Genomic DNA, 283,193 nt, shown 5'->3' with positions numbered 1-283,193 from the left:
GTCCCGAGCATCGAAATCCATTAGACTAATGAAATTGCATTCGCGAGATCGGGCGCCAGGTACTTCCAGGCCGATGAGAAAATCCCGCTCGTACTTTCGAAATCGACACGGCGAAAGCACACCGGCCCGTTGCCGAGCGGTTTTTAATGCCCGGCGATAGTAATAATAAAGCCAATTAATGTGCACCGGCAAACCTCACCCGGCTATAAACCCAATCGGGAAATTATTCGTCATAAATAACTCACGCGAGCTAGTGGCGTTTTACGGCAATGACGAAAATCATGGTACGAGCGTTGTTATTTCATTGTGTTTACGCATAATACCGAGTAAACATACGTGCACCCATTACGTTTAATATATTATATACGCCACAGATATTTGGGCGCACTGTAATTAGCATTGGCCGTCAATGGTTACATACAGCGCGTAATCGCTTTTGAATTTTGCGCGGAATAAAAAATCTGACGGGAAGCGAAAAGTTCGCGAGAAATGGAAAGTAACATACATTGCGGCGCGTTGGTGGCCTGATGGCCGGGAAATACGTTTATGCACCGAGATTTTAGAGATATTAATTGCAAAGTGCTGGTTACACGATTTGACAGGTGACTGCTCGTAACGCCAGTAGATCTGCGATATATTAGTTCGTGAAAAATTAAAAAGTGACATCTCACAGCGAGAGCAAATTATTTTCCTGCGTATACGTGTCGCTGATACCGCTTATCGAATATTCCGATCTCTTCATTAACGCGGGTGCTTAATACGAATTGATCGAGCCGTCCCGTCGTGACGGAGTGACCGTTACTGCTATTGCGTGATATCGAGGCAAAAATATCGATATTTCGCGCTAGAAATATATACAATACTAGTATATACATATATAAAAAGAAACGTTACCGCGCAAAGAGTGGAGGAAAAATAAAATAGAAGAAAAAAAAAGGGAACATCGCGAAAAACATGGTTCACGAAACCGACAGAGGATCGTCATTTTTCCAAACGCGAGCGTTTCCGCGATGCGGCGGGATGCTCTCGGCTGTGCTCTGCACGAGGCTGTTAATCGACGACCGGCGATCTGCACATGGCAGGTTCGCACGTGCATATAAGCGCGTCGCGCATGCATCGATGGAAACGATCGCGGGGGTAGGTAAAGGGGGGGAAAGGAGGAGGGTATCTTGACAGACCACGACGAGAGTGTACCCCGACGTGCGGCCTGACACACACGGTGAAGAGCGTGGGATATCCCGTGGCGCGGGGGAGGATCGGTACGAGGGGGCAAAATACCGGATGGAGAAGAGGCTGGCGGATGGTGAGAAAGGGTGGGTCGGCCCAGCTGATGTGGCGATCCTGCGGGAGTGCTTGAACCGTGATCACGTTGTTAACCCATCCCCATGCTTCATCCAGCTTCCTCCATCCGCCAGCCCTCCTTCATCCCCTGCGCGATCGTGTGCTCTTTCCGGGCGAGGAGTCGTGTGCACGTCCGCTCCGCCGGTCTACACGCCGCGCTTATTTACATGCCCGCCGCGTCGCCTCCTTCTTTTTAAGGCTGCGCTTTTCGCCGCGAAAAGCTCGCCCTGTCGATCGCCGTCGCGATCGCTCATGCGGATCGAGAGATCGATGAAAGAGCGCAAACGTTATACGCTAATTTACGATAATCTAGTACGTCGTCCTGCGTCGTCGATGTACCGAATGAAGCCGCCGTATCTATGTGTTATCGATGACGTATTCATATACGGCGTATGTACGAATATCTCGGGCGTGCACGCATCGCACACGGTATGGATTATCATGTAGATCTTCCGACGCGGACAACGATATTACGATTTCAGCGCGAGCTTCCTTGTCGGAGGTCGCAGGCGACTCCGTACGTTCGCGTCACCTTCCGTCTGCGGATCGCATGCGTGTCGAGAATGATACGGTTATAGTGACGTTAATTAGTTACGTTTCAACGTGGGATGACGTGCATGAACCGTTACGTAATTTTCGTCGCCGATGGCGGAGTGTCATCGACAAAATAGTCGCACGTCGGCAGGAAGCGATGCAATTAAATTCGGCGTTTTACAAACTGCCAAGTGAACACAAACCGCAGAACGTTAGTCAATCCTTATTGTTTCTATTGTAATACATTAGAAGAGAGAAAAATTATTGACGTATTTGATACAATGGTCCAAAAGCCCAGGATTTTATTTATTGAAATTTATTATGATTCGCACGGTGATTTACCGCAAATTACCTCTCGCGCAAATAAACGGCGCAACATTTTCACCAGTCTAATAATAGGCGAAAATTTTGGACGCAAATATGCTTATTTAAATTATATTGAGATAAATTCATATGTCATTAATAATACATTGTACAGCTAGATTGCGCGACGCAATTATATATTTGCGAACTCGAATACAATTTGCCTTTCCGTACCTCAACCTGGAATATGCCAAAGGGTTGTAAACGATCGCAATGCTGCTTACAACGCCGTCCACTACCATTTGCAACTGTATCGTGTTCTGATTTTACCATGTTACATACGTTCGATTGACGCACGATCAAGATAATGCCAAGTGTTAATTTCGTTCCGATATTACCAAAGAGAGTCCGATAATAAATCTTTCAAATACGAAAACTTGTCAAATTTTCCCGAATAATTTACGCAGATACGTGACGGTATAATTAAAAATATTATTCCAGCGATAATTTCGAAATGCACGGGGAGAGAAATTATTACCGTAACAAGAAACTATCGATCTCCGAGTCTTGCTTTCGTAACCTTACACCTGGCTTGAAATACTAGTCATCGGACACCATCGCGAATAAAGCTCATCGGTTCGTTAACGTAGACTCGCGATAATGCTGGCGTCGTTGACCACTTCGGCAAACGTTTACGTGCGGCGAACGTCGAAGGTGTGCTTTGGACTCGACTGTGCTCTGGTGTCTGCTTCTCTTAACGGCAGGATGCACGCTTCCCTATATTCCTGCCGTGCATATTTGCGCGCAGATATGGGGATTTCGACAAGGGAGAAGACAGAGAGGGCGTCGAGAGACGTACGGTTTGGCACCACCCTAATGCGTATTATCATGTTAACGGGGAGCCGGGCGATGATAATAGGGAGTCAATCAGTGCTATTCAAATCACCGGGCTGCGGCGCCGTTTCGTCGATCCTCTCGGAGAGAACAAGGGAGAGAGAACGCGGGGCTTCTCTCTTACGACGGTAATGGAGCGCGGCGGGGTAGCCCGTCCTAAAGCGCGATTTAATATTAATAACGAGAAGGGTGGGATATATACCCACTTCATAAAGTCGGCAGAGAATCGTGAAAGTTTTATTCGGGAAAACATTCATCCGTTATTCGGCAACAACTGACACGTAACAGAATAAACAGCGCAGAGTCAACGGTGTGCATCGAGTTCCGTTTTCCGTCACCGAGCTAAACTGTCGGATAGAATTTGCGTAGCTGCGAGAAAAATATGCAGCCGCGCACGGGGCACGTCTGTACGAACATGCGGCATCCAGGGAAGCTTTTTAGCGAAAACGCAGCGAATCGCGTGCAATTTTACGCGACGTACGTACCGTTTGCGGAACGGATGCATTAGAGCGATATTAGCAGATTGGTTTTTTTTTATCGTCCCAATTTGATCTCGATTAATTTCACATGTCTTGTTACGACGCAATCGGCGGGGAGACAAGTTATATACATTTCAACGATATTGCTTCGACGTAACGTTTAACAAAACGCGCACGTAGAGAGGCACGGGCGTTATCGGGGCCGTTCACGCAGCGCGCGCATTTTACGTTGGCGACGTCTACAATCTGCGTGTACAATTTGTAGCCGTTGGCCGTTTGCGGGGTCCCGAATCGTTTAATAATACCAACCTGACGATGCGGTCGCGCCGTCGTTGTCAGTAGTCGGCCGCAGGATGGCGAATCGACGGTGCGCGTAGCACGCAAACGCGACTGGAATGCGATTTATGCACGTCCGTAAGCAGAGGGTTTATAGATATCCCCCGATCGATCCGCACAGAATCGAACCGAGCGTGGACCACCGGCGCATTACGAGACTAGGCGCAACGTCATGTAGATAACACGCACAAAGTACCCGCGTGCTCAAAATCGACATGTGATTTCACGTTATTATTCTAGTCGGCGTCGCGCGTCATTGTCGGCCGTCGAATGACGCGGAATAATAAACGAATATGCTTGTTTAGTGCATAGTCACATTATTTGCGATACGCGCTGCACGCGCGCGAGCGACAAAATGACGAACCGAGAAAGAGGCGATAGATCGATTCGATCCAGAAATTTATTTCACTTATATTCTTCGAACAGGCTAAACTTCTTATTTCGCAGTTTCAATTCTTCCGAACCTTTGCCGGATTTTAAATTTGACTTTTTAATAATATTAATAATCGCCGTGATAATCCGACGATCGTGCGTTGTTGTGCAAGCAGTCGGGACTATATACGCTGCGTTTTGACAATAGTTTTTAACGCGTAGCGCGAATACCGGAATACATAGCGCACGTGCGCGGCAGTCATGACGCGCGGCTGCACGACCGCGGTTGCACGCGTTACGTATGAGTAAGATAAATTAAGGAAAAGTAGATTATCCGGGGCCACGCCTGAATATATGGTGCGTTCGTGCATCGTATATCTATCATTCGCAAGCGTTTCCCAACGACTCGGTGTCGTGATATTTCAGAGCTCGACGTTACGGGGGATGTATCGTACGCGGAATATCCAACTAGCCGCCGCGGTGCAGTCAGAAGGGCATTAATGGTGGGCGAGACAAGTGTGCGCTCGTCTTAATCGGATTATGGGGTTAGGCTTTGAACATTTCTATTTCAAAGAAGCAATTTACGTGGATAATTTATCGCTGAAAAGAAAGGAGAGGAAAAAAAAGAGAAAAAAAAAGGAAAAAAAAAAAGAAAGAAAGATGATCTCGCGACACGTTACCGTCTCTTGCGCGGCCAGACCATGCGCTAATAATTACTCGAGATATATCCATTCGAAAATTTAACGCTCCGCTTATTACATTTCTGCACACTGCACGATATGTAGAATCCACTGATTATATTAATCCCCAGAGAATCCGAATAACGCGCGGCTGTCATAATGTCGAGTCTATATCGCGCAATTAACGTCTATATAAAGCTGTGTCAACTCTGCCGTATAAAACGTTAAAGTCCACCAGGAGAATTAAAGTTTGCACACTGAATAAATCAGGAGGCGAGTATTTAGTGATTTATGGAACTCAATTACGAATAAAATAGGGGAAAGGGGAGGAAAGAAGGGTGGGCTGCAAAAATGTAAATGTTTATCCCCTTAATCATGGAAATTGTTCCCTCCTTTTCTCGAGGACGGTTTACGGTCGCGTTTCGCCGCGAGTCGGAATTACCGGTGCAGGCCCGTATTTAAAACCGTTAATGAAATCAGGACGCGCCCGGACGGTTCTCCTACGCGATCGTTAAAGCTGACGGCTTGTCGCCGGCAAAAACCGCGACCACCCTTTCCGTGTCGCCTTTTCCGTTGCGTTTATTTTAGCCACACAGTAATGTACAGCGCGGCGGTGTGCGCGTCGGTAGTTATATCATATCGCAGGACGTATACAGACATAAGAAATTTATCCGTTCGTTAGCACGCGCGAAGGATAGCTTTTATTCCGGCGATAACACGTTCCGTTATACGCGTCAGTAATCATTTCCCTGGCGATACGTACCGTTTGCCACATATTGCGGGATCGTATCGCGCGCTGAATATAGAAATTTATTCTCTCACGAGAAAGCGAGCTCTTCCTACGTTCAACGTAATGGTATTTATATAAAGCGACGAGAAAACGTATTTGATATTGTATCGGATAAAAGCACTGTTATGATGCCGTGCGAGCTCTCTTCTCTTTGTACGCGGCAGTTACTTGTGACCAGTAATGCATCACTGCTACATTAAAAATTTTTCAATTCTCCCCGCGAAAAATATATTGATAAATTCTCTTATAATTTGAAACAAGGCTCGTTCTTTGTGAAACCCTCCAGGCGATCAATTAAAAAGGATGCTCTCGTACCCTCTGCTTCATTTTTTCCCCTCCCCCCTTTTTTTATCTTTCATTATATCTGTAGTTTATTGCAAACGACACACAAGTTTTCTACAGGTTATTAAAGAACGTGCCATTTTCATGGTTCCTTTCTACTCGACCGATGTAATTCACCTTCTCGCGTCGACTGCGTTTCTTTTTCGTTTCAGCTGTCTCGTCTCTCCGCGATCCCGGCTTCCTCTATTAAGCCGAGAAATTAAATTACCGAAATTACACCCCAGGGGTGGCGCGGGGCCGCCAGGTGGAAAATCTCGGCGAGATGGCCGTCTACTGTCCCTGTCAAGTCTGCGAGCGGAAGAGGCCTTTCTCGCTCGTTCTTTTTATCGGTAAAGCGAGAAGCGCGGTGGGACCAACGAGATTAAGATTCCGTTACCTTGCGTTAGCCTGTGTAATTTTCTTGGTGCACGACTCTTCGCGCGCACCGGCTGCTCCCGATATCTTCTCCCGGGGCGGGATTAATACTTCTCAAGTTTCGTCCCGACGCTCGGCACGTTAAGAGCCACCCGGACGATTACGCCTTGAGTATGCCTACTTATATCGAGGAATCGATCGCTCACAATTTCTGATCTGCAGTAGCCGTCATCAGTCACCTTTCGAATTACGACTTTTTTTTTTTGCTTTCTTTTTCTTTTTTATTTTTATAACGTAAAATTGCTGCCGTTGCTAATTCCGTGCGATTAATTCACTTCTTTGAGAATTGCCGCGTGAAAGTCAACGTGTTTAATTATCAAATGTAAGTATTTTCCAATCAGATTTTTACGGAGCCGTCGTTCGTGCGCGTAATTTAAATATTTGTTGTAAAAGTATCGAGATATTTGACTAGTAAATAAATTATAAAGTTTTAAAATATATTTTTAAGTATGATAAAATATTTATATACGAACTATTAATTGAGTCAATATTTTAAATGCTTAAAAAAAAATATATATATATATACAATACTTCCTCAAACTGTTATTAAGATCGATAAAAATATAATTATTAGATAATTATTATAATTTTAATTTTATTCTAATATTTTTATTTTTAATATAGTGACAGACAGCTTTGAAGATATGTATTTTTTTTATTCCCTTGCACGCGGGATTTGCCATTTGTTTGCCATACGTGTGCATCTATTGCATTTCATTTTCATGAATGTGAAATGCAAAAATGCCAAACATTTTGTTGGCGCGCGATTGCGGGACTTTCGTTCGGGGATTCGTCGAATTGTCGAAATTCAATTAAAAATCGCCGCGAGTCAATTGCAATATAGGTCGTGGTGCTTTTCAGTGTTTTACTTAATCGAAACCACGTCGTGTTCAAGTACAAGCTAAAGAAGGGAGCAACGTATTATTCGCGGGGCGGTCTTTATCGAGGATGGGATACGTAAGCCACTTCATTTTTCAACATCGGTGCCCGGCCTTGGTTTCGTTGTAACGCGGAAGACGCTGCCAAGGCGTTATCAAAAGCCACCGGATAGAAAATCCACGTTAAACCGACAGCAGCGAGAACGTCGGCCCGGTTAGAACGGGAGAGGTTGAGAGGTTCGCCCTGCGCAGGGGATAGCAGCGAGCGAACGAGGGTGGTGGAAAAGGCAAAAGACGTTTAATGCCCGCCATCGATAATGTCGTCTGAGCCCGGGCACCAGGGAGTACGCAGTTAAGGAGCGAACGAGGTAGGAAGAGCCCGACTCGACGAACCGAGTGAGAAAAGATGGTCCGCGGAAGAAGCGACAAGTGAGTGACGAAGAGGCAACAGGGGAGGTGGGATCGAATCGACAGAGAAACAGAGAGGCCAGACAAAAGGAAGCCGGCCCCGAGAGAAGGCGGAGGTAGAATGACACGAACTAATAGCAGCCGAACGATTAAAACTAACGATCCCGTTGCGTCGACTAGTTCATCCCCGGGCTTGTCCTTCGACCAGGATTAACTGCCGGTTGACGAGCGATCCGGCCAAATGAAAATACGGCGTTTTGCCTCCCAGCTACCGCCTTCCATCTTCGTCCGCCAACCGTAATTGGCGTCTTGACCTCACTCTTTCTTTGCAAATCGATTATAGAATTGATTTACCTCCTCCGCGCGATTGACACTTATCTATTTTATTATTATTTTTTTTTTTTTTTTAGAATATTAATATAACTGATAAAGCACCGGTGCTTTCCAAGTTTTTCACGTTTCAAAAGAATCTTAATAATTAAATCTGAAAAGACATAATTAAAAAAATATAAAAAAAAAAAAACCAGATATGAATTCATTATGAGGAAATTGCTCGTAACATTTTATATCAATTAAAATTGATTTATGCCGCAGTATTTTTTATTAGAAGTCTTATATTCGAGATACTTAAAAAAAATACTAGATTTAAGAAAAAAGTTTTTAACCGACTAGAACTTGGTAAATTTTTATCCAGAAAATCGCTGAAACTCTTTCATTTTTATCGCCAGGTGATTGTAGATTCTCCAACTTTTTATGTGAACATCGCTTGCTTTTATTACTTACGACGGTCGTACACATCCTTGGTAATACTACTGCCCGGGCCGACTGACTTGAGAACGCTATTACTACTAGAATATGAAATCAAATAGTCTCAAGTGATCTCAATGTACGACAATAATAATTTTACAAAATATACTGCGTTGGAATTGTATTTACTTACTAAAATAAAAAAAGAGAGAGAGAAAGAGAGAAAAAAAAGAGAGGAATTACAGAAGTAATGGCGAACATCAATTTTTATGTTAAAAAAAATTTTTTTTTGCTCGATAAACTCGTGCAGTTGTTTTATTTTACGTATAGGATTCTTAGGTAGAAGGATCCGTCGAATCCGTCAATATAAAGATTTATGGAACGTTTGTGAGGATAGATGCTGGTAATTCAACGCGGAAGCGTATTTCGTCCGTCGGCGGCGCTATGAATGCACGTTTCCGGGACCAATTCCGTAAGGCGATAGAAGTGCGCGAAATAGGTAATCCATCAGGAAACGACGTCTCGTAAGATTCCTACCCAGTATACATGCTGTATATCGTCCGCGTTTCTTGCGCTTTTCCTTTCGTTCTATTTTCAGTGGAAGAAGGACAGAAGGAGAAAGGGAAAACAGAAAGGCGGGAAAAGGAGACGAAGAGGATGTCGGGACAATACCTCCGAGTTCCCATCGTGACCAGCATTTTCGATTCCTCGCATAATTCATTTTTTTTTTTCTTTTTTTTTTCTTTTTCTCCTTCCCGACGCCATCGTCGCCACCCCCATCGACTCTTTCGTTATCGGTACTTCGTTTTTTCCTGTCACGGCCTTCGAGGACACGCTTCCACTGGTTTTCGAAGTATTGATCGATCGTGCGTTTTGCGAACGAGACAGGGGTGCCTGATCACCCAGGCCAATAGGGGAACAGATAGTCGGTTAGCAATTTAAATTAACTAAAGAAGTCGCCCGTAAAAGACACCGCCATAAAAATTCGATGTCTCGATCGAAATTACAATACGTGCCGTCAACCATCCCTTCGGTATCGCGAAGATTTTATTAAAAAATTCTTGCGTGGAAAGTAATCGCTTCGTAAACGCAATAAATAATCACTCGACGGTAATGCAACTTATTTTTATAATAATTTAATTTTTCTCTCGTCCACTTTACCTCTAAATTTCTATCGTCCCGGTGTAGTCGCACACTTGCACGTTCTATTTTTAATTAAAGAACAATTTTAAGAGTTTAAAATGATATAAGACAGTAGCAGTTGTTCAACTAAGTGCACTATTCGCTAATTCATTACGTTGTTCGCGAAAAGCCCGCGCAGCTAATAAAATCTCTCTCGGAAATTACGGTGAGCGCCTTCCACAACGGGCATCCCCTATTACGTTCCTACTTCAAAGTTGATATCGCGACGTGTGTGAGTACGTGGCGGCGTTACGCGAGCGTGTGTACGTGTGGGCGAATTCCAGGCCTCTACCTCTGTAAAGTTGCCTAGAGAAGCACTTGAAGACGAGGAACGATCTCGACGAGACCCCTGCGCATGCCATTTGCCATCTTGCGCGTTATCCACGTAATAGAGTTCGCACATGCGATTTTGTGTCACGAGATTCCACAAAGTTCCCGAGTTATGATGAAAATTGGAGAGCCGCGCGCGTCTTATCGCGATCGTAAGATTTATCCCGTACTCGCTCTCGAGTCATCAAATCATCGCGAGCATCCATAACTCGGCATTATTCCGAGCACAATATCCCCCTTTCGAGTTATATCCAAGTATTCTTTAAAAATTGAGATCGCAAGTTACCGATGCAATTTCCATATAGATAAGTTATCACGAACTCGGAAAGATTTATAGAGGTGAAATAATCACTTTACAATTTTTATCATATCGCCGATTTAAATTGATCCTACTACTTTTCTTTTTTTTCTTTCTTTTTTTTTTCCCCCTTTTAAAGTCGCCTCTCGTACAACTTTAATTCGTCTCTCTAGCGTTGATAATAGATATTTCATAATAATACACTCCGTTAATTTCATCGAGGGTGGCTATTCTACGTAGTTATCGAATATGTCTCTATCGCGAATTACTGCGAGAAACTCGATTTGAGTTTGCCGGATAAGGGAATGATTAAATACTATGGTAGCGCAACGTTGTGGGGGCCGTTTACACGTATCTGCTCGTTTATGTAATCGTATCGTTTGCGCATACATTCGCGTATCGTGAATTACTGCGCGAAACTCGATTCGCGTTTACCGAATTAAGGGGTTATTAAATAGTATTACATCGATATATGACACACTTTGTTTATTAACAATATTGTGAAACCGCCTCTATGCAGTCCCGGCCCAAGATAATCGCGTGATACACGATTGTTACTGTTATCGTACGTTTTGGATATGCGACGGATTCCTCCCTTTGAATAATAATGGCACACGCGCTTGAACGAAATCGATTTTGATGCGCAATTTATATTCCAATAAACCATCAAATATTATCGCCGACTTCAATTGCACTCTCGGCCGTAACAATCATGGAAAAAGCGTATTCCGCTGAAGGGGTGAGGGGAAGGGAAAATTTGGAAAGTGTATTATTAAATACTTGGATTAATGAAATAAACTCCCCTTTTCAAATATATTGCCAGCGTAAAAGAGGATGTTTTTTCGAAATTTCCGCTCGGATACGGAGTTTCACGTGGAGTGGTCCTAATTATTGGCCGCAACGTTAAATCGATTTGCCAATTAACCGTACGCACAGGTCTCCCCCTCTCGTCCGAAGGTCCAGCTTCAAGCGCAGGAGTTTTCAATTAACTCTCTCTTTCGTGCTCGCAGAAATGCATTGTTCTTCGGAACTTTCTAAGGCTCATAATTTATGGCATCCAACGGAGAAGCTAAGGCGGGATCTTTAGAAAACTCGCGTATTCTATTTCTCAAGTGCCTAGAAGGGACTTGACTGTCTGTGAGGGACACCGACGGAGCGACGGCGGAGTGGCCGGGCGGGTGGAGAACGGACGATTGCGAAATGCCATTAATAATTATCGCGTTTAAACAAAAGGTCGTGAAGTGGTTCGGCCGAACGACTTGCATAAAAGACTTGACAGGATCGGTCGGCTCTCATTGCCTCATGAATAATTCCGCTCTATGATTGGCGAAGGCTGTGGGCGCGAGTAAAGCGCGAAATTATTTTCGACTAAATTGATAACGCGGTGTTAAAATTGGCGAGGTCGCGTCCCGGTGACACGATACTGCGGTGCCAATCGCGATATTCACGCTTTGCTAATAGCTAAACGAAGCTAAAAGTAGCGCGTAAAATAATTCCTAAAAATAGTGCCGACGTTAATAAAATATACCATTATCGTCATAACGTCCACGTCCCGAATACTTTATTATATTTATTTATGCTCTCTGGTGTTACCGCCGTTGCACGATAGCTCACGCACAATCTCCCCCTCCCCTCCCCCTCCCCCGCGCATGTAGGTTTGTAAATATTGGATATAAATTTCGATACGTTGTATAACAAAATTTATGCGTTGCATTATAAAACACGCATGTGCGTGCATTCAGATGTGTAAGGCATATATTTTTTTTTTTCTCTCTTTTTTCACGAATCGTCATTATTGATTTAACGTATGTTTGCACAAAATATTCGATATCCTGAACGCGTATAATATTCATCGGTATTAACGTGCTGTTAAATATTGTGGATGCACGTAGCGCTCGATACGTTACGATCTGTGGATCACGCACAATTTAATCACATCGTATTGTCTGATATAAAAAGTAAGAACGGTAAAATTACTAGTTGTTACCGAACTACGAGGAAACTCTAATGCTCGAGCATATTCGCCCGCGAGACGCGGTACTTCAATCCCGATAGCATTAACTCGATAGCGAAAGTTGGTCGATTCAACGTTGCTTTCCAGCGTCGGTTTCACGCACGTAAAAATCGCTACTTACAGTTTCGGTTTTGCCGATACGTTAAACCAGTTTCTAACTTTGTTTCTTCGAAGCGCATGGGCAAGCATAAAAATAACGCCGTAATAATTTACTTACATTTAACGTGTGCCTCGTAAGTGCAAACAATTACGGGGCGGAAAATAAAATCTCCGCTTTCATAACGTTTCTTAATAATTCTGAAAATTAATATTATACCTCGGCTCGAAGAAAAAAAAAAAAAAAATGTAATTGCGTCGGCGTGCATGGTCCACAAATATCGCGCGCTATAAGTATTAGTCCGTTTACATTTTATTTTTCACGAGTGAAAACTTTGGCGCACAGCGATATAATAATATTAAAGCATTTCCGCGTTGAATATTTCGATGAAATTTCACAGCGCCGAAGGGGTGACCGGTGGATGGATTTGCGACGGATTTTCGTATATCTACCGGTGCAGCGTTGGCCGCTGTCGCAAAAACAGCACCAGGGGGGGATCCAGCCGAGCATTCGGTCATATATCTGACCGAGGCGTGAAATTAATGCTCCTCGAAAGTTGAACGCGGCCAAGAGCCGCGCGGGTTGTGACGTGACGCGAAGTTTTATCGCGAAATACGTAACGCGTGGAAATCCCGGCGCGGTCCGACACGGCAAGCAGCGCCCGTGAATATTCTAATGTCATTAAACATTCATAAAGCTGCCGCATAATGCCGCGTCCCCTTACAAACTTTATATACCCCTTCACAAATTTCCGATCTAATTAAATATTTTCACGGCAGACGACACGGATGAGATTCGAGAGGAAAAAAAAAAAAACCGTGCGAGATATTGCGCGTGCCTCTCCCGGGTGCATTAATTCGCTTATGTAGTAAGTATCGTCGATGAAAAAATTGGAGAATTAATTTTTAATTAAACGCGCAGGCAAAGAGTTGAGCTGGGATCGCTCGCGTGCGAAAATAGAACTGCGCTGTACTCGACCGTTTCTTTTTTTTTTTTTTTGTCGTTGCCCTAGGGTTTACGAGAGATTCAACAGAATGGTACGCGTATATATATGTTTAAACTCACGTTTCCCGCATGATACGCACGGCATTTGCAGGGAATCTGCAATTTTACTGCCAATTCCGTTGATTTAGTCTTATAACGTACCTATTTTATAAAGCGTATAAATTCAAAAGGCATTTCCATTAAAATTCTCGAAATAATGCATAAACGTGCTCTTATGTCATCAATGCATAATACAATGACTCTTTTATGCCTCAACGACGTCGCGCGTTTCCACGTTTTTTTTTCTTTTTTTTTTTTTTTTGCAACGTTATACTTTGCACGATGTATGCAAATTATTTACTGCAAACGCAGCCCTCGTTATTTTCACTACTAGACGGCCGCGCTATATCTTTTAACTCGCCGACGAAGTTTGCGGGAAAAAGTCGGCGAACGAGGCGAAGCGAGGCGAAGTAGACAAGCGGTCATGCCATACGGTAGACAAGAGGATCCGCGCGTATATCAAGCGTTATATATTCACGTCTCCGTGCGATTGCATTTTATCGAAATTTTCCATTCTTTTTCATCGTAATAAAACAAAAAAAAAATCAACGATCCGGTCTACCGGCAGTCTACATTCGACGTGCAAGTGTGAAATTAACGCTCCTCAAAAGTCGATAGTTTTATAACGAAATGAGCAACAGTCGCAAGTTACCGATCCTTTCTACCTATCGCACCGTCTGAATATCCGCATTTCGTTAAACATTCATGGCCTTTTAGTGTTTTCGAGTTATTGCTGCGTCAATAATTCCCGTTCATTCCTTCTATATCCCGTTTCCGCGTATATCGTGTTATCCACTCGCGTATCCGGAAATCTAATCCAGAAACTTCCAATCCGAGTTAATGGTACTTCCAGCAGCCTAGTCTAAATCCAATCCGAAATGCGTGGATATCTTCGACCATACCACCGACTTAAATTTTCAATTAAAACCCAAGTAAAGCCCAGCTGTGCAACTAAGTTTAATATTATTCTGGCATAATTTTAATAAACGTAACATGATCAGCACGCGTAATAAACTAGTACGCGGCGAAAAATCTTTTTTTCGCGCTGAATAATGGCTATATGAATACTAAACAAATTATGATTAGTACCAAGCTAATACTAGCTAAGAAATATATCTAACCCACTAGCTATAAAATTAGAATAGCTAAATGAATTTTCACTCAAATAGTTAACGATAAAAAAAAAATAAAAAATAAATAAAAAAAAGAGAATAAAGAATAAGGTAAAAAATTAACACTGAACGCAGAAAATCGCAAACTCTGGTAGCTGGGAATTCCGTCGAAATTAACAGAAACGTTCTGTACCGTGCGTAAACGCGATCATTGCCACCAACGTATATTATGATAACGCGCACAGTCGCGTGTCGTGTATCATCGTCCTACAAATTTCATCCACGTTTCATCTCTTCCCGGGTCTCCGCTAACTCGGTCCCCGTTTCATTTCGTTTCATTTCATCTCGTTTCGTTCCTATCTCATCTCCGTCTCATCTCATTTCATTTCATTCTATATCGCGCCCTCGCGGTCGTCCGCGTTACGATGCGCGAAAACACGCGCTGTAAGCGACGTTTTCTCATTCCCGGGTATTTTTTTTTTTCCCACCCCCCTCCCCGTTGGAGCTTTTTATTCGGTGGTACGCTCGGCGGAGCGTGGAACAGCGAAGAGAAGGAGGTGAGATGTTAGGTTTTATTCCCGTCGTAAACAATATTTTTATTGCCGCCTCATCTGAGAAGCGCGGGGGTGCGAAAGTGCAATTCCGGGGGATGTTTGCCGTTCCCGTGCGGCACCGTCGACGCGGCACGATCGAGTTGCTCCGAGGCATAGCTCGTTCATCCTTGAGAGGCTGATGTTTTGAATTTCGCGAGACAAGCCCGTGATTTACATTTGCCAGCTTCAAATTTGCGCTGCAACTTTTACAAATTCCTCTTCGAATTAGGAAATTTACGACGGTAAAGTCGTAATTTAAAATACGAAATTGATGATCGGACAGGCGGCGCAAATTCGACGTCGGCCACTTACGATTCCTCGCGAGATCTCTGAGAGATCTGAAATAATGATGCGGCGCAAGGAAAAAATAGATATCATTTTTAATTGCTACGTGAGAGTGGAATGTATGTATGTACCCCCCCATATAAATTCCCAAACGCACGAAGGAGTAAAAACCGCTTACAAAGGGTAATAAAACTGAACTGGGTAATTGTGACATATTAATAAACGCGTAGCGTTACGTTAAAGCAGAAACTGGGAAATTTGGTTTAATTGCGGCGAACATACATAGAACGTATATTTGAAAAGTAACGTAAAGTCATGAAATATCCATTCGACTGTATATTGCTTTAAATCGTACGCATGATATTCCTATTATATTACTTTAATGTTGATTTTTAATCAACACGGAGGCTTTTAATTAATTTTCAACAAAGAGGCTTCTATCATTTATTACACGGCCGTATTACACCCGGTGAATTCGAATGTCGAAAACTCAAACAGGTGCGCTAAACGAATGATGTATCTATTCAGAACATGATGGGTGTTCATATAAATTTGCGAACTTTAATTCGGATTCGACTATTTCGGCGGAAATCAGTTTAATAGACATGCATGGATACGAAAGTTAACGGCAGCGACTTCACGCATCGGGTTCAAAGCGCGTCAATCTCGAGAAAGTTTCGGCTCGTTACGGTTCGAAATTTCGCTCACGTATTCGCCAACTTCGTCCAGCTATCGAGAATCGAACACAATCAAACTGCGACGCGTATAAATACACGTCCGCGCATACGTACGTTGTACGTCTGACTGGTGCACGTCCTCCTATTGCTGTACGGCGATTAGTTTGACATATTCAAATTGTCACGCAAGTTTCACCCTCCTCCCCTCGCGTTTATCTCTATGCCTCGTTCGTTTTTCCACGTTTCACCTTCCTCCTCGCCGTTCGCAATCGACATCGACACCGAGGCATTATCGCAATTGACGCGTTTCTATTTTAATCGCGCTACGTGACGTACCGCGACGGCTTTATTTCATTTCGCATTTACTCGGCAAGAGAACAAAGCTGCAGTAATCATCGAGTTTATCTACTGATAAGTAAATTACTGCAAGATGGGTTAAATATTATATATATTTTTATTCCTAATCAAAGCGGTTATATCGCAAATATTAGAGATCGCAAAGATTAGGCGTCGTACACGCTGAGCTATTTTATTTTGCCCAGCAAAATATTCTGCTATCTGTTATACATTATCAGCGCGTTGTCAGAGGATGCTCGCGCGCGATATTTTCCGTCGATCGTAATTTTCTTTTTACGCGCTCGGGTTCTGAGCGAATGCCAAGAATAATTGTAATTGCCCATTTCTGTTTGATTAAAGTGCCCCTAGCAAACTATAAGTTCCGCGCCGGTAGGCGAGTTCATTAGCATGCCACTCGACTAACGTCTACGTCGTCTACGTCGGGACTGACGGCAGGGCCGACGCCGGGATCTGACCCTGATGTTGGCTCGAGTAGAATTCCTGTCGCCCAAGTACTCGATAACGGTGCTACAGACTCTACGCAGCCATCTCTGCCACTCTTATTGTTAACTAGCAAACATTCCGTCTTTGTTACAGTCTGTAAGAGTAAACTGACTCTCCTCGGCTCTTAAAACGGGTTTTTAATTAAGATGATAGATCACTCGCACGATTCTAACGCGATTCGATAATTCTGTCGCAGCTTCTATCTAGAGAGTCCCCGGGTTCTATCTATTTCGGATTCAGCCAGAAGCTTCTGTAAGAAGGAAAAAAAAAAAGTATATATTCTTTATCTAAAATAAGCGTCGTAGCATCCCCGAGCCATGTGGCGACCATTATTTCGAAACGAGAACGGAAAAACTTGTCGACAGATTGCCTAAGTGCCTACCGTGCTGTACTCGGCAGTGATGAAAATTAGACGAGCGCGTGATAAAATTCTGGTTGAAGAACAGAGATACGTTTAATTAAAAATAATAATTTTCCGACGATCGATCGGAGATAATTCTATACAAGTTCGTATTGTTCTTTGCCCCCCGCATTTTTTTTTCCTTTTACAGCATTATGTTCGCTTCACTAGTCATTATGTCGGGTGATTCTCTATCGGGCCATGTCGATCTTTTTCACTCGCGAAATGGCGACAGGCAAATTGGATGATGCGTATCGACAAAAAGCACATAATTAGACGCCTGCGGGGAAATGAATTCTTTCCGGCGGAACAATTAATTTGACTGAGAGAAAAAAATAAAAAAAAAAGAACGAGAGAGAAAGAGAAAGAGAGAGAAGAGGGGAGATTCGCTCGTTTTCTCGTTTGCGCGAGAGAACTGTAGTTTTTCCATGCAACGTACGCGGTTCTGTAACTGCTGCTTTTTTTGCGGAGCCTCCTCCCCGCCACCGCTATTACACCGATCCGTCATATAAAACGCCAACTATTTGTATAATACTACGTGAAATATGAATGCGAGTTTGCCGTCATATCGTATGAACGTTATGTAACAAGAACGACAAGTTCTTGCCAGCGGTGCGTGGCAGTGTTCGTAAATTTAAAAATGTATATCCATCCCCGCGCGGTACATTGCCCTTCTGCGGATGTTCTTTCATTGAATTTACCACTGAAGGAATGGTTACCTCCCCGACATTTTCACCCTATATTCCTTTTCCCCGCTTTCACCGTTCTCCGATCGCACGTCTTTACATTTTACGGCGTCTCAAATCTGGGAACTGACCGTGCCCGAGCGAATCGCCGAAGTTCATCGGTCGCAGATCGAATCGACCGTATTTATTCAGTCGACCTCGTGGTTCGCGCGCACGAAGATAAGACACTTTCTCGATTCAGCGAAGATCGGCGGGCGCAATATATATCCCCGGGCTCGATCTCCTTTTGTAAAAATCTCTCTCATCGTGAAAGATAAAGGACAGAGAAAGGATTCTTGCGCACTTTGCCCGCGGCACTTTGTTTGACGCATCGCGCCGTAATAGCCGGAAGCGAGGTCGCTATCCGATAAATCATCCTTTTTAACCGTCGCCTGTTTTTGATCTCCGGCGATACATAATTTGCCTGGGACGCATTCAGTCTCGCGGTAGCAAAGATCCGATAATCTCTATCGCGATTTTTCATACGCACGCGGTATTCCTACAGACGGGCAAACGTCCGTGGAGTTGGCACGGTAATGTTAGCGGCGACGATATAACGGCGGGAAGCTCATTACCCGGGCAAATAGAGGGAGAGATAAGAGCGTGGATGGAGAAAGGAAGAACGGTCTCTCGTACGTCTCACGTACCGTATGTATCTCAATTTTGTAGGTAATCAGTCGCGGCTCACGATACACGCAAAGCGTATATTAAATAAATTCCGATGTCGCGCATTAAATACGTTGTTCTTATCTGCGATGTTTAAACGAAAATGTGATTTTATTCTTCCCTCAATGTAAACTTGATAATATTAAGATATAATAAAAAAAAAAAAAATTATTAAATAGTTAAATTAATTCAAAAATTAAAGAAATGCGCAAATATGAAACCTGAAATATACTATATATATACATATATATATATATATATATATTTTTTTTTTTTTTTACGGTGTCATGATTCGAAGCACCGCTATCGAATCAAGCGGGTGGCCGGTATTAGTTCTTCCACCTTCCCTCGCGCCTTTTCCTCCTCAGCGCAGACGAGTGCGTTGGGATCTGGTCGGTCGTAAAAATAAATCCGGGGCTCATAATCTGTTTGAGGGGATAGCCGCCTTTCTCGTACGGCAATGGGGAACTTGAGACTCGCGCCGGTGATATCGTAGGGGAAGAAGTTCGCTCTCCGTTTTCAGAAAACTTCGCCGCGCTCATTGGTCGTTACCTCTTGGACTTTTGCTCTGACAATTTTCTTTGCGAGCGCCCCCGTCTATCGATAGTGAATCCAAATTATTGTCGCGACGATGTTATAGCGGGCATAACCGCGGTGTAACTGCGCGGATGAAACGACGCATAAAACTGTGCTTACGCAAACGATATTTCACAGCAGTGCGCGTGCTAGACCATAAAACTTAATGATATTTACACCGAAATGAGACTTTACTGTACTTAAAATTATCTACTTCGTCCCACCCAAGTTTCGTATCTTCTTAATTTAAAAATTCACCCTGATACACGTGCGCGCACGCACGGAAAAGCCAACCGATGTATAAAGGCGTTACGTTTTCTTCACTCAGCGAAAAAAAAAATTTATAAAATTTTCGTTTCTCGCTGAATAAAGTGTCGTAGTAGGATTATCGTTTCTGGCGCTAGTCAATCTGTCTTTTTCTTTTTTTTTTGTAAATTACGTTTTTTATTCGCTGAGTTTAGTATTTTTATTTCTGCTACTTTTGCATCGTTCTTCGCTTGCCAAGGAAAATCGACGGTTTATTTCCCTAATACGAGTGAAAGCCGGAGCTAAACGCGGATCATCCGCGTTCGTCGATAACCGGCAGGGACAACCGAAAGCTCGTCTGTGTCGCTGATGGATGATGGAAATGTTAACGAGGTTGCCCACAATGGATGTGGAGCAGACCTAGTCGAAACAATAATGTGGTGTATGGGCTTACCAAGCAAACGGTCTAAATTTAAGGCGCGAACATAAATGCACAAAAAAATTGCATTAAAAAAAATATTAATATTAAGCTGGCAAATAAGTTCGTTCCGTTTTTTTAACGTAATAAATTAAAACGAAACAAAAACTGAACAAACTTATTTGCCAATATATATATTAAATAATTATTACGTGAAAAATAATAAAAAAATATTTCTTGCATTTATAAGTACAGGCGAACAATGCGTTTGCTTAGCGTCGCTCAACGTTTCCAAATGGTTCTTTAATAGTGGTAAAGGAATTTGAACTTTAAAACACACCATTGATAAACCGACGAGACTTGTCGAATTTCTAAAGGCTCGATGCATGGGGCGGATCACACGCATTGTCCATTCCGACCCGGGGGGGCTTTGTGGCGAAAGGGGCAATGCACCGTGCATTAGCGCCTCGTATCAATATACATAGAATTGGGCCATACACAATTTCATTAGCAATTACGAGCTAATATCACGTTTCAAGCACACGGGATTTTTGTGACAAAAGCAGGTGTTTCTGATTTGGCAACAAAACCATTCCGGCCAGTATTGTCACTTCTGGATCTGCGCCAAGTTTGCGCTATCAAGAATTGTCTTATTGCCTTGTCCGCTCATTTTCATGTACCGTGCAATTGTTTCCACGTAAGCTAATAGGATGGGATTGATGATAAATTATGACGTCATATACGGGGTGTCCGAAAATTGCCGACTGTCCCATTGTAACAACGTATCCCTTCGTAAGATTTCAATTTCCTTCTTCGAAAAATATTTTTATTTTATTTATTTCATAAAATTATTTGCAACATGACGTAAATAAAATCAAATTATCCTCAAGTGCATGTATTTAAAACCGAACGCAATGCTATTCCTGATATATTTATGACTCGGAATTTATTAATATATTGACACGATTGCAAAGACAAATAAATTCAAAATTAATTAATGAACCAGCTACTAAAAAGATTTCTGATAATTTTGAGACACTATGTAGCAAGCTAAAATAATTGAACAGTCAGTTATATTAAACGACATGCCATGATATTATTAACGAGTAATAGTATATGTGGACGGTATAAGCCCTCAATTATTTTGGCCTAGCCGTGACAACCAAAGCGTCGAACCCTTCATCCCTAAACCGATACACCAGGGACCAAGAACGCCGTTAGAGTCCGTTCGTCATTGTATCGATCATGCCGGTACATGTTTAAAAAAAAAAAAAAGAGAGAGTAAAAAAATAAAAAAAAATACGGTGTGAAAAAAGTGTAAAAAAAAAAGAACAAAAAGTTTCTTCTTAGTTTAAAAAATAGGGGACATAAAGGTGATGATTTCTTAACAATATTTTACTTTGAATCTCACCGACGTTGCATCGCGGAATCGAAGGCTTCGAATAACGATAGCAAATGGATAGCGACAGGGGGTGAAGGGGGCGGAAAAGGGGTAAATGCACTGCGATTATTTGATCTCCCATTAACATAGGAGATTCCCGCTGGTGGCGTGATTCGTACACGTGTTATGTTGCGCACGCACACGTCCGTCGCGCCGTGTAACGCGTGTATCCGCGGTCGCCGTCCTCCGCGCGTGCACGCCGTGTGCTGGGCAGATGTCCGAGAGGACAAGAGCGGGATGCTGCGTCGCTAGGCGCCCTCGGTTCTCCCACACGGTGCGGTCGCGCCGCGACGCGGTACGAACGGGCGCGGGTGGGTAGACCAGAAGAGGAGGAACGCTGCCGAGTGGAGAACGTTCAGTCGCAGCCACGAAGCGGCGCCGTGCGCGACCACGACGACGACGACGACGTCGGATAACACCCGCGCACGTAACACGCCTCTCGTCGTCGGTTAAGGTAACCGAGGTGTCCCTCCGTTCGCACGAAAAACTAGTGCCGTTCGAGATAAAATTAAATTTCCACCTGGAAAAAAAAAGTTGCCGGCTTGGACGTTTAACTTTCGCGTCGCGACGCCCGCGAGATTTTTCCCCACCGCAAACGCGAAGTGAGCTTTTAGGGTGACCGAGTCTTGATATGATAGGAGTATTTTGTCACACGAATGCCTCATTTATCGCGGCGGAGAACGAGCGTGGGTAGCGAGCCACGACAGAGTGGTCAAGTCTATAATTAACCACGAAGGAAACGTCTGGCAGTGAGACGAGACGCTATATCTTCGAGAACTAGAGCCTACAAGTGGATTTCTCTCTCTCGATAAAGAACGAACTCTCGGTAAACTAGCAGCGTGACGTTACTAAAAACAAAGGATGCAATTTATACTCCACGAGCTTTCTCCACCGAAGAGTTTTCTCCGTCTCTAATAAATGTCGCGTCTTCAGCTACTAGCCGGGAGTCAACGGTCGACGTGAAACTGTGAACTCGAGAAGCAATCTTTGTGACGCTGATCGAAAAGAAATCATCAAGAAGCGACGTTAATAAGTTATTGCGGGATAATAAACTTTTTAATTGTAAATGGCGTGAGGCGGAAGGAAGGGTGGGATCGACCGCGGAAGTTGCTAGCAGCTGGTGAACCGTGGGATCGTTTGAAAAGGACAACTTTTTTATCGCTATTCCAATGCGTAAGCGAGACATCCGCTCCTCGCTTCGTCACTCGGCCTGAATCTCGCACCGCGGAGCGTATTATAGAACGGAGATCGAAATTAACCGCGCGACTCATTTCGAAGAAGAGATATTCTGAGCGACATCTCGGTCACGTTTTACGAGCGAAGTAATTCCTCGCGGAAGCTAAATTAACGGCCTCACGTGCGGCTACCCGTAGGCGGTGGTACACGTCGGAAAAACGACGACGAAGGCCCGGTGATTAAGAGGGAATGATTAAAGCACTCGGATGCTCGAACTCGAGAGAGAGCGCGTCGCCAGGCACGTTCTGATCCGCGATTAGGTGGCCGGCCCGATCGATCTCGGAATTAACGCCCCGTGAGTGTCAAACGAGCCGCGGCAGGAACATCAATACCCTAATAAATGTCACCCGCACGATCGATCGGCGCCTTTTGCCAGTCGTGACGTAAAGAGAGGGCGATTTAACGTCGACGAGGGGGTCAACGTTGTCGAGAGGGATCGGCTGTCCGTCGTCGATCGTAGGCAGATACCGATCTGCCCGGTGCAAGTGCGTCAAAGTTCGTGATCCTGGTACCGCTTGCGGCATCGATACTCTATAGTTATGCACGGATGGAAAATGAACTACCGCGCGTGAGGGAGAGAGGCGGGGACACCTAAACCGATGAGATGACAGTGCTATGCGTGCTGTGGGCTACTCTGTCCACCGTGGCCTCGATCCTAGCCTGCTCTGGTTTTTATTTGCCTTATTGGATTCAGGTGAGCGTGCGCGTCACGCGCTTTTAATTGCATTAAGCTCTCTCACCAAGAACGTCGGGATTTATTCTTTAAAAGTTCGCCCGACTTCCTTGACGTTGTGACAATTTTTCAAGATTATAATAGCTAACTGAGAAAATCTTGAAAGTTATAAGGTAGTCGCAAACGATTAACGAAAAGTGATAATTTCTGCATCTTGCCTCTTGTTTTTTCTCGGATTCGCGCTAACCCCGAAAACTAAATATATCTCCTTTATAATTAAATCAATATCGCTTTCTCTTCCTATCGCGCGGTACATCGGCGCTCCGACGGTCGTTAACGCGCGACATTAATGAGGCGATAAAGCACCGTATCGATAAATACGAAGGCAATTCGTCTACTCGGATGCGATAAAATAGCATTATTGCTGATCAAATTAATTAATTCTATGATGATATAATAACCGATAATCTCGACCTACGTACGATTGGGGAGCGAGAGTGACAGGTAACTTTTACCTAGAATGACTGGCAATTTTTAGAATTATGTTTATCGAACGCGTTGAAGTTTGCCATAGCTGCACACCCTTCCATCGCTGTTAAACTAAATGATATCGTTTTCTTTTCACGTTTTTGCAACGTCGCCGAGGGATCATTTGGTATTTTGTACGATCACATATATACATACACACACACGCGCGCGCACGCATACATAAGTTCGCATTTTCGCTAAGACGATGATGAAGTAGAGATATGAAAGAGTCGCTTTCGTATTCTCGTTTATCGTTGGAGAACACGTATCGACAATTTTGACGACTGCGACAATTTCTCTGGCACGGATCGTAAAACGATTTAATGGGCGCCGCGATAAAACGGCGAAATTTCCGTGGTTAACCACTAAAATTCTACGTCAATAATTTTGCGAGTTTAAACGAGTGTACAGTGAATATTTCACGATTTAAATAAGACATCGAGTGTGTAATTTAATGAATGAACATTGTCTGCTCGGGTACACCGCGCCGCGTCCACGTTAAAATTATAAGCTCGCGAGAGAACAAAATTCGTATACGTTCCTCGCGACGTTTCTTACGTTATACGTGCTTTTTGCGCGGGTTCAAATGCTCGAGCGGCGCTACTCCATTAATCACTTTCGAGCGATTCATTGAGAAATCGAACGGTTAAAACACGGGCTCGAATTTCAGGTACTTGCCCGAGGTCGAGTTACGAACGGTGAGAGGATACAATGAGCTGATCTTCAACGGCGATTCCTATTAATTCTTGATTTTCGCCGCGCGGTTAAATGTAATCCGATTATACCCGTGCACCTATGTGTTTCTCAATAAATTAGCCGAGAGCCGGAAGCGCGAGTCTTTCGCCAGAATGCGGAAATAAAAGATGTTCCGTCTTAAAAAAGATATCCACCTTCGTCATCGTGAGTTCTAACGTAGCTACAAGACCGTAACGTTATTTACAAGGAGGGTGCAACGGATAACGATATTAGCTTCTCATGTTTCATTTTCGTGTTCATCTATTCATGCGCGGGATGTAAAATCGTACGAGACCGCGTCTTGCGACGGAGCTCGCGACAAAGAAGCGAGATACAGAAGCGAAGTGCAGCCAGGAAAAGAGCAACTTGGAAATAAGAAGAGCGGAGAAGGTAGATAAATAAGGGGCAAAAGAAGGGGCAAAGAAAACGTGAGAAATCGAACGAGCTTGAGTCGTTCGACAAGATAGATCGTAGAGCGGCGATAGTAATCGGATTCTTCGTTCCTAAACTACGTTCGAACTAAGGAAACTGAAACATTAGTTCCTGCGATACAAGTGTCTTAATACTTAACTATTTTTACGTATCGTAATGTAATTAGCAGCTCGGCAAAGTTAAAAAAAAGGAAAAAAAAAAAATAATGAATTGAAAATAAATTAATATTCAGATAAAAGGCACGAAAGGAGGAAAATGTCGACGCGATGTACTAATTAACATAATGAAGATTTCAAAATTATCGTCAGTCTAGACCTAGAATCGTGAAATTAAATTAGCGAAAGGAAAAGTGCTTGTTGACGATGATAATTACGCGAATGTAATAATAATTAAGATAACGTAATGGAATAGCAATTGCGCTTACGCTGTGCCGTAATTCACACAATTGAATGATTTCGCTCTAACTACAGTCCGGCATTGTCAACAAGCGTAACGAAGTTCTGGCTGTGACGCGAGGCAAAATTTCGGTCCTTGAAACTTACCGAGACGTTCGTTACGCGTACAAGATTCTTGAACGAGACAAGAACGCTCGGGCAACTTAGTAGAGAGGAGTTGATGAGGCGAATATCATCGGGGTAGGGTAACTTTGTACTTTGTGCGACTACCACTTGCCTTTACCTGGCCTGGTCGATGTCGCAAATTCAAGGTATGTAGCTTGCAAATGACGGCTCTATTCGTAGCGGGACTGCTGATATTTTACGCGACCCGCGTCGCGCGAACAACAGTATTCGACTTTTCAGTTAGCACAACCGGAAGACTGCCCGTGACCTTTTCTATCGAAAATCTATTTTGCATTTTCTCCGAACAGCTTAACTTTGTACGCGGACTTCGATAAATCCCTTTACGGCTTCAGGATTCATGGGGCAGTAGGGAGAAGTTACAGTTTGCTTCTCTGAGATCTTGTTACCGTTGATCGTGGATATTTCGTTTCTGAGAGCTCGTTTGTACTGTTTAGGATTAATGATGTATCGGTTCGCGGTAGCAAATCGCTAAAGGAATCTAGAACCATAAAGGAGTACTGTTTCAAGAGGAATTTTGTTATCCAAAGCGTTTCATCAGTTTAATTAACGTACGGGGCTTCTCTTTAAAACTAATTAGTTTTAACAAATTTTTATCTCCTTTCAGTTTTTAATGTTTTTACACGCGTAATTTTATAAGTACAGATTAAGTGCTAAAATATTTTACTACGCGCTCATTACGTTTGCAAATAAATCTACCGTTAATAATTTTAATTAATATAACATATACATTTATAAATCTCCTTAACAGAAAAAGAAATACTTTTTTATTCATCACCGATTTATATTAATACAATATATTTGTTTAAAATCGTGCAATTATGTTTTCAACCGGATTGTTACTTATCGCGCTTTAAATAGAAACAAAAGTAAAATAAATAAGGAAAAAAAATTTAAAAAAAAAAATAAAATAAAGAGAGAGATGTACTGAAAGAAAACAGCATTTGGCAAACGATAAGCGAGCTTATTACGACCACCTTCGCCAGACGGTAACGTTATATTTTTTTTCCACATTAAGAAAAGCAATCAAAAGCATTCAAACAGAGCGGTGAGACATTTTCCGTTTCTTTGACTACGTATAAAATGTCTTGAAAGGAGGCAAAAATTTCCCTCGCTGTGCCATCGCCTTCGCATATAAATGAATAGAATGTAAGTCCCCTGCTGTTGCATGTTCGCGCGATGCAGTAAGGATCTTCGCGTTACGAATCAACACCGTTCAAACGGCATCAAATTGACGTCGACGTTTCTACTTTACACTTATTCAAATATTCTTCGTCTTATTCCTGCAATTACCTTCCATTTCACAAACAAGGAAGTTACGTTAGAAGGAGGATCGAATTAAGTCTACAAATTTTTTAAATATTTATAAGGCCCTACTGTATTTTTATCGACTCTTTTTCTTTCTTTTTTTTTTCTTTTATTAAGCTGCGATCTTAAATTCACTCCCTAGATTTTATTTCCAAGTTAGCGTGCCTCGGTGTGTTTTATGTATTTTAAAAAGCTCGGTATTAAAACGCAGAAGCGTAAACTACCGCCTTGTACATTTCAGGGACGACTGATGGGAAAAGCGGACGCGTACTTTAGTTCCTTTCGGCGTTGCAACTATCCACGAATCAGGACACCTAATGCTCCACCCGAGATAGTTTACGAGTGCGCGAGGTACTCCAGGTACGTATTTCCGCAATACTACATTCCTATATCAAAGCAGAGCCCACCGAAGCTACAATTACGATACTTGCAAAAGAAAAAAATCTTTTTCCATCAAGATTAATTAAATAAAATGCAAACCATATTCTGGTAATATTAATAATAACATTATTAACAATAACATTATTAATATTATCAATATTAAAAAAAAAACAAATTGTATATCATTTATCTGCGTTGTAATAATCGTGAAAATGAGTGGTAACGATAATCGCGATAAAACGCACATGTACGGACGATTAATCAAGTTCGGTCATGTTTTCAGCGCAAAATACGAGGGGTATTTTCGTATCGTGTTTTTTCTTTATCGAATACCGAGTTATCTCATCCGCAACTGAACGATCGAATTCGTTTCGTAGAATCGGTGAAAGCATTGGAAACAAAAATTGGGATCTCTATGCCACATTCGAATTACGGTCCGTCTGTTATCGCGACTATGGAGAGGATCCACAAATATACGCAACGTTTCTGCACATGCAGTAAAAGTGACGCAGCGACCCGTGACAAATTATGAAAGTTTCGCCTATATCACAATTTTTTTTTTTTTTTTTTTGTCGTTCCGCTTACACGTTAATCGATCTAACACTCCGCATTCCACACGTCGCTGATGGACCCGCACGCGCAATTTGCAATGCGTTTCACAGATGGCCGCGGAAATAATAACAACGCTTCAAGTTTAATTTCACGTCGTCTGAATCAATGAGCTTTCGCCTATCTATACTATCTTTCACGACGAGAAATATACAAGCATACATTTTACACGAGCTGCTCCAAACAATACGATCGATTTACCTGCACGCGTGTATCGATTACGTCAGTCGCGGTATGGAATTGTATTGAAATCGTTCCGACGATTGTTCTTACGTGACGAGTGCACGGACAATGGAGAGGAAATAGAAAAAATAAAATTGACACGCGTGTATCGCTATTATGTATTTTTCAAAACGCGTAACAGGGAAGAACTTCGTTTTTTAACACGTTCCGTCCTCGTCATCAATTTTAAAGCAAGCAATATTCGACGTTAATATCGCGTTAATTAAGACAGATAATAACGTTGGCATAATGTAACTAAAATGGAATTATATCATTGCCTTAACATCTCTGAAAAGTTTTACTGAAAAAATACGAGAGTATTTCTCTCCCACCCGAGAATACCGTATGGCAAACATGAGCACTGACAATGAGTCATCTCTACAGATTTAATTCCGTTTATACTCTTTCTAGGGAGATCTCGCTACGGAAAAGGATCTAAAAATGTGTATCTCGCATGCACTTTCTGATTTAATTTCCACAAATTCATATGTAGGTCGGATGATGTCAGTACCATCCGACGAAGCCGCTCCACGCGTACGTTTCTTTTTCACGCGCAACGTATGCTCGGTCGAATAAAGTTTCACTCGCTCGTCGGTTTTCATTCGCTGTCAATTATATATAGAAAAAAAAAAATTTTATTTTATGCTATACCTTTTTTTTTTTTAAAAAAAGTTTGTTGTTAACGTTTTTAACGTTCGCAAGAAATACTTGAATTTATATGCGTCGTCAGTCATTTTTGTACATCCGCGAAATATCGCAATGTAGCATTATTCTGTCCGTATCATGGCCTGTATCTGATTTTTAAAGTGTTGGTTATACCACAAATAATTTCCCGATTAGCCAAACATCCGATAACATAATCGTGTGCGCGCGAAATGGTTCTCTCTTCTCTATCTCTTCGAAATGCAAGCAGTGCGGGAACGATAAGTGTACAGATATGTGAATACCTCTCTCAAACTCTATGAATCGGGGATAATTCACTTTTCGGAACAAAATTAATTCCGTAATTCATCAATAATTCGTTCTACGAAAAGTTTTAAGAAATAAGTTTTTATAACGAAATATTGCGAGATTTATATTATGTTGTTGAATATTCTTTTCCCGTTTTTAATTATGACGATACAATTTCAATATTTTTGGAATACGATTTGTTGAATATTAACTAATAGAGAAAAGCTATGCAAATTACCGCCTTCTAAAAATAAACGTGAAATAAATTCGGGAAATAGTTAGAAAAATATATGAGAAACAAGGGTATTTTAATTTTTCGTTAGCGTTCACCTACAATTAATAATCCATTTTTTTTTCCACGAATAAAAGAATGAACAATATACGTTATTTTACATCAGAGCACACGTGAAAAATATTGTGCATGGTGGTTAACGGATCAAAACTTCGGGAAGTTAAAAACAGATAATACGATATTTTACGCGACGATATCTCTCGCGAATAATATTTGCATAGAACGAAAAATATTCTGCATAGTTACATTCTGTTCGTTTCCATATTCCTCCCGCATCACCATTTCGGCATCGGCAGTTCCACGAGAACCGATTCTTTATTTGGAATATATTCAACGTCATATTTTTTAAATTTCTATAGAACGCAAAGTTTTGCGTTCAACGTAATTATTTTCAAAGATTATATTGCTATATTTTTCATCAATAAACTACAGAACTTTTTCCAAAGTTTAACAAACTCGCCTGTAAACTCTGACATAAAAATATTAACTAAGATATCGTGTTACAAATTACACGATGCCTCAAATTACAAATTATTAAATTTTATTTACGACATCAAAAAAAAAAAAAAAGGAAAAAAAAATTCTACAAAGTAATAACATAATTTAGTTTAATCCTATTTCATTTTATCGTAAAAATTTTAATCTCACGTAACAAATGTAATAAATAAATAATAGTACGTTTAAATTTATTCTTATAATATTATTGCATCAAGACATAATTATTTAAAAATTTATTTACTTTCTCGTTTTGCTTGATGCACTAGCTCGATAAATTCATACTAATTTTGCGAGGTGCACACAATACCATTTATAAATACAAAGATATAAGTGCATACACACATAAACTTATATATAAGTCTATATTCGTGTATGTATATTGTATACAATTGTATAATATATAAAATTTATTTCACTAAATTTGCAACGAATACGTTGTACGCTGATTGGAACAAAACTTCAACGTTACTCGAATCGTTCTATTATATTAAACAATAATGTAATATTTGAATAACTATTCAACGTAAATCCCATTTTTATAAATGCAATAAAATATGAAATAAATATATATCGAAAAACGTATAAAATATTGCAGAGGAATAAAAATCATTTGATAAATCTACATTATAAATACTCCTCTGACAAATAAAGTTATATAACATTTTTTTAATATTAAGATTTTTGACCGATATATTTAGAAAAAAAAAATTTTTTAATCATGAAGTCAATTACTACAATTTTCGTTACAGTTTTTGGGATATACCGAGTGCTTGGTGGCAGGCGAGCACAGTCACGATGGGAATTGGAGTCGCGATAGCAGTGATCGGCGCTCTGACGCTTTTAGCAGCAGCGTCGTCATTTCTCCCACATATTCTTAAAACACCAAGACACTCGAGGATTTTAGGTTCCTTACAATTGCTCGCTGGTGAGTTTATAACGACCTACCTACATTTTACGGAAGTCGTAAATAAAATTGCGTCATTAATATACCTTTGCGATCGAACGTGTCATTACATTACATTCGCGAAAAGCATAATCGAATCGTTCAACTGCGTATTATTCCTCAGCGATGTTGTCAATTCCACAATACATAGATCGGACAAATTCAATATCGGGGTTTAATTAAATTTTTTAATACAACCGGTTGAAACTCAAACGCGTGCGATTTAAAACTGATAGGTCACTTTTCATTTGCTTGTTACAGCAGCGATGATATGCGGCGGCCTAGTCATGTATCCGATTGGCTGGGATAACCGGGAGGTACGCGAGTCCTGTGGGAAAGGGGCCAACGTTTACAATCTCGGTGAGTATCTCACGTTCTCGGTACATCGTTTTCCGAGTCCCGTAGAAGCGCGGCGCGCTGCGAATTACAGACCGAGAGCGGAATGGTGCCGGGGACTTAATACCGGCGGAATGCGGCGCGCGAGCTATCGATTTAATTTGATAACTAATTAACGTGCCCGGTGGACTCGCACGCGCGCGTACGCTCACGCGGTGACGAGAGTTACCGCCGTACTCGCTCGTTTCCCAGTTTAACGACGTCTTCACTGGAAAATTACCGTCCGGATGTAACGCGACGAAATCTGCGGGCGTGTTTGTGCGCGATCGCTTTTAAAGCTAAACTACTACCACGGTAAGATCGCGACTACGAGCGACGGACCTGGAATCGGTAATGGTACCATCCTGCATTTTCGCAAGCGAGTTTACGGAGCGTTTTATCGAGTACTCGACGTCCGACAATCATTCTCGAGACTTAACGCGAACCAGCTGAGACTTATGGCTCTTGTAACTTACCGGAACGCACAAATCCACATCTCGCCGTTCCCGGATAGTTTCTGATTTTCCCCGTAATTTCCCAACGCGGCACGTAACGATGCGATTCGACATTGCCGATCCGTTGATTTGCTTTTCAATTCCCGGATGATTCGTTATTGATTCGCCGTGACTGCGGATGCATACGTTGTATCCCGCACGCGGGATCATCCTTCGATAAATCCGTATCCGGATCGGTTTAACTGCATGTGCAATCAAACCCGACTAAAATATCCTTCGTTCAACTGCTACGTCAAGTGGAAAATCACAGCGTTGCAATTATTAAAAATTTTTTTTCTACAATTTTAAAGTTTTTATTCGAGTATCTCGATATTGCTTTTTTTTTCTTTCCCCCTTTTTTTTTATTACCAAAAAGTCATTTTGCAGAGAAAATTATTGATAAAATTAAAAAAATTTCGTAGTGTTTTGTAGCGCATATTCGTTTTTCGATAGAGTTTTAGAGGGTTATTCAATATCCAACCAAAACATAATCCGTGCTATTCGGCGCACAGGTGACATGCAATCCCAGGTGAGTGCTACAGAAATAGATCGGGTTGGTGGGTCAAACCGATGTCAAAACCAACGTCATAGCGATGATGGCCGAATCGCATGTATTTCGAGAGGGTACTGTTAGTTAAATGATATCTCCTGCCGATTGAAAATCAAACTATATCTATAAATCGTGATACAAGTAGGAATACGCGTCAGAACAAAATGTGACTACGTAATTATTATTATTATTATTATTTAAAGTTACGTTTTAAACGATCGCTACATATTTCCAATCCACTGCATAATTGTAATCAACATCCTTTCAAATTTAAATTAAATTATTAACACGCTTAAATTTACGATAAAATATCAAAAAAAAAAAATAAAAAATAATATCAAACAATTTTACTATTTATTCGAAATTATCTCGCGACGTACGCGGAGGTGAAACTCGCCCGTCCCGATTAATTCCGAAGTGACTTAATTAGCGCATCGACCAATTTAGGCTCGTACATCCAACCTCGGAGTGGCGATTAGGTCGACCGAGCTATTCTCCGGGGGAATTCTCGTGGATCGAGGCCCCGGCCGGCCGTCGAGACGGAGTCAATGACAGACAGATGCCGTCTGTTTCAGGGAAGTGCTCGGTGTCCTGGTCGAGCCACTTGCTCGTCGGCTCGGTGGCGTTGCTGATGCTGTGCTTCGGCCTGAGCTTTTGCGCGGCGCGACACAAGCCCGACGCGAACACGCACACGGATCCCCTGCGCATTTGACAATCGAGGTATTCCCAGTCGATACATGCCTACGCCTCGCCGAAGACGACTACGCTCTCCATCGTCACGGTCTGTTGATCGCGCGCGCCTGTTGCGTGTACGCGGCTCGTCGTCCGGGAAGCCAGACGTATGATATGTGTCATCGCACGCACTTGTTCCGCGCGTTAAAGCATGGACGAATCCCGTTTTCGTAGCGCGCATATGTGTAGTATATATGTATTTTTCGAGCCAGATGCGAGAATAAATTTTTTTTTTTTTCTTATTTTTTTTATTTTTTTTTGCAACGTCTCGCGACGATTTAACGCGTGAAGCGCGACCTTTTGTGCGCGCAAGTAGATCGATCAGCGTTGAAGTTGACTCGCAACGTGCACTGGCGGAATATGTATTGTATAAACGAATATTGCGATCTCATGGCGTTCGACATACGAAACACGATTAATGATCGAAGCGAAATTAATGGGGATAGGTACGAGTTGACAGCTCGAAAGGATATTAATCTGCGACTCGAGCCGTGTACGATGTAAACTCGGTGGACAAGCGCGTTTCTCCAGAGATACCATCTCAAACGAGCCGATGACGTCTGCGTAGTTTAAGGTACCGAACTACTATCTATAATCTCTCTCGGTCGGTGCGGCTGATATTTTCTCTACGGGCAATCGACGAGATTTCGGGAACCACGTCCGAAAGGATCTCGGGAGATGGATTAAACTTTTCGACGGGTTAATGCGTACCTAGACCACCCTTTCTATTTCCCCGAACGCAAATTCTACCTGTCTCTGTATATAATAACGGGCTGCGAGAATATGTACGTATGTATATACACGCTAGAACGAATCCTATAGTCCTGTTTCGCGGCGGACGATTCGGGGATGCCGGGCTGGCAAGGTATTTTCAATTCCGTGTCGCAGTAAGCCTCCGGCTGAGAACGACGGGGCAATTGGCAATTCGCCTCGACGGGACTTTCAGCGCTTTCAATCCGCACGGGAAGTTCACTTGCCGGGCGAGTACACACGGGATAGGAGCCGGACGCTCCTTTTCTCGCCGCCACCGCCGTCGCGGCTGTATCGAGAGTCCGCATTCAGATGCGCCGTAACGATCACGGTTCTATCCGGACGAACGGCTGCCGCACCCGCTCCTCCCGAGGACTCGGAATCACTGTGTTTCCCACGGTCCGAAAAGCCTTTCGGATATATCGATCGCGAAGGCGCGCGGAACATTTCGACTCTCCGGAGATTCGCACGTTCCTCTTATTTATCCTCGTCTCACGGAATCTCCTCTCAAGACGCTATTTCCTTCGAGGACGTAACGCGCTGGCTGGGACCGTAAGCGTCGGTTTAGCGTTTACTTTTAAAATTTATCTCGACCCACCAGTTCAGATTTTATTACCGAAACGTTATATTCTTTTTAGATATAACTTTTTCTCTCTTTTTTTTATTTTTTTATTTTTTTTTATGACGTCTTGTCTTCTTATCGGTTAATTATCTTTTTAATAATAGAAAATAATTAGCACGCGAGAAATTTGTCGGGGCTACTTTATTAAACGATAAATTGTCCTCCGTATTGAATCGCGTTGAGAAAATTGGATTTAAGTCGGAAAAGCGAGAGCGGGGAATTTAAGCGAGTGGCGAAATCCGCGTAATTAAAAGATAAAAGGATCAGGGAGAAGGTCGGGGTTTGAGCTGCGGGTAGTAGTTTATTTGTATCAGCTCCTATCTAAACTGTCCACAAGACTTGGCTCCCTTCTCTTTCTCCAGCCGTAAAATCAAAAAGTCGGGCCACAGTTCGACAAAGGGATACATTTCCTTCTTTATCGTGCGGTTATTAATTCCCCCTACAAACTTTGAAGAGTGATCGCTTCCTCGCGACATTCACGAGGATGCACGGTAAATGGATGCGATGCGCGTAAGAAACTTTGCTTGTTTCTAGTTCCCGTCGTTTGGAAAATCAGTAGGTAAATTTATGTCTAAGTTTCGTTAGGAGAAAACGGTCTTACAACTCGGCCGCATTCGCGACGCATTATCGTGAACGTTGAGCCACTCTGCGCAAGCACTCAAATAAAAAAAGAAATAAATTAAAATAAAATAAAAATTAAACAGCCCGCGGTTCTACCTGCGTGATATAAAAAGAGGAAAGAAAAATGAACGTAATATTCGGGGCGCGTACGTAAGCAAGATGTGTATGGGCTTGGACCTGGTGAATTTCGCAATTGCGGACGCTGTTGAATTTCACGTGCTGACGGAACGGCGCGCACAAGCAATGGCCGCACGTTATTTGGTGAAGGCACCGCTATTGGCCGGATAAAAATTCCAAGCTGAACAAACACGCCGAAGCACGCTCCGCTCGCGCGGGGTTCTCCACGCACCGCTTACTTCTTGCATCGGATTAATCGGGAGCTTTTTTTTTTCAGACGGCGCGGCGCACATACGCGCGATCGTATTGTGTAACGCACGAATAAACGGGCACGCCGTGGTTCCTCCACTGTCGCACGTCTGATAAAAATCGTGTTTCATCGTGAATAAAAAAAAAAAAACAACCTGCGGTGATACGGTTACCGTTCTCTTTCTCGCTCTCTGTTTCCCTCCGCTCTTTCCCTTCCCCTCCCCTCTGTCAGTACGTTCGAAATATTCTGACCATGGAAATCATCGGGAATTCCGAAAATACCTCGGTTACCCGTTATTGACGCGAAACGAAGTCACGCCGCGCGCATCAACGTGGCTTTCCCGATCGCGCGACACTCTGGCAGAGGTGTCATGAAACTACTAAAAGCGTTTCACTTTATCTACTTGGCGTACTTCAATCTGGATTCAATATTTGTCAATATACGTGCCGACATATCGGTATAAAAATTAAAAAAAAAAAATAAAATAAAATAAAATAAAAAATATCTACAAATTTCACCGACGCTTTCTTCGCAATGGGATCATATCGCATATCAACGATGCATATCAATGATTGCAGCCCTTTCAATTAAGTATATACAATCGAGAAATGATTCAATTAACCTGCACCGATAACTTTCCTTCTAACGCTCAACAACACGCGTCGCATTCTCATTTTCCAATAAGACTTTCAGCAACTTCCGCATCTCAAACCTCTAACTCGATTCACTCGTTAACTCGTGATTCACTCACGGCGCTACTAGATCCACTACACCGTGTTCTTTCCTCGAGCTGTAACTTTAGGCTTCCACTGAGAAGTACCGTCCCTCGAGCCGGACTTAACGGTAGGACAAGGGGGGAGAGAAGAGAATGAGAAGAAAAAAAAGAAAAAGACGAAGGAAACGAGCCGACGGTTAGGTTCCGGATCTATCGATCGATGGGCTGGTTTGTTCGCCCATGGAGCGGACGTTCTGTTCGTTCCCCCGAGAAACTTTCGCGGTAAAACCTTTCCCGTTCGCGTGCGCATTCTCCAGCCGACATCCCGTCCCGTCATTCGTTCCGTTCTTTTTCCTCGGCCGTCGCGCCTCGCCACCCTCGCGCCGAGCCTTTTTCCCTCTTCCATCTTTCGCTTACGCGCTTCCACGACGCCGCTTCCCCGATTCCACTTTGCCTCTTATCGACTTCCGCCCTTCCTTCCTTCCTAAACCTAAGGACTCGGCCCCGGCCATTTCTCTCGCGACCGGCCCGACACCACCGACCGCCGTAGATGGGGAAAAGAGATAGCCCGGAAAAGCGAGTTCGTTCTCGTGACTAATTGAGCTATCGGGTTCGCAAGCGAGAGAGAGATACGGCGGGTCGTGGCGAAAAAGAACGAGGGGGGAGGGTTCGGGAACCACGGGGAATGTCCCGGCGAGCCAAGCCGTTGTTACCCGCTTCCCTTACGTGTTTTCCCTCTTTCGCTCGCTCGACTCTACGAGCACTTATCGCGCGGCCGGACGGACCCATTCCGCTGTCTCCATAAACGTACCGTTTCTGCAACCAGTTATTCGCTTGCCTAGTTGTCCTTAGGGAAGGCCATAAGGACCGCGAGCAAATTCCTGCGCCAGTTTATTTCTCTCTGCACTCTTCTGTTTAATCTTAATTTTCCCCGCGACTATTTCCAATCCCTTTACAATTCCCTCTCTTCGACGGGACACGAGAAGGAAAAACCGGCAGGCTTTATTTTACTTAAAACGTTACCAACAATTTTTACGCCTTTACGAATTGTATATTTATTCGTTTTTACGAAAGTGTGGACCATAAGACTTAAGAAAATATATACTTATATGATATATACACATATATATATCCCAATCTTTTCCTCCGTCCAATTTTAATAAGCTTTAGGTATTATATATTGACAGTGGGGTGTATAATAATAACAAATACTTTTTTTTATAAATGGTCAATCGTACGTTAAGAGATTAAATAAACACGTGGCTGGGCTCGAAAATTATTTTCTAAAAATATAATTGCTTTCAATCAATTTAGAAGTGAAATTATTTTCAACAAAATATCAAAAGCCGCGGAACGGCGGAGAGATAATAAATAGGATATACTGATGCGGCAACATAATTTTATCTGCAACTGCATGCAGCGTACGTAGGCATGATAACGAGACCGCCCTATCAATTTTCCAATAAAGTATATCTTCGCTAAAATAACATTTTAATAGAAATTTATAATCGCCCGAAGCCGGAGAGAAAACTGTTGGAAGGAATAAAGGGAGAGTTAGGACCTGATTAATGCGATTACAAATAATTCGCAATATACCGAGAAATGTCAGTTTTTGTCCCGAGAAAGAAACTTTGAACTAACTTGAACGATTTCGATGTCTCCATTGTTCCCAAAGTTTTCGTTATGAGCCCCGCGATCGCGAAACAACAGTTTAGAGCGGTTTCCCGAAGCAATCGAGACGTCTTTTATCGCGACGATTACGGGTTTCTACGATTCTTACCTCGTGCAATTGTTCGTTAGAAAAAGCCGCCTAACGTTATAAATCGAACCGAAAGGTATTAGAAGATCGTCGGGTTGTAATATATTTCAGAGAACTTTTTGGTTCAATAACGATATTAGATAAACGCGGAATCTAAAAAATATTTGCGACAATCGTGGAAAAGTTTATTTATACTATCGATATTATTTTTGTTATTTCGTGTTCCTGTTTCTATTTAATCTATTCGTGTTCTATTACAACATTTGGCAATCAACTAAAAAAATTCAGTCTATTATCTCTGTCCATTAAAAAATGAAATATACATAAAACTAGTACAACAAAATTCCATGCATATATTAAATATATGCGTAATTACATATATACAATAAAAAAAATTTCCAAATTAAAAAAAATTTATAGATATCAAAAATTGCGAACGAGTAAAATCTAACGAGAGAAAACTAACGCATTTTCCAAACAGAAAAAAAAAAATAATAATAATTACCTTAAAGTAACATTTATTAAAAAAAAATAAAAAAAGAATTTTTTTTTAAAGATTATTTAAGCCATCGATAACGTGCGATTGAGTAGTTATAAAAATGTATATGTTATTCTATTCTACAATACCACGCAGTACTTGACAATCATACGTTTCCAATACGTAGCTAATTGCTATCTGATTCCTATTCTTCAATTACGCTATCGCTGATCCGCGGAATGGTCACAGGACGAATTGTTTGGCTGCAAGATCGAAAGAGCTATGCTAATTCGTCTTCTGTGAAGAGCAACGAGCCCTTTGATTAGCTCCAGCCTGTGATCGAGCAGCGTAAAGCTTTCCCGTTAATTTGACACTTTCGATGCGCGATCCAATAATGAGGGATACTGTTTGACGGTATTTCCCGGCGCGTTAGGTGATTAGCGCGAGATTGTGATTAATCCTGTCGAACTGCCGGCGGCTCCGTAAAACGATTATCATTGTTGGCAATAAGGCGCCGATTAATTGTCCGATACTTATCCGTCCCATTCTCGATCATTTATTCACCTTCCTCGCAACGCCTAGAAAGGCAATCGTCATCCGGTGTTATATTACAACCGTAATTATTTTGACAGCTCGGTAACGTTGAAAAATGTCAGTTATTGGACGCGTCCGGGAATTATTGAACAAACGGAGAATACCCGGGAATCGACGATAAGATTTCTCAAGGGTCATTTCTCACCGCTTCTCCTCTGTCTACTTAAATATGCTCGGGTAACGATCGATATATCCGAATAATGTGTACACGGGAATCGACGGCGATGCAAATTACGGAAGTGTAATCTATCGTGCTTCCTAAAATATCGTTGCACGAAAGTTTTTCATTTCTCGACTCGTTACAGTCTCACTTCCCTACCAGAATCGCTGTACCGAATGCTAATTATATTGATGTATCGCCCATCTATAGCGACTTTGTATCATATGAACGGAAGATTACGCTAAATCCAGTCGGAGTCGGTGCGTCGTGAAAATGTGACGATGTAAATAAGGAAATTTTTTTTTTCTTTTTACTTTTTCTTTTTAAAGGGAGATTTGTCGCTCTTGTTGTAGTTTTGTAAAAACGTGGATAAATAAATATCGTAGGTATCGTTAAAATATTTTACGATATTTCCAGAGAAGTACGTTACGCAAAATAATATATATGGTATCGATATCATCGTGCACGGCCGATTAGAGTTTTTCAAACAAACGGATTAAATGTACGTGTACGCGAGTGATAGAAATTTTCCCATTTAGAATAATGAATATCATATTTACTTTAAGTTGAATGTTATTCAATAATAAAACGCGTTACGTCTGCGTACCCCGTATTTTTGCTCCAATATTACATGACACGCATCAGTGTCCTACAAGAGTCCATCGTTATTTTGTATAACGTGCCTCATATCGCGGCTCCGTATCGTCACAATCAATATGTGTTCCAGCATCATAATGGCTGAGGTAGTCGTTTCCTTAATGTGTATTAAATGCCCGTGTACTAGCTGCTGGAACGTAATAATAATACTTCGCTGATAGCAGAATGTTGGGCGGACATGTTAAAATAGGATTTTCGAGTTGACGATACCGATTTAAAGAGATGTATCTCTTGATACTATATTATTAAATACACATTAGCGTCAACCCCGTGACGTTTTTCTTTCTGCATTTTTTTTTTTATTCCTTTTTAGAATGAGAAAAATAAAATCTATTCGTTAAAGCTTTCGGAATGTATAATATTTTTACTACAGAGCAGAGAAGGTACATAAAAAAAAAAAAAAAAGTTGTAAGATTTATTGGCTCTTATTATATTCTTGATGTTACGTCAAAACTTTATAATTCTGATTTTAATAAATAAGTAAATTTTATATAAAGTTCGCCTGTAAAATTTTGACGTGACGCGTAGCACGTCGTAACATCGAACGCGTTGAAAACTACTTGTTTGAAAAAAAAAAATATATATATATATATCTATTAATTAGAATTTATTAATTGATCGCAACGAATCGATTGTACATGTATGAAATATTTCGAGATCTGCGACTTTTGTGTGTGCGTATGCATGTGTTTCGTGTGCTACGGATGTACATACGCGTGAAAACGGAGCAATGGCGCATGACGAGCGTATGTTTAATTATAACTCGATTAAAAAAAAAAAAGTATGCGCATTTACATTCAAAGTAAATAAGTGATATTTCACATACAATCCGACACACAATTCACGAGGTCGTCTAAAAAGTTTTCATTTTTATAATTAACCGCAAAAACCCGTGAATCTGCAGCGTGTAATTTACAGCATAGAATTATTATAACCGGTCCTCTCATATTGTTATCTATGACCGTTTCCTTGTGTAAACAATTGTGTACATACTATTATATGCATTCATCCGATGTAAATGTTACGTATATTAATATATTTTATAATAAAATGAAAATTATGAAAAAAAAGGAGGCCAAGCTATCGTTTATTTTCCTGCCCATTCTTTCTCCTTAAATTATAATAACTGTATTATAATTTAATAAAATTATTTTTATTACATCGTCAAATAATCAAATCTACTTTCTCATTTTTTTTTTAAGCCTAAAATAATATCCGATTTCAAAATCGTATGATGAACATTTTAAACACATTACTCTTCGTTACTCGCTTCTAGTTTTAACCACAGTATGTGCCATCGCGAACAGTCGTCCAATAATCGCATGCACGGAGACCTAATTGCGGATTTACATAGTCTTCGTTCCTCTCATGATCGTCTCTCAAGCAGGACGGATGAGATGATAGAGGATTTATGGGAAAGATCGCTTTCGAGAGCAAATGCTCTTATGTGGCATGAAGTAGTTTCCTATAAGCGGACTACTGTAACGGAGAAGAGAAGGTAGAGGAGGATAATGATGTTGAGGCAGAAAGGTTGAGAGGCGAGAGGTATGTGGTAACGCGGTGAATCAGCGACGCGATAAAAACAGATGACAAGATAAGCGATGACGGAGAGAAGAGCTGCGGCTGCGAGCCGATGAATGAATTGGATCAATAACATGGATCGTGGGGAAAGAAAAGCGCGCTTCCACCTCATTAACTCGATATAATATTTGATACAAGCGGACCCGCGAATCGGATGAGGGAGTAAATGCGTTTAGAGTGGATAACGTCGCAATGTTACAACGATAAAAAAAGGTAAATGAAACGTGCGAGGAGAAAAAAAAAAAAGTAGCGTTTCTTTATGCACTTTCTAAATGCACGCCGCTCGACTAGAACGAAGTAATCGCTTAACGAGACGTTTTACGAGGAACGTGGAACGACGATAATAAAAGTGCGGATAATGAGGAGTAATTTCCACGTCGAATGCGCTTGTAGCGAGAAGAGATATAATAAAAGCTCTCGTAACTCTCGATAGTGGGATCGAATTTAACTCAAAATTTTTCAACTTACATGAAACTAATCCGCGAGATAATAAAAGCTGAATTTTCTGTTGTTTTACACGTGCTACATATCTCTTTGTAATTAAAAAAAAAAAATGGAGAAAATTAAATCGTTACGTAATTAATGTACGTTAATATTCGACTGTGTGATTCCACGTGCAACGATCACGATGAATCATTTAAACATGACATTTAAAGGGCCTCAAAGTTTGCGCTCAAGATTGATGCATATTCCGACATAAGACATTCATGACGTCAAGCGTACATAGGATCCGATTTCTAATTCAGAAGAAAGCCGAGGCACTCACGAAAGTTGGCGCACGGTAATAAGAAGACTTCTCGTGGTTGTAAACCGGCGTTAGGAGTCGGGGGTAAGGTAAGGTAATCCGTGACTATGGCAAGATCTTGAGGGGGGTTCGTGTTCAGAACTCCTCGGCAAGAACGCTAACGCTTATTAGAGTTTGCTCGTTAGAACAATCGCGGAAAGCATACGGCAGAATTAGCCGACGTGCCATTTAGTGATAGCTGCGCGCTTCTTGAGCAAATTATAATTAACAACGGAAAACTGTCGTTCGTGTGAGAATTGCATAATTAGATCGTGATATCACGTGTCGAATTGATTTACGACTTGAACAAATAACGTTACGAGAGATACTCTTTCAATCATCCGTTTCTTTTCATTTACCTCGAGTTTTTCTTTTAGTCGAGAAAAATTAATTGATATATTTCCAACGTCGATATATTACGCCATCGTGCACGGGAAAATAAATTAATATTTGCGGTGGAAAATCGAAATGAAAGGATACTATTTACGGTTAAATGAACCAGATTACGGACATGATTGCAGTCTAAATGTCTCAGCGCGCGGTGGGTCAACCTTTTCAGCATTTCCTATTCGTCTCGAGCGCTCGATAAACTCCATTTAGAAGGCAGGCGCAAAGCGTGCCTTCGCGAAGTAATGCAAAGCATCACGACATGCCGCTTCGGGGCGCAAAGTCCTGATAATGCAAAGCGGAATAAGGCAGTCCGCCGAGTTCGCGAGCCGAGGATACCGCATTGCTAAAAGGGGATTGGAAACTGAAATCTACGTGCGAAGTAGCACTTGTCGTTGCATTCCCTCGCCCTACAATGCCGAAGATCCCACCCGCCCTCTTGGACTTTTCTCACTCTCACTTACGCCTCGCGAAATCTTCGCAACTTGCAACGGAAAACCGCGAGAAATCGCGGTGCGCGTATCGAATTACTTTAAGAAAGGTAAAACCTGAGAAACTAGATCGCTCTCAAATTTTATGGCCTCGGCTTCCGCCGTACTTAGCTTCCTTTCTCACCGTATTCTCCCACCCGCGAAAGATATTGTAATTACTTAAAGTTCTTATTTCTACGCTACGCTCATATTGCATTATAATGTTGAAAGAATTATTATGTGAATCTTTATCTTGTGCTGTATTAAAAAAAAATTCTTTTCTACGCCACTTAAATTTTACAACGTGAACAAATTAAATATGCTTTAACAAATTATTATTTTTATTATTATTTCAATTCCTCTGTATTGAGCAAACATGTTGTAAAGTAATTTATTAATTCTTGAGAAAAAAAAAAGCATGGAAAAAGCATTAAAAAGAAAAAAAAATTCCCTCTTATTGTTATTTAACTGAAATAGATTGTTACATATCCTTTGTTCTTTGCGCAATCTTCTTAGTAAATTGTATCCTATACACGTAAAGGACTGTATACATCCCAGTTATGAAGCTACCACGGTTATCTTGCCCTTGTCAACTTGCCCGAAACGGCTTAATGTAACGGCGCGGCTTCTAGTTTGTAAGTTATGAATTCCTTCAGTAATCCGATATGCAAAATACGTATGCCGTGGCTGAGTCTTCTCAAGCCGAGCGTCGCTTATTTTCTACAGTACATTTGTATCCGTAAATTTTTCTTTTTCAACGACGGAAAAGTCTTGTCGACCAAATTAAAACGCGTAAATGTACACGACTTAATTTAATTTAAGCAACTTGAAGCGCAACTTGCACGCGAAGCAAAAGTATGATATATGCAGTATATATAATAACGCGGCAACTAGTTGTTCGTAAAAAAATTTCAAGATAATTGAACGTATTCGTTGTATTTTACTGTCCGGTGAATCATGTACGTATCTCTTTAAACTTTTATACCTTCCGTAAAGTGTTACGTTTATTTCAAGATATATTTCTAGCTGGCGAAAGAGCGCTGCCAGTGCCTCCGAATTGTACTGGCGTATGCAATGTATACAATACGTAGATTCGCACGGCACGTACCTACAACGTGAAAAGTGCCCGCTTAACTCAAAGTGATTTCGAGTGGATAGAGAGGCTAGCTGGACCCGTAGTGTCTCTCGAAAAACGAAAGTCTCTACCAATTCCCTATCCTTTTCTTTCGCATCAAGTGCCTCGTGAGACCCTCGAAATCAAACAACGGACGGACAGCTTTAACCGCCGATACTGCAAGCTCCACGCTTAAACTCGCCCTACCAAGACAACATATAACGAGTTACCGTTTACTTCCAACTCCAAACGCGAGAAGATTCACAATCGTTGAAAACGAAAATTTCCAGCGGAACTTTCAGCGCGTGCGACTGTCTTTTGAATTTTTCAAACTTATGTAAAAATAATTCGAATCGATTTTCTTTCGGTAAATAAAGATCGTTTGCAAAAGAGATTAAAATTTGAGTCAATCGTCCGCGAGACCGTTCCCATTCAGCGGCTTAATATTTACTCGCGTTCATTAAGGCAGCCAGTTTTCAGGCGGTGCAATTTGCACTGGCACATTTGCCGGCGCCGTGTATTTTTCGCAATTCCTGGCTATCTCCCATCTACTCGCGTCTCTCGCAGTCGCCCCATATAAGAGCCCGCGGATTCTACGTGAACTTTTTAAGCTGTTTACGGAGTATCGTGTCTACTGCGAGCGGCTTTATCGCGGCTTATGAACTTGGTTCAAGTTCGATGATCGAGCGAGCGTTGGCAGGAGGCGGCAGAGGCAAGTTATAAATTTGTTACAACTCATATACGGGAAATATCGACGCGCCACCGAGAACGATGGCATCTCCAAAATAAACAGACCTAGGCATCTATGAGCCTTATGGTCCCTGCATCCATTACGGCGGAAGCTTTTAAAGGCAATTGTTTTTCAATGGCAAACCGCGGGGGAATGGTTTCCCCGGTAGCGATGGCTAAAACACGGACCCTCTCACCGCCCCGCGACATTTGTCCACGGATTGTTATTTTCGTCACGGTAATGGGAAACCCTCGGGGAAAGCGAATTTTTATACTCGAAAGGTATCGTCGGGGTTTGCCCCGCCCGCGGACGACCGAGAGAAGCGAAACAAAACGTTGGTCCCGGCGATTTAAATTCACCGCGCCCGCCGCCCACGACGACGTTTCCCTTTACTTCATTTGGCACGGAACTTTTGCCCGGCTAGTGAAACTTCCTCGGAATCCGACGCGAGGCTAAATGAATTAAAACGCTTCGGGGATATCGGGCGGCATTCCAGGGCGCAAGACGACGCTCGCCGCCCGTTCTTGCTCTTCTTTCCTAGCTTCGGCTTTAAATCCACCTTACCTGTCCGCCGATATTGTTTCGCCCACGCCCGGAGGAAAGTTTGTTTTTAATTACTTTACTTTCGGCATAAATTGCTAGCAACGTTTGCTACCGGTCGCCGTATGCAATAACCTTCGCTTGTACGCGCGAACGCAAATCTTCGAAAGTGCGCTCCCGCCGCGTACGACCACATCCGTGGCTTTAGTACTTGCCCGCGTGTAATAGCATTTGCGCGAAAGTCTATCGACGTACCACCGACATTATAAGCATCCTTCCCTTATCACGAGGAAAATATGTTCCCTCCTATTTTTTCCCTTCAAAGTATAAACACGATGCATAGCAGTCTTCAATTATATCGCAACTATAAGTTAAGAAAGTAGAATTTACGCGTAATTCTATCGACGTACCACGGTATTATAACCGACCTCTTCTTCTCGCAACGTAAATATATTCTTTTCTTCCTCAAAATATAGATACAAATGCATACCGATTTTAAATTTTATTGTATAATTAAAAAAAACCATGCGACTTACCAAACTGCATGAGCTTCAGCGGAGTTGTAGATTTCTGTGACTGTAACATAAAAAAAATATATATATTAATGTAAAATATAATAAACAGCAACAATTGAATCGATTTATCAGCTAATTCATGCGAAACACCGATTTTTTAAATAGGGACTACAAATAAAAAAAAATCGATAATTACGAAGTGGAAGCGTGACAAAATCGTAGTACAATCAAAGTTTCGCCAAATAATTTTCTCGCTCCGCGGCGAAATTCACCGACGATTCTATACGATACGTGAGACGCAGCCGCGACGTCTCTCGCTCGCGCGACACTTCGCTGGCAAGCGAAACGATTAATGTTTCGAGACTTGGATGAATATCCTTCGCTCGATTTCCTCCCCTTTTCCTCCCCTCGCTTTCGAAATAGGTCGCGCACGGACACTATCCGTTGTCCCTTATGGCGACTATAAATACTGCTTTGTATGCATGCCGAGGCGGACACGAGCCAGGAACGGATAATAGGGAAGGAAGGACCCGAAGAAGCTACTTTGTCCCTTCGTCCTAGCTCCGCAACGGCTCTCCCGTCCGTCTTTCCCATTGCGTCGCTCGCGCATGCATCGATAACGTCGTAACGTAATAACGCAAAGCCATCTCTCTCGCGATGACGGAAGATGACGGGGGAAGACGAGGACAACGGCAACCAGCTCGTGTCCGCCCGCAACACCTTTAATTATAATTATCAAAGGATTCACGGCGACGGCATCTCCGGCGGTCTCATACCTCACGAACATTATTTTGATCCTTGCGTTACGAAGTTCGTTAATGGAGCGATTACCCGTACATGAGCTCGTTATCCGTTACTTCACCGCTATTTTCAGCAAGTATTTCCATACTGTGGTAACTTTCACATAATATTATACCCGCGACAAAAAGAAGAATATCACGATAAAAAATGTACAACAAAGTTTCTATATAAGAGAAAATTTTGCCATTTTTCTTTATATTAGATATGTAATATTCTTTTTATGCATTCTTAAAGAGGTGCAATTATAAGAGAACCATAAAAAATTTTGCTAATTATTATTCTCTTTTTTTTCCTGCACGAGAAATAAAATCTATCTGTACTTTTCAACGTGTTATATTAACGTATGCAATAAAGGAAAAAAAAAATTTATTTCTATTATGTTCAAAAGCATCTCGAAAATTACTCTGTCAATCAAACCCTTACGAATTGATACCGTATAAAAAAGAAAAAAAAAGAAAAGGCAGAAATACAAAACGAAGGTTCGCGCGCATAAAAGCAATATATTAACGTCGGCAGCGACGCATTAACTTGTCCAAGTAACGTCAATCGCGAAACGTTCGAGTTCTTCCAACGATATCCGCTCACGTTAATTTCATTTTAAACATCGCCCGCATTAGGCGGCACGTATCACGAATCGCGCGTACGTGGCGGCGTGTGTGAAACATATATCACGAACTGCCTACGTGACTAACAAATCCCCCGTGCGAGGCACGAGCACGCCAATTTGCACGGATAGATTTCGCCGAACTACGCGACTCTATTCCAAAATTGGGCATTTCGCGCAAGATAATGACCACCGGCCGACCGCTAAAACGGAAGCGAGTCCGTTTCAAATCCGCTTCCTTTCGCCGCATCGTCGTTAGCGCGCTGAAAGTTTTATCAGGAACTACCAAGGTTCGTCGCTAATTATCGTTGCTTTTGTGCGCCACCAAGATAGATCCGCTGAGTCACATACGGAGTTCCCTTTTACTCGGCAAAGTCTTTTTTTTTCTTTTTTCTTTTTTTTCTCTTTCCTCCAGCGAAAGCCCCGATTTCGGACTACCTAATGCTCTTTTTCGGTGACGTACGCGCTACTCCAAGAACTCGCAAAGGTTGAAACCGTTTTCCACCGAAAATGCTATATCAAAATTGCCTGGCGTGTTATTTGCGACTTTGTGCAAATAGACTGTGCGTAATGAGATGGAATACTGTAAACGTGTAATATTTCCTCCCGTTATCGATACCGAGGTAGCGTGTAATGAATATCAACCATCGAAAGTGCGGATGTTAAAAAAAAAAAAAAAAAAGAATAAATAAAACAGTACGCAAAAACTTCGTATTTCATTCTGTGTCACGTCCCGTCCACACCGGGAGCCGCGTTTTAGTATAATAGAAACGTCGGCACAATGCCCGTTACTCGGCATGACGGTTTTTCTGTTTTTTTTTTTTTTTTTTCCTTTTCCCTCTCTCTCTTTTTTTTTATTCCCTCACCGACCTTTCCCGACAACCCGTCAAAGCAATCACCCATCGCTCGCGCGCACGTGTCCGGCGCGAGCAGCACGTAAATTCACCGAAAAATCCAATTAATCTTAATCAAGAACCGATTGCACAAAAGTCGCGCACGAATTCGGTACGACGCAAAGGGGAGAGAGAGGCGCTGATCCCTCGGCATCGCTGACGCTCTCTCGGTCGCTCGGAAATATTATGCGCGCGATAGAAGCAAAGCTTTCCCGGCTCGAAGATCGACGGTTAAATACTGCTATCCGAGGAAATGCTGTATATCCCGCGTGCCGCGTACATTTCACTCCGGTACCGGGGCAGTTACGCGGAGCGTAATAACAACATTATCTTTCGGACGAATAATGGTTCGGTGCATTATCGGAAAAACGGGCTGCGCTCTCACGGAGATATGGGTTCAACTGTTAAATGAACGCGCGGGTTGGATTTTTAATGAAAATCGCGCAAGAGCTCTCGAATATTTCGGGAATTGCGCCGGGCTCGGCTCGGTACAGGTGTAACGCCCCCGGCGGAAATATCGATATAGTCGCGAATATCTGTTCCTGACACGACCCAACGTCTATAACGAGAAGATAAGAGGGAGGAGAAGAAGTGAACGAGCGCGCGGACGAAAAACTCTAAGTAAAATACGGTGTAAGGGAAGCGGCGAGGACAGTGGAGATATAACGCGGAAGATATAATGCCCGGGGGCTCAGGTTGCCAGCGCAGATGGAGCGGAAGGAAACGTAATTACAAATAGTTCTACCTTTCGTCCGCAGTCCACGCCGTTTCCTGCCCACTAACTTTCGCGGACCATTCGTTCTTTCCGGACTTTCCGAGACCGGACCGAGGAGCACCGGCTGAATTTGATAAATGGCAATGCCGATCGACGGGAATTTCCGGTACAACAGGTAATTTCTGAAAACGTTCGGCTCCCGCCAACCAACCCACGTTTATTAGATCGAATTGCGTTTTCTGATAACGAAGACTGATTTGCGCTACCATTAGAAAACACATCCCCTTCCCCCGTTCTCGCGTATCCAAAGAATACTCCATTTTATTATCGCGAGCCAATTATTTTTCCAAAAATCTTGCTTGAGCTCGTGCTAAACTCGCAAGAAAACTCGCCGAAACGTATTAAATAATAAACGCGAGTATACGTCCGTATTGAGAGAGACCTGATTTGTTCGCAATTTGACGTTAAACTCTCTCAAATTTACGTGCTTACGTGTGTATGAGGTTGAGTAAGCGCGTTTTAATATAATAATGGCCCTCTATTTAATTAGTAAATAACGACTGATACAGTTCCGCTATCATAAATTAACATTGCCCATTCTAGCTATTGCGTTAATTTAATGAGCGACGAGTTTGATTATTCGGGCGGCAACGGTTTCGTTTTCAGCACGATGCGTTTTAAGCAAATTACATTTTATGGGGGAAATTCGATATGTTCCAAAAGGCACCGAATTAACGTACCCGTGTTTACAGACCGTTATTTTAAATACGGAATCGTAATAAAAAGGTAATAATAAACAGAAATATCAGAGGCAGAGCCGATGACGAAACACGATCACAGCAGATATTACTTTTACGTAAACCGATTTATCGACTATGATCACCCGTTGCATATTAAAACAACTCTCAATTAGCAGATATGCGATTATTTCTCTGTGAAATGTGACGGGATTGAAAACAATTGGATATACCCAGGTGTCTCGCAATGGAACTTTGATTAACTTTAATATTTAATTAAGAAATTAATGCGCTACACATAACATATTCGACAAATCTGAGCGACCGTTCTGCCTAGCTGCGCCGGTTATTTAATTTATTATTTTTTTTATTTAGTTATTTATTTTTTTTTTTTCAGCAGAGATTACGCTGATTAATTAATAACGCGGTTCATTTCGTAGAGTCGAATATATGCATTCTATGGACAGCGGTAACGAGAGGAAGCGCTGCGTTTTCAATTTTTACCGGCGTTTGTTTTAATTCATACTAAATGCGTGGTCGGCGGCGAAAAATTAAGTATTTAAACATAATTATTCCGCAACTGTAACATTTGTATTTACGTCCGCGCGCTTCAACTGTTGTACTTGTCCGCCCTAATTTAATTTTTATTTTTTCAAATTAGCTCACCGCTGCAGTTCGTGACATATTCAAGCAATCAGCGCGGAATCAATAGAACGGAAAGTGTTTTTCATTTAACAGTTACGGTCGTTAAATCTTCACCTGGCACGGAATCACGTAATTGTGATTTATGCCTGTTCTCGAGTACGTTTAATCCCGTGATCGAAGTCGACGTCAAATCATTCTCGGAAAATGTGATATTTTGACAAGCGCGTCGGGTGATATTTTCGACGAAAATGTCGCGGGCGATGGAAAGGCTGAAATGGTATAATAATGCGAGACTGCTACCCGGCTGTCGGGCAATAATCATAGATAGTGTGCATTCACCATTTTGGATTTAAATCATCATCAAACGGCACCGTGGCGTATGGCCGACGTCGCATTTCCGTATCACGTCTAGACAACTACGTGATGAAGCTTTAGATATATCTCAATGTCATTTACCAACTGGACATTTTGCAAGCGCAATACCGCACTTCTCTAGATATTCGTGCACTTATAACCCTGGCGTTGTAATTTTTAGTGGCCCTCGACGCTATACGCTGAAACTGTCGGCTACGTCTCGCAATTGATAATCCTACATTGATACATTGTTTGTAAAGAAGAAAAAATACGAGATGTTAGCTCGTCTCGATCGATCAATATTTCAATCTTCGTGGCGAGATTAACGTGAAATTAATTACCCGTAAAATATTGCCGGGAAGTAAAATCAATATTTGCTACCTACATTCCGCATTCTATTACATCGATATCGAAAGCCAAACACGTTTTGCCGATTCCTCGGCCGAAGATATCTTATCGTCCGCGTGGCGTTTGCGTCACGTAAAATTACGTAAACGTCGGCGAGAGTGCACTGACGCGCAAAGAGCTCTCGATCCACTCTCGTGCCGACGCAAATGAAATCTCATTAAAGAGCGCGCCACTCTCCTAAACGGCCGGTCCAAGCACGACGAGGTCGACGTCCTGCGGGATTCCTGCGCGTGCAAAGACCGGTCTCGGAAAGGCTTGACATCCAGAGGAATTCATCGCGCGCGAGGCTTGCGCCGTTGACGACGGCGCAAGTATTTGCTGATTGCGCCGAGGGTGACTTATCGAGTTAGACGCAAACCGACCTTGCAAAATCGAGGGACTATCCACACAAGATCTCACATTCCGCAACCACCGACCCGCCGCGTAGCCTCGACTCGGGGAAAAGCAAATCGGTGCCTAGAGAAGCGGACAAGCCGACCCGAGCTAGCTCCTCCTCGCTTGTTTCGTACATGCAGAATTAACGACAACGGGACAGTCCTTTCTCTAGCCGGCGGTCGAGAGAGCGCCGAGAGCTTTGTTAACTCGTGGAGATCCACTGAAAGACGTGCCGAGAGTGCAAACAGAGAGGCTCCGATCTAAAGCAGCTGGCTCTACAAGATGGGGGAGGTACCCAACGCGTCTTTACGAAACTACGATTTCTCGATCATGAGCGACACTGCAGAGACGCGAGAGCAAGATTCACAAATAGCAAAAAAAAAAAAAAAAATCTTACATCGAAGCGCGTCCCTCGTTAAAATTTAACCTACGATCAAGCCAACAACCTGAGAACATGTATTTGTAATCACAAAAAAATATAACTATCGATTTTTCACGCAATTACAATCGTCATTTGTTCCCGACGTTAATGTATTTCAAGAAGATATATTTCACGATAAATATATCTATATTAAATATTACTTTTATCGCATAATAATACCATCTCGTCTCTGCCCCGTTTATTATTCAATGATGCGAAGCGCGAGGGAAGTTAAAATAAATTGATATTATTAGCAGTATCCGCAAAATTCGCGACCAGTTAATTTCTCGATTGTTATTATCCTGCAGTATTTATGGATAAAATCAGATAGCTCGTAAGACATAAAACTTTCAAGTCAGAGAACAGCGAAACGAAACACACAAACGGAGGAAGGTAAGAGAATTGGTCGGGGTCTCAAGGGGATGAGTAACTATTACCGAGTTTGAGTACCCTCTCCGCCAAGTTGAGGAAGAAGCAAGAGGAAAGAATAAGTACTAGACAAAGACGCTCGTAGATTCCGTTAATTGCACTCGACCCCTCGATCGAATCAAGTTTATTCGTCGCTTGATTCTTCCGCGCCCGTGTAAAATAAGTGTAACTGACGAGTTAACGCGACAACTATCCCTCACCGTTAATCTGCAATTAATTACACGAAACCTTAACGTTAATCACCACCTCTAAATTTGCCCGCGCGGCGTCAAGCTAGAAAGATAAGGACTTTAAAAAAAGAAAAAGAAGAAAAAGTGCAAGACAAAAGAAATGCATGCAAACAGGTCCAAAGATCCGAATGAATATGCAAGAAACTGGAGATGTTCCACCTTTAAAATATCCGCTTAAAAATTTGCATTTCCCGCTGGCGAGCAACGCGTTATTATTTCTCGTCACCGCGTTTATTATTTCTCGTGATAACGTTCCTCGCCGACTGCACGCCCGTGGTAACCGACGCATGAAGCGCATAAAGTAGGAATTTTTTAAAGCGGAAACAAGAAATGTAAGAACGGTTAGCACGGGCGAAATACGCGGCGCATCGCGGTGTAAGAGAAGTTTCTACGGGAACCGAACGACGTGCCGCGTGATGAGAATGGCATGGCGTATGAGCTTTATGAAATTTTAACGACGCCAACGAGGAAGTGCGAGCATTCACCGCGCGCGGACTAAAAATAGTCCCGATATTATGCCCGGCGTTATTGCCCACTTGAAATATGATCTGATTGCAAAATGAGACAGTCTGACAAATGGCGACAATTTCCGAGCGGAGTAATATCAACGCGATATCCGTACGCGCGAAGGGTTACATATCGTACTGAAAATTATAATTAAAATAGACACGGCGCAAATTAAATTTAAATCGAATTAATCGGCAATGGAACTTAGATCAATGATTCGCGGGACTCGCCTCTCTTTGCGCAAAGGCATGCAAACGATAAAGAGTCGATAATTGCAATAAAAAAAAAAAAAAAAAAACGGACAGGCAACGAGAAGCACCTTTGAAAGAGACACCGTGACTCAGTCTCGTCATCTAAATACGCGTATGCCTTTACCTCGAAGGCAATTAAAGCAATGTATAATGAATATTCTGATAATATCCTTTGCCATTATTCTAGTACCTCATTTTCTTCATTGTTTACGTTCAATAGACTAATTGCTTTTTAAATAGTCTCGCAGGAAAATATCAAAAGTAAATTTTTTTTTTCTCCGTCATTGTTGTAACATTTACGGCAGATTCCTATCGTATAATGAAGATGCAAACTGATTTTACTAATTAATAAAATAGATACTGTTTCATCAAATACATTACGTCGAGAGAGAGAGAGAGAGAGAGAAAGAGAGACAGACAGAGAGAGAGAGAACTTTGCAATCTCGCAGAACTTTATCTAACTTTAAGCGACATCAGAACGAATGGCATGGTGACATTGTAAAATGCGAAAAAATACAAGAGACGAAACGCCTTTGTTCTATTCTCTAATAAGAGATAAACAAGAGCTCATCTGTGCTTCCACGTTTAATTTTCCGACTCTCGGCAATCAGGAAATTAGCGTTGTCTGAGACTTGAAAGCAACTCGTCCCGTTTCTTAATACAAGCGTAAATCGTAAATGAGAGAACGCCTCCTTGTCTCGAGAGAAAGTTCGATGTACAGACGTATACAGGTGCAATTCATACTAACAAGGTAGCTCGTTAATCCCCATCAAATGAGATCATCTGACGGTGCGCGAATGCGACTCGAGGAGACGACTCTAAATCTGCTCCGCGTGCAAAGAGGTAATTCTGATTGCAAAAAAAACTTAATCCCACCTTCAATTATATTTACCCCTCCACCCTCCCGCTAAATTTTTTATGCGCTAACAAAATCCCTCTCTTTTTCTCTTTCTGTTAATTTTATCTCACGCTCCGCTCTCCATTTAATGCTTCTTTTAGAGAGCATTTCGCTATGCAGTAAATATACGGTGCCATTTTCTGTAGTTTTATCATACAGTTAAAAAAAAAATAATAAAAAAAAATTAGTTTACTGGAAAAAGAAAAAATCCTATTTCTAATTTGTCTGATTTATATATACTAGAAGAAACCACGCGCGCACTATTTTTTAAGAGATCTCAATTACGAAAAAAAGAGATCCCAAACTATAAAAGAAAATTATGCGACTTACCAATCTGCAATCTGAACCCCAGCGGAGTTGGAAAATTCTGCCGGTGACTGTAACAAAAAAAAGAAATTATTAATATAGACATGTCGGTTAATTTACGAGATTAATAAAAAAAAAGACCTTCTTTTTTAATTTATACTTACTTAAAAGTTGCTCCGCCGATGCAGGATGCCTATCCGAGGCCTGCTCCTCCTCTCAGATGGGACGTGTCGAGTCATCCTTCCGCGCACAAGTCACTCGCGAACACCCCGACCCGTGATTTTAATACCGCGAAAATTATACGACGATCACTCGCGCGTTACATGGTTCGGTACTCACGATTAAAAGTAAGTCGCGTGTCGCAAAACTACGCCCGAATACTCAGCGGATCTCGCGGGACGACCGACGAACCGACCGCGGTTCGTATAATTATTAATTGTCGGCGGTAACGGCACTCGTTGACGACAGCGAACAGCGGACAGCAACTGCGTCGATCTGTAACATAAAGAAATATCAAGTGGTTAATCGTGGTTATCGTGCCGGAAGGGTTTTCGTTAAACGAAAGTGCGAATTACTTTTGGTACGGAGACACGTGCTTGCTCCGCAGTGTGTAATACGTGTGTGCTCGCGCGACCGCTGGAGAAGGACAAAGCGAGAGTGGGAGTAGTGGGGGAATATACCTAGCGCGAGTCACGTACGCTCGCGCTCGCTTATCACCCCCCTTCCCCCCGACTACCTATCTATTACTTTCGTTCGATTTAAATGTGATATTTAATTAGAATGTCCAGACAAAGACGGTACTTCCATCAAGTCGTCCTCGATCTCGAAAATCGCGAACTGTCTTTGTCTGAACATATTAATTAAATATTAAAATTAAATAAGCCTTAAAATCGCCGACTTGACAGCCGACTTTAACTCTCTCTCTTGGCGCGAAGCAAGCCAAGCGAGTATAGAGAGGATATATGTTTTTTTTTTTAATACGAAATTCGGATTAGAACGATTAAGAGATTATTCTGAAATCTTTTTCCTTTAGTGAAAAAGTACGTCGTACAAAATTCACGAAGAATCGTAAGTGGAAGTCTTTGCGGAAGTTGTCTCCCGAATTGTTCGGTTCCGTGAGCAAGTCGGACTTCAATCAACACGGGGCACGGTCGAGGGGGTTACCTCATCCTTCTCCATCTCTTCTCGCATTAACAATGGAACATCCGGCGTTGGTTTCGTGTAAACACTCCTGCACACCACACCTCCGCCTTTACGGCATTCAAGCACCGCCGGCTGAAAAGCTCCCGTGGAAACGACGAGGGTGCGAATGTGCCACGGTCGGTGATGGTGGCGGAAAGCCCGCTCGCGCCCGGCCCGAGCCGTCTGTTCTTTATTGCGGCAGTTAAACAAGCTCGCCTGAATATTTGATTGGCAATTCCACGGTCTCACAAAAGATCGCGTCGGGACTGACTAGTCCGGAGGGCACAGGTCCTCTAAGCGGGTATAATCAACCGCATATAATCAAACCTAACCCGCCGCCTGTGTCTCGTTCCCTTCTGCAACTCCCGCCGGAAATAAGAAAGAGAGAGAGAGAGAAAGAGAGAGAGAGAGAAAAAGAGGAAGCGTGCGAGCCAGCCGTCGTTTTCGCCGACGATATAATCTCGTCGTGCAGCGAACACGCCCGTGATCGGCGGGAAAGCTGGATTAACCTCGGTGATTCTAATGAAATTCGTCCTCGGAGGATTTTCGCGAAACGGCGGGTTGTAAAATCTTGTCGACCGCCGCTCGCGGAAAATTGTTCGGCCGAGAAAGCGCGGAATTGTCTCTTCAGGGCGTGTACCGCGCGATCGCGCCGACAGAACGATTAACTCGTACACCTGACACCGGCCGAAATTTTAATCACGCTCGTGCCGATAGTAGTCTCGTTACTTGTTACACATACTTGCGCTTTAACGTCTGACAAAATTTATTTCATCACCGATCTAAAACGGCAATTATTATATAAACTTGCACGTAATGTTATTAACAATTTAAATGCGAGACTCGTCTTGCGCTTTCCGTCGAAATTTCCGCAACAAAATTTCTATCCGATGCACATTTACGGCGACTACTTCCTCCTAGGATTCGAACAACTTTGAAAAATTAAAACTTCTCGAGGAAACAAGCGAATAAAGAAATCTTAGTCTTCGGTGGATGTCAAGTAGACATCGGTTTAACATTAAGTTAAGCAAAACTAAAAAGTCCTGTTTAACTAAAGTTAATTGAGAACCAAGTTACCGAGTTCTTTAATGCGGGGGAGTTTTGAACTTGCGAGACACAAGATGACGTCCAACCAAATTTCCGTCGCGACAAAAACTCCTCCACACCGGCTAAAGAATACGCTCGTAGCTGACGTCTTATTATGTACTCCGCTCGAGTATAATATGCATAATGTTTCTGAAATACAAAAGAATATGTCTTATTCAGCCCCGCTTTGAAAGTATAATTTATTTAGCGATAAAATAGGCAGCGAGGCCATCGTGTGAAGCGTTTGCGAGATCTCGTCTTGCAATTGAATAAATATAATGTCGCCGTCGAGTTCAAGAATGGAAGGAAAAAAAATCCCCTCTGCACAAAATATCGAATTAAAAGCGTTGCGGAAAGGAGGCGATGAGCTTTAATACGAATAAGCGAGACTGCGAGAAAAGGAATACGAAATTAAAGAGAGAGAAAAAGACGGAGAGCGCGCGAAAATCGGTAGAACGAGCCCGTCGAGATGGCTGAAAGAGAAAAACCGGGTGGGTGATCGTCGAGTTGGGAGTGAGAAACGTATACCTGGCAGGATAAACAGAGTCGTCTTATCCTGGCGACACGAAAGAGCGGCTCTTCGCTTCGCCGTAATGCCTCGGTAATATCTTCGTACCGTTCGAACTCTACGGAGGAAAACGCTAAGACGGATAAAGGCAAAGTTGGCGGAACTCGAGACACTTGTCGAGCAGCATCAATCGCCCACCAACACGCCCGAGATGACGAGCGACGATAGGGGGAAAGATAAAATCGTTTTTCTATTTCGAAAATCCTATTTTTTTTCATCAGATAAAATGCGAAACAGGATTGAACCGTTATTTCAGGGAAAACGTTTAGATTTTCCTGAATTTGGTAAATATGGAACATGTACGATACGAGAAGGAAAAGAAACTTTTTCTTTGCGCGTAGGACGTAATTAATTATAACATACGTCACCGCGGAAGTCTTAATTATTTATTCTCCGAGAACAGCACTTTTAACTTTGCTGTTTTGAAAACGCGAAACTTGCGCTGAACTTTTATAAGCGGTGTACATACGTATACATACATATATCGAGAATATGTGCAGAGACAACCGTACCATCTAAATCATGATATGCATGCTATCAAACTTTCTTCGTTTCCCTCGGAGCACGTTTGTCCATCTCTGCATGTAGAAGAGCGTTCTCCTTCGATCTCTATTCACGATACAGTATACACGCGAATACCCACATTAGCTTTAACTTAAAATCACAAGTAATTTATTTCGTCCGTATATTAAAATATAAGTAAAGTTAATATATGCGTGGATCGCGTTATTAAAACTAAAGTAAGAATATCGTCATATCGTTGAAAAGTTCATCATTTTCAGGAAAGAAGATAGAGAAATTCGGCACCGACCGAAAGCCAAAAGATCACTTTACGCGCCGGGGAACAATAACTTTGATCGTCCGTGCTAATTTACTCGCGCACCGACTCCCAACGTCGATTGCTTAATTGAATCCGAGCTCGTTTCGAAGCCGATTAGAACCTTCCGTCGCCTCCGCGAAGAACCCGCGGAGGAGGGAACGGAGCCGCATTTGCCAGCCGGTGCACCGCGGCCGTCACGGCGCGCGCTATCTATATCTTTTGAGAAAGTCGTCCGCGCGAGGAAGGAAGAGAAATATGCCATTTAAGTCTTTCAAGCTTTTCAAATGAGAAAATTAGATCTTCGCTCGACATCCTTCCGTCGCGAAATGTCTTACAATCTCCCGCCAATTACATCTAATCTCTTCCGATAAGTGAAGCGGATGTAATCGTTAGTGACGAAGTTCGTAATGAGAGCCGGGACACTTTTGCAAAAAGTAACACTTGTAAAAGTTCAAGTGTGCAGACAAGTACGCGGAATGTAAATTTTACATGTAATAATATAACGCCGCAAATTTTCTCGAGTTTATACGTGGAACTCCGGCCGTTTTGAATCATAAATGACCGATTGATACGTACACGCAGCGTGTGGAAAGTACACGATATGCGTCAAGAGAATTTTGCCTCCAGCGAGAAAACGATATTTATCGATTCTAAGTTGTCCTACTGAGCTAACGAGCAAGGCGGCACAGTACAAAAATATGGTGCAGGATAAGGGAAAACCTTTGCCGAAACTCGTGCAGCGTGTCTTTACAGCTTGACGGGCACGTGCTTAATTGTAAGAGAACTAAGGGCGATAATCTGGGCGGTTGAATGCAGTTACCGGTCTCTAAGTAACGTCAGAGATTGGATACGGCTTGATGAGGGAAAACCCGTAATCCATAGCGCTCGACGCCATATAGCCCGAGGCGAACTGCACGCCAAGCAACTTGCCGTATTATGATAGTATTAAAATTCGAAACATCGGTTCCTATGAGTTACAATGCTCGCGGTTATATCATCTGCTATCTACACACGAAAATATGACTTTTAGGGAAAGAGAGAAAGAGAGAGAAAAAAAAACGCTTTTAGTAACTACACGATGTTAAATAAAGACAAATGTTTTTACGTTTTTCCGCAGCTAAACTATTTCCGCAATAAATCAGTTGCTGATAAATACCTGCAAATTAAGGTTATTTGTAATTTATGTGCCAAAGAAAGCAATTACAGTTTCAAACGTATTACAAAAGTCGACAAAAGTGTGATTTTGAATTTTAATCTGGATGTTAATTAATTAAAAAAAAATGTGCTCTACTTGTGCTTTAATTGTAACAAAAACAAATTATTAATTTTGTCACACAGTTATTATTTTTCGATATTCCATAATTATACAATCTGTCAGAGAAATGTTTTGAAAATGACGTGCCATTTGATATTACAAGTAACTATTTGTTTGATTGAGTTTGACGCATGTAGTACGTTCGAAAATGCCCATTTTAAATGTCTGAAGTGAGTAAACACATTTGCAACAACATGTAGATATTTATTAAGTTTAAATCAACACGCGTAATTGCAAAGTTGAAATATCGGGATGTTCGGCGTATTGGAAAAGGGCACATCTCCATCGGTGTATAATTTTAGAAAAATAATCACGAATAGAGATATCGGTGTTAAAAAATTCTAAATCTGTAATGCCGCTTTAAGGTACGATGAATAAATGATAATTGCTTCGAGCTGTCCCGCTCCAAGAAGTATATATATGTGCGAGTCGGTATGAATGAACAATTTCCATCACGGGTCAATCTCGCCGTTCGCCGATGTCGTTGAATAATTAACCGAGAGCTGGATCGCGCGTCGCGCCGTCTACCACAAAGATCGCCGCTTATTCGCCGATCCGGCTAGCTAGTGACATTTTCCGCGAGAAACTGCTGCCACGCCGAGCAATTAATCGATGCCGATTATAAATCCGACCTTCTGAAATTTTAATATCCGGCAAATCCTCTCATTCCGCCGCACCGAGGGGGTGGTCCCAGATGTAACATTTAAAGTATCGATCGCGTAACGCGCGGTCCGATACCAGCGACCCGAATCGCGCCGCGAGCTCGCAGTTTTCGCTCACGGTTCCGGTAATTCCCAATTACGGGTCTATTGTTTTCGAAAAACGAATACGGTAAACGTAATCAATAATTACTACTGCGATTACGATAATGATAATACGCGCGATATGCGATAAGGGGCGAGGAGGGAGGAATTTAACAAAACGTCAGATTTGCCACGCGCGCGCGCGTTCAGGCAAATATTAAAATTTACCGTAATAACAAACGTAGGCGAGTGTTTCGGGTTGCGAAGGTACACCGCGGCGGCCTGTGCGTTTAATTGCCGTTGGAAAACCAGGTAACCGGTATACATATTTTCATAGAATGTATCCCGATCTAATTTCCAGACCTAACATTGAATGTCGGTCCGTTGCAGGGTTTGAGTAGATGGACAAACAAACGCGGAAATGTCACGTTGGCCCTAGAGTTAGTCCTCCGCAGAGCTGATTGCGATTACCCGAACGACGGGAAGGAAAATACGATCGTGCGTTTAACCGTCGATCTCTCTTTGCTTCCAAGGGGAAAGGGGAAGGGGAGGAAGAGAAACGGCTCCAATTGAATGCGCGGGTTGGCGAATGGCCGACATAGTCACGTTTCGTCAAGAGCGACTCCGCGAGCGACTCGAGTTTTACGTGACTTTAATTTTCGTCGAATTTCATCGAGGTAGAAAATTGAAACGCGAAACCTTGGCGCGACTTTGGCGACGAAGCGATTCGAGTGCTCCGGAGAGCAAGTGTCTCACTCTGATCGTTCGCTCCGACCCCTCCTCACCCTCCCCTTGCTCTTTCTCCGTTGCCACTTTGTCAATCCAAAAGTATAAATTGCGAAAGTTCCACCACAGCTACGTAGTTAGCGCAGTTCGCAATGAATAGAGAGATTGCCGATCTAACAGCCGAAGTAAGAGATTAGGAGAGACGGAGACAAAGAGCGAGAGCTGACGTGTGCCATTCAAATGCGTTTCAATTTAAATATAATCCTAATTGCCGACGTCGCGTTAATAAAAAAGTTCGGCGAATAAAGTTATAAAATTAAAGATAAATCTACCAGGCGCTTCTTCCGCTTCATCGATTCGCTCGAGCTCGCCTAAATAAAAATATTAATTCAACCGGGCGTGCCGTCCTCGACGGGGCTCCGCTATTAATATTCCATTCCGCTTTCGTTTACTTAAAAGAACCCGCCCGAGAATACCGTGCTATTTTCGTTTCGAGGGCAATGTATCGTTGTCAACGTAATTAGCCATCGAGTGCGTCGCATACGAGAATACGAGGGGAGAGGCGAACGCGACCGCGTATTTCGTGTATCGCCCAGCTTCGTTGCGATTCAATTGCCGTTCAAGCACGGGGTACGAATGGACGCGCCCGCCAGAAGAACGGGAACGAAGGAAAAGCGGCGGTTTCCTTCTCCCGGAAAGGAGAACGGCGGCGACTGTCCAAGATTTATCTCGGCGCGTCGTCGTTCTCCTCGGCGACAGTCGCGCGGCAGGGCATAGGGACGGGGATATAAAACATCCCGGAATTCCTGGTGCATATCGAGTGGAAAATTACAAATAGTTGGCGTGGGGGGCGAGACCCGGTACTCTTCCGCGAGCCACGTCCGGCGGCGGAAATGCAACGGCATGGTCGCGTAAAAGCTCCCGGAAGGAACGAAGAACACTCGTCATAAACCCCGCGTGTCGTGTCAGCGACACGGAATAGCGGATACACCGTCGATGCCGGTGCACGTCTGCGGTTTCGTTTCCCTTTTCGGCAAACATCGGTGACGCCGGATGTGTATCGTGCGACTTGCTCGATATCACGTTACTTTAATCGAAAATATTTGCAACAGCAACGCGCTTCGCGGACGATATAAAATTCAGAGGGCTGACGAAAATCCGACCGAATTCGGATGTCGCGGAGCTGAAATATATCTGGCGGATACTTTATCGATAACCGCGCAACGACTGGGGGAGAAGAACTTCCTCTTTTGTTTCCGCATGCAAACCGTGCAAATGACGCGTTTGCTTGCGAAGAAGCGGCCGCTTTGAACGAAACTTTTTCGCGAAATAATACTTGCTGTTGAACAAGGGAAAACTCGTGGCGGTAACTTCAATATATTGTACTAAACACACACCCCGCATCCTTCCCTTCGCACCCTAAGTTTCATCTTTACGGCCGCAATTTTCTGCGCGCGTCGTTGAGCGCGTTGCATAAATATATATGTATAATACGGCAATAATGCAACGTTAAGCCATAATCTTTGATCGAGCGCAGTAATATATGATCGAGACTCGGTTGCCGACAGAAACGATTATACAACAAAAAGAATAAAGGCAAACACAAATTAGTATACGCTAAATTCCTAATCAATTTAAAATATTGAAATTGTCAATGTAATTTAATTTTCACGTTAAAACTCATCTATCCCGAGTATTTTTTTTTTTACTACCACGAGCTCTGTAATCTTTCCCCAGGAAATCTCAGGAAATTCCGGATTTTTTTTCATCGACGAACTTGTAACTCTGCCCGTAAAACGAGAACGAACGCCGCGCATGTTGAGAGACGTAAGCTCGTATCGACTACGCGGAAACAAACGTGACGAGTGGCAGCCGTTCGCGGGACGAGCCGTCTCGTAATGAGTTTCGACAGGACCGGCGCGTGTTTTTGGGCTGCGTAACTCGCGCAGTATTTCAATAAACCGGTAACACGCGTGGTATAGATCGGAGGCGAAGCTGGTAGCTGCACGTTCGGGGATAGGGACCGCAGAATTCCACGAGCCGAGACGCCTTCGACGGTCGGGGGTTTCTCCGTTGCTTCCCGAGGTAGGGACGGGAAAAGTTGCGCGAGAGCGCGTGCTTTCAATAAAGTTTTACGGTTCTTCTCTCACGGCAAGCTCGCGCACGGTTCGTCGGGAATGTCTAACGGTTGCCGCGGAATCGCATGCCGGTTTACACGCTAAGCTAACTTTCCCGCCTACCGCGTTGCAATCTTTCTACTCCTTCCTCCCCCCGGCCGTCATCGCGTTGCTCTTATTTCGCTCCTTTTCCTTTCGCGAATTCTTCATCCCGTTCGTTTTCCCTCGCATCGCTCCCGCTTTCGCGGATGAAAGCGCGCTTTCTTGCCCCCGAACCCGGAGTTCGGTTGTCTGAAGATGTATAGTTACATGGTTATTGGCTTCCGCCGTGAGGCACCGCGCACCTCGCGGTTCTTTCTACGCGTGTTTCAAATAAATTTACAGAAGTATTCCCTTCCGCCATAAAAGAACACGCACGTCCCCCCTTTCTCCCCGCGTGATGTCGTACGTAATTCAGGAGATTCGTAAAATGTTTTCTGCGTTTACGGGTGATAGTAATTAATTTTATTTGCGTGCGCTTGGCATCGTGGAAAGAAATTTAAGCGGTCGTACGGGCGCGTCAGCTATGGAAAAGAAAAGATAATAAGGGAGGGAAAGGTGGAGGAAGCGTATCCTGCGGGATTAAAGCAAAGCTCCGCGAAATTGCTCGAAAGCCACGGAGTTTCAATAAACCCGGGCGCTATCGCTTAGGTTGTCCCGTGATGAATATATCGATTTTAATTTAAAACAAATCCAGTCTCTTTCGCGGGATGTTTAACGCTGGCGTCTCGAAGGTGCCGACAATCGAAATGCGAAAGCCAAAGGAACTTTATACGAGTGGTGTACTTTAAAAACAATGCAAGTGCACGAGCACTGATAAATCGCACCTGCGTGATCCAATCTTAAAAAACAAAAGAAAAAAAAAAGAAAGACGCGTTAGATTGAATTAAAATCATTGTTGCTGTTTTCTCACGAATTCCGATTGATATTATTTTATATGGTTTTATATATTAACTCTGATACCCACAGCGTCGATATAAAAATATCGAGACGATGCAGTATGTATAACGCGTGCGTAAAAAAAATTGTTTTAAGCATACGCGAACGTTTATTCGACGCCGACTCTCTTTCCGTATTCCGGCAATTTGCGCGTCGAAGCTTGCTAAAAACGGCAGGAGCTTCGCCGCATTTGCACGTTGATTGGCTTTGTGCAGCCATCAGCCAAACATAATGCAAATCCTACGGCGTACAGCCGAGCTGCAAAACCGGCTCGCAAGGGCCGGTGAAAACGATTTGAATAACGGTCCCGTATGAATAGTGAAACGAGTACGGACAAGAGGATGCCGTTAAAGATATTTCTCATAAATCCGCGAAAGTGGATACCGATTACGAACAGATTGCAGCGGGAAAAAAACACTTTCAAAAGGGTTTAATTAATATCTTACTAAATTAATCCTTCGCTTTTGAAACTTTCATCAAAAGGGATTAAGTTTTCGGGACGAGCCTACGATCCACATCCAAGACAATAAGCATCGCGTAATTAAAAATCATTCTGCGCGTCGACGAATTGTTCGCGAAATGATCATTGTCAAAAAGTTTACGAAAACGTGATATATTAATCGTCTCGCGAATAAGTTAAACAATTTAATACGATAAAGAGAAGAATCGTCAAGTCAAAATACAACGCGATGGATTGCCAGAGCGAGCGTGCTCTCGCTACTTTGAGGTCAATACCTACCCCCGCAGTTTCTGTTCTTGAACTTAGTTTTCAACATGTTCGTTGTTATAGCTACTAATTATTCTTGGAACGTCCACGCCAGAAAGCAGCAACTACAGACGGAACTAGTTCGAAACCAGTCCTGAGAAGTTACGTTAAGTCCTCTCCGTGTCTCTCCCAACACCCTCGACATAAATCCGTCGGCTATCGCTTTTAAGATACAGCTGTTTAATTGAATGTACGAAGTGAAATGTACAAAAAAAAAAAAAAAAAAGAAAGAAAAAGAAAAAAAATTAAACCAATTCGTGGTTTATCTCGAGACTATCTAGTAAAACTTTCCAGTATTGAGTCAGAAATGTAACGCTCAAATCGTCCAGATACTACGTAATTATTACTAGCGGGGCGAAAAACGCTTAGATATCTAGATTTTCTGGCTCGTTATTAGCCAGGATTAAATGTTTCGCTACATGACCCGCGATCAATAGTAACTAGACGGATATTTAAATATTAAATATTTTTTTTTTTAATTCTATACAGTAGTATGGCCAGACACTAGAATAGATAGTCACTAATTTTTTTTACAAATTATGGCTGATACCAAGTTAACCACTAGCTAAGGAATTATATCTAATTTGCGCAACCTACCCGCTATCTGAAAAATTAGAATAGCTGGATGAACTTCCACTCGGGTATATCGCGATACGTTAATTGGTATTTTCACGAAGAAGCGTACACCTCTTTAAGTTATTTACAAAAAAAAAAAAAATTTTTATGAAAGAATATATAAATTTATTGATCGCAAAATAGTTGTGCTTGTTGACGCAAAAAAGTTCCGCGTTCCAAAAGTTTTAATAAAGATCAAGATGAACCGTGGAATAATGCGCAACGCTTTATTAACTGCTACCGGTACGGCAAAAATTCGATGAACGGGAAAACATTTTGGCATATTATCAAATGATTTAAGGTATAATTCTAATTTGATTCCGCGCAATAGTTAAACTCAAACAGGAACCGGAGCAAGTTGAATTTGCGGCATAATCGAGCTACATGCGCATACGTTTCGTCCGAGCCAACGTTCGTCAACCGCACACTGCGTATAATTACTTCGATACAAACTGTCGGGGAGTTACTTTCTGAAACCGCTACGCGAAAGCTACGGGGGAAAGCTGCTTTCGAACGATCGGCTTTGTCATTACGAACGAAAACTTAGGGCGAGTTATTACTCAGAAAGTTACGTTATTGTACCGGTTGCATTCGCGAGCTTCGTATTCGGCCCGTAAATGTTGCGCACAAAGGGAGGTTTCCTCGTAATGCACCATGCAAACGATATTATGCACATTGCATCTATTATAGCCGCGAGTGTATGCAGTTCACGTTCGTGCCAAAACACATAGCTATTCAATGAACACGACTAATCACATATGTCCGCGCGGAATATTCAAAAAGTTATGGTAAGCGCAAATACAGTATTGCCCGAGAAGGATTGGCGCAACCTCCCTGTTGCAAATTTTTTTTAATATATCCAATTACGCTTGCTTTGCATATCACTTGTTACGACAACACTTGTTATATCTAATAAAACGATAAAATTATATATGCAGCGATTCAGCGAGTTTATTTGTGGAACAAAGTATCGGAGAAGAGAGAGAGAGAGAGAAAGAAAAAAGCGCAATAAAATTCCACTTGTATACCATTCGTTCTGATAATCGTAACTATCGTAACTGCACTTGTAAGCGGAAAAGTGAAATGCAATTCTACGCGATTGCAATCTACTTTCGATATTCGCGCAAGTAACAGTTGGACGATAAAAAAAAAAGGAGAAGCATAAACGTTGATCCATGCGATAAAAAGAATCTGGTATACGCAACGTCGAAGTTATATCGATCATTGGATCTTTCGGAATTTGAAATCTGAAAAAAAAATATATATACCGCGCACGTACCACAAAGCCAAAAGTAAATGAAGATTAAAGTTATAAAGATTAAGATCATGGGGATTAAAATCCTTCACGCAAATCTGTCTGTTTAATGGAATTCCATTGTGCAAACTCCTACGAAACAAAGGATGGTACGCGACTTTAAGGAAGTTTAAACCGTATTAATTCGTCACTCGGCGTAGTAAGCAAAAGAGAACTTCGAAATTGCTGCATTTAATAAGCAGCACTTGAACCCAGCTGGCGAGTTCCACGTTAATCTTTTGATCTTGACGAAGGCAGGAAAACTTCTTCTCGAGATAATTCTACGCGAAGTACCGTTGCGCAAGAGAAAGGAAATTACAATATTATGTATCGATACGCTTCCTCCGCCTCACCCTTTTTTCCAATGTCCGCTCATCGAAATCGATAATTATTAGATTTAATTAAAAATTTAATAGTAGAAAAAATTCTTCTCTTTTTTTTTTATTCGTTTTAACTGTGTAGAATTACTAAAACAATTTCATGTTACGGAACGGTTCTGTTTACAAAGGCATTCTGTTTAAAGGGCGCTTCTGAAAGATTTAATTTAATTGCATCTCGCGTTTAATGACCGTTCTAGTCTCACGTATATTTCGCGTTTACACACTACTTGTCCATTCTTCGCTAGGCGGCAGATGGCCACTTTGCGCTCGTCCTTGTCTACGAATAGATCTTGTACAGCCGTGTAACAAGCGTACAATGGCATACGCATTAGTTCGGACGTGCGCCCGGATAGGATCTCGCGGAAGATCTCGTCTGCGGCACTTAAACGGGGCAAGGATGGAGGTGGATAGGGGAGGTAAAATTTCCCCCGCGGGTGTAATCTGGCTGCGAAGTCGACGGTTGAGTCTGGGGTGGTTGGTTGGTTGGTTGGTTGGCTGGTTGGTTGGCTGGCTGGCTGGCTAGCCGGCTGGTCGGTCTCGAGGTTGGCAAAGACGGTGGATGGGGCGGGAAGGCGTCAGAAGTCAGCCGAGCGATAGTAGTGAAAAGGGGATGAGGGGGAAGAAGATGGGCCTCGTACGTGGTCGAGGAAAAGAAATAAGCGGGAGAAAGAGAGAGAGAGAAAAAGGGAGAAAGAGATCTGGGCGAACCAAAGAAAAGAAAATGCCTAAAGTAAAGGGAAGCAAGCTTTAACGAGATCGATGAAGCTACCGTTCGCCTCGCCAACCGTTGCACTGTCCTCTGGAACATCTAATCCTTCCCTTCTCCCTTTCACCCCTTCCCTCGCTCCTTCTCATTCTCTCTCTTTCTCCTGATTCTTACGATCCAACCACCCTCCCGGCCTTTTTCATATACCTCTAAAACAACTCTAAAACCACTCTATCGCCACGCGCGGTGATGCTGGCGCAGTAGAGCCATGTTAACATCAATTTAATGATAGCTCGTTAAAGCGCGCGCGAATCTTAAGCGATTAAATAAACCGACGTAACGCCCCGTCATAACCGACTGGTTTTCATGGTGAATGCGTAGGGGAATAAACGCACAAGCGAGATAAATCGTAAACTTGCAAAAAAAGTTAGCCCTCCCATTATTTTTTAGCTGAGAAATTACGAATTTATTTGTGGATGCGTTATTAATAATCGACGGACTAAACGTGCTAATTTTAATAATATTTTTCGAAATTAGAAAGTTCCTAAAATATCTATATCAAATTTTTCTTTCAGTTAAAATTAATTTTATTGAAATTTTATTTTTTATATGTTAACAGATTTTGTTTTTAATATATCAAAAAAGTTACGTATATAAAAATAGAAATCGTGTCAATATTCGTTTGTAATATTATGTTTCATAAGAGCACGTTGAGTAAGTAGTGTAATAAACTAGCTTAATGTTCACTAACAGCTTTTCTTTTTTTTTTTTTTTTTCAGGTAAGTGAACGATCCCTTTCCCTCAGCTGGGTGCTTTCCTCTAAGGAGCTATTTCAAGCTAATTTCAACGTAATGTGAGCGTAACGTGTTTGCAGACTATCGCATGTTGCTACGCTTCGTATGTCTAATTAAAAAAAAAAAAAAAAAAAAATCCACAACCATAGCATAATAACTATTTATCTGTTCTAAAAATTAAAATACAAAAAAATCAATATTTAATTAAACTTATAGCAATTGTATTTGACGCAGTATTAATTTTTGATCGATAACTGTCGTAAAATCGTCACGAAGCCTCGCGTATAGTACACCCATCGCGAATAAGGAAATTGGGTTCCTTTGTTGTATTCCCGAACTCCGGTCCGCAAGCGATTAGCAGTTACTCGAAGTTAAACACTAGGATCGGCGAAAGTTACTTTCCAACGTAAGCGAAGTAAAGTCAATACCCATGACAATGGCGAGAAGCATTTCATCGATTTCTCCCATTTGATGCAGATAATAGAGCGGAAGAGGTACACGACGCTGGCAAACGAGAAGAAGAGCGATAGAAGAACGAAATGAAGAGAGGGAGGGAATAAAAAATCCTAATAAACCTGTAGAACAACGGAGGCGACCTTCGTGAGATAAAGTTTCGCGCTACGGCCTGGCGAGCGGCTGTAAAAAAAAAAAAAAAAAAAACGTAGCGTGAATATTCAGGGACGTCGAGGAAGTTTCGACTTTACGACAGTCTATTAATCTTTCTGCGCCATTCAACGTCCACGATGACGTCCGGCCCGGTTCACCCATCCGCCGATGGCATGACGTCAATGACACGGACGATGTGCATCGCGCTAACAGGAGTCGCCACGAGGATTCGCGCGACGCGGCATCCCCGTCGCGAGGGAGGAGGGAATAGAGATCGCAACCGGGAGTGAAAAGCGGTATATTTGCCTCTGAACGAGAGGACCCCATCCTTCCGTCATCGATACTTTTTTTTTTTCGCTTGACTTTGCTCGTGCGAACCGACCCCTGTCAGTATTTTCACATACCGGACGCTGCCGTGGCCAGAATAAAAAAAAAAAAAAAAAAAAAAAAAACGGTGTCAATTTTTACGATACAAAAGCTCTTGGTTGGATTGCGCTGACGAGCGAAACTAAACGAGTTTTTTGGCTTAGTCTCAGGTTTTCTCTCTAGGCCTTTATAACATATTAGATTTACCCGCAATACGAATGGAGTGACGTGCAGTTACGTTCGCACTAATCGACGTCGCAATCGCGCTTTTACGGCCGAGGGTATAATTCAATAAACAGACCTCGGGGCGGGGCAAGTAATTGCCTATTATAAAACGTACGACAGTGATAAGCTAGTTTGATGACAATTTAATCCAGCCGGACCACGAGTTAATAGCTAGTCATCTCGAAATAGCTGAATTGTTGCAACGTCGAGCGGAAATGGAAACGGAGTGTGTCGTAACGTTTCGTGATGGTTGAAATTTTTTTTACGTTCCCTCCTATCGTAAAGTTTCGCGAACTTTGCTGCGGAAAAGGCTTTCCGTCGGACGCCGCGAAACTCCACTCCGAAGGATTTGAACGTCATCCTCGAATCTCTGGGCGAACTCTGATTGTACCTCGGTGCGAGTCTATGAGCTTTAAGTCGTTCTCGACTTTCAAAAGGATGTTTCCTCCTAGTTTAAAAATACATCTCACCGAGAAACTGCCAAGTAGGAAAGGGACGCATTGCTAGCTCTAACGTTTCTGTTAATTCACTTTATATCCCCCACCATTTTTAACTTATCGTTCTTCCTTACGCTCCACTAGTTTCTCATGTCATTTTATATTTACGACAAAACAGATAAAGCTTACGACGTGGGAGCGAAAAAATTTGTTCTACACGAAAAAAAAAAAAAAAAGAAAGTATTTTGCGTGGAAAGAGATATCTTCGATATCTCAACCCCTTGTTTTTCCGGGATAATAACGAGTTATTTATCTTTTTTCTTAAATGCGAATTTTATTCGATATTACCGTTTAGTGCTCTCAGAATTTGCACTTTGCAGGCACATTTATATAAAGCAATAATGATAAATCAAACGTTACGAGATCCGTAAAAATACCTCAGGTGCCCAAACACGTAAATAACGGTAAGACCCATGCATTATAACGCGACCGGCGGAAAGATATTCCTCTTAAAAGCGGATAATCGCGCGCCGGGCGCATACTCGGGGATGGAAAACTGCCATCGTGGAGTCTGATGGCGGCCGCGAGAGCATCCTCATGGTCCCCGGAGGGCTGAAGACAATATATCACGTCGTAATTACTCGGGATGCCGAAGATAGGTTGAAATATAACGCGAAGGTGAAGCGCAAGCGCCGTTTTCTCGCGAATATACTCGCCGGCGGAATATATAACGAGCGCCTTTATCACCGCCGATATTCCGTGCTCGCGACGATAATACGAACATATAAACGAACGAAATGCCGCAATAACGAAACACCATAATCAGCTGACGGCGTTCTGTACAGGGCACCGGGAATACATAAGTGACGCGCAGTATCGAGAGGTCTCTCCCCCCCGGTCCCCGCCGCTTGTTTAACGCCTTTCCACCGAGTGTAAAAGTGGATAGTTAAACCCCGGATTATCCGACTTTCATTTAATTGCTCTGTCGCGCCGTGGTTTAGCTTGTATCCACTCACGCCTGACTTTAATCCCCGCTCTTTTTAATTAGCTCGCGCCCCCGCGGATAAGACTGCAAAGGTTGAATCTTATTTCGAAAGTACGATCGCTATTCAGAAAAGAAAAAAAAAAAAGAGACAGCGAATTTTACCTCGAGTACCTACCCTCAGATTTTTTTTAATGTACTTAAACTTATTTCTCGAAACGTTTTTTTTATTTAATTTTTTTTCTTTTTAAACGATTGACTAAAAATTTTAGGTATTAAATAGCACCGTTGTTTAGGCTTGAATACGATTGCGCTCGTCCCAACTTTACGTGAAATCCATGCGCGTCTAGACGGAATATACGAAGAGATAAATAACGCACGCGGCGGGTCGTAGAAAGAGGAATGAACAATACGGACGGGAAAAGTTTTATTCGCTCGTTATCCACGGTTGTCCGAGATATAACCGGTAGCCCCCTTCGCACCGGCGCGGACTAAGTTCGCCGAAGAAAATGCACTGTGACGAGAAGAGAAAGGATCTTAGTTATAGGCGCGGTAAGTTTCAAAGTTCCAGGTGCTTTGCCTTACCGCGTGGCATCTCGGATCTTTCTCTTCGCTCCTGCATCCAAACAACACTCCCGTTTCTACCCTTTCGCTTCCTTTTGTCCGCGCTATCCGCCGTTGTTTCCGATCTCTCTCCACCTTCTCACTTCCATGTCGCGTGCACGGCCAACTTTTGTTTGCGGGAGCAACGGCCGAACGAACCCGGAATTAACTCGCATCCGAAACTTTCGCGTTGCACAGCGGTGCGATGTATATACGAACGGTGCTACGTCGCGATCTCATTCGTTCTCTCGGCCAGCGAATTTCAACCATCCCGAAATGAAGGCCATGCGTCAAAGTATACGCCAAAAAATTACATTAACATAGAAATATAAAATAAATAATTTTTAACATCACACCGATGTTAAAACATTGATTCATTAATTACCCCCCTTTCGAATTACAGAATTGTGTGCTATTGCTATCGAGAGACGCGCAAAAAGTTTATTCCGTCTGCACAATTTGACGGATTATTTTCCCCGATTTAATTTCCCGGACAGGCGACAATCACAGTCGAAGTAAATCGCTCGTGATTCCGCCATTGTAATACCATCGTAAATCTTATACTCGTTGCGACTCTAACGTTTATCCGAGTTTCCAAGTTTTCTAGTTGCGCGCGCGCGTTACGGGAAAGAACAAGAAAAAGGAGCCATTATTTACTGCGTCTTCTTTAAGAAGAACTTATCTGGCTGGTAGATTACATAACAGCGGGCGTTCCTCGCCAAGTTTACACCTGTTGCAAGTTCTACGGTGAAAAATGGTAGCGCCGCAGGCCGTGCGCGCGAGACCTCTGCAAAAACGAACGATGACGCCGTCGTCGTCGTCAACGTCGACGTCAACGTTATCTACGATGGCATGTAATTCCGTTGTGCATGGCACGACAGTTACCAAAGATTCGTCCCTCTTTTTGCCGATCGGTCGCAAACTGCCGAGCGCGCCGCCGTGGCCCGCCCGACGGACGAGGATCCGATTGATTTACGGTCAAAGTTCCACGATATATCCGCACGATATTACACGACGCTTCCACGAGATGAGTTTCTCGATCGAATTAAGCTCCTATCCTCGCGATATAGACATTACCAACTTCCTGCCGGTCTTTACAGCTGATTTCCGGCGAACGCCGGGAGATCGCAGACTTGTTCGGCGTAGACCGAGCGATATTCGATTTGAAAAGGGTCTGATGTACGTCGGGCGCGCAAGGGAAAAATATTTCAGTCATAAAACTTCAGCATCGATTCGGAAGTAATCGAGAAGTGGAAGCGCAAAAGAAACCAGCCCGGGGAATGTAATTAACGTATATTTGCCAAGAAGTAAGAGACTTACATTTGCAAGATTAATTAATAATTTAAGTGCAGAAGTTCCTTCTTGATTACATTCGTAACGAAGTGAAAGCACACTTCGGTGATAAAACTATCTTGACACGACGCGTAAAATAAGCTTATTAATTTCTTATCGACTCATTAATAAATGTATCGATAATAGATCTTGTACTCGCGCAAGCGTTAGAGCTTATCGATGATACTACAGAAATATTGTTTAATATACTACGATATATCTGCACGGCGGTATTCAGTACAAAAACATATAAACCTACTGTTTTCGTTATCATGCTGGACAAACAACAGTTGTATTTTTCAACGAGCTCACGAAAGTAACCTTTCAAGCTGACAAAAAATAAGATATCTCACTATACTCGTTATCGGCTGCTATCGCGACCGTCGTTAAGGGCCATTTGATATAAAATATGGCGAGATTATACATTAGGATATGAAGAATCGCTAGAGAGATTTGCACAAGATGCAGAGAGAAGTCTTTACGATCGTCTTTTTATACGCACTACTTTTATTCAATCGCGAGAACAAAAGAATTAACAAAATAAATTTATAATACTCGTGTTAAATAAAAAATAATATTACTAGAAAATATTTTTAAATAAAATAAAATATTTTTGAACATTAAAATAATTTTTATAAACGAACTTTACCATTTTTTTTTTTTTTTTTTCATAAAGATAATATTAAAAAATAAACTCCCCAAAAAAGTACAATTTATGCGCGTTACTTTATCATTTTGCTTATATTTTAACATAATATAAAAGACGATTTATAATTTACATAGCGCGATAGAATACTTTCTTTTTAAGAGGCTCTTCTCGCAGAAAAATGCATAATAACATGATAGATAAGAAATCGGAGCTTTTATGACCAAGAAAGGCGCGTTTTCGTTTGAAAAATATTTCTTTGCGGGCTACGGCACGTTATCGGAATAGCGTGCTTCTTTACCTCTCAAAAGTCGACGAGCTTTTTATGATGAATACAAACATGCATACGTACCCCCATATATGGGACAGTAAGCTCCAAGCTGATTCTTCTATTAAATCCTTTTATATTTTAAAAAGTTATATATGTATTTTCAACGACAGATTCTTTTGTATTTCGCGAAATATACTCATGAAGTGTTTAACCAAATTTATCAAATAAATAAAATAAAATTTCTGCACTATTATACATATACCACTAAAAAGAAAAATAGCAAAATCCACGGAAAAATCTGATACTATATTTTATTAGATACGTAATAATTTTCAATAACGTGTTAAATTCAACTACAAGTTTTTGCGAATTTCACGAAATATTCCATTTCATAAAATATAAAAGTTCGGCTAGCAGAATAATATTTATTAAAAGAAAAAATAAATAAATAAAATGTCTATGTGTAAAAGAGTTATACATATATAAAACTGATACGAGAAGGTTATTTTATAGACGTATAAAAATGTTTTCGCTTTTTACAATATTAAAAAAAAAAAAAAAAAAAAAAAAACTTGTTTCAAAATTAAAAAGAGAATGAAAAGATGCGGAAAACATCAATCCCTTTTCCGTCTCTATCTGCCCACTGCAATAGTAATATTACGAGACTATTATTGTAGACAGCTCGTCGCGATCGTAGCGGAATTATAGCTCGCAAAGATATGAAAAACATATTACAATCCGCCGCGCGGGGATGGAGGAGAGGTTATTCCGTACAGCCGACGTGGAGAGCACCCGACGTTCCGTTTTCGCGGAAACGAGTATTCGACGCATCGAATATGGAACCGATGGCGAACATCAAAGGCAATACGACCGCGGATATCCGCCGCTGTGGATCGAGGCCGCCTACGCGACGGAAATCGCAAAGATGACACAGCCGGATAAGGAAAAGTATTATGCAAGATAGACGGCATAACGGGATATATCCGCTCTATAGATTCCGTATGTGACAGCGGACGAAGATACGCGCTCCGGAAACACCGCCGCTTCCCGACGCGACGTCGCCACGTGAAAGGTGAAATAAATCGCGTGCCCGCAATTTTATAGAACGTACAAGAAGGATAAAATAATTTTATATTTTCGAAGAAATTGCTGGCGGGTAATTTATTATATATACGATATATAAATCAAAATTGTTTCTTTTTTCTTTTTATTTAATTTTTAATTCTTTACCACGTTCTCTCTTACAGAAAACACTTGGTTTTCTGCCATTTTTCGCGATATTGCAATACTCGCTGAATTAGATATCCTTTAGCCTGGTAAACCGTAGATAAACTGCCGTCGTCCTTTACGTAAACAATAATTTCGTCATTAGTCTAAAGTATACAGTGCATCCTCCATTCTCTTTTGAGTTTCGACGCGACCACCTACACGTGCGCGCTCGTGAAAGGCTACGTACACAACGTCTTCAGTAATCAAGTTTCTTTGGTACGAGAACCAGTAGAAATCGGACTCCGCGAACACACCGGGGACATTTCCCCGGAGGCTGGGATTCAATTTCGCCGACTGAGACGCAGAATTTTGCAATGCCGGCACTAAGCTGCCTGTAAACTAGCATACGATCGAAACTTGCGCAATAAGTCCTTTGACTATCTGCCTCGTACGTAAAGTATGGAAGAACTGAGAAGTAACGGGGGAAAAATCGAAAAGAGATTCGAAACAAGCAAACAGATAGACGGAAACAGATGTTCCTGTAACTTTTGTAACGGCAATATACATATTGCTGTATGATACGGGAAGAAAAAAATTAGGAAAAAAAGGAAAAAATAAAAACTTAGTTTGCATTACTATTTCAGAACCATGACTGCAAATATTTCAAAGTAATTTTCATATAAATGTAACGAGGATCTATTTTTGAATTTGCTTAATATTTTCTGATAATACCAGTTTAAATTTACATATATTTAGCTTCGCCTTGCACGACATAAAAGATACGACCGAAATCGAGAGTACGTTTCGCAGCAAACATTCCATGAATCTTTTACGATCTACTTATTCATAGTACGTGCGAAGAGACAAGAGAGAGGGGGAGGAGAAAAAAAAATGTCTACCATTGTTTGACGTTGTTGCAGTATCTGAGGGATGCGTCTGAAATAATACATACGTGACTTCAGCGAGATGAACAGGAACTTTATCGCCCTGCATTAAAAGTTCTTGAAATACGAAATGAGAAACAAGAGGCGCCTACAAATGAACTTTAACTCGCAAATAAAGTTGGGTTATAAAAAAAAAATGTTGTTATTATTCTCTGTTTGCGGTACTATTTGCGATGTCTATATATATACATATATATATATCTCGATCATTTTCCTTGGACCTTCTAAGAATACAGAGAGCTTCAAGAATTCTTTAGATCTAAAGTAACGGTAAGCCTCGCATTCTCGAAGATATACGGAACGCTGCGGCTGTATTTCGAATCGGATATACAGAGTGTGTGCGTGTTTTTGTGCACATATACGTGTATTCGCGTCGAATGTATGGTCGCATCGGACACATTGGACACCGCCTCTTACCGGAAATCTCTCACATCGTACACTACATTTCGTGCCACACGGAGACACCTATGGAATCGTAAAATATTAAATAGATATCGCGGGCGCAGCGAAATGCGCTTCCGTCGAGACTGTTGTAGAGAAATATATGTGGACCACTAAAAGCAAACGACTCAAAAAGAAAATGCCGTTTGTTATTCCGAATCGACATATGAAAATATTTCGCTATTCGCGGTATCGTTCCTCCACGTCGACTGTATCTCTAGCAGCATGTCGTAAAATATCGATAAACCATTGCGACCCGAAGCAAACATCCAAATTACCGGCGGCATTTTTTAACCCGAGGCTTTAATCCACTTTCGGAAAAATTTTATCTTTATTATAACGCATTAATCACAATGGTAAAATATTGAGGGAGTTAATTTATCGTGTTCGCTCGATTATATTCGTCATTTATCTCCGATAAAAAAAAGAATAAAAAAAGATTTTTTTTTCCTTTATTTACTTTTAAAATTAAATTGAGATTAACTCTTCCATAATTTAGATTTTGATAAATCAATCGGACTCGCGATCGTTTCTTCCGAATCAATTTAGTCCGCCCTGGTGTCTCCGCGAGGTAAAATAGTACGCGGATGAGAAACGTGCCAATAATTTTCAGTTCGTATCGATCGTGATGGAGTACTAGATCTTGGGTTGAGGTGAACATTACGTCGCGAATGCTCATAAAATGTCGAGCGCTTGCTTCTGTTACTGCCGCAGTAGGCAATAAAATAACCTCGTACTACGAGTCTGGGACGTTGCGCGTTATTACGACGGGCGTTTCTCTGTGTATTTATTTCAAATTCGTGGCGCCGATCTTCGTGTGCGCGGAAGTATGCAACAACCGAATCGAGAGAGAAAAATCGAATCGTAATCGCAAATATAATCCACAACAACGTTATTCTATCGAAAGTCTCACGAACCGGCGCATCTTTACATTTACATTTCTATTAAAAGAATAATAATTCACGATGCAAAAGGGGGAAGAAAATACTGTTTGAAACGTAAGAATTGTTTAGGAAAAAAAAGGTTAATTACAAAATTTTAATTCTCAAAGATATAAATGCGACGACTTTTCTTTCGCTCGGTGAAAAGTTAATAAACCAACACAGACGAAAATAAACTTGCACGGTAGCACTCGTTTAAGCCGTTTCCCGGATATTCCGAATATTTCGAACGCGGAGAGCAGAAAAAAAAAAGAAAAAAATGGAAAAAAAAAAAAGAAAAATCATCGCACGCTCACATATCTCATCTGAAATAAATAAAACACAAGCGAGGAAATATGTGCACCGACGCGATGTGACGGCTTTGTTCGTTCCGGTACGCCGTGCACGGATCTTGTTTATGTCATGTACGCTTTCGCTTCTGATATCGCCTATATTTGTCAGGAGTGCCGGCCAGAATGGAGAAGCACAGCACGTACTTACACGAGCGTGCCAAGGGCCACTTGGTGTGCCACGCCAGCCCTTCGCTTTTGCTCCGAAGATCAATCCGCTTCTTCCTCGTACATTTATGCACGAGTGGCAGCGATGCAGGGATTTAATGTAGCAATGTGCTCGAACGGATGCCCCCTCAAGATCCGCGATAAATCGACCGCGCGCCCTTATCGATGAAAATCAGGACACGCCTCTTATAACGGATGAATCTGACGATTTCACCGGAGATTGTGGAAATGCAAAATTCACATTTAAGGAAGATGAGATGGGCGATACTCGCTCAGACCTAACGAATTCTTTAAATAAAAAATGATTCGTTTTCCGTTTACGCCTGAGACTTCTTTTACATTAAATTCGTGTAAAATAATTTTCTTTTTTTTTTCTCCTCCCCTCCCCGCCAAGAAATCAAGAACAAAACGTTTATTCTATTTTTCCATGACGTCTTTTAATTTAATATCTCGTAATCTGTGTGGTACGTAATATAGCGCGACGCTTAATTTTATTTATTTTCTCAAACACGCAATTGGACAGCAAATTTATCATTTAAATCATATAATATCTGATTACCAACTTTCATATCAAATTATAGGAAGCGAAAATAATCATCACGTTCAATAACGAGAGACTACGTTGAACTGGCATTAATTAATATTTATGAAGTAACGCGATATCGTTGAATTACATCATTCGGCTGATTGATTCTACGTATACGACGTATAAAACAACATCGATTTCGCCAGAAAAATCTACTATCAAAATTTCACTCGTATTCGAAATGTTTCGCTAACACGGCACGCACGCGCGAGCCCCGTTTCGTAAACGACGTAAACTTTACTACTATATAAATTGTCAAAGTAAAATATGATTTCATATTTCAAATGAAAGAAATTTCATGCAGTGCTGAATTTAAGCGCGGTTCATATCCGACGATAATGCAAACCAATAAAAGAGAGGGGAGGTAAGGGAAGAAACGTTTGCGGTGGTTTGCCGCTGCCACCCATCGATTTCTTTATTGCCTTCTACATTTCCTTCTCGTTTCTGATCGTGGCATTGGAAATTGCAAGTTCGTCTATTGTCGCCGACGGCGCGTGTCGGGGGGAGGAAAAAAAAAAAAAGAGAAAAAAAAAAAGAAAAAAAAGAGACGAACCGAGAAAAGGATTGGAATCGCAATAAACCCGTAAGAGAGAGAGCCTCGAATAGCCGCCGTGCCACATTCTCTTTCGTGATGAAGTCGAGTGAAAAGAGTTTCTCGTTAGAGCTTTTTCTCCGGGTTTTGTTTCTTCGGCCGAAAGACAAGAAACTTTTTCCTGCCGGAGTATGGGAGGGCTGATCTTTAATGAACTAAAAGAGAATTTGCTCCGATTCCTGGTGGAAAGGCTTTCGCACGCGCGAAGCGCTTTTCGTCGAAAAAAAAAAAAGGAATAAAAAGGAAAAAATTCCATTTTACTTTAGAAATTTTCAGCGCATTGAAAACGTGGCGGCGAGATGAGATACAATCTTCAGTCGCTTTCCCGCTCTGTTCGCTATTTCGATTTGATATTTCTCGTATGCGTCATATACAGCAGCGGCAACGTTTTGCTTTGTAAAATCCTCAATGTGTACATTATTGCGCGTACAATGGAGAGAATAATTTCGAAAATATAGTCCTTCGAAACAGCTGCACAGAGAAAGATACTACACGAAGAGAGTACTGCCACGTATTGCATTTTTCTCTTTTTTTTTCTGCGAGTTTACGTCGCCCAGAACTACCCGAGGAAATAAAACCGCGTGTTCCCACCGTATCTATTCGATTAAAAATTTACTCTGCGTATCAGAATCGAAAATATTTCCCTTTCATTTTTATATATTTACCTTTTAAAGCAAACTTACGAATTCTGAGAGATTACATTCGAATGATGCGATCGATGCAACTGGTGAATAAAAATAAAACCTGCCTAAGTAACGTGTGACTAATTTTAAAATTAAATCGGAAACGAAAACCCACAACTTCCGTTGAGACCGCGGACGGTTGCGATGAAAATTGCAGCCTCTACTATTTCGGGGCGACCAAAACCTGCTTAGCTCGCACATACGTGTGTGATTTTTATTCGGTGCAACGTATATCACAGCGCTACGCCTGGCTGTTCCGGTCTCGCGAGAAAGGGCAATGTTTCGACCCAGAGGCGCGGAGGAAGGTTCGTGTTTCTACACATCCCTGGGGTGTGTTTCCGGCGTACGAGGGTGCAGATACGTTTAGACACGGACGAGAGGAAACGACGCGTTTCTCTCTATCTCTGTCTCTCTCTTTCGCGCGAAAAGCACCGGGCGCAGCATCCCGGTTGAAACTTTCTCGTATCCTCGATGCGCGTTATTGTGAAGATCCGTGCAGGTGCAACGGAGTTCCCGTTAATCATCTCTGAGCGACTTGATCCTCGCATCAGACTACCCCTTGTCATACAGTTTACTCGGCGCAAGGCAATAATAAGCGGTGCATTCATTTTATTTCGAAGGAGACTGAACCGAACGCGAATTTACGTGCGCGAGTATTCTTATTTACAACCAAACAATTGAGACTGTGACGTAAGTTATGGAGCGAGATTTCACTTTAATTCGATTTGTTAAAGACAGATGTGATATTCGACGGGATATTTTCACGGACATGTAAATATTATCCCCCGTACTTTTTATATAAAGTTAGAAAAAAAAACCATGTGCGCGTTGTTATATTAGGACATTGATTAATTATATTAATAATTGTAATTGAGTGATTTATAGCCGAGGGCGTGTTGTCGATTCACTTACATTTGTATCCTCCGGTTAGATTAGATTAAGTTATTTTTTATCCGTCTGTCTGTACGTCCGTCCTTCCTTCCTTCCTTCCTTCCATCCTTCCGTGGCAGAATTTTTGGAATTATCTCAATGCACTTTAAATCACTCGACACTATATTACCCTGCTCTGTCTTTTTTTTTTTTTATAATCACTATCATTCAAGAGACGAACGACCGAAAGAATGACAGTAGATTATCGCGGCGATTTGATTAAAATTACGAAGCGCGACAAACGATCATTAGTTGCATAAATTTGCATTCTTGATATTCCTAGCGTTATTTACTTCCGCCGGGTCCTTCACTCGAGTCGGTCTCGATCTCGACGCAAGAAACTAGCTACAATGTAACCTCGGCCGCGACGAAGAAGACGCGCGAGGTGCAGATGTCACGCTTCGATAATGGCGGTTGCCGGAATCCGCTGAACGAGATGGAAAGTGAAGCGGTCGGTAATGCCGGACGCGGCGAGCTTCATATCGGACGCTCCGTGCGCTCCTCTCGCGACATAACCTTTTCTTCGCGGCGCACTTTTTCGAAGTCCGAAACAAAGCGCAAAACGACGAGTGGAATAGCAAAGGAGGACGGATAATGATAGTTCGTTTCCGAGTCGACAACGTCGACACTTATTCGTACGCGATACTTTTCTATTCGCGGTCGTAAATGCGCGAAATTGCGGAGCGATTACCAACACGTCCGCGCGACTGAGCATCCGCAACTAGACTGAAGTGACCGTTCGAGATTTCGGCCCTTAGAGAGAAAGAGACAACCGCGTAAAAAAAGTGAGACGGCAATAGGCCCGATCGACAACTAGCCGTTGTCCTTCTCGCACGAAGTTCTCGAAGCGTCGAGCTCTCAACACCGAGTTTGTCTGCTTACGTTTTTTATGATGCATTCGACGAGCTCGAACGTCTTCCACCAAAATTAAAAGTACGAGCATGGTTTTTTTTTCGTGATTACGAGAACAACCGTGTCACTTTCGAGCTCTCAAATCGTCGTCGTTATAAAACTCTTGTTCGAGCAAGCTCCCAAAAATAAACTAATAATCCGAATTTTTTTTTTTTCTTTTCCTAAAAATTTATTTCTTATCACGCGCAGTAACATCGGCAGTTGACGTTTACTCTCGCTTGGCACGAAGCCAGCCAAATTTTCAAGCTAATATTTCGAGACAAGAGGCAACAATGAAAGCGATGCTATTCTTGCCACCTACTCTTTTTTAATATAAGAAGAAAAAAAAATAACAATTAAAATATAACGTTGTGCAACACGGAGGATTATTCAGTACTTTGTAGGCTGAATGTCAAGCAAGGTCCGCTCGAGCTACACGAAGTCTGTCATTAAGCGAGCGTAGCGGAAAAGATTAAACTTGCAAAAGCCCCTTTAATTATAACCGTTAGTTTGACGCGTTGTACAAGTGTCAGCGAGATACGCGGAAGGAAGAAACGACTCGGAAGGAACACTCGTTACCAGAAGCGAAGCTTATTTTCATACATCGTGGAGTTCAGATTCAAGTACAACCTTTCATTTCAATTTATCTTTAGACGCCAGAGATGGTAAGATCTCTCGACTAAGTGACGGAAAACGGAGAAAAAAAAAGAAAGAACAAAACGAACTCTCACGAACGAACTGGGATCTTGAGAAGCAAGGAAGGAAATGTACGTTTTATGTATATGTATTATATATATATATATATATATATATATATATATATATATTTTATATATATAAAACGTTTTATATGTGTATATACATATATAAAGAGAGAGAGAGTTGGAGCGTTCGTTCTCGATGCAGTTGAGAAAGGGCGCGAAGGGCGGTGAAGCGAATAGATAGAAGGGCGGGGAAGAAGAGAAGGAAAAGGAGGATAGCGCTCGGTCGGGCGATGCACCGAGGTTAGAGTCGGCTATTATGTAAATTTTAATGCAATACTGCCTCGGCTGCTCTGCACTCCCTGTAACTGCCTTACATCCGCCACCATTCTGCGGGTCGGTCTTCGCGAAACACTTATAAAATTATGCCAGCCGGCTTGTTTTCCCTCGACCTTTTAAGGAAATCACTCGGGGTACACGCAATTCATGGGCTTTGCGCTGCGCAAAAAGTGATGGCAGTGACACTATTAATTTCACGCAATAGCCGAAACCCAGACCAACGTATTCCCAGTTAATTATTTTTAAGTGAAGGAACGGAACTCGGATGTTACGAGTCGTGCGAAAATAGCCCTTCGTTAAACGGTGGTAACAATATAAAATTATTTTACAGTAGGCAACGAGATAATTTCTTCCGACAATGTTATATTGTGCAGGGCGGAGGTACGCTGCAGCATTGGATTAAAAGTATGGAGAAAGGCAAGGCGCCGTTCGGGAAGAAACGTTTGGCGCAATAACGTTCAGCTCTCAAAAACATCGAGTGTTCAAGAGTTTGCAAAGCATCTTGTTTCCTAACAATGTATTTAGTTTTGCACATTGTGCATACCACATCGATTTCGAGAACGGTCGTTTTCTATTCGCGGAATTACAGCCTCGCGACGTTTGAAATTTACTGAAAGCGAAGTCTTACGGTCTTTATCGTTGCGCTGACGATACGATACGCCCAGATCATTTCTTCTTACGAGCCATCGGTCGCTCTAGTTTCAAGATATCGAAATATTGGACATGGTTCGCTCGGCGATAGTGAATTATGAGGGCCGTGACGATATCACGCTCGCGCGACCACGAGCGAAACCTCAATTTAACAATCCAGCAGTCGCACGTCGGATCCCGCGATTTGTCAATCGACAATACGCAATATGTGTGACTATTGTGTAAGTGGATGTAGATAGAAATGTCGACAAACTCGTAGTCGGTTGAATAAACGTCGTTCTCTTTCAGGAAATCGCGTTTAAATATCGGGACGCCTCTCATTAAAAGTCTCTTTTCTTGCGCCTTACGAATAACGTTCAGAATTATTCATCTTCCCCCCCTTTTTCGTCCCTTTTTGCCACCTATTGCGGTCTGGTGATATAATCGCTTTCCGGGATATTAAAGGGAATCGACTTCCACTTTCCTGGAAAGTGCATCGCCGTTGGAGCGGTATAATCTTTCTCCTAACCGTAACTCATTGTTGCTGATCGATCGCCTCCGTATGAGCTTCCTTAACCTTTTATGTTAGCTGTTTTAGGTATATCGATAACTTAGTACTAAATAAAAAGAATTACACATTTAAAGCTCATTTTTTCGTTAAGATTATAAAAAAGATCGACTCAAAATTAACGTTGTCAGATAAATAGATAAATAAACTAATTTTTAATAAAAAATTACACGATTATTTATTTAGAATGTCGAATTAAAAAAATAATAAGAATAAAATTAATAACCCAAGCACAGTTAAACGGATACGACGAAGTTGACAATGATGAGGCGACCAATAACGTGACTAAACTCGCTGCAATGCTTGGTGGAAAGTACTGCAACGCGTTGCAAAATTAATTTTCATGTGAGCAAAGGGGGTTTTTAGTAATTATCATATTCTTACGAGTCCTGCATGCATCCTTTCCCAGTTTCGCGCGAGTTCCGTAATACGGGTGGAAGTCGTTATGTTAAAAACTCGTTAAGCTAGTACAGTTGTGTTAAAAACCTCGTCGCAATACTTCCGAGAAAAGTTTCAACGATAAAAAAACTTCGCCGTTACCCCTCTATCTTTCTTTCAGCTACGAAGTTACGTTCCGCTCGTGATCTCTTTTCCCGCAATTACAAGCGATGCATCGAGTCTCAGGACCTTATCTCTTTACTTTTCTGCCGACTTTAGATAAGATACCCTACGGCTTTATTATCGTTACGGACTTAGTAGATGCCTTAGGGTTTTGAGGGTGTATCACTTAGGGCCACAAATTTGCAAGAACAACAGCGTGATGCGAAAGCGTGCTTATTCATCAATAATTAAATTAAAAAAAGAGAAAAAAAAACAAAAAAGATAATTTTTGACGAAAATTAAATATATAGTAAAATGGCTAACTTAACTTTAACTCGATAGATTCGAAAAGTACTTAAAATAATATTGTTAAATAAAATAATCCTAAAAGTAGATAAAAATTCCGTAAAGGGCAATGCGCGGAGTATAAATGACGAGAAGGCATTTCCCCGCAGCCACATTTTACATAACTTTGATGTTACAATATCAAACGGAAATAGGGACCACCTGATATAATCGTGCTTTCAATACCGTGCTATACGATGCCCGAATATTGATTGATTCTTCCGCGAGAGGCAACCCGATGCACCAAATAGTTGACTCCTGATGCGAATTCCATTTGAGTGCCTTAACGTCGATTTTGTGTGCAGGTATCCATTTCCATTTTGGTACGTTTGTTCAATGGAGTATCGAGCGCAAGAATGGGAGCACGTAAAAACAAAACCGTTTTATTACTGTAGTGTTCAACGCGAATTTTAATGCAATCATATGGATCTCTTGTCATGACTCTCGTTAATTTCATTTTTTTATTAATGAATTAATTAATTTTTATTTTTTACGTTTTGAAAACGTGATAGTTCCTCTCGTATACAGTGCAGTTATTTAATTAATCTTGCTTTACTATTAAAAAAATTATATGATAAAAAGATTTAAATAAAAATATAAATTGTGCTTTCGCAGGATTTTGAGCTTAAGCTATTAAATTTTGTGGGTCCGCGATTTTTGCAGATAGCCATAATCATAAGGTAGAGCATAATGGATTACAGAATCATTATCTGGCAGCATGTTGCAACCGAGGGAAATTAAACCGATGTACGTGGCATGTCTGGTTTTGAAGATAACTATCGAGCATAGATGTTCAGTTCATGGCATAGGAAAATCGAAGGTTATCAACCCTTAAACGAGGCGTTTTAATGTGCGCATTCTTGCAATCAATTAATTGAATTAAACTCAGCGATTGTAATTAACGAAAAAATATTATTTATAAATAGACTTGTTTCTTCGTAATTTTTACGTTGCATTTAATTTATATGTTTTCTGTTTTACAAATTTCGCGTCTACGTAGTTCGCCCTGCAAAAGTATCAATCCGTAAAAGGAGACTGAAGTTGATTAAAGAACTTACTTCAGTTTCTCTCTAAAGTTTCTCCGATAAAGATTCGCGACATAACGAAATACAATAAACACTAATTGCGCGCGGTAATAATACTCTCGCGAAATGATATCGCGGACTTTGCGTGCGATAAAGCGGGCTGGGTTTTCGGCGATATCTCCATTTGCTCACTTCGGGCAGATTTAGTCACGAAGGTGCAGGCTTATTTTCTTCAGCGGAAAATATTCTCTCCGGATCTACCCGCGCACGTCGTGGCCGTACGTACGAACGCTTTTCACCGCTCGATACGGCGAGGAAGGATGACGCGGGAACGAAACTCAATTTATCAGAGATTGGTAAATAGGTTGGCCCATGTACCCGGCGACGGCCAAGGGGGTGGCCGGGGTGCGGAGGGGGGAGAGACAGAAAGAGAAAGAGAGAGGTTGCAATGGCCATCGGGGACGTGACGTTGACGACCGCAAAACGAAAATCAGAAACTCCAATTTATCGCGGGAACAGCTAATTTCCCGGACTTCACTTGCCCTCTCTCGCCTGCACGGTCGCGTCTCCCGCTGCTCTCTCGGTCGGAGCCGGCTACTACCCCTCACGTCGCCCCTTCACCCCGAGGTGGCGGCGCAAACCGCCCTGTCGTCGTCGTTGTCGGCTACACCGCACACAGACGCCGCGCGTCTCACGTTCCTTCGTCCCGAGATTCCTACGGTAATTGGCAGGCAGACCGTGCGTTTAACCGTCGCAACAGAATGGCGGAATTAAACAACGCCTTTCAACATAACGACGCGTCTTCCTTGACCGTTTTCTCTACGAGAACGCTTCTCCTCGTTTGGCTTGTGTTTCGTTCAGTCTAGGTCGCCTTCGCCAGCTGGCGAAAGTACGTAGTTTATTTAAATTAGATAGACGCTGGCGTCGACGAGCGTCTTCTCGTTCCTCCTCTTCTCAATTGACTCGGTAATCTAGACGGTATATATCGCGAGTGGTGTAATGCCGCGGCAATCGGAGAAACCAAGAGAGCGAAAAAAAAAAAAAAAAAAAAAAAAGCGGATAAATGTACGCCGTCTTCATTGCACGAATGCGATCACCATTCTCGGAACGAAAATATGTTGAGAGAACTTCGAAATACCCAAACAATGTAATTGCAAATTGAAGAAACAGCTTTGTTAAATTTTCTAAAGAGACTCTGTTAGAGCCCGTTAATTATAATTTACTCCTAATGGAAACACCACTTACAATGGTATTATCATTTCTCGTCTCATATTAGAACAGTGATAATGCTCGATAATTACGTAAATTTTAGTATCAAAGGGATCTGGTAATAATTGCACGAGACAGATTGCGATTGTTGGTGCATTAATCCGTTCGATTATCTAAGGTTTCGCGTAATTGATATCGACCACCTCCTTAATAACCGCGCATAGCATTCTTCGCTAAAACATAATCGCTCTTTAAAACGTAACAAAAGAGACGTGCTAGAACCTCATAAAATTTACATCGGCCCCTGTTCAACGATTTATCAGTAGTTACCTATGCGGTTTTTCGGTTAACAGCTTGCTACGGGGAATATGCATTCCGCGGGGCAAACTAAAACGAAGCACGGGGAAAGGAGAGTTTATCGAAAATTAGCGATAGCGATTCACAATACGGGCGTTACCTACATTTACCGGTGTGGCCGCGGGCGCGGTAATGCGACCCACTAAATTAATTAAGCGCGACAGCGTGTGTTAGCTGTGCACATCCACGCTCACACTCACGTGACACGTAGTACTCTCTCGCGTCGAACCCGCGAACGCTTTCGATCCTGCCTTTGTTTCCCTGCGTGCCGAGAAACACGGTAGTACGCTCGTTGCGAAAGCGATGGCCGCCGTTATTTACCCCCATGCTCCCCTTCGACTCGCGGATGTATATTACCTATATACGATTGCCAGCGAACATGCGCGTCTTCACTCAGGACTGTGATAGAGCATTTCATTACGCGAAAAGAAAAAAAGAACCCCCCTTCTCTCCTCCTCTCTATCCCCCCCGTGCATGTTTCCAATTTAAGAGTTTTCGATAATTAACTTGGACATTCGTATGTTCCATTTTCGTAGATCGCGTTATCCTTTTATACTTTCTAAACTTTTCGCCTGGCGACCATTAAAGTATTTTCGCGTTTTCGATTAATTTTTTTTTTTTTTTTTTTTTTTATTTTGTTTTTGCCGATGTTTTAATTATAGAAAAATCGTCAAAGTATTCGTCGTTAATCTTTTTACGCGCGCGCACGTGTGCGAGCGCAAAACGTAGCGTTCCATCTAGAAGAACCTCCCTCCCCCTGCTCGTTCGAAATTGTACTGCACATCAAAGAAACCTGCCGTTTCTCTTTTATACTCGCTCTTTCTATAAGAACGCGCATTCCGCACACGAACTACGCGTTCCTCAAAATCCAATGGTACTTTTACCGGAAATTAATTACAGCCGATAGTCTCATATATTTAACTCGCGTGAAAGGCCTCTTGAGGGATATTAAATTCGGCGCATCCGGAATCTCTCGCGCGCACGCGATTTACTTGGTACCGAAATTCAATGACCCTAAAACTCGCTATCTGATATCAAGTCGCGGCCCTAAGCTCGCATAATACGTATGTGCGCGCGTTTCGCGTAACGCTTCTCGGAGCGTCAAGGCCGACGTGCAAGCGCGAACGTCTGTTTTATGCATGATTGCGGAGTGAAATGCGGCCAGGAGCTGAGAAGACAAACCGAGGATGGTACGGGAGGAAGAGAAGAAGACGACGTCGCGCGAGTGAGAGCAGACGAGAAGGTGAGCATAACGCACGCGAAAATGGGTGGAAGCTGTTTCGGCTGGGAGTGGAAGACAGGGAAACGGCGGCAATGCATCGCGGGGTATGCTGTATATGCGGGTGACAGAACTCTCCCTAGAGCTTGCAAACAAGGACGAAAGAGCCTTTCTGTCGTCGCGCAGCGACGCCGTTCTCTCCCCGACTTTCCTTTGACCGTATCGACGCGGCGATACGGCGTTTCCCTTCGTTTCCGGCTGGCGAAGGTGACGACGAAAGCCCTACACCGAAGCTCCGTGCGCTTCAAGCCCCTCTGCTCCCTACCCGGCTCGAGCATTGATTTCGTTACGCGAAGACGGCGACACGTCTTTCTTCGCTCGCGCTCGAGCAAGAGAGCGACCTCGAACGCATCAAAGACGCTGCACTTAATGGATGGAATAATAATTTCACTTATTGAGTAGCGCGGGGCGGTTGTGTGCGCTCCCTCGTAAACCGGTACGTGTCACTTTGTGTAATGGAGAAATATGTTTGCCATACAAAGGAGGCATAATACCTAGCCTTTAACATATACAGATAATTTAATTTGCGATCGTACGTTACGCCCGCGCAGCTGCAATACGCGAGGACTCTTCGCGTTAAAGTGTGAATACACTTAGCGAACGAACGCCGAACGAGTAAGAGCGACCGCGACATTCTTCGGTGATGTGTTATTCGAGTGTTATTTTTGTAGTGATTGATTTGTTTGAAACGTTCACGTTCGCTGCTCGTTCGGTATTCGTCCGTCGAATGTATGTATAACACACACCTTTAAAGAAACCCTTTTAATCCTGAGTTTTTATATTTGCTTCAAATTCATTTTATTCAATGTAGCAAGATTTTATTTATTTTTCCTACGCTACACGCGCCCTATTTTTTAAACCCCAATTGCAAACTACGAAAAAAAAATCATGCGACTTACCAATCTGCATGATCGTCAGCGGAGTTGTTGAGTTCTGCCGGTGACTGTAACATAAAATAAAAAATATTAATGTAGACATGCCACTAATTAGTTGATAAAATTAATAAAACAAAAAGGTAAAAGTTTTTTTTACTAAAGATTTTATTTAAAAAATTTATATTTACCTAATAGTTGCTCCGCCGGTGTATGATGCCCTTCCCGAGCCTGCTCCTCCTCTCAGATGGGACGTGTCGAGTCATCCTTCCGCGCACAAGTCACTCGCGAACACTGCGTCGAACTGTAACAAAAAAAAATTTATATAATTTAATAAACGATTTAATAAACAATAGAATGGATTATCAGCTAATTTGGGCGTCACACCCATTTTTTACAGATAAAATTTAGTATATATTTTTTATTTATTATTTTTTTTTTATTCTTATGTAAAACATTCGCTAACCTTCTTCGGAAATAAATGTTCAAGGCGGTTCGTTCTAACACGAATTAATTTTACAAAATAATCTACCTAATTTTGTGCCGTATAGAATTTCCTTCGAATTTCATCTTAAATATAATATGCTTAAGCTTGAAAGCTCAAGCGCGTATTAAACGTGTTAAATGCTCTTGAGAAAGTGCAGTACAGTTTCATATCGCAGGGTGTGGCATTTGATATGCAAGAATGGACTGTATTTGTGGATCAACGAGTATGCGTTACAAGATCCATTCTAACATATTCTAGGACGTCCGTTTCACGACGAAAGTGTAAAGTAGTGGAATATGAGAGAAAGAGCGACTCGATCGATCGACACGCTTTCCGAATACATGATTTCCATCAGACTTGCCTCGCGACGCATTAAAACTAAACGTGCTAAATCGATTTTTCTTTTTAATTCTTGTACAAAATTATCGCAAGAATATTGCTTTGTTATTCGATTATTTTTAATATATTAATCCTGTTTTTGGCTGCTTTTCTTTCTCTTTCTAAATATCAAATTAGTCGATCGATATTGTATTAATCGATAAAGTATAAAATTTGTCGTGAAAAAAAAAAACTATTTACCACTGAAATATATTTTTCAAGAAAATATACAAAGATTTATAACTTTCATAATTTACGAGGGCAATATCTATCGATATAAAACTCTCCCCAATCATTGCGCGACCCGGTTGAAACTGTGAGTTTTTGTTGCTAAATTCTTTCGGCATTTCTGTAATGCCCTAGGCGTCAGGAATGCAATCGACACTGAAACGCTGAAACAACTGAAATCCGAGTGATGTACATTTCAAGTGATGACGGTTACGTATGGATGCGCATGTATGCGCAATACGTATGCACGCGTGTGCGTAAGAGTGCGGGAATGCATGCGTATGCATGCCCGAGCAGCGACATTCAGAACGTACATTTGTTACACGAGCTAGTAGCAATAACTTTGTTGAACACGCAGCGGTCCTGAACCGTTTGTCGATTCTCGGAAAAAAAGCATAGGGCACGTCACCCGTGTAGATTGTACAAGAGGATACATCTTGGCAAATGCCAAATACCAGACGCGTTAATCTCGAGGGGGAGAAAAAAAAACACGCGCATTCGACCCGTGTGCAAACGACCCACCAAATGTGTTTCGGCTGACTAACGCTTTTATCACTGATTAACTTGGTAATATGCAATTAACGCCTCTATTGGGAAACGATAGTAAATTAGTCCCCTTAAATGTAATTCTCACATTCAAATGAAGAATGTTAATTGATCTCGATTATGTAGAAACCGCGAAGAATCGCTAATCAATATGGGAATAACTCATGTTCAATTAATATTCATGTGTAAAGAGAAAATTCGAAAGTTAAATTCCGCGTAATTTGTGCGTAATTCGCTGGGAGAAAACTCAATTATATCTATTACAATCTCATTATAAAATTATATTTCGTATTTCTGACGTTTCTTTTATTTTTATTTTTTTATATTTTTTTTTATTCATAAGCTTATCGCGCGTTTCGCGATTAAATTAATTAACCCATTATAAAAGTTGGAGAATTTCTGTGATTTGTTCACCGTGACTGAATATTAGTTCACCTGAATAATAGGGTAGAATAATAAGTATGCGCGCATAAATTGTTCGTTATTTATTCAGTGGCGTATTCGATTAATGCCGAGATCCACCGCCGGGATCACGTTACAAATATTCGATCGTGATCTATTAGCGTTCGTAATATACAATAATAGCGACACGCGTATTTCGCGCGGCCATCAATATTCATGCCCGGCGCTCGGCGAAGAGATAAAGTAAAGTTTCCCCATCAATTTACTATACCCCTAACACGTAGGCACACTACGCCGCAACCAGTTCGCAGCTTAGATTAGCGTAACGGCTGTCGAGTGCGATGCCAATCGGACGATTTCGCGAGCGTGGCTCAATTAACTTTTTCATTATCCCCCCAACGTGATTAGTACCACGGCCTGGTTTCGTTCCGTTCTCGTGTTCCGCGTTCGAGCGGCATTCCGAATTAACGAGCCATACCATTCGAAATTCTCTGAACCTTCCCTGCGTTAGACGCGATCAAACGATTTAACGTGTCGAGTTGATAGCGTATCTCGTTTTCGTCGTAATAAAATAATGTGAAACACCTTTTGATAACCGCCACAGAAAGTGACCATATGCATCAACAATGCGTCAACAACGCATTCTATTTAATCAAACCTAACAGCATACTTTTTTTTTTACGAACATATAAGTAAAACAAAGTAATTTGAAATTGAAACCTGAACGCATAAAAATTGTTACAATTAAAATTTAAATATATTTTAAAAAACATACACATCTCTGATAAACGAAACAAAATTCTGAGCTAACGATATCGATAACCTTTTTTTTCTAAATTTTTACCGATAACAACTGTCGCGATTTTGCTTAGTTTGCGCTAGCGCACGAGAGAGATTTACAATAAGAAATCTACAATCTGAAAATGCAAAATTAACTCGCAGAGAGAAAAAACGAGAATTTAATAGAAGCAAAATGACAGAGTAAAACTAATGAAGAGGAAAAAAATAAATTAATAAATAAAAGGAAACGGAGGAAGTCGAGAAGCGACATGAAGACCTCAAGGAGAAAATTCAGAGAAGAGCTGAGAAAAGTTTGAGTTTATGAGAGCTTGGCGCAGGGAAGGCAAAATAAGATATCCCACTAACTATCCAACTGCCATCTCGTATCTTTTTCATTTACGCGCTGTTTACAACGAGCCAAGCATTATTTTTATCGCTTTGTAACCATTCTTTCCTCCTGAATTATTTCAACGCCATTGTTCCAAATCGGAGAATAGAGAGACTCGTACCTACATCAGCACGCGATTAATATCTTTAAGTTATTTTTCCATAAACTTCTCAGATTTACCGCTCGACACGAAAATCCATCTCTCGTTTTATTTTATCGAACGTTCATGTTTTTACGATTATAACCAGCAATAATTCACCAACGAATTTCACGATATTCCATCTTTGTTGTAAATAATATTTCATTGCACAACAGCAATATCAATGTCGAATTAATGACGAAACATTGAAAAAATATTACAGTATTTTCTAACAGATCTCGTTAAAAATTAAACAAAGTATAAAAATCCGGCAAAGTCACGTAAACACCTCACGTGTTTCCACGTATACAACTCGGAGAAAATTCTTTATGCTTGGCTTTATTTTTGTACAAAAAAGTATTCCTCTAACAAAAGAGAGAGGAAGAGAAAGAGAGAGAGAAGAGGAGAAAAACGGATAATAAAGAAGAAGAAAAGAAATCTGGAACAACCTGTATGTCGGGAGCGCATAAGCGACCGTTTCTTGCAAGCTGTTTCTCTGTAGCCGTGGAGACAGCGCGGATGTCGGCCCTTTCCCAATAACATGTTATCAGCACAATCTGTCCGGCACAAGAATACCTTCCCACGATCCAATGGTATTCCTGTGCTGGCGTTTATTGGGTCGGTCTCATTGCATCGCATCGCGTCGCATCGCGTCGCATCGCATCGCGTCGCGTCGCGCTGTGTCAATTTGCCGGAAGTTACGACAACGTCAGTTATAGGGCGATCCAGCGGTAGGGTAGCTCCGGTACCTCGCTTACCGTACCAACGTGGAGGCACGACGCTTTGCTCATAGAACCGATGGGATTCGGAGGTACTAGGAAGGACCGATACGGCGGGGGATTCCCACTGATCCTCGAAGAGACCCTAACAACGTCTCCGACAAACGACCTCGCCGTCCCGGCCGGTTGATCAATTAATCGCCCCGACATCGAGCAACGGATAAGGGATCGATTGAGGTGCTCGCCGGTCTATTCAAGCGAGTTGACGGTCGCAATTTTCGGACATGTCCGCGGAAAGGGAAGAGGACAATTATAGCTGAAACCCGAGCGAGTTGTACTTGGAGAGTGGTCGGGCGATGCAATCGAACCGATTGCTGCTCTTCGACGACGATGCGACGGCTATTACGCGTCAATGTAATTTATCTGCATGAATGAACAGCGAGATGTCTGTTACTGCACATTTGCGCAGCGAAGGAGCTTTCTGCGAGCGAGCGGCGTACCGAAATGTCATCTTTGAAACTGTCTACCGCAAGACATTTCTCCATTAGAATATTATTCGTCGTGAAAAAAATAAAATAAAATAAATCACGTAAAGATGAATTACGGTGAAATACACGCAAAGTTTAAATAGAAAGATCGTCAGCTCTGGATCGCAGTAAATTTCAAGGGAGAGAGAATTGCGAGCGAGCAGATACTTGGAATGGTAAACAGCGAGAACAGAAGTGAAGGCGAATAAAATTCCATTAGACCGTCGTCCGATTTGCTTCGCCGCTTTCATTGAGTACATCGCTTACTTTCATACATTTTCATATCCGTCAGCGGAAAAGAATACCCCTTTCGAAATTAAAAAAAAAAAAAAAAAAAAGAATTTCAAATACTTCTCTGTGTATTATTAAATATGGTTAATTTTTTATTTGAGACAAGCGTTATCAACGTCGATTAGTTTATAGTACAATTAATCGTTTCGTCCTAATTCATGCCTCTTAATGAATCTCTACTCACCGAAAAGCTTCTCTCTGCGACTAAAAATCTGAGACACGCCCGTGCAAATAAAACTGTTTAAAACATGCTTGCGGTTCGATCAAACGTTCCAACCAGAAGGCAAATTACGATGTGTATTTTTTATCAAAACAACCCATTGTTTCATACCGCGCTCACTCTTGTATTCACCGTTATATCTACCGGCCACGCTAAACGGAACCGCTCACCGTTCTATAACTGGCATTTATCGATTCTCGTGAAAAACGGGTCCGCCAAAGTAAAGAGCGGCGCTGCGAAGTGATTAACACGAAATGAAAATCGCCCCGGGCTAGGAAAACGATGTTTCGCCGATGTAAAACCTCCGACGCTCGTTTCGACTCGCTCGCGGTAATTAAATCGCGCGAATTACGCCGGCATAAACGCGCGACTAAGATAAAGCACATTTTTCGTCTCAGGGGGAAAAGAAAATTACAAATGCCGGCAAATATACACACGTGCACGCATATACGTACGCGTAGACACGGGGACTTTACTACCGGCCTGTGCTCCTGGGGGGCCCTTCACTTCCAGATACCGATTAAAATCGCAAATAGCTCTTTGTGCTTTGTCCCGGTATTAAAAGCTCGCGAGTAATCAACTCTCTATATTACTCTAGCTGCCTTGCCAGAGTCAATATCCATTAAAATTTCCTGCTTCTCTGCAAATTGGCCGTATCAAAATTCCGCAACTCTCCACGTGATAAATAAACTAATCCCGGAGGTTTTCCCGTTACAGCCCACAATATGTAGCGCGAGACTAGGCTAATATATTCCAGGAAAGTTCGTCGCCGTCGAGCCACGCAGTTCGCCGCGCCCGCACTGAGTTAAGATATCAGTTTCGCGACGATTAGAGAGAATAAACACTTACTTACCCGCCCGCGCGAATAGAATTTCGAGATGTACGTGACTAAATTTTGAACGCGATATTTGCACGTATATTCTTCGCGGTGCAATATCGCGGTGGCACGATAACGATAAATACACCCCGAATCGAATTGAATATCATTTACGGCCGACCCCGCGAGGTAAATTCGAAAGCTCTCGTCGCGGTATACATTATCCGCCAATTTGATTATAAACCGGACAAGGAGAACGGCTGAAGGGAACTTTCATAAATTCAAAGGACTTTCGCGCGAGCGAGACGCCCACGCTATTCTCGTCGATATCGCTTTTCCACGGTCGACAACGGGATGCGCGGTGGCGCGGGTTAAGAAGCTAAAGGAAGACGCAGATTTACGGTGTTTGTAGATCTTTGTAGCCGCTTCTTCGAAAAATACGAGCGGTCAGACGTCGGTAACAGATTAGGTGATTTTACGTGGCGTAGCGCTGCCAAGACTCCTCGCGCGTATTTTAGCGGCTTGTATTAATGGTACTTAATCTCTCCCACCTATCACCGAGCACAACGCTTTCATTGTGCGGCGGTGGAAAATACGGACTTCTTATCCTTATCCTCGCTTATCTTTGGCGAAACTTCCATTCGCTACTTGTATCGAAAAAGAGAAATAAATAAAGAAGAGAAAGCGCGAAAGTAACCGGCAAGATATCAAGAGTAAATTGGCGAATAATTACTAACGAACGCTCGTTTTTGTCATTACTTTTATAAATTATTAATAAATAAATAAATGAATAAAAAACAGACTAACGTTGAACGTTATTTTTCGGTTTAGAAATATATTATTCGCGTATCAAATAATTTATCGCAGGTGCTAAATTATATTTAAGTATTAGAGATGCATTTGAATAATTAATACTGTTAACTAAAAATCTTAATTGATACTAAAGCGTGTTATAAAAATAATAAATCCGTTTAACAAAAATATCTTGATCAATAGTACTATTAAATGTAATAGCACACACGAGTGCTCGTAAATTTTGCAAATGTACTCGGGCTTTTACCAAATCATGAAAGATATATATGTATATACGTTAAAAGCTCCCCCATGCGTATAACGAATTAGTTTCTATCGTGAAAAATCATGGAACACGATAATGATTCGTCTCTTAATGGTGAGTTTACATAAGCGAGTTCTCGCACCAATAATATTAACGAAAGAATAATGTAGAACTCTTCTATGAAACTACATCAAGCACTCACGTGCATTCAAATACATACGCACGAGCGAAACATTCTCGCGCACGGCTAAATATTTTTCATTTACCGTCGCGCGTTTAATATATACTACCGTCAGGTTACTCGCGCGTTTCACGAAATATTTTTCGCAATCGCGATAACGACTTTAAGCGGAGATCGATGCTCTGCGGTTTCACATCTCCCGTTCTACCCTTGGTTAAAACCAACATTTTCACCGTTATTTAACATTCTCGCGCTTATAAATCTCGCTCGTTTTCCCTTTTTCTCCGTCTCTATAATACTTGAAAATCGTATTTCAAGTACAATGTTTTAGCGAAAATGTAACTTCCCCAGCGAACGATTGAAATCACAGACTAAAACTGTGAAAACAAGTAAAAAAATGATTTTTTTTTTCTTTTTTTTTAAGTGCTACCTGCGATTTCAGCTTTCCCCAATTCACCTTTTACCAAATCTGTAACTGAAAAGGATTCCCTTGCGCATTACGCACCCGTATAATTTGGCTCTTCAGAATGGAGTCCTAAATCCTGGTGTAAGGGCTTTTACAACGGCGGAAAAGTGGATACGCGTGCCGACATCTAAGCGCCTCGTATTCGTGCCGTATAACCACGGTTGAGAGTTGAGTGATGTTTTATGGGGTAATGAAAACGTGCACAACGCAACGAACGAACGAACGAACGAACGAACGGCGGGTTTGCTTCTGCCGTTACATAGACTCATTATACGGGAGTTACACCAGTTCGTCGACACATCGCTACCAATCTACCATGTCACTCTAAACTGAATTGCGAGTGGAGTACAACGCTAGGTATCGTCGAAAATACGCGTGCAAGTAAACAACTGAGGCCATCGCCGTAAACGAATATATATATGTATATATATAAGTTAAAAATATTCCCTGTTAGATAATTGCCGGGTGTCGATAAATATTAATAGAGCATACCGACACTTGAGCGGAAATAATAATTAATCATTAAACGGTGCACAAATTGCGTGAAAATAATAATAAAGATAATTATGAAATTGTAATTTTATAATAGAGAGCTGCGGCGAACAAGGAAGGAATTTGTGCAGCCCCGTCGATGGCCGTGGTTAAATTAACGTTAATAATATGCGCCGATGCGTGAGCTGAATAATTATTTATCGCTGAGCTGCGCGTAATTCCTTCTCGTCTATATTTCATGCAATTAAGGGAGGCTACGACGCGCGGGACTGTGAAACTATAATAGAGCTACGGGGTTAATTCCATTAAGATTATACTGAAGGAACGTTTGAGCTGATTTACGCCAATGTAGTTCCTTGCGCTCAAGCGATTATATACGGCAGGATTGCGACATTTGAAATTTCGTGATGAAATAATTATAGAAATACGATAAGACAAGAACGAGAGAGGGGAGAGAAGAAAAAGAACTCGATAGATATTACAATATTAAAAACAGTCTTAATTAAAAGAAGAAAAAAACAAAAAAGAAGATTAAAATATGACGAGTGCAGCAAACTATTTCGCGAATAAATCGCGTGTGTGAGCGAATGTGACGGGCAAATGTGCGGAAATATCTTCAAATGGACGCAGCAACGGTACGCGATATTCGCTTCGCTCGACCCCACCTGTACATTGACCGGCTTGAATGCGATTGCACTTCGTAACAAATATGATTATCGGTAATAAACCACCGCGGCGACGATTCGGGTACACACAATTCAACCAAGAATTAATGTCAGTCGGGAGTACGTTGCGTCACGGCAGTTACTAGTGGTCGTGGACGCATATGGACGTATGCACGGAATACAAACACGCGAACGGGCACAGAGAGTAATCCGTGCTGTACGTAGATTTATTTTACAGCGTACGTCACGCAGCGCCCCGCGCACCCCTCGGGGCGTGCAGACCACCGGCGCGCATCCATCCATCAATTTATTTAATCCGATTATGCGTATCCTGTGCGTTCGTCATCGATCGCGCATCGCTGACGGAGATCGAGAGCCACAGTGACTCCCGGTGATGATCGGCGCCGTAAACTTTGAGGAAGGGTACACTTTGGGACCAGCCCGGATTGCAAAGCCGCGTTCGCGCCGACCTTTCGATCACTTACGTCGAAACGTACGTGACTGGAATAGTTACGCAGCGGAAATGAAATGTGTATTCTTCGAACGACGCCTTAAATGATTTTTATTTAAAGCCTTAACGAATTAATACAGCGCGACGGAATCTTTTATTCTGTCGCGATACGCGCCTATCTTTCTTTACATCGTATCGAAGACCCTGGAAACGAGAAGATAGTAAAAAGACAAGACTCGTCTGTAAAATTCGTTATCTTCACGGCGACACCCGTGACACTTGTTTCATATTTATGAGAGGAGTTTTAGCATATTCAAAACATAAATTACTTGCAGCAGGGTAAGTCAGTCAGCCAATAAAATACTGCCTGGAGTTTATCTCCCGTGCCGCAGGTTTTTTTTTTTTCAACCCGGGGAGCGGAAGGGTAGGTCGCGGAATCGGTAGCGAAAGAGAGAGTTTAGGGTAAGCGGGAGGTGGAAACCTGAATTATGCACGATTGGAAGCCCACTCTCGCAATCGTATGGGAAGTTTTCATGCAAAATCGCGCAGCCGCTTTCCTTTTACAATGCAAATTCGATGGTAAACACCCGCCGCTCGCGCTTTTCTATACCCGATATCGTTGCTGCCGCTCTCGTAATACATCGACGAAACTAAATGAGTTTCGTGCACCATATCTTGATGAATGTAAAACTGTCAAGTCTAAAACGTTTTTAGGGTAATCGTCGTAAAGCAATCGCGAAAAGAAAAAAAAAAAAAAAAAACAATACGTTAAAAGTCTCTCAAAATTTCTTTAAATTATCCACAAAAATTAAATACAAAACGTCTTATAATAGAAATGTTAAAAGCGCCTGAAGCTGATTCAATTATCTTAAAAATACATTGTTAAAAGCAAAAATCTAAGAGTGAACATTTTTTTTTTTGTCACATGTCATATCAGTGAAACACTTTGAAGTTGACGCGGCATAGTCGAGTCTAAGTAAATCATGAGAACCGTAAGGATACGTACATATAAATAAAGTTTAAATTTTAAAAGCTTTTCTGTGCATTTCGACTATATTTAGATGTTTAAATAAAATACTTCTTTCAAAATGCAAATATAAAAAAATTTTTAATATGTTTAAGACACATTTTACGTCCTGTCAATAATATTCATTTAAAGATATATCAAGTTAAATCCACCTTCTAAGTTAAATAATAAAAATGGTACATAAAAAAAAATGTGTCACTTGTCGTATCGAGTTCATTGCTCTTTGATTTCACGAAACTCGAATTAAGTTATTTCTAACTCGCGAAAAGTTACTTTTATTGGAAAAGTAAAGACGCCTGTAGCAGCCGAGTGTTTTTATTCCGTCTCGTAGATACGTTATCATCGTAATTGTATGCAGGGCGAAAAGTAAGGGTCCTACTGCGCTTTAACAAAGGGTGTACTATGCGGAGTATTACAAATTTCTTGTCTAAGAATTCTTCGGTTCCTCTATACTGTTTTCGCTTCCGTCCGCGCGACAACCGCCCTTCTCCCTCACGACAAAATGAAATATCTTCCGCCGGGCTTCGGCAAATAGCTGAAAGTACTCTGAATCATGCCAGCGAGCTTATGCTACATCGAGCGGAAAATTACAAATGGCCGTGCCGGACGCTCTGCAACTGGCAACCTCTTCTTCGAACCACCTTGTGTAACTGAACTCTGAGGAGTAAACTTCTTAAGTTCACGATGATTGCAAACTTACACATGTCTTCTACTAATTCTGCAAGACAAGTTCCTTAAGAAGTTTCAGAACAACATCCGCTCGAGGAACCGTTTTTCTCCGCGATACGCGAACGCAATCGGTCGAGAAGTTGTTGAGTGATCGATCGTATGGAACGATTTTTAAAAGAACTACGTGGTATAAAATGAACGGTGAGTCGCGCTTTAATTGTCTAAATACTAAATTAATGCATGTAAAATGTGTTAAATTGTAAAAATATATAGCTGTCTCTTTTGAAAATATGAATAAGGATGCGAAATAAAAATGATCAAAATGTCTTTAAGCTGTATGCACTTTCAGTAGTATATATGCGTCAATACAAAATGTATAAAATATATATGCAGAAGATATTACTCGCGTGTATGTCGAGACGGTTATCGTCGGCCGCATATTCACTTCTTTATATCAATATTTTACGCGAGACTTTAATATACATAAACAGTCACGCTCTACGTTAGCCGCGCATTTCTTCGGCGAATCTCGTTTCGCTCGGTAAGCCGCGAAAGATTGAGCGCCCGGCACTTACATGAGAATTCTCGCTAAAGAATTTACATAGCCGACCACGGTCCGCAAGCCACCGGGCAAACTACTTTCGTGACGCGAGTCTGGAATTAAGGTAGTTTAAGATTTAACGCGTTTCGGCTTCGAGGATCCTGTTTCGCGCCCCAATAATTCAACCCCACGCCTGACAACGACGAAGGGTGGCGTCAGAGTTTCGCGCCGAATAAACCCGTCGTGCAAAAACAACTCCCGACGTCTGTCCCGTTCCTCCACCCACCAAGTTTCCTCTCTTGGTCCTCCCCTCGCGGAACTATGCACCGGTTTGCCCCCGCGCCCACCGTCGCCCTTTCTTCGGCGACCAGTCGCGTCAAACCCTACGAGTACTTTGCATAATTTCTCACTTTTGCATAACCGAGTTGCTTCTTTTTTCACGCCCCCTCCCTCCCCTGCCTAAAGAAGAAACTAAGGTCGTCGTCCGGAAACTTAACGAATCTACCTTGTCTTTTTAGCGACGGACCCTCTATCCCGAGGAATCAATAATGCCTAACGATTTTTCTTCGATATTACTTTATACGGCAAATAACACATTTTTTCACGAAAAAAGATTGATAGATTAATTAATTGATTAATTAATTAATTAATTAACAGCAAAAGTTGAACGATAATATGTAAGATAACGTATAATTTATAATTTCTATTAAAGTTCACATGTTATAAATTCTATTTTTAATGTATGTATATATAATATGCTCGCTGATTGTACAGGTATGTACGAATATTTGTCTTATACATACCGATAAATTTAGCTCTGAGATAGTAAGTTCCGATGAACCACAGAGAATTTGCAAATTGAATTTAAAGTTTGCATCGTGTTGGCATATGATATAAATGTTAACTGAGAACTCAATCAAATTTCGCTAGTTCCAGTGTATATTCGTTAACCGAGCGTTCTGTCACGTATTATATGTATATGTTATAACTGGAATTTGTTTTTGGAAGATCCCAGATACATGAATGGTTTTTTTTTTTTTTTAGATGAAGCCAAAACTACGCACTGACGAAATAATGCTATGCATTGGCAATCGCTAGTTCGCGAAATTTATATATGGATTTACTTCATTTTGCCGAACATTTACACGCCACATTTTCTGTTTAACAATATTTTAAATTGGTATTTTTTAACAAGTTTCGAAGTTTATCACAAAATTGAATTTTGTTTCTGACTGAATTCAGTTAAATGTTTTTTTTCTTTCTTTTTTTTTCACTGTATAGAATAATGACTGCGATATTATATCACGCGATGCATCGCAATAACGTTACAATAGCATCGCGTAACATGTGGCGTATTCGATATTGAGCAAAGGATTGAACAAAAATTCATCTGTCGACAACCACGTATTTGTAACTGTATCATGCATGAGTGAAGTGACATTTATACGATACCGATAAACCATTCGATTATCAAGGTTCACGATGTATGTACAAGTTAGCTGATCCTCACGCATGAATAATATCCGTGTTGACTAACAGCTTTTGTCTATTTTAAAAACAATTTGTTTGTTACGGATTATCGTATACCTGTTTTGTTAATTAATACTGATTATCTGTATGCATCCCCAATTAACAATAAATAATTATAATTATTAACAGAATAAATCTAAAATCGTTTTGTTTGTTACGCGAATAGTTTACATTGAAACGAGCGAACGAGCAAACTAAATGCACCGATCAAAATTATATTTTATAAAACTTTCGTTAATAACAAAAAAAAAAAACACAAATTTGAAAAAAAATAAAAAAGAAAAAAAAAACATTTCTTTTTTTAATCGGATCCGAAAAAAGCATTTTCGTGTTTTACGTAGACGATCAAACAGTCCGCGCGAAACACAATAAACTTTTGTCTACGTTGGTTTATTGCCTGGCAATTTTGTTGTGCTTTCCTCGGATACGATCGATTTGCAATACCACTGACAGATGAATAACAGTTTTAGGCGATATACGATATTAATATCGTTTCGCGGACCCTGCCGGTTTCTGTCGAATTTAGCGGTCCCAGATGAGCCACTGCAATTGCGGCTGCTGGTTTACCTGCACGCACGCTCGCAGTCCAGATTAATTTACGGGGGGGGGATAAAGCGCGCGTCCGACGAAACAAAGCGCCGCGGCGCGCGCGGGAAGGAAACTTCATTTTCTTACATCCGGGGCGCAGATTAACGGCCTCGTTTATCACCGGCTGACCTTTCGACCGCGATATCTACGAGCACCCGTGTAGCGACACGGCGCAAACGATTCGTCCGGCTGTCTGCGCCAGCCTTACGCGAATTACCGGCTTTTCCTTCTCGTCCACTACCACTGTTCCCCACTACTATCGCTAGGTCGGCATGTATCACGTTGTTCTATTTCTAGACGGAAGACATTCGTATATTATACGAGACACTTCACAACTTACTAGAAAGTATCTCAACGGTATTAGATCTGAGAACGGAATGCTTCCTCGCAATTGGAAGAATTGCGCACGGGAATTTAACTCCGAATTAAAATTATATACGAACATAATTTTAATACAACATAATTTTAATTAATAAAATTATTATTATGTCCCTACATTTTAATTCGAAATTCAAATTGTGTTGAATTAAAATTATATACGTATATAATTTTAATTCACAGAATTATTATTATGTCCCTAAATTTATATTCCTACATTTTAATTCGGAATTAAAATTATATACGGGCATAATTTTAATTCAAAATTGCGAAGTGCACGAAAATATATATATATATATAATCTGCATATTAAATCAAACACATTCGAAACTGTCGTCGTAAATGAAGTGGTATAATCAAGATGAGCCTCGACAACGATGATACTTCCCTAAGTTTTCCGATCCAAAACCGAGGTTTTGAATCTTCTAGCGACAATATTACCTAAGGGGTTACTATGCGCGCCTGCACGGGAAGCACATGTCGCTCGCGAAGTAACGAGATTAAGTCCAAAGAGGTCAGGAAACGCGACAATAGTCCCGGACGATGGTCAAAAGAGAGAGAGAGAAAAAGGGAGAACAAAAAAAAAGTACACGTATTTGCTGGCGACCATTCTACCCGCGCCACTCCGCACCACGGACTTGGCACCGTCCGTTCAGCGAGCTTTTGTACCACCTTCCGGCGAAACCCCGGGCGCTCGGCGCGCCCGGCTGGAGGGTCTCTTCCCGTTGGACTAACATGGAGCTGCGGAGGAAACGGGAGAAAACCGTCGCCACAATACCCGACGCTGTGGAATCAGGATGTTCGCGCTCACGGGTGCACGGACCGCTCTTCCTTCACCCGCTACTTTCTCTATGAATGTACCCGGGGAATGTATACAGGCCACCCCTCAAGCCACCCCTCGTGTCGCCCACGGAACTTCTCGGTTAAGCTAAAGACGATTTTCCCTCCGCGAAAATCTGATCAAGCGCGAATTCCATCCCGCGTGTGTCGCAGTTCCTTAAAGTCTCGTCTCGTCATTTAAAAAAAGTTACGTTCGCGCGACGCCTCGTAAGAAATACCTTCGCGAGTATTTAATTTGTATATACGGATGTATTTGAACAAAACTTTTTCAAGCAAGCTTCCGTATTAAAATACTTCCTGTCCACTAGTTCTTTATGCACGTGCTTAAAAAGTTGGCTGGAAATTATGCATATTTTTATGTTGCTCGTTTGAAATCTCCCCTCCTCTCATTTTTTTTCCTTCTTTTTTGTCTGATATAATGATATCACGACAGAAATATGCAGCATATTATTACATTATATTTTAATTATACCGAAGCATAGTATAACGAGATTAATTTCATTCTCCCGAACGAATTAGATGGGACGTGGGGGATATTATACCTCGCGGTAAATGAATAATTTTGTAATGTAAATAAGATGACGCAAAAAAAAAAAAAATGACAGCGTAAAAACATTTGTCGTCGCGTTTTAATCCCGTCTGGAATATAAAGCGGCGTTTTATACGGTCCGCTTTGCGCCACTAAATAATCCAAAACGTCAATTTTCCGTAGCCAAGAGTACTTTTTCGCTTGGTCGCTTGGACGCTTTTGTGTCGACTTCAAGTTACTTCCGCACCACGGAAACTGAGTTTTCCTGCGGCCTGTCGGATCCATACCTACCTACCTACCTACCTACCTACCTACCTACCCAAAAGGGATAGAGAGAACAACGAAGGTAATATCGCCGCGATGAAGCCTGAATGTACATCAAGCGTGGTAAACGGTACTACGCATTGCAACACGCTTTTAGGAAAATTGTAACATAAACATTTATAAATCGTAGTTGCTGGTAGCACAGAAAAAAAAAAGAAAAAAAAAGAGACAGTATCTAGTAAGCAGACAGTGAATAGTTCCCGAAAACTGTTCCTTAATTCATGTACACGGAAGCAAAAAAAAAAAAAAAAACAACCGCAAGAATTTAATCTTTTAACAAAAACTAAACTAATTTAAAGCGCGATAAAATCGACTCTCGTCTTAACGATGCGATTTATCCAACAGTTGGTGCAATCGATCAATATCTAACTCTACTATTGAGTTTATTTTCCCTTTTCTTTTTTTTCTCGACAAACAATCGTGATTAACGGGTTTCTCTGCTTGTCTAGTAAAGAGAAGACGTATCTGCAACAGCGAGCGCCGCGTGTTTCGAATACGCGTCTTAACTATTTCGTCGGTCGCTCGCACGGCAAGTACACACGCGTATCATTCAATTTGTACACGCGCATCACGTACACGCGTTTTCACAATAGACGCTTGTTACAACGTGTTAATATCCTCGGAACGGGCGCGGGGGTGTAAGGAGGACGCGGCGCAGACGGCGTTACGAATTTACAGCGGTAGACACTGACGAGTATGGAAAGCGCGTCTTTAGAGTGCATTATGCATGCGCGACTCCCTCGCGTTTTCTGGTATAAGAGAAATATAATCTCGCTATTTGGGACGCTGCCATCATTTCTGTACATCTCCATAATGCTCCGTAGTAACGCGCTCGCATTCCGCGCAATCGCCGAAACGTTTGTTTTAAGAATGCAACCAGGAACGATATCTCGACCGACGTCGCATATTTCACGACATTCTACGAGGAAAATCTCGGTGTTATAAATCAGTCAATTCAATGTGTATACGTTTCTCTCGTACGATGTACGACTATTTGTTGCGTCTGTTTTCATCAGTTTCGTCTAAAATATATGCACATACAAGAATACGCAAGGTAAAGGAGGATTGAGTTGACTTTAAAGATTTGTCTGGCAGTCCTACAAAATTGCCCCTCTAATAAAAAAAAAAAAAAAATCGCGTTCAGAGAAAATCGATATTAATATGCTAGTCATTTTGTCTGCACATCCCGACCGTTTAAACGATTGTACAATTCACTTAACGCCCGCAATTACGCCCCGTAATACGAGAGAATTGGCATGTTTGTTTGACGGTAAAGTGGAAAAATAACGTCGTTTAAAACGCGGCAACACGAGCACATAACACGGGATCGTTTCTCTGTCTTAATTTGCATCGGTATGAATTTGCACCGGCACGAACGTGCATCGACACCGACGTCGCATTTATCATGCTGATATATTGTTTGTTTACCGTTCAGCTAGTTTGCGAGGTGGAATCCAACCGTGACACTCAAAAATTGATCGAAATCGTTCTTCTCGCAAGATAGAATGCGAATAATTTTTTTTTTTTTTTTTTTTTCCAAGCGTCTAACAGTCTTTCGTCGCAGTTGAGAACTCGCGCGATTCGCTGTTCGCGGTATTAAGGCTAAAATCCCCTTAGCTTACCCACGATAGCGTCCGAATCTTGTTTTCAATGAAATTTAGCGACGCGTTTGAACCGTCCTTTTTCTGCGCTACTTTTACATTCGTATCGCTGTTCGTTTTGGACAAGCTAACGAGCCCGAAGCTGATTCCCGACGACGGGCTTTAGTTTCTCGGTATCTCGTTTTTCCAGCTGCATTAAAATCTTGCGCGTACTATTTGTATGTACACCACCTGCATACGCACGACAATCGCGTACGACTGCTTCTCACTGTTTTTATCCCGATGAGAATTCGTTGAATCGCACGAGGCGGTAATAGTGGCGATTATCACAGTAGACTGCATTTATTGTTCAAACAGAAACGAAGTTATTGCGCGCAAAGAAGAAAAAAAAAAAGAAAAATAGAAAAATGTAATGCGAAAACGCAAGCGTAACACGCCGTATCTCCAGATTGAAATGTGACGCGAGAAGTTTTCCGCAAAGAATAGTGCGTTACGCTCGCACTCAAAGCGGATTACTACAATGTGAAAACGTACGCAATTACGGGAGACGTGGGGACGTCCAACTCGGAATGCGATGCTCAGTGTATACGCGACCGTGTTTAGTGGATAATACAAGCTCTCTTTCTCTCTCTCATCCTTTCTCCGCGTCGTTTCTACTCGAAAGAACGACCAGCGGAGTTCTTGCATTCACCAACGTAATATAATATTCGCGGTGTGCTCTCGGCGGTAACAACAGTATCGCGGATTATTCGCCTTATTTTATACGAGCGCCCCATTGTAAAATGCGACCAACAACCGCATCTTTAAACGTGAATCCCTACTGCGGCGCGGATAATGGGAAATCTCGCGGATTGTTAAACCGTCGACCCAACGGTGCCCTTTGAACGACGCCGAATTAATTAAACGGTAACTAATCGTGTCGCGCTAATTTCTGTCTGCGAAACGGTTGAAGACTGCTTCGCTCCATCGATACCTAGCAACGAAAATTCCTTTATTTATGGCTTTGACGTGCATTTATCCTGCATTCTCAAGCTGCGATCTAATATTGCGCATGGTATACGCGGAAAGTTTTCATAATCTGCAAAGCTATTACGTCCGATACATCTCTTGCGAATAATAACGCATGATTAATATGCACGCGAATGGAAAGCAGCTCTCTATTCCTCTTCTAGAAGCATCGTATTGCCTGCAACCTGTTCCTCCACCCTCCCTCCCCTCCACCCCCGCCCCGTCCTTCCCCCTCGCCCTTAAACATCATCATTCATTGTATCGTGTAACTAGCACAATTATACCCCTTCTTGAACACGCGTTGAATAGTACGCGCGGCGACCCTTTCGAGCGTAATTCCAATGGCGAGATTACGCCAATTATGTGAATGCCGCATGTTAATGCGGTTGATAAATCTCATTCTGCGAATGATATCTCTGTGCTAACGAGTCTAATGGCGCTAATGTGCGGTGCGAAATCGAGTCAATGCGTTTAAAACATATACCGGCACCAGGCCCGGCGAATAACCGGCGAATAGAGATAACCAAATAAAGGAATATTTATACATTATTTAAATCAGTTCACGTGAAAGCCGAAACGACGTTTACCGAGGCTCATTGATACCGCACAATTTTTGGTATTGATAAAACGCACGTTCCGCTTCACCGTTACTATTATATGTGTATTTACTATCCTCAATCCCGTAAAAAACTGCAGACACCATTTATTCGATTCGAGTGAAAATCTGTTGTCTACTCCACGACCACGGCGTTGTATTGGAATCGATACTTAGTACAATATACGAGCATACGCCGATCGTTTAGTATACCGGTCCTCCTTCTAAACAGCACCTTCAGAAACAGATTTCGCGCGGAGGCACTCTCGTAACCGGCGGTGAAACGCGATACGGGGGAGGTGAGGGGAAGGGCGAATCTGTTTCGTATTCAAAAGCGTTTCGCTGTCTTGTCTGTAGTCTCGCTCCTTCCGATCCCAGCGAGACACTTAAATTCGATTCAGGAGGCAGGATAAAAATTGATTTACAAGGTGCTAGGAGGCGCGCGCTAATGTATAAAATATCAGCCGGGTATGCGGCAGAGAAAGGCATGTCGTGGCAACCAAAAGGGTCGCGAGCCAACGAGAGACCACAAACACGAAGATACGAGGATTATTTTATAGATTTTCGATTAAAAATAAAAAAAGAAAAAAAAAAGAAAAAGAAAAAGCGCTCGGAAACGACTCGCAAGCGAAGACAAGGGCGAGGCGTTAAACGATCCAAGTGGAATTGGTACCCGGAAATCGATTTATTACTCGGCGATTACGGTCCACAATCGAGAACGCAAATAATAAGGAACAATGCGAGGCAAATCTATTTGCACGATCACAATGATTCACATCGCCCCTTCGATGTGTACCGATTCCCAAATACATGAGCAACCGTCGTTTATTGATCGTCCAAAGTTGGTGTATTCAAGATGAATCGATTATGCCCGGCAAGATGTTTCCTCTAATTATGCAACAATGCACCTCGAGACGCCCGGGGTTCATTTATCTACTGATTTCTTGATCAGGTTGGAGTGCCGTTTTATCAACGTGGATAAGAGACTTGCCGGTACGATTTGTTTTGTTTATCGAGAAGCTCTGCATACACGCTTGTTGCCGCGCGCGTTTCCGCGAATAATCCCTCATAAAACATCTCGGCCTCGGGCCTCCCCCGCGTTCGTTCGATCGTCCAACGGTACCGCGTAGGAATAATGCCGCTTAATCTGTTTTACGCCAACCCGACGGCATGAACATTCGGTTTTTGTTGAGCACATTAAAATGCACGTTATTTGCGCTCGCGGTATTTGCGCAACTAGCGAATAAGCGCGTATTAGCCTGGTTTACCCCGGTGATTGCAGCTACGTATAATCCAAATGCTTAATTGATCTTTCATCAGCGCAAAATGTTATCGGTGCAAAATCATTATCAAGTATTAATTAACAAAAAGAAAATATCTCACGCGATATTACATATTCGTCTTTTCCCGCAGTAGAACGTAATTTCAGAATTAAAATCGGTTTTCATTAATTAATTGGAAATTACAACACTTTTTCTCCCCCTCTCCTTTCTCTTTCGACCGTGCGATTGCACACAATAATTTCGGTGATAGCTACGATACTCCAATTATGACGCTTCCATTAAACGCAGCTGATAAAGCGTGCTGATTAGCATTACTGACGCAGCGACAATAATCCCTCTAATTGCTAATACCCTAAAGAGATAACTATCGCTCGAATAAATTGATATACCGGTATGCTAATGCGGCGTAAAACGCATTGAGTTGCAGCGCAGGCCGCGGCTTTTTCCTTGAAAATTTTCATTTTAGCGACGACATAAAACTTAATCCCGAGGATAAGCGGAGCTACAGTTGTATTCACTTACTTTCGGGATACACCGAAAATCCGATTGCACACTTTGGGGGGTCGACATTTATCGATAAACGATCTTCGTACGTTTGCACCCGCGTGCGTGGAATACGTGCTTGTCGGGGATCGCATAGGTAAAGAAGGCGAGGAAAAGAGCGAAAAGAAAATATCCTGTACGAGCCAATTCTAATCGTATTTTTATTTCCTACGCGGTCTCGTCCCATCCGCTTCTCTTCCATTAGCCGATTGTATCCCGGCGACTATACCCCCCCACGGAGTGGACGAGTCTCGTCGAAAATCCTCGATTGTATTCTAAATAAGCGCGACTACGAGACGATAATCTCGTCGTTACGAGAGCCTTAACACTCGAATGATCCCGAAACAATTCGCGAGAAACGGGTTAAGAAACTTGAAGATAAACGGCAAGGAAGCGCTTACTCCGCTGACTATAAAATTTGCATAAGACGATAATTTTCTGCACTGAAATACAATTAATTCGAGAGCGAAATCACTACGTGTCGCGAACGCAGAATTTTACATTAATAAATTGTATTTTTAACTGCCATCACTGTGCGCCTCGTTGCAATATATTTTTTAATAAAAGATTTATATTTGATTTTTTGTAAAATAAAGAGTATTAAAAAAAGAAATTTGTTTTTTTTTTCCTTTTTCTTTTTCAAAAAATTTATATTAATTAAATCATAAATCCTGTCTGGCTACTACCAGAATCGTTATTCGAATTGATACGTCTGAAAATGTAATAAATAATCCCACCCCAAGTTTTCTTGAATGTAACCCCCGGGCAGCTTCCTGCACTTCTCGTGTAATACGTTTCGAAATTGAAATCACATTCGGGAAAGAGACTGCCAGGAGCATGGGCGCGAATTCACCGTCGCTACCAACCCCAGACATAGACGAGCAACGAGCAAATAAACGGAGGTCAGCAGACGGGGATGGCTGACGCCCTTCACGGGAGAAGGATGGACGCACGAAAGTTCTATTTTGTTTAATTCCACCCGGCGTTCATCCCGCACGACATTGGCAGCCGACTGTATCGACCGACTGTCCGGCGGAGTAAAATATACCGGAGCCCATCATCCTCGAAGGAGATTAGCCGCAAGCATTGACATAATAAGCTTCTTTTATCTCGCGGTATAACACTTGGTTAATTATTACGCGCGCCAACTTTCGTAATTACTAAGTGACTAATCTACCTAAATTAGCTTGAACAAAGTTCCACTTTTTTTTCCGGAAATAAGAAATTTAAAAAAAAAAAAAAAAAAAACCCAGGATTAAGGATAAAATTAATGGATTGAACGTCACGTTTTCTAAACAAGAAAATTTTATAAACTTTTCCGAACTTTATCGTTTTCTTTTTTTTTCTTTTTTTTATTATTTTTTAATCTTTATGGCTGTGAACGTATTCCATATTTTTGTATTTTGATATATGGTATTCCGCCGATTAAAAAAAATACTTTTCACTATTACTAGTGTACAATAGAGGATGCCGTCAAAGACACCGCCAGAAAAATAATACCTGTCGATCAAATCTGCTCTTGCAGGGAAAAATTTTCTGATAAAAAAAAAAAAAAGAAAAATTTGAAAAAATGTGCAATGTCTAACTTATTGTTACTTATTAGCAAAATGCAAATTGGCGTACTGCAAAAGGACGTTTATTATAATACTTAATTGCTCACTTCGTTAATGTAAAAAGCTATTTTATTAATTAGACCAGCCAGAGCTAAGAGAAAATCCGTTAGAGGAACTGATGAAGATAGATCGTAAATGAGCGAGGAAGAGAGAAAGTGACGGTAAAGGGAAAACGGGTCAAAAGTGAGAGACGGAAGTAGATGCGTGGCGACGGATGGTAGTGACGTACGCTTCTGGTTTCAGCCAGACGCCTCGCGTCTATGCAAAGGAGAGCGAGGGTTGCGCAAGATTCCAATGCCCGATTAGGGGTTCGATTTAAAGCCGACGGATGAAAGTTCCGCGTTCGACGGCGCACGTCCGGGCGAAATGAAAGTCGGGAACATGGCGCGCAACGTCGCCGCCGTGCCACCATATTCGCAATCGCAAATCGGGATTTCTGCGATATATGTATAATAGTTGGAGCTTTCTGCGGTGGTGATTGTACACGCATACACGGGCCGGGGTTGTACGTATACACGGAAGGGATTGCGACGACGGGATGGCGAGGATTGGCATATTTAAATTGGTTCGATCCCGACGAGATCGACTCGGCGCGCTCGTGGCAGATTCGAACCACTTCTGCCGAATTGCTGGATCGCCGTATAACCCCACGACTCGCGATTCCGTTGAACGTAACAGCTAGAAATCGGATTATCGGCGTAATACGTGTTATTCGGAAGTTTTAAAAATGCCTTTCATCATGATCAGCAAAACTTCCTCGTTAAACTATTTTTCAAACGGGTCTGCCTTTCATAGAAAAATTGACTTTCTTTCAAGTTTTATCTCGCAGCCTTTTATTTTTTTTTTTTTTACCTTTAATAATATCTTTTGACTGTAGCGCCGGACGAAGATTTAGAGAACGTTTTGCAAATAGGAGTTTCAGTTTCCGTGTACCTACGTTTAACTTGTGACAACGCAATACGACGTACAAAACGTGCGATATAGCTGCTTAAATCCGCGATAGGAGTCAAAGGATACGTACGGATTGTGAAACTCGCTGCAAGCCCGCGGGATGTGGCATAGAATGGGCGGGGGATTAAATCCACAGCAGTTATAAACATCACCGACCAGCTTATGGTAATTCCGTGCCCCGTGTAATGGCATGAGCAGCGCGCCTCTCCACAAATGCGAGACCGCAAAGTCGAGAGGCATCTTACTGCGGTGCTTACGGTATGCGGTATTTTAATGCCCAGCCCAGAATCCCTCAGTTGCGAAATCTCGGTTGTCTTTCTCGCCGAATTGAACGTCAAAGCGTCGTCAGATTGCAATCTGCTCTCGACGATAAAATATATCACCTACCGACTGTTGACGTAATGAAGCGCGCAATTTATCAACGTCGTCAAATTACACTTTGTTCATACAACTTGAAATAACTTTTTAGAAAATTGCAGAATAAACAAAAAAAAAAAAAAAAAAATACGTTTGGATTTTTCTTTACTCGTAAAAATTAATAACTGAACATTGTTGGAAAATCTGTCGCTATCACGGTAATTAACGCTTGAAAATCTCTGCAATTTCTCAGAAAATTGACCCCCTTTTCGTAACGAATAAAAATAAACGTACTTCGATCGAGATATACAAGTAAGGTCAAAGGAATCCGCGTAATCCTGCAATTTCCTTCGTCAGGGCCCAACTGACGCCCTTTGCGAGATTAGGAAATGTATATCTCGTCAAGTAGAATAATTCCGTCCGCATTCCCTTTGATCGTTCTCACGATCATTTACGCGTCTCCTACTTCAAGAAACAACGACCTTATACGACATCCGTAAATAATATTATATATATCGCATTATAAGACATTGAATCGTAATAATTTAAATTGCAACGGCAAACAAATTTTCTTAAACGTTAATTATCTAGATTTTCTTTTTCTTTTTTTTTTTTTTAATTGCATATAAAATACCTCAATTTTTATTGACTCAACAAAAATCAGTTTGACATTAATGAAAATTTGTTTTATAAAAAAGATCTGTATAAATATAAATTTCTCATCTTCGAAAGCAATTTTGTAAATTAAATATTTAACCTTAGCGAGAGTAAGAAGTTTCTGTTTTAACATTTTAATTCATAGACTTTACGTTTGTAAATACTATTTGAAGCGGTTATAATAATGTGAGAAGTTACGTTAGTACGTGAGAGGATTGCTGAGCATTAATTCCATATCAACAAACATACACAAAGTAGCGGCGTTCGCTGACCTTAGTTGAATTGCGTTTGCATTACAAACTCGAGCGGAATGTCATTGCCGAGTGACTACCACGATTTACAGTTCACACATTGTCAAGCAACGGCGAATGGACCGATCCGTGGAAATCCATAGCTTCTCCCGCACGCAAAAAACGCAAAGTGATTTTGTCGTCGGAAATTTCGAAAAGAAGAGAAATCATATCTGCGCATTGAACTGAATTTAATTGTGCAGCCAAAATTATTAATTACGTCGAGCGCATCGCGAATTAACAAAAGAGGAGAAGCGCGGTGTAAAAATATATAGAAAAAAAAAAGAAAAAAAAACGTGTTTTATAATTTCGAAGCAAACCGAAAATATGAGTGGGTTGTTTTAAAAGACATTCTCTCTCGTGGATGTAAAATTCAGGATTTTTTTTAACAGTCAATCGAAACACACAATGGAAATCGGCGAGATTTGCAAGTGCCCGAAATACTCGGAGTGCACGGTCGTGTAAAATTTATAGCATTCTTCTATTTTTTCTTTTTTTTCTTTTTCTCTACGCGAGTAATACCACGACGTATAATCGCTTTATCGACCAATTGCAATACATATTTCATATACATCACTCTTGCATCGGTAGTAATGGAACAGCCCGGTGACTTCCACGTGAAATTCGCGCCGTCCGAGAAAAGCACTCGCGGGAGCCTCGTCAGAAATGAGTTATTTTATCAAAGCACACATCAATCATAAGGATATCTAGCTGCTTGACATTTCATCAACGTCGCGCGCGTAGAGAATCGCGGAAAGAGCGCAGCGGCGAGAGATAAAACAAGACGGATGGAGGCTGCGCGTACTACACTTTCGAAGACATCGAGAGAGAAAAATGTTCCTCAGCAGCTCGCGCTCACTTGTACGAGAATTTGATTATGAAGATCGAGCGAGTACGCGGGAAGCCTGGCCGATATATCGCGTCCAAACAAAACAAGATAGATCGCGCGCCGACCGGAAAAAACGCCGGCCGGTAGGCGGATTTTTCGCGAGCTGCGCTGTCCCTCATCTCCCTCGTCTTATCATTTCGCCACGACCGCCGTAGGATTTGCGGGTTTATCGGAAAGTATCGCCGCCACGGATCCATTCGTTACAAAGATTTGCCGCGATCCGCGGCGCGAATTCGCGCTGGCCGTTGCAAGAAGGCTCGGGTCGGACGTAACGAGGATTTATCGCGGCCTTGCCGGAAAGAAAATACATCACGACACGTTTGACCTCGACCAACTAGGGCAAAAACGATAGATTAACAACCGCGGTGGCAATTTGTCATCTCGCGGTGCTGCGCTGCCAACGCCACGTATCCCTAAAACGATGTTTTATGTCTTTCCTCTCTTTCTCCGTCGCTTTCCCTTCCGCTGCGGCGATCTCGCTTACGGACGTGTATTAGCGTTCAAACGCGGTTTCGCAAGTAAAATTATCAAAGCACAATACAGATGGTGGGTTAGAAAGCAGCACGGTTATTACGTCGAAATACCACCGGGCGGCGGTACAAGGCACTTGAAACCAGACACGGTAATATCGTTTCACGGAATTCGCCCTTAGCCTGCTTACCAAGAATTACTGCGCCACGTTTACGACGGATATCAGAAGATATCCGCGAGCTCCTTCGACTACCGACTGCTCTTATATCTCTCGAAAATGTACAGCGGATAGTTGTCGTAACGGGAACGTTATCGCCCCGCGTTGTGATTTATGCTCACTTTCAATGCCCATGTTATCGATCGTTTTCCCGGCGCGGAAACGCGACAAGGAAACCCCGAATAGTCGTAATAATTTAAGCTTGGGAAAACCAATCGAGCAAACACCTCGACATTAAGCTGTGATCGATGACGCTACCATAATTTTAACCGCACGCCGACTCGTTCGATACACGCCGGGGAGAGGGGAAGGGGGAAGAAAAAATAAAAATGTACGAAGGACTCGAAAGCAAAAACGAATTAGTTTCATCGCATTAAAGACATTTTCACGTCTGCCCTGCGCGCCGAATAGCGCGCTAACATTAACTATACGTTTCTTCTTCGCGTTACCAATAATTTACATGGATTATTACGCAAGAGAGACGTTACGAGCACGAGCTAAATAATTAAAATTGCCCGACCGCGGTGTAATTGTATAACTTAGATGCAAATGTGCTTTTCAAGTGCCCTGCAGCCGAGAGCGCTTCATTGTCGAGGACGCAAAATATTACGTCGGTACTGATAGGACAATCTGCGCAGTTAGCAAAATGCACGATACATGTCCCGGCGTGTTAACTTGTTGACAATTGGACCGTAATTACCGCGGACTTGGCATTACGCCGTCCGCAATTTCGCCAGCCGCACCCTGATATTGCCTGCATCCACCACAGACGATCGGTTAGTTGCACTTTAAACGCGCGTAATATGCTCGGTATCGGGTGACAAATGACATCCCAACCGGTAATGAATATGAACAAGAATTACCCGGGTGAATAAGCAATTTATCAATGTTTAAACCAACATTTTCATCGTGCACACCAATAATTATCGCAACAGTGATATAATATATCACACTATAATCATACGCTTATTTTCTACGGATAATACATTGCATTAACATTGATGCATGACGCGTTATATTAGCATTTTAGCAATTAATAATTCATCGATTCCTCAATTAAAAATGTTCATAAATTATCGGAATAATTATCGCAATAATGTAATCTTTTATATGTTACCAATTGTCGGTTGTTTGTATTATCTCGAGGCTATCGAAACTGTAAAATTACACGTAAACAGACACCGCCGCATCCAAGTACACCGTGAGAACGGCGTCGTAAATTCGATAACGCGGCAAATATTTGCGACGACTAACAAGCTCGCGCGGCGAGAACAGGTTCTTCAAAAATATGTAACTTTGACGCGGTCGAGGGGAAGCAGTTTACCTCAAGGTTGACCTATCCTTCCACGGTGCAGGGGAGGAAGGAACACGTCGGAAACGATACACCGCAAGCCCGGTACGTGCAATCCGACACGTAGTGCGCGATAGCGTGGCGGCGCACGGCGCCGAGCTTGCTGTCAAAGAATAGTTTACAGTCACGCGCCGGGAAAAGATGGGCACGGCATACGTGGTCCCGCTGCACGCTGCAACGCTCACGGGCGTTGCAGCGGTGGCTGCACCACCGAAGGCGAGCGAAAGGGGCACGAAGAATTTCTTGCACTCGGGGCATCCATGTGGAGAATTCCGAGCACGTAAATCTTGGCAAATCTTACGAACAGCCCCTCCTCTCCACCCTTTTATCTCCCCCCCCCCTCTCTCTCTATCTTCCTCTCTCTTTCTGTCGATCTCAACGTCATAGTCTTCCTTATCCCTGCGCTCCTACCCTTTCGAACCTGCTACACTCGTACACCATCGCTTTGATTCACTTCGCTGTCTTTTATTCTGTATTTTTGACAAGGTTGGTAACAGAGCGGGAGTACGAGAGTATCCAGCGCGTTTCTACGGCTATCGTGCCCGAAAAACCGGTGAGATATTTCCTTTTAACCGCATTTCAAAGTCCCTTAGGCGAAATACCCTCTGTGCACACGGACTCCCCGGCTGCATATACGCGCGGTCTGATCTCTCTTTCAATTTCAATCCTCGAGGTAAACACGGGGAAAAACCTCGTGAACTTTAATATCCCTGCCTGCTCTTCCACGTAAAATTAAATGAAATACAAATTTCTTTTTTTTTTTTTTCAGAACCACGTAGATATCGGCGGGTGGTGTAATCAGCTACGTTTTAATCGTATAATTTGATTCCGCTCGAATAAATCTTATGTATTTTGCAGAGCACACTTCAATAACTATCTCTCTACCGCAATTTCATAAGCTGCACGTTACTATAGTTATACTTATAAATTGCACAATAATCATAAACTAAGATCATAAATAAAAAAAATTTGGTAAAATTACGATAGTGCCTCAAGATCGCAAGCGTTTTAAGAATAATCTAAAACTATAACTCGGATTCGATATACCTTGCGTCGCAACTGTATTATAAATAAGAAATGTTTTACAATCAGTCGGAGCCACGGTAAACACGTGGAATAATTTTCGTGGGACGTAAAACAAATATTAAAATATCCTCTCCCGGATGATGGACTTGTTGCGAACGAGCGAGAAATCCGCCGCGTCGCTCGCCAAGATGTCGCAAAATATTAAAAGTAATATCTCTGCGGAAAGGGCGAAGGAGAGCCGCTGGGCGGGTGGGCGGAACCGCATTATGCGAATATTACGCGAATAATAACTGTGGGGGTAGCAGAAGGGCGTTATTTAGCGAGATAAAGCGCAACTAATACCAAAGTGGTGCAGGTCGACGATTTAACGGGCGCGTGCGCGCGATAGTTGGGTGCGCTCCCGTAATAGCGAACGGGCCGCGAATTTGGCGAGACATAAGCGACGAATCGCGCTGAGGTGCACCACCCGCGCGTAGATAACGTATAATAACGACGAAGACAGGCGAGTTCAGCGACGCGAGGCAAGCTGCATGGAGCGCGACTATCGATCTTTGTGCGTCTGGGCCGTAGGGATGCCGCACGTAAGGGATCCGTGACGCGCCCCGCCAGCGAGCAAGTTATTATTTGATAATGCTCGTTGCCGCTAATGAAACTGCACAGTAAGGTGAATACGTTCGCTCGGTCTCGCTCGCGTGGACGTGCCTCCGTCACTTCGGCGTACTGCGCGATACGCGGCGTAACGTTATCGTGGCGTAACGTCGACGTGGATGGGAGAGAGAGAAAGTCCTAAGGCAAGTCATAAACTCGGGTAACTTCGATGCGGTACCTTAGCTCGCAAATTGACCAAGAAGCTCCGGTTAATTTTCGTACCGATGCGACGCGACGCACGCAACGCGACCGAATTCACCTTCGTACTGGACGAACAGCCCCGCGTAATCTCGGACGAGTAAGTAAACGAATCGAGTCACCATACGCTATTAATATCCCAACGTAAACCATAGAACTAATTGCTTTTGCCAAGGCGAAATGGAATAGTGCGGCTACCGCAGTCAGCGCTCGGCTGGCCGGCAGATTGGACATTGTGCTCGGTTAAATTTAGACGCGTAGAACGTACATGCCAGGCTAATTTTAATATAATATTCTCTATAGCGGAGGATTTTAGCAGCTTCCACCCGATTGTTCAATCGCCAATGGTTAATGGAGCGTCAACGTTCACCCGGGCTTTTCCATCTACACCAGCAACTCCGTTAATAGTTGATACTGCGTAATTTATGCGCATACTGCACGGTCATAATTTATATAGCGCATCGCACACGTTTGCAAACGCCTGTTATCCGCCAATAATCACCGTATCCGCATTTTATTGCTTTATCACGATCTATGCCATCAACGTGTTATCCGTTAATTAAAACAAGAACGTACAACCTCTTTCGCATTTACCAATGCGTACGAAGTAATACGCTGACGTCGAAGAACACAATCTATAAACGCGTAATGCCAACGTAGCACGCTTTAGTCTTTTCCCATCGTCTACGAAATTCTGTTAATAACTTGGAACTTTCGCTGTTTCACGCCAGCATGATTTTCTACCTCGAGTGTCGCGATAGAAAATTCAACGCATGCCCTTGCGTGCAGTCACCCAATTTGCGTGACGCATCTTAACTGTAGATATATCTTACAGGCTTTACATTTTACAGAATTTACTTGACGGAAATTCCATTTACTTCCCATTAAAAATTGAAACAAAATTATTTCTTAATTTATTAAGAGCGATACGGTTATGGACGATTTTATCGGTATTATTACGTATCATTTGCCTGATAATTGATCCTATCTCCCGTTAGATTACCTTTCCATCAGATTAAATTTAATAAAATAGAATGCAATTTATTTGGGAAATTCTAGCGGACTATTTGCGGTTCACAGTAATTACACAGATGCATTTGTCAGACTCAGCTATGCTATACTTCTGTGGATCTAACTATTTCAACAGTTGCAACGGAGTATTCTTAGTAGATGTCAGTGACCTGGTGGAAGTAATTACAACTGCAATCTGTTAAGCCGCCATCAAGCGTTACAATCAATAGAAAAATAATTTTCAGAAATCTATTTAAATTAACCTGAATAAATTTTCGAATCTAATAAAAGGAAACTTCTTAGACCGAGGCAAATAATAACAATATTGCAGAAACGCTAGTTAAGCGTAATTTGTCCGCGTTAAAAAAAAAAAAAAAAAGGTATCCCGCGATATAAATTAACAAATGTTTACCATGAAGGCGAGTTAATGGCTTTAATACGTTTGCGAAATAAATCGCGGCGAAAAGACACACCGCCGGCAAGGTAAAAGGCTGACGAAACTAAATACTTCCATTTAGAACAGTACTCGAGAGCCGCTTGCTCTCGCGAATTACCGTAGCTAAAGAAACTCTGCGGAGAGAAAGATACAAGCATTATTCTCTCTAGAAACTGCATTTTCCGCGATTCAAGCATCATGAATGAAAAGCAGAAAGAATGGATCCGCTTCCATTCCAACGAAGGAAATGCGAGGGCGGCGGCACGTTACGGTCTTAAAGGGATGGAAGAGTAGTGAAGTAAGGGGTACGGGAGGGCGAGGAAGACGAGAGGCGAAAACGCGAGAGGCTGACGCGAAGCGTAGAGGTACAACGACGACGACGACGACGACGACGCCGCAAAAATGGGCAAAGTTCTGAAGGAAGGTCGGAAGCGAGAAAGCGGAAATGGCGACGCGACGATGCCGGTCGGCTCGTTTAGACGTTTTTTTTTTTTTTTCCACTCTTTCTTTCTTTCTACTCCTTGTTTGCTCCTTTTCTCCCGGCACTTCTTGCGCTCTCGGTGCCAACGTTCCCAACTTCACGATCGAAGATTAAAGTCTCACCGCGCGCGATTCCAAACGTAATTACTTCGCTTCTCTTTCATCTTCGCTCTATCTGCCGCGTCGAGTAAACTCACGTTAACACCTCCGCGCTGCGGTCAGCCAGTAGGTCAATCTGTTTATCAAAAGCGGCCGAAAGTGCGACGCGGTTTATTTACCGAAGTTAAGGCACGAGTCACGTGGAAGAAAGTTGTAGAAGAATGTATACCTTTCGAGGTACGATTGGTAAACCGGCGTGATCAAAATTGCGCTTCACGTGCTTATAGCTCTTTGCGTTATTTCTTATTGAAATCAAAACCTCAAATCTCTAACTCGCGTGAGTCATACGCTAATGATGCTTGGGCGTTCTCATTACGAAACTTCGCTTGTTATCTGCACATTTCAAAAGCTCTCGCGCTGTACTTCGTTATTCGCTTACGCTTACGCTTCACGTCGAATAAAACAATGGTAACGATATGGCAGAGGTCGCTCATTAATTTCTCGTCGGAATATAATGGATAGAGCCTATCGAGATAATCATAACATTGCACCACTTCCTAATATAATTATTATCAAATTTCAATACGCATACGTGTAATTTCACATATATCTGGACATCCGACTCATAATGAAAATGAAACCTCTCACGCTCAACTGACTCTAAAAATTAGCGTTCAAGTTTAATATCCCGCCAATAAAACCCCATTAAATTTCATTCCGTAAACACCTACCGGAAATCCCGTAGACGCGCATCGTTATATTTCTTCGACGGGACCGGAGTTCGAACCGCGAATAGAAGAGAGCGTTTGCGGTATATATCTACGATAGGGAAGAACGGCGAAGCGCTGAACGAATATACCCGTTTTCCCTCCACGGGCGCAGTCGTTACAGAAACGAGAGTGCCACTTAAATCGTGTCTTCCCTTTCTTGCCCGACTCCTCTCTCGATTTTTCCACCGACACGTCGGTGGTGTACGTCTGGTATCCTTTTCTTATTCCGACGTGCCACTTTTCCCATTCGACGTTCCCGCCGTTACACACACGTCGGAGCGAAATCCTGAGGAACATAGAGGCGTGCTGTGCTCTTCGGTTACCGCGGAAAATACAATGAGAAAATCCGCTTCCGATTTCGTGCGCGATATCGAGACGACGATGCAAGAGAGAAAGAGAGAGAGAGAGAGAGATCTGAGACCGGCAATTGCTCTCAACGATTCCATACGATCCCCTTTAAAGAAATGCCACCGGAATAGGTATCATGCCGATGCAGGGTGGTACGCTAACCGCGAATCGAAAGAGATTTATCAATTTCCAGGAGTTCGTTTACTATCATTGCAATCGACAGTGCAATCATGTGCACGTCCTGCGGACACGTTTATGGCGATTTCCATTAGATTGCATTCTATATGCCCGTCTCTGATGAAATTTTATCTACGCTGAGCATGGAGAGAAAAACACAGGGGGGAAACGTTTCAAGTGAAATACGGTAAAAAAGGAAAATATACCGGTATAATGAATTTTACGGCGACTGTTGTAAATCGTGAAATTGCATCGTTTACGCTCACGCCTCGGCGGAAGAGTAGCGCGCGAGTTACGCGGTTAAAATTTAATTTTTTTTTTTTTTTTGCAAATTAACCATTTAATTTTAATTGAAAGTATTGTGACACGCACGATTCTCCGATGTCGATCTAATTTGGTCGTCGATTAATTGCAGCGAGCAAATTTAATAGAAATTATTGCATCATAAGCTACGTTTTGTATCTAAATATGTTTTAAATTAAATGCATTGCATTCGATTCAATTAATAATTTTTTACGTTTGTTAAAATTTGATGTATTTCTTGTAAATAAAAAATATAAATGACGCCCATTGTCGCCGCGGGGTATAATCATTTTAATATATAATTATATTTTGCCGTAAATAAAGGCGAAAAATGTAACTTTTACGTCATATATTTTTTTTTCAACAAAAATAGTGATATTTTATTACTCGCACTTGTTTTCCGTTAGCGCGTAATATGCAAAGCGGATTTAAAATGCAACGGGCAGTCGCAAGACACAGAGACGAATTCACGCGGGAGTGCCTCGTAACTTTCGACCGTGTGTAACGGCGCTCCGGGAATGTTATATGCGAAAGATCATATCATATCGTTTCAATTAGTGTAACAACGTGGAAGCGGCCGGACTCGACGCGATACACTGTAGATTTGTACGACGGTTAGCCCTTCCCGATTAAATTCGGTATCAAACGATGTCGAGTCGACGCGGAGGCCCCATCGGCGCACGCGATACGATAAGAGAGGAACAGAGAAAAACCACAGAGGGTAATCGCGCCTCGTTGCGTCTAATGAAAACACCCTCCTCTCTTCCGCCATGCACACGAGAGATGGGAAAACGCAAATGGAGCGGGACGAAGGACACGTGTCTGGAATGTGTATGTGATACCGATATCGTTTCTCTCTCGTGTCGAGGCCGATGGGGAAAAAAAGAAGAGCGCGGGCTCCATCCATCAAACGAAACGCGACAACTTGTGCGGAATGGAGGAAAAGAAAAAAAAAAAAAAGAAAGAAAGAGCGATCTCCGTGGTGCCGTTGTCGACGTCGAGCAATCCCTTTTGCTCCAGATCTTTCGAAGAAGAGTCGGAGCAAGGGCGGTAGGGCGGTAGGACGCCACGGCGGCACGGAGAACGGAGCTTTTGAGATAGAGAAAGAGAGAGAGAGAGAGAAGGGGGGAGACGAGGAAATAGCCCAGCGTCCCGGCTTTCGATGCATCCCATTATGGAAATGTGATCTCGCGCGCGTCTCTCGAAAATTATGTTGATGTTATGCCGCATCTCTTAGCGCCGTCACCACGGTCGTCATAGCATCACCCTTATCCCTTATTTCTGTCTAACCTTCTGCCCCCTGACTCGTCGCGACGAAGGGGCGAAAGTGATCACCCAATGATTCCCCCTGTGATTATCTCGAATTCATAAAATACAATTATCTCACCCGGAGGCTGTTTCGCTCGATCGCCCCAATATCTCTGCTCACATTTTTCTTCTACTTTCCACGATTTTCGCTCAACGATTACCCTTCCCTACCAAAAATCACTCGAGGAAAAGCAAGATTCTGCTCGCGCGCTATCTAAACTAGACTGGGTAGGTCGTTTCTCTACGATCTCCGCATCGCGCCCGAATTGCTTCGCGTCGTTTCTCGAGCGTGATACCCGCGCACCTCGAAAGCGCCTCTTAAACGGAATTATAGTCAGAAGTGTTGTACCGCGACACTCGTTAGCACATATGCGAGTTTGGAGAAATGAATCACGACGGCCGTCGTAGTTGCCGCTATCGAGGAAGCTGGAGATAGGGAGGTCGAAGAGTAGGTCTTGCGCGCCTTCCATTCCACCTCGGGAATTTCCTGTCAGGGATAACTGGAAGAGGATCCACGAAGCAATGGCGACCGTGCATCATCCGTGCGAAAGGACCCGGGACGTTATTCGTCTGGCCGACATTCTCAAAGTGGTTTTGTCAAGGCACGTCGATGAGAACGAATGGCGCTTTTCGCCGGTTTCACTCAGTCTTCCGCGCGAGTGGGATTTTTCCATTTTTCAACGACTAAGAATTCTCCGTCGCTGCCAATTCCGAAATCCGAGCCGCGACAAATAGTCTTCTACTCTCAGAATTTAATATATCACGGCTTTTAACAAGTTCGAAAGAAATATCCCGTGGTTATGCCGCGGAAACAGACATTACTTTTCTATTTAATCCGCACGTCTCGACGAGGATTCGTAACGTAGATATATTAGTATTAAAAATGAAAGAACATGCTTGGTATTTCTTGAAACATCCTCGCTTTCGCTACTATTTCCTCTAAAGAATGTAATGAAATATATTATGACTTGAACGCGGCGAAAACGTACGTATCTTTTTCGAGAAAATGTACAAACTTGACAAGAGGCACGACGGTATCCGCGAAAAGAAAATATTTCACAACAGATCTCCTCGAATTTAGATTACGCGCCGGCGTATGTTTTGCGTTCGTCTTCGCGATCTGACGCGATCGATGGGATTCCGTTCGGCTATTCGGCCGCTCGACCAAGTTTGCTACTTCATTGGTAATATATTGCTCCATTTGTGAAAGAGGGTGTCTACCGCGGTTTATTAACGCTTCTTCGAGACCGTTAGCTATGTAATCGATAAGATATATTACACGGAAACACCACGCTCCGCAAATTTATCGGCATTAACGTACATGGCAAACGTTATATATTCATTTGCACGCGCGCAGATAAATAATATTTCTTTTTTGGTACGACGACAGGAGAGAAATGTAGGAGATAAATTTTCAACTTGGAAAGAATATCGACGCATTCCACAGCTGGCGGGGAAAATATACGTCCGACGAATCGTCCGATTTTTTACGTCGCATAATAGAATATGAAATTTTAATATGTAATTTCACGAAATATTAATATATTAAAGTGCTTCCGCATTATTTGCTCAATAAAACACATTTATATTCAGCGTGGAAGTACGGGTAATATTTATATCTGTGTTTTAAAGCATTTCCATTCGATAAAAGTAATAAAAAGCATTTTGTACCACTTTTGTTCGTATGACCCAATTCTACGTAGTTATTGAAACGAATAGGAATGCCGCGTTCGTGTCGGGCGCATACACGTTTATTAATTGAAAGTCATTTCTGCAGCGCCAATAAAGCGCGAATAAATAACTGTACGCTATTAAAAAAAAGAGGGGAAATGGGACGTTTCGTTGCCAATAAACGTGCGCAATTGAGCTTCAAAAGCTGTTGTGAAAGCTGGATACTCTTCGTTTCGTCTATCGAGCGCCCGGTTTTTGTTATAAACGTGACGGACCTTCCATCCGAAGCTTATTCACGCGCGACGCAACAACAGATCACGTACACCGACTGCTCCGTAATTATTGAATTATTAATCCGCGTAACGCATCGGTTACGTAATCAATACGCGCAATTAATACCGCCCCCGCTCAAAGGCAAGTGCGACAAAATGAAAGATTTACCAATCAACGATTTATATGCCGGATGAATAGCGTTATAAATACTAAAGCTTCCATCGCACGTGCGATGCGGTCCGGAAAAAGAGTTCGCGCCGCACTATATTTTAGGGAGAATTTACGCGCAGTTGCGGAATCTACTGCACGGTACAAAACTTTCATACCCCTTCGGGATGAAAATCTTAACACATTTTAACGGGGAAGATCGAGTACGTGTCTGAGAATTTATTCGGAGCTTAGATCGAGTTCTCTTTTTCTAGGCGCAGCGAATACTGTTTCACACCCGGCGGCTTTCCTAAGATTTCGCAGGGGAAGAATTTTCCCGATCGAGCGTATTTTTACGCGCTGAGCAAAAATACGTGTGCAACGTCACGAGCGCGGATAAACCTAGGTTCCTTGTAAACTGCGTGCGCTAGATACAAACGCGAGCTTTCGATCGACGGGATCTGTGATCGTAATACTCTAGTCGCGCTATGAAAATTGATAAGATTTAGAAAATTCCAATGCTACACGCGCAATATTTCGTTGAAAGAGTTACGTGCGTGATATATTTAAATGACACGTAAAAGAAGAATGCATTTTTCTGTTGCGGCACAAGACAAAGCGCGGAAATAAAGCGTATATACGGGATAAATATAAGAAATATTTATATCGTAAAGAATATTTTGCATCGAGAAAAATATACGTCTGAGGTACGACTAGAAAAGTTTGCAAAAGTTGGAACAGAGCGAACACAATTCTTTTCAGAAGTACTTAATTAAAAAAAAAAAAAAAAAGAAAAAAATCATAATAAAATTCTTTTCGACAAGTAAAATTAACAGTGTTACAAGTATAAAAATAAACGTATTAATTCCCGTTATATTTTTAAATAAATAAAGTCGTAAACAACGCCGAAAAAAAAAGCTGAGTAACCGACGCAAAGCTGGATTCTATTTTAAGTAGAAAAATTTTTATCAAGAGCCGTTCTTGCTGTTTACATGTCACAAGCGTGAGCAAATATACCACAAGGCGACAGCGTGCCATGTAGTTTTCGAGGAAGGTTTGCAACGCGAGACGTATCCCTCGCGTGAAACGAGCGAAAAGCTGCCAAGAGGCCTTGGCCGCCGGTTGCTGGGCGCGATGTAGAACCAGCACGTAGTTGTGCCCTATCCTGCTTTACCCGGTCCGACTACGGGGGCCAAGAGAAATGCGACGGGAGAGGTACATAATTTTTCCCTCGACGATGCTAAAATGAAATAGGGAAAGGGGAACGAGCGGAAAGGTGGCGGCGCGGGCACGAGCACGAACATGAGCGTGGAAGAAACGGCAAGAGAGAAAGGTATCAAGAGAAACGGGGAAAAATTTCGAAAAGAGAGAAAAACAAGAGAGAAATAGTAAAAAGGGCAAGAGGGCCACGAAAGGGAGGAAAAAAAATAGAACGATGGACACGGGAGAAGAGCGAAAGAAGAAACGCGCGGAAAAACGTCATGGATAAAATTAAACGCGGCCGGCTGCGCTCCTTTCTTTCTAGAGTCGGACGATATTCGAAATCGGCGTAAGCGTCGGTTATTAAATCCGGTGTTTTCTGCCAGGCGAGAGACGCGCGGCATGTCAAAAACTTGGAGCCAATCTATTTGCTGCAAAACAGAGGGAATTCATAGCGCGGGCGAGTCAAAAATCGTTAGATTCGCGCGCGGACAACGTATTACAATGCGGTGGAAACATTGATTGATATCGCACCGAATGCTCTGCTCATCATACAATTTGAAGTCGGAATACCGTAACAGATATAACAGACATTGCCCGGCGGCCCATAAATATTTCGATATACGTAGAATTCAACGCAATTTACAATACCAATGTATGAAGGCTGATATGGTTTCGCATGCGTAATTAACATGTAAACTATATAATCACAAAATCCTACATAATTTTATAGATATGCATATATGTATATATATAAAATAAGATTATAATATGTAATTTGATATTTTGCATAATAGCGTCGAATTTACGTTATTGTAGAGAAAATTATTTTCTCAACAGAATAATATACATAATATCAGCAAATTAGCGAAATGCAGCTCTTTATAATACGTGCTTTTATTTCTCTTCGTCTTTTTTTTAATTTTTTTTTTTTATTTCCGACGGACGTTTCAGTCTCCAAATAATGATATGGCACAACATACGGAAAATGATAAATAAAACTGTAAGCGATTTAAACGTGACGTAAACGAATTCGAGCTCGCGGCAGCTAACCACCACTAACTAACGAATGTACGGAGACGAGCTGGCTGGCGCTTGCATATAATTAAAACATGCTTAGCCGCGGTTACATCTGCATGTGCGCCAAGCGAAACGGCCCGCTCCGTCCTGACCGGACCCCGGACCGGACCGGAGAGTTTTCCTGACGCGGACACAGCCTGTGTCTCGCCTCTCCTCTGCACTTGCCACACATAAGTATGGGCGGAGTACGGTGGGTATAAAAATAGACGAGAAAATTATGCTGTGGCGCGTACCGTGCACAGTGCATAAATAATAACATTGCGGGAAGAAGAGAGAACGAAAAGGGGGTGGAATAGAGGCTGCCCGCCCTCGCCGTTACCGTCACCTTCGTCGTCGTCGATTTATCCGCGGGGTTACAAGTAAAGAAAAGAGAGAAAAACAACGAAGAAAAAAAAAAAAAGAAAAGAAACACAAAGTTACGTCGCGAGGAAGAAGGAAGGAACGCACGAGTTAGCTGGCCAGGACGTGAATCACGCGGGTAACGCTGAATAACGACTGGGTGGGCAACGTTAGGTGCATTTTTTAGCATTTGCATGCATTAAGCAGATACGAAGATTAAATGCCGACAAGGAATTCGCTTGTTTGTTTGCGGTATATGATAATGCGAATGGTCTTGTGCTTCTCGCAAAAGCGTGCAATCTGCTCTCTCTTTAATTATGAGGTATTGTTTATACGTGTGTGCATATGTGTGGCTCAGGTTTTTTATCTACTGTACTTCGTACTCTCTCCTCTCACTCTTTCTCTCTGTCTCTCTCTCTCCCTTCTCGCGGATTACGTTTTGCAAAATTAATTGCAGGGTACTCGCGGTATGAAATTAGAATTATTGGATTGTATTACTTAGTCCGTTGCTACTATAGAACGCGAGTTTGCGTATTCGTGTTTAATTACAACGTACAGTAGTTTCTCCGTGACTAAGCACTCTAGCTTCTTTCGTTATCTACGTGACCTAAACCCTTTAACGTTAATGCGCGTTTTTTTAATACAGAGGTAAATTAAAAGAAGAGAAAAAAAAACAGATCTCTTAATAGCAGAGATAACAACTACGTTTGAATACTTGCGAGCACATGATAACGTGAACAAAAAATGTAATACGTTTAGAAAAATTGTAGACACATCGGTGCACGATAGAGAGTTGCAATACGTGTAAGTTATCGTTTAAATCTTTTACTCTCTCATCCTTAAAATCCAACAAAATATTTTAATAACAAATATTATTAGATAACGGGAGGAAAAGAGCTCCTCGGATTATATAAATTGCGTTTTATAAAAATCCGCAATGTCTATTTATACAGCAGATTGCTTATACACAGACTCGGCAATTTTATCAACATACACTGCAACTATATATGCATTCACTTGCGACAGGAGAAGTGCATTTAGGATGTTTGCGAAGAGACGAACTCTGTGCCATTTGGCGCCGATAAATTCCCGGGGAATCGGAAACGAAAAGAAAGTATCGGTGTTTGAATTTGCCAAATAGAAAAAAAAAAAGAAAAATTTAATATATTCGATATTAGGGCACCGCGAGATGGAAATTACTATCAGATTTCTAATTATTTTCTCGGGCAGGTACTGCATTAATATTGGATACGCATTACCGCGTCCGCTGGCCGATCGGTCGGCTCGATACGTACGAAAAGCGTGGCAAAAGCGTACGCATATTTCGCGTAAGAACGTAGCAGAAGTGTACTTGAACGTATTCCTACGGGATGGCATTATCTTCCTCGTAAATACCGATAGCAAGTTCGCTACGAGAACACTCCAAGTCGAGACCCGGATATCCGATTACACGTGCCATTAAACAACAAGTACCGCGACTTGAGGAAGTTTAATTTTAACGACTCGGGAACGAGTTTTTCAACTAATCCGGGGGAGCCATAATTACGGTGATGCAATGACAGTACGTAGTTCTTTTCGTTCTCGGCGCTGCAACTGCTGGTAAATTCAGCAAAAAAATAAAAAAAAAAATAAAAAAGAAAAAGAAAAAGCGGGCTCTCGTCTAGCCCCGGCGGGTCGGAGCGGTATAAATCGTAATTATAAACGGATAAATTCCGGCCGCCGTGTTTGCTCACTAATTGCGGTCATGGAAGTTTAATCGTCCGATAAAATTTACATTTTTACGAGCGTCGCCGCAAAACCGGCTCCCAAATAAAACGGCGAAACCCTGACGCCGTTCAACGTGCCGCCCCACTTCCTCCTTCCCCCGTGCAGTCAGTTCGTTTACTCCACCGTCGCTTTATCAAGCAAGTAACGAGTGAACAATTACGCGCGTGCTACTCATACAACGGACGCGCGAGATAAGCGGAAACGTTATTTCCTTTCCGCTCGCGAGTAATAGTGAATGCACGATGCGGCAAACGACAAAGCAGAAAATCCTGCCCGCCGGAGCTGTGCGCTTACGATTGAAACCCGCGTTTCGGAATCACCCGAACGCCCTAACGAAGTTAAGATCTGAATGCATACTCGTCACGAAGATAAAATAGTGCGCAGTTGGCTCTAAAGCCGGTTTACCGGATCAAACTGTGTAACTGGAAACTCTCCGTGCACCCACCCGCGGTATTCATTATTTGTCCGACACACGGTACTCCATCGCATATCATCCTTCGTGAAATAATCCTCGGCACGGCAACCGATATGGAATTCGAAGGACTTACGGCGCAGCATGGTACAAATTGAATTTCACGGAAAAAGAAGAAGCGGACGGGGCGAGGTAAGCGCGTAGTCCGAGCAATCGCCGGCCGCAACGGAAACTTCGTCATATTGCCCTGTTATCCTAATCCTTGCGCTTTCTGCTTATCGTAAAATTAACGCGGCTCTCTCGCACTTAATCCGTTTACGCTGCGATTTAGTCGGTACCCTTACGTTCCCGCATACCAGTCTTACACGCGGCTGACACAGCTGCCGCGCATGCAAATTCGTGGAGCGCGAGACAAGTCCGAGATCGGTGGATCTTAAACTCGTTCCCCAGCAGGCGGGTTTTCTACACACGAGACATCCGCTTTAGGCCCCTCCCCCTCAGTAATTGGAACACCGACGGATAGTCTTAAGACAAATGCCGCCGTCTCATCAACCGCAACCGAGTGACCCACAAAAACTAATCGCACTTCCGTGACGGCAAGCCCGCCCTCGCAAGAAACTCTTACCGCGCGACAATACCGTCATCACCACCTCCGCCATCGTAAAACGCCATCGTGGCTTCGGTGTAAGCGTCTCTCGCGACATCGAGATAGATAAATAGAGAGAGCGAGAGGGAGACGGAAAGGGTTGAAGACGACGGGATAGAGAAAGAGAGAGACAGATCTACGACGATGAGAGAGACGACTGTGGTAAACGTGCTCGTAACTAAGCGCACTATTTCGAGCAATCCCGTTAGTTAGTAGGACCATCACGTCGAGGGATTTATCTTGGACAGTGGACTGTGGACTGTGGATGGCTTAAGTGGGCAAGGGCCACTGCATCCTTCTCTTACGTTTTCGATCTATCTCCTCCATCCCTCTCGGGACGGCCAGTCTTAATCACACGTAGCGAGGCATTCACCGCGAAGATGTGCTCGAAAGACGAGCTTTCGTTCGTAATGTTTGTGCACGCGTGACGATATATATACGTATTGTGAGTTCGCAACCGTTGGCTTTTACTTTAACTATGCCCGTTGTCTCTCTCTCTCTCTTTCTCTCTAACAGTACACGTGTAGTTTTGAGGACTGCCGACATTATTTTGAGACCACGTATGGGATTCCGTCTTGTAAATCTGTTACTTTGCCGGATGTAAGAAGAGATTTCGACAAGACGATAACTCAACTGGCACTCGGCTTTTTCGTTCTTACGGGCGGATTTTATGGACAAACAGATACAGACGCGACATTTCGAGAGCTTGTCGATACAAGCTCCGCGCCAAGTAGCAACGCGAAAATCTTTCATTTCAAGCGCTTGTTACGAGTAATTTCACGAAGCGGCAATCTAATTTAAAATATTAACACGCGCTTAATATTGTTCCTGGCGCAAGTACGTGTAGAAATACGCGCATAATTATTATGGGGAATATCTTGATGTAACTCTATAAATGGGGTAGAGAATGGCGATGTAACTGCGAATAAATCTGTCGCTTAACGCTATTCTCGCATGGTTTATGCAAAGAGTGGCTAAAGCTACGGTAACATTTCACGGGCTTACAAATGAACAAAGCGACTTGTTTCGCGTTCCCCCGAGACGTGCATATCGTCCACATGTAAATTTCAAATAAGCGTTAGAAATTTTATGACTCTTAAATGTACGTTCGCGATTGTTACAGGAAATAAAATACTTTCTCGCATTAATGTATCAATATATCGCGCTTTTTTCTTAATCAAAAATTTGCAAAAATGTTTGCATGCATTAAAAAAAAAAAAAAAAAAAAATAAAATAAAATAAAATAATAATTTCTCTTGCGACGTACTGTTACAACGGTAATGGAATTCTCGATTTCGCGGTTACGAAGTTTAAAGTGAGTGCGGAAAATCGACGAAGATAAGAACTGATCGCCGTTGTCAATCCTCGAAAATAAACCCGATGCTTGAAGTATATGCCCTCGTAATCGGTTCTTTTCCCGCAGAGAGAGTGGATTGTGGTAAATTGCCGATGCGATAGGGAGGGTGAGAGACGGTTGAACGGTCCGAGGTTCTGCTTGGAAATAAATCTGTCTCTTCCCCGGGGACTAAACCGGATTTATTTCCGTAGCTGTAACTTCAGTTGCGAATCGCGAGGTTCATACAGGCCATGCTCGTAAGTCTCCATAGTTTGGACACGGTGTTTAAATCGCATCGAACGACTTTCGATACCGGTAGGACACATCGTGCCGATAGAACGACAATTATACGATCAGTATACTGTTCTCTCTCTCTCAGTTCGCGATGGTTTTCAGCGGCCGACGCTTCGCGGTATATTAACTATAAATTTCGTGTGAGAATCGACGCACATCACGATATCGTTACACGCTAATCACAATCGTCACGACAAATGCCACATATGCCTCTCAGTGTACATCAATTTAATATTTTGCGTCACATTTCATAAAAGTGAAATAAATAATGCAACCGGATATTAAAACGAATGAACGCAATGTTACATTAAAACGGATTACGTTTCGTATACAGTAGAATCAACGACGCGTTACGCCGGCGTAATAAATGTAAGAAAACATCGATTTATTCTATCTGTTTCCGGAAACACGGCAATCTTTTAATCTCACCGTTACGTTTTTTTACTTACATGCAAATGCAAAACGCACGCGTATCGAATTCTGGTCAAGTTTCACGATCGAGCGAGCGAAACAGCGCGAAGGAAGCCGGCGATAGAACGAAGGGAGTAGAAAAGAGAGGCCGAGACGCGCAAGTAGGCGAAAGGAATAGAACTATCACAGTCGGGGAAACATTCGTCTTAGCGAGCAAGGATTATGTTTGCGAGTGATCTCATGCAAGAGTCCCATAAATTTTCCGAATCCTTCCCCGGTGGCGAAAAGGGTTGCCAACAAACGAGCGTATGAAAAGGAGGGAAGGACCGCGACACGTTACGAAATGTCGGCAATTTGGATAATGCGCCGCAATAATGAGTCCGCCGGCCCCGCAAGCCATGGCGAATAAATAAATGTAAGAGTCACCGTCGTCCGTCTGACGCATTAATATTTCGTGCCTATCGTGGAAGAGGCATGTTCGCGCGACACATCGATACCGCATAACTCGCGGTTTAATTTGCAATAATGTCACCCGTGGGAAGTAAATGGTCGACAATGCGGTTTGCCGAGACACAGAATATCGTTAATTTCCCTCTAGTACACTGACTTCAGCGTATACTTTCGAAAGATCTCTTGCACTTCGAATAACTCTCAAGAAGATTGATAATTATACTGGTGTCTGGATTATTATATTTGATTCAAAGATATTAAAAATAAAATTAAAACCATTGATTCTGTTATTGACAAGAGTGCAGTTAAAACTTATAAACATGTTACTAAAAAAAAAAAAAAAAAAAAACTTGTTTGTTCTGACAATTTTAAAAAGTAATATGGTATTATATGTGATAATAAGTAATATCGTGCTAAAAATATTATCGTTTAATCAGTCAATTCAATTCAACAAAATGAACAGCGCAATGGGCTGATTCGTTCAAAGAGAACAGAGCTAAATTGAAAGAGTGTATGTAAGCAATAGCTAACTAGACTGGCACCAGTACTCAATTAAATTTAAGCCATTCTTTCTCTCTCTCTCTCTCTCTTTTTCTCTCCCTGATAGTAAATTGCTAGGTCTTTGTTAACTCTTCTCGCGCGAAACGAATTGTGTTAGTTTACATCGGCGATATTAAATCTGTTGATTTCCTCGTAAAGTACAATTATTTAACGTTTAATTAGTACTTTGTTGCGAACCGCGCAAATGAGAAAACCAGAACGCGACTGCAATGCGCTAAAATCATATTAATTAGATTATACAAACACGCCGTTATGCAAGTTACACAAAGGAAGAAACTGAGTAGCCGGGAATAAAAAAAAAAAAAAAAAAAAAAAATCCTATCCACCGTAAGGTAGTTATTGTGCATCGGCAAACATCGTACCAATTTAAATGTTTCCACGGCAGTCAAACACTGCGACAATAGAGAGAAAAAGATACTTCTATCGCGAGCGATATTTTTCAGCATAATATAAAGTCAGCGACTGCACTGATACTAAGAACGAGTCGTCGAAATCTTACTGGTCTATACGTACGCGTATACGAAAGATCGTAGGAGGGACACGAGCGCTTTCGTAAATACAATAAAGTATTCTCCATAAATAATGTCCGACTGTCAGCACTTGCTGTATCCAATATTATTTCGTTCCCCGGGGATTTATCGTGCGCGGAGCACAATGTGTTCTTACATGTGCAAAAGAATTTAATACTGTGGAATGCGCCAAAGAAATATTACGTACAATAACGTTTTTTCGTGTTACTTGGAGTGAAATTCTTCTTAACCGCGCGAGTTCTTTCATACGTACCGCCGTACCTAATAGTTTAGCGCGTTTTTCGCGAAGAATACATTTGCGCGGGCGCGTACAATTTTTGCACGTCAAAGAAAATGAAATATCACGCGCGCCGTGTCATCGTTATAGTTTGAAATATCGCACCGTTACGTTTTGGCGTAACGTTACAAATGTATTTTCCCGCGTGGCCCTCGCGCGCAGATTAATTAAGGCGTACCGGCCAGACAGATATCCGAGTTTTCTTTAATTAAGACGACACGTCGTGAAATTACATTTTTCCTTTCTTCGTTTCAAGATTGAGTTTTCCACTTTACCGCGCGAGTTTCTCGTCTTTCGTCGCGAAATATCAAAGATGTATTAAAGGCAAATTTTAATAGAGAATTATTTCAATAGTGCACGAGGAGGGGGAGGGGAGGAACGTCGAGCGCTACCAGGAAAGCTGCGTTCTGTCTGCTGCCAAATGACAAAGACATTTTAATATAACAACAGTATTCAGAACCTACCTTGCTCGCTAAGAAGAATATATAACACCGACAATTTTTCAAACTAGACATTACAGAGCGCACGCTTTGCGCCCGTCATTGTATTCAAACATTAGTTGACTAATTTAATTAATTTTTCTAATATAATTATGGAAATTGTAATTGAAAGATTTAATCAAACATCGCGACGTATTCACACAAGTGCTGATTCGCAATAAATCGCGAGAAAAAAAGTGTATATATTAATTTTTTTTTTTTTTTTTTATTACGCCCTCACCTATGTATGAACAAATAGAAGTCGCGGAGCGCGTGGCAGAAAAGTATAATTAGGCTTCGCGAATTAATACATTGGAACATCAGTATGCTCATTGCAAACGATAATATGTACAAACTGTACAACCGGTTTCTCAAGACCCGAGAACAAATTAATGTGTTTTATATGCACGGTGACAAGCAATTAATTAGTATTTATCTTGTTGCTGTCGCGTATTGCTGTCAAAGAGCAGAGCCTCGCAACGCAAATAAGCGTATCGATAAACAACGGTTAGACGTGCTACAGTTACACACCGGTGTCGGTGCCGTGAATGTGTCAAAGTGAATCACCATGTCGTCGTTATCACAGCGCACATCAAAGTTATTGACCATAATTAAGGCTTATACTTAACGATCGACCGATCGATCGATTTCACCTGGATACGCTTGTGCCCGCGAGGTCAACGATCTCTCCTCCTTCTGTATCGGATATAATCAATGACGGATGTCACGAGAGGGGTAAGTAAAATGATTTATTGCTTCTCGACTACGCTATACTAGACCACGGCCATACCATAGTCTTTCCCCAGACGCGCCGTTTTCCCTTTAAATTTTTTAAATACCTATCTTTCACTCTATCTACCACGAATATTCTGGCCCTTGCGCTGCCAATTACGGTTCACGTGCATTACTGTTTGACGGCAGAGAAACATCGGAAATAGCGACGATGCAAGATAATAGAATTACGCTGTATGATTAAATTAAACTCCTTGCTGACGCGACCTCGAATTACGCGACGGTACATAGTTTCGTACGTTGCTACGTGCGGAGCGTTTCATTAATTGCCACATGAAACGTTCAGTCGAATAACCTCAATTAAGTGTTTGCTTACTTTATTACCGCGGTTACACTTTGTTAACTCATAATACTTCCCTTTCGTGCCCGCGCTTAGAATTTGCACAGATATAATATTACGTACAATAAATTCCACGGCGGACTACCGCATTCGACGCCGTCATCGTCGAATGTTTAAATACTAAATACTATTGCGACCGGCGTGCAACGTGTCCTCGTGAGCCTTGTTTTAATCAGTGAGAATATCATTAATCTCACGAAGTAGCGCCAGGTCTGATATTCTCATGGAATATTACGTGCGCAATATCTAACAGAAATCTGTCATCGACGACGAATATTTTTTTTTATTTTTCTGATAAATCTAAGTACGCCGAGTCTCACGAAATTACGATATCGTTAAACATTTTTCCAATTTTATTGTCTTTTTTTTGGGTTTGATAATTCGCAGTTTTGAGAAAGTAACCGATTGATTATGAATATTATTATTTTTAACAGTATTACTATACTATTTGAAATAATATTAAGTGTAACTGATAGAGATCACAAGAAAATAACAAAAGATTTAACGGATAAGGCTCAAAGCAAAGCGAAAAAGCGTATTGGAGAAGAATGGAGCACTCACTTAAAGTATTGTAAAGCTTCGGATGTTGTTATCGGAGTTCATCTCCTTATCTGTTTCAGACTTTGAATGAAAGGGTACAAAAAAAGACAATCAAAGTACCTTTTTCGATTCACCCGTACTTTCGTTTGCGGTATCGCGCCGCATGTTACGATACGATAGCCGACCATTTTAATCAATTTACCCTATCGATTATCGCTTCGTATTTCTCATTATTTAGTCATTTATTTATTTATTTATTTTTTTCTCAACTAATATAGCCTTTGTGACTATTGTCACTATTATTTTTGCACTAAAATTTTAATTTTTTTAAATAATTTACGTGTGTAATTTGTAAATCACGTACTTAACAGCCCCATGTGAGGCACGCGGCAGTAGAAATATCGAAGTCGCGCGAGACAATGGGCCGCCTAACCATTATAAAAAAAAAAAAGAAATACACGGAATATTATGCGAATATTCACTTTAATATATTACCAGTTTGCAACCGGTGAATACATCGCGAGCGAATAACGCGAGTTTTATACGAATAATAAAATTTATTAAATAATCTATTATATATGCTGTTATAAACGTGATAAAGTTTCGGCGTGTTTGCCTAATTGATTATTGTAACAACGGGATCTAAGAAGCGTCGCTCTCGATATCGGTGATGATAGGATAACGCATAAATTACCATCGTGTCAAGAGAAGCCCGCAGCGGCAGAATTTATTCGCGGATTATCACGCTTCCTTTCGCACGGTCGTCCCCTATACCCTCAAATCCCGACCGTTCTATCGCGAGAGCTGTCGCATCGGTACGTATATTAAAATTCACCGGACCACACACCAGGGAGCAGGGAACGATAAAAAAGATTCGAATTTAAAGGATGCCCGAATGTCAGGCCGCCATCCATGCGTCCATTCAATTTGCCGTCGATTACAGGACCCTATTCCTTTCTCTATCCCTCGCACGTGACCCTATATCCATCGCCCATATGATCGACGAGCATTAACCGCTTCCGCCACAGGCTCTTTGTGAAAAAATTTTGTACAAAAAATTGAATCTCGTTATTCTCTCCGGCCATGCGAATGAGTGACCCACAAAGAAAAAAATGTCTACGGTTATTTCGCAAGTACTCCATTTAAACAGTCTGAAAGTAATCGTTTGATAATTTTGGTTTCGACTTAACAGCGTGACATTTAACGTTCTGATTTCACTCGGAAATTATATATAATGATATATGACTTCTAAAAGCGTGCGTTTCCAGTATGTTAATCGCGATTTAATTAAAAACTCGTTTGTCCTGACATAAGAATAGTAAATGAGGAGAGCGAGCGAGATATAGGAAGAGCGTCCGGGGCAACTGAAGCCTTCCTTAACATAGGAATGTCATATTACTCGAAAGTACTTACATATGTATGTACGTCGACGCCGACGTGCGCGAGTAATGAACATTTCTCTTCGCAAGTTGCGCGCGACAAGTTAGCCTTTCGCTAATCCCCGAATAAACCACGTTAATTACCACGTCAATTAGACGTAGACGGCAAATTTACGGATTAAGGGATAAAGCGATGTATTTAAAGTGCCAAATTTTACTATTTGAGCCGACGACGAGAAAATAAGGCGAGAGAGAGAGAGAGATAGCCGAGTGCCGCCGGCGAAAGGGACCTGAAGCACTACTCAACGGCAAGGGAAAGATTCGAAGCTGCTCGTTATCCACGTGTAGGAGGCTCAGACAAACAGTCTCGTTTGTCACACGCTGACCTCTCTAGCAATCCTATCCCTATTCATTTCTTTCCTTTCTCGTTTGCGCACCTTTCGCTACTAGGAATTCTGATACTCGCGAGAAAAATGCTTTACCTTCCGCTCGAACGGCACGATATTCTTATGCATTACGTAAAAGCAAATTTTCTTTTTTTTTTTTTTTTTTTTTTTTTAATGTAAAATTAAATCGTCTCTTTATTCCCACCTATTATACTTATACGATTAATAATTAATAAACTATTAATAGTAAAAGCCAATTTTCGGAAAAAAATTTCTCTGCACAATATAGAGAACTATACCGAGAGATATGAAATATGTTTTACAATATTTTTGCTGTATGCTTAAAGCTATAAAATTTGTATAGGGCAACTTTTTTTTAATCTCCAATGGCTCTCGATATGGCCATGAGTGGTTGCAGCTTCGAACAGCCGTGAAACGCGTGTAGAAATTATTTTTAGTTTATTTTCATTCTGTTCCAATCGGATTTTATAAAAATGGGAAAAAATTGCCGGCACTCCTTGTGCTAGAGAAACACCCTCGACGAATCTCGTAAAACGTCACGAACGAAATACCTGCACGTACCTCGAAAAACAGTCAATTCATGCCCCCTTTGTCGTCTTGCCAGCTTTAATAAGGGAAAATGGGGGGGAAAAAAAAAGGGAGTACTCCGAGATTAATTACGGGCGACCGACTTTTTACTTCCGTAATTGGCGCGGCCGTGGCCCGTGCCCGCTGTTTTAACGGCGCCGCGTGCAAAATCACAAGTCTTCGAAATTAATTAAAGCAAAAGTAGATCCGCGAGCTGTGCAATTCATAATAAATAAAGTTTTTCAATTCTTCTCTAAACTTTCGCGACGAAAGGCAACTATTATATAAAAATATTATTACAATTTAATATAATTTCAACTCACTCGCGTCATCCGACAGGCAAGAAATTACAAAAATTTATTCTCAATATAATTAAGTGAAACACGCGCCGTTTTTTTTTTTTTTATAAAATATAATACACTCCCTACATTCCAGAATCCTTTTATATCTCGTAATAATAGCACGTGAACGTTAAATGTGGCGACGACCAGAGTGACCTCGGCGTCCACGAGTCTAGACATTCATTATTGATGTACCGCCACGTGGAAAATGGCACAGTAATATAATAATCTAAATTTACGTAATACCTTGATTATGTTAACTGTATAAATCGAAGAACTATCGAACAATTATTATACGATAAATCAGTGCGGCGGAATATAAGAATTATCTGCTATAATTTGAGTTGATAATGAATGGAAATGTAGTTCGTTACGTCTCTATTATCGGCGTTGAATAATTTTTAATTCAATAAGTGGCTGACTTTACTTTTATCGAATTGTCAATAAATTGCCTCATTTTCTCGCAATAAACAGCGCCGAGTGGAAAACGATTTTCTTTTCTTTTCTTTTTTTTTTTTTTTTTTCTTCGTAATGAATAAGTCGTAATGAACAATTATGCCAAAGTTATTTCTCAAACTACAAGGAAAATTGCAATTAGAACGAAAGTCCTGCAGTAGTTCAATAAAGATATTGCGTTAAGCGCGATAATTGATTAGCACCGTCTTAGGACCCTTAAACTTTATATTCATCGACCAGAGAGCTACCCTCGCATTGATTACAACAACAACCAAATTAGCGACATCGTAAATTCGCCGGTATCTCACGCGCTCGCAAATTAACGCGAATGCGAATTCGTAATAGCTCTGAAAGCATTAGATATAATTTACTGTAATTATATAAGCATTAACACGCTAGTGCAATTCAGCATTTTATACCGACTATATCTACTATCGTATCCTACTACTTGGTCGTAATCCCAAATTATATTAAAGTTTAATATTCGAATTTTCTGGATTCAGTCAAGTAATATATGATTTTGAACATTCTTTCCTATAACCCTTTCATATAATCATTACAAACTATATTTAGTTTCATTTCAGTAATGCCAAAGTTCACGCAATTACAGTTTTGAAACACTGGTTAGCAGCTTTGTTAGCAATTTTTTCTCTTTCTCTCTCTCTCTCTCTTTTCTCCTTTCGTTCATTTCTGTTTCGCCGGATCGCATTTACATTGTAACTACTCCAACGTCGCGCGATATCACCAGAGTATGGAGAGAGACTTGGCAACTATTTGCGAAAGTTATGATGCCCCAGATATACGGAAAACATGGGAGAAACATAACAAGCAGTAGTTTTGTCGACAACGGTGAAAAAAGGCCGCGGGACTGCAATGGGACTACTGAACTTTCCGAAGTAGCTACTGTCAGTGTACTGCAGCGACGAGAAATGTTACCTCGAGGCTACGCGAGTCCGGGACGAATATATTTTTCACGCATCTTTTCCCCTATGCAAAGTGATGAACCTATTACGTTGAGCGATAGCCCCCTTTTCTAAACATGACGATACGCGGCCACGGCGACTTTTTATTTATTCGTAAAACAACATATCGGTGGATTTTCGCGAGATCCGCCGATAAGTCTGACCGAATAACAAATCAGGCGGGAGATAAAATATCGTCCCGCTTGAATTTCCATTCCGTTCTACTTTATTTTCGGGAAAATACTTTTGTTTCCACAAAGCACTTTTCGTAATCAATTTTTTTTTTTTTTTTTTAGGCAGATAAACGAATGGCCGTAAGAGGCGGCTGAGCTTGAAACGAAGCAACACTAAACTGCAAAACTCTTTCTTAAACATTTATAAAAATAAATTATTTCTGAATGCCGCGCTGTGTGCGTAAGAAATACACCGAACGTGCTCCTACCGAAGAAGAACCGTAAGAAGAGAGTAAAGGCACTTTCTTTGTATTCCAAGTTAAACACAGTATCATAAGATGTTCGGTGTTTATATAAAAGTTCCCGGGGACTTAATTCTATGACGTTTTATTTCTTGAAATGGTCTCCGCCGTGCATTGGATACTCGGGAGGAGATACCAAGTTCCACGAACAAAAGTAGAAAGGAAGTGCCTTCATCCGCACGTTCAACGAAATAGAACCCGTCGCTAGAGAAGTATATTAGATTCCCTCGAAAATAAACGATCGTTGATATACGAAAGGTACCGTGGAAACAAGTATAACACATCGTGATTGAAATTGTCGCGGGAACGTCAAAACGCGAATTGAAATTCGTTTTTAAACATTACGTATCGCGTCGCGCCGATATCGAAAAGTCTGGTAAATATTACAACGTTATTTATTTGACGCGGCGAACGCCCTGGTGTACGTTCGCGTTATACCGCACGGTAAGAATAGTCGATCGTAATTTTTATCTTGCCGGGCTTCGCCCGACCCACTTCAGCGAAATAAAATTTTTTCACATTTAAATTGATACGCGGATATTTTGTCGCTCGCAACTACATTCGTAACATTAGCGGATTGAAATTGTAAATTTATCGCAAACCAGAGGCGACAATCTGTTTTACGTTTGCATTAATTCGCACAAAAAGCTCGGTTAGGTGCTAAATGTAAATCGACGAATAAAACGCAACGCACCAAAGCGTGAGTCCCTCCTACTCGTGTTTTTCAATTATATAAATACATTATTCCGAAATTTTATCCTTGTAATAAGATGGATTTATGGTTCGTTAATAAATCATAAATCTAGTGTTCAATCGGAATAAATTAAGCGAGCCATTAAGCCTATCTAACGCGGTTTGACGATGTGAGCAATTACCGATTACCCTTATATAGTCTTTAGCGCGAGGTTATTTACGGGAATATTTTTTTGGACACGCAATGCGCGTGGACGGGCGGACGAATTCGAAAAGCACGGTATTTACGATTACATCGAGCCGATGCTTAATAACGAGAACAAGTTTCGGAAGTTAAAGGGCTGAACTTGCTGCATTCCGGGACCGTGTGCCAGAGACTTCCCGCCGGATTACCGATTAAAAGTTTAACAGCCCGAACTTTTCAGCGACTTCGCACAAAGCGACATGCCGACGTTGACTCGAGGCACTGATCGCGCCGGGTCTAAAGGGAGTTGTTTTAAAATCTGATTATGCATCGGTAACAATCTCGTCGAATTCGTTTCAATAGATTTCCGAGTTCGTTGAGTCGCGCGCGGCCTAGTCAACCGTGGAAAAAAAATTTTTGCCTTTTTTTTTTTTTTATTCCCCTCCCGGCTACTTCTCTCCTCCTCTTCTCGAAAGTATTAACCGGACGAGTACTTCATGAAAGTAAAACACGGCGATCCCGCGCACGTTATGAAAGCGCCGCATAATATTAGCATATCCCTTCGCCCGCATGAAGCATATCTCCATGATAGAGCACGTCGAATATCGCGCGACCGAGAATGAACGGGGAGATTGATGGAATTTTTGAGTTGGTCCAAATATTCGTCCCCTCTCGTCCATTCTTTCTGTCCATAGTATAAACCGACGTGACACCATTCCTCCACGTATACTACTTAAAACGTGTACGTATAGTAATGTACGCAGGTGCTATTTCACGAAAAATATTTTATTTCGTCAGATATCCTATGCTTATTTAGTAAACTTTCATTAAAAAAAAAAAACGTTTCTGTATTTACAAAAAAATAATTATCACGCAAGAACGTATCACGAGAGAAAAAGAGAGAGATAAAGAGAGCGTGTAAAAAAGAAAATAGTCATAGGAAAAAAAACTGAAATATTATCTTTTAAAAGCGCAGACATTAAGAGCGTTATGAAGTTACGTAACAAAGGAGAAGTTTAGGTGCCAAGAATATTAAGTTCTCCTAGCGGCGCGCGCGCGCGCGCGCTTGAGAGAGAGAAAAAAAAAGTGAAATAAAAAAAGAAAAGGAAAAAGAAAATTCAAGTGTCGGAGACACGACGGGAGGGGAAAAATTAAAGTGTTGTTGAGGCGGCAGAGAAGAAACGGCGCGTGATATATATTTCATAGATGGAGATCCGCGACGCCTGCGGGCGAGCCAAACTGAGACAATATTTGCATATCTATTTGCGAAGCGTACGATTCCATGCACTCCACGGAATGACGCGGACCTCTTTCGGCTACAATACCGGTAAATGTCAGGGAAAGACCGAAACAATGAAAGCTCTCGAAACGGACAGGGAGGTTGGAGCTTTCGTCGCTGCAACGGCCCGGTACCGTCTTGTGTCCAGAAGAAATTCCCGAGTGAAAACAGCGAAGCTATTCCCGGCGACGCAATCGTCCCCGTTGCTCCTTCTAGTTTGCAGTTCTACTGGGAAGCGGACCCTCGTCCCCGTTACAGTCCTTCCTCATCTGCATTTCGCTTTTATATACTTTCTTTCTCCTTATTTCCAAGCCGTCTTTATATACCGCGGCGGAGCGAGACGAGGCAGAGGAAAGAAAAGCACTCTGCTCGCACAGATATTTCTCTTTATGTACACTTGACATATAAAAATTTCAACTCTGAGAATAATTCGTACCGTTTGTTAAACACAGAGCTACAGACGGTAGCGCTGCTATTGTGTTGTCGAGCATGATAACCAACTTAAAGAGTGTAGTGAAACCGGATTGTAAAATAATATGCTAAAAAACCGGTGAGAATCCGATTGAAATTCTCGTTGAAACACCGAACTAGCACACGAGTCTAACAATAAGCTTAACGTAAAACAGAAGAAAAAAAAGCGAAGCTGCCAAGATGATGTTACAACAAACTAACATAAGAAATATGCCTCGAAACGTCTGAAATATTTTCCATAACCTTAAACCGGCAAAATTTTAAGTTACGTAAATCGTATTCGTAAAGATCGAGTTTCCATCAAATTTTATTTTATTGTATTAACTAAAACATCATGAATCGTCACGCTAAATGTCCAACTAGTTCACAATTATCCTACGATCAAGTATCGCATGAAATAGACGGTAACGTTTTAACCATAAAATTCCCGAAGGATAAACGTCCCATCCAAGCTGTTGATGAACAAACCATCGAGCCTACTATTAATATTGACTGTTCGAACAAATATGGTAGAGCATCGTCATAAATAATAAATATAAAATTAATATAAAATTAAAATTTACTATCGCTCATGATAAAGTATGCCTGTGTTTCACTAGGCAATAAATGCAAGAGAGGCTGTCCAAAAATCAACATAATACATAATCAGGGACCTACTCCAAAGAAACCGGAGGAAGAAATGTTGGTACTAAAGACAACAAGACAAATCACTCTGACCGACGCTGTGAAACACAGCCTCGAAGTAGAATTTAAATCACCGCGAAATTATGTCCCATTACCAGAACCTGGCCCTCCCCCACCTATAATTATTCCAAAAGAACCTGTTATCTCGAGGAAGCTCAAAGACAAGAAAACAAGAAAAAAGAAAAAGATGTAAAAGAATAAAGATAAAAAATTGAGCGAGACTTTTAAACGCCATCTCTGTAAAATATTTTACTTGTGCGAAGTCCGGGAAGGAAACTCTAATTCGCGATGTTCAACAGGATTGTCAACACGTATTTAAAAAAGTAATCGTAGACTGAAATTTTTTTTCGGCACTCGTTTTCTCGTCGTTATTGTAAAATAGATCGAATGATTTTGACGGTAGATACGAGCGTCTTACAGATTTACGAGTTGCGAAACTGAAGTGTTCGCCACTTTGTCGAAAACAGGGAGGTGTGCGCGGGGTCGAATAACGGAGCGATAAATCACCGGTGGTATTATATTCTTGCCCGTCTTGGGAAACAATAGATCATATCGCGTATATACAGATACGCTGGTATTAAACCGTTTTTGGGCCCATTGTCGCACCTACCGTCGCCGTGACGGCGGCGACCTTTTTAAGCCGCGCTTTAAGTTCCACCCGCTCTTTCCCTCTTTCCCTTACTCTCGCCGATAAATCACCACGATTTTACCTGCTGGTAAGAGAAACGCGAACGCGAGCGCGGGTACGCTCAAAGAGAATCGGCGCTCTGATAAAGGGTTTGAAAAAGAAAGGGAAGGATCTCCGCAAATATTCCATTAGGACGCGCTCGCTAAGAGCCGGTGTAAAGTATCACTCGAGGCTCTCGTATTGCCTCCAACGAGGGAAACCAGGAAGCCAAGAAGTATGCGGTAACGGAAAGAAATGCGAGATCAATGGAGAAATGTGAGGGAATCGATACGGATAGAGTGACAAAGAGACCTATTTTTCCGGAAGTGTAAAATATTCATTGTCGAGTAGCGGAGCGAAAGCGATCTTTGTTTCGATCTCTAATACCGCGGTTTTGAAGTTTCTAACCTTTTTCATATGACTTTTATACTATAGTTATTGCGACACTCTTTTATTCATCTCTCTAATTTTTTTTTACGAATGTATAACAAATCAAAAAATTAATTTAAATAAAATTCTAACTAAAAAAAAAAAAAAAACTGCATCTAACATATTTCATATTTCAAATATTTCTAAACTAGAAAAAGCGAGCTTTCCGCTAAAGCTTCTTTTATTTTTGTTACGTCATCGTGTCTACAATCCGTCGGATCTTTGTGACTTAAGCTTCGCGTTTCGTCCTTCCTCAACTCATGAATCAAATGTATACGAGTGCCGTGATTTGCGGCGCATGATTTGCGGCCGAGGAAAAATAAAGGGGAAACGGCGAGAAGTAACGCGACGTGAGCCGATAAAAGATCGCGGCGGTGACGTAACGGGTGACGGATCGTAGTCGAAAAAAGGTGCTGTAGTTACACTCGAAAATTGGAGAGGGATCACTACTACTAGCAACTTCGTCAAGGAGGGTTGGCGCAAAAGGTACACCCCCGCAATCGAGAGAGGCGGGATGATGAAACGCGTCATTTGTCTCCGTGGACCCAAAATACTCACGGTACTCAACGCGAAGAACATCGGGTGCGGTTTGCGAAGCCGTAAAAGCCTGGCAACGACAAATGCATTCGGTTGTTACGAAAGCACGCGAGTGCATGCGCAAGTGTTGGCCCGTGCACTAGATGGTTGTAATTGGCCGCTGGTTACAGAATTCATTGCCGCGTTTAGGGCCTTAAACGGCCGAGAGATAAATCACGATTAAACGTGGCCATCAATCTAAATTCTAACGTCGCGTAAAACAGAACGCCATATAACACAGAACGTGGCGTTAAGGTGCAACGCAAACGAAAGCTATACGAGATACCTAAAAATTCGTCGAGCGTAACTGTCGAAGCGATTATTTAATTATAAGCCGCGTTATGCGCTACAATTCCACTTGCATTTGTTAATATTGACGGATATATTTTTTAATTAATCGCTGTTTGCTATTAATTTCCTTCGCGAGATTAAACATTGTCACGTATCAAAATATTTGCCACGTGCTAAGCGTGCATCGCATGCGTATCCGCGCGTAACTAGGCAAGCGTAATCTGGCGCAACCAAGAGCAGAAATTTCGTTGCCACATTTAAGACCAGCCTAACCATAACACGGGCCAGCCAGAGTATCGAATCCGACGTAGAGCAAAGCCGGTGGAACCGCAATTTACATGTGCAACGTACTGCCCCAAACGCAGCAAGGGTATAGTCGGGCTAATGGAGGATCTTACTACCACTACCACAGACAGAATTGATGATAGCGATAACAGAGGCCTAATTTATTTTCCAATAATAACATATACCCTAAATTCGATTAAAGACAATCACGCGACCGTATTAATTTCTTAAACAAATCTTTTCAATAAAGTTTGTACGTGGAAAGTTAGAGTTAATTACCGTCACTCCAAAATTTCCGTAAGAAAAAAAAAAAAAATTGGTTTGTAATTAGTCAGAGTTTTAGTCATTAAAATCTAAAACGCGCGGGAACAAAACAGAAATTCTACGGAGTAGACACTACCATAGAAATACTTTAATGTGACAGATAAATTCGAACAAATTAATATAATGTTGCAAACCGTGATTACCAGTTTCGTTATAAAAAAAAATATGCGGCGGTGATAATAATTTTATTAAAAAAAAATAAAAAGTAAGAAGATTTGCAAGCGACTTTTCGAAACTATTTGAAACAAAAGATACGAATGATATTATTAAATAAATGTATATCTAATAAGCTCGTAAATATAAAAATCTTTGCAATTAATACGTTTGTACAGAACCGTATAACTCATATATTTAGTGTAAGCCGCTTACTCGTTAACGAGTATATCAAAGACAGATATGTACATAGTCGGGAATCTGATAGTCGCACCAATGTGAAATCGGCACGTAAAATTATTCATACGATTCACTAGCTGCACGCACATTCGAATATTAATGCACGTATATCTACGCATGATAGAAATACTGTATAATTCCGTGTTTGTACATTACAGACAAATATAATGTGAGATTAATTGAAAGAATAATTAAATTTGAATAATTAAAACATTGCTGTAATTAAACTCGAGATAGATAATAACTTTTCAAATGAATCTCGTAAATACGTATTCACGAAGGTATTTAATAATTTAATATTTTTCTTTAAACTTAACATTTGTCTAAATGTACAAAAAAATACTCGAAATAATTTCTTGTATCCCACCCGAAAGAAGTTTTGTTGAATCAAATCAAATTTATTGGTATTATCGCTTTTCCGCGATACCGATTAATTCTCTCGCTTGGCTCTCACAACGTAACACTTCGATAATTACTCCAAAGTACCGCGCGGTAGTTATATGTATTAATTACTTTAACATATTATGCGCAAATTACGATTAATATTATTTTATGTACCTAGTTTTATATATTAACCCTGATATCATAACGGCGACATAAATAAGTCATGCGACTCACCAATTCGATGCGCAGCGGCGGAGTTACTGCAAGGTCAGGTGCAATAATCCTATAACAGAAAAATAAAATATAAATTGTAGAGACGTATAGAATAATATTTTATTAAAAAAAAAACTATACGCGGCTTTAATTGATTTTCCAATTGAACAGTAAAAAATAGTTATTTAATATTTAAATAGAATTTCAAATTAGTTAAACTGTTTCTAAAATGTAAAGTTTCTTTTTAATTAATTATTAAATTTTTTATTATTTTTAGACATTGTTAAAATAATAAACTAATCTCAATGAGCAACACAAAATTTAAGTATTAATTTTAAACAAGTAAAAAATGAGATTTACCAAAATGTTGCTCCGCCGAAGCATGATGCCCTTTCCCGGACCTCCTCCTCCTCCCAGATGGGACGTGTCGAGTCATTCCGCGCACAGGAAACTCGCGAAAACCACGACCGGGTGACTTTACAATCGCGAAAGCTAAAACACCATCACTTGTTGAAATACTTCGCGCGACCCTGAGCGGCAATCGCGTTTCTAAATTTCGCAAAGCAAAAATCGCGCGAATAACTTTAACGGTGCTCCCGAAAAAAACGCCCGACGAACTGGCTGCAGTTCGTATGTTGACCTGTATCGACGGCGATCTCTTTCTGAAAACCGCCTTCGGATTTTTATCTAAGCAAAGTTTTACTTAGATAACATCCTTGGCGAATAAAAAATATGTACATGTTAATTACACATAAAATAAAAATATATTTGGTTAGTTCCTGCCTAATAATTGAAACTAATTAAACGCGAGTAACCTAAATTTATTTGTATTCATATTATTTAATATTTTTGTATTACACGTGTTGGGGGACTGTATTTTATTATTTTATACCGCTTTTAATATCGCTGCATTAACAGGTTAGTATTATAACCAAAATCACAAACTCACAGGTCGATGCGCAGCAGCGGAGTTATTAAAGATGATCCTGTAACAAAAAAAAAGAAATTAAATGTAGAGATGTTATTTAAATAAATAACTAACATAAAAATTTTTTTTTCTCAAGTGGACAATTACGAGCAAAGTTATTTATTGCTCAAATAACGTTTTGAAACAATTAAAACATTTTAAAAATAAAAACTTTCTTCTCTATTCATTATTGAACTCTCTACTACTTTTTAACTGCTATTGAAGCCATAAGACACTTCTGATAAATAATAAAAAAATATTAATTAAAAATAAAAATTGATTCTTACCTCGGGGTTGCTCCGCCGTTGCAGGATGCCTATCCGAGGCCTCCTCCTCCTCTCAGGATGTTCCTCATGTCTGCATCAAGTGTCGGATCTAGCCTTCTTTCTTTCGATCTTCGTTGTTTCCTCTTCCCGTCACGATGTCTGCGGAGGGTGTCGGGTCGAGCCATCCTTCTCCGGATCTTAATCTGAAACACAAAAAAGAGTTATACTCGATTAGTATTATACACACTTAACACGTTTGCGTATTAACATCTAACATTCGCCACGACCTGACTTTCGCATCGGCTAACATACGATCAGTAAATAGAGGCGCGAACGGCGTACTGACCGAGATTCACTGTGAAGTAAACGCTCGACCGTGACTACGTCATCACCTCGACCAGAAGGCATTGCCCTTCAAGATGATGCACACATACGATCACCGCGAGACACGTACACCCCTCGTGCCGTGACCTCGGTGTCTCTCGCACGCTACGCAATACGTTGTACATCGCGACGCATGCCGAATACTACATTATATTAACTAGAATTGCATTCAATTTAACTAATACTTTCAACTTCGGCCGAGCCCCGACCGAGCTGACCGCCCGATTAACTTTCCTCATTACGAACGATAATTCTGCCGTGTGCGGAAATTCCACGGCTGGCGAAAATACTGCTGGCAGAAAGAATTAATGTTCGAACGACCTGATCGGAGCTTGATCGAAGGAGGTTTAAATCAATCGCCCGCAGGTCATGATAATCGGCGTAAAAGACGCGAATATAATTCACGTTAAACTGCAATAAAACTTACTTTAAGGGTACAACTACTTCTCGCAAGCACAATCCGCGCATGGAGCATTCGCCGGAGAGCTTGATTCACGCCGGAATACATCTCTGTACGTCGTACAATGCGTATTACTTTCTAACGAAGGACAGAGCACGTGCTGCTGGAACGGAAACGCCGGCGGAGTGGAAGTGAGAGAGACCGAGCCACGCGCTTGCTCTGTTCCGCTTATCCCCACCTTCACCTCCTTTCGCTTACCCACCCGCGCTCCCCCCTCGCCCACCCTCATTCCTTTTTCCTCTCTTTACGCGCTGTACGTACAAGTATTTATTTCCATGCCGAATATTATATCGAGCATTATTTATTATTTTATTATCGCGAATCCTTATTTGACGGGCACGTCGCGATATTCAATTAAATCGATTATTTGTCGTTTTCGTAAGCATTTTAAACAAACAAATACACCTAACAAATGTCCGAATGTATACTTTATTATTTATTAATTACCGTTAAAAAAACGAGAAGCACTTAAAACACCACGTAACGTATGTACGAGATAGTTTATTAATAAAAGGCCTCTCTCACCTGCTCATCTCTCATCTCTATGTATACGTAGTTTAACGCGCTGTATAAAAATTTATACATATACCGAATATTAATTTTAATCCATCACGGATTTAAATGACGAACGTGTCGCGATATATTCGTTATTTAGATCAATTAATGTGCTCTGCAACGCACAAGACTGCACGTGAAATCGGCTGTAACAACTCGCGGTATAATTTAAGGCTGTCCCGATCGTGAAAGGCGTTGTAGTTTAAACTATCTCCCTGGCTCCTGTTGTATAATTCAATAAAATTTGAATTTATTGCCCGGGTCGCAACGCGAATGGCGATTGCTCGGAAACGATTCATTGGAGAATTCCACGTACGAGTCTCACGTGTCTGTACTTTTCTATTCTTTTCTATACATATATTTATAAGAAAGAATGTGGTCTATTTGCGGGAATACATGTTAAATCATTCTTGATTTTTGTACATTTTCACTAAACCTCTGCGTAGAGAAGATCCCTATCTTGAAATTGGAAGTAAACGGCGTATCGCTCTATCGTGTTTTCTTGTATACATAGTATATCTTTTCGCCGATGGCGTTGTGCACCCAAAACGCGAGCTTGCGCCGCCGTGTGCAGCGAATGCACATTTATATCGTATTCTCGACACAGGAGCCAAAGAAAGCAGGACAGCTTCCGATCCTCCTCTCCGTCTCTATTCGAGACATTGTATTCAGCGTACCGCGCGATAACCGGCATTATCCGGACACGTTGTGATTTCCCGCGGAAAATAAACCCACCCGTTGTTTCCGCGGCGTGCCGGGAATACTCCGAGTCGACGAGAGCGAAAACCGTCTCGACGGTTGACCGAGCCGGCGACGGCGACAGCGACGGCGGCGGCGGCGTCGACGTAAAAGAGAGAAAGAGGCAGGCTCTGCTGTATGCGATCGGTGAACGCACAACGAAATTGATCTTATTTTCCGCTCCCACGCATCCTCCCGCCATTTTCCGTTCGCCCTCGACACATTTCGATAGTATTTGCGCACCGACGAGTGTATCGTCGATAAGGCTGAAATAATCGCGTCGCGGCTATCGCGTTACACAGCCGAGAGATCTCGAAATATCCTTCACCACTATAAATGTGATTTAAGATGATCTAACGATAATCCGCGAACGTGCTTAAGGATAGACGTTCGTTACGTACCAGAAATAGATATGAAATCGTCAGTTATCCACTAAATCGTCTAGGAGAATCTAAAAACAATAAAGTTGTAATGAGTAAAAAACGTAAAAAAGATGTTTCATGTATTAAAAAGTAAAAGAAAAAAAATCTCGGTCTTACGATATTATTAAGCGATTCATTTTACGCTCTTGATAACGAGTATGGTTTTGCGTTGCAGGAATCAACGTCCACCTCCAATATTCGTAGCGCCGCTTAATCTTCGCACGCGAGGTGTCGCACAGTAAACGCATCATCATCGGCTTGGCTTTGGCACGAGTCGAACGGACAATCAGTGAAATCGGGCGAATTAAGCGCGCAAACGTCGACGTTGCGAAACGCTGAATGTTTCGCGCCCACGCGCGATAACATCGTCGGCGAGCGATCGGTAAATAGATTAAAGCGCATTCGGCGAGTCACGCAGGTGAGCGCCAATTGCGTTAATATTAACGTAATTACAGGTGCAGCTGAGCTACGTGAGCCATGAATACCGTTTTGCAACGCGAGCGATTAATGTTAACGATCGTTGCTGGCGACGGTTGCGCGCTCCTGGCTCTATATGCCCACACCAGTTGTTGCGATAGGTTGCGTTTGATCGGATAACGAATCCATCAATATGCGCCCATTTAAAAGAGAATGGAAGACTTGTACTGATTTTACCATTGCGCCGCACGAAGAAATTCTAAACTTTGTAATATGCAATGTGGGCGAAGAGAAACTGCGAGATTCTGCAAATGGAGGGCTTTCTTTGCTCTGAAGACTGCAGATCTTAGCGGGATTTTGGTTCAGATGGGCGAAAATGAACTAGACATAGAGGAGACAGTCCCTCGCGTTTATGCTGGTATAGCACGAGATATCGTGGCTCCTATGCCGCGCTGTCTTTGACACGTAGAGCAAGAGAGCAAGAGAACCTTAAAGACGAGGCTACATTTGCATTTCTCGACACTTAGATGCGGGCCGGATGGTAGGGTCGGCGCGTTATGCAAATCTTAATTTGCCTCACCGGAAAACTCGTAAAATTCCCGTGCCTTCCCCAATAAAGCCTCAAATTACTTGCGTTCTGCCCTTCACTTCTGCCTCTTTCCCTCCCTCCTGTGTACACTTTACGTTACGCGCGGATATCGTTCCGGATCCGGAAGCTTCTCTCATGCCGCGCAAAATTAACGGCGTCCGCGTTACAGAAGAGAAAAAAAATCCTATCGAAATAACGCTATCGCGCGCGACATACCACTTTGGGATCACGAGGGAATAAATACCCCGCAGGTCCTATTCGCGTCAACCCTCCCGGGGATTTGATCTTGATTTTCCCACACGCGCCACTATATCATTAGCGCGTTATCGTCCGGCGAATACGGAGAGAACGATCAATTAGCGGGCCGCTCGGAACGTGCGCACGTTTCGGCAACGATCCTAGTCGATGGTTATTAGATAAACGTACGTACCGCAACATACATGTAACTCGACTCTGCTTAATTATCGTAACGACGCAGTCACCGCGTGAGCAGACCTATTTAAAAAAATCGTCCGACACATCCGCGCCAGAATTCCTCGCGCGGGTTACGAGCGGGGCGCGTTACTATACCTTCTCCCCCTTCCCCGCAAATGTGCGCGCGTTGGTATTTACAGCGATGATTATTCATTCACTCGATAAATCATAATTTGCCCGTCAGCTCGCGATACACCGCGATGCATGGCACGGCGCGAATGACAGCGCGGAGGAAGGAGAGAGGGAGAGAGGTGCTGCAACCACCCCATCCTCATTGCAGTCACGCGAATCGGGAGAATACCCCGCTATATAATTTAGGTGATTTAAAGCGAGCGATAATACGACGTCACATAGCTAACCGAATTGATTCAATGGCAACGCTCACGTAATTGCGCGGAGGGCAACCGCGATTCCAACGGGAGATGAGAGGAGAGAAGGGGGATCCGTCCTCGTTATTTAGCTAAACCATCTTTGCTGTGCCGCATATTGTATCTGACTGATTTCACGGTGTCTGTCGTACTAAATTTCACCGTCAAATCCTAAAATAAAAAAATTCGAGTTAAAAGTTAATACTAAAACAACAAAACTAAATTGAGACTACAAATTTATCATCGTAGTTTAAAGAATTAAAACAATTTTGTATATAAATAAAAAAAAAAAAATTTTACTGCCAAATTTATCAATTTTAATATTACAGGAAAGCAATAATTTAAAATCTATCTGCAATAATATAGAGGCGTAATTCACCTACCTTAAATTGAATTAATAGATTGTCGTAGATAACCGGGAGAAATGTCCAATGTCCTTATCGGTTTTTATGACGCAGATATGGAAAACGTGTGTGAGCATCGGCCCCATCAGAACGAGATGCACGAGATGATATTTCGGACAAAGTCAACTGAGCCCGTTGCAGATAACGTCGCGACGTTTACATCGTGCCTAGGAAACGAGGGGCAATGTATTTCGCTAGAAATCGGAACGAAAGTATCAGCCGCGATCCGATAATGCATGTCGCGATACATGATTGATTTGCCTGTCTACTGCAAGCACACGCTAGAGAGAAAAAGAGATTTCGCAGAATATCGCAAAATCGATCAAACGTGCGTTTACATAAACTCCGTCTTTAGCAATGAATATTGAAAACTGATAAGTTCCGAATAATTAAATAATGAAAATGCATACAGGAACCAACTATTGTATAAATACAAACAAGAATTATTTTACCTTGCTCCGGCCAATATTATTCGAACGTTGTTAGAGTTGATAAAAAATGATGGGATTAAATTCATAACTAATTTTCATCCAAGCTACAATATACTGTACACAATAGTTTCAATATCTCAAATTAACAATTTCGCGAAAAAATTCGATCGGTATTGTACGTTCTCTATTATAAATTATATATAAAATTTAAAAAATTAACAATTATCATTATTAATATTTTATAAATTATTAATTTAACAACAAATAAATGCGATAATCTCAACCGATATATTTTTCTTCATAACGTATACATATAATTAATAAAATATGGATTATTTTAATGAAAATTATTTACCTTGCTGCCAGTACCAAGCACCGTCTTCGGTGGCTACGTCTTCCTGCTACATCGTCAAGAAACAGCATCTGAAAATAATGTCAACATTTTTATGTGCATTTATACGTTGATAATGAACAAAAGACGATTAATAGCCACGCACAAAAGCGCACAAAAATATCTAATACTTTTACAAATACTTACATACACGTACCATGCATATACTCGTCGTGCGTGAGCGACGATCCGGAGTAGTAAATACGTGACGATATTACGACCAAGAATACGACGGGGACATCCGTTGTGGCGATCTTTCCGCGATAATCATAACTTGCGAATCGTTCTGCATCTTCAGCTCGCACGAAAGTCGCAGTCCGGGAATGCGGGCACAGCCATTAATCGACAGGAATCGAACCCTGCAAACATTAAACATAATTAGCAAGACGAATCGCTTCAACTCTGCTCGTGCCAGATATTCGCTTTCGTAACCGTACGACTGCGAAAAGTTTATCGATAAATCACTGTACTACTCTACGGGACTGTACCCCGAGAAAGTATTAACGAAATCAGGACTCGTCCCGGCGCTTGTCACGGCGACGGTTTATTCGATTGCACGCTAATTAAATGAATACTCACGATATATATACATGTACTCGAGCGGAATTAACTAGCATACTTGCCAGGAAAAGATCGTCCATCCACCCGCGACGTGACGGTTGAAAAATTTCAAGTGGAAGTTTGGTGCCAATATGCCGTCACACCGACGCCGGTCGCTGCCGCTTTACGCGGAATATTAGCAACGCAGCGCACTCTCACGAGCCGGATTAAAAGCCTGTAACAGCCAACCGCATAATGCCATAATCAGTTGATTTGGCAACGAAAGTTGGCACAAAGGAAAGTTACTTTCATTATTTCCCGGGCCCGCTCAATATTAATCCTTATCGCTATTATGCGACTATGTCTGTTAATGATTACGCCCGCATGCACATCGTCTTAGTTATCTGTCTTAATTAAGGATAACGCGAGACGACTGTCCCGGTCCATTCGACGTTAATTAATTCTGTACTCGCGGCAAATAATTTCGATGATCTCAATCCACGATGTAACATACGTTCAATGAAAGACTATACTACGTTTCTAATTATTATCAAAACGGAAATTATTCTTTTCGCCAACGAATAAATAGTCGCATGTATTGCGGAAAGTAAAACATTTTATTCTATTCGTTCTTTATATCTATATCGTTCTTACCAATAACTTTGCCAATCAAGTTAGCCGTCGACGAAGTTAACTCGCTAGAGTGATATTTTGATACGGGAAAAAGATAGAAAAGGGATACCTTGGGTTTTTCTGGATTCTACGAGAAAGGTGTAATCGCGCGTGCGGCGGCAACCGTCTTCCAAATCCGTTTGCGGCGTGAAATAATCGCAGGAGAGAATGCGGGCGTCAACGCGATCATTCGCGTCGCGAACAAGTGTCATCAGCGTCATCTGTGAGAGCAGCTGCGAGTATATCAACCAGGCTTGCGTGACCGGTCAACATCCCAAGAGTCGGCAGTCGATATTCGCAGAGATAATTGTAAGATCTCTTTGGACTTACTAGGTTGGCAACATTGACGATGCTCCTTTCCAGATGGTATCTCCGGTGACTAATACGCAACTAGCGTGCATACCACGGAGAGGAGGAGCGTTTTAAACGGTCCGTTTCGTGCAGCCGCAGCGTGTGAAATGAGCATTCCCTGAACCATTGCGGTAAGTAGCGAAATGTACGAAACATGATTCTTTTTTCCTTCTCATTTGTTGTCTCATCCACTCTGTTTCGCCTTCTTTCTCTTTCTTTCTCCTTCGTCTATCTCTCTCTTTCTTTCTCCTTCCTCTCTCTTTCTCTCTTTCTTTCTCCTTCTTCTCTCTCTCTCTCTCTCTCTCTCTCTCTCTCTCTCTCTCTCTCTCTCTCTCTTCTCTGTCTGTCTGTCTCTCTCCCCTTTCTCTCCCTCTCTTTCTTTCTTTCTTTATCTATTTTTTTCTTTTTTTTTCTCCGCTCTACTATCATTTACTGTTTACCACGAAGGGTAAGGCAATGCCGATTACTCTCTCTCTCTCTCTCTCTCTCTTTCTTTCTTTCTTTTTTTCTCTCCTCCCGCTCCGTCCCCTTTCTTTCGAGTCGAGACTCTACGTCGAGGAGCCCGTCGTTCCCGGACGACAACTGCTAGCTGCAGTCGCTCGTTCTCTCGTATGTGTCCGTCTACACAAGTTTCTCGCACGGCCTCGCGATCGTTACGGCGGCTTGCCGCTTATTTATATCGCTCCCTTTTCTCTCTCTCTCTCTCTCTCTTCTTCTCCTCCTTCTTCTCCTCCCTCTCCTACTGTTGTCCAAAATTCGTCCAAGATTTCGCAAAATTCCTGCTAGAGAATGACCTATGAGTAAGATGAACGTCATGTGTGCATCCGTCTGTCTCCGTTAAGCACATGTAATAATTGCAAATGACTAATACCTAGCGATTATGTGATCGCGTTGAGCAGGAGACACGGCACTAGGCTGCCGCTTAATAAGCTAAACAGCTTCAAGATTATTACCGTTGAATGCTCTTCTCTCATTAAACTATGCTGGCTTGTACATTTAGCGATGTTTCCCTTGCTAGCTATGCTTTGATGTGTTATAGACTGATTGCATTCTTTGGTTGTAGAATAGACTTACAATTAGCATATAAAATTGAACTATAATATATTGTAAAGCTGTTTTTACTGCTTGACCTGAGTTACTTGTCAATTAAAGTTTTTATTACATTATTTATCATATTAAATAAAAAGTATCTTAATATTACTTGCTATTATTTGATTAAGCACCTAAAATTTACTAATTATTCTCACGGAATTGTATAAAATATCAACCTGAATATAAAGTAATGTTTTTTCTTTTTTTTTGTTAACTTATTAATTAAATTTTTTTTTGTTATTAACAAATTTACACAATCAGTTGTACATAACATTTATTAATTTTTTTAACATTAATTATACGACACTTTGGCTAACATAAATATAATATGTTTTCAAAATACATCATCTTATCTTATCTTTTTGATAAGATTTTTGTAAAAATTAATTTCTTTGATAAGGCTTATTAATAGTCTAACAATTTTAACAGAGATTATACTAGATACATGTAATGTATTACTATCTTGTATGTTTTTATTATTTACAGATAACCCAAGAAGTGATCAGAAAAAGGTAATAGAAGCTACAACTTGTTAAGAAATTACATCATGACGGAATACAAGCTTGTGGTAGTTGGAGCTGGAGGTGTTGGAAAATCAGCTCTCACCATCCAACTAATACAAAATCATTTTGTCGACGAATATGACCCTACCATTGAAGATTCATATCGAAAACAAGTGAGCAAAACATAGTTAACGTTTTTCACATTTTTACAATAATTTTTAACAGTTTAATTATATATTTTACATTGAATTAGTGTTGAATACAATTAATTCAATAACGTAGAAATCTAAAAATATACAAGATTGTGCCTTTTTATTTTACTTATTATTATTCTTTGTTTATTTATTAAATACACTGTGATGTGCGTTAAACAGGTGGTGATCGATGGTGAAACGTGCCTTCTAGATATATTAGATACAGCTGGACAAGAGGAATATAGTGCAATGAGAGATCAGTACATGAGAACAGGAGAAGGATTCTTATTAGTGTTTGCCGTAAATTCGGCTAAAAGTTTCGAGGTGAGCAGTTAATTGTTGTTTGACTCGACAGTTTTAAAATGAACACCTTGTATGTTGGGCAACACAGGACATTGGGACATATAGGGAACAAATAAAACGAGTAAAAGATGCGGAAGAAGTACCGATGGTGCTAGTGGGAAATAAGTGCGATCTTCAGCAAGCTTGGGCAGTAAATATGACTCAAGCGAGAGAAGTCGCGCGACAGTACGGTGTGCCATTTGTAGAAACGTCTGCGAAAACGAGAATGGGCGTAGATGATGCATTTTATACTTTGGTGAGTAAACGTTTCTTTCTATATATTTCAAATGTCAATTTCAATTAGCATCACGAGTTACTATTATTAATACATGCTCGTAATCAGTCTCGTATATTACTTTTCTGCGTAATATCAAGTTCTCGTTATCGCTGCAATTTGAAATAATATCGCAAAAAAATTCAAAGTTTTATTGATATATTTCAGGTCAGGGAAATTCGAAAAGATAAAGAACGCACAGGTAAACCACCTGGTAGTAGCGGGCACAAAAAACGTCGATGCTGTATTTTATAAATCTTTGAATAACACCAATACTTTTACTCAACTACTACAACGCAGAAATAGGATATGAAAAGCCTTACATTACGTTCACAGTGCACAAAAGATTTAAAGCTTATTCTATAGAAATACTGTAATGAATTGCAAGCACAATTTTTTCTATACATTAAGAAAGAACAAATTACCTAATAGTAGGTTTTTACTAATGGACTTACGTTGCATAAAAAAAATTTACTTGGCAGCTTGCCATGCAATTCCATTACTGAAGCATCTTAACCCTTGATTGAATAATCTTTTTTTATTTTTATTTTTTTTTTAATTACACATTTAAAGCTGGCACAAAAAGACATTGAATTTATACTTATATAAATGCAAAATTATAAATAATTCGTAAATATCACACCAAGTTTTACGTTAATATTCATATAAACGAGTGTTGGATCCTGTTGTCTCTATATAATATACAGAAAATTTATTATAAAACAAATAGATAAAAAATATGACGTGTATATATTGCAAATTTACTTTTAATTTTATAGATATTTAGTTGTTATATGCTATCAATCACGTGTTGCACTAATGGATTTTAATTAAACAGCAATATTAGTAAAATAACATTTAATCGATATATGATTATTTTATAACTTGTGAATTAAGTTTTGTATTGCCATTTTGTATTACATCAAAATACTTGCCAAGATATTAAAATTATTAATCTAAACGAGAAAAAAATTCTGAATCGCAAAAACGATATTGCAAACTTAATTCATTATGTGCTGTGATTAGATATTTTTAAGTACATCAAGTTAGTTAAGTATACTGTGATTAAGTCTGCAATTTTTTATTAGGACTTTATTTGGTAGTTATATATAAGAAAAAGGTGGGGGAAAGACGAGTATATGACATAACTATGTATCTCTAACTAATTCATTCTTTTTTGTACCGTTTGGATATAGACATAAATCATATACTGAATATTGTATAATTATACCAAAATAAACTTGCATGCCAATTAAATTTGGACACGGGAGAAACATCGCTTTTCTATATTAAGTTTTGCTGCTACATACTATTAACATATAATTAACCAAAGGCTTAATACTGTCTACTGTACACATTTATTACGTATAGATAGTAAATTTATTATAAGAAAGCCATATTTCTGCAAATATATGTTTATAAATTAATCTTTCTCTAAAGTTTATATGAAAGTTTATCAAATATACTTAAAACTATCTCTTTTGTCTTCTAAACTTTAAACAGAAGCGTAAGTCGAATATTGTTATTAAGAAGTAACAATCTTAGGTTTCTACTTTACTAATCACTTCCTAATTCATTATAATATATAAGTTACGTTAACGCAACTTATAATAGAATAAATATGCATATGTACATGTATATTTGTTTTATTATACTTTTATAAATATATATTAATAAATAATAAATCATGATTTATTACGATATACTCATAGTCAAATAAATTATTATAAACGACGATTAAACATAGCATAATACTCAAATTAATTGAGTATTTTTTTCTGACAATAAAATTATTTCGATACAATGAATTTATCCTTTAATCAATGTACAACGTAAATATGATGACTAGGTTCTATAACATGTTCAAAATGCAATCAAGGGTTAAATCCTTCATTAAACAAATGCAAATGATACAACTTTCACATTCTCAAATGTGCATATACGTAGTATTTTCTAATATTAATGTTTTCAGCTAAAGTAAAAATATGCGTATATATATAGACAGAATAGATATCATTTTTTACATAATTCAATTTCATAATAAAACTTTATATAAAACCTATTTGTTATATGCATTCACTTGTCGAATGCTTGCCTATAAAATTATTATAGCTCATCAACGTTATTTACTTTTCTCCCAGTAACTATTAAAGTTGCTATATTTGTTAATAATTTTTTTAACAATACTTCATCATTGATAACAGTCTTCTTTAAAGACTTAAAATTATTCATAAATATTATCTAACAGCATTCATGTTTCAACTAATATAATCGAAATTCGTAGATCACGAAATTTTATGTAAAAATTCAATTACATGTCAATTTTGCCTGTATTTGTTAAAGTTCTTCAAATGTATTAAAGTACATATATAAACTTGTATTTAATATATTTTATCTTATCAAAAAATATGAACAAATATGTATATACATATGTACACTGAAAGGCAGACATGGCATTTGCTGCGACGAGCGTTTGGCGTACGTGACTTCCCCCTCTCTCGGCCGCCGAGTGCGGGGAGGTGTAGTAGGGAGAGGCCACGTTCCCTCTCAGTCCTCGGTGACCGGTGCTCTGTGGAACATCTACGCACGTGCTTCGTGAGCGGTTCGACGCACACCACGCCAAGATCACGTACGCTAGCCGCCGTCGCAGCACCACGAACGCCATTCCTGACGGTGAGTACATATACAGATGCATTTGTGTCTATATGTATGTATATGAACATATACATACTGTAACCACTTGTCATCTCTTTAAATATAATTACATGTATAAATATACATTTAGACGTTTACTTCCGCGGATGTAGGTTAGCCAAACAAAAAAAAAACATGCGATTAGCTGAGCTACGAGAAACAGTTGTCTTTGATGTCGATATCTTTCCATTATTTTACTATTACTGTACAACGTAAAAGCATGATTTGCGAGATTACGCTTTATTACCATTTCTATTATCATCGGGTAATATGCAACTCAAGGTTCTCGCTGTCGATCTAGGATGGCTTTAACAACAGATCCTTATCACGGTCACCTCCTTCCTCATTCGAAACAACTATTCTTTTCGAACACTTTCGGAATCTCGATTACAGATTTATCATTTTGTTTTTTTGAGAGAATCAGTTTGCATCGCGGAAAAACGACAATAATGCTTTAATATTTTTGGGATAACAGGTTTAGAGAATTACTAAAAACATTAATACTTCGATTTGAGTTGTATTTATTTTCGAGCATCTAAGTAAATATAAAATTGTCATACGTCTAAATTATTCTGTATGTATCTATATCACTGTCATGTTACTGTATATGTATATAGCTTCTAATTACATATGAAATAGATGTAGGCTTGAGTGTATACAGTAATATATATGGCACGTCAGTCTGTACGTTTAATTACTTAATCGTAATTATTAAATACTACTATATGTTTAACCGTAAATTGATTTTAAATTATAAATCGTTATGTTGTGTTTGGCATTGTTCATGGCTTATAACTCTAGCACTACCGTATCATTTCCATATACTTCTGCTTATGTTTGCTTAACATTTCAGTCACCGTTACCAGTTGTTTAATTGTCGGCTATAAGCAAAAAATGTGATATTTTTATGCATCAACATCCCTATGTCATACACCCTTTGTAACTATAAATTAGAAACATACCTGTGTCTTTGATAATACTTGAAGTTCCTTCAAATGTGAAACGCAGATATGATGCAACGTTGCTAAATCTCTCGCAGTATCTGATACACTTTTAGTTCTTGGATCCGTAGCTTCTGATGGCTCTGGTTTTTCAGCAACATTCTGTGTGCACAATTGTATAAAATCAAATATAATACGTATTTTTTATCACAATTTAAAACAAAATTTATAAAATTAAAAAAATATATGTAAAAACTAATAATAAAAATTATCCGTAAATAAATGTGTGAAACATATATAAAATTAAAATAAATATAAAATAAACTTACAGATAGCTGGTCAAGGAACACGACCATTCGCTCTTTATTTTTGAGTATAAATGGGTTTACAACTTCCATGTACGGTTCTTTCCCACCAAACTCAACTAAATTAGCGAGATTTTGTAGACACTTTGCCACCATGACTAATGATCTGTAAATTAAGTTGAAATAATTATATGACAAATTAAAAATATTCGAAACGATAAATTAATTTTATATTAGTGTAAATTTAATTCGAATATTTTTTTTAAATACACGTAGATTTTATACCTTGCAGCAGATGGAGGTGGAGGCTCAGCTATTAAATTAAACGATCTAGGATTTAATATGGCAGGGCAGAGAAGGCGTAGAAATATAAATCCACTAACAACCCGCGTTCTGACTAGTCTTTCATGTGGCCACTTGGCAACGACTGCTCTTTGTAAGCATCCGCAAATATATCTGAGAGTTCTTGGACAAGCGTCAGGGCTTGTAAAGATACTTAATGTAACTTCATCTAACACCTAAAATGAGAAAATATTAAACAATAAATGTATAAGTATTTATATAATATAAAATCTTACGAACTTTGTTAATTATATTAATAAGCACATAATACTACAAAACAAATTACTTGTAATAAAAATTCAGCATTATTGCACGCGTCTTCGGGAGAATCCATTTTCGTTGGATTCAACTCGCAACTTTGTTTGCTTTCAATTAATTTGACGATCGTATCACGCAAAGCAGCCTTCAAAAACGAAGTACAAACAGATTTCATATATAAATCCATTAACGTTGTAGTAAGACTGGCAGCTCTAAACAGAGTTGGTGTTTCATCTTCTTTTTCAACCTAATTCAAATACGTTTTATAATTACAATTTTATACACTTCATATTTTTTGCTTTTATGCCAAATGTTTATAACTCACTTCAGCTTGATTTAATGATCGCAATAACTCCGCTTCTTTTCTTTCATACCTAAAAAATTAATAGTGTCAAGATAAATTACGATTATGCATTTATAATAAAAAGATTTTAGAACAATTATTTATACCTAAAAATTCTAAGAAGACTATTTGCCAAGGGTACTCTATCTAAGTGGCATACGTCGGCTAATGCTTTGACAACATGCAGTTCTGGATCCAACAGTAATTGTTGAAGAGGGCTGTACTCCTCCGGAGGCATAGCTAAGTCATGTCGGTATCTGTAGCACATATATTTTTATTAAAATAATGAAACTTTTATAGCGAAAATTATAGGTATCTATATTTTATTATCTTGAAGTAGCAAATATTTTTAATTTTTACCGTATACGTAAACGCAATGCGCCCCATTCTCCGATTGGCGTTACTCCCGATAACGGATACCATTCGTCCATTTCTTCCCCGTTAGTTAAGCTCGTCAACTCAACTGTTACATCAGCAATTTCCGTATCTTTGCTACGCTTGCCCTTATTGTATAAAGTAAGCGAGAAAGACATAACATCTGGCGGCACATCTCTACCAGACAAATTAATAAATAAGTAAAAAGATTTATATATCAAAAAATGAGTTCACATAAAATTCACATACGTACTCTAGAATGAATTCTTCATCCCAGAGCGGATGTAATCCGGTTTTAACCTTTGTGCGAGCGACTTTAACGTTATTTAAAGCCACTATTATAAACGGATTTGGAACTAGTTTATACGGAAGTCTATGTGCGTCTAAAATATGCAGATGCAATGAACGTAATTCACGAAGGCGGGCGACTTTCGGAGCACGGGTAAGTTGTGATACACATAATGGTTTCAAGGCATTAATCCAGTCTAATGCGTTTTCGGAATTTGGGGCAGCCAAATAAGTTATAGTGGCCAAACATGGTAAAGCACGTTCAACTAATTGAAAACAATGAGGCCTATCAAACACACTTTCGTGGACCTAAAAAGACACTTTGGTAACTCATACCGCTCTCTTATTTAAGGTGTTATTTTCTTCATCAACCGATAAGACGTAGTACATGTAAATCATGCATCGTGTTATTAGTTACTTTTGTTATTTAACGTTTTATAAAGATCAAAGGTTTTGGTACGTTAATAATGAAGAGGTATGATATATCGTTTAATATACACACCTGGTATAAATAAGCACAACTCAAGTCAATAAGACCTTTTGGTTTGGTCCTCTTGGGGTTATCATATAAATAAAGATGTGTATCGGTAGCATCCACCAACAAAACGAAATATAGGGCTTTCCACTTTTTATTTTTCTCCGACTTCTTTTCCAAATATCCTTGCATTTTAATCCCTTTATTCTTTTTCGCTCCCGACTGTTCGCGACATTCTCTTAAAGTCGCATATATTTTCTCGGCATGTTGAACTTCTCTATTTACTCTAACACTGCCGTCAGGTTCAGTTACCATTGGTTGAACTAAAGTATGTCCTTCCACAATTTGTTCCTTTCGATATCTGTGACGTAACGCGATTGTAATAAAAGATAACGAACAGATTTTTTTAAATATTTCTTAAGAAAAATTAACGTAATAAAAATATACCTGTTGATTACAGCGTCAAGGCATTCAAACGTTCTACCTCCCATAAGATATCGTACTCCTTTTTTCTCGATTCTGAATCTTTGTATTTGATTGTTTATATGAAAAAAAAGTGAGTAATCTCCCGGGCTATTGTCCGAAGGTCTAACCTGAAATTCGTAGAAATAAAAAGTTTTTAAATAAAATTAATAAAAAATATTTAAAATGTTAGAAAATCATGATTTTTCATACTAGGAAACTTCCAGGTCCTGCTTTTACTAGCATATCAACTGCTTCACTTTTGGTAACATTAGGATGAAACCAAGAAAACACTGTGTTAGGATCTATAGAGTCGTCAAGATCCTCAACTAATTCGCGAAATATTAAACCCTGTTCGCCAGTTCTGTGAGCTGTGACCCACAGCCATCCATCGCCCATATCATTATGCACAAAAAATATATCTCCTTTTTGAAAGCTCAATTCGTCGGTATCCGGCATTTTCGTATATGGCAGTATCGCGACAATTCGTTTCTTATCGTTTACTGGCTCCGGGGGTGGTGTGGGATGTATAAGTCTTTCTCTCTTTAAGAGATCCGAACAATGCGTATAATACGCGACCAAATCTGATAGACTATTAAACTGACGGCCACCTACAACATCAAAATTCTAATAAAGACCTATATCTAACAAATTTTTGTAAAATAATACAAATATCTTACATGCATGTTGCTTAATTTGTTTGTTGCAAATATTTATTTAATCTCATAATTTATCTTAAGTCTAATTTAAAATAAATAGAATACATTAAAATCTTTTTAAAAGTAATATTATAAATTAAAGTATTTTTTTAGTAAAAGACAAAGAAATATTATAATTACAAACTTTTTAATTGTATTATCTTAGTTCCTACCAATGTAATAATCTCCACAGACAGCTGTAATTCGGAAATGGTTAATTCCAGTCCTTCCCAAGTAAGACAAGACATAGCTTCCTGGTTTTCTATCGCTTTCGCGAACTAAATAACTACCCATTTTACTTGCATCCCACAATCTTTCCTCTGCTGTAAATCTATCTAATCGACCGTGATACCATCTGCAATAGATCATATACATATAGTACATATTTCGGTTATTTTTATTCTTTCCAATCAAATAGTGATGCACATATCTTGCAAGCCCAGTTTATTTCCTAAGTATATTTGTAAAAAAAAAAAAAAATTAAAATTATATTCTCACTGATTTTCCGGTGGCGCCGTTAACAAAGTAGCATTTGCACTATCGGGTTCTTCCGTATCCTGTATATCATCCGGTATATTTTCAAGAAAGGGGTCAAATTCATTTTCTGCATTCAACGATTCGTTTTGACCACCATCCTCACTTCCTGTACTAGGAGATCCACCTTTGCTGCTAAGCTCCAACTAAATGCAACGAGACAAACTTTCTATATACTTAATACTTGATTTCAATGTGTGCAGGAGATACAAAAGGAGATAGAGCCTAGGCCCGAATCCAAAGTATGCCACTCTGCCGGCCCTTCGTCTCTCACCCGCGCAAAAGAGAAAATAAATACCCGCGTGAGAGAAAAAGAACGCGAGGGGGGGCAACTAACGCAGGGGGTGAGTGAGGAGAATCGGCGATTCCATCCTCAGCGGCGGAAGCACGCGAAAGAAAAAAAGAACGCCGCTTGGTCCAGAAGGTTGACGTTAATGTGAGGATACACGTACCTTGGCACTGTTGGACACGCTTGGCCCGCCGCGTACGAACTCCGCCATCCCGTCAGCACGCGCGGACCGCTCTCAGCCGCGGCTCAGCTTCTCAGCCTTCGGCGTGCGCACGATTAAGGGAAGCAGCACCCGGGTGCCGATACTGCCGATCAATCGCACGACATGCGTCGTTCTCGCGGCAATCCGCCGTCCACCGTCGCGCGCGTTGCCGACGTATTTGTACAAACGTGATTACGAGGGTGGGCAGCACGTATCAGCGCGGAGAGCGTATTGACGTTTCCCAGCAGCCATTTTATTACTATCCGCACTCTCACTACTCGCAGCCGCACTCGTCCGCACGCGCGCGCATCGGACTGTCACCGACGGCAGAGCAGCCATAGACATAAAAATAATATGTCAGCCTTCATTTAATTTATATTACGGCGGAATTTCTCAAAACTAAATTTTGTCAGTTCTTTCGCAAGAAAATCCGCTACGAGACCGCCATCGGTGCTTTCGACGGACGGGTCAACGTCATAGGGCAGATTAGGTTTCACCTGTAGTCTCTTTATACAATTTATTTTAATTAAAAAAAATATAAATTATAAAAAAAACGAGTCAACGCGCCGTCGTATATAGTCAGAAGATCGGTGGTTTCAATAGTATGACTCAACGAGAAATCAGACATTCTAAAATAAAATAAAGCCAAATAAAACAAAATTAAGTAAAATGCAACATGATATTAATAAAATAAAGCAAAATAAAACAAGATTAAATTAAATAATAATACGCCGGAGTGCACAACCAAACTCGACTCTGATTTTGACTCCCGATGGAAACTTCGTTATAAAAGTATGCTCGCTATTGAGGATTTATAGCAGCTGATTATTGCGCATGCGACGGTTTTTACTTCACAAAACAACATCAGTCTAAAGTGTCTAAACTGTAAAGTGTTTGTTAGGTAGTTATCAGAAATGGACGATACTCTGGAGCTTAATTACGCCCAAGTACTTCGACACATAAGCGCAGCTGTGTCCGACGGTAATTTCGACTTAAATATTACATTTACACTCGATATATTTCTACATTTATAATAATGAATTTGAGAACGGAAATTCATCTGGTTGACATTCACGTGTTTGTCTTTTCGCTTAGATTTTATATGCGCGGCAATGATTGACGGCGTACCGATACGAAAATTATTCATCAGCAATTTGGCTGAAAGGGTTTGTATTTTTATCATGTCGTTTTACATTTATCCCTTGGGGCATAAAAATAGAAAATATTTCACGATAACATGCCAATACAAGTTAGGCATTCTATTTATAAACTTTCTAATGTCTACTTGATAACACATTTCTTTTGTTTTTATCGTCTTTTCATACCAGACAACTTTCAAGGACCTGACTAACTACTTCTCTACATATGGAAACGTTGATAGTTGTTACTTACGCAGAAATCAAGGAAAAAGTAACTATGCGTTTGTTACATTTTCTAAAGTGGAAGATGCAATAAGGTAAGCTTTCAACAGGTTCGCCAGCAAATTACCACGGTCACAAGTGATACTTATTTCTAACCAAATTATCTGCAGCGCGATGTATGCTGGAAACAAAAGACGAATAAGATTGCACAACAGATATTTAAGAGTAATGGCTGCAGACTCTTGGCATCAACCTGACAGTATAGAACAAAAGTTTTGTGCAACGGGAAAAGAGACCGACAAGCCTTCTGAAAAAAAGTCTACTATGGAAGAAGAACAAGATCTGCAAAATGAATCTGAAAATGTATCTATACACATACTGAATGACGATTGCTTGAGACATATCTTCAGATTTTTGCCAATTATAGACCGAGTTCGTATAGAAATAGGTGAGTATTTATTTAAGTACACATATTAAAAAATAATTAGTATTTACCAGGAGATAAATCTGGTATTATTAAATATAACTACTGCTTATACATTTGCAGTTTGTAAACGCTGGAGAGATTTAAGCCAAGATTCCTGGCATATGATGAAGACATTAGACCTTTCACCTTCTACATGGGGTTTTACACACACTCATTCAATTAATACAGCTTTACTTCGTAAAATATTGCTTAAATGTGGCAAATTCTTGACGGGAATAAATTTGAATGATCCAAGTCATTACTTAGGCCAAAGCACACTGACTATTATTGGAAAGTTATGTCCTAATCTTACAAATGTCGATATTACTGCATTAACAGTTTGTGCGTCGGGTATACGTACGTTAGCAAGTAACTGTAAAAATATAACTAAGTTCTATTTTGGGCCGTCTACGTACTGTTGTGATAACGAATTAAAGTATCTCTTTAAGCAAAATGAAAACTTGGAATATCTCGGAATAACTAGAAACAATATTGGGGGCAAATGCTTATTATGCTTGTCACCAAAAACTATGCATACTATTATTTTAGACCGTTGCGATTATCTTCAGGATAATCCTCTTTCAATAGTAAGTAGATAATTTTTTTCATTCTCATTTTTTTTTATTATTTGACCAATGATATGTATTGCATCGATGTTGTCACGTTTATAGGCACTTAAAAGTCTTGAAAATTTGAGACATCTCACAATAAACGATTGTGTCGGCATAGCTACACACACGATGGAAACTATTGGCAAGCATTGCCAAAATTTAAAAACGTTGGAATTCAGTGGAGACTTTCCTTCCGCACAAACGGCAGATATGTTTCATTTGACTCATCTCGTCAATCTGCAAGTCTTGAAACTTACGCATAATTTTAAAGTGTCAGATGAGTTTCTTGCCCATTTAGTACAACATTGTCAGCAGCTTACTAACGTGGACATTACAGGTAAATTATAATTGTCATGTATATGAGATCGATTTTTTAATCACGTTTTAAAATTATTTTTACATGTATCCAACAGGTTGTTTCAACGTGAGTGATGTTGGATTAACGGCTATTGCTACATTATCAAAATTAGAAAAATTAGTTATCAGTTATATACATGAAATTACTGATGATGGCTTAAAAAATGTGTGTGGCTTAAAAGAATTGGAGTGCCGAAAATGTTCATTTAGCGATCGAGGTGTGATGGCGCTTATTATGACTTCGCCTCAGTTACAGTTGTTAGATATCTCTGGTTGTAAGAATATCCAATATGCAACTCTTCGCGCTGCTAATAGTGTTTGCAGCACTCGAACTAACAATATAGTATTAAAAATAGTCGTTGGGGGAACAGCAATGAAAGAATCCATTATAAAAGAAATAACTCAAGATAGTCCGCTATTGCATATAGTTAACGTTGATTTGTCCGATATTAGTAGTGCGTCGGAAATATGTTTATTAGATGATTTGGATTCTTGGTACGATGGAAATTCAGATTATACAGATTTTTCCGATTATATAGAATTTTCAGACTTTTTAGACGAGGAATTCAAAGACTATTACATGCATAATCCAACAAATTATTGTAAAGACGATTAAGACTGCTATTGCATACATTCGACATTATCGAACGTAGCGATTGACTGTGAGATAGAAAATTTAGAGAAATTCAAGAAACATTTTATCCCGCAGTCAATCACTACGTCCAACAATTAATATCGTTGTCGGATATATGTAATAGCACTCTCAGACTATTAATTTTTTTACTCAGATTTTGATTTTTTTTTTCTCAATTAGTCTTGTCATCATTGAAGTTCCTAACATTTCGCATGTTTCGTTGCATTCTGTCCTATTACATAATGATTGATTTCGTAGAGTTATTCCCATAAATAAAACTACAAGGAAATAGGATACACGAATACATGACATATACGAGCGCTCGCTTGCATGCGTTTACACTCATGTTTGTATATCTATTATATAATGTAAGGTTTAACGTAATAATATATAAAGTGCAGCAAAATAAAGCAAATGCAAAAGAAATGTTTTACATGTCCACTTATAACTTAATACGTACCTGTTTGGCTTCGAAGAAATTTTTATCAGTCCATTTCCATCACTCTCTTCATAGTATTATTATCTTATTACATTAGGGTTGTTTTTTTTTTTTTTCAGATATCGAGCGTAGAATTACAACATTGATGATTTTATTGTATTTATAATTGATAACGTTTAGACAATGAATCAATATACAACTGCAATTATTATGCACATATATGCAACAAGGAATGTGCACATATTTTAATAAGTGCTAGGAATTACGAACTTTTCGCAAATTATAAATCATCGCTTGATAAAATTGCTAAATTATATTGGCATTTTCATATACTTTACGACACGATCTTTTCGCGGATATCTTTTAATCGTGTGTATTGTCTTCCTATAGTAGATAATAGAAACCATTTTACAACAATGTATGCATTATATGCGTTTATCCTTACTTAATATTATTGTATGTTGCCGTTGATCGCGATATAAATGTAACGTGACTTTAATTTTTGAGCGTCTTACGCTCCCATACACATACACACATGGACAAGTATACAACTCGTGTGTGTATGTGTGTTAATATGTATGTACGTACGTACGTACATAAATACATACATGCATGCATGCACACACATACACACACACATATATATATATACACTCGTAATACTTTAATTCGGTGATTTTTTTTTTTTTTTTTTAACTAACTGGTAGATAGTTATTACATGCGATACGAGACCAGCTTGTAGATTACATCTACAAAATATATTCAGCGTAAGACATTTCAATGAATGACGAATTGGCCATAATATTCGCAATCTATTTGTATTTTTCAGAACAATTCTATTGTACCGTTTATACATTTGCGTACTTTCACTACTAATGAAGTATGTCCAGTCTGTCAACTTTCACACCAATGATAATTGATATAAACTCATGCGGTATCATTGATTAAACGTTGTTTGTATGATTAAATGCTATTTGAATATGTGGAAAATTGCAGCGATTTATATTGACTGAGGCATAAGAGATGACACGACGTGTTGAAATGAAGAAAAACTTGTATTAGTAATTTAATTTAAATTTAATTTTGCAATTATTCACGAATTTTAAATTGGCCACTAGTAATCGTAAAATGGCAAGATAAGTTTTTCAAGATCATTCGTAAAAATTGCACGATCAGATTGACATGCAATTGGACGCACAAGAATCTTTTTTATCATAATTAAATCATGCGTGTACATACATGCACGCATGATTAGTTTATGTACATGTGTGCGCGCATATATATACTTACGTATACATAGACGTACACACGCACACATATATACACGTGTACATACATATTTTACTTTTTATTCATCAACAAAATGAAACTGTGAGATATACTTCACTGTACTACTCATGCATTTTATGTTTTTAAATTAATGTAAAATACCGATAATAAATCCAGTCTTTATCGCATATTTAGCACTGGGAAGGAATCGAGAATATCACCCATTGTATACACGTATATCTTGCAGCAAAAAAAAAAAAAAAAAAACTATAATAATGTAATATTTTAAATTCTATCGAGTATGTAAATAGCTCAAATCGTGTTACAAAGTATTTCATTATTCGCAATGCAATCGCGATTACGTGAAAAATCAGATGTTTTTTTTTTTCTTCTATTTTGTATATTTGTCAATGTACTGCCAATGAAAGATTATGTAATGACAGAATTGGTCTTTGAAAATCTTAAATGTACACAATAGTCTATTAAATGTAAGTTTTACACATTAATGTTGATAAACTCGCATAAATTTTATAATCGCAAGCGAATTCATAAGATTCGAATTATATTATCAAAATATTTTCTCTAGATTGCCAGTTTTTAAAACGATTGCTATGTATAATGTGAAAAACGCGTGTGCTCGCGCACGTGTCTGAACGAGTGAGTGAAAATAAAGATTGCAACCGTGTCTAATCAAAGTCGCGCATTGATGTAAAAACAACAGTTTAACATGATCAAGAATGAAACTTTTGATCGTGTAAATAACGTTTCTATGGATGTCAGGTACAAATCTTATACAAGTAACTCGATCTAATTAATTTTCTCAAACGACGTTCGTAAGTTTAATGCTCATTCGCGCATCCTAATATCATATCACGGGAAACATAACTTGCCCATGAATCTAATAACAAACTTATATTGCAAATTTGTCACATCTTACATACTTTCAACAGAAGCATAAGACGAAAACGTAAAATGAATCTTACGAAATTAATATTTGGCACAGTGGCGTGCTGCGTACAAATCTCTTGAACGAGCAAAATCCGAGTGAAACATGACTGATCCGGTCGACAAGAATCAATCCGCAAGACAAGTATTTCATCTATACATAAAGTATCGTCACGATACTTTATAGATTATTACACGTATTAAACGTAGCCATTTCTCTCTGCAGAAAAAAGTTCCAGAAAATAGAATTAAAATAGATAGCAATGTACGACACCAATTGGAATTCTTACAGTCGCTTTTGTAATTAAATTCTTTAGTAAATCACCCGCGTAATGTTCAACACTGAATAATGATATCTGTGTTAATATCTTAGATCTGTCTGGCGCACTTGACGTCAAAAATGTAAGTATGGTAATTTTGTAAAAAGATATCACGATAAGCAAGGGAGAACGTAAGTGATATACGCCACCGTTTGGACGAATAAAAACCTAAATGAATCGAGGCATAACTTAAGAGTACTGAACGCGAATATATGTAGTCAAGTATGTAAGAGTTACATTTATTCAGGACTGCACAGTTGATAAGTGCGTTGGCGTAGACGGTTGCAGGTTCATTGTGCGGCATACCCATCCAGCGAAGTCTACGTTCTCGGATTCAGCTTTTTTTATCCACTCATGATTCTAAAATAAACGTTGTATCGTAATATCTCCATTATCGTTATCAATCGATCAACTGTTAATAATTGATTTCAGATAGAAGAACATACCGTTAATGTTTTCAAGTCTGCTCTGTCGTTTGGATTTCTCTTTAAACACCGATCGATGAAATCTATGAAAGCGTTGCTGAATAATCCGGCTGGCAGTCTTGGCGGTGGTTCGTTAACTATTAATTCTAACAGCTCGAATACCGCCAAGGGTTTGGGGGCCTGCGTACCTACGCGATCAACATTTGCATCGATTAATATTAAAAAATAATAATTGTTTTTTTTTTTTATTTTGTGACATGACGCGTAAATTGAACGGAAACTCATGGGGCAAATACTAACTACGTCTCGTTGGTGGTCGTGGAGGCGGCGTAGATGTAGATTCGCTGCTGACCGTCACCGGTGGATTCTCCCCGGCATGTAACACCCATTCCGGGCCGAATATAGAAGCTAACAGTTTGTCGTCCGGGGGTGGTATAGGATACATTCCGATTGCCATTTCTACGAGCGACACTCCGAGCGACCAAATATCGCTCTGCACCGAATAATGTGATCCCTGGAGTCTTTCTGGCTGAAAATGTTCGATGATTAATTTCAACGCGCAATATCACATTATGCACAATGTTACGAGCATTTGTCTATGTAATAACTTACCGACATATAACTTCGTGTTCCGACAAACGAATGAGCCATTGAATCAATCAGTTGCCCGGAAACGCCGAAGTCGCAAAGCTTGATTTCGCCCGCGCTATTCACCAAAATATTGCTCGGCTTTACGTCCCGGTGCATAATGGCATGTTTATCTCGCAAGTAAGTTAAACCTTTTAGTACCTATAAAGAAACGAGATTGTTGAGTTGGCAATGATGCAAACAAACGAATGAAAGTATATCAAATGTACATGTGACATAATTGTGCATGTCATACAAATCGTTAAGAACAAAAAGAGAAAAAGTGGTACATTTTTTTTATTTCGCTCATTTTCTTTCGCGCGTTATGTGTTAAATCGATATTAAAAAATATTTTGCATTAAGAAGATGCAGAATACTTTGAAGGCGCAGCAAACAACGGGTCACATATCCACCACGCACAAAAAAAAACTGAGCAAACGGGAAATAGAAGAGTTACATCAAGAATTGGAGACTGACGACCACATAATAGATTTGGAAAAGTTGTACGAAAGACTGAGCACAAATGGAGAGACAGGCCTGACAAGCGACCAGGTACGCAAAATAATTGAACGAGACGGACCGAATGCCTTGTCACCGGCCAAAGTTACTCCAGAATACATTAAATTTCTGAAATGTATGTTCCATGGATTCGCTTCACTACTCTGGGTCTGTTCTATTTTATGCTTTCTCCTGTACGCTTTCACTTATTTTACGCACGAAGCCGAGGCTGGCATCGCATGGCTAGGCTTCATCATTATTTCGATATGCATATTCTCTGGGATATTTGCCTATATACAAGAGACGAAGAACATCAAGGTGATGGAATCTTTCAAGAAAATGGTGCCCACTTTTGCCAATGTGATTCGCGACGGAGCAAAGTTACGTTTAGGCACCGAGGAGCTGGTTGTAGGCGACCTAGTGGAGGTACGCATGGGTGACAAGATTCCAGCCGACATCAGAATAATCGAATGTCACGGCCTCAGAGTCGAGAATTCAAGCATTACTGGCGAGAGCGAGCCGGTGACACGCACCAATTATCCCACCGATCAAAATCCTCTCGAGTCCGCGAATGTAGCCTTCTCCACGTCGTTCGCTGTGGCAGGCTACGGTAAAGGAATCGTGATCGCTACAGGAGATCGTACGATGATAGGCCGTCTGGCCGGCCTCACGTCGCATCTCACGAAGATAGAGACGCCAATCGCTAAGGAAATCAGACATTTCGTTGAGATTGTTACAATTGTAGCAATGCTGTGCGGTATAGTGTTCTTCGGCTTGTCACTGCTGCTCGAGCCTAATATCGTACGAGCGTTTACTTATCTGCTCGGTATAATTATTGCCAATGTGCCTGAAGTGCTACTGGTAACGGTAACGACAGTCTTGACGCTAACGGCCCAGAAAATGGCGACAAAAAACTGCTTGATAAAAAATCTGGAAGCAGTCGAAACACTAGGCTCGACATCGGTGATTTGCTCGGACAAGACGGGCACGCTCACGCAGAACAAAATGTCCGTGTCTAATTTGTGGTTCGGCCACACCAGATATAACTTTCCGCCTGGCGAGAGAATTGGCGTCGAGAGAGACCTGCTACTGGAGAAGCCGGCTTTCACCGTGATGTTACGTGCTGCTACTCTCTGTTTGCGTGCCGAATTTATTGCCGAATCATTCATGTTGGCCCCCATCGAAGAGCGCGAAATCATCGGCGACGCATCCGAGACTGGTATCCTTAAGTTTTGCGAGCACATCCATCAAACGCAGAAGTATCGTGAGGCTCATCCGAAAGTCGCCGAGATACCCTTCAGCTCTACAATCAGATGTCAGATGTCAATACATCGAAACGAAATTCACGATGGCTACACAATGATATTAAAGGGTGCTCCAGAAGTGATCCTGGACAAGTGCGTAACGATACTGACGTCAGACGGGAAGACGAAAGAGATGACTATCGTCGATCATTCGATATCTCGCCAAGCCTGCACGGAGTTGGGCTACCTTGGTGAACGTGTTCTAGCGTACTGCGATCTGCATCTACCTGCAAGCGTATACGGAGTAAATTACAAGTTCAACACCGACTCGCCTGCATCCTACAATTTTCCCGTCAAAGGATACAGATTCGTCGGATTTATAAGTATGCAAGATCCTCCGAGGCCTGGCGTTCCCGAGGCGGTGCATAAGTGCCGTACAGCTGGTATTAAAGTGATCATGGTGACGGGTGATCATCCCGTGACGGCGATGGCAATCGCCAAAAAAGTCGGTATCATAAGCGAAGGCCACGAATGCGTTTACGAGCGTGCGATCCTGCAAAACAAGTCTTATTCACAAGTGATTAATTCGCAACTCGTCGATGCTAGCAACGCGATCGTTATCACTGGTGCCGAATTAAGAAACATAGACGCGAGTGATCTCGATAATGTTATACGACGTTATGAGGAGATTGTATTTGCGAGGACATCACCGCAGCAAAAGCTGCTGATTGTCGAGAGCTGCCAACGACTAGGAGAGATCGTCGCAGTGACTGGCGACGGCGTTAATGATTCACCGGCATTGCGGAAGGCTGACATAGGAGTGGCAATGGGAATTGCCGGCTCTGACGTTGCCAAGAACGCCGCAGATATGATACTCATGGACGACAACTTCGCGTCGATCGTGACCGGTATCGAGGAAGGCCGCTTAATATTCGACAATTTAAAAAAATCAATCGCATACACGATGACTTCGAGCGTGCCGGAAATGTTGCCAATGTTGAGCAGTTTGATACTCGGAATTCCTTTACCGTTGGTCATCGAACTCGTCATCTGCATCGACGTCGGTACCGACCTCGTTCCCGCGATCGCTCTCGCTTACGAAAAGGCAGAGTCCGATATAATGCGCCGACCGCCTAGAAATCCTCAATACGATAAACTTGTGAATAAGCGTTTGATATCCATCACTTATGGCCAGATAGGAATGACACAGGCATTAGCTGGATTTTGCACTTATTTTGTGGTGCTTATGGCGAATGGTTTTATGCCCGATCGTCTGTTGGGCTTACGAATAGAATGGGAGAATCCGTCTATCAATGATTTACAAGATTCCTGGGGCCAAACGTGGAATTACGAAAATAGAATGAATCTCTTGAACGAGGCGCAAAGCGGATACTTTCTTTCCATTGTTATCACGCAAATGATAGATTTGATCATGTGTAAAACTAGGCGTAACTCCATCTTTCAACAAGGAATGGACAATTGGTTCGTCAATTTTTCCTTCGTTTTTGAATTTCTCCTAACGGGAGCGTTGCTCTATATTCCTGGCACGGAATACGTATTGAAAACTATGCCACTTAATGCTTTTTATTACTGGCCTTGTCTGTTTTTAGGTGCATTTCTTTGGATTTACGACGAATTGAGACGATTATGCATTCGTCATTTTCCGGGTGGAATTATGGAGAGAGAAACGTATTATTAAACGCGTACTCTTTTCTATTACAATCGTTACTACTAAGAATTAATAATTATTACTACGTGAATCTCGATTCGGTCGTTAAATACTTCGCTTAACAATCTCGAGCTTATGTTTTATTCATAACAAGTAAAGTGAAGTGTAGTGTTGCGAAAATAGAATATTTACTTTAATATTAATACTACTCTTGTTATCAGTTAAAAGAAGGTAATCTTTGGCAGAGTTATGATAAAGTTTATCTTACAAGACCCTCTTCCTCTCTTTTCCTCTTTAAATTAATAATATAAGAATTTCACTTACAGCACACGTGATTGTACTTATCATGGATTCCGGAATTCGTCCTGCTTTTTTCATTATTAGGTCTAACGATCCACCATCCATATATTCCATACATATACAAATTTCCCCTTGACTAAAACAAATGGATCTATAATATATCTAGATGAGACAATGTTCACATATGTACATAGAAAGGAGATAATATGCTTAGAAAAAATATAAACAGCTCTTAAAAATTTACCTGCAAAATGCACCATAAAATCCAACTATGTGTGCAAAGTTACACTCGTGAAGAACTTTTAATTCTCTAATTATTTGCTTCTTAATGTGTGGTTTCACTTCCAAACGTATTTGCTAAAAAAATTAAGAAAAAAAAAAAAAATTAATGAATGCATCATAAATACTTAGAAATTTATTAATATACAATCATTTACCTTCATTGCCATTATAAGACCATATTTTTTATGTTTGACTTTTGTGACAACACCGCCATTACCAGAACCTAATTCACCTAGCTTTTCAAAATCCTCACCAGACAATTCACCAACTTTTTCCTTCTGTCCCAAAAAACTCTCTAATCGTTTCTTTTGTTCGTCGTCCATTTCCAGATCCTCCAGCCTTGCTTGGAGGATCTCTATGCTTAACGTGTCTCTCATACCGCTGTAAAAAAAAAAAAAAAATTTAATAATTAATAGTAAAAATTTAATAATTAAAAGTAGAACAATACATTGCATAATATGTTGACAAGTACTGCTTGAAATATAGATCTTAACATCGATGAACTTACTCGGGCATCTCTGCTGGTTCCGGGTACGCTGGTAGGGACGGAACCGGCGGCGACGGTGACGCTTCTGGCACCGGTTCTATCGAACCAGGTGGCAATGTTAAGTTCAATTTGTTCTTTGACATTTGGTCGCTTTAAGCGTTAAAAAACGCTACACTACGCGAGATGATCACTCGTCAAAGAAAATCTCCCGGCGATTTTACGGATCATGTAAGACCGATCCGATTGACGGGCCTGATTTCTCTTGTCTTCCAGCACCTAAGGCAGGTCTGCTATCGAGTGATAAAGCAAATCACCCAGCGCGGGAATATATCGGAGCTTCGCGCGAATCACAATGCTCGCGCGAGTGTAAACCGTCGCGCGGCCGTGCTCATCGTGCGCATTTCTTTTCGCGTGCATTCATCGACGGGGACTCCACGTTCGACACTCGATACGCGTACACGTCGGTGAAAAGTGCTAGCTGTCAAATCGCAAGTCGACGAGCTTTTTCGTTATCTAAAGATTTCATTATCCCGCGCGAGATAAGTTTCCATCACGCGACAAATTCCGGCGTTCGTCGGTTACACGGGCGAGAACAAGATATGCTGCTAACCTAACGATCAACGGGGTGTGGAACTCGCGAAAAGCAACGAAGAGGTTAAACGAATGTTCGCGGGAACCGCCACAGCGGACGCTTCTAACTTCTAATGTCACTATCCCAATCCCAAGTTCCCAAGATCCCAAGCTGCCTCACGGAGCAGCTGAGCAGTTGACCGCCAGTCGAACAGGATTGGCTTATACTTATTGATTTACGTGATTCAGCAAATCACGTTCGACCGTTCCGATCTCGCCAGAAGGAGCAGAACGTTGCCTCGAACTTTCATGTAGTGACTTAGGCCGAGTCTACAATGTTGTGCATCGAGCTTTAGCCTGATTTTTTTAGAGCGCTGGTTGGTCGTGGAAAAAAAAAGATTATTTTTTTAAAGACACGAGAACTGTTGTTTTGGAAGTCAACTATGCTAAAAAAATGTATCGTGTATACAATAATATTTATTAATATTTATACCGTAAGAAATTCACTAATGTTAAATCATTATCATCAAAAGTTTGATATAACAGGTCGGAATTCGGACTTGGAATTATGTTTATTCTGCGTGTTACGGAATTATTTTCAATATATCCTAAGTAACGCTGACATTCTTACGAAAATAATTAAATCGTAGGCGCCGTATCCGTTGATAAATGAACTTGTGTTAATGTTCTGTGTACGTACGCATGTCACGTGTACTACAATAAATGAAAGAGAATCACAATTTAATTATAATGGTATAATTTTGCACGAAGAAAAATCACGTTACAATAATTTTTTTTTTTTCTTTTTCTTTTTTTCTTTCGTATTTCGTACAAATAAAAAACAATTTTAATTGCAACACTTTACGATACAGAATATCTTTCTGCTTTATATAAAATTATTTCAAGGTGGGACAGATACTTTTTTTTTTTATTCATTGTAATTCATACAATTGTTTTGTTCTTATAACCTATGAAATGTTGCAACAAGCACTAATCAGTCAAAGGATGAAAAAAACATGAATATATTCTTCTTGTATATGCGAGTGTTCGTATCTGCATATGTGCGTGTATTACAAATGTAAATGTTGGTTTGTATATGCAAGCACATGTAAGTATTAGATTACGTTCTTTGAGTCATTCCTCGAAGTTTGAAACGAAATCGACACGCAACCTGCACGCACCGTCATCGTATAATACCCTTTTCCACGCCAATTCTTCACCTTAACGTAAGTGTTCCTTATCTTATCTAAACGTTTTTCTTTCTTTACTACTAATAATAATGCAATAATCGCGAATTTACGCGTTGTCCTACAGTCTGTTCTTCGAGGCGAAGGAAGCTTGATTATTAACCGATAGTTTAACTCGTTCGTGCCTTTTCGTGTTAGTCTTCCATAAAAGCCATAGGATTTCACTTAACTTTAGAGAATTGTTTTAATCATTCTTGTCCGTTATTATCCCTTGTAGTAAAAAAAATATCACAGTGATGTTACCGTGACATGGTTGATCGTCACAAAGCAATGTTACTGGGATATTACTGACGATTTTTACTACAACGGATAATAGTTCTTAATAAGCAAATAAAAATATGGATTATGAATGGACAATTATGTTTACTTTAAAATTAACTAATCTTTTCAGTTATTCGTTCTTTCTATCTTTTAATAAACCTTCTCCTTTCTGTTAATAATCGTTTTTATTGATGATTGTTTTTTCAAACATTTCGATTTATCAATCAGTATACATGTTTCTTTTAACTCTTGCAAGATTTTAATATTTTCAGAATTAGTAATATATTCTGACATAAAGAAACATTTCATTGCTGAAAATTTTGACTTATCAAAGTGATATTAATGGAAAAAAAAAAAAAAAAACTTTATGAAAGCACCATATCTCGTTATTCTCTCTATCGCTCTCACGTGCAATATATATTCTTTTGGGCAGCTACAAGCTACAAAAGCACGTGGACACACCAATCGACGAAGAAACATAGCGGAGGAGGACTTTTCCCGAAAAAGGCCGTCCTGCATTATCGAGGCAAGAAGCTGTTCATAATTCTCAAAGCGCCTTCTTCCTCTTTCATTCGAAAAGCACTGCTTCTAATTTTCTGCACCGTTGTTGCCTTTTCCCCAGAACTTGTCGAAGCGGTTTCGCGCTTTCTCCAAGACGTCGCTCGCTGCTGAACCCGGCACCACTGTCTCTAGAACGTGATAACCACTTCCGGCACCGCCACCTCCAGTACTACTCACGGTACCGCCAACGCTACCACTGCCGCTTCCACTGCCCTGAGACGGTATCTCGCTCTCGGAAAAGTAACTCTGTTGTGGTGCAGGTAACCCTGATGACGTTGTCGTGGTCACCACCGATGTACTATCCTCTTTTTTTCTTTCCATTTCAAACATTGGATCGTCCAAGCGTTTCAAATTCGAGCCCACAACAGACTTTGACATATCTACATTATGTTGCTCTTTAATCTCCTCGACAGTTTCCTGAAATTGAACAAAAAAGAAATTAAAACGTTTAAAAAAAAGAATAATGCTGTAAAATTATTTTATATTAACATTTTTCTATGCGATATGAAATAAGTATATTTTTAAACATATAATTTCAGACCTTCTCATTCGTCGTAGGTATGTCCTGCACATTCGTGGGCAACGGACTGTCCCTCTCTGAATCGAGATCTTTATGCCCATTTAAACCGCTAAAACTACCGAGCGAGACGCTCTCACTCTCGGGTGACTTATAGCCGGAATGTTGAGAATGTTGCGACTTGTGCTGAGCTGCGAGTTCTGGTGGTGCTGATTGCGGTGCTGACGGTAGAGAGGACGGTGCCCACGTTTTTGCCTCACTATGTGGTCGCGTGAGGGGTTCTTTGAAAGAAACAATCGGAACTTCAATCAGGATATCATCTGTCACTTTAATGTAGTATTCAAAGATAATTTTTTTTAGATTTTTTAACTGACATCGACGAAACAGTTTCATTCTTTTAAAGCTGGCGTCAGATTATGCGCTATTATATAAACTATTAATTCTAAGCACTACATTATGTTAAATCAAATTATGTTCTTCGAAAGTAACTTTTTTTTTTTAATTGCAGTACCTTCTATTGAGCTTTTCGGTTTTACCTTCTCGGACATTTTGCGTAACGGTGAAAGTCTTGCCGGTGTCGAGGGGTACGGTCCAGTTTACTGGTTCCGGCGAACGCATGATCATTTGCTCCGGCGACTTTACTCTTGTTGGCTCCGGCGGACTTTTCACCACTGGTTCGTTGTCCAGCCAAGGACTTGTTTGGGTGACAGGGGCCGATATTATCGTCTTTGTTGTTTGCGACAGTGGTGTGGAGGCGACGCTCGAATCTCCCCCGGTGACATCCCCGTTTACTCGGGGTTCTGCCGTCACTAGAACGTGTAGAACGAATCGCTTTATTATTACTGTAGATAATTATTCTTATTTCTTCCCTGCCCCTCCCTCCCCCCGCCCCTGTGTTCTTCGAGGCTTGCACTCGATGATTAATCGAATTGTCGCAATTGATTGAATGTACCTCTTTCTTAATAATCTATTTAGTTAATTGATTAAATAATATATGATAAATTGAAAATATTAAAGTTATAATATCCTGTCGCAATTGCATTTAATTAATACATTAGTTTCATTAATATAATGTTAAATACAGTTAAAATGTATATGGTATTTTTACATATATTTTTACAATTTTTAAAATATTACGAGAAATTCTTGTCAATATAATATGAAATATCGATTTAATTGTTCTCCTTTTTTTAATTATTAATTGTTTTCGCATCTGAGATGACCAAAAGGTTTAAATACCGACATCGAGTGCAAGCGAAAAATTTTTGAGTAAGTAAAATAATACAAGAAGGCTACTAATATATCCTGTAAGGTACATTGACAAATGCAACATAACGATACGCAACAATACATACACCTATATAAATATAGAGGAAAAGTGAAGGAAAGGAGAAGAGGAGAAAAAGAAAGAGAGGACAAAGAGGAAGAGAAATTGGAGGAAAATAATATAAATATATGATTACATATATATATATTTATATACATGTATATGCTATGGTATGCAAGCGTGTAAAATGACGTAACGAATTGGTAAAATTCAACGCACATATCGTTTCAATAATCGCAAATAGCTGTTCCATTTCCTATGCTCGGACTGTGTTTTATGCCCATACTGTTTAATCATGTCAATTAAACCTTAGAAATATCACAAAAAAAGCGAATTACTTACTCATCTTACACGCTGAACGAAGAGTTTTGTTTTTTTATGATAAAATACTGTGAATTGATAAAGCTCTCCCAAGTTATTGTGTCGTGCAGATTTACCTAATGTTTCTTACTAAACAGTTACATACTCTTGAACCTTATTCTTATTATTTTTATAAAATAAGAAATAATTCCTCCCTTGGCAAGAAACTTTTGTACTCTTACATTTGTTAACATTTCCTTAAATATATATAAATATATAGCTCTCAACGTTAATCTCTTGTTAAATGAATGAAAGCATATTCTTACGGAAAAAAAAAAAAGAAAAAAACTGCTTTATAAAGAAAATCGAACCCACGTAGAACTATACAATCATGAACCTAACATCGCTCTGAAAAGAGTTGAAAAAAGTGGAGTGCAAGTTGTTTCACGTGGAAAGATCGAAAGCTCACTGTATGTACAACTATGAAGTAAAATTTCATGAACTGAATGAAAGTTGACAATCCATGTGGAACAGTAACAATCTCACAGAAAACGTGTGAGGGAATAGATTTTGCTTCGCTTGGAAAGTTAAAAACCTATTTTGAAACAGTGCAACGATTCAAAAACGCGTGGGGAAGGGAAGGTGGTTGAATTTCGATTTACTTGGAGAGTTGAAAACCACAGAAAACGGTGTAATGATCTCACAGAAAGCAGTGGAGAAGGGCTCTACCTTTTCCTGTGCACCCCCTGCTCAACAGGAAATTACACCATGAATGCTAACAATAGTGCTAAGAAATTAACATAATAATAGAAAAAAAAAAAAATACAATTTATATTATTTAATAATCGCGTTATGCTATTGTTCCGCGATGATGCTAAACCGTGTGTTATAAAACAAATTGCAAAAAAAAATATATATATATTTATTTAGCAGTATCGAAATACCAAGTGTATTTTTCTCTTCGAAATCGTGTAACCTGTGAAAATTAGACCTCAATATCTCTTGTTTAGTTCTCAAGAAATTTCAAGTGCGACAATTAAGATGCGACACACACATACACACATTCCTAATAAATAGAATTACAAAAAAAAAAAAAAAAAAAAAAAAATTATCTGATCAACGACATCGACAAGATTACATTAACACAGATACACAGAACACACGAGCACATGAAGCAAAGACATTGGCTAAATGACTGGACAGAAATTAACCTAAAAAAAAATATAAATAAAATAAAAGAAGAGCGAGAGACTGAGGAGACTCTCTGTAATTTTTTTTTTTTTTAAATAATGGCACAACATGCTACTTACTAGCTTGGATGGCAGTAGTAGCGGCTCGATTAGACGCGGATCGCGTATCGAGGGATGATTTGGATGATGGATCATCGCCGGCGGCTGCAGCCGCAGCTGCTGGATGGCCGCGGGCCAGTTTAGCCTGAGCTTCGTCATTTGCACCACGGCACCTTTGGCTTAAATGTTTAACGGCGCGCTCCGGCCTGGCCGCAGCGGCAGCGCCCGACGTAGGTGGGTGATGGGCAGTCATATGAACCGAATACTTTACCGGGGAACGTTTTACCGGGGCGGTACTTGCGCTAATACTGTTAGCGGTACTGACATTGATGTTAGTGGTGTTGATAGTGGTTGTGGGTTTGGCATGATGAAGAGGGCGATGGGGAAGGGCGGTGGTTGCGAGAAAGGCTAGAACATTGTACAAGAAACAGTACAATTGATGAATAGAGTTCTTTAGGCCGTATCTAGTACGCACACATCATCAGTCTAATCGCGATTAATATTATTCGCTGGAAGTCGAAATTTTACCAGAAGATAGGTTAAGGCAAGTTATAAACAAGGGGGAAGGCAAAACGTTTTCAAGTACATGGTACACAGTAATTCTAAAGATATGTCAGATTCATGTGTTTTAGAGACAGCGGGCACATCAGGTGTACGTAAACAGGTACAGGGAACGTACATTTGCGAAACGGGGCTTGTGAGAACCTCTTGTGAAACGAAGCAGGCCCTGAATCTGAGGGTGCCGGCAATAATGTCGGTTTAGGCGATGTCGCCAAAGGAACTGTACTCGCGGCTCCCTGACGTTCTCGTATGCTCCAGCGGACACGTTGCTCTGGGCCCGTGGCTGAAACACCCGCTGGCCCCGCTGCCACTCCTAATCAATCGAATTCACGACACGTCTCTTCACGATCACATATTCTTGTGCGAGAAACTTGTAAGAACAAAACTAGACTTCGCGAAAAAGATTAACAATTCAAAACGAATACCAATATTGACGAGACGAAAACACGATAATGACGATGGCGATGATAGTGACGATGATGAAATGATACTCTCGCTGTTTCCATTTGAGAGGTGACGATCGAATTAAATTCTATCCTCGGCCCCAGAATTTGAACTCGGATGCTTGATTTTCGGAACAGCGCGTATTTAATTACGCTACGATCGTCACACAATTAATTTAATAGCACTAGTTGGTTTAAAAAATTAAATTTGTATTTTTAATTAATTTTGCTACTTTATATGTATATTTAACAGTACACTAAAAATCAAGTATATCCATACGCGAAATAAAAATATTAAAAACAAAAATTAATATTACATACTAACAATAATTAAGTATGATTAACGTATCTATCTTATTTTTTTTTTTTTCGTATAAATAACACAATTATATATGTATTTAAAAAATTAATTAAATAATAAAAAATAAATTATTTATTTTTATCAAAGTACTTAATTGATAAGTTATATCTGACTTTTAGTTCATGGCAAATGATATGATGGATATGATGGATAATATGGAGCCAATATGGAAAACTGCATCATGATTCGACACGGATTGAAAACAAAATCTCTCTCAATTACAAAGGACTACAAAGGCGAAAAATACATCGCATAAATAACTTTCATACATTATCTATCGATATAACTACCGATAACTAGACAAATATTTTAAGGTAGAAGCAAAAAAATAGAGACAAATAGACAGGACTATCATGCATCTGCTTAAACATTAATGACAACGCAATTATAGTAATTGACGCTCACCGCATTATAAATGCTTTTATGCAAATATAGATTATCCCAAAATTATCACATGTCCTTTCACTGATAGATTTCGTGGCACATTCTATAGACAAAGTCTTATGCGAAAATATCGAGAGAATATTGAGTAAACATTTTTTATACGCAAAAATTAAGTGTAGATTATAAAAATTCGCGCTATTTGGAAAACCGAAAATCCGAGTTCAAATTCGGCTAAAAATTGGGAGTTTTATTTATTACCGCTTGTTAGACGGAAATGGTGACCCTTGGAGAGTATCTTAATAGCTACAGTAGATCCTGTAAAGGAGGAAGGCTTGTGGGCAGGCAATTCACCCATTTAAAATGACATCAAATGCTCACAACATGTTAATTGATCCATGAAACATAGAATGTTCAATAAAGATAAAATTAAAAAAAAAGGAATAAAGATAAAAGAAAGAAATTATATACAAAGTTATTATTTCAATTTAAAATATCACAATGTTTAAAAGAACACTTATACTATGTCACACAATGAGTACATGAAATTTAGACCGATTAATCTATGATAATGCCTGATAATTTATTTTAAACTTCAAGCTCATTTGAAAACTGTTAGTCTCGATATTTTCATATAAAATTTCTTTTGTTTTAGAATGTCCCATAGAATCTATCAGTAAAAGGACATGCGGTTATTTTGGACCATCTTGTATATTTTTTAAGTATTTTGAATATAAAGATAAAAAAAAATCAATCTTAGCAACTAAACTTAAACTAACATTTCAACCTTTTAAGCCATACAATTAATCTTGTAATAAACTAATTTTTTAAAGCTTTGTATCCAAAGATTTTCGGGATCGTTAATTACGAAATTGGATCAAAATTTTAACATTTAAAACAATGAATCGAAAATAGTGAATCAAAACGCCTAAAAGTAACTAATTTAACTTGCTATTATTTTCTTTTGTTTAGGAGGAAAGGAAAAGAAGCGTTGTTGATTGTGAATCTACGAACACGCTGTATATATGGCATTAAAATATGACGTTTTCACTTTGCTTGCCTATGCGTGCTCCGAGGTCATTCCATGAACATAGAAAGATTGGATTTCGCATGCCATTAAAAAAGTAAAACCAACATGTAGTTATTCTGTTCTTTGTTTCTCTTTGCGCTCACTTTCTCTTTCTCTTGAATTATGTAATTTTGATCCAATATTCATAATTAGCGTATTCACAACTTAACTATCTAAATTTTTGATACTTCTAATAAATAACAAAAGAGTTTTTTCTATAAAAGTGTCATTTTTCATGTATTATCGATTTATATAGTGCCGTTTCACCTAACAAGTTATTTGTTCGTATTATTTTCACGTTCATTTATCCATTAAACACCTTACGTGTACAAAAAATGCAAACAAAACTGTTGAAACATTAATTTAAATAATTAAAAACTTCAATAAAATTTATATTATTAGTGATTGTATCATATGTGCTCAAAGGATTAAATCATTTTAAATATTTTAAATCCGAATTAAAAATCTCTTTTATCAATTTTGACACATTTACGTTTTCATTTTAATACAACTCTTTAAAAAGATTAAATATTAAAAACTTTATAATATCTTTTTAATGAAATATAATTTTTAAACAAAATAAAATATTTTTTATCATTATGCATTTTAATAAATAACGAAAAAATAATGTAATAAAATAATAGTAAAGAAGTTTTGTGAGCAATGAGCATTTCTAACTTAGAAGTATAATTGTACAAATATTATAATTATATAGAATTAACTTTGGAGGCTGACAAAAACAAATAACAGCCCAAAGTCATATGTAAAAAAAAATTTGCATGTAATTTATTCAGGTTTTGCATGAAAATGCAAAAAGAACTCGATTGACGGATAACGAATTCTAATTAGTTTAAAAGGTGATAGGTTATATCCCCTTTAGGTATCAAACCAACTAAGAATATTTTCGAAATGATTAACGCAAACCGTAATTTTAAATTAATTACTTACTTGGTCGTTGATGTTTCTCAGGTTCGCCGCTCTTCTCCTTGTGCTCCTTATCTTTGTCTTTCGTCTCTTTTTCCTTCAAAAAAGAATAAAAAGGAAAGAAAAGAAAAGAAAAGAAATTCCTTTGTATAGTCTACTACTTAACATAATACTATACTGAAATATAATTAAATTTTTTTTTATATAACTTTATGGATATTAACATCAAATTAAAATATTACTTTTATTAGTTTATTCGTGATTACTTATATTCTTTGTTTTGTTAAAAATTTTATATTTTTGATAAATTAATAATATACTTTAGTAGAGTACCTTAGCATCCTTAACGGATGTTGCACGAGGAACTTGACGTTTAGGCGATCTGCGATCGGTAACGGTCGGTCCGAGGCTTTGTGAACGTCCGGTTCTCGGACTATTCTTCGGACTAGACTTGATGCGTGGCTGAATTTCGTCCCGATGCTCCTTGACGTCATCGCGTCGCCGTAGTATCACGGGCTCCAGCTTCTCTCTCGTTGGAGAAGGAAGTAGTGCACCGTCACCTTAAAAGGATTTTTTTTTTTCCTCAGAACAATTCACAAAAAAGGAGAAATAAACGGATAGATAATAAGAAAGTGACATTTACATGCATGTACGCTGAAAAGCAGATGACATTTGCTGCGGCAACGGCAGCTAGCGAACGCGACTTTAGCGTCGTGTGCGTCGAGTATCACATGTGCCGCATGTATATACCGCGCCGGCCGGATTGCCGAAGACTGATTTTTCCCCCCGTTTTCTCCTCCCTTGCCTCTACCACCTAGAGTTACGTACGCTAGCCGCTGTTGTCGCAGAAAACGCGATATCTGTTTTTCGGTATACAGATTATGTTTACTTTTACTAAAAAAAAAAAAACACTTTAAAAAATACTTATGTTTAATGCCACTTAATATTACATACCTACTCCAGTAGTACGATCGAGATGGTGACGAATCAAGAAATCCTTTCTTGCACGAGCATTAGCTCGATCATTATCCTATAAAATTGAATTAAAAATATAATTTTCTTGTATTGTCTGCGTAAAAAATTTTGAAACCAATGTGCAGAATGATGAACGTTAATGTCTTGATTATTATTGAAAATACATATGTTAATACACTTGCTTCCTCACAGGTATGGGTAATCGAATCCAGAGATCTTCTGCATCAATAAAATATTTAGCACATTACCTTGATGTCCTCCTGTATTATGCCGTGGATTGGTCTAGCTTGCACCGAGGACGGTCGACCTGCTGGTGGCATAGTGGCAGTCGGTGCAATTTTCTTCGTATTTTCTTTTTCTTTCTCCTCTTTGGTCACTGACCTAAATTCATTAAAAAAAAAGCGGCCCTATGACAAATTATGAAGTCAACCATCGATTCGCTTAAATCGATAAAGTAAACTAGCTAACTACGACGAAATCCGTGTGAAGATGCGAGCACGCTCGAATTCTTGCGAGTATTCTCGCTTTTGTTGTACGCATCTCCGGCTCGTTCTCTGGGATGAATGACGTATTCGATCATATAACGGATACGCAATTACGCAGATGTATAGCTACATAGACGACGCGTGTTAATCTGATAAGCAAAAGGTTTGATGCATTTCTGTTTGTTGGGTGTGAGAATTTGAAGACTTGAGTATTTAGAAACTCGATCTCGTTGAAAAGATTTATCTGTTTGAATGCGATAATAGTGACCTAGCCTTTGAAATGGAATTAAGAATATGAACTGTTTAAAAAAGAAATTTTTTAAGTGTACATTTTTCAAAGTGCATTCAAAATACAACAAAAATTTAAATGTTAAAACACAAGTTTAAAATTATATTATTTTAAAAATTAAAATTTGAACTAAATTTCTTAGTCTTTTTCGTAATCTTAAAAAGATAAATTAATAAAAAAAAGCGTTATTACTTACATAACAACGTCAATGATAATAGTAACGAATAATAAAAATGGGCTTCTATCGTTCAAAAATGGAGTGTACTAGCCTGGCAAGAGACAAGGCGTTGAGTGCGTGGTTACTGGAGACTCGTTTCCACAGCAAATCTTCATCTTCGGCTGCCAGACCACAACCCCAGTCACGATGCTAATGTAAATCAAAATCATGTAAGAATATCATCGTTTTTTTAAAGAAAAGTGGAAAAAAAATTGTGCAAATATAAAGAAAACTATAATTCCACATGTAAAAAATGTTGTGATAAATGATGCAAATATTTCAATTAAATAATCGTTCAGAATATCAGTGGAAGACTGGCACATAAACTCGACAACAATTAGATTAATGAAACAATTGAATACAAAGAATACGACACGATCGGACGTGGTGATCACGTAAGTGTGAATAAATATCGCGTAAGAGAGAGCTGGTTTGTGAAACAATACTCTTCGAATTAAAATTCCGAAACGAAGAAATGTCTTCCAAGGATTACCTTATACTCGTCAGCGAGTCGCCGAAGCTCGATTACCTCCGCCGTAGGAAATGGTTTCGCCTCTGATTTGCCCGATATTTTATTGTCTGATATCCGTACGGTTTTATCTGACTTTTTACTCCTGCAAATAATCAGTTTTGCGTATAATGATCACCGTCATGTCGCGTTATTATCGCACTATCGTCGCGTCTTCACACCGATCGCCGTAGATGCTTTTTAAAATTTTCAATTTCTTATATTTATTCAGCTTCTCCTTCATAAAAATATCGAATATTTCTTTTTTTTTATATAATAAACCGTAGACTAAGAATCTTCAGTTGGCATTCTGACCTGTAAGTTGGTTTTAAATCCGGCAAATCCTCTTCACGTTCATCTGGTATTATACCGTCGATTCCGTCCTGCCCAGTGCTACCCACCAACGGTTCCAATTCCGATGCCTGGATTCCTAAAAAATATAAAACGATATCGAAAACATTCACTCACATCTTTATCGTACTACTATCTTTACTGATACCACTTTAATATCAGTTCTTTTTTAACAACAAAAAAAAGAGTTAAGAAAAAAAAAAAAGAAAGAACAGAAGATAATTTTTAATTAAATTTGTAGCATTAAATAAGTACCATCGCGTTTATGGTGAAGGTCACCTGGTCGCCTCTTGTGCACTGGTACGGGTCCAGTAGGCGCTATACCCTGTTTAAGTGCACCCATGCTGAGCGATTTCCTCGGCAAGCCAGTATTACCCACGGGAGCTCCCGCAGCTGGAACTTGCGCCTGATTCTCGCCATTCGTCAATTGCGCTCTTTTAGGCCAAGCAAACTGTAGTCGGTATTCGGTACTGATACGAGATATTGCCTTGCTAAGCTGACTCGGTGGCAGTGTGACATTGCTAATTTCCTGAAATTTCAAAAATTAAGTTTTAAATCGACGAAATATTGTTTGTAATCGTTGATCAAGAGACATAGTGTCTCGTGTCAATTGTACGTTTAGTAACGACTGTATATCTGTATACAAGTTCCTAAATTAAAATCTTTAACAATATATAGAAACTACAAAAACTCAGATTACGAAATTTCTAATTGCAAGATTATGCAAGTATTATATAATAAATTAATAAAATGTAAAAAATTATTGATGATGAAATTATTGTTCGTACTTTATCAGCTACTACATTTGAATCGATGACGTCGATACCACCACCATCGGCTGCCGTAATAAATTCGTGTGTCTTGTAAGCGAGCTCTGGACATTTCTTTCGTCTGGGTAATGGTGGTTCCAAGGTAAGCCCTATGAAATATAAAATTTACATTATTTCATGATAGCTATTATTTCTTGTTTTATAAACTTTCAAATGTTATTCTTTCATTAGGTCTCTCGATCGATCGATTTTTTAATCATTAAATCTGATCAAAATGTTTTCTAAAAATGCATATTTTAATAAAAACAGCACTCAATAATCGAGACACCTTAAAAAAGTTTTAATTAACTTTTCAAGCATTATTTTACAAGCAAGAAACTGTAGATGTTACTAATAAAAAAAAAAAAGACTACGGCCAAAGAAAAATTTGATCATGGAATTCTCGCAATATTTTAAGCTAGATAAAATTACTTCTAAAAGATATAACAATAGAAATGAATGATTTTAAATGGCATGCAGAACATTTTTGGGGAAGCAAATGGAATGCAACGTCAAGCGATGATGATATCGAGGTTGCAACAATATAAAAATCAAACATATATTTTTTGTATAAAAAAAAAAAAACTTTTACGTGAACTTCACAATTCCAATATAGTCGAGTACCTACTTATTAATTCATTATTCTTACGTGGGTCTATTCGAATAATTTGTTTATGTTTTGCATGCTCCCAGTGAAATTTTAGAGTTTTTTTAGATAAAAAAACGTGTATCAAAAGAACTTTTTGAGACTAAAAAGTATTTTTAAAAGTAATTTGTTTACAGCTTCTATATAAGTTAACGAACTAATTTCTAATTTAAAATCAAGACAATAAGTAGAATTAAATTTAGTTACAATTGTTTCAAAGCTGAGGCTCAAGGGGAAGAGGTGGAATATATTATGACATAGTTTAGTGGTGGCGAACCTATGGCACGTGTCCCAAAGGTGGCATGCCAACGATTTATATAGGTGATATTATTTGTACGCTTATAAATCATTCAAAAATTCTAAGACAATTTAAAAAGTAGAATAATAAATCTAATTCTGCGTGTGTATCATTAAAAGTGCTAAAATATTAATCTAATATGAAGCATTTAGCATTCAATATACAACCAAAATATCATTAAGAATAGAATAGCGTTTAATTAATTTGTATACGACAATGTTTTAAGTTGTGAATTTCTCTTTACAAATTTCTTGTGAATTTTTAAACTTGTCTTATGAGAAGAGTATTAGAGATGTGACTCACCAATTTCGTTGAAGTTAATTATATGTATATTAATATAGTATACTAATATAGTATATTAATATAATATATATGTATAACATATATGTGGCTAGGACTAGCTTACGCATTAAGACTTTATAAGTTATTTGTGAAGTGTACAGAGTGTCTACCTTAAATTCTTAATGTAATTTAACCTAAATATTAAAATAATACAATTGTGATATCACCATTATATTATTATAATTAATTTTATTTAGCAGATATCTTAATATACTGTTATGTCATATGCTATGTGGCCAGTTACGATATTATAACCAAGAAAGTTAAATTTTAAAGAAAAAACAGTTAATTTCATGCATACGACTTTTTCCGTGTTATCAATTACAATTTTAACTACCTATTGTCAACGATAGTCTATTTAAAAAATCATAAGTAATAATAATTATAACTATATTTTTAACCCAAAAGATAGAAAGAGATTACCTCTATGTAGCTATACGTTTACATTTGTTGTTCAATCGTGAGGATGCACATTTACTAACGAATTTTTATTATTCAATTACTTTCTCATCAAAATTTCTCGTAAAAACTGCAAAACGATACAAAACTTTTCTATTTAGTCCAACCCATTGTATCTGCTAACAAATAGTGTTGGATATATTGAAAGACTTCCTCCCCCTAATATACATAAATATGAAATACAAACTTTAACAAACTAAATTTTGCAGTAGATATAAAATTGTTTAATAACGCTGATATGTATTCAGTTAAAAGCTATTTTGTTAGCAAATTAATGGCAGATACAAACAATAGCATCAGGGCAAGGAAAGGGGAGAAAGGAACTTTCTCCGAAGAGTAAGCGAAAACAAATCGAAATAAAATTTGGGCATTTGCATAGCTCCGAATCGTTCTCGTCTTACCTTCGCTGTTCTCATCCTCTGTTGACTTGGCCGATTGTAGCTTCGCGCTTGGTTGCTTCGCTGCAATTAAAATTCGCAGCTGGCACCGCGTTCTTTCTTTTCTTTTCCTTGTCTTACTTTTCTTTTCCCTTCCCTCCCCCCCTTCCCCTTTATTGCTCGTTTTTTTTTTTTTTGTATCAACTAACTTTCCGTCATAATCAATCATGTAATATTCTAATACTATGACTAATCGCAACGTTGTTAACTCTATTTTAGATCTGTTGCGTGTTTAGCCATATGTATGCATGTATATGTGCATCTGAAACTCATCAAGATTTTTCCCAAATGCGTCAAATAATATTAAATAATAAATTAAAATAATTCAGATTTTGTTTCAGTGATCTCAGCCAATAATTCATAATTGTATAACATCAGTAAGTTTGTTATACGTTGCCCAATCCTCTTTCATTTTTGTTTTACACAAAAATAAATATTAACATTAATTGATACTACAAATAAGATGGCTTTTATCTGCGTAAAAAAGAAAAGTAGTACTTTCAGAGTATATAGTCGTGAAATAATAAAACAAAATTCGAAATATATCTGTGGTTACTTAAAGAGCAAGTATTCGTCATGCTAATAAAATATATGAGCTGAGCGCGCGGCAGGAGAACATCTTATGCTCCACCTTTTGTATCTCTAGAACGATATTATCGTGCTCGGCAGATGATTGTTAAAGCATGTATGAGTAAGTGTCTATGTACACATCTCTACAGGTATTCTGTGTATGTGTAGCTGAACCAGCTAACTTATTCCGCAAAGGAACTTTCAAAGAGCGGCTCGTTTTGAGACAGTAATAATAAGAAATCGTATAATATTAGTAAAATTTCTTATGTTTCCTGTCGGAAAATAAACCATTTCATTCTAATTAGAATTAAATGTTTACTGAATACGACAAAAAAAAAAAATGACATTTCTATTGTGTGACGATTATCGTGATAGACTTACTCGACGGTGGAGGCGCACGACGTACAACTGTATGCTCCTGATGCGGTCCTGTATATTCGTGCCATGTGTATGTGCTTCTATATTCCGAATGAAGCTGCTATAACACACAACAAACAATTCATTAAAAAATGTTTCAATATTACGGTAAAAATATTCTGTATATTTTATAATTATAACAGACATTCTAGAAAGATAAATTCGAAAGAAGAATATATTCTTAATACGCTCTTATATTTTTACATTCTTTTTAATGACTTTTCTTATAATACTCCGTAATACATATGTCTTAACTTTATTTGCTTATAATCTAACTTAGCATGAAACCAAAAGACGGTAGTGTTTTACGTCAAGTTACGCGCAACAAAATCGACCGTGGCTCTATTTACACGAACTACCGAGCTCAGAGCAGTTGCGATTATCGGTTTTCAATAACGGTTGAACACCGATTCAATTCTGAGTAGACTCAATGAAAAGCTGCGGTTTAAAAAGTGTTTTTCTTCTTGCCCCGCGTATCTTACGAGCTGAGAAAGTGAGGAGCTGAGATCCGAGATACAGCGATGCAAAGTCCGAAATGTGCAGCTACTATATTAAGGAAAGATTATCGTTTCAAAGTTTGGATAAAAACAGAACCGATATTTTAAATTGCATTAAAAAATGTCTTTTTTAAAGCATTAAAAAAATTTATAAAATTGTAGAAATTACAGTCCGTTATAATTTTCATAAAAACTATTGTTCAACACGTAAAGCCTACTATCAGCATTCACTTAACTCAATTTAAATTTAAATGAAAGTTTCTTTTTCAAAATAACTTTTCAATTTTAACTCTAATCTTAATAAATCGTTCTCATATGTGAAAAGAAAAGAAACATATAGAAAATGTGTAAGTCTGTTCCTCCTTTTACAGCAAGAAGAAAGGGACGTCAGGTGTGAAACTCGCTATGGGAAATTGAAAACCCATACGGGACTGTACAGTAATTCCTCAAGAAATATGAGTGAGAGAGGCTCGTCTCCTTTTCTTGTCTCTAGTAAGAGCTAAAACCAAGTCCAGATTTACCAGGGGGGTAATACAGAATAAAGATAAACCTCTTCTTTGCGTAAAAAAGTTGCAAATGCATGTGGAAATACAATCATTCCACAAGAAATGCATACAGGGCAGGGAGAGACCTGGGCTTCGCTCCTCCTCCTACGTCCCTACTCCAAAAGAACTAATGCAGTATCATAAATTATGTTCCTCTTTTTAATCTCTCACCTTGTCAATCGGCATTGAAGGACACGCACGGCAAAGGTTCCAAAATGAACCAATCATGAGGCCGCAGGGTGTGAGGCAGTGGGATAGTAATGACACACAGCCGCTGCGTTAGCGAATGACGCACGGGGGCTGGTCGTTTCTCGACCGGCGATGACAATGAATACAATGCCGTAGTGGACCAGGATCGCAAGCGTTACGCCAAGAAGATGGACGTGGCTCTTCAGCGTTGATCACGAGCGATACACAAAATGAATCTTCGTCCACCTCTCACCTCTCACAAGCACAACACCACTTCTTTTCCCTCAGCCTTCAAGGCAGTAGGTAGTTCAGTATTCGTAAGCGGCTCAGGCTCGGACTCCGAATTGCTCCCTCTACGTAGTATATGCGTATTTATGTACAAATGGGTCAAATACGCACACATAAAAAATAAAAATTAAACATATATTAAGATAAATAAATGCAAATATACGCGAGAAAAAGATATTAAACATTTACGTGCTGCAGCACTAAAGTTGAAAAAGTGAAGTCAATCACTCTAATATAGAGAGAATTGCCGTTCATACATACATTTCATAAAGCAAAGATTTGTTCTGAAGTACTCAATGTGAAAATGATAAAGCTCGTTGCCCGGGGGAGGGTAAAAATTATGAGAAACTCGATAACATTTTGTTAAATGATATTGAATAGAAATAAGGTATACGCAATGCGATATTCTCTAGGCAATCTACTGATGAAAGAGTGGATAACGAGACGAATTAAGTGGAACAGTTGGCCTTTTTCCAGTTTTACTACTTCATTATCTCTGTTCTGGAAAACTTCCTGCTTGCAAGGCATAGAAATTCTTCCTCGCCATAAAATCCTGTTTCCCCCCTCTCTCTCACCCTTCTTCATCCCCTTCCTCTCCTCCCTCCATCTCTCCTTCTTTTCTGCTTCCTTCCGCCTTCATTTTTGTCATAATCTTCCTCTTCCTTTCTTTTCTTTTTTTTTTCTACTTTTGTCTCGAAATCTCGATTACTAATCTATCTAGAACTTCTTCGGTGCTATATGCGCGCGCGTACGCGTACGTGTGCATGCATGTGTGCGTACTGCACCAATAAACGTATATTTTATCAAGAAATTTTTGCGACAGTTTCAACAAAAGAAGACGTATCATATAGATATGGCTGTACGGACGCAACGTCGGCCAAGCGCTAATACTTTAATTAAATTTTCCCCGATGTCTTTAACGCTATATAGGCAACGGACTGCACAACGGTGGGAGATTGTACGTCAGTGAGCGAATGGGTGACACGCGCCGGTAATGATCGCGCTAACATATCGCGTAACACGTCGTGTAAATAAGGGGGAAAAGAAGCAGCGACGAAGGCAGATGGGCAAGAGAGCAGGCAAAGGCGGAAGTCAGGGTAGACGTGGGCCTAATATGTAATATCGTATGTGTGAATGCGAGTGTGTGCGCGCGATAGTGCGTATACGTGCGTATGCAGCCGTGATACGTGCGTATGCGCGCATCTTAGCACCTAGGCAACACCCCGGGCACGTACAAACGGCGTTCACGAAACGGAGGGTAGACGAGAACGGGATCGTGAGAGGCACTGCTGGTCCCACTGTCGTCACATCGACGTTGCGTAGAGCACCGCGTTGCCGGCTAGACGGTCCTCGGAACAGTAGAAGGGATTGCCGGACATAGGCGCAGGCGCTAAGCTAAAGTGGAGGCCGGGTCGATAGTCCGCAATGTCGTTTCTCCCTTGCCGGCCGGCTGCTCACACACGTACGTATACACACACATAATAATTCTCTTTTTTTTTTCTCTCTCTCTCTCTCTCCCGTTCTCATACCTCCCTCTCTTTCTCTCTCTTTTTGCTGCACCGCATCGCTAAATTCCACGCAGTGGCCAAGTAGCGATTTGAGGTGCGCGAATCTTCAAAGCGTGATATAAATTATAGATTTTTACTACCGCTAGTAAAAAAAAATATATGTATATATATATTGAACGAATATTCTGTTTTAATCGTAATGTATTCGGCCTATTAAACGTCTGAATTTATAGTTCATATTACCGCGAATGTACGAGTGTACGAGAATATAGAATTAATGTACGTATGATAAGTACCTGTGAATGTTAAATGATTATTTTGAGAGCTATTTTCTACATGCCAGCAAAAATTGTTACGTATGCGAAGTTCGCGGAATTAACGGAGGACATTTTTTAGTCGTTACGCTTTAGTCAACGTATATCGTTGTGTTAAAATCAATTTTTCATCATACATATACTAATTTAGTTAATATTGGTCCATTAACATTTAATGAACATTAAGCGATAACCACCATTGAATATCGATTGCTCAATTTGAAATTAATATTATAAAACATTTTTTAATGTCGTTTCTATATTATTATTAAAACAAAAAAAAAAAAATTATTTACAGGAAATTAAATAATAAATTACATTTTAATGATACTCAAAGTGGTTATGCATTGTTCGCTCCACTTCGACGAAGATCCGATTAATTTAATCAAAGACAGACATCCAATAGAAGTTCCACAGGAAAAACAAGCTCTTCTACTGGATCTTGTATTGAAATTGAATTAAATTAATCAATGCCTGGCCGAAGTGAGCCTGGACCAATGATTAGAATGAAATCACAGATAATAGCCCATCTTTATCTTTCAATCTTATAATTAAAATCGTCTCAAGTGTGCAGTAGTATAATCTTGGAGCTGTGGCATGCAAACAGTAAAACTGAAGCCGTAAAAAAAGCGTTCAATTATCAATCGGAAACTTAAACAGTTATCTTGAAACGTAATCAATGCTAAAAAACGCTAATATTATTTAAATTTTTAGCCTCGAGAGTTATTGTTTCCGTACCAAGGCCTCTTTAGACGCCGCACACAAATTTCTGTAAAACGTAACAGAAGAGTTGAACAAATCGCGTTGCTCGATTTTTTACGGAAGGGATCAAATCGAGCAAACTGACTGGTTGAACCTTATCATTACGTCTTACGGGAATACCTGTGTGGGAGCCCTTAAAGGGCGCGTTTTCTCTTTCCGTTTCTGCTCTTCTTTATTTTTTTCTTCCTCAATCTATATAAAAAAAAAAAAAAAAATGATGGATATATTCAATCCTTTGTTTAATGAAATATAATAAAATAAATGTAAAATATTATTTCTAAAACTTGATCCTAACTTTTGGTTAAAAAAAAATAATAAAACAGCTTTACTTATATATCTACTCGCAAATCTACATATTTAAAGAAGGGTCATCACGGTACTCTCGAAACGATCGATTACAATTACGGATCATTGACATCCAGCAAATGGTCGCGTAACGTCCTACTTTTCGCATGTACGATCGTTCAACTCATGTCACACGACATTTCTTTTTATATTTATTGCTCATACTCACTAGATATTGTGCGTAATATTTATGCTTAGACAAGGTAGAAGATCGCCTCTTCTTTTTGTTGGTATTAGCAGCAACAGAAGTGGTCAAAGTGTAAAGTTTATCGACAGACTTTTCCTTACGGGGCGTAGATAGATTCGATTTATTCGCGGGCATCGTTTTGCGAGCGATTGCTTCACTATTGATAGTCGTAGGAATCAGCCGTGCTAGCACAAGTCAATGACCAAGTCCTCCAGCAGTCTAATCTAGATGAAACAGAAGACCACGATAACACACTATCAAAACTTTCTTCTGTTCCCTTGCGCTTTAGACACTACGCAGGTATACACGTGCGCGTAACTGAGATACTATAAGTTTATTCGCGCCGCGTACATGGACGTAGGAAGGATGGACCCGCGTATTGTCGGAAAAGCACAGAAAAGACAAGTCTAACCATGGACGTAGGAAGGCTGGACCTCGCATCTCGTACGTTGTCGGAAAGGGATGATCCCAGATGCGCGCGGTGTAACACGGACACCACCAATCAGATTGGTTTGTCAAGGTAAAGTTAGGCTGGCTTCCTTTTAAAAATTGACACAATCGACACGCGTCGCTTGTCATTTAGGATTTCATTTCAACACAATAGACATTAAGACTCTGCTCCAGAAAAATAGTCGGGGCGGAGTGTTTTTGACCAAAGAACGCATCACAGTATTCGGATAGAATTTTTAGTACGATTTGTGTCTTCTAAAAAAAAAGGAGCCTTAAACAGTCTTATTTATTAATGTATTTATGATAATCTAATAGCTAATAGAAATAATTTAATTATATATATTATATAATATAAAATAATCTTTTTAAAATTATCTAATTAATTATCTCATTATCTTTTTAAAATTATTTATATTTCTAAACATTGTAATTGTTAATAAAATACCAAAACATATTTTTAATGGATATTGTAAAAAAAAAATTAATATTATACGTCAAATTTGTCAAGACATAAAGAAAGTCCTTCCTCTTCATATTCTTCTCTTGTCACCAAAAGATTAGGAAATATTGCATCTTGTGAAAGTTGTTTCCCACCATACCATGCATAAGTTACTGGACTAAAAGTTGAAAAAACTCATTAAATTGTTAATAAAGTAACAAATAGAACATATATATGTATGTGTATATACATATGCATATCTATATATAATACTTTTCGGGTAAATAGACGTTCACAGGATATTCAGCTGGAGCTAAACTTCTAATTTCTTTGTAAATCCGATCTTTAAATCCTGGAAACTTTGCATTACCACCAGTAAGAATAATGTTAGATAGGAAGTGAGGCCATGTTTCTTTTTCTTCGCTGCAAGTTTTAATGGAATCCATAATGGCTTCTGGAATACCCATTTGTCGAATGCCAATATCTGATGGATAAAATAATATTTCTGGAACTGCAAATCTTTCATTAGTCAAACGTAAGACCTGCTGCTCATTAGATGGCTCTGGATCCTTGAGATATCCACGACGTAGAGTTGTATAATCTGGCAAAACATAATCTTTAACAATAGTATTGTGCTCTGATTTATATTTGGTTTGTTCCATGTCTTTAAAAAAATCTTGAGATACAAAACAGCTGTCCTCTTTCACTTGATTAATTACATATGTTTCATCCATAACATGTAACTGACGATAAGATATTATTTCCTTCAGATGGTTTGTTAAAAGTTTGCCTCCTACATCTATTCTTCGAATTCCTTCTTTTATTTTTGTATCATTGATGTAAGGAATGATGTGTGTAAAACTATAACCACTGTCTACTACTATACAACACTTTGTGGTAGGATACTCTGTTTTATAATTATAACATGAAAGACTAGCTGCATTTATTCTTAGAAGACTGTGACATTCATATTCCTCAAAAAAGATTTCCATCATAGCTTCTTGAATGCTTGAAAAATTAAATACAGGCTCAGTCACTATTACAGACTGCTGACTCAAATTAACTGAACATGATTCTTTTGAAAATATATAATCCCATACAGTCTTTTGAATATCCCAGTTCACTAAATAACCTTTTTGAAAAGGTAAAATATAAAACAGCCCAGAAGCATCTCTGCATTCTTCAATTTGATTCCCTATAAAAGGCCTGCGACGTTCACTTTTTGCTTTCATTATACAATTCGGCACTAGCCTGAAATAATTTCAATAATTAATAAATTTAATATACATGGTACTAGAAATTTATTTTGATTTATACTTACTTCGGTACTTCATTAGATAAACCAACTTTTATAGTGCAAGCACCATTATCAAGAATAAAAGTGGAGTTAGTCATATTTTTACAAATTATTGTAAACACAAACAAAATTTTAAACACGTATATGCCGCATGTAAGACTGCTTGGTTAATTTCATGTAGCAGAACTGGCAGAAGCAGAGCTCTCATTGGATATTGCTCATCGCGTCCATTCTGAAACAGCCTTAAGGTCGTCGTAGTTAACTTATAATTACAATGGCGTAGAAAGTTTTAAATTATTTAATTAACCAATCGTATCAAAATTTCAAGAGTATAATTATATTATATGTTAGTTGATTGATGGCTTTAATTTTCAAATTGCACATTGTTCAAATTATTCTATTTGTTCTCTTTATATCGCGAGATTATTTTACATTAATTTAATCTTTTTTCTTTTTTAATTAACATGCTTAATGTAAAAAATTATATAATAACCTTTGCTGCACTAGTACAAGCCGTTCAAGGCGGGAAAAACTAGAAAGTTTCGCGGCGTGCAACACAAGACGGAATAATACAGGTGGGTACTGACTTTTCTTCTACCTGCGCAACGGAATATTTTCTGAAACGTTCAGAGTTCGGATGCGTTTCGCAGATTTTTAACGGTGGGACGCGACAAGAGGAAGAGAGAGAACGAGATATTAGAACTAGAACTGGTTAGAATTGTATTACTGATCCGCATACGAGCGAAGTCCTCGCCGTCCTCTTTGCGTCTACAGTGATTTATGATTCACGTCGGATAATCTAATCAAGTTAATTGTAAAAAAATTGCAATTTATCGTCTTATCACGAAAACTGATCGTTTCTCTATCGGCGTATCTCGAAAAGTTATAGTTAGGCTTTACTTTTAATTAATCAACACAGCTGTTGGTAAGTTATATCTTAATATTACTTGCAAGCTATTAAAATAAGTAAATTGGCTCTTAAACTTGTATGTCAGACTCTGGGAAGGACGTCATGCCTCGTACAAAGAGAGTAAGAGCAAACAGCGATGACCCGTCGAGCAAAAAAAAGCTCAAAGCATCAATTTCGAACACTGTAGATTACATTAGCCAAATACAAACATCTTTAGAAAATAAACAAGTGACAGATGAAAACGGAGATAAGAAACGCGCATTTGCTATATCTGCATCTGTTGCTAATATAAAAGTAAAAAAAGATACTTCTATAGCAGCTGCACATAATTCCAACACAGAAAAAAATGAAAATGTAACCGAAAATTTATCTGCAATATCCACATCTATCTCCAATATATTATTATCTATTGAACAAGAGCTTTGTACAAAACTGAGCAAAATTACTTTTCCATCATCTATACAGTACATTTACAATCCACTTGAGTATGCAGCTGAAACACATGCTATGTATGTACACAAATACTGTACCAGTATAAAGAAAATCTTGTTTGTTGGCATGAACCCTGGACCATGGGGCATGTCACAAACGGGTGTGCCATTTGGAGAAATAAATATGGTACGTGATTGGCTCCAAATTTCTGGCTTTGTTGGCAAGCCTCTGAAAGAGCATCCAGATCGAAAAGTGATAGGATTTCAATGCACACGCAGTGAAGTCAGTGGACAAAGACTGTGGGGCCTTTTTCGAGACCTGTGTGAAAGTCCTGAGAATTTTTTTAAGCACACATACATGCACAATTACTGCCCATATGCTTTCATGGATGCCAAAGCCAAAAACATTACACCTGCAGAAATAAAGGCAGTATTTTGTCTTGTTATATTCTACTTCTTATGCTGAACTATCTATGTTTTTCAGGGCGAGGCACAAAGACTTTTACATGAGGCATGTGACAAATCTCTGATAGATATAATACAGCTCTTGAAGGTAGAAATTGTCGTCGGTATCGGTAATTACGCCGAGAAAAGAGCACAGATTGCAGCTCAAACTGGAGGTCTTTCAGTACAGGTAATTTAAACGACATTTTAACAATAATTACGATATAAAATTTATATCTTACTAACTATAAATGAATTTTTTAGGTGATGGTTCTGAGACATCCCAGTCCAAGAGCTGTAGGTAATAATAATTGGAGTGTAACAGCCTTGAAGCAGCTGAACGATTTGAAGTTACTTAAATATTTTGAAAAAGCAAGTACTACTGCCTAAAACTCTCGCGCAAAATACAATTTATAAAAATATAAACTTTAAATTTTTTTTTTTAATTTTATTTGAGGTAACGTTTGTATTTTTTGTGAAAGATAATTCAAAGTTAATGCGGTTTTTAGAAAGTTACGTTTAATTTTGATTTTTTTAATTGTTTCAAATATAATTTAATTTTTAATAATATTTATTATGGATACTTTGACATGGATGGATATTGCATTACAAAAAGCTGAAGAGTCATTAAAGGCCGGTGAAGTTCCTGTTGGTTGCTTATTTATTTATTGTAACGAAATAATTGCCACAGGCAGTAATACTGTAAATGAAACTTGTAACGCAACTCGTCACGCCGAGATAAATTGCATCGACCAAGTCTTGAAGTTCTCCTCCGAGAAAAGCTTAGACTACGAAACAGTGTTTTGTAATCTAGATGTAATTGTCACGGTGGAGCCGTGCATAATGTGTATGTCGGCATTACTCCAATTACAAGTACGCAGCATCGTATACGGCTGTGCGAACGATCGATTTGGTGGCTGCGTCAGCGTTCTCGAAATACCAAAGTTTTACGATTCGAAAGTAACGATACACGGAAACGTTAAAGGAGAGGAGGCCATGAGATTGCTACAAAATTTTTATAAAGGTGTTAATCCAAATGCGCCTGAGCCAAAAATAAAAAAGGAACGCGGTACAAAGGAAACTTCGTCAACAGAAACCAAGTAATTATTCTCTTTATTAAAATTTCTGAATTATCACGAAAAACTTTTTATACATTCGTATTTGCATATTACGCGGGTGTAAAATGTGTTTTCAGTCATTACGTGATTATATGCTATGCCAGCATATAATTTTGTAGTAATAGATATTTTTATACATTTTACATGTACAATATAAAAATGGAATTATATTATTATTAGATTTAATATCTGCACATTTTTACTTTACACGTTAAATAATTTTCATATCAGTATTCCTGCTTGTTTGGACATTATACATATATACAGTTTTATATATTTGAAGTAAATAATATATAGCACTCTATAGTATTAGGTATTTGATTTCATTATCATTAACTGCACCACGTCTTATCTAATTCGCATTTTCCTTGATACCATCTAATCAGCAATTGATTTCTTAATGTGTAATTCTTCAGTATCATGTCGCTTGTCTATAAAAAATACATTGAATTAAAATCTGAACGATTAATTATATAAAAAAACATGACTCACTATTGCTGGCGGAAAAATTCGTTGGTAGTCCATCCGATTTTGATGTTCAAGATAACTCTGTGTTAAAATGAGCTTTGTTTCCAACGTAAAGCACGGTCGACATAATTGACATTCTACGCGGAAACAGTCATTGTCACATTTTTTACAGAGTTCTGGCAACACTACGATATTCTTGTTTGCTACTTCCATCTCGTCTTTTTTTTTATTTCTATAAAGTTCAATACAATAATCTATTTTTTAAATAAAAAAAACACTTGTATAAAATATAGTAAATATGCTTTGCGCCCTGCAATGGCAATAATGACTTACTATTTATTCTTTCTTAAAGAAAACTGTTTTACATTTAATAACTTTCAATAATGAACTAGAAATACATGTATCTTACATAATAATAATTTATCGGATAAATAATATCGGATAATTTTATCGGATAAAAAATATTGGATAAATAATATCGGATAATTTTATCGGATAAATTTATCGGATAAATAATAATTTATCGTAACTATAATTTGGGGAGGAGTATATTTTGTTACAACTAAAAAAATTCGTTTGATTTAACTTGAATTAAAACGTAATATTTTATTATAATATTTATCTAGAAATGTGTATTACACTTACCTTATTTTAAAATTTTCTTTACTAGTTCTCTTTGCAACGCCGACTAACGCTAATGTATTGAATATAACTTGTTCGTAGAGTAACTGATTTGGAGGATAATGTGCAGAGGATAGATTCGGCGACATGTTTGCCTCCATCATGTAGACGTTAAGATCTTCATCGAGAGCCAAGTCAATTCTCACAAGCTCGAAGAAGTTTCTACCGTTACCGAAGCGCTTTGAGACCTCTCTGATCTGCGCCTCCTTCATCAGAGCGATTTCGCGAATGGCATCGTACGCTCGTTCCCACATTTCAGCTGGATTTTTTCCTTGCTCTCTCACGTATGCATCGAATGAGTCCTTCATTGAGTATCCAAGTTCGGTGTAGTATTTTTTCAAGGACGGCACGTTCCAGATTGGCAGATAGTCGTCACCAACCACATACTTGTCTAAAACCTTCTCATCGAAAGGGTAATATTGAACCGGGCAAAAGCGAAACAATACGTCACCTTTATATACATATACTCGAAGCGGATCCACGGACGTGATGACGGTATACACGCCTATGTCAAATTTGTAACCGTCTACAAGATACGGCCGCTCAATGAACTCTTGAACGAACGTGCCTGCGGTAAGATTTGCGTCATTGCTGCTACAAATGCGAATGCCTCGATGGTCATTTAATTTTTGCACAAATCGCTTTGCGGGATTCATTTTGGCGTAATCGAGGAAGACTTGGCGGTCTTCAGGCATTTTGAACGCCGCCGGAAGGTACCGGCCACCACGCGACGTCGACAAGTCCACCTTATTTGTAATATAGCCGCAGCCAGGGAAGTGATTGATCCGTTGTTGCTGTTGCAATTTATTCAAGCTTGCAGATAGCACGCGAAACGGATAATCGTGGGCCCACAATAAATCCCAGTCAGACTCATTTGTGCCCTTTTGGAAGCCAAGTCGTTCAAGTACTACGTACACATGCCTGAGATAATTCGTGTCGTTGCTCTTGGCATATATCCAGAACTTCGGTCGAGCTTCGTTCACTATCACAGATCTGTCAAACAGGTGCCTCAACTGCGTTTGGTAACGTAGATATACGAAAACTATACCGTAAAGAATTAAAGGACCAACTGTAGAAAATAAAATAATTTTTAGCAGTGTCTTCATCTTCAAATTCATGATTTGTCTTTTAATGGCATATTGTGTTTTCTGTAACAAAAGGTATACTATCTTAATAATTAGAACTTTTTAAAATTTTATTGGAGTTAATTAAAAAAATGTTTATAATACTTTTGCACTTTGTATCTTTATCTCTTGTTCTTTTTCATCGTTTTTTTCGTCTGACATTGTGGTATTTTGATTTCAAGCGAGACTAGAATTTATTTGCTCGGTCCGCAATGGTGTGCTTTTGAATACTGAAGATTGAGATGCGCGTCATGTGAAAGTATGTACCGTTGTAACACATCCCCGCTTCAGTGACTGTCTTCCACGTGGGAGAAACTACTGAAAAACCGGTTTCTCTTGAGAGGTATAATGAAAAGTTATAATCAGGACACAAATTACGACATTCATCGCAAAAATTGTTGTTCAAAATAAGTTAAATTTTCATCATAATATTATAATAATTAATTATGTAATATTTTACGTTTAATATTACGTTTTTATATGTCTATTTTATATATTAGAAATTAGATAATTTTAGGTACTTCTGTGATCATTTTTTAAATACTTTAACATAACATGATATAAAATTTACATTTAATTAATTTATTTAACATTTATTTTTGAATTTTTTACTGTTTATAATTCATAAAATTCTCCAAAAGAAGTTTTTCTCTAAAGTGTAAGAAATTTTTGTTTTTATCATATTAATATTTATCTCTTACGAGGAACTGCAATTAATACACACATTTTTTTCATAATAAGCAATTATGGAATTAAGCTATATTTCGCGCTTTTTCAATTCTTGATAATCACGTGACTGAATGGTGGCTCCGTCATAATTTCCATTGCACTTCCTGTGGCTTCCTGTCTTTCACTCTTTTACGTCCGCGAGTTCGTTAGAGAAAAACGTGGTCACACGTGCGAACATGGGTTTCCAAAATATCTGGTATTCACATCCACGAAAATACGGTCAAGGATCTAGATCCTGGTTAGTAGAACAATTTTTCTATTTGCGATAGCATTTTTTCCCAGTAATTATTCTTTCTTGACGCGTAAATTTGGGCGAGCTCGCAGATCGATTTGCATGGCGTCACTATCAATAAAAGTTAATAAATAGGTCAGATTATAGTCGAAAATACATCAATTAAAATTTGGAATAATTTTATATACGTTTATTGTCATCATTAGTTGTTACATATACAAAAGATGTATATAAGTTATGCACCTCTATACAACCTAACCTCCAAATTGTACCGTTGTTGAATTTAAAACGAATAATAAACTGGATTGGGACTAGATGTATCTAGCTTGTTGCAGAATGTTCTATGCGTAGAGATTAAAATAATTGTAGTTGAGACATTAAGTCTCTTCAATATCGATATTTGTTATGCGTGATTATATGTATATACATATATAACTTAAAATTAATTTTGTTACAGCCGTGCCTGTGCAAACAGACATGGGCTCATTCGCAAATACGGCCTAAACATCTGCCGACAGTGCTTCAGGGAATATGCGGCTGATATTGGTTTCAAGAAGGTAGTATCGGTTTTTTATTAATTATAATTTAAAGTAAGAGACTTCATATAACTCGTGTATTTTTTGTTTTACAGCTGGATTAAGCACAATGTAGAAATAGTTGAAACAATTTGCTGAAAATTATTGCAACTTTCCCGCCTTCACCATGGGACTGAATTGGTGGTTGAAATATGTAAAGATTATAACATCTGGCTTTACATTATCACGCAATTTTAAAGTGAATATATTTATGTCAATGTAATTACATTCTGTACACTGTCTTTCTACATCCCTTCAATACACAAAATACAATAAAATGATTTCGTTAATCTTTGTGTGGGTACAAGAAAAGCGATTGAAACGATGCAATGTTTAAATTATCGCTATAAAAAGGCATAAAATATTATTGCATATAAACACATGGTTAGTTTTAGAATCGATTACATTTTCTGTGATTTGATACAATCCATTTAAGAAAAAAATCAATGGAAACATTAATACTTGGTTATAATTATTTCTACATAAAAAATTCTGCAGAAAAAGTTTAAACCTTTTATTAAAAAATTTTAATTATTATAAAATAAAACAAATTAATATTGTCAATTTGGCAGCACTGTGGCAACGAGGAAAGACGAGATGGACGAAAGAGGGCAGGTGAGCGCATAGGTTACATTTGATGCTGCGATTAGCGATATCGTGGAGTGTTGCTTGAGACTCGACTTTCAGGTTATGAACAATTTGAACATAAAATAACATTATGGTGTGGAGCTGTGGTTAATTAAAAAAAAAAAAAATAATTGAGCTGCGCGGAAAAAAGAAATTCATAGATAAAAATAGGTAAATAATCGTAAATTATTGCAAGACTTACGTTTTATACTTTCATTAACAATAATATATAAATAATATATACCGCAACATATTGCAGCTACCATGGAAGATAATCCAGCTGCGAAAAAGAAACTGGATTATCGCGACAAACTTATCCTCGCGCCCATGGTGCGCATCGGAACCCTTCCGATGCGTTTGCTCGCTCTAGATTACGGTGCGGATATCGTTTATACCGAGGAGTTGATCGACAGAAAACTGCTTCGTTCGATTCGCCGAGAGAACGGTAAAATATAGCTTTTCCTTTCGTTCAGTAGGATTAATTCTATAAACATTTATACATCTTACATATAGATAAGCAAGTAAAATATTTTCCGTGCAATTGTGCTCTAAATCTTAATCATTAAATTAATGTTAATGTTTACAGATGTCTTAGGCACTGTGGATTATATCGATAAGACAGATGGTACGATAGTGTTTCGTACTTGCTCTCGAGAGCGAGATCGCGTTGTTCTTCAAATTGGCACATCCGATCCGGGGAGAGCCGCCGAAGTTGCCCGTATGGTAGAAAACGACGTCGCGGGCATAGACGTTAACATGGGTTGTCCAAAGAAATTTTCGATACTTGGAGGAATGGGTGCTTCTCTTCTCAGCGAACCTAAGAAGGCAACTGACATATTACAGAAATTAATCGAGACTGTAACTATACCGATCACGTGCAAAATACGCATTCTACCTGACGTTGAGGAAACTCTGCGACTTTGCGACACCCTTGCCTCGACTGGTATCGCAGCAATTGCCGTCCATGGTCGTACTATAGAGGAAAGACCGCAGCATCCGAATCGCAATCATGTCCTCAAAAAGATCGCGGCTAGACTCTCGATACCGGTTATCGCGAACGGTGGATCTAAGGATATTCAAAAATATTCTGACGTGCTTAGGTAACACTTTAATACGTGTGTATCTATGCATTCTGTAAAAAAAGCAATTATTTAATTTGTTAAAATTTTGTTAAAACATTTTCTCACAGGTTTAAAGAGGAAACGGGCTGCAATAGCGTAATGCTTGCTCGTGCTGCCGAGTGGAACTGCTCGATATTTCGTAAAGAAGGCACTCTACCAATGGAAGATGTTATAAAGTCGTATTTGAAGTATGCGGTTGACTGTGACAATTCACCTTCCAATACTAAATACTGCGTGCAAAATATTTTACGGGAGCTGCAAGAATCTCCTCTAGGTAGAAGGTTCCTTGATGCACAAACGCTGGAACAAATATGGTAAGTGTTACAATCTATTATTTTTTTACTATATTTTCTTATTGTTTGATAAATGTATTTTTCAGTCAAGTGTGGGGACTCGATGATTATTGCCGATCTAAAAATAAAGAATTTCGAAATAGAGGTTTATTAGGTCGCTTTCAAATAACGCCAGGTATCTTCGATAAAGATATAAATAATGGTGTTTCTCATAAAAGAAAAATTTACGAAGAAGACGTTTCTTTAATGCGTTGTGCTTTTTTGAGAAACTGTTATGTAACAGACTCAGAGCTACCGAAGTCGAAGTTACTTAAATGGACCAAGGAAAATCATAAAAAAATGCCAGTATATAACACGCGTCAGGAAAATAAACTTTTCAGCTCTGTTGTTACAGTAGATGGCAGAAAATATGGTTCCTCTTTCTGGTAAGCTATAACATTAAAATAATACGTTTCTTCGTTTCTTTCTTTTTTACTTTAATGTCTCTTTTTCTTTTTTTCTTTTAGGGAAAAAAATAAAAAGTGGGCTGAACAAGGTGCTGCTTTGGTGTGTCTTTACTTTTTAGGAATTGTCGACGAAAAAAGTCTTACTGCTGGCGGCAATATTATTTCGACGTAATAGTTGCTTTATTCGATTTATTTCAGTAATCATTTTTTTATATGGTAAAATTTGCCGTCGTAATTTTTGTTAATAGCAAGCGTAAAAATTGAAATTTTATACATTCCAGTTCTTATCCGATATTATTTCATTTATTTATTGTAATATATGACTAAAGTGAAGTAAAGACTGATGACGTATCGCGTATAAAACGTTTCACTTTGTGCATGTGCCATCAACGATAAGAGAAATAAGGTTGTATATAAATATTAGAATATATAAATAAATTTTGTAAAAATACGAAAAGATTTAAACATATTTTTATATTGTAAATAAGTAAATAAATAAATTTTGTTAACTCTTTACTTCTCAAATAGTACAGTGAATTGTTAAGGCTCCTGTTTACTCATTACTACTAGTATCTTAAATTTTGATATTAATTCTCAATCAAATTTCCATAAATATGAATTTTATCCAAGTAATGTATATTAAAAACATTGTATTAAACTTTCTCGACATATAAGAAGGGAATGTAAAATAGAACATAATAGAATAGAGGATATGCTGCATCGCTAAAATAGCTTTTATACAAAAAAACTGCGCCTTATTGAGCATATATTTAAACGGAAATTAATACGTGGCAAACTTTTTTTTTTTAATTTTTTAAATATTTATTTGTTGATGCATCAAGGCATCACGTACGAGCGATTTAATCAATTTTATTTTTGCACATAAAACTTCTGAATTTCAATTTTAGCTAATATTTTATGTCATTTATGTTACGTTTACTTTAACATTCTCAATTTATATTTTACACTGCTATCAATAAAGTTCGAAATACAAATAAAATTGATTAAATCGATTTTTTTGATGATGGACTTCATTATGTAAAATATAGAACAGAATCAATAAAACTAGACGAATTTGTCTACACGTAACAAGTTTAAGCGTACACCGATCAACCGCATATTAAGTGTAAAGATGCAAAAGTGTGAACAATTTGTTATATGATAAATTTTTTTTCATGTGTCGATTGATTGCAGAAAGAGTAATTGTTAAATTTGTAAAAAAATTCGTTTTAAAACATTTAAAAACTTAAAAACATAAATCGTATGCGCAAGAAATGAAGTTTTTTAACGAAAGTTTCTCAAGTAAGAGTTTGGATAATTTTTCACTAATTCATATATTTCAAATTAATTGTAGAGAAAAGCTTATATTTTCCTATTACGTATTTAATTATTTTATCTATTTTACCTATATCAGCTTTATTTATATTTAATAAATATATTTAAATATGATATATTTATATATACGAATATATACGTGTACATCTATATACAAGTTAATAAATAAATTTTATTTTTTTAATTAATAAACTATATACGTGACATTTTTAAAGAGCGCGTTATAATTGGCATGAAAATTAACGGGATTTAAATTTTCTAACTCTTACTCGAAAAACTTGTATTAAATTAAGTCTCATGCCATTTTGTAAAATAAGATAAGATTATGTTTATCGGAAAATTTTTCTTTGATCTCCCTCTTAGTCTAGTATAATAAAAGTTTCGTTATAGCAGAATGGAATAATTCCAAATTTACAAAAAGACCTTCGAAGTAGAAACTGGAATTATTCCATCGTACTGTACATTCTTTGTTGAATTTTAAGTCGGTTCAACATGATAAAAATAAAATTGCGTGCCGTTTTAAATGCTTTAGCATGATATCGTCATCTCCATAAGAAAATGGATGACCAAGTAAAATAAAAAAAAAAATTGTGTAAAGTTTAATAATTAATTTAAAATTGATTCACACTATTAAACATTTTAGTAATTGAGCAGGAAGAAATTAAAATTCTATTGAGATACATTTTCTGTAAGATATATAACTTATTATTAGCTGCTTAGCCCGGTATTCACAGTCAGTTTTTATGCGCTATAAGATTTATCAGGGTTCATCCGTTTATGCAGAGGTTAGCAAACATCAATTCAGAAGTTATGATTCGATTTGCATATTTGAGAGAAAAAAAACAAATTAAGAACTCTGAATTAACTAGCGCAATAATTGTGCTAATTTGCTGCATAAATAATGCACCTTTAAGTTTATGTGCTAGTAAATCAACTGCAAAGCTGCATCTTGAAACATTATTAAACCCGCTATTCACAGCCGGTTTTTATTTCGAGAGACTGTCTTAAGTAATGCCTTAAGATGCTAATATTGGTCTGTCAATCACATAGGACCTGCTGAAAGGTTGAGATTAATTATTTAAGAAATTAATTACAAGAACCGGCTATAAATATCGGTTTAAATTGTCTGAAACATGATCGAGATAAAAATGGACTCTGAATACAGACTTGCATTATATGCATGACATAATTCGCTAAATTTCTTTACTTTTTATTCAATTTAAATGAAAAAGCTATCGGTATTAAAAAAGATTAACTTTTAATTTTCTCTCTATTAAGCAAAAGATAAAAGATGGGTGGGGCATAAAGAGAGAGAGAGAGAGAGAGAGAGAGAGAGAGAGAGAGAGAGAGAGAGAGAGAGAGAACGAGAGCAGATACAATGATTATAACATGTCACACAGCTATGCGCTTATCAGTAAAAAAAAAGAAGAAGAAAGCGCGCTGCTTTAAAATTTGTTTTATCTAATTTGACACATATGCATACGCACATGTATACACATACACACACGTACGCGCATCCTACTCATTCATACTCTCGCGTGCGTAAATTCTTAATATTTAATTTTCGCCTTAACTTCTTCAGCGACGCCGCCCCATTTGAGCTTGTAAACACGTGAGCGCCATTGTATGAGAGGATCCAGAACAGCCTGAAGAAAAAGATACGGCCTCGTGATCTCGCTGAGTAACCATCCGCAAACGAACTCGAGTTTGTTGAACGGCAGCGGGCCGTTCTGCACTAGGCACAACAGCGTCCAGTCGAACATAAACCACAAAAGTATGTGCACGAGATAAAAAACTAGAGAGTCCCAGTCGAAGAGGACGCTCGCCGCCCAAGATGCGAAACCGCCGAGCACGAGGCACTCGCTCAATGGCTCGAGAACGATGGTCGTGGGCAGCATCGCCACCCTGAGCTTAGCCCACCGTCGTAGTCGCGCCTGGAAGGAGTCGACCGCGCAGTGCCCGCTGTTCTGCATCGCTGGCTGCGAAGAAATCGTGATGCGCCAGCCGCGGTCGGTCAGCGACTTGGCGTAGAAAAAGTCCTCCGCGAGGTAGATGCTGAACGCCTTCAGACCGCCAACCTCGTCGAGCGAAGACTTCCTCAGGAGAGCCGACATCCCGGTGTGACAGTTTATCCGGAGCATGTCGGCGGCAAGGTACATGCGCGACAGCACCGTACCGAAGAAGATCTTCTCGTAGACGGCGGCGAAGCCCTCGCGGTCGCTGGTGAACGGCATCTGATGCACGAGAGCCACCCGGTCCGTCATATGCTGGACCATGTCCAGCAGGGTGTCCTCCTTGACGCGTATGCCGCTGTCGCTGATGAGCACGAGCTCGTACTTGGCAGCTTCGTACGCCGGCTGCATGTTGTTGATCTTCGGATTCACGCCGACTTTTATGCCGCCGACGAAGATGGTCGTCTCGACCTCCGGGTACTTGTCGACGAGCTTGTTCACCAGCATCAGCACAGGGTCGGATTCATCCTCGACGCAGAATAGTATTTCGTACCTGGGGTATTCCATAGTGAAGTAGGTTTCAAGGTTGTCGAAGAGGTTCGGGTCGACTCCCATCAGGGGCTTTATCACCGACACCCCCGGCAGCGGCGTCTCGTAGCTCGGTGACTGGTTCGTCTTCCGATGCAGCTTCCAGCGGCCGGCGATCAACGCCAACACGTGCACCACCCACATGCCTGACCAGAAGATCATGAAGACTACCGCGAACCCGTAGAGAGTATACAGCATGGAGTTCATTTTCCGAGATGCGGAAGGGAGCGAAGGGTGCTTTTCCAAGCCGCCGCGGATCACCTAAGGTGACGGCGTGCTCGTACCGGCGACACACCTCGTCTCCCTACCCAGCTTTCGTTCCGCTATTTCTCGCCTCGACCGGGCACCCTCGTAAGGACGCATCACGGGAGACGCGAAGAGTGGTCTCCGTGGGATCACCTCTCGTTTCCTCGGTTCGGCTCGACTTGTCACGACGACGACGACGACGACCACGAGGGCGGCGACGACGGCTACGTCCTCGCCTCTTGCAACGCATTCACCGGCTTCTAGCTCCCGTTGCTCACCTCGGCTTTAACCTCCTCGACCCGCCAATTGCGACCGCGTCAACTATGCGATCTCCTCGTTACTTTCGTGCCGAGTGAGTCCTCCCGATCGCAAGACAGCGTTGCTCTTCCCTGGGAGCCGATCGACGCACTGCGTTTCGCTTGCATCCTCGACGAGCTCGATCCCGTCCGGACCTGGTGACAGAAACGTCGTATAGTCGCCAACTTGACCGATCACTCCAAACCGTATCGCTTTGCCTCTGAATCACACCTCGCAACATCAACACTCCTCTCCGTGGTCGACGGTCGTATCAATTCGCACGCCCACCGACTCCCGCACTGTCATCTTATATTGACGAGTTGACAGTACTTGACAACCGGCTTTCGAGACGGCCGAATCGAGTTTTCGGTCGCCGCTGCGGTTCGACCCCGTTCGTCACGCGCGGATCTAACAAGGGAGAGAGAAGGACGGAGTGACGGGTGTCCGAGAGAGCGAGTCGATTTCCTTTACCTCTCCCCTCCCCGACGTGACGCGCGCAGTGATGCGATCATGCGTCCGTCAATTATTTTTTTTTTTTACCTTTTCATCGATGTGCATGCATACTAATCATAGCAACTAATACTTTAATTTCCTCACAGATGACTCACGCGTCATGAACACGAGACGCGGAACTCCTTGAAGCGGTCGGCCGCGCGGACAGAATGAAGTTACGCGTAGCCAGTCGGTTGCTAGCTCCAACGGAATGCCGACGAGCTGATAGGCTCATATGTCATCTCTTGCTTTGCGACGAGCGACGGCGGCTGCTTCTCTGCGTAAATGCAGTCAATTTTTAGAGGCTCGAGACCCAGTATGCTACTTTTTACTCTAACGCGTTTCTGTACGTTGGTTTCGGCAACGTCAGCTAATTGCCAAACAAAATATACGCTGAAGCCGCGGGCGTAGATAGAATGGTCGCACTTTGCCGCCTTAAGCCTAACGCACATCTAACACGCGACGTTACGTCGCAGCGATACTTGTATAGTATCTTTAGAAATATTCTCCGAGATAAAAATTAATCTATATTGATACAAAATAAATATAAGAGATACACAGTTCAAACTTATTCGCGTCGTATACTCAAACATGTTCCAATAACTTTCAACTTTCCTCGTTAAGACCTGTATTATAATTTCAACGTGATTTATCATTAAAAAAAAAAAATCAAAAACAATGTCTATCCAAATTAATGTTAATATTATTAAATAATTAAATAAAGCTCGTTTTAAAAATACGAATACATTATTTGAGTACACCATACAATATCTACATGCAGTTTCTTATAGTACCATCGCGATACGATGTGACAAAAGCTGTTCGAGTCATTTATCGACGTTTCTTAAATTATGCAAAAACAGTATAACGTTCAATTAAAAATTGACTGTAGCCTCAAGCTTAGTCAGACGTAAGTTCACTTATGTCTCTCGTGCAGCCATGTGTTGGTGCCAAGTTCTTGGCAGCGTGTATCGAGGTAGCGCGATTTTCCATGCTATCGTCACGCAAACATACATGCCGCGTGTACGTATACGTTCGCGATTATCGTCATCACATCTACCGAGTGATACCGGGGCCGGAAATTGGCATCAACGTATAGTCACGTACATAGTCGATCTTTCTTTTCCCTATCGTGGATTTGTGGACACGAGTGCCGCAACCGTAACCTCTCATATACCGCTACCTTTCAATCAGCATCTCAGTCGCCGCAATCTCGCGCGTCTAAACTATCTAAGAACGTAAAGCTGTCGAAGTGATACTCTTCGCTATGTCGCTGGACGAAGTAAGGACGACAAACAGGTTTTGCTTTAATAAACATATTCTTGCGTCGCTTCGTAAACAATTTTGGGCAATTTAGGAGAATTAAAATAGGTTAAAAAGAAATTGCGATGCTTATGTGTTGAGTCGAAATCATAATTGCAGCTTTATAATGAGATACAGGAGTTTTAATAAATAGATTAAAAAAGAAAAAAAAAAGAGAATAATTTAATATCTTATTTTTCATGAAATTAACATCTGCTTTCTTTTAAAAAATTAAATTCTCCAAATTGCTTACAATCTGTACTAAATTTGTAAACAATTTGCACAGTGACGTTAAAAAAGACATTTTTTTATCAAGTGATTTTAAGCATGTTTCTATATATATATATATATATATATATATATATATATATATATATATATATATATATATTTTTTTTTTTTTTCAGAAATTTAATGAGGCAGCTATAGCAGTAAAAGAACTGGCTACACAGCCGGAAGATGAAGATTTACTAGAGATATACGCGTTGTACAAGCAATCCACTATTGGTGACTGTAACACAGGTAATGTTTTCACAGAATTTTCACACTTACAATTAGTTTATTACACTACTTACATACAATTGCAACGATAATCCTTATAAATATTTTTTTAGAGAGACCGAGTATGTTGGACTTTAAAGGAAAAGCGAAATGGGATGCTTGGAATAAAAAAAAAGGTGTAGGACAAGAAACGGCGAAAGAACAATACATCGCTAAAGTGGAGGAATTAATTGCTTCGATCGGAAAGAAGTAGTAGTTGAATTTATTATTATGCCTACACGCGCACATAAAATATTCACGCGCGATCTCTTTTTCGATCGTTTTCCTATCGAAACTTTTTCACTAGTGACGAAGAAGCATCTGAAACATTATAAAATATTTCGCGCGTGCAACTAATCACATATACATAATGTATACATAGATAGGGTACGATACCAATTTTTCATTTAACTATGTACACGAACGTGCACCTTTTTATCTTTGTTTTTCTTAATGTAAAAATCTAATGATTTATTGGAATCAATAAAAAAGTTGCTTGCCGCATGTATCTTGTAACTCGTTTTTCCTTTCCAAGCAATATAATATAATTGGCTTCGCCGCGTGCGGTAGTCTCCATACTTCGACTTCGTATTCAACATAATTATTAATTAATAACGTATTTCTACAACACTTTTTTTTTCTCGTATCATTATATACACATATGTAAAATAATCGAAGGAAATATGAAATTCTTCTCAACAAAACATAGTTTCTCAACGATGTATTTCAGCGTGTACAGCTAAAACTTAAATAACGCTAGAACTAACGACAATAAAAATCCGCAGCGAGAAAAATAAATTATATTATTAATTAATATCAGATGTACAAGATAATTTTTTTTTTTTTAATTTTGAGAATTTATAAACTCTGCGTCAGTTCTGTAACCTAGCGATAATCGAGGCTCAAGTTAGCGAACAGCATCTGCTACGTCGTACAACTAGATAGAGACGAAGGATGTTATTTGTAAATTAGTCTCAATCCGCGGTGTAAATGATACACTATTGCAAAGTACTTAACTAAATTCAAACAACTCATTTTCACAAAGCTAGACGACTCAACGACGACGGATAATGGGCTGCTTCGTCCCCGAAATTAAAAGCTGACAAATGTATTGTTTTTTTTTTATTCGTATTCTTTTATGCTTTTTATTAAATAAATCACATGGATATGTTAAGCCAGTCGTTTTATAGATCACATCATATTCTTTCCCTTGTTATTCGTATACAAATTAGCAATTTTGTTCAATGATCAGTTATGAGTTTCTGTCAGATTAGATAATGATAGAATAGTATATATATATATACGTATAGTATCGATAGAATAAAATTTTTTTTTGGATTAAGTCAAGTGGATTAGGAACGCGCACTTTATTAATTTGGATACACGCAAAGAAGCCAAGAGCGAAATAATTATTTCCTCTTACTTCTATCGTGCTTCTTACTCATATGCGGATGATGACGCGTCTTTATTCTGCTAGCTTTTAGATAGTCGCCACAGGTAGCGTTCAAGCCGTGGTTATCCATCGTGTTATCGTTGACGTTCTCACAGATTTGACTCGTTGATGCTTCGCCGAACCTAACACACACACAAACAAACGGGATGACGGAAAATTGAATCTCATGTAAGAGGCTATTCGCTCTTGTTTTGTGTAAATTCCAATTATTAATGCTCTGATCACTCAGGCTTAGAGAGCCTATCTCACTATGATCGGTTATAAATTTCGATGAGTAACGCGCGATTAAGAGCATAACGACTGCCGTTGCATTCTCCACGAAACGATGAAAAACGACTATGCGAGGGGAGGAATCGTGTCGAGAGAGATATCAATACGAGTACGAGTACTTAAAACAGACGTTCAAATTGTGACGACAGGAATTTCTCAATTGCCAAGGAGAGATCGAGCGAATGAGATGTGTTTTAACTGTACGTTATTGACTGCGGTACGCCGTTCACTGTCTTCGATTTCAGTACATCATTTTCATAAGACATTATCGTTTCTTTTCCATTTTCATAAACTCTGTAAAAAGAGAAAAAAAAAACGTGAGAGCAAGGGTTACAAGTACATTTAAAAGATTAACTGGTAGATCGTGCTCGATATACGTTGCATCAAATATAACCTACTTTTTGGTTGTAATTTTCTTTCCGTCGATGAATCGAGTCGAGGTGCTGGTGCGTTTTACGGCAGCACCGCCGCTCATTCCATCGAAACTAGTAAAACTATTAAAGGAAGTGAAGCTTCCTGGGTTAGTGGCATTTTCCATCAAATTATTGAATGGTAAACGAAGGCCGAATTCAAAGGGTCCAAAGAAAGAAGTACTCAAACTATTATTAGCCGAGTGACCATGTCTCCCCCCGACATTTCTCCGAGGGCCTCCACCGTGAAAACCTGTAAGATTTAATACTGTTTAAACACCGTTCAACGAAAGATTTTAATTTTATTGTATTATTAATCGTAATATTACTGTCTCACCAGCAAATAAATCTTCGAAAGGCATCCCATCGAAAAATTCTCTAAATACTTCCTCGGGATCTCTAAAAACGAACGTGCCACCGAAGTGCGAATCAAAGTCATCTCCGTGGCGTCGTTTGCTTCCAGGCATTTGAAGACCTTCCTTGCCATACTGATCATAAACGCGCCTCTTTTTTTCTAAAAATGTCAAAACAAAACATTAATTGTTCGCCTTAATAATTATGATTCGTCATTTTAATTGTTTCTCTCAACCAAAGTCTAACAAGCGAGGCTTTTACAAGGCTTGCCAAAGGTTAGTCTTAAATTCCACTCGAATCTTTTTCGAGTTATATTTAAAGCTTACTTATCGAGATTTGTAATTCGGTGTGTAAGCTTGAAATACAACGCGACGACTTCAAATAGAATTTATCGTATATCGCTTCCTCATAGTAAATATGTCGCTTAGGTTTAGCTTGCTTGGCTAATGTAAAAATTGAATTTTTTAACAGGAGTGCGACTTCTTCGAGTCAAGTTATAATTCGCTAGTTAGTTAGCACACGCTGACAATAGAATGCAGGCAGGATTAATCGTAACATAATATCGTCAAATATTAGATATAATAATATTTAAAACCAGAAAAAAAAAGTTAGGTATAAGCGATCGGATATGCGTTACATCTTGACAATCGTATTCAGCGAAATTGTTTCGATTAAAGTTGGATTATGGATCAAATAAGCACGATTTTTAAATAAATAGTTAGGTCGCGTTGTAATTTAATTTGCAACTTAAAGTTGCTAAATATTCTAGCCGTTATGCCAAACGTGTTTCGCGCCTGTTTTTTGTTCAACACTTTCGGAAGATAAGAAGAAGAGACGCGAAAGAACATATATAATTGTATTACGTTAATTAAGGTAAGTAAAAAAAAAAACTAAGAAATAATGCTCCGAGCACTCGGCAAATCGTATCAATTTTTTTTTTTTTTTTAATGGTACCGAAATATCGTTGAAACGGAGAATCAAAGAAACTCCGGAAGGTGAATCCACGGCCGGGCCTTGACGCTGCCCTCTGATACAAGCGCTGATCGTAAGTACGTCTCTTCACATCTGGAAAGATTGTCTATATCGCCCCAATCTCTTTTTCGTTACACACGCACGAAATACGCATACATCTCTCGTTCATTTGCACACGAGTGCATTCAAATTATTTTTTTTTTTTTTATTTAAACGACTATCCGCAATCTGTGTATGCTAAAAAGTAACTTTTCATCTTATCATTTTTACATTAAAAAAAGATAACGGCTACTCAGTGGAATTTAATCACGGTTATTCTACAAAACTGAGGTTTTTGCGATTTTCCTAATTTTGCGACGTAACTTAAGAAATATTTTTATGTTTCTTATGTATAATTAGGTATGTTTTTCAACTATCTTTTATACGAAGCCACGCCGTCATTCAAAAGCATGTAATTGATTAAATAAATTTAAATTAATTAGCGCAATTTCGTATAATTAAATTGATATTAATAATAGACTGTTTGCATTTAGAAATTCTATCTTCAGTTTTAAAACTGAGACTACATTGTAAAATTGATCGAAAAATAAGCGCACGGTTTCAGATATAAATTATACCACTTATAACATGCAAGTTAATATCTGATGAAATTTAAATTTGTGGCTATTGTTTCACGTACAGAGTTTTATCTTTATTAAAAATCTATATCATCGAATAGCGGCATAGATCTATAGAATGTAAAATTGTCTTCGTCGCTGAAACATCTTTTCTTACCGCATTTCATTCGGTTAGAATCACTATTACTATTGTTTCGGGTCACATGCTAACGACATGTACATACCATCGCTTAAGACCTCGTACGCTTCTGAAATTTCCTTGAATTTTCTATTTGCTTCTTCCAAATTATCTGGATTCTTATCTGGATGCCATTTCAATGCCAACTTTCTATATCTGTGAAACGAAAATATATCGAATATTAGCATTAGCAAAGTTCGTCAGAAATATGACTAAACGCAATTATTTCAAAATATTGCGCGACTTAGTTTGAAGATTATTTGCAGGCCAGGCAAAAGAAAATATAAGATAAACGAAGAGCTAAATTTCAAACTTACGCTTTTTTTATATCAGCGCCGCTAGCAGTACGTTGTACTTCGAGCACTTTGTAATAATCGACCATCGTTTGGCACGTTCGAGGACGAATCAGGGCCTAGGAAACCACCTGTCGAGCAAAACAAGATAATCAATAAATGCAAGTATCAGAGATTCACCTGTTCGCAAATGTCACAATATCCAATCAAGATCCAATCCTCTGTTACGACTCTAATTAATTGCGTATTATAATTGGATCAAACGTGAGCAGCTCGCTGTATCATATTTCCATATCGCGTTTATATATATACTAACACATTAAAATCAATAATGCACGTTATTAGATAGTATTATTATAATATTGAAGCTCGAGTAAATGATGTACGAATATCGAAGTAGATAATACAATTAATTTTCATCATTTTTTTTTTTTTTGCAATTTTTGTAATATATATATATTTTAAAGAAACCTGTACAACAATTCATACTTTTTAAGTGTAAATTAATAAAATGAGCTACTAAAGCCTCAAGTCTAAAATAAATTGAGCTGTAATGCTTCAAGATGTTAATACAACGCTCTGAGTAGTTCACACCTCAATACTCTATTTAAGAGGGTTTAAAATATATGAAGGCTGGCCTTCTCAACGTGATAAATTCTTAGCAGTAGTTGAAATAGTTGCTGTTTGGCTCGTTTCATATTAAATGCAATCGAATTAAAATTGGAAGCGATGCGAGAAAAACGACCGGAGATGCACGTGCGTCTCCATGATCTTTCATCTATAGCACTCGACTATACTATTACGCCTGTAATAACTGGCACTCGGCCAAATAGAATCGCTCACACGCACTCTTTTTTTTTTTTTAATTTGTTAAAGAGAAAACGATCTCACTTGACGGCCACTGGACACATCTTTCTTAGCAAAAACCGCGCGGCCGAAAAAAAAAGTATACGTGTCTTTTTTACCTAAGAATAAGTGCAAAGTCGTTCGCACGAGTGATTCACTCCACTTTGGGATTCGATTTTGGCCTACCTATACGTGCTACCTACGCGCACACGTATCTCTCCGTCTTTGTCAGTTTGTCTACTTGTTTCAGACTTTCAGATGAAGTCGCAGTCAGCACATTCGTCACCGCAACGTGGGTGCTTCATAACGTGGCTGCATAATAGTTGATCTAATGAACCTGCTGCGTATAACGAAAAAGTTTTCTAGCTTTTAGAAAACCTAGGTTCGAGCCTTGTCTAAAATAAAATCTTTCAAGTTCCTTGTACTTTATATAAGACTCCCTCTCCCATTTACTAAATTAATTACCTCTGCAAAACAGCAAGTAGAAACGAAAAAAAAAAACATTGTTAAATGTCTCTCAGCTAAGCGAACCTGCAAATTTAATTGTACTTCTAAGAGAACCTTCTTCGCGCGGGGAAAAGGGTTCCACGAATATGCGAATATAATGAAAAAAAAAAAAAAAAAAAAGGGATATGCATTTGCGAGAAACCTGCCGTGAGAGAAATGATTCTCAGTGGGCGTTCTTAGGTGTTCTTGCAGAGCAACGTGACGTCAGTTTTACCTATTTGGCCAGAAAACGACGTATCGCGAAAGCAAAGAATCACGCGCGAGCAATAATTGCAAACAATTTCTTTTTTTTTTTTTTTCTTGTACATTATCCTTGCGTCTCGAGATAACGCTATAATTTTTCATTAAACTTTTCGATATTGAAAGTCTTTGGAAAAGTTGTCCGGAAACTTGTGGGTTTTTTTTTCGGAGTAAATATACGTTAACACTGTTATATCGCGAGGCAAAAAATAGAAAATTAATTAAAGATAACGAATAATGCACATTATTTCCGAGATATAATTTATGACAAAAAGTTTTAATTTAATTGACATATGCGTGTAATTTAGTATTGTTGCAAGTTAATAAAATTAAAATAACAAGTGAGAAATAATAGATAAATTTCTCAAGGATCTTTCAGCTTAAATTGAATTCATAAGTTTGACGACAATAACAGAGAAATAAAGTTATGCTGTACTACATTAACTCAGACAGAAATGTTACAGAAGGTATACAAACATTTGATGTGTATACCTCGTAAGAACTTCTCCTTGTTGCAATACGTTTACAGTACTTATTTCAAGAAATATTCATTTTTATTCTGTAATAATTTTAATTTATGAATTATCTTCTCCAATTATTAAAATAATTTTAATATCAATTACTTTATATTATTACTTTCTACCAGAATAAACGGCGCGTTTTATGCTGAATATTGCCTCGATAATGCTACAATTTTTTGCAAGTACAAAGAATTCATTTATATAATGAAAATATTCTTGCTTTTGAAGAATACATTTTTATATACTTATGCAAACTAGTAAACAATAAATATATCAAAAATTTGCCTATCTGAAAACATTAGTAATATCATCAGTATTAATGTTAACCCGATTCATCATGACTTGTCGTTTAGCCAATTTTATCAACTGTAAACAGTCTGCTCTCATTTCCTACATTCCTAATTAAACTTTCGATATTTCTTTACACTAAGATATCCAAAAGAGCTTTAACAAACGACACAACTTAAAGATATAGCTTTCGATATGCAAAGCTATGATATTTATTTTGTTACATGTGCTGCAATAATTATTATCTGCTTGAATAGTCAAATTAAAAAAAAAAAAAAAGAAAAATAACCCTAAAGTTTTTCACACTAAAATATTCTTGATACAGAATCAAGAGATTGAGATTTTAGGCTCTAATACCGCTTTCTTTCAAGCACAAACACTTTTCAGTTACACAGTTTATTGAACTGAGACCCTCGTGTACGTGTTGAGACAGAATTGATAACAATTATTAATAAAATAAAGGCTAAACGCGGATCAAAAAAGACCGGAGCAATGTGTTTAATCTATCGATCCTTATCACTTATTGTGATGTGTAGTTGTGAGTTTAGCATCAGCTGCTCCCTAAGACACGAGCGCTCGAAGACTTGGGGAAGGAAAAAAAAAAGAAAAAAAACACACGTTTTTCTTTGACAGCTCGTTTTCTCGCACAAGTTCTGCAATGCGCGTGGAAATGCAAAAGAGTCCTACGAAAGCGACAATCAATTTCACGATTGCATGGTGTTCCGTTACAAATTGCTTGCGAGACTTACCACAAATGACTCCTGCCCGTTGCACGTTAATCGCCAACAGTCAATCGTACTCGCCAATCGATTTTAATGCTCCGAGGTAAAAAACAAACTAACCCCCCCGTTTCTATCGTTCAATTACAAAGGAAAGCACAAACACAGTTGCGAACAAAAGCAGAGAAACGTAACAATACCACGAAGTTACCTCTCAAACCACGGATGTGAAAATGCTAGAACAGTTGGATGGGGGGGTACGTGTGAGAAAGGGGTTTGATGCTAAGGGCCCGTTCACACCCAGGCAGCGGTGGGCGACGTGCGGCGAGCGACGTCCAATCGGAGCACGGGCGTTTCTACACGCATCGCTCGCGAAGCGGAGGCTCTTATGTTTCGGTGAATATTTGTCCGTTTGTCGTTGACGCCCCGAATTGTTGGAAGCTAGATCAAATCGAGGACGTCGTCGGTTGTGGCTCGAACCTGGAGGGATTGACCGGGGAACACGTTAAAATTGATTAGATTTTGTCGTTCAGTTCGGCGATTCGTAAAAAAACAACAGTCGGAATTGAGAAACTAGTGCGTTCAATATGATCAATGTGGCACGTCGTTTCTGTAGGCTTTACCGTTTAGGATAGAACAGTAAATGAATGATAGGTTTCGGAGGGTTGAACAGCTTATCGCCAATGCGAATGTTATATCGAAACTTGTGAGTCCTATCTTTCGCAAAAATGGTGAGTCATACGGCTATAGTATTTAACTTGATAAAAACGATATGAAATGTATCGTCTTGTAGACTCATTGTACAGGTAACAAGTCTTTAGCTCCATGTTTCATGTGATACTTTTTGTGTCAAAAAGTATTTTAAGCGTTGCCCAAAATAAAACAAATCATAATTATTATCGTAAAGCAGAATATGTAGCTTGCATGATATATAAATCTTGATAACAATTTTCTTTGAATTCTCAAGTTAAAATATTAAATTTGTTTTTTATTTTTTATATTGAGCACATATCCTGATTTACAGATCAACTTGAAATTAGTATTTCCTGTGTTTCATAATAGTTATTTATTTTACAGTCTGGAACATTAAAGCCATATTTGACAGCAGTCAGGCGTACACTTACTGCCGCTATGTGCCTGGAGAACTTTTCCTCTCAAATTGTGGAAAAACATAACAAACCTGAGGTAGAAGTAAGGGCAAGCAAAGAATTGCTTTTAACACCCATTTTGATAAGTAGAAACGACAAGGAAAAAGTCTTAATTGAATCCAGTATAAATAGTATGAGAATAAGTATCTCTGTGAAACAAGCTGATGATTTAGAGAAAATTCTTTGTCATAATTTTACAAGATTCATGACCATGAGAGCTGAACATTTTATGATCCTTAGAAGAAAACCAATAGAGGTAAATAGTTATAAAATTTATGTAAATCTATTGCCCTTGTTTTAAACTTTTACAATTTGTATTAATTATTATTTATTTTTTAGGGTTATGATATTAGCTTTTTAATTACCAATATTCATGTAGAGCAAATGTACAAACACAAGATAGTAGATTTTGTTATTCATTTTATGGAAGAAATTGATAGAGAAATCAGTGAAATGAAATTATCAGTTAATGCTAGAGCACGCATATGTGCAGAAGAATTTCTTAAAAGGGTTAGTAGTATCTAATGCATTCTATTTAATATTTATTCCAACTTTCTGCTTTAATTGATTTAATATTGTATTTTTTCAGTTTTAATTCGTTTATTGTCAGTCCCTATCATCTATATGTGTAAAGGAATCATGGGATACACTGCGATGGTATTGTCCAGTGGATTGTTGTACAACTTTCAACAACTTTATTAAGATTAAGAAACATTTTTATAAAATATATAGTATGATGTTCTTACCAACATACATGCTACTTAAATTTTTTTTATTTTGTTAATATTGATGTTTGAATCATCAATATTTTGCTTCAATCTTGTTATATTAAAATACAAACGACATTAAAAGTAAGTATTACTGTTCAAAACTTTTCTGAAGAACATTTTCAAGCGAATATTTGATTGGTGAAATGAGGTTATGTAAGCAAAATGGAACGAGTTGAATGAATTATGAAAAGGAACAGTAATTCGATAATGTAGCATAATTTTAAGCTCTACCAGCTCAAGCATAAAAAAAATGTTTTAATTGTAAATTAATTAACATGGGATAATTCTTTTTTATTGTATTAAAATAATTATTCTAAAAAGAGTAAATTAAAATTTATATATGTTACAGTCAAACTTGAAAACTTATCGAAACCTTTTTACTAAAAAAAAAAAATCATACAATTTTAAATGGATTTTAAATTTCTACGTAAAGTAATCTCTACCTGTGCTTTTTAACGAATTCAAATTTATTATACAATTTTCTATCAATTTTCAACTTTATAGAAGTACTTTTATCTAGTGATAATGAGTTTCGACTGTAATGTATGTAGGGTGTTTTCCAATAATATCGTATGTACGCAGGCGACATATAACAATGTATGTGCATGCATCGGCAGGAATGGTGAACATCGACAACTAGAATATACAAGCATTAACACATGCAAGCATTGATGTGTGTTAAATTTAAATACACGGGATGCATACCTGATAGAAGCAGAAAGGAAATTGAAGAGCAAAGGAAAAAAAAGTAATGGGCAGTCGTATTTCTCGGCGCAAATATACGATCCGAAAAAAATAAGTATCATAAGACATAGTATCACTAGTGTCTAATAACAATTATAAAACAGCTGACATTCTTGCCGGTGCGTGTACGATTTAAGGCCAATTGTTTCCGATTCTCAGTAGCTTTATTTATCAGGTATATGCGCGTGTCCCTTTTTTTTTTCTATTTCTTTTTAATATATAAAGACACCGCATTATCTGCCAAGTAAGAGTTACCGAAAAGTTAGAACAATCGACCCTTAGAGCTTTTCAACTACGAAAAAAAGTAAACGCATTCATACACAGCTAAAACACTGTGTTTGACTGTGTTATCGTTTTATATCATTCCATGACTCGACATTTTCGCATTTAGCACTATTTTTTTTCGGGATGGTATTCCAGTAGGAGTTTAATGTACATTCAAATGCGATTGTAAAAAAAAGCAAAAGATTAATCGTTCTTTTTTTTCATAACCATCTATATAGAGATCATTTTATTGTTAAATAAAAGTCATTAATTATGTTAATTAATAAGACAAAACTATAAGCATATACTTTCTAAAATAAATGCATAATCTTAAAGCAGAAATATATATTTTTTAAATTTATTATACCCTTCCACCTTGAGTATATGTGTATATTATACATACATGCATGCTTAATACTTTATATGTGAGTCGAAATCGACAAAATATTGTGAAAAATAAAGCATGTTTTAAAGATGTTTAAAGATGCGCCTTGTGAGATATTTTTTAATGTTTTAAAAACGTCTAAAACTTAATTTATACGTTATTTTTTAAATATCTTTATGCAATAATAAAGACGTTTTAAAATAAGCATGTTTCTTGCATTTATATGAATTTTTTAAATTACAATGTCTTAGTGTAATCAACAGCATACAAATTAAGTCAGACGATATTCATATATAAAATATGAGATAACAAGTAATTATCAATTTCATATTGACGTATGGAAATTTTGAAGTACAGATAAGTAATATAGATAGATAAGGATGAATAAATGTAATAATAACTTTTTAGTTGTCAAATTATTTACTCTAAATTACTATAAATATCATTAAAACATTTTTTATATTAATTTTTTATCTGCTTGTATATTGATGCAGTTATTAAAATTGTTTTCCAGCTAATAATAGATTAATTAAAAATGAAATTGATAACCGTTTATCGTATAAAGCTTCAAGTACCTTAATCACGTAATCGGCAATCGCGCGTAAAATGTTATAACACTTTAAACATTTGAAAAATTATTTAGTTTTTTTTTCGTTTGTGATATATCTATTTTAATTATTTTGAGACATATTAAAAAAATAAAAAATTAAAAATAGAATTTATTCTTTGCACAAGGCGCTTTAATTATGTTTAATTATAAAAAACTGCAAAGAAAAAAAATTACTGAAAGAAAAATTAATTTTTCGAAATTAATTCAATTTTGTTTAAGTTATTAAAATTATAAAATAAATAGGAATAAATTAAAGTACAAATTAATATAATAAATAATACGTATACATACGCGCGAGCGTGCTTATACGTATATTTTATACGTATAAATTATAGGGAAAAAAAAAAGATTACCTTTTATCCGTCGAAAATTCAGTACCTTTCTAATCACGAAGTCGCTGTGAAAAATCACTGTGAACAAAACATTCGGAAAATACGTCAAACTTTTTCTCTAAAATATCTTCTCAATCAATCTCTATCAATTAAATTCTATCAATTAAATTTCAATTTACGTTTTAATTCTTCGACGACGATGCTTGAGAGATCGAAATAAATATTTGTTATGCAACTATGTCACAGTAAAAAAAATTTGGTTTTTTTAATTGCGATAACTCGGCTAAAAAAATAATTAACGAAACGATATATTTGACCTGCACTACAATTTAAAAAAAGAAATGTCACGCCGTGAAATATGGGTGATAGAAATCTTGGCACGATTTCTTTGTCGCGCGAGGTGCAAACATAGTATAAATTACATATTAAATTCGTATTTTAATGAAAAGGCCAAACCTGTAACTGGTGATGCAACTTTGTCTCGGTTAAAAGAATCTTTATCGTTAACCTTCGATTAGTTTCTATCCAAAATAACAAGGGATATCGCATGTAGACAACGAAATCACACACGGTGATGGGTCAATGGTTCACCACCGATAATGTCTTTGTTCGATACGAATTTGGTATAAAAGACTCGGACTACTTAGGAAGTAGCATGCGGTGTACGGCATTAACAGCATCACAATGAGATGCGCGATCGTTCTACTGGCTCTGGCAGCTTTTGGGGCAGCTCTACCCCAACAGCAGCAGCAACAGCAACATCAACAGCAGAGACAACAAGCTGGTAAGCAATTTTACTTGCTATTCCATTTACTATTCGACTTCTTTTTTTTTTCTCTTTCTATACGTCTACATAAGCTTTGATTTTTAATTTAAAAACTTATGCCAAAAAATTCATAAATCTTACTTCTATTATAGAAGATTACTTGTACCTCTATTATTTCTATGCTTTTTACACAATTTAAATCCGTTAAATGTAAATGTGTTTTATACGTACTCGAACATTTTTAATACTGAAAATTACAAAAATGTTATACATTATTACAATTAAATTCAATTAATTTTCTTTTCTTTTTTTTTTTTTTTTAGCTAATCAAGGTCTTTTGCAAAAGCAACAAGATCTTGTACAGTTGCTGCAACAGATCACCCAAGAAATCCCGAACCAGCAGCTGCAATCCCTTGGTGCTAACTACGACATTCAAAACAATTATCAGCAATATGACAATCCGATCCTTGTTCAGTACTACGTAGGCGCTGTACAGGCCGGGCTAGTTCAACCGAAAGGAACCGTATACTCCAGTTCCATAAGCCAACTTCGCAAAGAAGTTTCTATTCTCCACAGAATCTTATTAGGCGCTAAGAATTACCAAACATTCTTGGCAACTGCCGCATGGGCCCGCGTCCACGTTAACGAGGAACAATTCGTCAAAGCTTTCATTGGAGCCGTTCTTCAGCATCCGGAGACACAGAACGTTGTTTTACCGCCTCTGTATGAAATCGTTCCCCAATACTACTTCGACGCTAGGATCATCCAAGAAGCCCAAAACATTGCTGCACAAAATGTTGGTAATAATCAAGTTGCGATTCCTGTGAACCATTCTGCCCAATTATCCGACAGCGAGCAACAGCTTTCCTACTTCACGCAAGACATCGGCCTCGCTAACTATTACGGCTACGTAAATCTTGCTGGATATCTGTCATCGCAGGTAAGAATTTATTTAAATAAATGTATATATATTTATTTTATATTAATAGATTTACAAAAAAAAAATTTTCTTCACTTGTAAAAAAATATATTATTTTATAATTTATTTTTTTTTTTAACTTTTATGTTACATTTTTTTAAATAAAGCAGCAACAACAAGGGCCTGCTCAATACCAACAACAAGGTGTTCAGAATCAGCAAAATCAAAATGGCCAGGGCTCTACTTACTATTACCTTCACCAACAATTGCTGGCTCATTATCAACTGAACCGTCTTTCAAACGGATTGGGTCCAATCCAGAACACGAATTACGTGAACGTACAAGCTCCGTATCAACCGCATCGCCGTTATGCCAATGGGCTCGAATTCCCGGGACGTCCTCAATATCTGCAACTCAACAACGGTCCCAAGAATAACCATCTTATTCAGACTGTTAATAAAATTCAACAAAGATTAGTGCAAGCTATTGAATCTGGACAGGTTATCACTCCGCAAGGATCTTTCCTCTCTCTTTATCAGCCACAAGGTTTAAACATTCTTGCAGAACTCATTCAAGGAACTGGCAAAAGCGTTAACCCAAGGTTAATTTACAACCAATGATTTTTCGCCAATTAATTAATTACTTATCGATATTACAATAACTACAATAATGCATTTTCTATTGCAGGTACTACGGCAGTCTCCAAGCAGTCGCGCGTCAACTCCTCGGCAATGCTCCTGAAGTGCAGAACATCTACGATTACACTCCTTCCGTTCTCGAATTAGGACAAGTTGCCGTTTGCGATCCAGCTTTCTACCAACTCTACCAGAACATTATTGATTTATTCCAACAATACCAAGAGGCTTTACCCGCGTACCAATACAACGACATTCTTTTGCCCGGTGTTAGCATCCAGAACGTTCAAATCAGCCCACTGGTAACGTTCTTCAACAATTATTATGTCGATCTCGATGCAGCTACTCAGCAGCAAAGCGCTCAACAACAGCAGGCTCAACAACAGCAAGTTCAACAGCAGCAAATCCAACAAAACCAACAACAGCAAGTCCAACAATCGAACCAACAACAGCAAGTCCAACAATCGAACCAACAACAGCAAGTCCAACAACAAAACCAACAGCAGCAGCAGCAGCAACAGCAGCAGCAGCAGCAGCAGCAGCAGCAGCACATTCAAGCGCAAGTGTCAAGATTGGATCATCAACCGTACGAATACCAAATCACTGTCCAGAGCGAGCAAAATGTACCCGGTGCCGTCGTCCGCGTCTACTTAGGACCGAAATACGACCACCAAGGCAAACCCGTCAGCATCTCTCAACACAGGCTCCAATTCGTCGAACTTGACCAATTCGTGACTGACCGTACGTATTAAATTGCAAAATTATTTGTCGTATACGATAATGTTATGTACTCACCGTTCAGGATGGCATTTGTGGTGCTGCGCCGTCGGCTAGCGTACGTGTGGTGTGCGTCGTTTTCTATGACGATTATTCGCGAACATTATTCCAACGTGGGAAATATATAGGCGCGCCGATGTATACGCGTTCTAAACTCGCCACTTGTTTCCAGCACGCGAGCATAATGACTATGATAACGACGAGTGCAGATATTCGTGCTCCGATTTCAAACTAAAACAGACCGGTAGCGTATGTATTTCGCCAAATTGGCGTCGCGATGCTTCGGGTCGGGAACGTTACTTTTTAACATAACTCATAAGTTGTCAACCCGAAAGAATCCCGGAATTGATGGCTTCGACCTCGCGAACAATCGTAATCGGAGACAGCCGGAACGCTACACGATCGAGAACCGTAACGCAGATTTAACCTGTACGTCGTGATTTAATACGTGGCATTTCGCGCGGACGCGGAGCTGAATGACGTGCACGAACGACGAGTGCAGCAGGCGACTGCCTTTTTTTCTCCGCGACCGGGTGTCAAAATGCAAATCAAATCGTTCCGTACCGTAGAAGAATTACGATTCGCGTGGTGTGCATCGAATCTCACACGAAGCGCGCGAATAGATGTACCGCGGAGCACCGATCATCGAGAACTGAGAGGGAACATGCCTCCCACTACTTACTCCGTTCTCCACGGCCGAGAGAGGGAGACACGTCACGAGCGCCAGCCGCCGTCGCCGCTCGTCGCAGTACATGTCAAATCTGTCTTTCAGCGTACATATATAATTTATATACTTATGTGAATATTTTTATTACAAAATTATTTAATTTTTTATTCTGCAGTTCAACAAGGACAAAACGTCATTGTTAGACAATCCCAACAAGCACCAGGCCAAAGCTTTGACTATCCGTCTATTCAAGAAATTATACAGAGCGTCAACAATGCCGTTCACGCTCAAGAACCGTATTATATCACCGAGGTAATTAATTTTTTTGTTTTGTTTTGTATAGAATTTTTGTGACAACGATTATCTTAATATAACGCATTACTAATTTTTTAGCCGCATCAGATCTTCGGTTTCCCAGCTAGGTTATCTCTTCCCAAGGGACAGCAAGGACAAGGCTTCCCAGTGCAACTGTTGGTCGTGATCTCTCAACCGGGACAACAAAACGTACCCTATGGACCGGTCGTTCCTGAACAATATCAAACCTACCAACAAAATACATATCAAGTAGTTGGCACTGAGAATTATCAACAGATTCAGCAGCATCAAAGTGGTAAAACAATTGGTGTGCAACAAACTGTAGAGGTTGTACCACAAACTTTGGCAATCAACCAGCAACAAAATCAAGGTATATTATTAATATTAAAAAACTAAAGCTGCTCACCATTGAGTGCCATAAAAAAAATTATTTTTTTATAGCTATAAGGAATCATTATGCTGATTTCTACACTCAACAACATGGACAGTATCCATACACACATTCTCAATACCAAGTAGGCCAAGGACAGGGACAGAATGTACATGGACAGGGACAGAATGTGTATGGACAGGGACAAGGAGTTTGGCAAGGCCAGTACTATCAAGGACAGCATGGACAACATAGTCAACAGGGACAACAAGGACAACAGAGTCAATACGGACAGCAGGGACAATATGGACAGCAAAATCAACAGGGACAATACGGACAGCAAGGACAAGGACACTATGGACCACAAGGCCAGCAGGTACAACAAGTCCAGCAGGGACAAGGCCAGCAGGGACAAGGCCAGCAAGGACAAGGCCAGCAGGGACAGGGCCAGCAGGGACAACAAGGCCAACAGGGACAACAAGGCCAGCAGGGACAACAGGGACAATGGAATCAACTTCAAGGTATCTGGCAAGGACAGCAGGGACAGTACCAACAGAGCCAACAAAGTCCAGTACAGACTGGTGTATATGGCTCGCAACAAGGTATTCATGGATTACAAGGAGTACAATCGGGCGCCCAAAATCAATACTCTGGAATATGGGGAAGTCAAGGCGTTCAAAGCAACAGTCAATCTGGAATCCAGGGCAAATATCAAGCTACTTATCAAGGACAAAGCCAACAACAGCAAGGACTCAGTGCAGGATACACTGGCAGCGGACAATATCACGCTGGTGGTTTCCAAGGTATTTTCGGCCAAGGACAAAAGACGCAAGACGGATATGTCAGCCAATATTACCAGAATAAGCACATTTCTGAAATCATCGGTGGAGCTATCTCTCTTGACGGTAAACCTTTCGGCTACCCGTTGGAGCGACCTTTGACCACTGGTGCTCTTTCCGTACCTAATGTCTACGTTCAAACCGTCTACATTCATCATGAAGGCCAACCCACCAACGAAGTGTACACTCAGTGAAATGTTCCTATCAATCAGATGTATGCCATCGTTAGATATAACGATGCTTGACTTTTTTCATTTAATGTTAAAACATAATTTGTCAATTTACTGTAGCAAATGCAATTAATAAATTGCCCTAAAATGCAAATTTCCAGAGTTAATAATTAATAATACAATGTCTGTCCTTATCCCTTTTTTACATAAGCTGTTCTGTAAAATTCTGAAAAAAATTTTAATATTAAAGAATTGAAGTTATGAATTTTAAGTTATAAAAAGTTAAAATTAACGAGTAAAGCATTTTAAAGTTGATGCGCTTAAGTGTAAAATAATGTTAATGTGCTATAAAAAATGTTAACTATCGCGTTTTTATATAAAATATAAAACTAACAACATATCTATAATTTATTTTATTTTTTTTTATTTTTTATTAATTTAATTTTTTTTATTTTTTATTTATTTTATTTTTTAATTTTTTATTTATTTTATTATTTTTATTTTTTATTTATTTTATTTTTATGTAAAAAAATGTTAAATGCCTCACGTTGTCTCATATGTTTCAAATACATACGTCAGGTTTAATTAATACGATAAAATTAAACATCGTTTTATTAAGAAAGTATATTATCTTCTTAGTAATCGAACAACTTAAATTCGTCATCATTTTTATGTACAATCATTCGCCAGTCATCATCTCCATAAACTCTGTAAACAAATTTAACTTCTATTAAAGCACAGAAAGAATAAATTAACATTTTATTTTAATAAATTTTATATATGTACACCTAAAATGTTTGTTGAAAAAAAAATCTATTTATTTCGTAATCAACTCTTCGATGTTATACTACTGTAAGGCTTGTGCTTATTAAAAGTATTCTGTGCATACTCTATATTATACGATACATTAATACATACCGTCGAAATCTACTGTGCCGGAACCATCTGTATCGATTTCTGCGATTATTCCATCAAGATCAGAACTAGTGAGCTTATCGTCAAGTGCCGCTAAAATTTCTTTCAGAGTGGCTGTCGTAATGTAGCCATTACCTTCGCGATCGTATAATCGAAATGCTTCTTTCAGTTCCTCCTGCATCGCTTCCGCATCCTCTTCTTCAAGGAATCGACCGGCAATCTTACAAAAACCATCAAAATTCACTTTGCCCAAGCCCTCGGGGTCATTTTCCTCGATTAAGGTATTTAATTCGCCATCGTCAAACAGTTGTCCCATTGTATTTAATATCGTTGAAATTTTCATAGTTTCGATAAAACCACTTTTTGTTGTGTCAAACATTTGAAACGCTTTACGCATTACAGCCACTTTTTGATCGTCTTCTTCCTGTTAACATTCAAGTCGTGAATCTCGAGTTTGTCGAAGTTTATTTTTATTTAAATTTATAAAAAAAATCTAAAGGTAACAAATATATTTTCACGTAAATTTTAAAACATTTCCTTATAAAGCAACTACAGCCTTTTACATCGTGCTCTCTAAATGCAGCGGAACTCATGTAACGCATACATGTATTATACAGCTATTTTCCACGAGCCGAATTATTAATTTCTGGGTGTCTTTTTTTTTTTTTTCCTAAATAAACGATTTTTAAAATTATATAAAACAAGATTAATCTTACCATGTTGTTAAAATTAACGAAGAGGACTTGTGCACCGTATTAAACAATTATTACAAGTATCGTTGAGCGCACGACGAGGAACGAATGGCGGACTTGGAGAAAATCGGTTTTTCCGCCCCAGTATAAAGACTTCCTCTCCACATTTGCTAAACCAGCTAGAAAGACGATGTACGCAAAAATAGAGCGGCGACGCCGACGAAAAATGAAATATGTTATAAATGAATACCAACCATCTCTTCGCCGTTGTCGTTTATATGAAGGTCGTACGAAAATTATGCCGCGTGATTAACGCTAAGTTATTTCAACGCAATAATTCGGTAATACCGTCGTCTTCTTTTCGACCATTTCTTATTGCCTGCAATGTATGCACATCGGCTATATTACTTCCAACTCTATGCGGCATCTGAAATAAAACGTGTTATTAGATTATTATACACATTATTATATAAGATTAGAAGATGTAAAAAATAATTATACTCATATTATTGGTATGATTAATCGGTTTGATCGATGCTCCGAGCGATATTCGGGATTCTATGATTTCTATGCAGCCGGAATGCAAGCAAACGTCGTGCACCTGAAAGAAATTGGCATGTATTAGTAATGGATCTATGAATGAATTCGTGTATCCATACGTGAGAATGGAGAACGTCGAAAAAGATAGACAGATAGATAAAGAGAGAGAGAGAGAGAGAAAAGCAAAAATAGAGACATTATCATATCACGTATAACTTTACAGTTTTACGCATATTTCTGTCGCAGTTTGGCGGCTAAACAATTTCTGTCTCGTAAAAAATATTTTCGTTACGTATAACCGAGTTGTTGCATCATCCCCCGATGTGATTTTTCTTCCAGCGTTATTCGTCCACCTACAAAATTCAAGTAAAGTTTTATTTCACATTTATAAGATTCGATCTCGTCGCGATGGTTGCATTGAACCCGAAGAAACTCGAGAGCCGGAAGCTATTAAATGACGAAAAATAGAAAAAGACTTTCGCGTATATTTACGCGGTGACGTTTTAGCCCGACTAAAAATACACGGACAGATTATTTCCGGACGGTATTTTCGTGTTAACAATAATATTAAAACGAAAATTGCCCGAGCCATTCTATCATATAATCATCTCTATTGGATGATATTCCAAGTTTGAAATAGGGCAACGTATTGCCGTTCTTAGGTTGCTGCCTACGCGTTTCGGGCTGCAAACCGTTACAACGTGATTCTAGTTAATATGCAGCTAGAACGGCGTAAAAATATAATCGCCGTCAGCCTCCTGTGCGAACGAAAGAAAATAGACGTGCATTAGCGGATGGTTATAACAAGCTTCCCGACTCTCGCGGAGACAAATAAGTGAGCGAAGCAATATCGCCGGAGCACCCGTACTTACATTCTCGCAACTTATGCTACAATAGTTATACCGATAAACACGTCGGTGATCAATCCTGAGGTTTCCCCGATGCCCAAGACTTCGAAAATGCTTGGAAAGTTACAGGAATTTAGAACAAGCGGAGAGGTTAGAGGTATTCGAAGCGAGGACCTGCCGCCAGCGCAATTTTTTATCGACAGCGGGAAGTTTGAATTGCGTATTACTCGATGGTAATACAAATGATAAAACAGATTTTACTACTGGGTAATATAAGTCGAGGTGGGTAAGGTCCTCACTTCGTTTATCTCCTTGCCCATTCTAAACTCTTGTTACTTCCCGAGCGTCTTCGGAGTCTAGGCCAGACTTATTACATTTCTTTAGCATGGATTTGATACTGAGAACTTTTGAGAACTACGACGACACTAGAATAGACGAATAAACATGATAAACTTTGTAGGAAAAGTTTTATATTTCAAAAAGGCAATGTACATTCCGATAAACTCGTAGCAAAAATCTTGCGAGAGAAAATAATTATCGTAGGATAATCTGGATCAAAATATGGTAGGCAAAGTGTCTTGATGTACAATCATATTATGTCATACTGACGCACAGACATGAACCTTAAAACTGAGACCATTAAATTCGTTAGAAAATTGTACTTTGCGTTATCGAAATTATTTTCTTAAGAACTGTTTGATAAAGATGCCTGCTTAAATTATAAATCAAAGTAACAAACGGTTTTTATATTATTAAATTTACAATAAATTGTAATGCCATCAGTCGTTATTTTTTTTTTTTACAAAAAGATTTATTTAAGGAGTGCGCTATTAGTATCAACATGTTATTCTGTTTTTATTACATATCTAATAAAAAGTAAAGATAGAATACTATGTTAGTGTTAATAGTGGACTCCTTAAATGTGACCTTATAATCATTTACATATATATTTGTAATATTTAAATAGGCCGATCAAATATTACTTATTCATATGCACGTTATACTTATATCAGTAAAATATATAATTCGTTACAAATTTGATTCACGCACGTTTTATTGTGCGTTCTTTAAAAATCTGTTTATTAAAACGTAGATTATAATCTTATTTTAAAAATTGGCAGTACTTTCTGACATGTACATGTAAAATATATATATATATATATTTTTTTAGCATAAATTTTTGTATTAATTTAAGTATATGAATTAACTTGCAAGCTAATAGAAAAATTGACGTTATCATTATATGTATATATAGGAGTTATCTAATATCGAACAATTGTTGCAATCAATTATCAATGCAATTCTATAATCACAATAGCACAGATTTTAAAAAAATTATTTTAACAATTGACATTAAAGTACAATCAGACACTGAATATAGAATTTAAAATGGCAATTGATTAAAATGTAGGTAATATATATCAATAGAAAAGTTAAACTCACGTAATTCTTACAATTCTTTCAGCGTTGATACCGTGAAAACTTCCACGAAGCATATGCAATATTGCATTAAATCGATATATGGTATACTGTACCAATAACAAAATTCTTCCATAAAAAAACGTTCAAAAGTATAGGAAGCAACTAAACTAATGACATTGTAATTGCCGTTTTTCAAACCAAATATCATTATCATTAGTATTTGCAGCACTACAGTAATATTGGTCAAAAAACGCAATTTGATTTGGCTTCCTTTCTGTTTTATGGCCAGTGGAAAAAATATCGGCACTGTACCAAGAAATAATAATGACATACGAATCCTTTCGTCTATTTGATATGCACTTAAAATGCCAGATGTCAATAATGCTAAAGGGACTATTTCAACAACGTTAGAAAACCAGTCGTAAAAACTGCGGAAGCATTTCGCTGTAGATGTCGATGACGACGTAAATGGAACTCCTGGAATGTTAAAATAATAAAAAAATACATATATAAAAATGTACACATGTACATACAATATATTTTAAAAGAGCTTAAAAGGATCAAGATTCAATGTTGTAACTGTACTAAAATTCGTAAAAAAATTAGATATATTCAAATAAATGTAATTCGATCACATGACCATACTATAAATTATTATACATCATTGTCGAATTATTGGAACATGTAAGAAATAATGTTATGTAAATATATAATTACAGTAACAAAAAGTAGTGTTTGTTAAAATCAAGAAACAAGGAGAATACCCAAAGTACAAAAAGAAAGTGACTTTCTGTAAAATAGCGATCAAACTAATGCCATAATGGTAATTTTTTATTTATAATAAATTTAATCATTATCATTTTCCTCTATTTAGTGCCTTGAAAGAAGATACTTTCCATTTAAATCCTAGCTTTTAAATATTTTGTAAATAATGCATTACCATAGAAAATGTTTCAGACAAAAATTGTTTAACTCTGAGGACTAAATAAATAAATAAATAAAAAAGAGTTAATACATTGCCTGAATAATGTCACTTAAATTTTTTTTAATAGGAATCTATACTTTTTATTATGCAGGGTGTTTCACCTTCTTTTGGTTCAAGCTTTTTTTTTGAGGAAAATGGAGTTTATAGAAACAAGTAAAGAAATTCCATATTGTTTCGTAATATTTTGCAATAATAATTGAGCTAATTAATCTATAAACACATTAAATTTAAAATGTATTTTGCAATAAAGCATGTACTTGTGACAATTCTTTACATGTTCCAATGTTAGCAAATAATTTACTCAAATTACCATATTGAATCCTTAATGTTGATAAATGTAGAAAACATCATCCTGTCCCCCATTCCTGATTTAGATACAAAAATTAAATATCATATATGGCCATGTGTCATATTTTTGTATTGCTCTTCACTGTATCCCCCTTTCCCCCCTTCCCCCTCCTCCCAAAGTTATGACATGGAATCTTAGGTGGTCCATACCTATAAGTTATCATATCTTAAAGAGAATAATGATTCAGCAAAAAAGATTGAGCAAAAATACATATAGATATGGTGCAATATCAAGATAAAAAATATATCAGAAATTTACAATTGAAAGAACAGTAGCTTAAAGATATAATTGAGATTGTCACAAGAAATAAATTAAAAGTAAGATAAGACTAAAAAACGAGATCGAAACTAATGAAAACTTTGGTTGTACGCTAATGTTTTAAAAAAGTAAGGTTTATTTAAGGATGAAATGATAGGTAAAAAAAAGCCATTAGATTTAAAAAATATACAAAAGTGTTAGGAATATTAAAGACGCTTAATATCTTACCATATCTGAATATGCCCAAAACTGAATGCATGAAGAGGATCCGAAAGGCACGCATGGACCATGTAATTGGCAGGGCCTTTGCTTGGTATGGCTCAGTAAGATACTTCATGCATACTATGGTCACCAGCAGTTTCACGAGGTGTGCAACCACACTGCTTGGATTCACCATGCTCACCGTCTCTCGTTGCCTTTCCAAATAATTTACGATTGTATAATCCACAAATCTGGTCGACCAGAGTTTCCATCCGAGTTATCAGTGTTGATCTCGCTTTTAAGCAGCTTGCCTCGCATCGTTCTTCAATATCAATATCCTTAACCAAACAGGAGTAAAAGTGTCAAGTGCGGCGTCACACCTATCGTTCTAAAAATAAAAAAATAAAATAAATAAAAGTAAATAAAGACAAACCAGTTCTGATATATTGGAAGATATTTAGGCCGGTATTCATTCATAGGCCCGTATTCATAACCCGTTCTAATATGGGCGCGTTCAGAGTTCGGAGTGTTTGTAGTACGTCGGAAGTCCGGAGAGCGCCAGCGTGCACGGCCGCTCACCGAACGTGCCCTATACATGGCCAAATTTTCACCGCGAGCGAGGCGTGGGTTGAAATTGTGCCACAGTCGAGCCAAGCTAACTAATAAACGCGCTGAGTTACAACGGAATTACCTGGCGAGGAGTCAGGCCGATACATTTATTGGATAATTTCCCGTAGAGAGAGAAATCATCGTCCTGATTGGCCAGCCTCTGCAATTCGTAGAGGTTAAGGTAAATTAATCGGTCCGAACACTTGGAACGATTTCGTTTTCGTCTCCGCTTCGCTGTTTCCTTCTCCGACTTGGAGAATGCAATTCTCTTGCGTTTACAGGATAAACTGCGTTTTCTTTTAACCTGAGCACCAACGTACCTTAACCTGCTATGAAATGACGCCTTTATACTACTCGAGGTAGGGTAGGAAGGGTTCCAGATCTAGATTTGTCAAGTTTGCGACTGGTTGCCGGCTGCCATCTTGCACCTCGCTCGTTTGAGAAGCCGGCCGCTCTAAAAAATTTCGAGTTTTACGCGTTTGCACGGCCTCAACAATTCCGCGAGTGGGTTCCGTGCACTCGCAACGTATTCAGGCATTCATCGTGTCTAGCCCGGTCAAGCTTCGACCTCGGAATGCTTTAGGTGAGTCGGAAATGAGCCGATATCAAATTCTTCCTTACTATGGCGTGTGATTTACTGGGATACATGTGTATACGTTCCTTATACTTCTAATGTGTTTTGCATGCTTTTCCTCTATCGGCCGATAGTACATTTCCCTCACGATTCTCGAAAAGTCACGCCCGGACAGGCTATTTTATTTTGACGTGTACGAATTCTTTGTGCTCCTGAAAGCCAAAGTGGACCCTCAGATATGTCCAAGGTTCTAGCATTATAATCCATAAATGAAATAACATCGAGATAATATACCCACTTTTCGATTACAGTCGATGAAAACTTAGACTTATATTTCTATCCACTTAAGTTTTTCCTATCTGCTTTTACACTTTTATGCCTTTAAGATCAATCTTATCTTTTATGGCACAATATGTAATATTTCAATCGCTGCACAAGTATGTCTGAAAGTTTTATATCTTACAATTCTCAAAACCTGTTGAGTTTTGCAGTACACTTTGAAATAAGGATATAAATTTATACTTTTTAAAGATATTTTACATGTGCACATATATGTGCATCTATATATGGGTATATACATATATATGTACATATATCACAGATTATCTGACAATAATAAGTCAGCACTGGTTGTATATGTATATGCAAGAAGTGCACTTATTATTATCAGACAGTCTCTGATTCAGCTATTTAGCTATGATTCATAGTAGATCTTATTTCTCTTTTAACTGTTATATGTAAATATTTAACAGTATTAAATAAATTGTCTAGGTTTGTCACTATTCTCATATGTATGTAGCTGGATAAGTAGAAGAGTCAAAGTTGCTAATAGCTGTAAGTTTGGAACAGACAGTCGAGATAATATACCAATCAACAAAACGCTTATTGATAATAATACTTCTGAAAGAATGGCTTTGCCAAGTAGAGCACGTGTCTATGCAGATGTAAATTCACATAAACCAAGAGAATACTGGGATTATGAATCTTATGTTGTTGATTGGGGGTAAGACTTTTTGCCATATAACATTAATAATATTGCCTTTATTGTAATATTATTACTTTACTCACATTTTTATATATCTTTTTAATAACAGGCAACAAGATGATTACCAGTTAGTGAGAAAGTTAGGTAGGGGTAAATATAGTGAAGTGTTTGAGGCCATAAATGTTACAAACAATGAAAATTGTGTTGTAAAAATATTGAAGGTATGGTAATTACATTTTGCAAATTTTTATTAAAACAATAGAATATAGTAATTTAAAATATTATTATTAACATTATTTTTTTTCTATGTTATAGCCTGTTAAAAAGAAGAAAATAAAAAGGGAAATAAAAATTTTAGAAAATCTTAAAGGTGGGACCAACATAATTACACTGCAAGCAGTTGTCAAAGATCCAGTTTCAAGGACACCAGCATTGATTTTTGAACATGTCAACAACACAGATTTCAAGCAATTGTATCAGACATTAACTGACTACGACATAAGATACTACCTCTACGAGTTATTAAAAGTGCGTGTATTGTTAAGTGCAATGAAGTGAACCAAGTATCAGTCAATGGTGTACATCGAGATTATTATTTTTATGTGATGTAGGTGTATATCATAGGTCCGTGAAAGAGCTCAAAAACGTTTAATTAAACATTTTTAGTATTTTGTAAAGTAACATTCAAAATGTCAGCAGTTTTAAAAGAAATTATTTGCTTGTAGGATTTTATTAGTTTATAGATTTTGTTTCACATTCTTCTTTATTATTTCTCTTTGATTTATTAATTTTAATTACGCGATTGATATTTACATGACTATTTAATAATTTAATATTTTTACATTTATTCTTTCAATTTTTTATTACAATTTGGAATAGCCATATAAATAAAGATGTACAAATTTTCACATAAAAATACGATAAACTTTTTTTTTTTTTTTTTTTTTTTTTTAAATATTTATATTAACAAATTGTAAAACTAACGATATTTGTTAATTTGGGACTTATAAGAATTTTTTGAAGTAGTATGACTGATGCATTGTTTAATCAGCAACAAATAAGAACGTTAATTATGTTTGTTTTATTTGCATAGGCTCTAGACTATTGTCATAGTATGGGAATTATGCATAGGGATGTGAAACCGCACAATGTTATGATAGACCATGAAAATCGAAAATTACGATTGATTGATTGGGGATTAGCAGAGTTTTACCATCCTGGACAAGAATACAATGTACGAGTAGCTTCTCGCTATTTTAAAGGCCCGGAATTACTCGTAGATTATCAAGTAAGTATTTTGCAACATCAAAATGTAATAGAGCAAGAAAAGGCAAAAAAATTAGAAGTGAAAAAAAAAAGAAAGAGAGAAAAAGTAATTACAATAAATAATAATGTATAACTTTAATAATATTAATAGTTTAAATATTCGTTTATTAGGATCTTTTTTATATAATGAGTATTGTTTGTCCTGAAAATCTCTCTTTCTTTTATTATTTTTTTTACGAAGAAAAGCGCCTAAGCAGTCAGCTAATTCTTTGTGTCTATTAACATTTTTGTATATACCTTACTTCCAATTAAGCAAACTGTCCGACTAAGTAATGTCGGTACTTAAAAACACAATCTGAAGTTAAAGCCGAAAGAGTACATGATTAAATTAATAATGAGGCACACTAAACATTTTTTATACAAGAACGGTAAAGGATTTTTTTATTCAGTTTAATTTTCTCTATTTATCTACAAGTGCTTCGGTTATTACTAGATATTCTATACATTTATATATATGTTTATATATTTATATATATACATATATATGTATATATGTAAGAAATTAATACGAAATTTTTTTAATGTTTTGCAGATGTACGATTATTCATTAGATATGTGGTCATTGGGTTGTATGCTCGCTAGTATGATATTCAGGAAAGAACCGTTTTTTCACGGACACGACAACTATGATCAACTAGTTCGAATCGCAAAAGTTCTTGGAACTGAAGAGTTGTTCGAGTATCTTGACAAATATCATATTGAATTAGACCCACGTTTCAATGATATTTTAGGCCGACATTCACGTAAGCGTTGGGAACGTTTTGTACATTCGGAGAATCAACATCTAGTGACCCCGGATAGTTTGGATTTTCTTGACAAACTCTTACGTTATGATCATTACGAGAGATTGACTGCACGCGAAGCAATGGAACACCCTTATTTTTGTGAGCATATTTTTATATCGTACATCTTTCTATAAATAATCTTTAAAATAATTATTTATTTTTGCATTACTTTACAATATATAAAAAAAAATATATAAAAAAGGAAATTTGTATTAATACACGTTTGCAATACGCATATGTGTATACAACGCATGTATAGATTGTCCAGCATGATATTGCATAAAATATATCTAATCGTATTTTCTTTTGTCTTAGATCCCATAGTAAAAGAACAAGGTCGTTTGACCATGGTGTCATCATCACCTACTCCCATGACAGGCTCAGTGCCTGTAGGTGAGTAGCGACCCAGGTAATGTCATGTTGACCTACCTCTAACTCTATACTAATTAATATAGTTATAGCATAGTTAACTTATATATTATAAATTTGATATTATAAAATGTTTCTTTATTTTTATTTTATTAATATGCGTTTTAAAATGTATGTGTGCGTGCGCGTGTGCGTGTGCGTGCAAGGTGTTTCATTTTAATTAAAACAGTTAATTTTTGAAAATCATAAGATTTAAAGAAAGTTTTTTTTTTTATATAAGTTTTACGATTTCAAGAAAGACAGAAGATGATGCCGTTCGGTGACTTGACCTCAAAAAAAAAAAAAAAAAAAACTATTCAAAGTCCAATCAATGACATCATTTTATGTTTTCCTCGAAATTATAAAACTTTTGTAAGAAAATGTTTTTGACACTGCTATCCACTGACACTATTGAGGCGTCAGGCTTATCTTGATGTTCCGGTCTGCCGTCAAGTCTACGTCTAATTCGCATTTTATTGTTGACTTTTCACTCATTTCGTTACTAAATAAGAGTGAAGATAATAGTAGAAGTATTATCGAATCAACACTGTATGTACAGTGTCTCTTGATCACAATTTGTAAGCTTATGTTGGAACGGTAATACAGAAAATGATAACTACCAACATTTTTAATTCTCTTTCCTACATTACCATTCCTATCGAAGTTCGGCCTTGGTTTTAGCGATAATTACTGACGACTGTAGGACCCCCCGCATAAATTATGCAATATATCGTTATAAAAAGTCCCGTGTTACAAAAGATTTTTTTTTTAACCAACCCAATTATTACAGATCATCGTGACGTAACAATGAGCAGCGTACCGGTACATGGGACAAACGGGTTGGAAAGCATGGCAGAAATTGGAAATGGATGTTTGACTCTTTCAGAAGAACTTCCTCAACTTTTATAAATTTAGGAATTCTAAACAGCAATTTACGACCGAATCCCAATCTACTACAGAATATAATGATCCAACAGGAGATATTTCTATCGACAAATATTATCTGCACGAAAAATTATTCTGGTTTGTAGTAACAGCTTCATTAATTCCATCATTAAGACTGAAGCATCTCATTTTATTGTGTTTCATCTGAAGACATACAGCTATTTAAAATTTGTGATGTAGTTAGAGAATTACGGTAGATTAGGATTCTGGCAAAAAAAAATTTATCGCATAAAAATACATGTCCATATTGGCCGGTGTGCATGCGATATTAAAAGTAGCGCATTACGATCTGCAATGCGCTCTCTTATCTCCATTCTTTTCTGATGTTACTATTATTATCATATTTTTGGCAGATCTGTAAATGCATAAAGATGCAGCTAGATTTATTTTCATTTAAAAAATGATTACTCATGGTTACATAACATGCGCAATTGGCGGAGACTAAACAATCACTTTTATTCGTATTTACACACATGTACATTCGTACATATACAATGGACACGTAACAAACATACATATATGTGTACATATATGTAGACATACATGCACACAAACACACACATTTATATATATATATATATATATATATATATATATATATATATATATATATATATATATAAAATTACATTTTGACACATACCTTAGACCATTCGATTACTTTATAGTACTTTTAATAATAATAAAAATGTTCGTTTATATCTGATGCAACAATAGTTAAATAAAATGTTTGTTATAGCCAAGTACATCTTTTGTACTTTGTGAATACCTGCTCTGCGCATCCAGCGATATTTCCGCCATTATTATGCGATAATAGAAAGATCAATTTAAAGATGCGACATGAAATAAGTTGACATATATATTTTTAATGCGTAACTGTTCTTTGATTTCTATTAAAAGGAAATTTATACGAATAGAAGCAGAATGCGGTAAAATTTTTATCGTATATAGTTATCGCATGCAAAATTCACGAGTACCTCTTAACAACACTTAGCACAAAGTTTATGAACATTGATATACACGCGCGTGCACGCGCACATATATTAAAAAAAAAAAAAAAAAAAACCGTGTATGTGTGTGCGATTGTGTGTATGTGTGAGAGAGAAAAAGAGATACATATACATAGAATAAAACATGCTAGTTTGAAAGGAAATATATATGTATATTTGTAAACTCGATCTCTATGCACTGATCAATCTCACGCCAATAACTTGCATCATAAAAAAGATTTGCTTTCCGTGGTTATACAGAATTGCCAATATCTTTGTTATGTATTGAACATATGAATTATTCTATATAAATATGTAAGGTCGATTCATATAATGTACATTCAAGAAGATTTATTCATCAAGATAAAACGTATATGTAAAGAATGTATAGGAAAATAATACGCTCTATTATCTTATACTGTATCTTTTTATATAATTTTCCAAAAGTTTTGCCAGTTTCTACGCGAGTGGATACATTAAGAAAGATTCAATTTATTATTTGTACTTTCACGTTGTATTTTTATTAACGCAATACATATTGATTATGATGAAAGATTTACCGAGCGCACAGGCGCTCTGTTTTATTAGTTAAATAGTAATAGCTTACTTTTTCAATTTTACTGTGTGCCGTTTTTCTCCGATCGCATAATTTAATTGTATACAATTAGCTCGCGCACAACACACACACATACATATGCGTGCATGCGGGTCTACGCATATAGATGTAACGATATTAACAAAAAATATATTACATGCGTAAAAGTACATATAAAGTATCTAAAACGAAACTAGATTTTTTTATCTACGTATAGCTATATAAATATGTTTTATTTATTCAACTTTCTGTCACATTATATACTGTTAAGTATATAATGTTATATACTGTTAAGTATTCCTTATACGTGTGACAGAAGAATATTTGATAGAGAACTCTTTTACGAGGAAAGAACGGCGCACACACGTATTTGTTTATTCAAGTTTTGTACTACTTATGTGGTATTATACATTTAAGAGAGAATTTATAATAATCTAGTTTTTATAATGAAATAGAAATGTAGAATAATGACTATCTAAATAAGCAAATTAATGAGTAACTCGAGAACGAATATAATTAATTATTGCTAATAGAAATAATACATTGCGCTAAGTTTTTGGCTATGACGTCCTTTTTTTTTTTTTATTTGCATCATAATATATGACTTGTTTCGAAAGAGATACAATGCATAATTGAGATTAAAATATTCCATCTTCCTAACTTCATTTAAAAGCTTCTGTTTTGAACAAATTCTTTATTTATTAAAATTTTTATGCCTTTAACACTTCCACTTCTTTCTTTAACTTTTTCGTTTCTTGGCTTTCCTCTTTCTCTTTATCTCATTTTCTTTTTTCTAACTTATTTAATTTTACATTGCTTCGAGTATATATTTTATTATGAGTGAATGTTTATCTGCATGTTCTTTTATCAGAAACATCTCGGATTATTTGTCGATGATTTTTACTTAACTTTTCGCGCATACATTTTACGTTATTATATAATATTATTTATGAAAGGTCCTAATTCGTGCGCGTTATTATAATTGGGGGCATTAATTAATTATAATTTTTATTTGACAATTATTACAATTGAATAACCTATGATCGACGACGGGTTGCTGGTTCAAGAGACTCAATTACGAACAATGAACAAAAATTTTGTGACTTACCAATAATACATAAGTTTCAGCGGAGTTGTCGAAATCTGCTGGTGACTGTAACATACAAAGAAAAATATTATTAAAAACGTGCCAGTAAATTAATAAGATTGACAAAAAAAAGGTAAAAAAAATTTTTTTTTATAAAGATTTAATTTAAAAAAATTCATACTTACTTATAAGTTGCTCCGCCGATGTATGATGCCTATCCGAGGCCTGCTCCTCCTCTCAGATGGGACGTGAAGCCATCCTTCTTTAGCACTGGAAACACGCGAACGCGACCGTATCATTTACTCTCGCGAAAATTAAGTAACACTATCGCGCGTTATCTTTCGGAACTCCTGAAAAAGAAAATCCTGAAAACAGGTTACAGACTTACCAATCTGCATGGCAGCGGAGTTGAAGAATACTGCCGGTGGCTGTAACATAAAAAGAAATATATATGTAGACATGTATATTCATTTAAAAAATTAGTAAAAAAAGGGTTAAAGTCTTTATTTAATGAAGATTTTATAAAAGAAATTTATGCTCACCTAAGAGTTGCTCCGCCGATGCAGGATGCCTCCTGGGCCTGCTCATCCTCTCAGGTGGGACGTGTCGAGTCATCCTTCCGCGCACTTGTAGTAACTCGCGAACGCACTCCCGTAAAAAAAATATACGCAAAAAAAACGTCCGCATACTTTTCGGCACTCCCGGAACGCCCGACGAACCGGCTGCGGTTCGTATATTCATTAATCTCGGCGAGCGGCACTTTTTTTTTTCACTGCACTACAGCGGAGGTCCACTTGATCTGTAACAGAAAATATAAAAAATTATGTTGCAGATATTAAATTTAATTAAATAAAAAAAAATTTAAAAACGTTTTCAAAACTCTGAAGACTTAATTCGGAACAAAAATTGATAATTACCCTGGGGTTGCTCCGCTGGTGCAGGATACCCTTCCTGGGCCTCCTCCTCCTCCTCTCAGATGGGTTGTGTTGAGTCGTCCTCTCGAGCACTGGATACGCGCGGGATTGTCTATCTTTTGAGTCTCCGGTCGACTCTCGTCGGCGGAACAAACGACACCGAAAACGTCCTCTAAGCGGCGAATGAGACGAGTCGCGATATTAAATGTTCCCCGCGCACTGAACACTCGCGGGATAGTCTATTTTTTGAGCCTCCGGTCGACTCTCATCGGCGGAACGAACGACACCGAAAACGTCTTTTATGCGTCGAATGAGACGAGTCGCGATATGAAATGTTCCCCGCACACTGTACACTCGCGGGATAGTCCACGACACTCCTGACCGTCTCAAATCCTCGAATTCGACACGAGAAACGGGCTACGACGCACGGATGCCTCGACATTTTCGTATCGAACTCGGACCGCGTGCTCGCCGTGACCTGTAGTAGTATGTAGTAGTTGTCGAGTCATTCTTCTGCGTGCTGGACACTCACGAGATAGTCCACGACACTCCCGACCGTCTCAAATCCTCGAATTCGATACGAGAAACAGGCTATGACACACGGATGCCTCAACATTTTCATTTCGAACTCGAACCGCGTGCTCGACGTGTCCTCTAGTACAACAATCGATGAAGTGCTGTGATTGGTCGGCGCGCTAGGGAAACTACGCGTCGACCAATCACAGCGTTTCACTAGATACAAGTACACGATGATGCCGTAAGAGAACACACGCGGATGCCTCGACGTCTTCGTCTCGAAACCGATGCTCTCCGCGTGGCCGCGTGTCCTCTTGTTTGCAATAGAACGAGTCACGTAAGCCTGTTGCGAGCTCGCGATCAGGCGGTCTATAGAGCGCTGTGATTGGTCGGCGCGCTAGGGTTTTCTATCACCCCAAACGAAAGGACCAATCAGCGTCGGCTTTAAGCGGTAACGATAAAATCGAGAGTTAGCTAGTTTAGGCGTCTCACACGCTTTTTTATATAAGGATAATTTATTATAACTTACGTTACATTTAATTATGTTATTGTCGAAACAAAAAATTATACATTTTAAGATCAGCAAGTAGTGCCGATACCTGATTTAAGATTGAAAAAAAAGTATTTGAATTCAAGTGATAATATATTCAAAGGCTATGTACACCGCTCATGGAGATTAAAAATTTCGCTTTGTACATATGTAAAGTAGAGAGATAAATGACAGCTTTTGGTACTTACGTAACGGGAAGCCATTCGAAGGACTTCCTGTCGCCGGCCTCAGTTACAGGATGCCTGCTACCATCTTCAAGTGTCGAATACTTTCAATGGAAGTTCGTGAGATTCAAAGTGGTTCGGCGTTTTACGTTTTGCTTGCCATCAATTTGTAGTTTTTATTTGCAAAAAGTTGCAGGTAAGAAAAATAACGTTGAGAAGTAACAAGCCTTGTACATGCTTCTTTTTCAACCTTCATTTATATCAAATTTACTTGTTTGAAACACTTACAAAGACGGCACTCTATATGTCGAGTTTCTCTCGACGTTGGTTTCTCCATAGCTTCTTTTATTTTTTGTCTATCGTTATTTAATTTTATTTTAGGTATAAAATATACAACACGATACAACGCACTTACAAGAAGAACAGTTTCATCGACAGCGACGGAATAATTTGTGAGCAAACCGGAATAATCTTATAATTAGGCATTGATCCATAACGTCTAATAACATTCGTGTGTTCACACAACGTGCGTGTCAAGTGCTGCGTGTGTATGTTACATTATTTTTATTCACTTTTGTAAACCAAACGCTTACTTAATTGAAACGAAAAATTAATCGCGAATTACACAACATGTCATCAGTAATTAACAAAGTTAAATAAAAGCGAGTTTTATATAAAAAAAAAAAAGTGCAAACACATATAAATACTATATTAATTAAATAGAGTCGATATTTGATATTCATATAAAAACACAATTGGATCACTTCTAAAAAGTATAAGCGACACTTGATTAGTATAATATTCTTCAATGTAAACGATATGAAAATCAAAATAAATCTCTTAACGGCTTCCTTTACAGCTTTTCTCATGAACGTTGACGCGGTCGGGATTGAAAGTCCTCCCGCAACGTTTGCAAGGCACTAGCTGGCTTAAATGCGTCATCCAGTTGGCTTCTGCAGTCGCCGCCTGGTCGACCGTCACGGTCCCCGTGCTAGGATCCTCTGCGAACAGGGAAGTCGTCATTGCCGACTGTATTGTACCTTAAAAAGTACAGGGAAAGCTTTAAGAGCTTATGGATTCACAGATTGGTTTAGCAGTCGATTTGCTCGTCTCAAATCAATAATCCCTGCTTCACCGTCAAAGTAAATTGACGAGGTGTTTAAATTTTTTCATATTGTAGTTTTAATCCTATGCAACATCCATGGTACATGGGTGACTAAAGATTTTTGCTTTACCGAACAACTATCTGTTTATAGGCGGCACTCCCGATCAAGAGACTGTCATCTATGACGCATGCATTAATCAGAATTACACCCACTCCCATTCTACAATCGGACATTAAGAATATTAAGGATTCATATGTGATACATGTATGCATGTGTAATTGCTTCGGCACGATTGATTCACTTTGTAGTGCACTTGACCGTGATGGCAAATTCAGAATGGACTTCAAGGTGAGAGACGGAAATATATGACTGAAAGGGCAAATGTGTATTGCATATCAATGTGATGTGTGCGGCCTCTGAAAAAAAATCAATTCTAAGCACTAGTTGGTTTTAAGACCTTCTCTAGGCTCGGCGAAAAGAAAGAGCAAAAAATTAAAGTTTATCGGTACGTTTGAAAAGTTTAAATTACAATATGATAAAATATTAAATCGCAGGGTATGTATAAGTTAGTATAAGTATATGTTAAACTTTTTTCAATGTGTTATAAATCCCTTTTCTGATAATCTCTTTTATTTCCGCGTTAGGTGCAAACGCGCACGCAAATATTATGGAGATGAGGACGTTGAACTTACGTATATATATAATGTCTGGTTTTTGCGGCTCCTTCCTTCTTCGGGTCGGCGATAACTTGTCGTTCTCGGTATGCCATTTCTTTAAACATTGAGGCTCGTGGATAGCAATACTGGATGATCCGAAATCTCGGCCGCAGATGTAACATGTAATTGTTTTCTTTTGCGATACATCCTAAAATTAAGCAGTTTTTACGCGTCTTTTATTTTTCTTTCTCTTTTTTTTTTTTTTTTTTTTTTTTTTTCTACCAAGTGTTTCGTAAAACGTTACTCTAAAGCTGTGTTGTTTTCTTTTATTCTAATTATTATAGCAAACTACTTTAAACTATAATAAAAAATTTATATTTTAAATAAAGAATTAAATAATCATATGAAAATAGTTTAAAATATTATTGAATATTGAAAAAGCTGAAAAGAAGCAATATTATTTTATACAAAATATATATTTTAATACAAGTTCTCTCGGAAATTAAAGTGTACACGTATATATAATATTAAATGTTTTTTAGAACTCACCGGATATGTTGAAGATGATACTTCTTGTCCACTATTCGCTGATTTCTGCCTGGAGAAGGTTTGATCTTCCTGTTGACTCTGCATTTGCCATCGTCTGTTACATTGAGGCTCGTGGATTTTAATGCTTCTTGTACCGAAATTACGACCGCAAATGCGACAAGGAACAGTGGGCGGCGCGTTGCGTGGAACTGCCGGTGTGGCCAGGCGTTCGTTACTCTAAAAGAACACGTAACGTGTGAAAAATAACAGGTAGAAAGATATATAGAAACCCAAAATGGCCAGGTTTTATTTTGATACCTTTGGCATGGCTTTACAGCTTCTCTCGTGAATCGGTAATCGTTCCGGTAAAAACGTCCGCCCACATTTTGCGCATGGAACCAATTGCTCCTACAAGAAAGTCCAGACTTTTACATTTTTATACGTCGTGCGGAAGAAACGTCAGAAGTTCTGTGAAACACGCAATTCTTATTTGGCATGCGCACGTGCGAATCGTATGCATATGAGATGTTAAAGAGCAGTCTTTAATATTCGACATTAGAAGCACGCACTCGTGAACAACGCGAAATCCTCATAGGCCGTGCACGCGATACAAGATTCGCATTGTGATTTATAACTGGACAACTCGCGACAAATTTTTACTGTAAAATCGAATTTATTAATTTTCTTTTTTTAATTTTTAGACCGAAGGATCGATCGGGCTTTACAGAAGCAAATTCTTCTCGCATTCAATTTCAATTTAAAGACGCTTACATTTTATAATGAATTCTCACATGTCCATTCGTAATAATGAGTCGATGAAAATTACTACGGAAATCTACCTGACTCTGTTCCCATGCGGCTGAATTCCAATCGTTATGTTCGATCCCGACCTCAGGTTTTTGCGGCCTGGGTCGTCTTTGAGATGCGGGCAGCATATTATTCTCGCGCTCCCATTTCTGTAACAAAGAACTCGCCCAAGTTAATATTTAAACGTAGCATTAAAACTTAGGGATAAAGCTCTTGTCTAACAAAAAAATATGTATAATTTATATGTAGTTTCCGTTCACTGAAATTGTACGTGACTTTTTACGATATATAACGTACAACTATTATATTGATTTTATATTATATGCGACATTGTAATATACAGCGTTTACTCTAATGTCTCTTGCGATTCAAAATACGTAAACTATTCATGCGGCTAAGGCCGACGACGTGCAGATGCGAATTTGACTTATCGATCGCGGGATCGCTATGCGAAAGCGAGATAAGAATCGCATAGCGTCACGTGCGGCTTTAAGCTCGCGCGAGGAAACGCGGGATATAGTCTAGTCTTTAAATAATCCATCGTTAGAGGAAAAAACGCGGCCGGTCGAAGACCCTCCCCCCTCCTACGAGAGCGGCATAAATTACCGCAACCGATCGCCGCGTTATAGTTCTCGCTCGACTATGACACATTGGTTACACGCGAACGCGAATGCATCTGATATCGAGCCTAATGGTACATGCGACGCAATGTTATACCATCATCGATCTCGCAGAAGAGCCTTGACTTATTACATGCGCGCTATTGTTACAGAGTTATTGTATTATGAACCTTCCGCTGCTTCCGCGATGAAGTAGAAGAGTTTAATCGGTTAATTATTGGCCTTTTGAAAATGCCAGTCGCGTGCTGCCCTGATTTTAAGGCTCTATCTATTTTTAGGCACATAAGCAAATCTTAAACTGGGTCTACTGTTGCTAGGCTGATAGTAATTATGTTGATTTTTTAGTTTAGGATACCGCATGAGTGTTGAAGCCACCCTTACCTCCATGCACTTGGGCTCGTGTATGGGAAAGCTGGCGCTGCCGAATTCTCGAGCACATATGTAGCACGTGACGATCCTGCGGCCTCGTTTCATCGGTGCGGACGACGATCCGTCTTGTAAGTCCGAGTTCTGAAGATTGTCCTCGGGGTTGATCGAATGCGATTTTGTCTCAACTTCGTCTAATTTATTTTTGTTCCGGTCGCTACGGAAATTCAACGCCACGGGCTTCTGGATGGACTTGGGCACCGGTGGCACCGCAGGTTTTGGCTTCGTTGCTGCTGCTGCTGGAATATCCTTGATTTTGGTCTGGCTGCCCTTCGGATGACTGTGAAATCTTTCTGGCTGATCTGGACGTCCGCAGCTCTTACAAGGCTCCGGCGCGCTCTTCGCCGACGTGGCGGTGAAGATTTCCAGGTCGTTCGATAAACCGGACCTCGAGTTTTTCTTTTTCACCGTCGAAAGCACTTTGGGAGGACTATTTCTGATCGCACGAAATTAGAACATGTAAATGCAAATTAATTGTTTGTAAATGAATGACATAAATAATTATAGTTCCGTTATGGTGCAATAACTATTTTCCAAAGATAAATGATAAAACTTTAAAATCTTAATAATTTGATAACTAAATACAAAAAGTTAATACTTTTTATTTAATAGTTTAAAAAGAGTATTATTAGTTTAATTAATTTATGACTGTAATTGAATTATTACTAACTTGTTATTGTTGTCGTCTAGCTTCCTGATGTCAGAGTTGCGTCTGGAAGAAACGTTCTCCGGCATCGCAGCGAGCGACGTGATCTTCTGACTTCCGGCGGGTGAACGTGATCCATTGGTCTCCATTTGGCCCGTTGCAGCCCCCGAATTGTAAATCTCCTCGAGACTCCGTCGCTTACGACGCACTGGAACGTTATTGTGGGGTGACCAGATAGTAGTGGTCGTTGTAACATTGACGGCGGCGCTCTGGCGTCGTCGTGTTGCCGGCGACGGCAGTGACAAAGACGACGATGACGACGACGTCGTGCCCCCACTGATCGGCTTGCCGGCTAAATGATGGAATCGCGTCATTGAGTCACAGAGCAACTCCTTACTGAGCAACGACATATCGAGTTTGTCTACAAGCGCGGGGTCCAGCACGCTCGGTCTCGCGAGATTCGCCGTCTTTGGCCTTTCCGACTCCTCTTCGCAGAACACTTGTACGCGCTTCATCTTCGGCGGCCAGGTGCCGGTGTGCGCTGCATTCTTCGTCGCTGTCTTTTTACTGTTCGTTGTTTTGGTCGCACCTATTTCGATTAATTTTATAAGTCGATAGAATTATCATGCACGTAAATCAACGTAAGTTAACTCAGTGAAAGGGTTGGGTTTTATTTTGTTTAAGTTCTTAAAATTAATAATTTATATAATTGAAATTTTCTTTCGATAAATTAATATAATATAAAATATTACTATTACACAATTAAAAAGCGATTGACCACAAAGAGAAACTTTTTTTTACGCGAATCGATATAATTAATATCTTGGTTTTAAAAACAAATATTAATATTGTAATAATAAATATTAATTAATTAAATAAAGAAATTTATTTATTACCTTTCGAAATATCCAAGTCATCCTTGATTATAAGGAACGTTTTCTGCGACAGAAACTCGCACGGTCCTCTCTTCCACTTCATGACGATTTTAATGGTATCGCAATGCTCATAAATCACGGGTACAATAGTTCCTCGCGAGCTGCTCGTGCGAACATTATTGTATTTTCCGTCAACAATAAATTTTCTCCTGCGAATACATTCGTCAACACTTTTACACTCAAAACCAAACGATTAAAGACACAAAGCTCTTAATCACTTAAATTTCATTGTTTAAAAGTAACTTTGTTTTATAATTTGGCGTATCAGTGACATCTCGAGAAAAACTTTCGTGCTGAAATTGCCGAGAAGAGGATGTTTCTCACCGCCTGCTAAATTTCACTTCTCAAGTTCTTCCGTGCAAACTACCGCTTTTCTCTTTAGTTTATTCGATTGACGTCACAAGCGCATAAGATTCTTTTGATTTTGTTTTAGGAACTACGCGTGCGAGCACGAATACCGTAAAATAAAAAAATTATCGTAGCTGTAGGTACGCAGTCCATGCGAGCATTTATTTTTAATTGTGCGTGAGCGCAAGCGGAAGCGGAGGTCTCGACGCGCAGCTCCTTGCCACCGAATTACGCGGCATACTGCGAGGCTTGGCTTCACCTTGCCATTAGCTCCACATAGCTTTTACCTTTCTGCATGTAGGAGTGTGCGGTCGACTGTGTGACAGTACACAGGTGGCAAACGAAAAATCGATCCAACGACCGCCGGCTATACCGCGCCTGATGTACGTGTGCTTCGTGTTGTCGTCATCGCGTCAGGAAGAGTCTTGCTCGAAAGTGATAAAAGCACGGGCGATTTCAAATAGCGGAAGTCGCACATTTCGCCATAACACAGCGGGATGTCTCGTGATATCTTAAATATAACATTTTAAAATTTACTTACAGCGTTGCATAATGGAACGGCGCGATATATATATATTCATAAATCATTTATAAAATTACATGTTACCAAAAGACGCGACGACGTCTCGTGTCAAGTATATATACATATACAAACAATATATACATATGTTAAATTAACGGCGATATCTATATCGCTTGAAATGAAACCACAGCTGGAAAATGTTGTTGTGAAACTGACATCTGAACCCTCGCTTGTATGAGTATTCCCATTCACGATTGACAATTTTAAATGCAATGTCCTCGTAGGGCGGGCCTGCGTGAAATCGTAGAATAGCGAAATCCTTGTTGTCGGCGCAAGGTGTCTGAAAATCAGAAATAGAATTAAAAATAGAAAAAGGATTATTTATTACGATTATAAAACTTAAATTATCAGTATTGATATATGCAAGCTTTGCAATAAAAAAAAGTGTATATCTTACAAGAAAATACTCTGGTGTTGTATTTTTATCGATCAAATCTGGATAAAAGATATTGAATTTGTATCCTTGTACAATCTTAGGCGGCGGATTATCCATATCATAATGCGTCTGATTATACTTGTTCCATTCGAATCCAGTATGCACGCGATTGAAGTAACGCGGTTTACGTGGCCGATATTTATCAGACCACAAATAAATTTGAGCCTCTAACGATGATTCGACGCTAAATTGCGCTTCGTCTGAGCCCATGCCTTTCCGCGCCTCTCTGTGCATCGCCTGTTCCTCGGTCGTCAACACGTTCTGGATTTTCCTACCGGTGCTTAGAACTTGCTGCCTCGCGTATTCCAATCGCTGACTATCCTCGTTTTCCTGGGTGACGAGCGTACCCGGTTCCAGTTGTGAATATGATATATAAGTAGGCGAATAGCCGCCCGTCTCATACTCGCGAAATGATTCGGATAACAAATCATCGGCAGCGTTTTTTTCCTCTTGATCATCTCTGTAATACAATACGATTATATAATTTGTTACTGCTAACGAAAGTTAAACTCGACTTTCGATAAAATAATAGTAATAAATAAAAATAATAGAATATATATAAAATAAAAAATACGTACTCAGAACTACTATTTTCGTTATTTTCAACAGCTGTGCTGGATGAAGGTTCGTTCTGCTTCATAGTGAACTCGCTTTCCTGAGTTTGGAAGCCTTCAGCCTCGTTCTCAGTTCGGGCTACTCCTTGCTCGGCTCTTAGAACTTCCAACTTTTTACGTAAATTTTCTTGATGTCGATCTCTCAACCGTGCCCTCGCCATATGAGCTGTATATTTAATACTTGGCGTGAGTCCCATGTATTATTATTTAATTTTTAACAAAACTATTTTTAATTCCAAGTTATTATTTTACAATTATATTGTATCTTACCTTTTAACTGAGACAAAAGACTTTCCCAATATCCGATGTCGACACCTTCTGGCTTCCCTGTAATTTTCGCCTGAATCTGCACTTGTAAGGCCTCCAGTTGCGACGCAGTTTTACCCTTAAAAATAGCTGTGACGTCTTTAGCTACCGATTCGTGAATTCCTTCTCTTCTACCAACAGCTAAAAAAAAATAGAAAAGTTAATTTAAAACATTCAAATAAAAATAATAAAAGCAAATAAAAGGAAAATTAATTCTTTTTCTCACCAACTTCGTATTCTGTTCGTTCTCGCTTCCGGAGTTTGTGTAACTCATCTTCTACAATCACCGTTATATCGTTCCAGTAATCCAAATTTTTACCTCTTTCCAGTTCTTTATAAACTTTTATGTCCTCTATGAGGTCTTCTAAATCCTTTACTTGCAGACCTTGCAAGTATGTGTAAGGCTCATGCATTTCTACAGCGTCAACCTCTTCCTCTGCACTAATGTATTTTGCGAGAAGATCGATAGGTTTCGCACGACCGTCCTGAATCCTAATGCGGGATCTCAGCCGAGCTTGCTCGAGGTGAAATTGATCTTCCTGACGGGCCCATTGCTCCAGCTGAGCGGCTTCCTTGCCTCTTTGCAGCATAGTCATCTCTTCCTCTCTCTGCTGCCGCTCTAATTCTCTCTCTTGCCTCCTCTTTTTCACCTTCTCTAACTCCCGTTTGTTTTCCTCTTGTTTGTGCCTGTTTCGCATTTCTAGTTCCTCTCTGCCTACACCAAGCAGGCCTTCTTTCCCCAGTTTTTTCGACCATACAAAAGTAGATAAAATATTGCCATCTCCGAACGGATTATCCGTATTCGTATAATGCAGGTAATCATTGTCCCAGCCCATTCTCTCTTTTCGCTTACGTTCTTTGGCTTCTTTTTTTCTGAGACGACGGAGACGCTTCTCTTCCGGCGTCTCGGTGGCTTTCATCACTTCCTTTTGACGTTTACGATCTTCTACCTGCTTCTGCCGTTGCTTCTGTAGCTTCTCCAGCAACTTGGTGGAATTGGAAGACGAATCTGTGGACGAACCGTTACTGGATTTCTTCGAGTCTGACGAGGACGAAGACGAAGACGAAGACGAAGACGAAGACGAAGAAGAGGACGACGACGTCGATGACGACGATGACGAATCCCTAAAATGAAATAAAAAAAAAAAAAAAGAAAACATTGAAGCACAATTTGGAAAGACAAGTTCTATAATTTAAAAAAGAAACCTACCTCTTGCGATTTTTACGCTTGGAAGACTTCCGCGACTCGCGACGTGAGCGAGAATTGTCCTTCGACTTTTTACGTTTCTCCCTGGACTTAGTCGAGTGCTTGCGTCTGGATTTCGCGTCTCCGGGTCGGCGCTCTGAGCGATCGCGGATCTCTCGATCGTCGTCGCGCACCTTCCTCGATCTGTGACCGCTGCGATCACGCGAACGCTTTTCCATTGCCACCGAATTCTTCTCTGCGCGTTGTCGAGTTTAACCTCACTTTTCTGTCGGACGGAGATAGCCGGACTAATCGGAGCCAGTGGTCGCAGATTTTAGACGAGCAACATACGCACACTAGGCACAATGACGTGTCCGTGTGCGCCCGCAGTGCTTGCTAACGCCTCGACTGCTGGCTTCACACGGACGAGCCTCCGTATCTGTCGCGTGGAAGCCGCGATTCCGAGTTGGGCTCTCTGCGTCCGAGGCATTAGCAGGCGCTACGGGCACACACGGACACGGCATTGTGCCTAGTGTGCGTATGTTGCCCTTCTAAAATCTGCGACCACTGATCGGAGCACGTACCAGATGCGTTCATATGGGATTAGTCTAGCATGGAATCTCCAAATTAGATCCCCACACTTCCAGACCGCGTTGGTAATTAGAACACTTTTATCGGCATTTTAATTTTTTTTTTTTTGCATTCAATCACGTAACCTCCAAATACTTAATTTTTTTTTAATACATTAAATATTTCTTTTTTACAAGATATTCGACAAAAATTATTCGTCCAATTATAAACTTTATTTATCGATTTATAACAACGTGCGGATATCTCCGACGAGCATCAAAGATACCCAGTTCCTCGTTTCCATTCGTGATGTGATTTATATACACGGCTTTCTTTTATTCTAAAATTATTCTTAAACTTACTCTGCCCTCGTTGCGGTTTGCTATTTACGGGTACTTATAAAACTCATATATAAATATTTCTATTATTTTATACGAAAAAAAAGCTGCTCTCAATAACGCGACAAATTTTTTCGCATCTTTAAAAACTCCTATTCTCCGATACAAATTTACATCAGTTTACATCAAAAGCGCTGAGAAACGCCAGTAATGAATTAAATACTTGTACAACATGTATATACCTGCTCTTCGAAATTGCTCTTTTCTTTGCAAACGTTTAAGCAACTATTTCAGAAAGCTCTTTCAAAAACCTTGTTTCGTGCTGGAAGGAAAGATGTAATCAGGTACGCGTTTTGAATGCCGTAAAAGCAACACTCTGTCAATCGGTCGCAGTTATTAATGATTGCGCGTCTAATAAACTCTCGCTTAACAGAATCGAGCTGTTCATAATCGGTGCACTGACAGTATTTCCTGATCTGTTGTTGCTAAAAGGATAAAAGCTGTCGATATTCGTGTGGAGAGAGCAGATACCAACTTTGTCCATCGACGAGACACGGTTCTCGTTTATTTTAAGTTGATTTACGTCATTTTGAAGTAACCTAATGTAAAGCTCGATATGCCTCTGCCCGCCGTTACGAATTTCGAGCGACGGTATCCAACGAAAGTAGCATTGCGTCCAAAGTTCGAGACTGGAAACCGTATACGAAGGTTTCACGGCTATCAATTCGTTTTCCGTTCTGTTGGCGCTGCGAGAAACGAACAAAGGGTTGTAAAACAACAAGATATCTTGCTCATTAAACTGTTCCCGCCAGTCCCACACGCTACGAAGTACGAGAGGCGTATTTGGATCCTGAAAAATCCAAAAGATATTTGAATTATAGACTGTTTTAATAGTAAAAAAAAAAAGTTAAAAAAAGATCTTATTACCATAGCTGCCACCGCCCGATCTCTCTCGCAATTGAAAATAAATGTATCGAAGACGGAAACATGTGCCACGTCCCACAGGGTGGTCAGATATGTTTCCGTGAATTCAAACTCTGTTGGATACTGATGACACAATTGCCAAACACAGTCAAGGTATAAGAGAAACACTGGAGACTGTAAATTAAATTAAAAAAAAATTAATAAAAAAGTTTTAACCTTTTAATTGTACGTAATTATTAAAAAGAAAATTAAGTGAGAATGTTACATATACCTTTTCAGAATTAGCTTTCACGATGTGACCTAGTCTATCGCAAAACGGGTGGCCGCCAGCCACCCATTCTTTTTGTAATAACGATTGAAAACCTGCTATAGTACGAAAGTGTTGATCCAGTGATAATTGCGCTAAACTCGATATAACGCAGCATAAGTCTCTGGCAGCACCTTCTAAAAACGATTCTCGTTTATAACAAGTGTCAACTAGGTCATTCGACAAATTATCAACTTTTCTGTTCCACAGTCAACGTCGTCAGAAGTTGATTTTCTCTGTTAAAAGATTCCACTACATCCGCCGCACCTCGCGAACAGATTGTCTGAACAACTACCTTGTAAGATGACGGAAATTCCTGAATTAAGATGCTCGCAGACTTCAACTGTCTTTTGCAGGCAATACGATATATGCTTAAGCCATTTCGTATTATCTAACAACGAATAAAAATTGTTATCTTGAATCCAGAATTGTCTGATGTTCTCTGAAATAAATAAATAAATTAATATATATATTTAAGTATATTTGCTTTTTTTGCAAATCGAATATTTAAAAATATTTACCAATTGAATATTTACCTGGAGTGCATAAGCTAATAAATTTGCTAAAACTTGTCGCTATTAATTTTACATTAATTTCTTTATTCAATTCTATAACAACTGGGGCTATTTTTTGAGGATGGCTTTTACGAACATTTTCGAACATAATGTTCTCTTGCATCCTCTCTGTAATCGTCGGTAATAATTCAGACATTTTCACTAATGCCGCGCCGTGTACGTTTGTCCAGGACCACACCGGTGGTCTATTACCTTGAAAATGTCTGGCTGCATCTGTCAACTGACTATCAGTCACAGATGCAGGCACAACTACATATTGTGATAAACTGCAAGCGTACAATAACTAATGAAAAATTACCAACATGTTTGTAATTAAATTAATTATATTCGATAAATAAGTACCTTGGACAAAGCTGAAATTTTGCATTAACCATAGATAATCTCCAACCTTTTCTAATCTCATCTTTACACAATGTTCTTTTCAATTCTTTTTGCCAGTCTGAAATCTCTCGAAACAATTGTACATTTTTGTCAAGACTACTGTAGTAAGCTTCTCTGTAATCAAATACAAAAATTAGTATCGAAATGTGCATATATTACATTATATAGCAAATAAAAAAAAATAATTTTTTTATAATTAAACTTTGACATAATGTTATGCTTTTATTTTCGATTCAAGATCAACTACTAACTTGTAGTCATAGGCAAATAACAGCTGATGCCGACTTGGAAAAGCGTGATGTAACAGAGTAGTCAGAAGATTTTTTCCATGCCCAAGAGGTGAAAATTTAAAGGAGAATGACCATGTTCTTAGATTCTGCAATTTATAGCACAATTTTTATAAATAAAATCTTCATTTTAAATGACTCATCAATGTAACTTTAAATCAATTGCAAAATAAATAACTCACTTTACAGATAATAAATATTCCTTTCACTTTTGATGGTACAGTACTGCCAGGGATCAGCTTTCTCTTTTTGTCTCCTATTGTAACATAAATCTCATCGATATTTGTCAAACATGTATCCATATATCCATATAAGTGGTTTTGTTGATGTATAATGTTCTACAAACAGAATTTTTCATACTTGATTAACATGTTATACACTTAATGTATACACTAATGTTTTTTGCTTCTACAATCAAGTCAGCAAGTCTCAAAGTTGTCTAGAAACATAAAAAAAAGAGTTATCCTTATACCTCTCCATTTGAATCGCCGCTTGTAACAAAGGCGAGCTTAAAATTGGTCACAGATAGAACGCCAGAAATGCCTTGCTTTAGATCACTGACAGGCGAGAACATAAGGACACTTTGCGCCTCGGCGATAAGAACCTCTCCCGGTAGCAGTTTAATGCTGTGCTCGATCAGCGAGTTGCGCCGACTGGAGCTGAAGGTCTGCAAAGAGGTTACATTCTGGTTTGCAAAACTCAAGTGGGAATTACAATGTAAGGAGAGAACTAATTACAAAAAAAAAAAAAAAAAAGAGTTAAGAGCGAGACGATTACCTGCAGTTCGTGCTCCTCCAGTCCCACGTAACTAATAAAATTGTTGCTACTTTTATTTTCCATGACAGCGGGCGTGCTCGGCGGGGCCGAGGCGAGCTTTGTTGCCGCTGGGGCTCGCAAACGCGCGACGTGATGTAACGCCTCGTTTAATTCACCTCCCGCATAGCTAAGCGCAGTTGAATTCCTTCGAGCGGCTTTTACACCCCGCCCACGCAGCTGTTCACGGGACCGCTGGAAATTTAAACTTCACTCGGTAGACTTGGCACGAGCGGCGCATCACTAGAAAACTTCATTCAACAAAACGATTTAACAAATTATTTTATTTTGCCTTTATTAGTTTTATACGCGTGGATAACGTGTTTGTAAACAAGTATTATATTCTGCTTTAAAATGTATGAAAAAATGGATTGTATTCTCCTCTCGGCGTCGAATTAAAAAGAGAGCGAGAGAGAGAGAGAGAGAGAGAGACGGAGAAACAGAGACACAATTAGCTCTACCTAGTTCATTAGAATTTCTCAGGTAAAAATCTGAGCTCGCCATTGTCGGGTTAATGATGCACTCTTAAAGTGTGAAAGGGCTCAAGCCTGATAAGCTTTATCTGATGAGTATTTATTTTTTATTTTATTTGTTTAGGAGCAAAGATAAAATGAGACACCACATCTGACCGGTCAAGTTCACTAGATCTATAAATAAATAAGTTTTACGTCCGGAGGTTTAATGTCGTAAAGTCATCTTGATGAATCGGAGGCTTCGTGGCGTCTTGTGGCGTCTGTAGTGAGACATCTCTGTGAGTAGACTACTCCGTGAAACAGCTGGATTACGATAAAGCTGGAGGAGACGGTCTACGAAAATAGCAAGAATCCATATTTTCAAGGACATGGGAAAGTAGCCTCGTCTCCTTCAGATTTACCATAAATATAATTATTTATTTAGAAACAGATTGTAAAATTTATTGAAAAGTAAGAAACAAAGTGAGGTTATGAAGCCTTGTTAGTTTTGTTTACAGCGGTATAATTGACGCCGAAGTAGCAAGTTAAACTAATATGTCTGCTGGCGGGAAATATACTTTGACACAAACTCAAGTATGTAAGGATGAAAGAGTTGACTCTTGTCTTTCATCATCTGTCCTTTGGAAAGTTGACAGTACCCTGCTGAAGACCTTCCTTTTAGTCACCTGCATTAAGATTCTTCTGATTCCTACCTAGTAAGCCAATTTTTTTTAAATGGTCTTTTCATTTATGTCACAAAATTATTTATATCTTATTTATATCTTTCTAAATTTGTAGTCACTCCACTGATTTTGAGGTACATCGTAACTGGCTGGCTATCACTCATAGTTTACCTATTTCAAAATGGTATGTGAACGCACAATCCCCTTGGACTCTTGACTATCCGCCTCTGTTTGCATGGTTCGAATACTGCCTTAGCCAAATAGCTGTACTTTTTGATCCAGAAATGCTTAAAGTGGAGAATTTAAATTATGCATCACCAGCCACAATATATTTTCAGAGAGGCACTGTTATATTTATGGATTTAATATTTGCTTATGGAGTAAGAGAGTGAGTATCTATAAATATTATATCTTAAATAAATCTGTATGAAAAATACTTTTATAAGAAAAAAAAATTTTTTTTTAAGCTGTACACATTTATAAAAAATTTTGTATGATATAAAATCTAAATCTTTTACAGAATGGGCAGGATATTCTGCAAATCTTTCAACAGCCACATGGTTTTTATATTTTTATCATTGTGCAACATAGGATTGTTGATAGTTGACCATATACATTTCCAGTACAATGGTTTTCTACTTGGCATTTTGTTGATCTCAATGGCAAACGTTTTAAAAATTAGCAAGCAGGTAATTTTTTTTTTTTTTATACTTTGTGATACTCGAAATTGATCAATGTAATAAAAAATTAATTGTTTTTAGATGTTGGTATTACAAGGCGCTATGTGCTTTGCTATTTTACTCAATTTAAAGCATCTATATGTATATGTAGCGCCAGCATACACTATTTGGCTATTAAAATTATATTGTCTGAACAGTAACAAGTTTTTTAAACGATTATTTAGCTTGGGATTTATCGTTTCGATCGTTCTAGCAGTGTCTTTCGGTCCATTTAGAACTCAATTATCACAGGTAACGCTTAAAGAATTCTTGCAAATTCTCCCTTGTTATTTTATTTAATAATCTTTTTGTTAGGTAATTTCCCGTTTATTTCCATTTAAAAGGGGCTTAGTACATTCGTACTGGGCTGCAAACAGTTGGGCTTTGTACATCGCGGTTGAAAAAGTGCTTTCTGTGATATGGAGACGTTTTGGATGGTTGAACGATGTTAAATCTGCAGTAATGACGGGAGGTTTAGTTCAAGAAGAAAAATTTCTGATATTACCGACTCCAACCCCTATTGTTACATTTCTTCTGACTTTCGTAACAATTCTTGTAAGTTTATTTAAATAAATTACTTAATTATTCTTATTAAATATACTTTTTATATTATTTTTTAAATATTTTTTATACCTGTGGATTAAATAACTCGTGTAATCTATTTTGTTTAGCCTGCATTGTGGTGCTTACTGCGTAAGAAGTCCTATATGAACTCGATACATTTTGTTAGATGCGTCGTTTTATGTGCCTTGAGTTCATTTATGTTCGGTTGGCATGTGCATGAAAAAGCTATACTAACTGCGATTATTCCTCTGTGGTACGTATTAAAGATACACAAAGTTTTTATTGCTAAATATGTATTCATTTTCTTGAAATTTAATTATATAATTTTAATAGTTAATTTAATAATTTTCAGCGTTCTCGCGGCGGTATATGCAGAAGACGCGCGCATATTCATTATCTTGAGCGCTGCTGGACAGACTGCTCTTTTACCTCTGCTGTATCCCGATAATTTATCAGCATTGAAATTACTATTGCTGCTGGCGTACATGCTTTCGTCCATTTTGATCCTGACTAATCAGCACGGCAGGTGCTTATTACGATTATACGAATGGTTCTACGTAGTATCATTGCCGCTAGTCACAATTTACGAAGTGATACTGCATCAAACGTTCTTTGGCGACAAATTACCATTTTTACCATTAGCATTTACTTCTGTATACTGTGCAATCGGTATAACTTATTGCTTTATACTGTATTATTATGTGTATCTGCAGAACTCTTACGTCAGTGACAAAATAGTAGAAAGCACCCAGAGTCGTCAAAAATTAAAGAATAAACAATCGTAGAAGATACACGATATTAAACAAAAAAAAAAATATATATATGTATATACTAATTTTTTCAGCAAAATACAACTTTTGTAAATTGTTTAAAATTAATCACAGACATTGTTTAGATAATCATGCTGTTAATAATTATAAAATTGTTATATATATTATTATGGAGAAGGACAGAGCGAGAGCGAGGGGTGGTGAGGAAACGTAGCTCGCACATGTTACGTATGCCCTCACCCTTATCTTTTTATTTAATTACTTTCATATCGACGCCGTGCAAGTTCGGCGACGGCTTTAGCTTCCCCTTAAGTATTATATTTTCATATCATTTTTTAATATATATTTTTTCACTTCTTCGCATTTTTACATCGCGTAATGTTCTTTGATGCGCAATTTTTCAATGTTATAACTTGATTAAACAGTATCGCGGGAAAATTTGCTTCCCCTTTTCTTTTTCTTTCTCTGTCCGGCTTAGTGCAACGGAAACGAAGTTATCCTTGCTGCTTTACACCGCTAGCGGACTACAGATTAAATCCTTGACACGCATCATTGTGCCGTTATTAAGCCACGGTAGATTCTGCGTTTTCTTCGAGATAGAGCTACAGCAATCGGCAGTGGATTCCGGCGACGAAGTTTGTTGGTGAATGGTCAAACACGTTGAACAAAACTGATTTTAATCATACAAACAATTTGCAGCGTTGTGAATCGGCGGATAATTAATCGTTTCGTTGTATAATGTTGTAAAATTTCTTGTAACTATAAAGCTCGTGAAATAAATCTTTAAATTTAATACGTTTATTAATTAAGATACTGAACTCTCTTTCAATAAAAAATTTATTTACTTTATTTATTGAACATATATAAACGTTAATTTTTATCCAAAAGGTGATTGTTGAACTATGTGAAAACATATTTTAATTAATATTATGTAATAAAAAAAAATCCCATTTATTATTTTTTTATTAATAAATAGAAATATTTTAAAACTTTAAATTTATTAAACATTTAACCTAGTTATTTACTTTTTATACGATATAAATTTAATCGTTCAACGTCCATCGAGTATTTTGAAAAAATATTCCACCTGTAAAGATGTAACACCAATTAATTATGTAGGAGAAGCAGATCGCAGATGTAACTAAGGTTTTAATTACCTCCAGTATGCCGTCTTCCGTCAAATCAGAACAATGCACAGCATTTTGCACTTTCGTTTTCCCATACTTTGCTCTAAGCGTATTTGGTCTGACTTGTCGCGCAATTTCCTGTATCAAATGAGCATGTCAGTAACGCGAGACAAAGCAATTAAAATTGTTCACACTTACCGGATCCATTGGGCCACATAAATCTCGGAAATTAGCAACAATATTAAGGTTCTCGTCTTTGTGGGTCACTTCCATAACAATGCATGGGCCAGATTGTAATTCTGTTACCATTGCCTGCAGCAGCAAGTATTTATAAAAACTTATTTTTAGCTCGGAAATAATTATTTACAAAATAATATATATACAAAAACAAATGGGACTTACAGCATATTCAGCAAGAACACCTTTATATATTTCCAAAAATTCTTCGCAATTAATTGGATTAATATAAAATTGCTGCACAGCGGTAATCGCAAACCCTGCCTTCTGAATGTCGTTGATAATAGCGCCTGAAATAAATATGAAATTACCGGAAAGAAATATGTAATATAAAGTTTAGAGGTCACTCTTCAGTAATTATTATTTTACTAAGTATACGTTAGAACTTTAAATATAATTTGTATTAATTTACCCACCATTTACCAATTTACCAAAAGTTTTTCTTGTACAGCATGTGGCTTGACGATACAACAGGTGCAGTTTTGCAGAGTTGCGGTGTTTCTTAAATTTTTACTTTTACTTTTCGAGTCACGAAAGAAATATTGTGATTCCTGAAAACAATAAATAGGATTATTATGACATAATAAATGCCCTTTGATTAACTACTATTAAAATATGTACTTTTATTGCTGTTTCAGGGTCTTTCGATCCATAAACAGCATTATGAATCTCATCTTTTTCATAGAGAGTTCTTAATGAAGATGCTGTTGTTAAACATGCTTTTTTAATGTCTTCTGAGCCTGCCAGTTCTTGCCATCTCACTATACCATTTCCACCTAGTAATTCTAAAGCAACGACAGGGCCAGATATAAGATAATTTATAACAAACCTAGAAATAAACTTTTATAGCTACAATATTAAAAATTTAATTAAAAAAAAAAAAAAATAATGTTTAAAGTTAAAAAAATTAACTTACTCCTTGTCAATAACATCTTTTGCAAAACCACACTCTTCAATATTATTTACAGTTAGCATTGTCATTTTTATATTTGTAATACAAAAATCATAATTTGTAATATCTTTCAATATTTCACCCATGTAGTCAATAACCCCTGGTTTCAAAAGTACAAAAACTCTGTATCAATAAAATAACATTAATTAATTAAAAAATTTTAATATCAAAAAAGTGATTATAAATATAAGTGAATATAAATATAATTGTAATATAAAGTAATTTGTTTACTTTTGTAATTGCATTTCTAATTTGGTTTTGGTGTAAGCATCTGCATAACCTGTAATTTTAATGCATCTTGAAAATATTGTTATTACACCACCAACATAAAAGTCTTTAGCCATAATGCCTTCACATGTTGTTCTTCTCAAAAAAGTTTTCTTTGTTTTTAAGTCAAACTGAAACATAGTACATATAATTTTAATCATACATAATATGTATATAAAAGTTATTTTAAAGATAATTTGCTCATTTAAATTAAAGCTACATCCATATAATTTCTTAACTCTAAAACTTTGAATTTTTTATTATTAAAAAAAAAAATGTTAAGGCCTTGAATTGTGTGACTTTGAATTAACTTGTTAGTGCTAATTTGCTTTAACTTGAACATACCAATTCGACAGTATTATCAAATGGATAATAATACACATAAAACTTCTTCAGCATACAAGCAATCTTGTCATACCACTCAGCTTCAAATGCATATCTATTACTGCAATCTGTAGACATCTCTTTCTCTTGTTCTGTATATTTTATCAATAACTAATTTGTGAAAAACGTCAAAAATCTATCACGTAGAAATTGTTGATTTTCGGATCTTTCCAACATTTCCTCAAGAAAATATCACAATCTAAAAGTTGAGACGTCACGGCAGTATTAATTCCGATACCTAATAAATCGAGAGAGATTAGAAAGATCCATGTATTTGCGACGGAAGCGCCAGGAGTGTTTGGTAAGCGGAGTTTATCAAAACTACCAAAATCGATGATGACATATATATATCAGCATCGATTTTGGTAGTTCCAAAATTCTCCGTCTACCAAATGCTCCCGGCGCTAACGTCACCGCAAATACATCGATCTTTCTAACCTGTATCGATGTATTTTAAAATTAAAATAATTATTTAAATAAAACGTGGGCACTCTACTAGCTTTAATAAAATCGAATTAGAATAAAAAATTTAACTTAGAACATTCAAAATCATAAACTTTATAAGATTTTTATTTTAACTTATAAAACATACATGTCACTTTTTATAAGTAAATTATTAATATTTTCCGTAGACTTACAAGCTTCAAACTTTGTGGAACGAAAGTAGAATGAAGACACTGTAATGGAATGCCAACAAGACTCTTGAGAAAGCAGCAGAAATTCCCCTCACCAAGTACAGATCACAGTAAAAATTCTGCGGCCTTCCAGATACTCCAATCACAAAATAACTGAAATATATATTTTAGAGTTAAAAAACTTATTGAAATGTAATGTGAGCACTCTACTACACATAAATAAACCAAATTTAAATCAAAAATTTATCATAAAAACCTGAAAATAATTCATTTAACAATATTTGAATTTTTAACCTACAACACATACCTGTCACTTTTTATAAGTTTTATAACAAATAAATCCCGACGATGTACAGGCTTGGTACTGTTTGTAAAGCAAGAAAAAGTTTCAAATTATATAAAAAATCCAACAGGACAACCGAGGAAGCAGCAGAACTTTCTTGACAATATGTAGAAGCACAGGAAAACTTTTCTGACCCTCGCAACTCTCCAGTCACCAGAAAACTGAAATATAAATTCATTCACAGTTAAAACAAATATTAAATTGTAATTAAAACACTCTAATACATTAAATCAAACAGAATTAAAGTTAGAAATTGAACTTGAATGCCTGAAAATAATTTATTTCAAAGTCACTTTACTTTTAACCTCAAACACGTACCTGTCACTTTTCAAACTCTTAATAAAAATAGTTCTCGTCGTTGCACAGGCTTGGCACTTTCTGGGCAGCAAAAGGAACTTCAAATTTAATAAAAATCCAACAGGATGGCCGAGGAAGCAGCAGAACTTTCTTGACAATGTGTAGAAGCACAGGAAAATTTTTCTGACCCACGCAACTCTCCAGTCACCAGCAAACTAAAATATAAATTCATTCACAGTTAAAACACATATCAAATTGTAATTAAAACATTCTAATACACTTAAATAAACCGAATTTTAGTCTGAAATTTAACTCAGAAGCCTGAAAAAATTTATTTAGATGTAACTTTACTATTAACCTAAAACACATACCTGTCACTTTTCAAACACTTAAAAAAAATAGTTCCCGTCGATGTAAAGCCTTGGAACTTTTTGGGCAGCAACAGGGAGGTTTAAATTTAATGAAAAATCCAACCAGGCACTCGAGAAAAACGCAGAACTATTTTCACAACTTGTTCAAGTGCAGTGAAACTTCTGTGACCCTCGCAGAACACCAATCACCAAGAATCTGAAATAAACAATTATTTACAGTTAACAGAATAATTCAATTGTATTTAGAACACTCTACAACACTTAAATAAACCGAATTTTAGTCTGAAATTTAACTTAGAAGCCTGAACTCACTCTGCAAAGTATTAGTGCTATCTGGAGTACTAAGTAAGTCGAGGATTTTTCTCTTGCACCAAAAATGGTCAGAGGGACTTCTGCGGCTTCCCCGGGTCTCCGGACGGTTTCCTTGGTTAGTTTTTGTCGCGAACCTTTCGTCCCCAAAGCGCCAAACCTGTAAATAAAGCAGAAGTATTTTTAAATTAAAACTAAAAATCTCATAAGTGACACATTGAGGTTAAAGTTATATTTTGACAATTTTCTCACTTTTTAATTAACTGAGGCTCTCGAACAATCTAAAATCGGTCCCTCACGATAGAGGAGGGTACTCTAATTAAATTCTAACGCATGACATACCTGAATTCACTCTGCAAAGTGTTAGTGCTATCTGTGGTACTGGGTAAGTCGAGGATTTTTCTCTTGCACCAGGAATGGTCAGAGAGACTTCTGCGGCTTTCCCGGGTCTCCGGACGGTTTTCTTGGTTAGTTTCCGTCGCGAACCTTTCGTCCCCAAAGCGCCAAACCTGTAAATAAAGCAGAAGTATTTTTAAATTAAAACTAAATATCTCATAAGTGACACATTGAGGTTAAAGTTATATTTTGACTATTTTCTCACTTTTTAATTAAGTGAGGCTCTCGAACAATCTAAAATCGGTCCCTCACGATAGAGGAAGGTACTCTAATTAAATTCTAACGCATGACATACCTGAATTCACTCTGCAAAGTGTTAGTGCTATCTGGAGTACTGGGTAAGTCGAGGAATTTTCTCTTGCACCAGGAATAATCAGAGAGACTTTTGCGGCTTCCCCGGAACTCCGGATGGTCTCGTTGGTTAGCTGCCGTCACGTATCTTTTGCGTATAAAGTTAAAAGCCTGTAAAACAAATAGAAATATTTGTTTTTCTCACTTTAAACTTTAATCAATAACACATACCTGTCACTTTTAAAACTTTTATAAAAATTAGTTTCCGTTGATGCACAGTCTTGGCACTTTGTGGGAATAAAAAAGACGGTTTAAATTTGTTAAAAAATCCAACCGGACACTCGAGGAAACAGTTGATCTTCCACAAATGAATAAAATAAGCAAAAAATATTTTGCGTAAAATATTCACCAATGGAGACACAGCATTAATACTGGCATTCATGAAACGACTCGATTAATAAAATAATGTAAAAATACTTAATAAATAGCATTAAATTGTTGTAAATTAACGAGCAAAATACGATTAAGTATAAAAACTTATAAATAACGCAAAAAACAAACGTAAAATGTCAATCGATTAATTTCAACCAATAGGAACACAGCATTAATACTGACATTCATGAATCGATTCAAACAATAAACTATTGTAAAATTACTTAATAAATATCATTAAATTGTTGTAAATTAACGTGCAAAATACGATTCAGTTTAGAAACTTATAAATAACGCCAAAAACACGTGCAAAATGTCACTCGATTATTTTCAACCAATAGGAACACAGCATTAGTACTGACATTCATGAAACGACTCGATTAATAAAATATTGTAAAAATAATTAATAAATAGCATTAATTGTTGTAAACTAACTTGCAAAATACGATTTAGTATAAAAACTTATAAATAACGCCAAAAACACGTGCAAAATGTCACTCGATTATTTTCAACCAATAGGAACACAGCATTAGTACTGACATTCATGAAACAATTCGATTAATAAAATATTGTAAAAAAACTTAATAAATATCATTAAATTGTTGTAAATTGACGTGCAAAATATAATTTAGTACAAAAATTTATAAATAACGCAAGAAAAAAATGTAAAATGTCATTCGATCAATTTCAACCAATAGGAACACAGCATTAGTACTGACATTCATGAAACGAGTCGATTAATAAAATATGGTAAAAATAATTAATAAATAGCATTAAATTGTTGTAAACTAACTTGCAAAATACGATTTAGTATAAAAACTTATAAATAACGCCAAAAACACGTGCAAAATGTCACTCAATAAATTTCAACCAATAGGAACACAGCATTAGTACTGACATTCATGAAACGATTCGATTAATAAAATATTGTAAAAATAATTAATAAATAGCATTAATTGTTGTAAACTAACTTGCAAAATACGATTTAGTATAAAAACTTATAAATAACGCCAAAAACACGTGCAAAATGTCACTCGATCAATTTCAACCAATAGGAACACAGCATTAGTACTGACATTCATGAAACGATTCGATTAATAAAATATTGTAAAAATAATGAATAAATATCATTAAATTGTTGTAAATTGACGTGCAAAATATAATTTAGTACAAAAATTTATTAATAACGCAAGAAAAAAGTGTAAAATGTCATTCGATCAATTTCAACCAATAGGAACACAGCATTAGTACTGACATTCATGAAACGATTCGATTAATAAAATATTGTAAAAATAATTAATAAATAGCATTAATTGTTGTAAACTAACTTGCAAAATACGATTTAGTATAAAAACTTATAAATAACGCCAAAAACACGTGCAAAATGTCACTCGATTATTTTCAACCAATAGGAACACAGCATTAGTACTGACATTCATGAAACGATTCGATTAATAAAATATTGTAAAAATAATGAATAAATATCATTAAATTGTTGTAAATTGACGTGCAAAATATAATTTAGTACAAAAATTTATAAATAACGCCAAAAACACGTGCAAAATGTCACTCGATTATTTTTAACCAATAGGAACACAGCATTAGTACTGACATTCATGAAACGACTTGATTAATAAAATATTGTAAGAATAATTAATAAATAGCATTAATTGTTGTAAACTAATTTGCAAATGGAATTTTCTCTTGCACCAGAAATGGTCACAAAGACTTTTGCGGCTTCCCCGGGTCTCCGGACGGTTTCCTTGGTTAGTTTCCGTCGCGAACCTTTCGTATTCAAAGCGCCAAACCTGTAAATAAAGCAGAAGTATTTTTAAATTAAAACTAAAAATCTCATAAGTGACACATTGAGGTTAAAGTTATATTTTGACTATTTTCTCACTTTTTAATTAATTGAGGCTCTCGAGCAATCTAAAATCGGTCCCTCACGATAGAGGAAGGTACTCTAATTAAATTCTAACGCATGACATACCTGAATTCACTCTGCAAAGTGTTAGTGCTATCTGGAGTACTGGGTAAGTCGAGGAATTTTCTCTTGCACCAGGAATGGTCAGAGAGACTTTTGCGGCTTCCCCGGGTCTCCGGACGGTTTCCTTGGTTAGTTTCCGTCGCGAACCTTTCGTCCCCAAAGCGCCAAACCTGTAAATAAAGCAGAAGTATTTTTAAATTAAAACTAAAAATCTCATAAGTGACACATTGAGGTTAAAGTTATATTTTGACAATTTTCTCACTTTTTAATTAACTGAGGCTCTCGAGCAATCTAAAATCGGTCCCTCACGATAGAGGAGGGTACTCTAATTAAATTCTAACGCATGACATACCTGAATTCACTCTGCAAAGTGTTAGTGCTATCTGGAGTACTGGGTAAGTCGAGGAATTTTCTCTTCTACCAGAAATGGTCAGAGGGACTTCTGCAGCTTCCCCGGGTCTCCGGACGGTTTCCTTGGTTAGTTTCCGTCGCGAACCTTTCGTCCCCAAAGCGCCAAACCTGTAAATAAGGCAGAAGTATTTTTAAATTAAAACTAAAAATCTCATAAGTGACACATTGAGGTTAAAGTTATATTTTGACAATTTTCTCACTTTTTAATTAACTGAGGCTCTCGAGCAATCTAAAATCGGTCCCTCACGATAGAGGAAGGTACTCTAATTAAATTCTAACGCATGACATACCTGAATTCACTCTGCAAAGTGTTAGTGCTATCTGGAGTACTGGGTAAGTCGAGGAATTTTCTCTTGCACCAGGAATGGTCAGAGAGACTTCTGCGGCTTCCCGGGTCTCCGGACGGTTTCCTTGGTTAGTTTCCGTCGCGAACCTTTCGTCCCCAAAGCGCCAAACCTGTAAATAAAGCAGAAGTATTTTTAAATTAAAACTAAAAATCTCATAAGTGACACATTGAGGTTAAAGTTATATTTTGACAATTTTCTCACTTTTTAATTAACTGAGGCTCTCGAGCAATCTAAAATCGGTCCCTCACGATAGAGGAGGGTACTCTAATTAAATTCTAACGCATGACATACCTGAATTCACTCTGCAAAGTGTTAGTGCTATCTGGAGTACTGGGTAAGTCGAGGAATTTTCTCTTGCACCAGGAATGGTCAGAGAGACTTCTGCGGCTTCCCGGGTCTCCGGACGGTTTCCTTGGTTAGTTTCCGTCGCGAACCTTTCGTCCCCAAAGCGCCAAACCTGTAAATAAAGCAGAAGTATTTTTAAATTAAAACTAAAAATCTCATAAGTGACACATTGAGGTTAAAGTTATATTTTGACAATTTTCTCACTTTTTAATTAACTGAGGCTCTCGAGCAATCTAAAATCGGTCCCTCACGATAGAGGAGGGTACTCTAATTAAATTCTAACGCATGACATACCTGAATTCACTCTGCAAAGTGTTAGTGCTATCTGGAGTACTGGGTAAGTCGAGGAATTTTCTCTTGTACCAGGAATGGTCAGAGGGACTTCTGCAGCTTCCCGGGTCTCCGGACGGTTTCCTTGGTTAGTTTTCGTCGCGAACCTTTCGTCCCCAAAGCGCCAAACCTGTAAATAAAGCAGAAGTATTTTTAAATTAAAACTAAAAATCTCATAAGTGACACATTGAGGTTAAAGTTATATTTTGACAATTTTCTCACTTTTTAATTAACTGAGGCTCTCGAGCAATCTAAAATCGGTCCCTCACGATAGAGGAGGGTGCTCTAATTAAATTCTAACGCATGACATACCTGAATTCACTCTGCAAAGTGTTAGTGCTATCTGGAGTACTGGGTAAGTCGAGGAATTTTCTCTTGCACCAGGAATGGTCAGAGAGACTTCTGCGGCTTCCCGGGTCTCCGGACGGTTTCCTTGGTTAGTTTCCGTCGCGAACCTTTCGTCCCCAAAGCGCCAAACCTGTAAATAAAGCAGAAGTATTTTTAAATTAAAACTAAAAATCTCATAAGTGACACATTGAGGTTAAAGTTATATTTTGACAATTTTCTCACTTTTTAATTAACTGAGGCTCTCGAGCAATCTAAAATCGGTCCCTCACGATAGAGGAAGGTACTCTAATTAAATTCTAACGCATGACATACCTGAATTCACTCTGCAAAGTGTTAGTGCTATCTGGAGTACTGGGTAAGTCGAGGAATTTTCTCTTGCACCAGGAATGGTCAGAGAGACTTCTGCGGCTTCCCCGGGTCTCCGGACGGTTTCCTTGGTTAGTTTCCGTCGCGAACCTTTCGTCCCCAAAGCGCCAAACCTGTAAATAAAGCAGAAGTATTTTTAAATTAAAACTAAAAATCTCATAAGTGACACATTGAGGTTAAAGTTATATTTTGACAATTTTCTCACTTTTTAATTAACTGAGGCTCTCGAGCAATCTAAAATCGGTCCCTCACGATAGAGGAGGGTACTCTAATTAAATTCTAACGCATGACATACCTGAATTCACTCTGCAAAGTGTTAGTGCTATCTGGAGTACTGGGTAAGTCGAGGAATTTTCTCTTGTACCAGGAATGGTCAGAGGGACTTCTGCAGCTTCCCGGGTCTCCGGACGGTTTCCTTGGTTAGTTTTCGTCGCGAACCTTTCGTCCCCAAAGCGCCAAACCTGTAAATAAAGCAGAAGTATTTTTAAATTAAAACTAAAAATCTCATAAGTGACACATTGAGGTTAAAGTTATATTTTGACAATTTTCTCACTTTTTAATTAACTGAGGCTCTCGAGCAATCTAAAATCGGTCCCTCACGATAGAGGAGGGTGCTCTAATTAAATTCTAACGCATGACATACCTGAATTCACTCTGCAAAGTGTTAGTGCTATCTGGAGTACTGGGTAAGTCGAGGAATTTTCTCTTGCACCAGGAATGGTCAGAGACACTTTTGCGGCTTCCCCGGGTCTCCGGACGGTTTCCTTGGTTAGTTTCCGTCGCGAACCTTTCGTCCCTAAAGCGCCAAACCTGTAAATAAAGCAAAAGTATTTTTAAATTAAAACTAAAAATCTCATAAGTGACACTTTGAGGTTAAAGTTATATTTTGACTATTTTCTCACTTTTTAATTAACTGAGGCTCTCGGGCAATCTAAAATCGGTCCCTCACAATGAAGGAGAGTATTTTAATTAAATTCTAATGCATGACATACCTGAATTCACTCTGCAAAGTGTCTGTGCTATCTGGAGTACTGGGTACGAGAGGATTTTCTCTTGCACCAGGAATGGTCAGAGAGACTTCTGCGGCTTCCCCGAAACTCCGGATGGTCTCGTTGGTTAGCTGCCGTCACGTATCTTTTGCCTATAAAGTTTAAAGCCTGTAAAACAAATAGAAATATTTGTTTTTCTCACTTTAAACTTTAATCAATAACACATACCTGTCACTTTTAAAACTTTTATAAAAATTAGTTTCCGTTGATGCACAGTCTTGGCACTTTGTGGGAATAAAAAAGACGGTTTAAATTTGTTAAAAAATCCAACCGGACACTCGAGGAAACAGTTGATCTTCCACAAACGAATAAAATAAGCATAAAATATTTTGCGTAAAATATTCACCAATGGAGACACAGCATTAATACTGGCATTCATGAAACGACTCGATTAATAAAATAATGTAAAATTACTTAATAAATATCATTAAATTGTTGTAAATTAACGTGCAAAATACGATTCAATTTAGAAACTTATAAATAACGCAAAAAAAAAGTGTAAAATGTCATTCGATTAATTTGAACCAATAGGAACACAGTATTAGTACTGACATTCATGAAACGACTCGATTAATAAAATATTGTAAAAATAATTAATAAATAGCATTAAATTGTTGTAAACTAACTTGCAAAATACGATTTAGTATAAAAACTTATAAATAACGCCAAGAACACGTGCAAAATGTCACTCGATTATTTTCAACCAATAGGAACACAGCATTAGTACTGACATTCATGAAACGATTCGATTAATAAAATATTGTAAAAATAATTAATAAATAGCATTAATTGTTGTAAATTAACTTGCAAAATACGATTTAGTATAAAAACTTATAAATAACGCCAAAAACACGTGCAAAATGTCACTCAATAAATTTCAACCAATAGGAACACAGCATTAGTACTGACATTCATGAAACGACTTGATTAATAAAATATTGTAAGAATAATTAATAAATAGCATTAAATTGTTGTAAACTAACTTGTAAAATACGATTTAATATAAAAACTTATAGATAACGCAAAAAACAAATTTAAAATGTCATTCGATTAATTTGAACCAATAGGAACACAGCATTAATACTGACATTCATGAAACGACTCGATTAATAAAATATTGTAAATATACTTAATAAATAGCATTAAATTGTTGTAAATTGATGTGCAAAATAGCCTAGCTCTTCTGGATCGCGAAATATTTCAAATTTTCTAAAAAAAGGTGGCACGGTCAGTTCGTGCCACCTTCTCAATTTTATATGCACCTGATACTTTTAGAATTTGTATCAGGTGCATATAAAATCGAGGAAGTGGCACGAACTGACCGTGCCATTTTCTTTTAGAAAATTTAAAATATCTCGTGACTCAGAAGAGCTAGGCTATTGCGCTTTTTTTTGTTCGACGCGGGCTTTCAAGCCCTTCAAAACGAGCTTTCGATCAGACCCCTACGACGCCTGTGGACCGAGATATTAACGATCAAAGTTTTTCGGAAAATGTGAAATATCTCGCGAACCAGAAGGGCTAGGCTATTGCGCTTTTTTTTGTTCGACGCGGGCTTTCAAGCCCTTCAAAACGAGCTTTCGATCAGACCCCTACGACGCCTGTGGACCGAGATATTAACGATCAAAGTTTTTCGGAAAATGTGAAATATCTCGCGAACCAGAAGAGCTAGGCTATTGCGCTCTTTTTTGTTCGACGCGGGCTTTCAAGCCCTTCAAAACGAGCTTTCGATCAGACCCCTACGACGCCTGTGGACCGAGATATTAACGATCAAAGTTTTTCGGAAAATGTGAAATATCTCGCGAACCAGAAGAGCTAGGCTATTGCGCTCTTTTTTGTTCGACGCGGGCTTTCAAGCCCTTCAAAACGAGCTTTCGATCAGACCCCTACGACGCCTGTGGACCGAGATATTAACGATCAAAGTTTTTCGGAAAATGTGAAATATCTCGCGAACCAGAAGAGCTAGGCTATTGCGCTCTTTTTTGTTCGACGCGGGCTTTCAAGCCCTTCAAAACGAGCTTTCGATCAGACCCCTACGACGCCTGTGGACCGAGATATTAACGATCAAAGTTTTTCGGAAAATGTGAAATATCTCGCGAACCAGAAGAGCTAGGCTATTGCGCTCTTTTTTGTTCGACGCGGGCTTT

The 283,193-nt window shown here is 39.0% G+C and overlaps 27 protein-coding genes and 5 long non-coding RNA genes across 67 annotated transcripts in view; 15 read left to right on the top strand and 17 right to left on the bottom strand.

The window, feature by feature from the left end:
- LOC139111747 (uncharacterized) overlaps positions 1-81,226 on the bottom strand; it is an 85,977-nt gene extending 4,751 nt beyond the window's left edge. The window contains exons 1-4 of the long non-coding RNA XR_011547262.1: positions 80,781-81,226; positions 54,582-54,912; positions 54,442-54,488; positions 45,865-45,904 (exon numbers count right to left, since the gene is read on the bottom strand). This is a non-coding gene — a long non-coding RNA (uncharacterized lncRNA). The remainder of the gene's footprint in view (positions 1-45,864; positions 45,905-54,441; positions 54,489-54,581; positions 54,913-80,780) is intronic.
- On the top strand, positions 21,422-35,512 carry LOC139111702 (LHFPL tetraspan subfamily member 6 protein). Of its 2 annotated transcripts, XM_070672175.1 has the most exons (5): positions 21,423-23,392; positions 27,194-27,312; positions 30,655-30,830; positions 31,110-31,208; positions 32,843-35,512. In XM_070672175.1, the coding sequence occupies exons 1-5, from the start codon at positions 23,303-23,305 to the stop codon at positions 32,977-32,979; spliced, it is 621 nt and encodes a 206-aa protein (XP_070528276.1). In that variant the 5' UTR covers positions 21,423-23,302; the 3' UTR covers positions 32,980-35,512. The 2 variants fall into 2 exon arrangements, with proteins under 2 accessions (XP_070528275.1, XP_070528276.1); XM_070672174.1 differs by lacking the exon at positions 32,843-35,512 and having other exon boundaries at positions 21,422-23,392; positions 31,110-32,824.
- Positions 81,227-143,936: 62,710 nt separating the features above from the next.
- Positions 143,937-146,500, top strand: LOC139111744 (uncharacterized). The gene is made up of 2 exons (XM_070672212.1): positions 143,937-145,112; positions 145,203-146,500. The coding sequence occupies exons 1-2, from the start codon at positions 144,938-144,940 to the stop codon at positions 145,478-145,480; spliced, it is 453 nt and encodes a 150-aa protein (XP_070528313.1). The 5' UTR covers positions 143,937-144,937; the 3' UTR covers positions 145,481-146,500.
- A 3,039-nt stretch (positions 146,501-149,539) lies between these two features.
- On the bottom strand, positions 149,540-152,670 carry LOC139111780 (uncharacterized). The gene is made up of 3 exons (XR_011547272.1): positions 152,621-152,670; positions 150,104-150,285; positions 149,540-149,835 (listed from the first exon to the last, which is right to left on the bottom strand). It is a non-coding gene; the product is annotated as an uncharacterized lncRNA (long non-coding RNA).
- An 862-nt stretch (positions 152,671-153,532) lies between these two features.
- LOC139111779 (uncharacterized) lies at positions 153,533-156,052 on the bottom strand. The gene is made up of 4 exons (XR_011547271.1): positions 155,863-156,052; positions 155,680-155,747; positions 154,873-155,060; positions 153,533-154,660 (listed from the first exon to the last, which is right to left on the bottom strand). It is a non-coding gene; the product is annotated as an uncharacterized lncRNA (long non-coding RNA).
- Positions 156,053-157,257: 1,205 nt separating this feature from the next.
- Ras85d (ras-like protein 1) lies at positions 157,258-160,957 on the top strand. Its single transcript, XM_070672272.1, has 5 exons — positions 157,258-157,409; positions 158,857-159,046; positions 159,248-159,391; positions 159,459-159,665; positions 159,852-160,957. Exons 2-5 carry the CDS (start codon positions 158,918-158,920, stop codon positions 159,936-159,938), a joined length of 567 nt encoding a protein of 188 aa, XP_070528373.1. The 5' UTR covers positions 157,258-157,409; positions 158,857-158,917; the 3' UTR covers positions 159,939-160,957.
- A 1,924-nt stretch (positions 160,958-162,881) lies between these two features.
- Positions 162,882-167,993, bottom strand: Vap (RAS p21 protein activator vap). The gene is made up of 15 exons (XM_070672239.1): positions 167,851-167,993; positions 167,363-167,544; positions 167,038-167,219; positions 166,380-166,777; positions 166,152-166,297; positions 165,732-166,065; positions 165,195-165,538; positions 164,927-165,118; positions 164,674-164,823; positions 164,549-164,597; positions 164,252-164,470; positions 163,909-164,141; positions 163,648-163,789; positions 163,340-163,480; positions 162,882-163,258 (listed from the first exon to the last, which is right to left on the bottom strand). Exons 1-15 carry the CDS (start codon positions 167,896-167,898, stop codon positions 163,181-163,183), a joined length of 2,838 nt encoding a protein of 945 aa, XP_070528340.1. The 5' UTR covers positions 167,899-167,993; the 3' UTR covers positions 162,882-163,180.
- A 599-nt stretch (positions 167,994-168,592) lies between these two features.
- LOC139111757 (putative RNA-binding protein EEED8.10) lies at positions 168,593-171,748 on the top strand. 2 transcript variants are annotated; one of them, XM_070672249.1, is made up of 8 exons: positions 168,593-168,681; positions 168,791-168,870; positions 168,985-169,055; positions 169,218-169,345; positions 169,421-169,698; positions 169,798-170,303; positions 170,388-170,664; positions 170,741-171,748. In XM_070672249.1, the coding sequence occupies exons 2-8, from the start codon at positions 168,804-168,806 to the stop codon at positions 171,298-171,300; spliced, it is 1,887 nt and encodes a 628-aa protein (XP_070528350.1). In that variant the 5' UTR covers positions 168,593-168,681; positions 168,791-168,803; the 3' UTR covers positions 171,301-171,748. The 2 variants fall into 2 exon arrangements, with proteins under 2 accessions (XP_070528350.1, XP_070528349.1); XM_070672248.1 differs by lacking the exon at positions 168,593-168,681 and having other exon boundaries at positions 168,721-168,870.
- A 108-nt stretch (positions 171,749-171,856) lies between these two features.
- Positions 171,857-180,549, bottom strand: Dsor1 (mitogen-activated protein kinase kinase 1). Of its 3 annotated transcripts, XM_070672254.1 has the most exons (9): positions 179,845-180,549; positions 179,492-179,717; positions 179,299-179,411; positions 179,079-179,205; positions 175,329-175,505; positions 175,017-175,245; positions 174,738-174,904; positions 174,529-174,651; positions 171,857-174,191 (listed from the first exon to the last, which is right to left on the bottom strand). In XM_070672254.1, the coding sequence occupies exons 1-8, from the start codon at positions 179,964-179,966 to the stop codon at positions 174,535-174,537; spliced, it is 1,278 nt and encodes a 425-aa protein (XP_070528355.1). In that variant the 5' UTR covers positions 179,967-180,549; the 3' UTR covers positions 171,857-174,191; positions 174,529-174,534. The 3 variants fall into 3 exon arrangements, with proteins under 3 accessions (XP_070528355.1, XP_070528354.1, XP_070528356.1); XM_070672253.1 differs by having other exon boundaries at positions 171,857-174,651; XM_070672255.1 differs by having other exon boundaries at positions 171,857-174,651; positions 179,079-179,190; positions 179,845-180,548.
- LOC139111752 (sodium/potassium-transporting ATPase subunit alpha) lies at positions 175,710-178,784 on the top strand. The gene has a single exon (XM_070672240.1). The coding sequence runs from the start codon at positions 175,710-175,712 to the stop codon at positions 178,782-178,784; it is 3,075 nt and encodes a 1,024-aa protein (XP_070528341.1).
- A 303-nt stretch (positions 180,550-180,852) lies between the features above and the next one.
- Positions 180,853-201,572, bottom strand: LOC139111749 (nascent polypeptide-associated complex subunit alpha, muscle-specific form). 15 transcript variants are annotated; one of them, XM_070672232.1, is made up of 18 exons: positions 201,055-201,182; positions 200,661-200,732; positions 197,651-198,021; positions 196,402-196,498; positions 195,415-195,474; positions 193,248-193,378; positions 192,715-192,988; positions 192,424-192,538; positions 192,094-192,214; positions 191,653-191,750; positions 190,858-190,990; positions 190,589-190,664; positions 189,968-190,194; positions 189,659-189,731; positions 185,917-186,303; positions 183,516-183,788; positions 183,004-183,281; positions 180,853-182,879 (listed from the first exon to the last, which is right to left on the bottom strand). In XM_070672232.1, exons 3-18 carry the CDS (start codon positions 197,705-197,707, stop codon positions 182,490-182,492), a joined length of 2,790 nt encoding a protein of 929 aa, XP_070528333.1. In that variant the 5' UTR covers positions 197,708-198,021; positions 200,661-200,732; positions 201,055-201,182; the 3' UTR covers positions 180,853-182,489. The 15 variants fall into 15 exon arrangements, with proteins under 15 accessions (XP_070528333.1, XP_070528325.1, XP_070528332.1 ...); XM_070672224.1 differs by lacking the exons at positions 197,651-198,021; positions 200,661-200,732 and adding an exon at positions 201,485-201,572 and having other exon boundaries at positions 201,055-201,296; XM_070672231.1 differs by lacking the exon at positions 200,661-200,732 and having other exon boundaries at positions 201,055-201,188.
- Positions 201,573-201,802: 230 nt separating this feature from the next.
- Positions 201,803-203,882, bottom strand: LOC139111763 (actin-related protein 6-like). 2 transcript variants are annotated; one of them, XM_070672257.1, is made up of 4 exons: positions 203,752-203,882; positions 203,283-203,500; positions 202,235-203,212; positions 201,803-202,139 (listed from the first exon to the last, which is right to left on the bottom strand). In XM_070672257.1, exons 2-4 carry the CDS (start codon positions 203,354-203,356, stop codon positions 202,010-202,012), a joined length of 1,182 nt encoding a protein of 393 aa, XP_070528358.1. In that variant the 5' UTR covers positions 203,357-203,500; positions 203,752-203,882; the 3' UTR covers positions 201,803-202,009. The 2 variants fall into 2 exon arrangements, with proteins under 2 accessions (XP_070528358.1, XP_070528359.1); XM_070672258.1 differs by having other exon boundaries at positions 203,283-203,490; positions 203,752-203,864.
- On the top strand, positions 203,747-205,690 carry Smug (Single-strand-selective monofunctional uracil-DNA glycosylase). 3 transcript variants are annotated; one of them, XM_070672265.1, is made up of 4 exons: positions 203,747-203,833; positions 204,254-205,026; positions 205,084-205,233; positions 205,308-205,690. In XM_070672265.1, exons 2-4 carry the CDS (start codon positions 204,271-204,273, stop codon positions 205,431-205,433), a joined length of 1,032 nt encoding a protein of 343 aa, XP_070528366.1. In that variant the 5' UTR covers positions 203,747-203,833; positions 204,254-204,270; the 3' UTR covers positions 205,434-205,690. The 3 variants fall into 3 exon arrangements, with proteins under 3 accessions (XP_070528366.1, XP_070528365.1, XP_070528364.1); XM_070672264.1 differs by lacking the exon at positions 203,747-203,833 and adding an exon at positions 203,991-204,183; XM_070672263.1 differs by lacking the exon at positions 203,747-203,833 and having other exon boundaries at positions 203,991-205,026.
- On the top strand, positions 205,620-209,015 carry LOC139111769 (tRNA-specific adenosine deaminase 2). 3 transcript variants are annotated; one of them, XR_011547266.1, is made up of 3 exons: positions 205,620-206,143; positions 207,353-207,594; positions 207,668-209,015. XR_011547266.1 is itself a non-coding variant. In XM_070672271.1 (2 exons), exons 1-2 carry the CDS (start codon positions 205,620-205,622, stop codon positions 207,423-207,425), a joined length of 597 nt encoding a protein of 198 aa, XP_070528372.1. In that variant the 3' UTR covers positions 207,426-209,015. The 3 variants fall into 3 exon arrangements, 1 of the variants encoding a protein (XP_070528372.1); XR_011547265.1 differs by having other exon boundaries at positions 207,353-208,470; positions 208,617-209,015; XM_070672271.1 differs by having other exon boundaries at positions 207,353-209,015.
- On the bottom strand, positions 207,453-208,596 carry Ttll15 (tubulin tyrosine ligase-like 15). Its single transcript, XM_070672178.1, has 3 exons — positions 208,540-208,596; positions 207,563-208,458; positions 207,453-207,516 (listed from the first exon to the last, which is right to left on the bottom strand). Exons 1-3 carry the CDS (start codon positions 208,594-208,596, stop codon positions 207,453-207,455), a joined length of 1,017 nt encoding a protein of 338 aa, XP_070528279.1.
- A 228-nt stretch (positions 209,016-209,243) lies between the features above and the next one.
- Positions 209,244-210,193, top strand: Rps29 (ribosomal protein S29). The gene is made up of 3 exons (XM_070672276.1): positions 209,244-209,401; positions 209,853-209,952; positions 210,027-210,193. Exons 1-3 carry the CDS (start codon positions 209,340-209,342, stop codon positions 210,033-210,035), a joined length of 171 nt encoding a protein of 56 aa, XP_070528377.1. The 5' UTR covers positions 209,244-209,339; the 3' UTR covers positions 210,036-210,193.
- Positions 210,194-210,394: 201 nt separating this feature from the next.
- On the top strand, positions 210,395-213,088 carry Dus2 (Dihydrouridine synthase 2). The gene is made up of 6 exons (XM_070672252.1): positions 210,395-210,768; positions 210,857-211,042; positions 211,184-211,697; positions 211,787-212,032; positions 212,098-212,436; positions 212,518-213,088. Exons 2-6 carry the CDS (start codon positions 210,862-210,864, stop codon positions 212,627-212,629), a joined length of 1,392 nt encoding a protein of 463 aa, XP_070528353.1. The 5' UTR covers positions 210,395-210,768; positions 210,857-210,861; the 3' UTR covers positions 212,630-213,088.
- An 80-nt stretch (positions 213,089-213,168) lies between these two features.
- Glct (ceramide glucosyltransferase) lies at positions 213,169-217,522 on the bottom strand. The gene is made up of 2 exons (XM_070672256.1): positions 217,107-217,522; positions 213,169-217,030 (listed from the first exon to the last, which is right to left on the bottom strand). Exon 2 carries the CDS (start codon positions 216,537-216,539, stop codon positions 215,343-215,345), a length of 1,197 nt encoding a protein of 398 aa, XP_070528357.1. The 5' UTR covers positions 216,540-217,030; positions 217,107-217,522; the 3' UTR covers positions 213,169-215,342.
- A 779-nt stretch (positions 217,523-218,301) lies between these two features.
- On the top strand, positions 218,302-219,713 carry Acbp1 (Acyl-CoA binding protein 1). The gene is made up of 3 exons (XM_070672275.1): positions 218,302-218,649; positions 219,077-219,191; positions 219,284-219,713. Exons 1-3 carry the CDS (start codon positions 218,635-218,637, stop codon positions 219,421-219,423), a joined length of 270 nt encoding a protein of 89 aa, XP_070528376.1. The 5' UTR covers positions 218,302-218,634; the 3' UTR covers positions 219,424-219,713.
- Positions 219,714-220,316: 603 nt separating this feature from the next.
- On the bottom strand, positions 220,317-227,136 carry LOC139111766 (dnaJ homolog subfamily B member 6). Of its 2 annotated transcripts, XM_070672266.1 has the most exons (8): positions 226,908-227,136; positions 223,781-223,887; positions 223,510-223,619; positions 222,651-222,761; positions 221,680-221,856; positions 221,331-221,595; positions 221,137-221,226; positions 220,317-220,784 (listed from the first exon to the last, which is right to left on the bottom strand). In XM_070672266.1, exons 2-8 carry the CDS (start codon positions 223,843-223,845, stop codon positions 220,619-220,621), a joined length of 984 nt encoding a protein of 327 aa, XP_070528367.1. In that variant the 5' UTR covers positions 223,846-223,887; positions 226,908-227,136; the 3' UTR covers positions 220,317-220,618. The 2 variants fall into 2 exon arrangements, with proteins under 2 accessions (XP_070528367.1, XP_070528368.1); XM_070672267.1 differs by lacking the exon at positions 222,651-222,761 and having other exon boundaries at positions 226,908-227,128.
- A 121-nt stretch (positions 227,137-227,257) lies between these two features.
- On the top strand, positions 227,258-229,760 carry Arpc4 (Actin-related protein 2/3 complex, subunit 4). Its single transcript, XM_070672273.1, has 4 exons — positions 227,258-227,608; positions 227,955-228,281; positions 228,365-228,535; positions 228,615-229,760. Exons 1-4 carry the CDS (start codon positions 227,606-227,608, stop codon positions 228,618-228,620), a joined length of 507 nt encoding a protein of 168 aa, XP_070528374.1. The 5' UTR covers positions 227,258-227,605; the 3' UTR covers positions 228,621-229,760.
- A 2,041-nt stretch (positions 229,761-231,801) lies between these two features.
- On the top strand, positions 231,802-236,742 carry Hex110 (hexamerin 110). 2 transcript variants are annotated; one of them, XM_070672222.1, is made up of 7 exons: positions 231,802-231,914; positions 232,220-232,836; positions 232,986-233,416; positions 233,503-234,191; positions 235,070-235,206; positions 235,288-235,579; positions 235,651-236,742. In XM_070672222.1, the coding sequence occupies exons 1-7, from the start codon at positions 231,815-231,817 to the stop codon at positions 236,610-236,612; spliced, it is 3,228 nt and encodes a 1,075-aa protein (XP_070528323.1). In that variant the 5' UTR covers positions 231,802-231,814; the 3' UTR covers positions 236,613-236,742. The 2 variants fall into 2 exon arrangements, with proteins under 2 accessions (XP_070528323.1, XP_070528322.1); XM_070672221.1 differs by having other exon boundaries at positions 232,983-233,416.
- Positions 236,743-237,168: 426 nt separating this feature from the next.
- On the bottom strand, positions 237,169-239,694 carry Tpnc25d (Troponin C at 25D). Its single transcript, XM_070672274.1, has 6 exons — positions 239,608-239,694; positions 238,697-239,088; positions 238,450-238,622; positions 238,220-238,374; positions 237,507-237,927; positions 237,169-237,296 (listed from the first exon to the last, which is right to left on the bottom strand). The coding sequence occupies exons 4-6, from the start codon at positions 238,220-238,222 to the stop codon at positions 237,268-237,270; spliced, it is 453 nt and encodes a 150-aa protein (XP_070528375.1). The 5' UTR covers positions 238,223-238,374; positions 238,450-238,622; positions 238,697-239,088; positions 239,608-239,694; the 3' UTR covers positions 237,169-237,267.
- A 339-nt stretch (positions 239,695-240,033) lies between these two features.
- LOC139111767 (uncharacterized) lies at positions 240,034-243,462 on the bottom strand. 3 transcript variants are annotated; one of them, XM_070672269.1, is made up of 3 exons: positions 243,232-243,462; positions 242,826-243,136; positions 240,034-241,482 (listed from the first exon to the last, which is right to left on the bottom strand). In XM_070672269.1, exons 2-3 carry the CDS (start codon positions 242,992-242,994, stop codon positions 241,034-241,036), a joined length of 618 nt encoding a protein of 205 aa, XP_070528370.1. In that variant the 5' UTR covers positions 242,995-243,136; positions 243,232-243,462; the 3' UTR covers positions 240,034-241,033. The 3 variants fall into 3 exon arrangements, with proteins under 3 accessions (XP_070528370.1, XP_070528369.1, XP_070528371.1); XM_070672270.1 differs by lacking the exon at positions 243,232-243,462 and adding an exon at positions 242,301-242,355 and having other exon boundaries at positions 241,342-241,482; positions 242,826-243,220; XM_070672268.1 differs by lacking the exon at positions 243,232-243,462 and having other exon boundaries at positions 242,826-243,212.
- Positions 243,463-243,706: 244 nt separating this feature from the next.
- On the top strand, positions 243,707-249,835 carry Ckiialpha (casein kinase II subunit alpha). Of its 3 annotated transcripts, none has more exons than XM_070672259.1 (8): positions 243,707-243,990; positions 244,753-244,984; positions 245,076-245,187; positions 245,282-245,494; positions 246,060-246,254; positions 246,825-247,176; positions 247,393-247,470; positions 248,276-249,835. In XM_070672259.1, the coding sequence occupies exons 2-8, from the start codon at positions 244,890-244,892 to the stop codon at positions 248,392-248,394; spliced, it is 1,164 nt and encodes a 387-aa protein (XP_070528360.1). In that variant the 5' UTR covers positions 243,707-243,990; positions 244,753-244,889; the 3' UTR covers positions 248,395-249,835. The 3 variants fall into 3 exon arrangements, with proteins under 3 accessions (XP_070528360.1, XP_070528362.1, XP_070528363.1); XM_070672261.1 differs by having other exon boundaries at positions 243,718-243,990; positions 244,781-244,984; XM_070672262.1 differs by having other exon boundaries at positions 243,726-243,990; positions 247,393-247,486; positions 248,276-248,414.
- Positions 249,836-252,975: 3,140 nt separating this feature from the next.
- Positions 252,976-258,352, top strand: LOC139111777 (uncharacterized). The gene is made up of 7 exons (XR_011547268.1): positions 252,976-253,441; positions 253,627-254,400; positions 254,502-254,856; positions 254,996-255,189; positions 255,550-255,805; positions 257,308-257,847; positions 258,079-258,352. It is a non-coding gene; the product is annotated as an uncharacterized lncRNA (long non-coding RNA).
- On the bottom strand, positions 253,481-259,742 carry LOC139111756 (uncharacterized). Of its 2 annotated transcripts, XM_070672245.1 has the most exons (9): positions 259,605-259,742; positions 258,931-259,118; positions 258,059-258,623; positions 257,344-257,824; positions 256,375-256,491; positions 255,854-255,943; positions 255,557-255,772; positions 255,044-255,215; positions 253,481-254,285 (listed from the first exon to the last, which is right to left on the bottom strand). In XM_070672245.1, exons 2-9 carry the CDS (start codon positions 259,010-259,012, stop codon positions 254,086-254,088), a joined length of 1,923 nt encoding a protein of 640 aa, XP_070528346.1. In that variant the 5' UTR covers positions 259,013-259,118; positions 259,605-259,742; the 3' UTR covers positions 253,481-254,085. The 2 variants fall into 2 exon arrangements, with proteins under 2 accessions (XP_070528346.1, XP_070528347.1); XM_070672246.1 differs by lacking the exon at positions 259,605-259,742 and having other exon boundaries at positions 253,481-254,246; positions 258,931-259,303.
- Positions 259,449-262,967, bottom strand: LOC139111753 (splicing factor Cactin-like). Of its 3 annotated transcripts, none has more exons than XR_011547263.1 (7): positions 262,467-262,967; positions 261,483-262,381; positions 261,221-261,397; positions 260,915-261,116; positions 260,298-260,796; positions 259,918-260,180; positions 259,449-259,828 (listed from the first exon to the last, which is right to left on the bottom strand). XR_011547263.1 is itself a non-coding variant. In XM_070672241.1 (6 exons), exons 1-6 carry the CDS (start codon positions 262,679-262,681, stop codon positions 259,992-259,994), a joined length of 2,181 nt encoding a protein of 726 aa, XP_070528342.1. In that variant the 5' UTR covers positions 262,682-262,967; the 3' UTR covers positions 259,868-259,991. The 3 variants fall into 3 exon arrangements, 1 of the variants encoding a protein (XP_070528342.1); XR_011547264.1 differs by having other exon boundaries at positions 259,925-260,180; XM_070672241.1 differs by lacking the exon at positions 259,449-259,828 and having other exon boundaries at positions 259,868-260,180.
- Positions 262,968-263,122: 155 nt separating this feature from the next.
- LOC139111754 (myotubularin-related protein 10-B) lies at positions 263,123-266,738 on the bottom strand. 3 transcript variants are annotated; one of them, XM_070672242.1, is made up of 10 exons: positions 266,602-266,738; positions 266,297-266,491; positions 266,007-266,162; positions 265,789-265,913; positions 265,499-265,651; positions 265,103-265,422; positions 264,877-265,023; positions 264,546-264,718; positions 264,278-264,448; positions 263,123-264,200 (listed from the first exon to the last, which is right to left on the bottom strand). In XM_070672242.1, the coding sequence occupies exons 1-10, from the start codon at positions 266,662-266,664 to the stop codon at positions 263,730-263,732; spliced, it is 1,974 nt and encodes a 657-aa protein (XP_070528343.1). In that variant the 5' UTR covers positions 266,665-266,738; the 3' UTR covers positions 263,123-263,729. The 3 variants fall into 3 exon arrangements, with proteins under 3 accessions (XP_070528343.1, XP_070528344.1, XP_070528345.1); XM_070672243.1 differs by having other exon boundaries at positions 264,546-264,715; XM_070672244.1 differs by having other exon boundaries at positions 265,118-265,422.
- A 507-nt stretch (positions 266,739-267,245) lies between these two features.
- On the top strand, positions 267,246-270,618 carry Xit (ALG6/ALG8 family glucosyltransferase xit). 2 transcript variants are annotated; one of them, XM_070672251.1, is made up of 8 exons: positions 267,246-267,388; positions 267,608-267,805; positions 267,888-268,160; positions 268,293-268,461; positions 268,534-268,743; positions 268,807-269,046; positions 269,163-269,308; positions 269,408-270,618. In XM_070672251.1, the coding sequence occupies exons 2-8, from the start codon at positions 267,645-267,647 to the stop codon at positions 269,838-269,840; spliced, it is 1,632 nt and encodes a 543-aa protein (XP_070528352.1). In that variant the 5' UTR covers positions 267,246-267,388; positions 267,608-267,644; the 3' UTR covers positions 269,841-270,618. The 2 variants fall into 2 exon arrangements, with proteins under 2 accessions (XP_070528352.1, XP_070528351.1); XM_070672250.1 differs by having other exon boundaries at positions 267,249-267,388; positions 267,596-267,805.
- Positions 270,619-270,644: 26 nt separating this feature from the next.
- LOC139111776 (nucleoside diphosphate kinase homolog 7-like) lies at positions 270,645-273,015 on the bottom strand. The gene is given in 9 exon segments (XM_070672277.1): positions 270,645-270,912; positions 270,983-271,090; positions 271,151-271,264; positions 271,355-271,479; positions 271,602-271,740; positions 271,811-272,018; positions 272,106-272,264; positions 272,373-272,539; positions 272,754-273,015. Coding segments are annotated over 9 exon segments (1,173 nt in total). The 5' UTR covers positions 272,871-273,015; the 3' UTR covers positions 270,645-270,876.
- A 329-nt stretch (positions 273,016-273,344) lies between these two features.
- Positions 273,345-275,252, bottom strand: LOC139111778 (uncharacterized). The gene is made up of 6 exons (XR_011547270.1): positions 275,090-275,252; positions 274,751-274,907; positions 274,439-274,634; positions 274,089-274,282; positions 273,735-273,931; positions 273,345-273,580 (listed from the first exon to the last, which is right to left on the bottom strand). It is a non-coding gene; the product is annotated as an uncharacterized lncRNA (long non-coding RNA).
- Positions 275,253-283,193: the final 7,941 nt, after the last annotated feature.

The sequence above is a fragment of the Cardiocondyla obscurior genome, linkage group LG25, assembly GCF_019399895.1.
Source record: "Cardiocondyla obscurior isolate alpha-2009 linkage group LG25, Cobs3.1, whole genome shotgun sequence".
NCBI lineage: Eukaryota > Metazoa > Arthropoda > Insecta > Hymenoptera > Formicidae > Cardiocondyla > Cardiocondyla obscurior.
This window is presented reverse-complemented; position numbering and strand designations above follow the sequence as displayed.

What these genes read in the sequence shown, in the direction of transcription:
- LOC139111749 (XM_070672224.1), bottom strand. Translation starts at nt 201,207, where the DNA reads ATGCCCGCGAATAAATCGAATCTATCTACGCCCCGTAAGGAAAAGTCT. An exon ending in TAATACAGGAGGACATCAAG is followed by an intron (nt 190,665 to 190,857) that starts GTAATGTGCTAA and finishes TCAATTTTATAG; the next exon opens with GATAATGATCGAGCTAATGC. An exon ending in TACCTACGACGAATGAGAAG is followed by an intron (nt 182,880 to 183,003) that starts GTCTGAAATTAT and finishes GTTCAATTTCAG; the next exon opens with GAAACTGTCGAGGAGATTAA.
- Ras85d (XM_070672272.1), top strand. Translation starts at nt 158,918, where the DNA reads ATGACGGAATACAAGCTTGTGGTAGTTGGAGCTGGAGGTGTTGGAAAA. An exon ending in ATTCGGCTAAAAGTTTCGAG is followed by an intron (nt 159,392 to 159,458) that starts GTGAGCAGTTAA and finishes TGGGCAACACAG; the next exon opens with GACATTGGGACATATAGGGA. An exon ending in ATGATGCATTTTATACTTTG is followed by an intron (nt 159,666 to 159,851) that starts GTGAGTAAACGT and finishes GATATATTTCAG; the next exon opens with GTCAGGGAAATTCGAAAAGA.
- Tpnc25d (XM_070672274.1), bottom strand. An exon ending in CGGCACAGTAGATTTCGACG is followed by an intron (nt 237,297 to 237,506) that starts GTATGTATTAAT and finishes ATTTGTTTACAG; the next exon opens with AGTTTATGGAGATGATGACT.
- Glct (XM_070672256.1), bottom strand. Translation starts at nt 216,539, where the DNA reads ATGAACTCCATGCTGTATACTCTCTACGGGTTCGCGGTAGTCTTCATG.
- LOC139111702 (XM_070672174.1), top strand. Translation starts at nt 23,303, where the DNA reads ATGACAGTGCTATGCGTGCTGTGGGCTACTCTGTCCACCGTGGCCTCG. An exon ending in ATTTGCCTTATTGGATTCAG is followed by an intron (nt 23,393 to 27,193) that starts GTGAGCGTGCGC and finishes TGTACATTTCAG; the next exon opens with GGACGACTGATGGGAAAAGC. An exon ending in GAGTGCGCGAGGTACTCCAG is followed by an intron (nt 27,313 to 30,654) that starts GTACGTATTTCC and finishes TTTTCGTTACAG; the next exon opens with TTTTTGGGATATACCGAGTG.
- Ttll15 (XM_070672178.1), bottom strand. Translation starts at nt 208,596, where the DNA reads ATGTCAGACGAAAAAAACGATGAAAAAGAACAAGAGATAAAGATACAA. An exon ending in TAAAGATACAAAGTGCAAAA is followed by an intron (nt 208,459 to 208,539) that starts GTATTATAAACA and finishes CTTTTGTTACAG; the next exon opens with AAAACACAATATGCCATTAA. An exon ending in GGAAAAAATCCAGCTGAAAT is followed by an intron (nt 207,517 to 207,562) that starts GTGGGAACGAGC and finishes GCTCTGATGAAG; the next exon opens with GAGGCGCAGATCAGAGAGGT.
- LOC139111752 (XM_070672240.1), top strand. Translation starts at nt 175,710, where the DNA reads ATGCAGAATACTTTGAAGGCGCAGCAAACAACGGGTCACATATCCACC.
- Ckiialpha (XM_070672259.1), top strand. Translation starts at nt 244,890, where the DNA reads ATGGCTTTGCCAAGTAGAGCACGTGTCTATGCAGATGTAAATTCACAT. An exon ending in TCTTATGTTGTTGATTGGGG is followed by an intron (nt 244,985 to 245,075) that starts GTAAGACTTTTT and finishes TTTTAATAACAG; the next exon opens with GCAACAAGATGATTACCAGT. An exon ending in AATTACTCGTAGATTATCAA is followed by an intron (nt 246,255 to 246,824) that starts GTAAGTATTTTG and finishes AATGTTTTGCAG; the next exon opens with ATGTACGATTATTCATTAGA.
- Xit (XM_070672251.1), top strand. Translation starts at nt 267,645, where the DNA reads ATGTCTGCTGGCGGGAAATATACTTTGACACAAACTCAAGTATGTAAG. An exon ending in TTTGCTTATGGAGTAAGAGA is followed by an intron (nt 268,161 to 268,292) that starts GTGAGTATCTAT and finishes AATCTTTTACAG; the next exon opens with AATGGGCAGGATATTCTGCA. An exon ending in TTAGAACTCAATTATCACAG is followed by an intron (nt 268,744 to 268,806) that starts GTAACGCTTAAA and finishes TCTTTTTGTTAG; the next exon opens with GTAATTTCCCGTTTATTTCC.
- Dus2 (XM_070672252.1), top strand. Translation starts at nt 210,862, where the DNA reads ATGGAAGATAATCCAGCTGCGAAAAAGAAACTGGATTATCGCGACAAA. An exon ending in TTCGATTCGCCGAGAGAACG is followed by an intron (nt 211,043 to 211,183) that starts GTAAAATATAGC and finishes TAATGTTTACAG; the next exon opens with ATGTCTTAGGCACTGTGGAT. An exon ending in AAATATGGTTCCTCTTTCTG is followed by an intron (nt 212,437 to 212,517) that starts GTAAGCTATAAC and finishes TTTTTCTTTTAG; the next exon opens with GGAAAAAAATAAAAAGTGGG.
- Acbp1 (XM_070672275.1), top strand. An exon ending in TATTGGTGACTGTAACACAG is followed by an intron (nt 219,192 to 219,283) that starts GTAATGTTTTCA and finishes ATATTTTTTTAG; the next exon opens with AGAGACCGAGTATGTTGGAC.
- Rps29 (XM_070672276.1), top strand. Translation starts at nt 209,340, where the DNA reads ATGGGTTTCCAAAATATCTGGTATTCACATCCACGAAAATACGGTCAA. An exon ending in GGTCAAGGATCTAGATCCTG is followed by an intron (nt 209,402 to 209,852) that starts GTTAGTAGAACA and finishes ATTTTGTTACAG; the next exon opens with CCGTGCCTGTGCAAACAGAC.
- LOC139111756 (XM_070672245.1), bottom strand. Translation starts at nt 259,012, where the DNA reads ATGAAGTGGAAGAGAGGACCGTGCGAGTTTCTGTCGCAGAAAACGTTC. An exon ending in CTAGACGACAACAATAACAA is followed by an intron (nt 257,825 to 258,058) that starts GTTAGTAATAAT and finishes TCGTGCGATCAG; the next exon opens with AAATAGTCCTCCCAAAGTGC. An exon ending in ACGAGCCCAAGTGCATGGAG is followed by an intron (nt 256,492 to 257,343) that starts GTAAGGGTGGCT and finishes TCTTTGTTACAG; the next exon opens with AAATGGGAGCGCGAGAATAA.
- Dsor1 (XM_070672253.1), bottom strand. Translation starts at nt 179,966, where the DNA reads ATGTCAAAGAACAAATTGAACTTAACATTGCCACCTGGTTCGATAGAA. An exon ending in TTTTATGGTGCATTTTGCAG is followed by an intron (nt 179,206 to 179,298) that starts GTAAATTTTTAA and finishes GATATATTATAG; the next exon opens with ATCCATTTGTTTTAGTCAAG. An exon ending in TAAGTACAATCACGTGTGCT is followed by an intron (nt 175,506 to 179,078) that starts GTAAGTGAAATT and finishes GTTTCTTTATAG; the next exon opens with GTACTAAAAGGTTTAACTTA.
- Arpc4 (XM_070672273.1), top strand. An exon ending in TTAGAAGAAAACCAATAGAG is followed by an intron (nt 228,282 to 228,364) that starts GTAAATAGTTAT and finishes TTTATTTTTTAG; the next exon opens with GGTTATGATATTAGCTTTTT.
- LOC139111754 (XM_070672242.1), bottom strand. Translation starts at nt 266,664, where the DNA reads ATGGAAAATAAAAGTAGCAACAATTTTATTAGTTACGTGGGACTGGAG. An exon ending in AAATTTCAGCTTTGTCCAAG is followed by an intron (nt 265,423 to 265,498) that starts GTACTTATTTAT and finishes GTACGCTTGCAG; the next exon opens with TTTATCACAATATGTAGTTG. An exon ending in AATTTCCGTCATCTTACAAG is followed by an intron (nt 264,719 to 264,876) that starts GTAGTTGTTCAG and finishes AATCGTTTTTAG; the next exon opens with AAGGTGCTGCCAGAGACTTA.
- LOC139111744 (XM_070672212.1), top strand. Translation starts at nt 144,938, where the DNA reads ATGAATCGTCACGCTAAATGTCCAACTAGTTCACAATTATCCTACGAT. An exon ending in TGACTGTTCGAACAAATATG is followed by an intron (nt 145,113 to 145,202) that starts GTAGAGCATCGT and finishes GTGTTTCACTAG; the next exon opens with GCAATAAATGCAAGAGAGGC.
- LOC139111769 (XM_070672271.1), top strand. Translation starts at nt 205,620, where the DNA reads ATGGATACTTTGACATGGATGGATATTGCATTACAAAAAGCTGAAGAG. An exon ending in ACTTCGTCAACAGAAACCAA is followed by an intron (nt 206,144 to 207,352) that starts GTAATTATTCTC and finishes ACTTGTTCGTAG; the next exon opens with AGTAACTGATTTGGAGGATA.
- LOC139111767 (XM_070672269.1), bottom strand. Translation starts at nt 242,994, where the DNA reads ATGGTGAATCCAAGCAGTGTGGTTGCACACCTCGTGAAACTGCTGGTG. An exon ending in TTTGGGCATATTCAGATATG is followed by an intron (nt 241,483 to 242,825) that starts GTAAGATATTAA and finishes TTAACATTCCAG; the next exon opens with GAGTTCCATTTACGTCGTCA.
- Smug (XM_070672263.1), top strand. Translation starts at nt 204,247, where the DNA reads ATGTCAGACTCTGGGAAGGACGTCATGCCTCGTACAAAGAGAGTAAGA. An exon ending in TTACACCTGCAGAAATAAAG is followed by an intron (nt 205,027 to 205,083) that starts GCAGTATTTTGT and finishes TATGTTTTTCAG; the next exon opens with GGCGAGGCACAAAGACTTTT. An exon ending in CTGGAGGTCTTTCAGTACAG is followed by an intron (nt 205,234 to 205,307) that starts GTAATTTAAACG and finishes TGAATTTTTTAG; the next exon opens with GTGATGGTTCTGAGACATCC.
- Vap (XM_070672239.1), bottom strand. Translation starts at nt 167,898, where the DNA reads ATGGCGGAGTTCGTACGCGGCGGGCCAAGCGTGTCCAACAGTGCCAAG. An exon ending in GATGAAGAATTCATTCTAGA is followed by an intron (nt 165,119 to 165,194) that starts GTACGTATGTGA and finishes TTTGTCTGGTAG; the next exon opens with AGATGTGCCGCCAGATGTTA. An exon ending in AGTCTTCTTAGAATTTTTAG is followed by an intron (nt 164,598 to 164,673) that starts GTATAAATAATT and finishes TTAATTTTTTAG; the next exon opens with GTATGAAAGAAAAGAAGCGG.
- LOC139111763 (XM_070672257.1), bottom strand. Translation starts at nt 203,356, where the DNA reads ATGACTAACTCCACTTTTATTCTTGATAATGGTGCTTGCACTATAAAA. An exon ending in TTATCTAATGAAGTACCGAA is followed by an intron (nt 203,213 to 203,282) that starts GTAAGTATAAAT and finishes AAATTATTTCAG; the next exon opens with GCTAGTGCCGAATTGTATAA. An exon ending in AACGTCTATTTACCCGAAAA is followed by an intron (nt 202,140 to 202,234) that starts GTATTATATATA and finishes TTCAACTTTTAG; the next exon opens with TCCAGTAACTTATGCATGGT.
- LOC139111757 (XM_070672249.1), top strand. Translation starts at nt 168,804, where the DNA reads ATGGACGATACTCTGGAGCTTAATTACGCCCAAGTACTTCGACACATA. An exon ending in AAAGTGGAAGATGCAATAAG is followed by an intron (nt 169,346 to 169,420) that starts GTAAGCTTTCAA and finishes AATTATCTGCAG; the next exon opens with CGCGATGTATGCTGGAAACA. An exon ending in TACTAACGTGGACATTACAG is followed by an intron (nt 170,665 to 170,740) that starts GTAAATTATAAT and finishes TGTATCCAACAG; the next exon opens with GTTGTTTCAACGTGAGTGAT.
- LOC139111766 (XM_070672266.1), bottom strand. Translation starts at nt 223,845, where the DNA reads ATGGTCGATTATTACAAAGTGCTCGAAGTACAACGTACTGCTAGCGGC. An exon ending in GGCGCTGATATAAAAAAAGC is followed by an intron (nt 223,620 to 223,780) that starts GTAAGTTTGAAA and finishes TTCGTTTCACAG; the next exon opens with ATATAGAAAGTTGGCATTGA. An exon ending in AAGAAAATTACAACCAAAAA is followed by an intron (nt 221,227 to 221,330) that starts GTAGGTTATATT and finishes CTCTTTTTACAG; the next exon opens with AGTTTATGAAAATGGAAAAG.
- Hex110 (XM_070672221.1), top strand. Translation starts at nt 231,815, where the DNA reads ATGAGATGCGCGATCGTTCTACTGGCTCTGGCAGCTTTTGGGGCAGCT. An exon ending in GGCAAAAGCGTTAACCCAAG is followed by an intron (nt 233,417 to 233,502) that starts GTTAATTTACAA and finishes TTTCTATTGCAG; the next exon opens with GTACTACGGCAGTCTCCAAG. An exon ending in CAACCAGCAACAAAATCAAG is followed by an intron (nt 235,580 to 235,650) that starts GTATATTATTAA and finishes ATTTTTTTATAG; the next exon opens with CTATAAGGAATCATTATGCT.
- LOC139111753 (XM_070672241.1), bottom strand. Translation starts at nt 262,681, where the DNA reads ATGGAAAAGCGTTCGCGTGATCGCAGCGGTCACAGATCGAGGAAGGTG. An exon ending in AAGCGTAAAAATCGCAAGAG is followed by an intron (nt 262,382 to 262,466) that starts GTAGGTTTCTTT and finishes ATTTCATTTTAG; the next exon opens with GGATTCGTCATCGTCGTCAT. An exon ending in TCTTTTGTCTCAGTTAAAAG is followed by an intron (nt 261,117 to 261,220) that starts GTAAGATACAAT and finishes TTAAATATACAG; the next exon opens with CTCATATGGCGAGGGCACGG.